At 36.2% G+C, this 259,788-nt stretch overlaps 1 long non-coding RNA gene across 4 annotated transcripts; it reads left to right on the top strand.

Moving 5' to 3' along the window:
• Positions 1-61,477: 61,477 nt before the first annotated feature.
• Positions 61,478-196,941, top strand: LOC123386165. Of its 4 annotated transcripts, none has more exons than XR_006599877.1 (7): positions 61,478-61,648; positions 62,256-62,325; positions 182,219-182,272; positions 185,753-185,976; positions 195,303-195,445; positions 195,613-195,742; positions 196,625-196,941. It is a non-coding gene; the product is annotated as an uncharacterized LOC123386165 (long non-coding RNA). The 4 variants fall into 4 exon arrangements; XR_006599879.1 differs by lacking the exon at positions 182,219-182,272 and adding an exon at positions 136,599-136,731; XR_006599880.1 differs by lacking the exon at positions 182,219-182,272.
• The last annotated feature ends 62,847 nt before the right edge of the window (positions 196,942-259,788 follow it).

Below are 259,788 nucleotides of genomic sequence, written 5' to 3'. Positions count from 1 at the left end.
GATCTAAATATTTCAGTTAAGGAATTACAAAAGAAATTGATTAGCTTGTTCTTGTAGATCCTCTCAGATTTTGTTTAGGATATCATATTGTTAATGATTAGTAACAATGATATTTCTCTCCAAAGGCTATATTCTACTATGTTTTTCTTGTCTTACTGCACTGGCTGTGTTTTAAACATTGGTTGTACAAATGAAGCAATGCTAGCAGGTATAAATATAAATATAAATATAAATATAAATACAAATATAAATAGATATGTATGTAATGCAAAATTTATATTTACGTTAAGGATACTATACTAATATTTCTCTATTTATTTTAGCACTCTGGACAATCAAGTAAATTATTTTCCATCTTTTTTTCTTAGTATTTTAATAAATGTGTGTTTCAAAGTGAAATCACTTTTACATTTAAGTGAACAACTCAACATGGTTATGTATTATGTCTTGTATATAATTGTAGATTCAATTGATAAATATTGGCCTAATCTTTTAAAGTTTATGTATTTATTTGAGAGAAAGAGCATGCATGTGTGTGCACAAGTGGGGGAAGGGCAGAGAGAGAGGGAAAGAGATGTGGTGCTTAATTTCACATCATGATATTAGTGAGATCATGTCCTGAGCTGAATTCAAGAGTCAGACACTTAACCACCTGAGCCACCCAGGTACCCTGGCCTAACTTTTGTAATATACTATCTTTATCTGGTTTTGTTATTGGTATTATAATAATCTCACAAAACAAACAAGGGAAATTCAATTTTTTTGTATTTTTAAAAAAACTTTGCATAGCATTAGATGTTGAAGAAGAATATTCATTTCAACAATGATCTCTGTTGAGGTAGGTGTTTTTCCCCTCTCTTTTAATAGGTGTATTTTTAAGTATTGACTATTTTAACCTATTTCACAGGCTTGTGAAAGGGGACTGATTCATCTGGGACTGATTAATTTTTAAGTTAATTTTGGTAAGTTACGTCTTTGGATACTATGCATTTCATTATGGTTTTCAATTCTTGGGCATAAAGTTCATGATATTCTCATATTCTTAGCCTATATTTTATCTAGAGCTATATACTTTCCCATTTTTATAATTTTTATTTGTATTTTCAGTCTTGTGTCCTTAACACTCTTGCCACTATGTTGGTCTTTTCAAAGAGCCAGTTTCATTGATCTTCCTTACTATTTCTTTCTTTTCTGATTCTGCTTTATTCATTAATTTCAATTCATCCTGATCACTTCTTGAGTTTCTTTAGAATTATCACTTTTTTAAAGTTTGTATTGTTCAGTCTTTTCCTGTGGTTACACTAACTTGTCACTTTAAAAAAAGTTTTCTGGGGCGCCTGGGTGGCGCAGTCGGTTAAGCGTCGGACTTCAGCCAGGTCACGATCTCGCGGTCCGTGAGTTTGAGCCCCGCGTCGGGCTCTGGGCTGATGGCTCAGAGCCTGGAACCTGTTTCCGATTCTGTGTCTCCCTCTCTCTCTGCCCCTCCCCTGTTCATGCTCTGTCTCTCTCTGTCCCAAAAATAAATAAATGTTGAAAAACAAATTAAAAAAAAATAAAAAAATAAAAAAAGTTTTCCAATTTGATGGTGGATTTATCAAAATTTCATTTTGGTTTTGTAAATATTTATCTTACATATTTAGGCTATGTTATTAAATATATTCAAAATATATTCAAGTATAGAACTGATTGATTCCTGACATATATTACATTTATATTTATACAATAATCTTATTTTGCCTGAGATGTTTTTATCTTACTATGTAAATATATTAAATTCATTATATCAAATTAACAAGTATTTGTATATTATTAATATTCAAGCTGACACTTTTTTCAGATTTCAAGTTTACCACTGTCTTTTTTGTTCTAGGATTCCATCCAGAATATGGTATTAGTCATTAGTCATTAATTCTCCCTAGAATTCTTTTCACAATATCAACTCCTGAGGCTTTTTTTGTTTTGTTTTGGGTGACTTTCACAGTTTAAGGAGTACTGGTCATTTATTACATAGAATGTCTCCAAATGGGACTTGTCAGATTTGTCACGTGATTTGACTGGGATTATGAGAATTTGGAAGACCACAGAAATAAAGTCAGGTTCATCACATTATAGCAAGGACGTATGCTATCAAAATAATCTATGACTGTTGATGTTAACCTTGATCACCTAGACAGGGTAATGTTTGACACCATGTTTCTTTATTGCAAAGTTACTCTTTCGTCTTCCTCACTTCCATACTGTACTCTTTTGAAATAAGTCACTATGAGCAACCCATACTTAAAGAGTGGGAAATTATGGTCTACCTCTTTAAGGTTGGAATATCTATATAAAATATTTGGACATCTTATGCACAGGAGATTTGTCTCTTTTTTCCTATTTATTTATTTATTTATTTATTTATTTATTTATTATTTTTTGTGTCAATGTAGAGTCATCAATATTTATTTTACACTTTCAGTTGTAAATCCAAAACCAGTGTATTTTATTGCTCAAATTCCAGTTTTGGCCATTGAGAGCACTTTTAGTTGAATCCTGTGTCCCTTTAACCCATTATTGGTGTGTGTGTGTGTGTGTGTGTGTGTGTGTGTGTGTGTGTCTTGTGCTCTTTTGTTTTGTTTTGTTTTTAACACTTTCTTATTTTTCTGTCACTATGAGATACTCCAGGATCATCTTTCAGTTAGCTTCTTGTCCCAGTCCTAGAATCAACCATTTCTCCAAAAGTCAATGCTTTCTTTTTTTTTGTACAATGAAATTAAAAACCAAGACCTGGATCCCAGACAATTTCATTGCTCTGGAGTGCTGCTTTGCCCTCTTGACTGTAGAGCAGAAAAATGTATGTGTGTATTCTAACCTGTGTTTAAACATTTATCTCCTCATACTTTTATGTACAAACATCCCTGTCTGAAGAAATCCAAACATGAGTTCATCCTGCTATCTCAAACTCTAATTAATTACCATACGGACCATTTTAGCCTCCTCCTCTTCCTTATCTATAAACTTCCATTCTAACAATGAAAGAAAGTTCTGGCTCCCACAATCTATTATCTATTTCCTTAATTTTCAATATCCTTATTCATGTATAGCAGTATCAAAATTGCCAACCCTCATCCCCATGAGAAACAACTTTATTGACAAGAGTACAGTACTGATATAAAGTTTCTTTTGACTTTAGTCTTCTAACAGTTTTATTCTTTGTGCTGTAAAATTCTACAGGTTTTGACAAATCCATAATCATATATCCACCATTGCAGTGTATACAGAATAGTTTCACAGACCTAAAATATCCTGGTGATTTAGGCATTCAACCTTCATCTCCTACCCCTGAACCCCAGGATTTTTATATAATGATATCAAAATATTGATACTGGATCCATAGTTTTGCTTTTCTCAGAATGTCATATAATTGGAAGGGTAGCCTTCCAGAGGACTTCATTCACTCAGTAACATGGATTACAATTCAGTCATTTTGGCTTGTTAACTATATATTTGTATTGCTGAATAATATTCCATTATGTGGATGTACACATTTGCTTTATCTATTCATCAATTGAAGGGCATCTTGGTTGCTTCCAGTTTGGGGCAATTATGAATAAAACTGCCACAAACATTCTTATACAGTTTTTTTGTGGGAGCATAAATGTTTTTAAATCAGTTGGGTAAATACCAAGGAATATGATTGCTAGATCATAAGGTAAGAAAATCATATGTTATGCTTTGTAGGAAACCATTAAAATGTGTTCCACAGTGACTGTAGGATTTTATATTCTCACCAACAATGAATGAGAATTCGTATTAATCCCCATCCTAGCTAGTAATGCACGTTGTCAATTTTTAGATTTCAGCCATTCTAATGGATGTAGAGTAGTACCTTACTGTTGTTGGAATTTGTAATTCCCTCATTCTCAACAAATAATGTCAAGCATCTTTTCAAATGCTTATTTGCTATCTGTGTGTTTTCTTCGGTGAGGTATCCAAATCCTTCTCCCCACTTTTTTAAATTAGGTTGTTTTTATATTGTTAACTTTTAAGCATTCTTGGTATATGTTAGATACAAGTCATTTATTAGATATGTGTTTTGCAAATATTTTCTCTCAGCAGTTTGTCTTTTCATTCTCTTAATGCATTCACAGAGCAAATTTTAATTTAAAATTTAAAGTTCTTAATTTTTTTTAAATTTTTTTTTCAACGTGTATTTATTTTTTGGGACAGAGAGAGAGCATGAATGGGGGAGGGGCAGAGAGAGAGGGAGACACAGAATCGGAAACAGGCTCCAGGCTCTGAGCCATCAGCCCAGAGCCCGACGCGGGGCTCGAACTCACGGACCGCGAGATCGTGACCTGGCTGAAGTCGGACGCTTAACCGACTGCGCCACCCAGGCGCCCCTAAAGTTCTTAATTTTAATGAATTCCAACTTAACAAGTTTTTCTTTCATGGATTGTGCTATTGATGTTGTATCTAAAAACTTATCACCAACCCAAGGTCACAAAAATTTTCTTCTTCTTTTTCCTCTTCATATTTAGGTCTACAATCTACTTTGAGTTAATTTTTGTAATAGTTATTAGGTCTCTGTCTAGGTTCTTTTTTTTAATTTACATATAGACATCCAATTGTTCCAGAAATATCTGTTAAAATTACTCTCCATTCCCCATTTGATTGCCTTTGCTCCTTTGTCAAAGAAAAGGTGACTGTTTGGATCTATTTATTTCTGCACTCTCTTCTGTTCTATTTATCTACATGTTTGTTCTTTCACAAAAACTATAATGTCTTGACTATTGTATTTTTATAGTAAGTTTTGCAATTGGGTAGTCTTTGTTCTTCAGTATAATATTGCCTATTCTAGGAACTTTTGCCTTTCCATATATACTTTAGAATTAGTTTATCAACATCTACAAAATGCCTTGCTCGGACTTTTTAGTGAGATTACATTGATATTATGAATTTGAATCCACAAACTTGGAATCTGTCCTCATTTGTTAGATCTTCTTTAATTTCTTTTTTTTTAAATTTTTGAAAAAAATTGTTTATTTATTTATGTTGAGAGAGAGAGAGAGAGAGAGAGAGAGAGAGCAAGGAATGGATATGGGGCCTTCACTGTGAAGGATGACGGAACCCAGAAAAGTGTCTGGGTTCCTCTAAGACTGGGAGTTTCTCACTCATGTTAGTCTATACTTTTCCTCCAGCAATTTGTCAAAATTAACACTTAAATGGTAATTCCTACCAGTTTCTGGCATAGTGACCTCTCCTCTAGATAAGCAGTTCTTGGCTGTAATTTTGTGAACTAATCTCTCCAGGTTTGGGATGATAGTTTGTTCTGCAATCTCAACTCTACGATGGATCCAAGAACAGTTATTGTTATTTGGTTTGTTCAGGTTTTTCTTGTTGTTAGAACAGGGTAATGATTCCAAGCTCTTTATGTGCCAAACTGAAACCAGGAGTCTTGTTTTGTTTTGTTTTGTTTGTAATTTTTACTTATACAGATTTCTTTGTCCACTACTGTTCTTAATATCTTATTCTTTTCATTCTAGTTTAATTACTTTCTTTTGAAATTCATGATTTAAAGTTACTTTAATAATGGACTTTCAGTTATATTGTCTTAGTCTAACTTTGTGTAACTTACCTTTGTTTTCTTGTCATTTTGAATGACAGTTTAGATGGGTAGAATTCTAAGAAAATTGAGTTATTTGAGCATTTTGAAGATATCTGACTCCCTTCTGGTTTCTGTTATTGTTATTGAGAGGTCGGTTGTCAGTCTAATAGTTATATACTTTAAATTAATCTGTTTTACTCTGTATAATTTCTGAAATTTTCTCTCTTTGCTTAGTACTCTATCCATTCTCTAAAATATTTTAAAATGGAAACCAGTCTCATTTATCTTGTTTTGGGGCTCTTCTTGAATCTATCAGATTTATGTTATTAATCAGTTTGGGGAGAAAGTGACCTATTAGTTTTAATATGGTCAAATGCCAGTTTAGACTCCATTATAAGGATGAAAAATCTCAGCATCTGGGAGATAAAGTCATTTGTGTAAGGTCACAAAGCTAACAAGTAAAGAATATATAACTGGAATCCATGTCTCTTTAATTGGTACAATGCTCTAATCTTTTTTTAAAAGAAAATCTCATTTATTTTCTTTATTTTTAAAAGTTTTTATGTGAGTTCCAGCTAGTCAACATACAATGTAATATTACTTTCAGGTGTACAACACAGCGATCAACACTTCCATACAACATCTGGTGCCCATCACAAGTGTCCTCCCCAGTCCCCATCACCCATCTGACCCATCCCCCCCCTCACTTCCCCTCTGGTAACCATCAGTGTGTTCTGTATAGTTAAGTCTGCTTCTTGGTTCACCTCACTTTTTTCCCTTTGCCCATTTGTTTTTTTCTTAAATTCCACATATTAATGAAATCACATGGTATTTGTCTTTCTCTCACTGACTTGTTTCAAGTAGCATAATACACTCAAGTTCTATCCATGTCATTGCAAATGGCAAGATTTCATTGTTTTCTTTTTATGGCTGAGCAATATTCTCTTTTTTTTAATTTTCTTTTTTCTTTTTTAAAATTTGCATCCAAATTAATTGGCAGATAGTGAAACAATGATTTCAGGAGTGGATTCCTTACTGCCTCTTACTGCCTCCCACAACCCTTCCAGAAACCCTCAGTTTGTTCTCCATATTTATGAGTCTCTTCTGTTTTGTCCCCCTTCCAGTTTTTATATTATTTTTTGTTTCCCTTCCCTGATCTTCATCTGTTTTGCCTCTTAAAGTCCTAATATGAGTGAAGTCATATGATTTTTGTCTTTCTTTGACTAATTTCACTTAGCATAATACCCTCCAGTTCCATCTACATAGTTGCGAATGGCAAGACTTCATTCTTTTTGATTGCCGAGTAATACTCCATTGTATATGTATACCATTTTTCTTTATCCATTCATCTATCAAGGGACATTTGGGCTCTTTCCATACTTTGACTATTGTTGATAGTGCTATGTAAGGTGTAAATAGTTTGTGAATAAATACTATTATCTGGAGAGTTCAAGTAAATACATAGATAAATCATGCCCTTTGATTGTGTTTTCTTTCTTCTCTGTACACTATTATTAGTTTTCTACATAACTGAATTTTTTTTTAATTTTTCTTTTTTTTTTTTAGCGCTTACTTATTTTTGAGACAGAGAGAGACAGAGCATGAACGGGGGAGGGTCAGAGAGAGAGGGAGACACATAATCGGAAGCAGGCTCCAGGCTCTGAGCCATCAGCCCAGAGCCTGACGCGGGGCTCGAACTCACGGACCACAAGATCATGACCTGAGCCGAAGTCGGCCACTTAACAGACTGAGCCACCCAGGCGCCCCATAACTGAATATTTTTTATGCTTAGAAAGGACTAAAGGTTTCTTTACGCTTTTATAGATTTCATTACAGTAATATTCTGGTAGCTGGTATTTAAAATATATCTGTCACATATGATCACGCAGTAAAATAATAAAGTATTTTATGTTGATAATGAATGCATACAATCTATTGATTTTGTGCTAGAATAGCAGATTCTAGTTCTTCAATTTCTAGAATTAATAATTTTTGAAAAATAAATGAGTGAAAAGATCCTATAAGAGCACAGAGTGATCTGCTTCAAGAGCCTCTAACGGTATCACTTAGTTTAATCAAAGATTACTTAGCTGGGCTGCTCTCTGAGTTCCAGAAATACGAGTTCTTCTGATTGATCCAATCCAAGGTCTGAGAACTATGAAGATTTTTCATTTCTCCAGCTTCAAAATAAAACATTTAAATGTGCAGAGTAAAATAATTTCCAAGTACATCTTAAAACTGTGACACCTTATAAATAGGTGGGAAGAAGCTTGTGGAGCCAGATATCAGATGACTGTTTATCTGACATCTTTTTAATGGTTGGGAGAAATGGAATAGTAAATACAATCTTTTATTAAGTGTGGCACCTAAGGTTTTTTTTTTATGGTTGAAAATCTCTATTTTTATAGAAGGCATATTTAGTGGTTCATGCACAATTTGCCAACCTCTATCTAATATATGGATCCCATTTTACTGTTGAAGAATCATGAAGAGATGTAGGAAAGTTAATGAAAATGCTCAAGGCCACAGGGAAGACTAATGTCAAAATCCAAGATAAATGTTTCCAAATTCCTAGGAATTCCATCTCTACCCTGAACCTGTATTCCTCTGTTTTCACTTAAAATACACAAATATATGCAAATATGTGTTTATGCTGATGCAGCATAAATCATATATCTGACACAAAACTAAGTTTCTTACTTACCTTCAAGTCATTTATTTTGCAAATAGTGAAAAAGAAACACTGAATAGTGTTAATCTGCCCCTACACCGATCATTGAATGAGAGAAGATATATTTTCTGAATAAACAAATATGTGTATGCCTAGGTGTCTGTGTGTGTGTTCATGTGTGTGTGCATGTGTATACATATATTCTGTAACATTCATGTAAATATAATTATCATGGGTCCCTTGTTGATCTCACGCTTCAGTTAACCCCAGGGATGGCATGTGGAATAAAATCTACCTTTTAAATGGTGATGTAAGTGACCCAAGTTCTTTGATAGGTCTCTTGGCTGAAAAGACTTCATGACAGAAACCTCCTATTAGAATTCAATTACATTACACTGTGCAATGTTAAAAGCACTTCATCACAGCACACAGAGCTTTTCCAGCTCTGCCTAAATGCAACCTGGTACTTGCCTCTCCTTGAGTCTTTTGTAATGTGTGCCCAGAGGAACTGTATTGTGGAACACTCAAGACTCAAACGTATTCTCCTCAGTTCCTTAAAAATCAAGTCCCAGCCTCCTTAACAAGCAATCTGACAAGGCATAGTATATGTTCCCTGGGTAATCAGTCAAGCTCACACTGAAACCATAAAGGATCGAGCAGGGCTGCTGGGGTGACTGCTCCTAATGAAGAGCCTCATTGTTCTCACAATGAAGGCCCTCCTAGAAGAGGCTCTGAGGATGTCTAGGACAAGGTATGGGGAGGAAGGAGACCTGGCATAAAACTTAGCTGTCCTTCTAAACCTGAAGAGGACCCCCTTGCAACGCAAAAGATGTTAATGTGGATAAAAGCAAGACAAACAAGTATATCTCACATTGCTGCTGCTACCCCATGCTGTTTTGGTATGCTGCTAGTTAGGAGATTATAAATTCATTCAGTTCACCTTTTGGACTACATCCAAGCAAGCTATCACAAAACATAAGAGACTGGCTTCTTTTTATCTGATAAATACCATTTGAAATGAAGTGGGCTTTTAAAAACACAATTTCAAATTATGAATGTCAGGTTTTATGATTTTTAACCGTGTGCTCAAAGAAAATACATATTTAAGATTTGAGGTCTTCTCATGCCACTAATGGAATTTACTTTTCATTTTTCCCCCCCTTGGGGCAAAATGACAGGTTCATAAAGGCAAAGAGTTTAATTGAACTTAACCATGTAAGTCTGCTTTATAGATATACTAAAAAATATGCAGCTTGACAATACCTAGAAAGTACCTAGGATGGAAGTAAAGGAGATAGAAGTTGCAGATGTACTCAAAGAAGATTTTGCAATTTGTAGGCTAAATTTTTGCAAGAAAAAAGTCACATATTATGTGTGTAATTAAAGGGAATGTAAAGCCAAAGAATTCATATAGCACATAATAGTCTCTTGTATAGGTAGGTGCATTTTTACTACAGTTTTATCCAGTAAATTATAAAGATAACAACTGTCAAAGGGGTTACATCTTTCAATAGGATAATATTGTGTGATTTTAATCACTGATGAGACTCTTATTGTCTAAAGTAGCTTTCATATACTCAATGAATACAGTACTTGGGGTTTGCTTAACCTATTAAGTCACCTATTTATTCATTTAGCTATTGAGTGGCGGTTCAAAACTAAATGGGAATTAATGCAAATAATTAACACAGTGCTTACAAACAACAATAACAAAAATATTAGCCCTGCTGGAAGTATTTGAAATAATGTTCATATTCTATCCTATCTGTGCCAGCATGTGATGGGATAACATTCATGAAGTCTTGGGAGATACAGCATTACATGTAATATTATAAAAATTGGAAGGCAAAAATAGGAATGGCTGAAGCAGGTTAAGGTAAAGGTTACTGCGAGTAAAGATTATACAGTCACAAAAATAAATAGGGGATTCATTTATTCACTCCTTAAAATGCATTTATCAAGTTTCTAACTATGGACAAAGTATTTTCTTATGCGCTAGAGATTATAGATGAGTAAGATAGTGGTCTTTTGATTTAGGAAATTTAACGTTTATGGGAAGGGATATGCACATGTTAACAAATACATTGAAATAAATATTATGGATACTGTTACAGACACAGGCACAGGCAGAGTGGCCTACACAGAGGAAAATAATTTACTTTGCTTTAGAGAATCAGTAAAGATTTCATGACAGAGCTGATAGTTAAATCGCATCTTGCCAGGTATGAGTTCTCTAGGTAGACCATCGTGGCTGGGTAGTCAGGGAGAGATGTCCCCTGGCTGAAATAGGATCACCATAGGGGTTCAAGGAAGAAAGGACAGAAGAAAGGAATGTGTTACTAAATATACTCTCTACGCATCAAGTAAGGTTCAAGACTTTGGCTATACAATATCTTGTGTAATTGGGTTTTGGCTTAGTGCAATGAGACATGTGTGTGGGCTTATATTAAAATCCATATTGAATTCCAATTGTTTTCTCCACCCCCAGTGAGGAATATGATTCAGGAAACAGTGTGAATAATAATAATGTGAGTTTATAGCTAAAGGTCAAATTACTATGTTAACTCCGCCTTTGTCGGCAAAAAGACACTTTAAAAAAAATTAATTGCCACCTATCATTTGTAAACCAGGCTCAAAAACTTGAATTGATGTAGAGCAAAAAAAATATATATAAAGTGAATTTATATCAGGCATGTTATGAGATCTTACATTATGACTAAAAGAAAAGCTGCCTAAGCATTAAACGATTTAATAGAATTAATTAATTAATATAATTTTATTTCACTAGGTCCTAAAGTTTTAGTTGAAATTCATATGGGTTTAGAGCTGGGGTCACAAAAGGGGAGATAAGAGTATGGTAATGTAGCATTTATTTATGGCTGAATAACAACCCACACTCAGTGGTTTATGCAAGAACAATTCATTTATTTTTTTATGATTCCATTGGATGGCTGGATGGTTTCTCTGTTGGACTCCTCTGGGATCACTACTAAGGGTGCACTTTACTGGGAGAGGAGAGGACATATGCAGAGGCTGTCAAGGTCATTTTGGTTTCCCTCCTTATGGTTTTTCCATGTGGCTTACTTGGCCTCTTTCATAGCATGCAGGTCTATAGGCAGTGGTCTGCATTCCAAAAGCATGAAAACAGAAACTACAAGAGCTTATAAAGATGAGCTCTGGAAGCTACACAGCTTTGGCTGCATTCTAGTGGCCAAAATTAGTTAGGGGGACAGGCCAAATTCAAAGGCAGATGAGGTTGGTATTGTCTTCGGTTATGAGAATGACAAAGTCTTACTGTGAAAGGCATGAGAGAAGGGAGCTATCATCATAGCCATTGTTTTTTTCTTTTTTTCCCTTAAAATTCATTTATTTTTTGAGAGATAGAGAGAGAGAAAAAGAGGAATCGTGTGCAAGCAGGACAGGAGCAGAGAGAGAGGGGGACCGATGACCCGAAACAGGCTCCACTCTGACAGCGATGTGAGACTCGAACTCAAGAACTTCGATCATGACCTGAGCTGAAGTTGGGTGCCTAACCAACTGAGCCACGCAGGTACCTTCCTCATGACCATTCTTGAAAATAATCTACCCCTGCTGGTTAGTAGAGTTAGCTAAAAATGTTAAATGCAATTTGAATGGATTTAGGGAGTGTGTGGATTCCCCAGTTTTCCATCGTATTCTCTTGTCTTATACCAGCACTCTTTCATCTATCTGTCCTCAAAAGTCGTAGTTTTCTATTCTCACTTAGAGAATCCTGATTTACTTATTAGAATTCAGGAAGATGGAAATGGTATAATAAAGTGTTCATGAACTCTTCATTTTAAAGTCACTACAGAACCTGTTTTCTGTTTTCATCAAGTAGAGACTGATTAAACAATATTTAAAATTTTTGACCTAAAAAGAAAAAAAATTGAAGCAAGAAATCATTTCCCCAAAGTGAAATTTGTCTAGTTAACATCATCTTTCAAAACAGAGGTCTCCATAATTTATAACAAGGGGAGTAGATTTGGAAACGCAGACTAACTGGTTGGAGAACAAGATTAAATATGGCACCAGGGGATGGAGCAATGAAAGTCAGGAACCAGGAAAGCTTTCACTGACTGCAGAAGTTTTATCTGGCAGCTGGAGGAGCAAGTGAGAGTAAGAGTTCTCTCATAATTAAAGTTTCATGGATGGGCCACAGGGTCCACAAAGAAGTTAGCCTAGATAAACTCACGGTCTCGAAACATGAGTTTGACTCATTTCTGTGTTTGCCTATTGGCTATGACATCATTCGATTTTGTCTGTTTGTAGGACAAGTTAAATTAAGCTTGAAATTCTATGACAAAAATCTGGCTCAGAGGCATTTTGTAAATATTATGACAATAAGTCTGTAGCAAAATCACCGCAGCCGTGTTCACAAAAAAAAATTATTTAAATTCTACAAAGAGTAGGTAACTGGCTCAGTGAAGATAATGACTTTAAATTTAGCATGCAAGTTTTCGCATGTAAATTTGGAGCAATCAGATTATTAATGTGTTGAGATTTCTATCAAATAAACTGTTAGAAAATATCATGACCTTGATTTTATAAAATTCTGGGGGGGGGGGACAAGCGTTTGTACATTCCAGGAGCTAATTTAATTTCTAGGACTCAAATGGCATAGTATCCTGTGGTTTTAATAGAGTCTATTTATTGGTTTCCAACAAAGTTGTTGTGTACACATTTTGTAACAGAAAGGCTTTAAATATAATCTCCATTGTAAATATCAATTTGTAAGAAAGCAGTTATGCATTGAGATTTTGTATTTTAGCAATACTCATCTCCTGGTTTCATTTGATTAAACATGTGAAGGAAATTCAGTCTGTAGGGACTCAGCATTTTACAAAATTTATTTGATTTTGAAATATCAAATCATCATACATTTCTGCTAATATGACCCAATAGAAGCATGGCCTAATATAGTGATGGTGAACTTCATTCAGTCATAAAAATAAGAGTTTGAAATATATATATGGCAGGGGAGAAGCAGAGAGAGAGAGAGAGAGAGAGAGAGAGAGAGAATCTTAAGCAGACTCCATCCTCAGCAGGGAGCCGAACGCAAGGCTGGGTCCTACAACCCTGGAATCATGACCCGAGCTGAAATCAAGAATCAGACACTGAACCGACTGAGCCACCCAAGCACCCCTAAGGTCACTTTTACTGTGAGAGCTCTGCAATGTTTCAGACTCTTAGTTTGTACTTTTCAATTTTATAATGCTACTACTTGTCCTTGAGGTTTAAACAAAGCCCTTTGCTTTTTTTTTTATTTAAAATTTTAAAAATGTTTATTTATTTTTGAGAGAGACAGACAATGAGCAGGGGAGGGGCAGAGAGAGAGAGGGAGAGAGAGAGACGGGGGGGAGACACAGAATCCAAAGTAGGCTCCAGGCTCTGAGCTGTCAGCATGGAGCCTGATGCAGGGCTCCAACTCGCAAACTGCTAGATCATGACCTGAGTTACAGTCGGACCCTTAACCGACTGAGCCACCCAGGCACTCCTCATTCATATCCCTTGATAGGCTCTAGGCTCTGAGCTGTCAGCATAGAGTCCAAGGTGTGGCTGGGACTCACAGACCACGAGATCATGACCTGAGCTGAAGTCGATTGCTTAACCAATGGAGCCACTCAGGGGCCCCTAAATAAAGTCCTTTGCTGCCAACCATTTACCTGTAATATAAAGTCCAAACACATACGCATGAAAACATAGGCGGTCTTAACTTCTAATCATTCTAATTTTCTTGCTGCCCCAGGTAGAGCTTCCTGGCATGTGACCAGAGCAGTTTAAGTTTTGATGCTTTGAGTTGCTGTCTTCAGATGCTTATTAATTTTATCATTAATTTATGTTTTATAGGCGAAATTCAGTGGATAGAGGAGCATGTGTCAGGGTCTTGGATTGTGGGCTCACACGTGGCCCATCCATCCCCTCCTCCACCTCCAGAACGTGTACTCAGGCCCCCTCCCCCACACCCACGTGGTGATCTCTGCCACTCTCAGCTGGGGATGAAGACTGGATTACAATATCGGAGCCAGACTTGCATTTCACTGTGTTTGGCTTTGGCCTAGGAGTGTCTTGGGTTTGGGTTTGAGGAGAGTAGAGAAAGGTAGGGGTCCCACACACTCCCCATGGCACTCCGCGAAAGGCAAGCTGTCCCACTTGGTCAGGCAGCACCACGGGCCACATGCTCTATGACATGGCAGATGAATTGGTGGGAAGTTTATACCCACCCTTGTCTAGGTACCCGGCGCCTACGGTACATTCTAGCATGGAAATTGTGATCCCCTGGGTAGGTGGAACAACAGACCCTGTGAGGATAGGAAGTTCCCTCCCCCCCCCCCCAGACATATTTCCTTGGCAAGGGCATGCAGGTCCATTTTACACTGAGGTCTTCAAATTATGTATCTGGCCCCCACCCCTCTGCCTACCTCCAGCTGTACTGAAGTTCTCTGAGTTTCTCAAATACACCACCTTTGCACACTGGCAATATTCTTTTACCTGTAACAGTTTTAGCACATTTGAATACCTGGAAAATTTCTATGCACTCTTAATATAATGCAATTACACATTTCCCTCTGATAAATCAAACATCCCCCACTTATATACCTCCAAGTAGATTTAGGCATTCCTTCCATGTTGTTCCGGGATGATTAGTGTCTACCACTCTTTGGCATTTAGCATATTGATTTAGGTGTGTGCCATCCCCTTTATTTGAAGGGCAGCACCTGTTTTTTTCTATAGTCCCAGAATCTAGCACATGTGGTCAGATAATAAGTATTTGTTGAAAACCAACATTTATCCTGAATTACAATACTATATATTATTTATAATACCTTAGTATCACGTCAAATAAGTTTTCCTTAATATATGGCTCTCAGGAAATATTTTGAACTTCATCAAGTATATTTAACTTGAAACACAATTTCTAGAAAGTGGTATTTTTCCATTCTAATTTAAGGAACATTTCACAAATATACACACAGGCATACATCTATACACACAAACACTGAGGATGTCAAATACTTGACCTTGTTAAGGGCAAGTAGAGGAAATTAGCCAATTCATGTATTGTTTTTATTCTTTTTATTTTTAAACTTAACTGTCTGTTTAGCTTAAACAATAACTAACCTTGAATAATGTATGTAAATTTAGACAAGTGACTTACATAACACTAAGGGTAGACTTGAGAAGTGAGTTGTGAATTCATTTTCCATTTTTAGTATTGGCTTTAGTCCAAATGAGCTTCTCTGTTTCTAATGGTTACCTACACATATCAGTTCTATTTCAAATTTATGATGAATATGTAACTTGAAGTCAAGCTTTATAGACATGGGATTTTCAAACTTCAGTTATTTGAGGAATGCAAACGCAATTCTTGCTATGTGTTTATACCAATTGTATGATTAAATAGTTAACATATTTTGTTATATAATGTACATAACTTGTCTTATTTAATGATTTTAAGGGAAACACACACAGTACCCAGTATGGAAAACCAGATTGTTCCCAGAAACTAAGGTAAGTGTATGGATAATTTCATTGTAATCATAATAATGGGATACATTTAAAAAAAATGAAATGCAAATGCGAATTTTTTTAAAGCATGCCTGAAAACAAATTCCTGAATAGGAGGAACTTTTTGTAATTAGTCACTCCTAGAGGTAATCAGTTCAATATTATTTAGTTTAATAAAATGATTTGGTTTTACATCAGTTAATCCAATATTCTTAGAGCTACTGCTGTGTTCTGAACCCTATTCTAATCATCGATAAGATGATTTTGCTTTTTACTTTTGACACTCATCAACGTGCGGAATTCCAAATCACCTGCACATTTGTGTATATGGATTGTATGGCAGAGAGAAAGTTCTGCTCTGCAGTTCACTTGGCCTCCCTAAGCACGCAGCCAGGGTAACTCAGCAATTTCCCATGCAGTGAGCCTGGGCCCATCTCTCTGAATTCAAGTTAATGAAACGTGGCCAAAATGATACAGTCCGACTTCAGGCACACTTTACTTTTTAGAAACATCTTCAATGTCCCTCCAGATCTTCCTCTAAAAATTTTAGAGACCACCTGTTCCAGAAGCAATAGCTGAAGCTGGAGGAGAGCTGCCCCAAATGCGGCACAAGAAATAAATCTTTCTAGGGAGAAGCCAATGAGATTCTAAGGTTTATTTATTACTGCAGCCTATCCCAGCCTATCCTAATGTACTCATAAAGGCAAGTTATATTTCACAGGCTTCTCTGATAAGGACAGATATGGCAATGAATTCACATTCAAAATGGCGTAAGTGAATGCTGTTCAAAAACCTTGCTTTTAGCAAAGGGGATATAGTTAACGGTATTGTAATAGTGTTGTATGACAGATGGTGCTACACTTGTTAGAGTTGTTGAATCGCCATGTTGTATACCTAAAACTAGTGTAAAATTAAGTGTCAGTTACACTTCCATTAAAAAAAAGAAGGATAGAATAGAAAAGAAAGAAATGTGTGATTGCCAGAATATATTCTTCCGGATGCCAAACTGTTTATTGACACGGCTGTCTATGGGATGATATTTGTTACTTACTAAACACTTGCATAGATTTTAGAATATTCATAATGAGATCATTAATTATGTTCTAAGTGTATATGCATAACATCTTGAAAATATTCTCATGAATCAATGATTTTTTTTCAAACAATATGGGCTTTTTTTTTTACTTTTTTTAGTTGTTGTTAATTAAATAAATGAGATTAGAGGCCATATTCACAGGGTTATTATGTGGGTTTATTCTGTCTAAAGTAATAATGAAATATTAGTGATGATTCCAGGTTATTAAGGCACACATATTTTTTTTAAAGTAGGCTTCACAAGAAACGTGGGGCTTGAACCCATGATCCCGAGATCGGGAGTCACATGTTCTACCAACTGAGCCAGCCAGGTCCAAATTAACCACTGGACATGATTATGATTCCCTGGGTTCAGTTGTGAGCGATAGCCTCCAGTTATTTGCCTGTAGTAAATTAACAAGAGTTAATCCTTTGGTTAATAAAAATAACCCCTATAAGCATTTTGGATTATTCTTCTTTTTATCATTTATGTCAGTTTATCAACGAGTTATAATTATGTGATCTACCCAAAGTGATCTCAGAGGGATTGGCCTCTGGGGCTGGCTAGCTCTGCTGTTTAAAGCAAAGTTCCTAGGAAGTTGACAGTAAGTGATCAATATCTTTAGTCTACTCAGAGTCCAAGGATGTGCCGCTAACCCAGAGAAATTTCCTAGTTCACAAAGATGTCCCGTGGACAATAGGAATGGTCAAGGCAAATCCTCGGAAGCTTAAGTGTTGAGGTAAAATTTAAGAGTAAAAAATTTCATTACCTCTTCTGGGAAAAACTGAACATGATATTATGTACTTTTCTACCATTGAGTTTTTACATTTAAATAAATTAATGATAGAATTAATTTTTGTCTTTGTAAAAATCAAATGTATAAAAGTGAAGAAAGTCAATAATAAAAGGTCCCCCAATTATAATCTCATCACCAGAGGTAGGTAGACATTGCTAACATTGTTGATCAGCAACAGATATGGTACCTTAATGCTATCATTTTATTCGTATTAGGTATACTGTTCTTAATTTAAGTTGATTTTTTTCTAGTAAAAAATTTATCATAAACACCAGTCAAGGCAGTATGTATAGATTTGCTTTATCTTTTTAAAAGACTGCTTAGAGTTCCATTGTATCAATACACTGTGATTTATGAAACCTGCTCCCGATTGATCAACTTGTGTCTCCAGGTTTTTGCTCTCTCCAAAAAATGCTTCAGCGAACACATTTTTATATACATCTTGGGAATTTTATACCAGAATATCTGAATCTTTTCAAGTGGAACTTCTTGGCAAAAGAGAATGTATCTTTTTGCATTTTGACAGATACTGCCAAAACAGACCATAATTTTACATTCAGCCAAATTAATTTTACTGGTGTCTCATTCCAGTGATTCTGCCTTCAGTGTGTTCGTGTAGGCAGCCAGCTGTGGATGGAAGAATTTGCTGAATCAACCGATATCAATTTACATTCAAGGCTGGCTATGATAGCTGACATCAAATGACCGAAACCATTATCACAATTTAAACGAAGGAATTTAAAGAACTCAAGAGCCAGGGATGCTAGACTTACCTATCCCATGCATACTGTCCACTGACCTCTGAATTATTTGACTCACAGTATTTTCTCTTCTTCCCATTTTTTCAAGAATTGGTAAAGTAGCCCCTGACACACTGGAATTGACACTTTTGACCATTTTTTTCTCAGCCAGGAATCCTGGTGATGAAGGTGGCAGCTCAATGGCAACCTCAGTAAGTTTGAGAAGCATCAAACAATGTCTGGGTCAAGCAGGGCCAGTTAAACGGTATATGCGAGTGGGTGATCATTTACTATCAGCAGAGGAATGACTCTTAGACATGTAGAGATTTTTGGTAGATCTTATGGACTAAAGTTTTCTTAAGGGAAAAAATACATTCAGTAGGGCTGTATACTAAATTTTTTTATTTTTTTTCCTTTTTCTTGTTTTAATTTCAAAAGCAAGACTTGGAAATAGGTCCTTTGATTCAAACGAGTCATTAGATCCTACAGTTTCTAACCATGAGTTGATTTATCATCCTTAAGTTCCTGAGTAAAACTGGCCTGGGAGTGGTTGTGAAAGCAGTGCCTCTAATATTACAAGATCACCATGTGAAACTTTTTTGTAGCCTCTTTTGGTAGGACCTGTAACTTTTTATCTTGGTGTCTGTTTTTGAAGGAAGAGGAAAAAAACAAAAATGAAACAAACAAACAAACAAAAAACAACTACTAATGCCCGGGGCAATGTAATTCCTATGTCCAGAACACAAATGTAATTTGACGGAGGTCAGGTTCACTTTATAAATCAAGCTCTGATTATAAATGAGCTTTTGGTTTAAGTTTATCTGACATAAATTATCTCTCCAGTTTCTAAATATTATAAATCCTGATATAGGGTCTTATGGACAAAGGGTAAATTAAAAAACTTGGAAGTCTGCTTACTTCCACCCTACTCCAATTAGGTCAAAGACATTCCCGTAAGAACTGAAGGTATTAGCACCACTGCAATAGACTGGTTTCCCAATCTTGCTAGAGAAAAAAAAAACTGTTGGATTTTCAAGAATGATGGAGGATTGCTGTGAGTTTACCCGGTAGTGAGTCCAATTGGAGATAATGTTTCTGATATAATCAGTTGAATAGAGAATAGCAATAGATGGCCATGAAATTGGAATGCAATTATTCATATTATGTTTCCATTTTTTTATTCCATTGTTTTCAAACTCTCAGATGTAAGTTTCTTTTACAGCTGAAACAGGAGTAAATACTTCATTCTTGACCCTAGTTGTTAAGCCAAACTGTGTTGGTGAAATAAATCTCACTTGGCCATGCTATATAAATCTTCCTATATGTTACTAGATTTTGTTTGTCACTGTTTGTTGAGGATTCCTATGTCTATAAGAGATATTGATTATAAGAGATATTGGGCTATAGTTTCCTTTCCTTTGGCTATTTTGCCTGGTTTGGGTATCAGGGCAACATTAGTCTTATAAATGGGTAGAGAACTTGTTCTTGTCTCTTCTTGTGAAAGAATGGCGTTAGTTATTTTTTGAATTTTAGGTGAAATTAATCAGTGAAGCCATCTGGTCTGGGTTCTTCTTCTAAGTGGGATGCTTTAAATTACAAATTTGATCTTTTTACTTGTTAAAGTTTTATTCAGATTTTCTATTTCTCCTTTCTTGAGTCATGTTGGTACTTTGTATCTTTTTAAGATGTTAAGAACTTTCATTTAAGTTATCTAATCTGTTGCCATACACATGTTGACAGTACTCCCTTAAAATCCTCTTTATTTCTGTGAGGTTGGTCATGTACCCTCTTTCACTCTGTATTTTTTTAAAATTTAGTTACATATTTTGAGAGTGAGAGAAGGTGTGAGTCATGGAAGAGCAGAGAGAGAGGGCGAGAGAGAGAATCCCAAGGAGGCTCCTCACGGTCAACTCGGAGTCTGATGCGGGTTTGGAACTCACAAACCATGGTATCATGACCTGAGCCTAAGTCAGGCACTTAAGCGACTGAGTGACCCAGGTTCCCCAAACTCCACATTTTTATAAGTTAAATCTTCTCCTTTTTTTTTCTTGGTTGGACTAGCTAAAGACTGTCGATTTTATAGATCATTCCAAAGAACAAATCTTTGCTCATTGATTTACTCTGTTATTTTTTTTAAATGTCTACTTCATTTAGTTTTGTTCTAATTTTATTTCCTTCTTTCTTCTTGCTTTGTGTTCAGCTACCTCTTCTTTTTCTCTTTTCAGTAGCTAGCTTATTGGTTTGAAATTTTTTTTATTTATTATTTTTTTAAATTTTAGACAGAGAGAGAGCAAACGTGTGAGTGGAAGACAGGGACAGAAGGAGACATAAGCGGGGTTTGATCCCATGACTCTGGCATCATGACCTGAGCCAAAATCGACTGCGCCACCCAGGTGCCCTGAGATCTTTTTTTTTTTTTTTAATTTAGGTGCTTGCAGCTATAGATTTTTACATAAACACTGCTTTAGCTGCATCTTCTCAGTTCTGAGGTTTTATCTGTATTCTCACTTATCTCAAAATATTTTCTAATTTCCCTTTTGGTTTACCCTTTGATCCACGGGTTATTTAGAAGTGTGTTTAATTCCCATGTATTTTGAATTATACAAATACCCTTCTGTTGATTTCTACTTTAATTCTATGTTGTTGAGAATATACTTTGTATTATTTCAACACGTTTAATTTCATGGAGGCTTGTTTTATGGCATAGAATGAGATTTATCCTAGAGAATGCCCCATGCATTCTTGGGAAGATTACGTATTCCACTATGGTTGGGTGGAGGGTCCTATAGATATCTGTTATGTTTAATACTGTATTCAAATATTCGATTTCATTTATGATATTCCACATAGTTCCACCCATCATTGAAAGTGGGGGTATTTAGGTCTGTAACTATTATTTCAAATTTCCCATTTCTCCCTTAAACTTTTCAATTTTATGTATTTAGAGCTCTATTGTTAAAGAATTTATTATTACCTCCCTAGAACACACTTCCTTCAGATATCCACACTAATCTCTTCTTTATTTCTTTTCGACTTCTACTCAAATATCACCTTACTGGAAGACTTTTTCATGATTAGCCTAACACTGGATAAAAGAGCAAGATAGGTGACCCCAGCAACTAAGCATACCCAACTACTTTATCATTTGTCAATTTTCATCTAAAGTACTCAAATCTTCCTCATAGTATGTAATTGTTTCTTATTGTCTGTCCACCATCCCACCCAGAACATAACCTGTAAATCATCAAAGACTTTGTTTAGTTGACTTCTAAATCCCTGGCATTTAGGCCAATGCTTAGCTTACAGTAGGTACTTGTTAAGTATTTGTTGAATTAATAGAATGAATTAACTAGAGCAGCGGTGACCAAACTTTTTCTGTAAAGAACCAGATAATAAATATTTTAATCCTCTGGGTCATAAAGTCTCTGGTCTCTGTCACAAGTACTAAACTCTGCTAACGTATTTTGAAAGCGGCCATAGATGATATATGAACAAATGAGCATGGCTGTTTTCCAATGGAACTTTGCTTATAAGAAAAAGACAGTGGGAGAGACTTGGCCCACTGGTTGGAATTTGCCAACCTTTTGACTATAGGATAGCAAGTGCAGGAAAGAACTCAGCAACTGGCAATGACTTTAAGAACAACACTTTGTCATTGTCTATAGACAATGGACCTATAGATTCAGAAACTGGATGCAATTATTGTATTGTGGAAGTGGTCATTACCTTGTAGTTGTTCCTAAAAGCATTGGATTATGTTAGGAATTAAGAGCTTTGGATAGATGTCCCAAGAATGTGGGCATATATGCCTAGCACACATGGATTTTTTTTTCATTCTACAAATATTTATTGATCACCTATTTACTTGGCATTCTCCTAGAGAGTGGGAAACATGTATTAGACATATTGGGTTGCAGTATGTTAAATAAGCAGTTGGGGATTTATCTCATCTAGCTTCCTTTTTCAGAAAATTTGCTCACACCACAGTTTGGGCAATGGTTCATGTCATTTTGCCTCCCTGGCAGTAGCTGGTTAGATTGTGAGGAATGAATACTGGGCAACAACCCACAATGTGAGACTCAACATAAAAAGATGAGCTGAGACAGAATTTTTACTCTTAGGCAAGTAGAACTTGGAGGCCTGGGGGATCAGAAAGAAATGGAAACAGAGACTGAATCATTTTAACGGTGGACGGTTAGAATGAATGTTTGTCAACAGCTAACTGAGAGGATCCTAGAGCCACGTGGGGTCCACAACCACACTTCATTCCTGGCCTCACTTAGACTTCCTTGTTACTAAACTCTACCAGCCTAAATTTTATTATCTGAGATAGTTGGTACTCACAATTTCAGTCAAAAGTTCAATCTGCATCTGTAGCAAGCATATCCTGCTGTTGTGTTGTTGTTGTTGTTGCTGTTGTTGTTACTGAGTTTTTAGCATAAGTAAGTGAAGGAAGGATTTTTTTCAGAGAACTTAGCCCTTTCAGAGTTTTTCTTTTCTCCTTTCTTCCAGAAACATGAATTATTTTCCTTCTCAAAAGGGAAATTCAGAATTAAAAAGATTATTTTGCAGTGGAAATTTTTCTAAGGTATTATTTTTACACATAAGGAGATACAAAATGAGAACTTATACTTCGATATCACCACACAACTGTAGGTGGCTTGGTGGTTTTGAACATTTGGAAACTATTAATACAATTGATAGGAAAAAAAAAACCTAAACAATTCATTGTTAAGATTTGATAATAGGTCTTCTAATGGATAAGACAGTATTAAGCTGTTTAGCAACATTTCCACTACTTTGAACCAACCTGTTATCTTATTGTAATTTATTTTCTGAATTCTTTCCCACCCAACCATTGAATCTTGTTCTCAAAATTGTTTTCAGGTTTCTCAATCTCTTGCCTATCCATAGAGACTTTCAAGCAACCCTAAAAACAAAACATAACACTATTTTGTGTTTGGCATTATGAGAATTTCTTTCTTTATATATTTGAGTGCATGGATATTTGTGTATATAAATATGTGGATATTCACGCATGCCATCTTGTATTAAAATATAAGAGCATCTGATAAGCAGAATAATATTCTCATTACAGAAGAAAAATATGCATTATATGCGTTGTTTTGTTAATTAATGAGTGCGTTTCTAAATTCCAGACACAGCAATAGGGCCAGCTAAGTGAGTTAGGGAAAGATTATCAGGAACTAAGATAAAAGCCATAACTTAGATCCAAATTATAGAAAGCTCTCTAAGTCATAAAATAGGTTGATTTTTACTCTGAGATGAGAGCATTTTAGGCAGAAGAGGGACCGATCTTTTTAAGAGGCTCACTCGGGCTGCCATGCTGAAATGGCTGGAAGGTTCAAGGGTGGAGGCTGTTATATTTGTTCGGGCATAAAATAATGGTGGTTTGGGCCAGAACAGTAGTGATGGGAGGTTGTTAGAAGTAGATTTGTGTCATGTGAGAAAAAGAAGACCTTTGCCTTTTTTTAACTTTTATGTATCCTTTCAGTGCATCTTCATGCATGTACAAGTAGATGTACTTCTTGTCTCAATTTATTTTACAAAGTGCATTATGCTGCATACTTTGATGTGGGCATTTATTTATTCATTTCATTTATGGATATGTTTGGAGCTCTTCTCATGTCTGCATATAGGATGCATAGTCTCCAACTAATCCCTAATAACAGACCTTTGAGTTGTTTTTAACTCTTAGCTACTAAACCCAGGGCTTTCATGATTAGCCTTGCACTTGAATCATTTCTGTGTGTGTACAGGTCTATCTGTTCGATCAATCTTTTGGAGTAGGATTGCCAGGTCAAACATTCATGCATTTGTAATTTGAGTTATTAATTCTCAAATTTAATATTTGGAAAAGCTTCTTAAAAAGCTGCTATTCTTTAAAATTAGAAAAAAGATGGGTTTCTGTAAGATCTATGTAGTTGAGTGGTTGGGTTTCTTTGGTTTGTTTGTGTGATTACTCTGAAGAGGCACAAATAAAAAAAATTTGGAGCTCAACATCATAAATATATGGATTTTTGTGGTTGGATTTTTTTATATTTATTTTTTCTTGTCTTCATTTTTATTTCTATAATGTTATCATTGTGTTGAACGTTGTTCTGTTAAAAGCTTGTATAACAAGCTTTGGACTCCAACTGTTAGCCAGGCTAAGTGTAAATCTGAGCTCTATTTGTCTATAACCTTAGGGAATTTACCCAGACTCTCTGTGACCTATTTCCTTAGTGGTAAAATGTGAAAAATAACCACCGTTATCTCATTGGGTTGTTATGTGGTTAAGCAATTTAAAACATGTAAAAGCATTTAGAGCAATACTTGACACAGAATGAACACTAATCAAGTGTTAGAAGGTTTTAGAAGTCACTTTATCAATTCTAATGTTTTTAACATTTATTTATTTTGAAAGAGAGAGAGAGAGAGAGAGAGGGAGAGAGAGAATGCCTGCACAAGTAGGGGAGGGGTAGGGAGAGATGGAGAGAGAGAATCCAAAGCAGGCTCCACGTTGTCAGCCCAGAGCCAGACACAGGGCTTGATCTCATGAACCATGAGCTCATGACCTGAGCCAATAACAAGAGTTGGACGCTTAACCAACTGAATGAGTGCCACTCACTTTGACAATTCTGTGAAAAGATGTAGGTACAGTAATAATAATACTACTTTGTCTATACATATCCAGCTTTCATCTAGACAGAAGAGTGCATATAAATACATTAAAATTAATTAGATTCAATTCCTTTAATTTATACATAACTTCCTCACATGCAAAGTGTTTTAAGAAATAGGACTAAAAAATTGTTTTTGGATATTATCTTGCCTAACAAGACAGCAAGATAGTAATTTTTTTAAGGTACTCGGACAACCTACTGAAGTCATACAGAATTTTTAAAAAAGAGGAAAAAAGATTTATAATTGCATTAGATAATTATTAAAAGTTTCTTAAGTGGAGATATTTATATTTTTAAACTAAATTGACATATGGATTTGATATTGCCACGGGCTGGCAGATGGCCACATTTCTAAGTATTATGCAAAATACAAAGGTGATTGTTGGATATTTAAGAAAGTTGACAGAGAATCAGTTCAATTTTTTTAAACAACCCTGCCTTCAAAAATGATTTAAGGGCTGCCCATTATTTCAAAAATCAAAAGGACATGGCAATTAGCAGTCAAGAAAGGAGACACCATTTGGGGTATAGAAGGAATATGAGAGGCAGTGATGTCACAATGCTTGATGAGAGTACTCATTACATGGGTGTCCCCAGTTTATGGAAATTCATTTAGAATATTCATGATGTGTGACAATTTAGAAATACATTTTTTTAAGATTAAAACAAAAGGCTCAGCATGGTTAATTCATGCTGCTGAGAGAGCTAAATGTTCCTCAGAGACGTCTCAGGCTTTACACTGGACAATGGACTGGGAATGTTTCAGGTGGCGATTTGTGACTTTTCATCCCAGCTTTGACCATAGCAACTTTGTTGTTTAATATGTCAGCGTTCTGAATATATTCCGTTAGATAACTATGTTAGTTTTCTAGGACTGTCCTAATAAACTATTACAAACCAGATAGCTTAAAACAACAGAAATTTATTATCTCACAGTTCTAGAAACTGAAAGTCTGAAATCAAGGTTTGCACGGGGCCATGGTCCTCCTGAAGGCTCTAAGAAAGGATTCTTCCTGCCTCTTGCAGTTTCTGATAGCCCCAGGTGTTCTTTATCTTGTAGCTGCCATGCATCAATCTCTGCTTCAGTTGTCATAGAATATTCTTCTCTTGTTTATCTGTGTACACTTCTAAATTTTCCTTTTCTTGTAAGCCCACCAGTCATATTGGATTAAGAGCCCACTCTAATTGAGTATGACTTCATCTTATTTTGATTATATCTGCAAAGACCCTGTTTCCAAGTAAATTCTCATGCATAAATACTGGGGATCTGAACTTCATGTATCCTTTTGGAGGACACAGTTGAAACCAGGATCATATCCAATAAGTCTTCAAAGACATTGTATTAGAGAACACAAAACCCAGAGTCCTCGGGCTTTTCTATCCAGTTTTAATTTTAAAAATTACCCTGGTATAACCAAGTGCACTTAGCCCTACAGCTCCAATGGAAAATAAGCTGCCTTAAAATGTGTTGCCTCGAGGTACAAAATCAGCTGTCCCTTTCTGTTTGATGCCTTCCCCAGGGGAAAAAAAAAATGCTAAGCCGTACTCAGCCCCATGGGCCCTGTGATGGTGCAGCAGCACACTTCTTAAGAAATTAGGGTAGACTGGTAGTTTCTCCTTTCCTTCACCAAACATGCCTCTTTGTCAGACTCATCATCTGAGTCCTCCTGTCTGAGAATATGACTTGATTTGTTCTCCCAGATACTGAATTTTGCCACTAACCTTTCAGAAGTCCGCATTTTCCCCCACAACAAGATGAGCCAAATTCTTTGCTAGCTCAGTTGAGATCTGATTGCACAACACACTTGTTATTTATGTACAAATCAACAACTTGTTCCCCTTCACTGCTCACCCCTTCAATGTGATTTAATATTTCAGCACTGGACAGAGGATTATAGATTTTGTTTCATCTTGAACCACATAATTCATTTTCATATATTAGATCACAAATGATTGGAAAACAGATTCTAATTGGCAGGTAGCCATTTATGTAAAATCTAGTAGGAAATGTTAAGCTCTGACACCTTCCCCTTGAAAAGGCTTTTGAAATAAAATTAAAATTCATCATTCAGAGTTGAATGTTTTATGCTGCTGGGAGCTAATTACCACACGCATCTCAGAAGTATGTGCTTATCTCTCTTCCAGGCCACTTGTCTTAAACTGTAGGCTCTAGGCTTCACAATTTGTGCTAAATCCTCCAGTTGCCAAGTAGGATAAGGGCTGTTTGCACAAAGTGTATTCTCAGGGGACTCTAGTTTGATCCAGGTGAGTGAAAATGCACCTGCTCCTTGCTAGCCCTGGCAGGGTCTTTTCCTACTGGAGTGGGATTAACGGCTGTCAACTCCCATATTTACCTGGGAGAAGAGAGTTGTGCATCACCAAAAGAAATACGGAAAACAAGAAGTTGTTTGGCCAAAAAGCCGGCCTGGAGAAACTAAACTCAGCCCTATGGCTGGGCTGGAGTTGACGTTTCACTCATGCGAGTTGGGGGGTATTAAGATGAGCCTGACAAAGCCCAACCATCCTTCTCTCCATTGTGTCCACCTCTACCCAGTGCAACTGTTACCTCTTAGTCTAGACAGATCATAGTGATAGTCTGTCACTAGAGCCTGCAGCAGGTATATTATCTTAGTTACCCAAGTTCTTTCTTGGGAAGAAAGCCACACACTATCTCTCTGGAATACTAGGTTTTTGTTTTTGGTCTTTTTTTTTCCTCTTCTAGGGACAGCCCATTTTCCTGACTACACATCCACCATTATCTTGAATGGTGGCACCTTCTCTGTTGCACCTATTTATTTAGTATCCAATTCATTATCTGCCTTGCTTTATGCTTACCCTTGATTTGGCCTTACATGGTAGGTTCAGATTTTATCTCTTGCTTTTAATTACCCTTCACATTTCTTTAATATCACTTCTAAAGTATTCACGTTTCCATTTACTCAGCTCCATTGGACCTCTGACTTCTGAGCTTTTCTCCTATTCTTCCATTATCCACTAATTCAAGGAAGTCAGATACTCGAGACTCGTGTGGCTATTCCTACATCAACATGCATGGTAGACTTTGCTCATCTGTCTACACCAGTGTTGGTTTCTGACCTGACCTGAGCCATAGAATCCATAACTTACTTTTCAGACAACTGCTGCCAATTTATCAGAGTTGGCCCTTGAGATAGGAGCGGTTTACGATCCCTGTCTTTATCTAGGCTTGTAGCCAGACTCCAGGTCCTCACCCTAGGTTCATAAGCACTCAACCCTGAATGAGTAAGTGCTCAATAAATATCGGTTAAATGAGTAAAATAATGAATGAATGGAAAGGTGCCAATATCCTTGAACTGCTTATGTAACTGCCAGATAGGAATGGAAGTGCAGTTCCAGTACTGACCACTATGTGACCTTGAGAGAGTTTCCTATCCTTGTGGATTTATCTGTAAAATGGGCATAATAGTGCTCACTTTATAGGATTGTAATAGGACAAAACCCAGATGATATCTGTAAAGCTGTGGGCACAGTGCCTGTCATGCTTTACATGCTTAATACATATTGGTCTGTGTTATTGCTGATTTTATCAAATAACTTCTATTCATTAAAACCTACTTTTTTCACAACATTTCTTTTCTATGTGAATCTGATTAAGTTGTAATGGTTCAATACCATCCCTTTAAGCACTGGAAATAATAGGTTTGCCAAGTACACAATTTTGTCTCCTAATAGAGGGGACAAGTTGCCGTCTTTTAAATGCCCAGCAGAGAAGAAACCATCCTTGTCAAGCTCTGGTCCTAAGAAACGGTTTATCTACAGATACATTCATAGGAAAACTTTGGGTAATGCTACACTTAATCATTTGAATATGGTTACTCTCTGGGCTGTTTATAGAAGCATATTTCTGATATAAGTGTATATTTTGTGATCTATAGTTAGAAACGAAGTTCACATTTTTCTTTGATTTAAATTTCACTATCCGAAACAGTATACCAGGGAATGGTGGGAAACTTGACAGTTACACCTGGCTTCCATAGCATTTACTATCAAACTGTCCTAGAGATTACACTCATCTCTAGATGTACAGAGTCCTGAATCGAGGGATACTTTGCCCAGATAATGGGGTCGTATTTACTAGCCACACAACTGGCAGTTTTATGTGAAATACAATGGTTATTTATACAGAGAGGGTGGATGAAGTATTAGACCAAAGGAATATATAATCAAAATAAGGTCGTTTGCTTCTCCAGATGTTTCTACCATCAACATAAAAAATGCATCTCTTATTTAAGAGATTACTAGTGTGTTATGTTGTTACATGTCAGGAGAGTACTGTTAATGATACAAAAGATGGACTTCTGCCAGAATCAAGCTCTGATTAATTTTTTTAAGATTCATTTATTCCCAAAAGTAAACCAAAAATTCTTACAGTTGGTATTTATTAATGAATATGTAGAAATGACTATGGTTGCTATTTTGCCTGAATTTCAAATCTCAATTTCTTCTTTCTCTGCTTTTCATGGGGATCAAAAGCATTGGAAAAGAAAAACCCATGATGCTCTCTTGCAATGTACCTTCCTGTCAGAATGGATTTTTTTTCAAGTGCTCAGTAGCTTTTTAAAACTTGCCTAATAAGTCTTTCACTATTTCCCTTGGGTGATTATTGATAATTTGAGTTTGTGATGCTATTTTTCCCTCAAAATGTGGTCTATAGTTGGACATTTTAAGTATTAACTCATTGTTCTCATTCGTATTCCACCCCTTCCTGGAATCATACACAGTTTACCAGATTGAATATTTCCTTTTCTTCTTTGCAGATTTCATAATACAAATATTGCATCCTTATTTCTGAGCCTGGGGAAACATTATATTTGAGGGAAAATTGCTCTTTGGTACTAATTGCAAAGTACATGGTACATGATTTGACAAAAATCTATCTAGAGAAATAAAGGAATAATTTAAATGGTCTGAAAGCTTGGGCTCTGCTATAAGCTTCTATAAAATAAAAAGGAAAGAAAAATTATATTCTACACAGAACACAGTTTCACCATATAATTTCATTGCTAAATATAACAGGAATTAGAATGATGAAAATAACAAAATGCTAATAGAACTATGCATGCCTCAAGGTTGCCATTATGACATCACCATCATCCTTTTAATTACTTGGGTTATAGAGCTCTAATGCACTCTCTGTAAGTTCAATATGACTGGTTAAACATGTTAATATGAATATTTAAGTGCAGCTAAAATTCATTAAAGTACAATTTTTCCTGCTTGAAGTAAACATATCTGAGTTTATAAGACCAAATCTATTGGGAAATTGGAATGATTTTACAAATATCACATTCTTTATCTAGGTATGAGAAAAAAACACATTTGGAAATGTCTAGAAAATCCATCGAATTTCTAGTTTTTCCCCAGGAAGTGAAAGAATGTAAATACTTAGTTGGAGACCTGAGATCAATGACTTTATTCCCAGCTGGTCTCTCTGTCTCTAGTCAATGGGAATATAGCTGGCCAATGAATTTCCATTCTATTTGACTAAGATGATTATGGATTTTTACACTGAAAAAGAATGTTCCACCTCAATGATGTACAAAGATGTATAATTTCTTGGATGATTATTTAATAAAAAATTCACTTAATGTAGTTGATCAGACAATATGGGAAAAGCTTGATGTCACTCTATAAACTATACCCCAGATGAGACTAAATTAAAAGCAAAATGATTCTGAAATCATTTAAGTGGTTATTTTACCACTGGAGATTTTGAGCAAATATAAAATAGTAACTTAATAGACGTTCCCTAAATCTTTCTCCATTTCACTGATTTGCAAGACTAAAGAGGCTACTCATTCTGTTCCTAACCAATGTTTATCAAAGGAATTACATTCACAGATTATAAAACACTTTCTCGTGCATCTAAGCATTTCTGCTGTAACCATTAGGTTGTACTTACCAAGAAGCATCTACTATTTAATTAATATTTATTGCATATACTATATACCAGGAACAATTCTAGGTTCTGAGAACAGCAGTTGAACAAACAAAGAGAAAACGTATTTAAAAAAAAAAATCCCTGTTCTGTGATGGTTACATTTTATTTGGAGGACAGAGAAAGAGAGCAATTTGCAAATATAAAAGAAATGGTAATTCAGGTGATGACATCAGTATTTATTTCTGTGCAACAAATCATTGTAGACTTAGTTGGTTGAAACAGAAGCTATTTGATTTGCTTATGATCCTGTGGGTTAGAAATTTGGGTGGGTTCAGCTGAGTATTATTTAGGGTCTTCCCCAAGGTCAATCTTGCAGCCACAACCACTTAGTGACTCATCTAGGGCTCTATGGTCTAGGATAGCCTCTGTCCCATGTCTCACATTTGGCACTGGCTGGTGTTACCTGGTCCAGCAGGCTTGATTTGGGGAAGTTTGCCTCAGAAGCCTCATGCTCCAGTGGGCTTCTTCACATGGTGAATACAGGACAGTGTTCTAGGAAAGAAAAAGTAGACCTATGAAGCCCTTTGAGGACTAGGCTTAGAGTTCCCACGAGACCATTTCTACAATATTCTTTTTGTCAAAGAAAGTCATAAAACTACCCCAGATTCAAGGAATGAAAAAAATATAGTTTCTCCTTTGATGAGAAAATGTCCAAGAACTGTTGCAAATGAACATGTATACAAGGATGGAATAGGTTTTTATGGCATTATGGCATCTTTTGATAACGAATCTACCTTAGGTCGTAATCCGTGTTACGGTGAAAATAAAAAGCAAGGAGAAAGATAAGGAATGCCAGGCCATAGTAATGGCAAAGAATCCCAATTATAAATAAGAAGTAACATATTTGACAAACTTGGAGGAAATAGAGAAGTACGGCATGTAGTTTTCTAGGGAAGATATTCCACCCAGAGGAAATGGCAAAGGTCCTGAGGGAAGTTTATGTTTGGAATATTCAAAAACCAATGAGGTGGTCAAAATGGTGGAAGAGGAGTGGTCTAGCAGAAAAGCAGTGGAAGAGGAGGTCAAAGTTATAAAGTGGGCCACTAAAGGGTTTTTTGCCTTTACTCAAATGACATGGGAAGACCTTGGGAGGTTTTGAAAAGATGAGTAGAACATTTTACTAAAGCTCTAAAATGATCAGTCTGGCTACGGTGCTGAAAGTAGACTATTAGAAGGAAGGATAAATTAGAGATTAATCAGGAGGCTACTCCATAAGTCCAGTAAGATATACTTGTGTCTCAGACCAGGATAATAGTAGTGATTATATTCTGAATATACTTTTAAGGTAGTGACAATAAGAAATGGTGACAAATTGGACGTGAACTATGATAAAGAGAAGATAAAGATAATTCCAAAGTTGTTTGGCTTATACAGTGGTAAAGCCTGGGGTTGCTAGTTTAAAGACAGAGGATACTGAGGAAGGAGGGGGTTTGAGCCATATTTGGTGTTTATTGTTAGGTATTGTCTTAGCCTGGAATCTCCAGAAATTAAAACTGGGTTAACCACAAAATATAAGTAATTCATAAGGAGTGTGATCTGAAAACAAGAGTGAAGACAGGAGGAGAGTGATAGGGAAAGATCTAATGCAATATTGAACTGATCACCTGTAAAGATCACTTGTTCTTTGATTTGAGGGTTGGTGTGAAATCCATCTAAGGATAATTTGGTCTCAGGGGAGAAAAGATTGTGCATGTTTTCACTGGTTGCCATCTCCTTTTGGCTCTGGGATGTTGACCTCCTGAGTTTCTGGGCTTCTGAAGGTGTATGCACAAGTGTCGAGTGGATTTCCATGAAAGCCCTGCTGCTGAATCAAGACAAGTCATTGGTGGGGCTCCTGGGTGGCTCAGTCGGTTAAACATCCAACTTTGACTCAGGTCATGATCTCGTGGTTTGTCGATTCAAGCCCTGTGTGGGGCTCTGTTCTGACATCTCAGGGTCTGGAGCCTGCTTCAGATTCTGTGTCTGCCCATCTCTGCCCCTCCTCTGCTCATGTTCTGTCTCTGTCTCTGTCTCTGTGTCTCTCTCTCTCAAAAATAAATAAAAACATTATTTTTTTAAAGACAATTTGTACAGGAAGCCTCCGTTGTTACTCTTTAGATTTTTTTAAAGTTTATTTATTTTGAGAGAGAGAGAGAGCACAAGTGAAGAAGTGGCAGAGAGAGAGAGAGAGAGAGAGAGAGAGAGAGAGAGAGAATCCCAGGAAGGCTCTGCACCACCAGTGCAAAGCCTGATGCAAGGCTTGGACTCATGAACACTGTGATCATGACCTGAGTTGAAGTCAGCCACTTAACTGACTGAGCCACCCAAGTGCCCCACTACTTAGCTTTTTTGTCTTTCTTATCTACCCTTTGCATTAGAAACCCCTTCAATGTCACAATCTCTGCAAATACTTAATACAAGAGGGTTAGTGAGGAAACATCTTTTCCATGAGTGATGTTCTTCATCGCTCATTTTTCCCCTTTCTAGATTTCCTTTACATTGGTACTTCATTGACTATGGGTTGCTTTCCTGAAAGACTGACTTATATCTTCAAGCTCAAGGGTTCAGAACCCTTAGTTACTTTGCCCTGTTTGGACCATGTACCATGTAATTTCCCATTCACTATTATTACTGAGAACAGACAAAAAGACTTCCTGTGAATCATCTAGGTTTTAGACATAGTCATTTTTGGCTCCATACATACTATGTCCTCTGCTAATTAAGATGGATTGTCCCATGAGTGTAGAAAGATATTGCTTGACCTGAAAGACCCCTGGAAAGAGGAGCCCAAATATTCAGGTATAGTTTTATTTCCAAGTTCAGTTGAACACTTACTGGATTCCATACTAAAAAATATCTTAGGGAAATGCATAGCCCGACTGAACTCAAGGCAGATAAGAAAAGGACAAATTCCACAGTGTACCACTGGAAGTCATGTTCTAAGAAGTTTATTTTATATCCTCCTCTCATTTCCTGGACCTGAGTCTTCTAGGTATGAGGGCTGAGCACAATTACGGGCCACTGGTTCAGCATATATACTGCTTTGTGAAAGACAGTGTACTATTCCTATAGAAGGTTGTCCCTGAAATGATGCCTTAATGGAACTTTTCATAGGACATTTCACTGTTCTACTGAATTTGGTTCTGGGTGAGGGGACAGAAGATAAGACAAGTAGAACCTATGGAAGAGAATAAAATTAGTGCATTTTCTAACTTTCTAAAATTCTCCATAAATATCTGGGGTATGTATAATAGGACGACTATACAATATCCCTGAATAAGAAATTATGACATAAGAATCCTGTCCCCATTCTTTTACCAACTATTTCCATAATCTTGAGAAAGTGATGACATTATGGCACAAGGGTGGCTCAGTTGGTTAAGTAAGTGACTCTCCTTTTCGGCTCAGGTCATGATCTCATGGTTTGTAACTTTGAGCCCACATCAAGATCTGTGCTGTGAGCACGGAGCCTGCTTGGGATTCTCTCTCTCTTTCCCTCTCTTTCTCTGCATCTCCCCCACTCTTCAACTCTCTCTCTCTCTTTCTCAAAATAAATAAACTTTAAAAAAAAAAGGGATGCATCTCTATTCTAAGACTCTTCATCTGTGTATTGGGGAGGTTGGGCTTATAATCACTAAAATCTCTTCCAACCACAACAGTTGATGATTTTATGTTCAACAAACACAATCTATATAAGTATTGCTGAGCATCTAAAGGTTTTATATGCATTTTTTTCACTGAATCCCAAAAGTATTTGAGTATTTAAGGTAGATAGTCATATTAGTGTACAGATTAAGAACACTGAACAGAAAATGTTTGATTACGTGCCCAAGATTGCATAGCTAAATATTTGCTGACCCAGGATTGGAGTTCATATTTAGCTTCAGAAACTTTATACTTACTTACAGTGCTACAGTAAGTCAATTTTTCTGAACAATACTATTGTTAATAATAAAATATTTTTTGTAGGTAAAAAAGAAGTTGCTTAATGTTTGTCACTGTAGTTACTTTCATGGGAATAAAAGTAAAAAAAAATCTGTAGTTAAAAAAGAAAGCCTTTACTATTGGAATTCAACATGATAGTGTTCTTTGTTCTTAGGGATTTGGGGAGAAGTAGTCTATTCCACTTTCTTTATCTGTGTAAGTGAGTCTAGCCATTTTTTTTTCTCCTTTTTAGGCCTCAATTTGTTATAATGTGGAAACTCCTTTATGTTTATGATACTTTACTCTTTGAGCGGGCCATAATTCTTTCTTTGAGCACAAAAGATTGTTCTGAAAACTAATATTCTCATGTTACCTGCCCAGAATGAATTTATGTATACATTTGTACAGTAAGACTCTAGAAGATAAATTTGATGCCCTCTTTTCCAATGACCTTCTCACTCCTTCAGTAGTTTCCAACACAAACAAAAGGCCTTCATGAACCCCCCAAATTTTCTCTTCTAAGGACCGATAGTTGCAATACCCTATTTGGGTCATATAAAAACAACCATGCTCATATGTCCTGTAGATAATTTGTCTTGTACCCTTAGCTTTCAAGACAGGTGTAGTTATTCTTTCACTGATATCCTCTACTTTGGTTATATTAAAGATCTATCTTGTGATATATTACTTAGAATTTAGTATCCCTGGATGCATTTTATTATTTCCTTCATGTTCCTAACTTTCTCACAGTCATTTCTGTAACAGATATTTTTCTGGTCTGAATTATGTTCCAGCCTCTCCCAATTTAATGTTATCAAAAAATTTCATTAACATGCTGTCTGCACCCTCTTATAGATCATTAGCAGCAAACCTGAAGGAGCCCACTCCATATTTCCCCCAGAAGGCTCTGTACCTATTAATCATTATCTTTTACTTATGGTCTTTAAGTTCATTTTTAATTCAAGTGACTGTATTATTCCCTGGGCCAATCTGAACAGAATTTATAAGGAAAGCTGCAGGAGCCTTGTCCCCCAAGGTCTTAAAAGGTATTTTAAAGAATAATTATAAATATCTTATACTGTGCCTATATATTGCCTAGCAGATCAATTATAATCCTTGGAAGGCTATTTAAGATACTCCATAATTGCTTATCTTTTCTGTCATTCTGTCTTTCTTTTCTCCCTCTTTCCCTTCCTTTCTTCCTTCCTTTCTTCTTTCTTTCTTTCTTTCTTTCTTTCTTTCTTTCTTTCTTTCTTTCTTTCTTTCTTTCCTTCCTCCCTCCTTCCCTCCCTTTCTTTCTTTCTTTCTTTCTTTCTTTCTTTCTTTCTTTCTTTCTTTCTTTCTTTCTTTCTTTCTTTCATTTATATTTTAAAATAAAATATATTTTATATTTTAACAAAATTTATATTTAATAAAAGACTTATATTTTAAACTGAACTTCCACAAATGCCCAATATAGCCACTTCTCTTGGGCAATCTTCTCTCACAACATCTCACTCAGAAAATTGCTTTGACTGATTTTCTCACTTTGAACGCCCTCCCCCATAGTTTTAGCCAGTGCTTTTTTTTTTTTTGTCTCTTATGTTTCTTTTTTTTATTTATCTGGGATTTGAATTATTTGCTCTTTTATTTTTGCATCTGGCACAAAAAAATATTTATTCCTTCAGAGCAGTAACAGTATTTTCTTCTTGCTTACCATTCTACTATCTGTGATAATGCCAAATGCTCAGAAAACAAAGACTTAGGCATAGTCACTATTTCAATTACTTCTAGAGGAATCTGTATTTATAATACTTAATGTTATTTTGTCATTATTGATAAACATAAATGTCCCCCATGTGATGCATAGTGTTATGGGCTTTGCAGTTCTGAATTGAATCCTTGCTTTACAGGCTAAAAATTCTGGAATTGTGTGTGGTTATTTAACTTCTCTCAGCCTTATTTTCCCCAGCAGTAAATTCGTGATTACACGATTGACTCATAGGATAACTGTGAGGATTAATTAAGATAATATCCATAAATAATCCGTTCCCTTTCATAGCATGATCAATTTTTTTTTTCAGTTGCATTACCTATTTTTTTCTTCAGGCATAGCTTACTGATACTACCAGTTTTTGTTTTCCAGATCTGCCATAAACAACAGGCGACCCATTTTGTTCCCCTACACCATTACAATCTTACGGATGTTTCAAACATCCATTAAGCCTGGATTTGAATTCTTACTAGGCTATTTTCTAGTCATATGATTTGGGGCAAATCGCTTCTCTGCAATTTCATCTTACAAAGGAGAAGAACACTAATAATCCCCATGTCAAAGGCTTGTGCTGAGGTGTGAAGGAGAAAATGAACACAAATTGGAGCATAGTGCCTGGAATAGAGCCCAAGGTTCAATAATTCAGGACGATTCACTGGGGCCATGAGATAAGAATGAAGAGCATTTATAGGCCTTGGTTTTACTTTAGGCCTCGTTCTTTTCCCTTTCCCCCTGACCTTTGATTTTCCTTACAGCAGAGGGGCAAAGTCTACCTGGCTTGATTGTTTTTGTTTTTCTATGAACTAACTGAAATATGCTTAGTTCTAGCTCCCAGTTTTTCTATACGGAAATGACATGCGCACTTGATATATGTGAGAATCCACCAGTGTGTCGAACAACATTGTCCTCTACACCGCCCCCCCCCCCCGGCCCCCAACCTGCCCCACACCAGGGAGGTGCTTCACGGAACTCTTTGACAGACTGAGAGCAAATAATGCCACATATTTTAAAATCCACTCTGTCTGCATTTTACCTTAATTCATAGAATCACAATTTAAAGAGTCACATAAATTATTGTTTCATTGACAAAAAAATAAAAACAGTTTAAAAAAAAGAATAAAGTGTTTAATTAAATATAGTGATCCTATGGAAAACCAGACTCATACTTTGAAATGCCATTCTTTTAAAAACTGAAACATGGGGTCAGTTTGTCTTGGTCTTCCATCCACGTGGACCATGTGTCTTATTTTCTTTCTCTATTAAGTAATTCATCTCCCTCCTCTAACTCAGACAACATTAGTATAACCAGTAACAGCACAATTATCTTTTTTATTATGTGACAATTATCTAATATTAGATTATTACCGATTGCAAACAATTCAAAGCAAGAGGCACATGTTTGTTAATGTTTAGGACAGCAGGGTGTTATTCTGTTTAAAGCCTTCTTAACATCAAAAACTGAATAAATGATAACTAATCATGATAACTAAGGGGCTCGGTGAAATCCCACAGTGTGCAGGGGCATTAACAGTTAATTTGATTTACAAACATTTGCAAAGTATTCAAATGTGTATTTAGGAATACAAATAATAAACTCTTCCAAATTTTAGCTCTGGATCCAACCACACGTAATGGTAAGCTCATATGAGCCCAGCAGTGTGTTAGGATAATAGATAACACGGCTGTTCCCTGGCCCTGAGGAGTGTGCAACTTGTTTATTAGTTTATTCACTTATTTTTTGTCAGTCAAAGTCAATCAAGAAACATTGAGAAACTGACAACTACAGTTCCATAAGGGTTGTTCTTGGGCTGGTGAAGAAGCACATGCTGATCCTTTACATTTCACTGTGAGTATTTATGCGATTGTCTTGTGGGGGATGGTGGGGCAAGTGGGAAGCATTTGCCTCTATGTTCATGACTGCATGGAAGAATGGGAGTCAGCTTGAATCCTTTTCAATGAAGGGTCTTTGTTTTGCTGAGCCCTTGGATATTAACCCCTGGGTTTCATAATCACTACAGGGAAAAAGAAAAGTTGCTTTGAATTATAGAATAAGAATAATATGGATTTTCCATGGGCAATCTGGGAGGAAGAAAATGGGCAGTGAGGCAGAGATAGAAGAAACACCAAAACTGTTGATTGACAGGAAGCCTCCTCGTGGCTCTCTCAAGGTATCCAAAAAAACAATCATAAAACTCACAAATATACAGTAGAATTAAATGTGGTTGGAAAGTGACCAAAATCTGAGTTCATAACCTGAGATAGCACATGATACAATTCTGCAAAGCAGACCAAGGAGAGGTACATCGAAGAAGAGAGAACCTGATAAGGAATTGACATGCTGAAATTAATCATATGTTTGCAAGAGAGATTATGGACTTCCAGAGGCTAAATTGTTGGAATTTGGGTCAAGAACAATTTATAGGTATCAGAGGGTCAAGCTTTTCTCCCTCCTCTGCCTCATTAGAATTCTTGGAGGAGATATATAATATATACTTATTATATATCATATATATTTATTATAAAATAAATACATATAATATATAATAAAATAAGTATATAATATAATAAATATATAATATAATTATAAATTAAATATATATCACATATATTTATAAGAGTATTACATCATTAAACATTCTTGTTTATATTTTAATGCTATATAAAATTCTATTCGCTTTTAAAAAAAATCTTTTTACATTTATTTATTTTTGAGAGACAGAGAGAGACAGAGAACAAGTGGGGGATGGGGGTGGGGCCCAAACTCACCAACCGTGAGATCACGACCTAAGCCAAAGTCGGACGCTTAACCGACTGAGCCACCCAGGCACCCCCATTTGCTTGTTTAAAATAAGAATTTTATACCTTTTCCATATCTGTTAAAAATATACAAGTGCCCGACACAAGTGAAGGTTTTAGATGGAGTACACATACACACACACACAAACATAAGTATATATGCGAGTATATAGATGCTCTCATACATACATATATATATATTTACATACATACAGTATATATATATAATATGCATTCTATATATTTTATATATTCTGAACAACTCAGAAATGATTACATGGAAATTATAAAATTCTGAAGGAGGAGAATGCTGCAGACCACCAGGAAATGCTTTTCAGATGTGGTAGCCTTTAGGAATGAATGAGATTTGGCCATGAGGAATTTATAAAATTTATAGAAAGAGCATTCCAGGTGGAGAAAATGGTGTGAGCAAAAGCTTTACATTCCCTTATGAGAAAGCACTATAAAATATAATTAGAGGAGGGATATCTTTCTTCCATGAGTGGCTTGCCTTGGATTTAGGCAACTCTTTGCATATTAGACCTATGGATCCTTTCCCCCACCCCAATTTTCTCTAATAATTTCAAGGTTAAAGGAATTTTAGGACTACCACGTGAGCGAACCATCAATAATTTTCAGCTACCTGGAATAAGGGAAAGTCTGGACTTAACTAAAGCATAATTCAGTGCTGTGTTGCATCAGTAAAAAGAGTTTTTATATCATGCAAGAACCTCCTGAGTTCAGTACACTGTGTCTCTAGCTGTGACTTTTCCTCTCCCAGAAGGCAGGTGTAGGATAAACAGGTGAGATTATCAGCCATTCATATCAAATAGGCCCCCCAATATATTACATTCTTGTGTGGAGATTTATCCCACTCCAGTTAATTCTCTGCTTTGACTTGTACCCAAATCGTATCTTGCTACTATATCGCTTCCTTGAGTAAAGACTTTCAATGGCTCGCCACTGCTCTGAAAATAAGAGAAGAGCACCACCTGATTCTGCACACATCACCTGCCTCAGTTGGCACTGTTTCCTTCTCTCTGTTCCTTTGAGACGAACTGCCTTTCATTCTACACATATGCCACAATTACGCCAGGTTCAGAGTCTTCCCGCCCATATACTACCTCGTCTGCCCTGACCAGCCCTCATCTTTCTGCCAAATAACTTGTCATAAGTTTTCCACCTTAGCTTACTTTCTCAAGGAACCCTTTCTTAACCTTAACAAATTAAGGTGGGCCCCTTGTTATAACACTGTTTGTTTGTTTGTTTCTTGTCTTTTACACTACTTATCACAATTACACTCAAACAACTATGTAGATAATTGCTTGGAGACATAGTGTCCCCAAGGGAACGGACCTTCTCACTGTCATCATGTTACCACCTGGGCACAGGATTCTGCCTTACCCATGAGAGGTCCTCAAATTTCTCTCAGCTTAATCAGTGAATTGCAATGAGACAACTTTGGTTTGAATTCCCATATCTCCTCTTCTTAGCTGAAACACTGTAGAAAACTCGATCGATTTCAGTTTCGGTTTTACTCCGCCAAAGATATTAAACATAACAATTCCTATTTGACAGATTTTTAAGGATTAAATAAGATGCCTTTACTCCGTGTACTCTGTAAACCGTAAAGCAACATACATATGATTTCTTTTTATAATTGAACATGTATTTTCAGGGCTGTATTTAAATGGGGCTTAAAATAATTAATAAACAGATTACTATTTTGGTGCGTGATGAATATCACCAAACTCGTTTTTATTCATGGCATATAGGCTTTAGACGAAGATGATATTGGCATCAGCTTTATCGTAAGTTGTGATTGTAACTACATGGTTTGGGTCGTCTGTTTTTCTAATCATTTGTATTCTGCAGCCTCTGGGTAATAATCGTTTTATAGATTTAGGATAAGAGTTCTATATTACCCATTTTTAACTGATTGCTCACTTCAGCAGAGTAATCATTTTAGAATCTGTTAATGATCCCCTATGACGGCTTTTATAGACACAGCACCACATACCATGTATCCGCGACATGTAAGTATCTGCGACTGTTTTTCAGTTGTGAGAAGAGATTTGTCCAAAAGAATCAAGAAAAAGCACAAAACCACAATCAGCGTCATATAAAAGGTGCAAATTAACATCAAGAAATATAATTACCTAGCAATTTCAGTCCATCATATGCGTGTAGATAATGTGCTTCTCTAATGGGAGTCCAGAGTTATTTCTGAAAGCACATGCTTTCTACCGCCATGTGGGACACATCTGAGTGTGCCCAGGCCTTACTTCTTTGTGGCAGCCAAGATAAATAAAGCAAAACAGTCTCCTGAAAAGCACCGGCAGAGTATCTGCAGACCATTAATCTTCATCCATCCTCGTTTTGCAAGCAGTATATATGCCACTTTGTACATTTACTTAGGGATCTTCTTTCCAACATTTTTCCCCCTCGTTCTCCTTCTCATCCAGCTTAACTTTGATTCTGCCTTGAATCTTTCTAGTTGGCAGGCAGTATCTTTGCACACAACAGTTCAAAGCTGTCAATATCAGTCACTATTTCACCCTATTGGACATGTGAGTATATATTACAAATGCACTGTGCCTTCTTGATTCATTATTAATAGTCGTAATTTTAGGTACCACTTTTTCTCCTTGACTCTTTGGATCTCTTCCTTTTTCAGACTCTCCTCTTAAGTTCCGTATTTCTTTTTTATTTCTCAGCTTCATGACTTTGTTGCTTTGTCTTACACTATCATTTTAACTTGTCCATCCCTACGTTTATACATTATTTGCCTATTCAACACTGAAAGAATTGGAGGTGTAAAATTTAGTTTAAATGATTTCACTTGCATATCTGCAAAGAAAAGCAATTATTCATTTTCAACCAGTGGCTTTAAAACCATGGAAACACATTTGTTTCTCCATTGGAGATGGGAGCAAGGGAAAAAGCATTTGACTTGGAACCCCCTGACTCTCTTACATAATATGCTTTTTGCTTTGGTTTAAAATTCCTCTTCACTATTTTTTTTTCTCCTAATCATTGACCTACTGAACTTAAGGCATGACAGCTTTTCCTAAATTTGCTGTTTCAGAACCCTAATTCAATCCTGAATATATTGCAGATTTTCAGGATCTGTTTAGAAGTTGCTAAGAGGGACTCTCTCAAATTTTCTAACAAATTACAGAACAGCTACTTCTATGTCATGATCCTCTGGAACTCATCCACCAGTGCTGTAAGTGCTGTTAAAAAAGGACAATGTTAAAGCAATCAAACTGCAAATTGTAGAATTAAGAGACACTTTAGATCCTCCAAATCCCCCAGGGAATGATGTTATTTTTTTGATTGCTTTCTTGAAAGGGCAATAAGATGTGTGAAATAACTTTTGACATTAAAAATACAGAATGGGAGACATGTGAGTATACTTTTTCCTTTTGCCTTTATTCTTTCTTGAGCTATTTTGTCTTTCAGACATGTCTCTATTGGGTTCTGATTTTGTAGAGTGTTGCCCCAGTGATGTTTTATTTTAGAACACTATGTATCCATTAAGAGGCTCTCAAATGTAGAGTTCTTAAGTTTCCACTTCAACTAATTAATTAGGGACAAAATTCTCAGCGATTTGATGAAATAGGCTTTACTCTAAATGAATTCATCCAAAATTGTAAAAATAAAAACCAGATTATTTAGAGTGTCAATTTTAGTTTTAGTGAAGTAAATTGGGAAAGTTCTCGAAATACTGAAATAGCAAGCTGTAAGTGGGAAATTTTAATGTTTTGGAAAATATATGTGGCTTTTAAAATTTTACTTACTAGGGGAATGCTGACATTTAAATATCTATAACAACCTTGCATTCAGAATTTTCACCCTCTTAAAATTATTTTATCTTTGTTTCTAATCTGTCTACCTTCCTCAATTATCCACTCATATTTGTTCATCCATATACAACTTACTTTTCATTTACCAAACGAGTAATATATATTTCAAATGTCTTATGGAGCGCCTGGGTGGTTCAGTGGGTTGAGTCTCTGACTCCCAGTTTCAGCTCAGGTTATGACTCTCAGTTTCAGCTCAGGTTATGATCTCACATTTCATGAGTTCGAGCCCCACATGGGGCTCTGAGCTGACAGCACTGAGCCTGCTTGGGTTTCTCTTTCCCTCTCTCTCTGCCCCTCCTCATACCCCACTTGTGCTGTCTTTGTCTCTCTCAAAATAAGTAAAAACACTTAAAAATTTTTTTAAAGTAAATAAAATGTCTTTGTTTTGTACACATTTTTGGCAGCTATAGCAAGGTGCCTCCAGTCTCATAAATTATGGTCATATTTTTCTCTCTCTCTCTCTCCATCTATTCATTGTGTTTAAACTCAAGTTTGAATTAAAAAAAAAAAGAAAAAATGTACCTATTTCTTCTCTCCATTCCTATAGTACCACCCTAGTCAAGGGGCTCATCTCATCTCATCAACGTACACAGATAATGAATAAAGTTTTTCCCAGGCAGAAAATCTAGCACAACAGAGTATGTGAGCCATGTACGGAGAAGTGCAGATTGCAGCTGATGTTTGAACAGCAATAGCTAATGTGATGTGGAGACTTGTGATACATTACAGGTAGAAAATTCTTGGACTTTACAAAACTGAATGCTTGCCATCTCTTTATTAAGCTTAGCTTAGCCTAGCTACCTGTCTTCCTCACAATCTAGAAGAACTGTGATTGGCACGTAGTAGGAGCTCATAAATAGTTGTTTCCGTTATTATTATTTACACAAGATCAGATTTTACCCATTCTTCATAGGTCACTAAAAGCTATTTTCATTATTCAGTCTATTCCTTATTGCTCCCTAGAAGAAAATAATATTCCCATTCCACAATTGCAATTCTTTCCCTGTCTTTAACTGACCTTTGATCTTTGATTTTAAATGCATATTACACACATTTTTGCCTATATATATATATATATATATATATATATATATATATAGCATATCATTACAGTCTAATTCCATTCTGGAAGGTATCATGTCTTATAGTCTTGTATCAATCATAATCTCTACAATAATAATTATTATACTTTAGACAGTTAAGTATTTGAAGAAAATAGTGATCAATTTCCTTTAAGACTCCATGGGATATGGGGGAGTGTTTCTACCATTGTGACTATGTCCCAGGCTGTGGATCCAGGAACGACTGAAAGAAATGCAACGCTCTCTGCTTCATGGAAGTGGGAAAGGAAGTCCTATTGAGATGTTGGCTCCCAAGGGCGATAAACTCACTCCTAAGCTAAGTGACTTGCAACTGCTCAGCAGCTCAGAGGACTGCCACTTCAAATTCATACTGGAGGGCACCTGGGTGGCTCAGTTGGTTAAGCACCCCACTTTGGCTCAGGTCATGATCTCACAGTTCATGAGTTAGAGCCCAGTGCTGGGCTCTGTGCTGACAGCTCAGAGCCTGGAGCCTGCTTCGGATCCTGTGTCTCCCTTTCTCTCTGTGCGCCGCCCCCCCCCCCCCACCATCTTATTCTCTTTCTCTGTCTCTCTCAGAAATAAACATTAAAAAGATTTAAAAAATAAATTCATATCTCAAAATATGCAAAATCTATACAAGTTATCAGCTTTTGTGTTACTTCCTATAGTTGAACAGACTTCATATAGATATGAAGTCTGAGCATGTCAATGATCCATCGTGACTGGTTTTACTCTTTTTTCAGGACAAGCCTCCCCTCTGGACTCAGTGCAAAGCATGGTGAGCAGGGCAGTTAGTTTATGGATAAATATCCTCAATTATATCCTCCAGAGATTTGCTTTATGCCTTGCCAAGAGCCCATTATTCCAATGCTCAGCTTCTGCTTGGACTAGAAATCCAAATCTGATTCTTCAAAAACATCTGTTCAGCCAGCTGTTTGCTACTCTTATAGTGAGTATTCTTCCAAAGTGAAGCTGAAATATCTCCTTGCTCTTATAATTTCAAGATTGCTGCCTAAGGCTTCATAATCCCCTGCGATGCTTCCAAATTTATCCATGTATTCATTCATTCATCATTCATTGATTCACTTGTGAATTATTAATTGAATCCATTATTTATTGCATCCCTAAGATGTGCTGGCATTGTGCTAAGAACCAGGTAAGACTGGTGAATCAAATTGGCATTGGTTCTTTCCCTAGGAGGGAAGTTTGTGTTAAATAGAGTTATTGGTTCCCATCTAAACTTGTGAGTGTCTAAGGTAAACTGCAAGTTTGATAACCTTTCATCTCCCTCTTATAATGGGCACCAAGAATGAATACATAGTCCATTTTACCCTGGTATATTAGTATCAAGATTTTATTAAACCTTCAACAGAATGTAGTTGGCCTTGGATTCATCCTTTTATGGTTAGTAGCTAGTTTCTTCACATCTTTGGAGCATGCAGTTCATCAGTTCTGGATTTCTTCATGACTGATGGCTCACTAGCTATGGAAACATTCTCATTTAAATAAAAATGTTTAAATTTTTTTTTAAAAAAAGGGGCGCCTGGGTGGCTCAGTTGGTTGGGCATCCGACTTTGGCTCAGGTCATGATCTCATGGTTTGTGAGTTCGAGCCCCGCCTCAGGCACTGTGCTCGCAGCTTGGAGCCTGGAGCCTGCTTCGGATTCTGTGTCTCCCTCTCTCTCTGCTCCTCCCCTGCTCACACTCTGTCTCTCAAAAATAAATAAATGTTAAAAAAAATTTTTTTTAAAGAAAAGTTCTCATTACTACCACTCCACTAATGCAGAATTTCTGCGTCTCTTATTTGTGTCATTTACTTTGTGTCATTCAGTCACACCCCATCCTTAAGGTGATGATTAGAGCTGCCCTCAGCTGCCTCATTTTTTTATTTTAAGTTTATCTATTTATTTTGAGATAGAGAGCACAATTGGGGTAGAGGCAGAGAGAGAGAATCCCAAGCATGCTCTGAGCTGTCAGCACAGAGCCCGATGTGGGGCTTGAACTCCTGAATCATGAGATCACGGCCTGAGCCGAATTCAGGAGTTAACCAACTGAGGCCGCCAGGTGCCCCGGCAGCTGCCTCATTTTTAGTAGGCGCCACTGTATACCACTTGTGCAGCTTCAACAGAACAGATGTGCTACAGCCAATTTCCCTGACCGGTCTACCTACATCAGAGAGTTCCAGAGGAACAAATTTGGATGAAATACGTTGTAGCATAAAATCTGCTACCTCTAGTTCTGCCACATACGTGGCAACATGGTCACACATCCCTGTCATCCCACTAAGCTGGGATTCAGGTAACTTGAGTCTCCAAATCAACTTCAATGTTTATTATCCTGATGTAGATATTATGTACACTTTAGCCATATGTAGAGCTGACTGATTATTTAACTTGTTTCATATCTTAATGCTAATGAGGACGGACTTTTCACTTTGCTTTCAGTGTTTTAAGTCCCTAATGCGTTCCCACTATAAACATATAAAATATTTGTAAGTAAAAGGTGGGAATAAAGTGAATGATTAAACTCTGCTTGAGAGGTAAAGAAAATATATCCCTACAAAAATATATAAAAATTGTTTAATAAAAATTTGATATATTTTTACTAAAACAAATTATTATATTGCCATACATGAAGCTGGCAGAAATTTAATTCATCTATTTAGCTGTGAAATGTCCAGGGCATCTACCATAGCAATGTGGACTTCAATTTTAGCAAAAATTTCAGGAATTTATTCCATTGGTTGATGCTTTATCCCAGTCATGGCTATATTTTGCATTCTATGATGCCAAAAATGTTTTCTTATTGCCTTTATCTACTTTCTTTTCCCTATGATGTTTCATTGAATTTCCATTCAACTTAGATTCCTGTAAAGATGGAAGTCAAATAGAGCCAAATTTAAATGAAACGTCGAGGTGCTTCTACAAGTCACAAAACCAAGTATGTAAAACATTTCTCTTGAGGTATCTTACATGCTTCATCATGACGCTTATTGATTTGGGAACTAACCTGTCATTGTTAACCTGAAATTAGGATATTCTTGGCTATTTATACCAAATGAAGGGAAACCATGGTAAAGGCATCTTTGCTGAACATGGAGAGTGGTGCCTGAGTGGTTCAATCAGTTAAGCATCCGACTCTTGGTTTTCACTCAGGTCATGAATGCACAATTTTGTGAGTTTGAGCCCCGCATGAGTTCAAGCTGCCTGTGCAGAACCCGCTTGAGATCCTTTCTCTTTCCCACTTTTGGCCCCCGTGCGTGCCCTGTCTCTGTCTCTCTCAAAAATAAATAAACCAAAAAAAAAAAAAAAAAGAAAGGAAAAAGAACATGAGGAGTAACCTCCACCTCGACTATAAACCAGTGATTCCTAAACTAGTTCATTATTGGAATCATCTATAAAGCTTCCTGAGCATATAGATGATCTGTGTAAAGAACTAGAACCTCCAAAGGCAGTTCTTGGAATTTTGATAAAGATCTTGTACTGGATTCTTTTAACCCACTCAATTTTTATTCTTGATGTACACCACTTTTCTTCAGAACTTTTCGATGTACACAATCTTACCCATTCAGTGCATGACTTCCTGTTTGGCTCTAGCTCTTCAGCCATAGTTGACTCATCCATGTAGAGGTCAGCAGCCCCAGACACAACTTGCCTCCCTCCCCAAATTCACTCAAGAATCATTAATTGACTCAAATGTGGCCAACTGAAGGCTTTTTCCAGGACAATTAAAATCAAGACATGGCAGAGTACGTTCTGCACTGACAGCAGAAGCTGTGGATGAAGATGTGACGCTCAGTAGGGAACATGGGTCTATCTCTGTGTTTGTTTACTATGGCTGCTATAGCAAAGTACCACAGACTGGGTGACAAACTACAAAAATGTATTGTCTCCTTGTTCTGGAGGGGAGAAGTCCAAGATCGAGGTGTCAGCAAGATTGGGTTCTTCTGAGGACTCTTTCCATGGCTTGCAGACAAGGTCTTCTGGTGTCCTCCCATGGTCTTCCCCCTGTACATCTGTGTCCAAATTTCCTCTCTTATAAGAACATCAGCCATTTAGAGTGAGTGGAGGAAGGGGCAGAGAGACAGGGAGACACAGAATATGAAGCAGGCTCCAGGCTCTGAGCTGTCAGCACGCAGCCCGATGTTGGGTTCGAACCCACAGACTGCAAGATCATGACCTGAGCTGAAGTCAGACACTTAACCAACTGAGCCACCCAGGCACCCCTTGAATGACCTACTTTTCATTTAATTGCCTCTTTGAAAGCCTCTGTCTCCAAATACAGTCACATTCTGAGGTACTGAGGGTTAGAATAATAATATATGCATTTGTGGGGGACACAATTCAGCTCACAACTGTGATGCCCTACCTTTCTTTCCAAATCAGTCCAAGAGTTGTCAACCTACTCTAATGTGGTCTCTTCCAGGGTATTTCAAAGCACAACATGACAGAGTATATTCTCCCCTGACAGCAAAAGCTGTGGATGGGGAAGTAAGACGCAAGGCAGGGGTGGGTGGGCAGTGGGGGAGACTGTGCTTTTGTTTCCTCCCTATGAAGTGGGAGCCTAACCTCATTGATAGAGATGTCATCTGACAGCCAGAGGAGAACACAGATTAAAACTCAGGGAAGAACCGAGTCTCAGAGGTGTTAAATTCATTGGTTGTCCCTGTTCTTGAGTACTGACTGGACCTATCACCTTCTATAATTCTGTTTTCATCCTTTGTCTGGATATTTGAGCCGGTAGATTCCAACCTACCCAAACTATTTTGAGTTCAACTAGAATAATTCATAGATGATTCAGATGCTATTCACTAAGCAGTTTAAGCAGATCCCTGCTTTAAACTACCCCGGTTTCCGTCTCTAAAGAAAGTGTCAAATGCTATATCTAACTTAATTCTAAATTTTGATTTCTCCTTCATATACCTCTTCCACATCTTTTTCACAGCTCGCATCTTATATACCTGAAAGGTTCATCCTGACCATCAAGATCTAGAACAGATTATAATCTGTGGTGGGAGTGGAAGATTTTTAATCCGCTTCCTCCATTCCCTATCCCCACTGTATCCCCAGTATGTAAGCAAATTACTCTTGCGGTTTCTCTAAACCTAACCAGTTTGATTCTACATGATCCTCCCATAGTGTAACTCAACCTTTAAGTAATTTCAATTCTTCTTTGATATCTGAATCTGAATTATTTTTCTGTTGAATTGCCCAATGCCCATTTTAACCCGTCCCTAAGATTCTTTTTCTGCCTCCAGGCCATAAAGATGATTTCCCCCCCTAAGGTACCTGCCCAAGGTGGTGGCTGTGTGGTACACTGTTTTACCTCTCTTCCTTTTTGAGAACTTATACATTTTTCACATGCTCAGATGTGACTGTCTTGAAGTATGAAAAGACAGGAGACAAACTTTCACAGGTGGAGAAAATAGGCAGACATTATCTGTCCTTGCATTCATTCACTGAGAGCAAAAAAATACCCTCATGAAGTTACCTATGAAGGTGCTAAAAATATAAATAATGTATACTGTGATTTGCTTATGTCCCATTATTGAAAATACCTAACTCATAAGATCTTATGCTGTTTAGACAACACAAAGTGGGACGTGAAAATATGCTGACAATTACTTCTTAAGAGAGCAAGACTTTAAAAAAAGCAACAACGAGGTTTTGTGGTGTGTGAAGGATGTGGTCTGTGGGTAGCCTAGAAATAAAGCTCTCATCCCACTTCAAGAAGTAGTGCTTTCTTACTTCCATCCTTAAGGAATCAATTTCCCTGGAGTGTTCTGGTCCTTTCATTACAGGGAGCCTCGTATCTAGGATCCAAAGATCTGCTGGAGAAATGACAGTCAGGGTCATTTCAAAGCAGGGCATCTTTGACCTGGGCCAGCCCTGACCCATTTAGAGGAAAGACTAGACTTTGTTGCACATCTTTATTTTTCTTATGGGTCCCTTAAAATAATTATAGGTGCCCATGCGTGTACATACATGTAGATACATACTCTAGATGTTCACAGAGTCGCGAGGAGGAAAACATTTAAGTAAGTATTTGTAGTACAAGGTGGTAAATGCAGCAAAAGGAGCACATGCTGTGTTCAGATACTGCTCTGAAGACAAGGGTACCATTTTGTCTTAATTGGTTACAAGGAGAAGGGTTATGGCTGTCAAAACATCATAGGCTTCTCAGAGCAAGTGTAGCCTCACAGTGTGGTTTTAAAGAATGAAAGTAAAGCACCTTGGGTGAGAGGAAGTATTATAAGTAAAATAAATGACATGCTAAATGCCAACTCCAGATTCTGCATGGTTTGTTCAAGAAAACATAGTGATGAGTAGATTGTCACTGCTGAGAATGTGGTGCTCTCATGTAGGCTGCGTTTATGTTATATGGCATGAGGCTGAAGGTAAGACTTGAAAAGGAAAAAAAAAGGTAGAATCTTAAAGAACTTGGTTGGAACTCCGAATATACCCCTAAAACATGAGGAGCTAGTGAAGAAACACGCATTGGAGTAACCTGTCAGATTTCTGAGCACTGAAAAGCTCAGTAAGTGTGGTAGGTTTCTCTCAGCTGATGACAAATAGCTGGAGAGGATTGTCAATTCATGTTAACACACTAAAAGTGCAAATTAGTGTCTCAAACAATGTGACAAATGCTTTCATGGTAGTTTTATGTTAAAAAAGATAAAAGTAACATTAAGAAGAAAGTTTATTTTGTCTTACATTAAATTGCATTCAGGTTCTATTTTCAAGCTATGCAGTCATTCTTGTAATTAATAAAAATTATGCATCTTAATGCTTTCTGTAAACATCTGCCTATTAAATTATGCAATAATACATTTTGAGTTCTGAAATTTACATTTGGCTTTAATGTTGCTAACTTCAGGAAGAGTCACATTGGTAAGGAAATTTGAGAATTTTATTATTTTTTCCCCCATGAGTCTTAATGTCTTGTGATTCACACCATTTTTGTCCTCTTTAGTTATATTTTCTAAAGTTGCTAACTGGCTTAAGCCTGTTCAACTCTCATTTGAAATGGATTTGTGTATGATTCATAGCCTTCTACTAGGCCATGCAAGAACTCTTGTTGAATTGGGAAAAAAAAAGGAAAAAGAAAAGCACCCCTTTCTAAAGCCAAAATTTTCATAACAAATGTACAACTATGATGTTTACATAGAGAATACCACCTGAACAATTTTGCAGTACACGGCTTACCCAACTCTTTGTGGTATAGGAGATCTTCTGCAACAACATGCTCCTCTGCTCTTTTGAATGTTTCCTCTTTTGCAAGGTAAGCAAGATAATTTTGAAACCAATTTACATGGTACAGCTTACATAGCATAGGCAGACTTTGCAACTGTTGCAAGCATGGGAAAATGAACTCTTCGAGGAAGATAATACGTAGAAAAAGACATCAGTTCTAGGCAGGTAGTAACACTGATTGGTTGATCAATTACTATCTTCTGATGACAACTTCTGCTTCTCTATACATTATCTTGAGAAGTTGGATAGTGTAGACTCATACTGAAGATGATCTCAAATCAGAGAAATAGAGGTGAAGGTGGCATACTGAAAAATAAAAACAAAAACAAAAAACAAAATATGTAGATTACCCAAAAGATAGTAGCTGGTTATTTGGTGAATGTGCTAGGAGAGAAAAGGCAGATTAGTGAATCTCAGACATTAGGACTTCCGGTGTGGGAACACTTTGTGGCCTATGGTTCCTCACCATGTAATGAAGTATAAATGGAGGAGCAAATTTAGAAAGGAAAACAGGATTAGTTTACTTTAGGCCATATATTTCTGGAAGACTGCTCCCTATCCAGACGCTAATATTTAGTAAGGACTAGGATATTGGTTCTAGAATTTATAGGAGGTGTCAAAGCTAGGGATGGAAATTTGAGAACCATCAGCATATGGGTGGTATTTGGAAACATGGCAGGGAAAAAAAAAGGTTTTAAGGGAGGAAATAGAATGATAAAACAGGAAGAATCCTAGGAGATTGAGTGTTTATGGAACAAATGGAGGAAAAGAGAAGGAACATTCAGAAAAGGAACAGAAGAACAAAGATAGAGTTCTGAAATCTAGATCCTGGAGGATATGCCATCTACCGTCAGGGAGCTCTGATGCCCAACAGTGTGAAAGTCATAAGAAGGTCAAATCAAGGAGGGATTGAGGAAAGTATCACATGTGTTTTAGGATTATCTAAAAGGATCCAATAAATAGCTCCACTTTTCCTTGACCAGCTTTGACTTGTGAAATAAGTAAAAGGAATGACAGCAACCACAACAACAGATAATGATGCAATTACCCAGAAAGAGTAAGATAAGGGAAGCAGCTTTGTACAGCTCTGAAAGACTAAGATAAGGGATACAGCAAACTGGCCTAGAATAGAACCCTGGGATAGGCAAACTGGCCTTCCAAGTCATAGGCGACACTGGGCCAGAGGGGGGCCCCTGCATTGGGGAGCTTCTCGGGTGCAGCATATGCCATGGAGTAGCAGAGAAGAACAACCGCTCCTTCTGTCCTGCTCTCATGGGAGCACAAGGGAATTCATAATTCATTGCGAGAGAGTGAGCAAGAGTAAGAGAGAATTCAGGCAGTTGAAGATCAAATCAAAATGTCACCTTCATTCGCTACACAGCTGCCAGGGATGCGGGAACATGGACTTACAAACACTATTCTGCATGACTAACATTTCTCAGACTGTCAAAGCAAATCTCCATAGCCCCACTCCAACCCTCCCAGAGGGGCTGAGTCAGTCTTGCTGAGTTTGGCCAAGAGAATGGAGACCACCTGAATAAGGCCCATTGCAGTAGATGTGATCCATGAATTTACATAGGGCTGCTAAGTTCAGAAGGGCCCTGGCTTGGAGTTTAATGATGTGCGGCCGGTGCCTTGAAATTCTTAACAATTTAATTTTAAAATATGTGTTCAGCTGACTCATAGCCCATCTCTGGCTTTCTTTCCATCTCTTTGAGGAAAACCTTTTATTTCTTGGGTCCATGGTATCCCAGGTCATCTTGACCTTTGCCTCCTTGCCCTTGCCCAACAACTACCACCTCCGGCCTCCCCAAATTCACTCTGTGGGGACCTGGACCTAGGTACAGGGAGGGAAGGTCTGGGTCAGACACAGGCATCCTGCAACATCTTGGGATGGGGCATAATGGTGGTCATCCTTGCTCAGGGCTGGGAGTATTTACCCAGTGGCTGGAGGTGAGGATCAACCCTCTTAGTCACTCCTGATTCAGGCACGGAGTATGTCCCGATGCGGAGGCTGAAACCACTTGTTAGGTCACCTGTTGATGTGACTTAGAAATGCAGGTGGCCCTTTGGGAAGGGAAGATATCGGCTGCCCCCTCCGCACCCAATGCATCAGTTCTGCAGCTGTGGGGAGGGGGCACTTGGAAGCAGTATGCTGCTGTGTGCATCACTGAATCACAGAACGGGGCCTCACCTGGGAACCCGGCAGCATCTACGCTGGCCTCATGACTACCACCACCCCTAAGGGAGTGTGGCATTAAGTAGCAGATCAAAGACATCATGACAGGTTATGAGGGAGACCGCAGAATAGAGAAAATAGTTTTATATATCAGTAGCTTTAATGTTACATTTTTCCTTTTCTTTGGACAAGGGTCTCCACCTGTCCATTTTAAAGCAGGCCTTAGAAATAATGTGACACACCTGAAATTTCCAAGATGGGCTGAGCCACATATTCTCTGTTCCTTCTGTGTTAGTCTCCAATTGAGGGTCAGTCACTGAGTGAGGGCTAAGGGAGTAAAATGAGGCCCAGAGGATCATGCAAGGGGAATTTCGTTCACATGCGCTCAGTGATGGGGCTGTGTTGTTCCTCATGAGCCTAATTAACCTGCATGTGGCATTTCAGATGGAGCAGATCAGAGCTCTGTTAGTGACAAAAGCCGAAATGATGGAGGCAGAGCTACAGGACTTAATTTGTTTCCTTTTTAGTACAGGGGTTTAAACTGCGCTGCACACGTTAATTGCTCTTGTGCACGGGCTCGCTTTAGGAAATTGACAACGAGGGCCGGGGTAGGGGTCAGGGGCTGCACTGAGTGCTGTAAGGCAACCCATCAAGATGCCCCTCAACCCTGAGGATCCGGAAAGATCTTATCCAGAAGCACCTCCATACAAACTTTTGTAAGGTTGAACCTAGTCTCAATGGTTGAGATGGTTTCACCTGTAAGGCAGAAAGGCTATGTTGAAGGAAGAGTTTCCTTTTATCCAGATCAGACTGGCTGAAGTGCCATTTGCCCACCAGGGCACCAGCACTAGGACAATCAGTTAAGCAGCCAATGTGTGATTTCACTGGGTGGGAGGGAGACCGTAGCCTGGTCAGAAACCTGTAATTACCAGAGGGCTGGAGCTTTGGCACTGGTCCCTTGCCCTTGTCCACTGTATAATTCTGGGAGGGCTGAAAGCATTTGGAGCCACCCGACTTCCCTTGGGGAAAACGGGCAGGACTGAGTTTACAGAGTCTGGCCTCCGTGAGCACATCAGAATCTCTGCTTCAGCTGCAGTGGATTGACTACCAGGACTGAATCAATCACCGCTGGGGAACCTGGGAATTATCTGGAAAACAACAAAAAAAAAACTATGGTGGGGAGGTGGGGAGCCAACAGTATAACACACAGGGTTTGAAGCCAGAACAGTTTGGATATTCATAAAAAGGTAACCCAGGGCTAATCACGCCTGCAGCATACCCATTGTTCATTCTTTTGTAATAAACCTGGAATTCGGCACTCTGTTGCTCTCTGGGCTTCTTCCTCTTCTATTCCAAGCGATCGGCCATGTTTCCTCTTTCCTGATTTAACTAGCAGGTCAGCCTTTGGGAAAATGGTGTTAAAGGGAGAAATCTGTAAAATGACATATCACTTGGTGTGATTTTATGTCTTTTAAGAGGTTTTGGAAACAGCAGCCTCTCTGTCCCCTCCTGCTTAACTCAATTCCCCCAGCAACAAAGTTTTGGACACAAACCACTAACACTCTTCAAATGGTTCACTCTCAAAAGACCATTAGGGTTTTTATTCCTTGGACCAACTGAGGAGAGAAAGAATGCCACAGCACTCAGCAGGGCAATTCAACTTTCACCAGCTGAGACAGAGTTAAGCCTTTAGAATTGTTGCCCCCTAAAGGAAAATAAAACACAGGGAGAGGGAATTAAGATGATCTTGCATCATTAAGCAGTCATGTGTATTACTGAAAGATGTTGCTTTCTTATTGGGGCTATTAAGTATCACTTTGAATAATGGCTCCAGAGAGCTAAATGCCAGAACAAAGGCAAAAGGAAATGTGAAAATATCATGAATTAAAAAAATCAGAACTGGGAAGAATAGACGTTTCCTGCAATAAACTTTAAAGTCATAATCATTCTCACATCTATGTACATAAAACACATTGAAAGCAGGGGAGAGAATCATTTCTCCTATAAAAATCATTTCCATAATCTAATGATTCTCGCTAGCTTTTATGAACCCTTCTTGTGTTTGGTAATAATTGACATCAGTGTGTTCAACTTTTATTTTAATCAAGTGTACAGGTTCATACTCACTTACGATGAAACACACTCTGAAGGATTGGTCTCAGAAATTTTTGCACTTAGCTGGGAGTAGAGGTTTCCTTTTCAAATCGAAGGGGATCGGACTGATCTATTAAGATTTTTGCCACATAGCAAAAATGAGAATGGGGCTGACAAAGCAGTATACTTTGTCAGATGTCTCGTTTTCCTTTGTCGAGACTCAGACACAGGTTAGCACCCAGTGACGTAGGTGTGGGTGTGGATTTTATATTTCGCTTCTGACAAGAGCTTATTTCAGGATAGCCTATGTCTTGGATGAACAGCTAGTCCGTGCTCTTTTAGGGAATGTGCTAATTAGATAAAATTTCAATTCAATGGATGTGGTGTAAGAGATTATTATTTCACTCTCCCTAGAAACTTTGGAGACCAGAGCACAGGGCATATCCTAATGTAAAGTTGAAAGGAGGGCTGCCCAGGGCATCTGTGATAGTACCATTTTTGCCTAAATCATAAGTTAATGACAATGTTCTAAACAGGTTGGTTGGAAGTTTTGAGGAAAGAAAAAGGTGGTTGGATGAAGTAACCCTGGAGATCCTTCGGTGCCATCAGTTAGATAATGGCTGGTAACCCAAGTAGTACTAATAAGAGGGGTATACAAGAAAAACATGTGAAATGCCAGGATCTAACAGTTGTACTAAAAAAAAAAAAAAGGCTGTCTTAGGACGTTGAAAAGGGAAAAAAAGGTTTAGAAGTCACTTAGGAAATCTTTATTTACGTTCGTGGCAGCCAAAGGTCACAAAACACAAGTATGCTACCTAGAATCACACATACGGTGAAATCTTTTGTCTTAAGATGCAGTTAGGTAAAGTTGGAGTTCATTACTGTCTTTTCCAAACACGCGGGGTTCCTCAAGTGAAATCTCAAACTTGCCCCTTCACTCAAGGGCAAGGAGAGATGGCAGAAAGAGGCTGGCCACCCCAGAGTGGTAGGTGAGTAGGTTTAACGAGCAAAGGACATTACCTAGGAAGCCCATCCTGGGCAGCTGCAAGATGAGGCGATCTCCGTACATACCAGCCAGGATGCTAAAAGTTACTGCTGAGGCCTTACGTGGGTTCAGTCACCACATATACTGTCCAGGTAGTCTCCACAACACGTTGTACTCTCCAAATTGCATCCTTGGACGTGCCCCCCACTACGGGAATGCTGAGCAGAGCATGTATCCCTTGGGCAGGGGAGAAGATGAGGGGCTGGGTCCAGCTCATAAGCCAATCAAGCAGTCAGTCACCTTCTCTGAATAACTTACTACAGCAATGACCTGCTTACCTACCATTTTCTAAACACGTTTGAAATGCTCTCCTTTCTATTATGGGCCAACCAGCTGATAAAAACTGTAACTTTAATGGGAAAAAAAAATTAGCCTCGGTCGCAGTTTCTCCTAGTTTAAGGAGAATCTGAAGTCATATTTATACTGTACCACAGATTCTAAATCTGATAACTTTCAAAGGTACACTTCTGTTTTTCAACCTCATGGCTATGTAACTACTACTATTACTACTACTACTAGAGGGTAAAAACAGAAAGAGAGAGAAGGAGAGAGGGAGGGAGAAAGAGAAAATAAAAAAACAATCATTAGAATCACAATGAGATATCTTTAAAACCATCAATTGTTCTAGAAAGTAATGCTTAGCTACAAATGTAATCAGGCAGAAATTGTTACCTCCCCAAAATCCTCTGAAAAAATTAGCGAATTCAAAAAATCTATTTCTCCCCATAGGGTTATTCTGCTTAGCTGAAGTTGTGGAAAATTCTTAACATAAAAGAGGGTTCACAAAATACAAAATGTGTTGACACTATGGGATCTTACTAGAGGAATCGTTTTGATTATTATTATATTCCTAAAAATTCAAAATTGAGAGATCAGAGAAATTAAATATATGTGAGACATTTTAAGACACAGTTTTAAACATTCTACTCAGGGAAACAATGCCTGAACCAATTTTACTGAGAAATTGTCTAATATTTCATGTATTTGGGTCAGTTTCATAAATAAGGGATTGAAAATGACCTTTCTGCTACTGTAAAGGTTCAAACTATATTGTTATGTAAGCTTTTTTTTTATTATTATTACTTTAAAATCTGAGTTATATGATCATTATTTCCTTGGATCAGAAGCATTTTAGTCCCTTCAGCTCAATACAGTCAAATTTAACATCACTGAAGAAATCAAAACAGAACTCCTGCCTCATTGCACAAATCAAAATATCAGGTCTTAGAGTCAAACTCAGTCTTCTTAATGTTCAATTTGAATTAATAGATTAATGCCTTGTTAACTTTGGCAGAACTCTTTGGGATAGAATTAGTTCTACACGCTCAGGTAATTGACGTAACAGTTTAAACACATCTCTTTACCTGAGACAGTTACATAATTGCATCAAATATCTGGCTTCATCTCTTTTGTTGCATGAGGCCAATTGACTTCGGTGTGGCATTTTGGCTTTGCATTATTTGTTTTTCTGTGACAACCAACTAGATAGTAAGAAAGGCACCTAGCTGCGAGGACTGACAACCACACCTTGAAAAACGTTGCCTTCCAGTTTTGGGTGCAAATGGAGTTGATTTTGAGCCATCTTGGGACCCAGGTCAGGTGTCTAACTCCCGTTCTTGGCCTGTTGTGCATTCCCCAGGGACGGATCAAGTCCCTCATGCATCTGGCAAACCATGCAACATTAGAGCTTAGCAGGGAGGGGAAAAGGTAAGTTTTTTCCCTTGAACCCAGCTGGCATTCAACAGACTCTGAAACAAGAGGATTGATAGCCCATGTAATTTTAATCTGGGTTAATATGCATTTTTAATAAAACTGCAGATGCTATTCTGCTTCATACATTCCCATCTCTATCATATCACTGCTCAAGTTTTGTTACCCATATTTGTTGTGGGAAAATAACTCTGTTATGAAGTGTGCGGTTCCCCTGGCCTTTGAACCTTTTTCTCCTCAATGGCATGAATCAAATCCTAAAATTATTAACTATCTCTGCAGACTACACATCCCAGTTTGTCCTATGAGTCTCAAAAGTCTTCCTTATTTAAAATGTAGCCAGATGGGTTTTAAAAGTTTTAATCATGAGGGATTTAGAACAGACGGGAACTTTGCCTTATGAGGAAAGCTGAAAGTCCTTAGCAGTTGTCAGCTGTGGCACTGTAGCCACGTGGCTTCCTAGGGCAAAGCCCCAAGAATGTATTATAGTTTGAACAATTCCTAGAGCAGAAAAAGTAAAAGAAGCTTTGCACTGAAGTCAGCTTGTCCTAGATTTCCAGATCCGCCCATCTCCACGGAGTGATGGCTGCTTTCATACCTTTAAATAGTTCCCTGGTTCAGTGTCTTCTGGGAGGTGGTGACCCTCAGCCGCTACACCTCCCCTGGCTCTGGATGGCTTTACCTGCCTCCCATGCTTGCTCTTGATCTCTGACTTCTAAGGTACCTCCTTTTAACCTACTCTCTCCATAGCACTGACTGTTATTCTTAGCCTTGACCTTAGCTCACTCAGCATTCACCATTAATTGCATTTCCTCCAGTTCAACACTTCTGAGGGAGGAATTAGACAGTGACAACGGCTCTCAGTAAATATGCTCAGGTTAATTTGTGGCTCACAGTGGCCTCTACTCACTTTCAACCCGTTCCCTTAGAGAGTTGATATTTGTATTATTTATTAATTTGCTCATATAAGTAGTGAATTTAAATGAATCACTTTCAGTGCTTATCCTTGAGGACCATGGCATTGAAAAGTTAGAGAAGAGGGAACTGAGATCATCTGTCTCCACATGGTTGGTGGTCACCCTTGCTTTTCTGTATGTTTTCTGTACCATGTCAACTTGACAAAACATCCAGAAGATTCTTGGCCTTGCCCTTTGGAGAGCTACCACCAAGCAGGCAGGTGGATTTCTTGGTCCTCCACATCATTCTGGGAAGTCCTTTTCAAATTGAGCAGAACACTGTAATTCCTGTCATTCTTCTTAGACATTCCAGTCAGGTGGCAACTATCATGTAGCAAAAGCCCTGGTCAACCTTAGCATTCCAGCCACTTTCTAGTTCTGAGTTACTTCTGGACTTTTTGGGTATGAATTGAATGAGAATGGCACCAAACAAAACATGACAGTGCTTCTGGACACAGATGAGTTAAAAAAATAATCAAGTGGCTTGATTAGATATGTCCAGGTGATGAGAAACAAACACCATCTTTTTTGTGTTGCTTACACAAAAATCTTTTGTGGAGCCAACTCACAGGCCTGTGCCATATTTCAGGTACTCTGGAAATCAGCTCTCTGTAGTATTTGGACATAGGAAGAAAAAATTAGTTTGTGACAGTAACTCTTCAGTGGAACCATTTGTAGTGTGTGTGTGTGTGTGTGTGTGTGTGTGTGTGTGTGTTTAATGTTTATTTTTGAGAAAGAGATAGAGCACCAGTGGGAGAGGGTCAAAAAGGAAGGGGGACACAGAATCTGAAGCAGATTTCAGGCTCTGAGCCGTCAGCACAGAGCCCAACTTGGGGCTCAAACCCACACACCTGATCATGACCTGAGCCGAAGTCGGAGGCTCAACCAACTGAGCCACCCAGGTGCCCCATGTAGCGTATGTGTTTTAAACCCAAAATACATCCTGACATCAACAAAGAAGTCAACATTTTGGCTATGCTTAAAAAAAAATATATATATATTTATATATTTTATATATAAATATATATATTATATTTTATATATTTATTTATTTTATATGTATATATATACATATATATACATATATATACATATACATATACATATGTATACATATATATACATATATATATACATAATATATATATATATTTGAGAGAGGGTGGGGAGGGGCAAAGAGAGAGAGAGAGAGGGAGAAAGAGAATCCCAAGCAGGCTCTGTGTTGTCAGTGCAGAGCTCCCATGTGGGGCTCGATCCCACAAACCATGAGATCATGATCTCAGCCAAAAACAAGAGTCAGATGCTTAACCTCCTAAACGACCCAGGCACCCCTCGGATATTTTATCTTAAAAAAACAGACCCCACAAAAGAACAGAATAGAAAAGAAAGAGCATGGATCCTGGAAGCTGGCTGGAACCTCAGCCCTGCCACTTTGGTGTGATACCTGGAGATGGCACCACCCATAAAGCCAAATAATAACAGCTCCCGGATTTGTGATTATAATCCTGAGCGTAACTAAGCCTTCCAAATGACAACAGTACCCAGCATTAAGTGCTCACGTGCACACACCTGCCAGTCACGTGGCTGAATAAGACCCAAGTCACCACCAGCGGAGCTGCGGCCACATTCCAACCTCAGGGAGCCACTCTAGCGCAATCTGCCCCTAGGCCTGACAGCAAAAGACAAAGCCACAAAGAGGGATCTTGGCCCTGGGATGTAGCGTGAAACCTCGCGAGACGAGAGAAAACTCCCGGGATCTCCCTAGGGACAGTCCCACCCTGGCAGCCGCGCGGAGAGGAGGGCAGCAGAGGAGACCGAAAACTAGGCTTGCCTGGGGTAGTCCAGCCGTAGTGGTGGGCGGGTGCGCGGTTCCTGGATGTCCTGTATTACCTGGTGACCTGACGACGCAGGTGGACGTGACTGGTCCCCTGACACTGAGTGCATGCGGTACGGAACTTTATCTTTGCTTCAAGAACTACCTGAAACCTAGTGTATTTGACCAAAGGAGGACTCTCCTGAACAAATAAGCCTGCATCTCAGGATCACAGGTTATGACTCATCTGGGCAAACAGGTCACTTTTCAGACAACTGCTTTTCAGGGCTTGTGACAAGGTCCTCACCTCCCCGTGTCCACTGATGATAAGCTGCTGTGTCACAAACTTTGTCCAGTCCCAGTTAGTCCGCAAACTTGAAAGATCTACCTTAAACTCCTGGCATCCAGATCCCAAGACCTCCTAAATATCTGCTCCTGATCTCCCTTTTCTTTTTTTGAAGTTTATTTTGAGAGAGAGAGACAGACGGACAGACAGACAGACAGAAAGAGGGGCAGAGAGAGAATCCCAAGCAGGCTCTGTGCTGCCAGTGCAGGGTCTGGTGGCAGGGCTCGAGCTCGTAAACAGAGATTGTGACCTGAGCCGAAATCAAGAGCCCAGTGCTTAACTGACTAAGCTATCCAGGAGCCCCTTAACCTCCCCCCTCTGACATACAAGTTGAGGCAGAAAGATGTATTCTCTTTTATTGCAATTTACACATTTTGGCATTTCTGGGTCCACAGGTGATCCTGGTGGTCCTCTTGCTGGTGGGAGCCGTCAACAGAAGGATCCAGGCAAATTTCTGAAAGTGTGGTGAGTGCTGCAATGCTGATAAAGAAAAGTATGCTCATGAAGGACTCAGAAGGGGACCCCCTTCTTGGAAAAGGAATAGGAAAAAGTCTGGAGGAAGTGATGCTGTACAAGCTAGCCAGGGGAAAAGGAGCCCATAGGGTAGGGAGGGGCGTTTAAGACACAAAGAATGAGAAAAACAATGATTCAGGGGCATGAGGGGGCAAAGTGGGTTTCTGGGATTGTGGTGGCTCAGTGTGGCTGAAGCACAGAGTGGGAGGTGGCAAATGGCAGGAAATGAGCAGGAGAATTTAGCAGGGCCCAGTGGGGTTGGTGGACTAGTGGTTAGAACGCTTGGAAATACTGAGGTTGAAATGAAACTTAATTACCAAGAAGTTTTGGTTTATAATGGATAAAAAAAAAAAAAAAATCCCAAATTTGGAGCAGGTGTTGGTAATGACTGAAGGGAAACGAGAATAGTTCCAGGAGTGCTGATAACGTACCCATTCTTCATCTGTGTTATCATATAGCTGCATTTGGTTTGTGGAAATTCATTCGGTGGTTAACATTATGGCCTGTGTGTTACGTTTTAACAAAAATGTAAGTGGAGAGACAGAGAGAATTATTTCTATCCACAAATAACCTGCTAGTGATAGGCTGATCTAATGTTTTAAATGTCAAGGGGAAAATAAATCTGTGTGTTTAAGTAAGTTCACAACATTATTGAAATGAATGTCCGGGAGCACATGTTTGGCTGTGTTTGCATTTATGGGAATTGGGAGTTTTGATGCATGTTTGCAAAGTTTGATGTTCAAATAGGCTTTCTGTAAATTATGAAATATGCTCACAAAGAAACTTTAAAAACTGCTGGCCATTCACTACCTTTGAGTAAAAAAAAAAAATGGTGTTAAAAACATGTTGCAGTAAGTATAATTGTACAAAAAAACCAGGGAGTAACTGTATACATATGGACACTAGAAGTGATGTCTAAATATTATTATTTGTGGAAAAAAAAAACAGATTCAGGATTTCCATGACACATTATCACAATTAGGTGGCTTAAAGCAACACAAATCTATTTTTTCACAGTTCTGAAGACCAGAAGTCCTAGACAATATATTGTCAAGGCCACGCTTGCTCCAAAGACTCGAGGGGAGGACCCTTCCTTGCCTCTTCCTAGCTTCTGTAGCACCAGCAATCTCTGGCTTGCCCCTGTCATCACTTGGCATTCTCTCTGCACGTTTCTGTGCCTTTTATTTCTTCACCAGTCACACTGAATTAATGCCCACCCTAGTGACCTCATTTTAACTTGATTACATTTAAAAAGGCCCTATTTCTGCATAAAGTGAACATTCACAGGGACCAGGGATTAGGACTTTAGCATATCTTCCTGGGGACACAGTTCAACCCATAACAGCAAGTTATAGAAAAATAGGTATTTTGAGCTCATTTAGGTAAAAATATGTATATATGCACATATACGTGTTTGTGCAAAAGCATGGGAATGACTATATAGAAGAACACTAACTCGGGGTGCCTGGGTGGCTCAGTTGGTTAAGCGTCTGACTTTGCTTATATAATGATCTCACAGTTCGTGGGTTCAATCCCTGCGCCGGGCTCTGTGCTGACAGCTCAGAGCCTGGATCCTGCTTCGGATTCTGTGTCTCCTCATCTCTCTTCCTGTCCACTGCTTGTGCGCATGCGCTCTCTCTCTCTCTCTCTCTCTCTCTCTCTCTCTCTCTCTCTCTCTCTCTCAAAAATAAATAAACATAAAGTTAAGAAAAAGAGTACTAACTCAACAGTGCTTTGGTCTAAGGAGAATAAAGGGACATTTTCATATTTTTCCTAAGTATTTGCAAAGTATTTGAATATTTTACAATGATTATGTATTGCCAGTATAATTTGTTTTTTCAGTGTATATTGATTAGGTACCTACTATGAGTCTTGCATGAAAACTCAATCTGTCTTAAAGTGTATCTAGAAGAAACATTACACACCTTTTAAAAACTCAAAGCCTGCAGAGGTATAAGGGGTACATTGATTAGTATCATTAAGTTAAGATTTAGAATTTTCCCAAATCAAAACACAGGAAAAATGGACATGCAGATCATATTTGGGTTATATTTGGCCTATTTAATTTTCATGTTCACTAATAAAGTAAATTCTACAGTGTCTTCTATCTGTGGGTCATGTGGATTCAGGGCCAAGTGACTTCATTTATTTTGATCAATAGACGTAGTAAAATAAATGATCTGGATTGGTTATTCTGTATATACATAGTCCCTAATCTGGTCAGGAATCTTCATGTCTGATGAAACATATATATGCTAAGTCTCTTCCAATATAGTATTATATAGTCACAATCTGATTCATTATATCAAAATAATACTTCATTGTATTTTAATAGTCAAGATCTGTAGCGTTAAATTTTCTTAAGAAATTTAAACTATGATATATTAAGATGTAACCATCTTTTACTTTACCTTTAACTTGATGATGTAAAGTAACGTCTGTGCTGAGAGTGTCTTAGCACGTTTTTCTCCCCATGTTATTAGTTTTGAAACTTCTGTGCCATTCTCGGTGGTATTTGCACGGAGCTGGGTGCTAGGGCTGGGGTTATCCACCATGTGCACCATGAGGCCATTCTTCTCTGAGGCTTTGGAAAGCTCTCTGTGACCAGAGGTTTTAGACATTGGGAACTTATCTCCCCAGTTTAGACCACCAGGCATCCTATACTTTGCCTTCACCAGAAGGGAATCTTCCTCTTTTTCTCCTATTTCTAAAAGCATTTCTTTCTGTTAACTTCTCCTTTAAGATCAGGGATTATTATTTTCAAAGAATTTAGGTTATTAAGAGGAAAAAAACAACAACAACATAAAACAAAACGGCTATAAGTAGTTTCTGTATTTTCCTTATAGAAAGCCCTGAGGCAAGGAAGTACTAAGAAGTTGGCTTTCTGGTTGTAATGGATGAGGAGAAAAATGCAAAGTTTAACACAGATAAACAGTTCAAATAAGATCTTGCCACTGCATTATTCAGGAATGTTATGATAAAAAGTTCAACATTTGCCAACAAAGCATTTGTAAACACAGAAAAGAGAAAACAATTCCTAGTTTGGAGATATCTGTGTTTGCTGTAGAGACTGTTTCTCGTTCCAATCATGAGATGTAAGCAGAATAAAATGTATATGTTTTAAAACTATGCTTTTAACTACACTACTAAAGATGGATTGAATAAATATTGGTATGTAATTGTTCTATAATTAAGTCAACAAACCAATTTTCTTTCTTGGAATCTGAGCCCTGAAAAACATCTTCATACACTTTGAACCCATTCTGTTTAGCATTGAGGTAGAATGTAGTCAAATTCTATTTTACCTGATTTACGTGAACAAGGAAATGTGGAGAAAACATATGTAAAGAATATGTTGCTTAATATATAACTTCAAGACCAACAGGAGAAAATGTGTATTGAAGTGCTTTTAGGATTTTTACTTAAGTTGCTAAAGCTTGTATTAAAAAAACAGAAATGAGAATTGTTTCCTTCCTGTTTCTCAGCAAAATAATGGACTTCAGTCGAATATGGCCAGACGTTGGTGAGCCTGAGCCACTTGAAAGGTAGAGCACTTAAAAACAGTGTTCCGCACCTTCTTCCTTCAGAATTCAGTTATGTTCTGCTGACCTAAGTGACCATGTTTTCACTACAGTTTTGTCAACAAAAATAATTTTTATGTTGGTTTCTATTTGTTGACTGTTAAAATTGTGGTCAGTGATTCTGTTGCTCTTTATTTTAATGTGTTCTCTTATCTTGTTCTCCTTCACCTTTCATACCACATGCAATTCCTTACCCATCAGGTGGAGAGTGTGATACAGATAGAGTAATGCATGTAAACATAGTACATTATGGGAAGAAATGGTTGTTATTGTAACATTTTCCAGAAGTCTCATATATAAAGTAGGTTTCTAACTAGTGGTCCACTAAACACTTCATTTTTCCCAGTGATTGTTACTATGTGATGACATTTACTCATTCATTCAGTTATTTATTTGCTAATTCATTCAATGGCTATTTTTGAGGGGTTATCATATAGTAGATATGATGCAAACTACCAACTAAATCATTGTGACCAAAAGAGAAGCAGTCTCACTTTTTTCCATGGAACTGACCATGCTGTTTGTAGCACTGGGGGAGGGGGTTGGCACACACGGGTGTAAATGAAACAGAAGTTTTGTTTAAGCCAGTGGTCAGAAACTCAAAATCACGTCAAGGACAGGCAGATAAAGCAGCTCATTGTGAGACAGTAGGTGTTTAGCTGTTTTTATTTGCCTTGTTCCACGACTCTCTAAAACAACTGTTTTTGAGGGGCGCCTGGGTGGCTCAGTCAGTTAAGCGTCTAACTCGATTTCAGCTCAGGTCATGATCTCACAGCTCATGAGATTGAGCCCCATGTTGGGCTCTATGCTGACAGCAGGGAGCCTGTCTGGGATTCTCTCTTCCTCTCTCTCTCTGCCCCTTCCCTGCTCACACTCTGTCTCTGGAGAAAATAAAAATAAAATAAACATTAAAAAAAAAACCTGTTTGATGTATAACAACAAAAATATATATGTTCCTAAGTCCTATAGTTTTTTTGGTCTTGAGTTTGAGACTTGAGACATAGGCTGATTCCAAAGATCTTTTTTCTTTTTTCTTTTTGTTTATCTTTTGTTATGAGTTGTGTTCCAAGTTGTTTAAGGATAAGGTGGCAATTGAGTCATATTTAAAGTTTTTTTTTTTTTACAGTAAGTGTATTTGAGAGGGGGTTGCGTGCCATTTTTATTCAACTATTTCTTGGGTTCCACCAAACGATATGGCTCAAATGATTTTTCTTTTTCCTCTTATAATAGGTAAAGATTTCTTTTTATAATCGTTCCTTCTGGTGACTTGTACATTGATATACAAATGTGAAATGTCTTCACAATTTCTGTAGGACATCGTGCAAGCAAGAATATGTATATCCTAATAATGTATGCTATAGTAATCATGAACGTATTTTTGATCTTTGAATTCTGTCAGTGATATTTACTTTAATGGGAATGTGTTTTTCTAAAAAAGATCTCAAAAAGATATTTTTTTCTCAAAAAGAATATGTAGTCAGTTTAATAAAATAGCCTCTCCATCATTTTTTACTATTTATTGATTTCCTACAGGATTCACGGGACTTCAGCTTATACTTAAGACTCAGGTGGTGTGCAGTGATTAATCAGTGTTTTTGAAGCAGTGTTATACGTTTGATTTTGCTCAAGGTTTTCTGCTTAGACTTCATGATGTTACTGAAATGGCCACAGCACACTGATGTGAAATGTGTGCTTGTCTTTAACATCATCCATTCATTAGTTCATTAAACACACATTTGTTGAGATCTACAAAGGGCAGAGTACTATGTGAATCTCTGGGGATATGTAAATGAAGACTACATGGCCCTTTTCAAGGAAAGGAGTCATATTTTGAGATAACCATTATAATCCAGTGTGATGTACATATCATTCATTAAGTCCAGTGGGAACACAGATTTGGGGGTGTTTTACTGATTTTGGTTGAGGGTTGGAAAGAGTTTGCTTTGGAAGGGGTAGTTTGAATCCTCAAATATAAATAAAATATTTTCAGGCAGTGGTCCAAGAAAAGAGTTTAGGCAAAAGGAGCAGTCACTTCACTTTGTGATGATTAACTGAGCCAGAGAAGACGAAGGCATCCACACAGCAGGACAGCTTATACTTAATTGCATTACATAAAAATTAGGGAATATATGTCAGTTTTCGTATCATCAACGTCAATATAATTAAACATTTATTGGTGTTTATTTTTGTAGATAAATGAGTTAGTTTGTTGAGACACAGAGTTCTATGGCATGGACTATATAATTGGGGAGTTTATAGGATGAGTAAAGCTAGTGTTTCATATTAGAAAGATAAAAATTGATGCCAGGTTTTAAAATGATCTTATAAAGGCATAATACAGTAGGCTGATTATATTACTTATATGTACATTTAAACATATATTTCCTTTGAAAAATCCTGTTTTGTATTAAAATAAAGGAGTTGTAAATTTTCTATACTTTTTAAATTTAATTTGTTAAAAATAGTGTGATATTGGGACGCCTGGGTGGCGCAGTTGGTTAAGCGTCCGACTTCAGCCAGGTCACGATCTCGCGGTCCGGGAGTTCGAGCCCCGCGTCGGGCTCTGGGCTGATGGCTCAGAGCCTGGAGCCTGTTTCCGATTCTGTGTCTCCCTCTCTCTCTGCCCCTCCCCCGTTCATGCTCTGTCTCTCTCTGTCCCAAAAATAAATAAACGTTGAAAAAAAAATTAAAAAAAAATAGTGTGATATTTGAAAACATTGATATCTTTGATACACACCTTCCATCTATCATAAATTGGCTGGCTTCGTCTCAAATATATACGTGTTACTTAATGAGACTTTATTCCACAGGGCTTGCTATGTGTTAGGCACTGGAAATGGAAAGATTAATGAAGTGTTTATATTTAGAGTCGTATAATCTAAGGAAAAGTGTGAAAATTTTGGCTTTTACAAGTCACAGGAGGTATAGCAGAGGGAGTATGTGATATTGAGTGGTGAGGGGTAGCAACTCAGGCCCCAAAAAGCCTGATGGGCTTCAGTAAATGGAATCATTTGATCTGAGATTGAAATAGGAGTATGAAGTTACCAAGAAAATTCCAGGCACAGCAGGTGTAAAGATGGGGATAAGGACACTAATTTGGAGATCTGCTTGTAGTTTGGCATAGCTGAAATGCAGGCTATGGTGTGTAACAGAAGAAACGTAACACAGGACTTAAAACACATTATGGAGACCTTTGTACGACATACATTTTTATTAATAAAGTAACATCGATAAGATGTTATTATGGTAAAAACATGCTATAACCTTTTAACTCTGTGCTTCTCTGGTTTTCTTTTGGTTTTATAATTACTTAAATTTCAAAGGCTTTTTTCCTCAGAATTGAGAAAATAAATTTGAGAATAAAATAAATAAAAATGAGAATTTTCCATTAAATAATGTGCTTATTTCTTTACATTTGAGAATACCCTTTGCACATGTGCATCATTGTAATTCTTCACCTTCTTCCCTAATTTTCTACTTCTTGAGACTTATCCAGTATGGGGACCACATGTGCAGTCACCATGGATTTATACTGCCTTTTAATATTTTTATTCTCCAATAAATATTTAATGCAACACAAACAGATGGAGCTTGAGACCTCTGGGCTTGTTTGGCCATGGCTAGTGTAGCAGTGAACCTGGGATTTCAGTCCTGGAAGAGACTCTTTTCATAACCCCAAACCTCATGAAATGGAACCACTAAGTGTTACGATCACATTTGGCAAAAGTCAATAAAATGTAGTCAGTAAATTCCCACATTTGAACAAAATGATATCTTTGCACTATTACTTATTTACACACTTTCCTTTCAGTGAATCTTAACATGTGGAGCCCTGAGAGAGGACAGGCATCAAAATTATTATAAACTGCTTCCAAAAGTAGATGCAAATTATGAATTGTCTGCTTGAACGTATATAGTACACACACACACACACACACACACACACACACACACACATGGAAACACATATGCTATTTTTGAAAATGTACAAGCATGTATTTTCATGATATGGTAGTTAATACAACTACACATTTATTTTAAAGAATTGTTGATTTCAGTATGTTTTTACCATCATCTATTTTTTATTTAACATACACTCATGATTATTTTATGTGAGACAGCCCATGGCATATTTTTGACATTAAAAAGGCTACTTAATTTCACAACTTTGAAAATGATAATTTTAAAGTATTTCAGCTTTTATTTGTTGAAAGGATTATTGATACTCATTGAAGTCCTTTCCTTTATTTGAAAATATCATTCTGATGCTTCAGCACTAGAATAAATTTGATTTTTTCCAAGAAGCACTGTAAATAAGGTAACTGCATAAAAAGGTGTTTTTCTTATTTGTTTTTACAAAAGTATTTCTAATATTTTTTGAACTTAATGAAATACTGTTAAAGAATGAAGTGAAATGCTTTTATATGTTGGGGAATATGGTGGGTTTCCTCCCCATAACTTGTCCTACAACCTGAAATGCTTTGCAAACCAAAATAGAAAGCCAGCAAATTTAACTCTTCTATCTTTTCACCACAAACTCAGGGTCAAAATCAAGGCTCACCCTCTTTCTTGTGGCTGCGTCTTCCCAAGGACCGTAAGTACACAGATACTGTAGAATCTAAAACAAAACTTGTTCCAACATTACACACTTGAGAATGTACTGTAAATATAGGTTTCTAGTGACTTAGAAATTAAAATGATTATTAAAGTCTTTTTTGAAAAACAGGTCTTAAAAATCAATCTTGGTACAGGTATCAACTTCAAAATAAAGCTACTTGGTCCATTTTTACCTTCTAGAGCAGCACATGCTTTTTGGTCATTCAATTATCTTTCATCATCAGGATCTACTATATACAGAAAGTGAATGATATTCATATTTTTTCTTTTTACAAATGTCAACTTTCTCTATAGGAATATAATATTAGCTTTGGGATAGACTTCATGCAGTCTTAGAGAAATCAGAAACAACTCAGCCTTAAGTAAGAATTTGCTAAGAGTGAGAATGGATAAACCCAGCTATATAAGCTGGAGCCCTTGATCCAGAAGAGCCCAGGCTTCTGTGAGTAAATAAACAGTGACATCATGATGCAATTTAGTAAGTGCTGTTCCAGAGATGTGACAAATTAGGTCAAAACCATCAAGGTGGGTTTTTCACTCCCACAGCCATTCTTAGAATAATGTAAAGAGCTTTTGAATAAGCCAAATGAAAAGATGAAATTCTGCACTGGTTCCTTGTTTGTGAAAAGCACTTCCTATTGCATGCTATCTCTGATTAGCTAGAAAGCACAGAAATCCTATTCTCCATTACCTTCTGACTTCTGATTCTAATGGACCATATGGTTCCCGATTCTTCTGTAAGTAACTTAATGCTTTGTGTAATTAAGAGGGCATATGCTTCCTGTACAAAATCACTGTTAGGTCTCCTTTGCATGGCAGAAACCAACATGGACCAAGTTGTGATATCAGCTTTTATCTGCTGCCAATAAACTTTAGAATTGCTTAATAAACCTCAGAGAAAATGATGATATGTCTTGCAGTTTTCAAGATAACCACATGCATTATTCTAGTTTATTCTGAGACTCTCTGCTCAAGAGAACTTAACACCTTGTCATTCCCCAAAACCCTCTCCCCACCAGCAGGCTTTTGTGATGACAGTTTGACCAGGTATCAGGTAAAGTTAAAATTCTCTTTAGATTCTTCCTGAAATTTATGTATTCTATAGCATCATTCCAGCTCACTTATTTTTAAACGTCTCACAGAGAACCATTTTTTTTCCCTATTAACCTACTCTCTGCAAAGCAAGAAGTGCAGGTGTATGGTCAAACAAGTGTGAGTCATCTGTATAATTTTATACATGAAAGGGACAAAAAAGCATATCACTTTTTGTTTCACATTCTGAAGATTGACTGTCTTTGATCTTAACTCAGAATAGATGTAGAATTAAGTCCTTTATCTTGAGTCTTTATTCTGCTTCAGGTTGCTGGGAGTATGGTCTAATTCCTTTCCTTTGTTCCGCTCAAACGCTTTTTACAACTATCAGAAGATACTGATTTTTACTAAAGCAGTAATTGTCAGAGACCCTAGCTAGGAGTCATGTTGGTGGGGTTCTACACAGATCTAAATCCACTGAAGGCAGTGGGAGTTTTGAAACTTAAAAACTAGTATGCAAAAAAAGTGACATATGAGTATGTGAGTTAATTTTTATCTTTTCGGTTGGGGTATGTGCTAGATTGCAGTAATGACTGTACTTATTCTACATCTGTTGTCCTATCCGTGGCTTGCTCTGTAACTTTGTGATCATCTCCCACCATGACTGGGAAGAACTTCCCTGCCTATTGACTGTGGTCTCAGCCATGTAATTTGCTTTGGCCCAACGAAGGAGGTGGAAATAACAGTGTGCAATTCTGCACCAAGGTTTCAAGGTAACTTGTGTGTTTCTGACTGAGTTTTTGTGTTTCTGCCTTAGCCAGAGAAGGACATTCCTGGCAGTCTGTTATTCCTAGACAAAGAGGAGAGACATGTGGAGCAGAGCCAACCACAGATAAATGAGGAACTTACCTGAGGTTAGCCGGACTCTATAGATGCATAAGAAATACTAGTTTATAGTTGTATGCTACTGAGTTTTAAGGTGACTTGTTTGGCAGCAAAAAGTCAATTTGCATTTGATGTGCCCTAAACAGAAATCCTCTCCAGAGGTGGCTATTCAAAAATTTCAAAGATCCTTATAGAAATCTACAGCAAAGAATTTGCTAATTAGTATATGGCTTGCTAGAAATGGATGAAATGAACAATGTTTAAGATATGTCATCAGCTCTGCCCCCATAATTATTTGGATCATACCAGTTAGAGAATCCAGCTAGCTTAACTCATTAGTACCTTTAGATCAGGTCTAGAGATTCATTGGCTCTATGTTCTCCCTACTCTATGCAACAATATGTTGTTTTTCAACTATAGGATTGACCAGATTAAAAAAAAAGGTTAAAAAAATAATCATATGACTGATTTTGTGCCTGATTGGTAATAAATGTTTGCCTGTTTGGCAAATTTTTCTAAGAATTGCTTTCATTGTGAAATATGGGGGCAATCACTACTGTTTGCACTGAATACTTCTGGCTCTTCGTCTTCCATGGGACATTGCATGGTGAGGTTCATCTTTAGTAAGCTGACTGAGCATTTAATTGCTATTACAGGGCCTCTCCCTTTGCTCTCTGCCATGGCCTCTGGCCGTGTTCCTTTTAGTTGCTGTCTGTCAGTCTGGGTCTCTGAGTGAGAACAACAAGGACAAGGTCAGAGCCTTTAGTCAGCCTCCAATGGACAGGACATATGCCTTTCTTATATTAGCTTCTGAGATTTGGGTTTTTCTTTTTCTTACTCAAATGTAGCCTAGGCTCAGATACCATTTGATAATGAGGCTATTGGGAAGAGGAGATATAGTGCTCACCTGACTCTAATCACCTCATGTGAATGCCAGTAATAAAACTTGAGTTATTTAATGGATAATTTGGCAAAAGTGAGGTCGATATATTTCTGTACCAGTGACTCAAATATGTCTTGAATCTCTTCTGGACTGAGAATTAGTTGATGGGGCTCTAATTCTTTCTCATTCAATAAGTAGATTGTTTTAAATAGGAATACAGATTTCTCATGACTGGGTTCTGCTTTGAAAGAGGGGATGATATCTAGTTTAGAAGACTCCTGGTGGTTTGGAATAAATTATATCTGACATGAGAAAAATACATATTTTGCAAAGTGAAGATAGTTAAATAAACTTAGGATGTTGTCATTTTAATTTTCTCTCAGCAATGCTCAGGGCCAATCCTGGTAAGAGTCTTTGCAACCCAGCTGGGAAACTTCACCAGCTCCCAGGAATTGATGTCTCAGGGCTGTTGAAACAGAAAAATTGGAGGGTGTGCTGAACATGTGAATTACACATTTCAGTGTGTGTGTTTTATGTGGGATCTTGTTTCATCTTCCCACAGGGCTCTGCTTTAAGTATGATTCTTCCTATGTAGGATTCTTCACAAGTGGTTGAAGGTTAGGTTAGGTCAGTTGGCCAAGACCACTGGCACATTGAGAGAAAATAGCAGCACTTGGACTTCAACTCATTCCTTTTCCTCCAAGTGTCATGCCTTCTGCTATGAGCTGCCTTGTGTTCCATCCCCACCAGGGCTGTCCCTTAAAACACACCGGAGACGTCCTCTGAGTTCTCATTTGGTATCCCTGGGACTTGGTCCTCGGTGATCAAGCATGGGTCACACACAGTATGCGGTGGTCCTGCAGTTATGTCTTCCCGAAGACATGTAGTGCCTTTTCTGACATATCCCGTCGGCCCACTTTTCTTATTCTTCAATTGCTTTTCTTGCCACCTTTCTCCATTTTATCATTGTCCCTTTTCTCCATACTTTTCCCATTTAGTACTGTATCTTTAGGGATTTGGTGAGAGGAAAATGAGTTAGGACTCGATCACTAGGTAAGTAAGTGAGGGAAGAAAGCTGAAATATTTTAGTTTTTCTTCTTCTTCTGACCAGCCAATGTGAACAAAATATGATTGATGGTAGTTTGGCAGTATTTCTGAAAGCCAGGTGGTTTAAAATATGATAGATGTACTTTCTTAAACTATTATTTAAAAAGCATAAAGTCTATCTCCTCTTTCTTTATATAAGTTTCCTAAGTGTGAGTAAAAGAAATGAACAAAAAGAAATGGGTTAGCCTAGTCTCACATACTGGAGAAACCAAGTAGTATTATACAACATTTCTTATTCTCAATACTCATGAAATATAAACATTCCAAGCTATGGCTATCTGGGGGGAGTTTATGTTTACGTGAGCATTGCATTAAACTTGAGTCCTCAGCAAATACGGTCAGAAGATATGTTCATACATCTTTTGAAGGAAAAAAAAATCACAACATTGTTGAAGTGATTTAAATACGTGTCATGGAGTTGTAGTAGGAAGTACTAGATACAGTTTGACTGGGGCCTCAACAAGGTCAGCAAGGACCAAAGTGAGGGTTTTTGCTTTCTGGGATTTGTTTGTTTGTTTGTTTGTTTTCTTCTTTCTGCTTTAACAACTGTCCTGTATTCCAGACGGCTGCCAGAGTTCTAGGCCTTGCACAGGCAGGCTTGGCAACACACTGCGGCAAAGCAAGTCTGGCCTTTGCTTCGGCTTGCTTTTTAATAGTGAGGCAACTTCTTCCAGGAGCAGTGCCTGCGGAAACCATAAGCCCTTACTGGCTTGTATTTCATTCCATGCTCACCATTAAATAAAATAGATTGAATCTTGAGGTTGGTAAAAGACTGCCCCTCCCTGAGACAGACATGCAAACTACATCAATTTTGGTAAACAGGGAAGAAGGACAAGTATCCGTAGTGCAGGCAAGTGACAGTGACTATTAGAGCATTTGGTTTGCTTCCACGTTACAGTTTGTTTTTTCCTGTTGTCATTCCTGCTGAAACTTGTGTGTGTAAATATGTAGTATTTGTTTCTTGAGAAAGAGAGAAAAAAGGGATGATTCTTACATTGTTAAGATTCAGCACGCTCATGGAAAGTAGCTTCTTGAACATTAGGAATGAATTTGAGAAAATGCATTTTGTTTCAAGTGGTTAAGAAAATAGTGAATTACTTGTATTCCATTTCTGCTAATCCTTCTTGGTTAACCACATCTTGTTTGTTTCTTCTGTCAGTATCTATAATGTTTCCATCATTAATTTAGAGATTATACATTGTTCTATTTTGCAGCCCACACATAGAAATATCCTCATTATTATATGTTTAACTTGCTCCCAGATTGATTAGTCATGGGTGTGTATTGACAAATACAGTGCAGTGTATTATATAGAGAAAAATCACTTTGAGCAGAAAGATGTTTATGTATATGTGTGTATTGTAGTGGGGGATAGTTTTTGGTGGAGACTCCATTTCCTTCTACTGAAAAACAACATTCAGAAAGCACTCAAGTTGCTGCAGGAAACAATGAAAGGAAGGAAACGTTAGTCAAGGGTGAAAGGCACCATATGTCCTTCAGTACCTAGGCACAACGGGGAGTCAGCCTAATAGCTGTCTTAATGCCCCCTGTTGTGTGTAGGTATTGAGGACATATGGTATATTTCACCCTGAACTGTGAATTTCCTGAAACAGCTGTAATGTTCTTTTAATGTAGTTTGTGTCGGTCATTATATATAAGCAGAGATGTTTAAAGCATCCCCCTTTCTCCCACTCTCAGCAAGCAAAGGAAATTTACATTTTGTTAATACACACTTGTAACTATTGAACTTTCTCATTTTGAAACGTTACTTGCCCACTCTCTACCTCTCTGCCTTCCTCCACATATCTATTTTCCTCTCTCCATTTCTCGATCCTATTCCCTTTTCCTCTTTTCTGTAGTTAGTAGCAAAGGGCTACTGTTGAGGAAAAGGAATAACAGTTTTTTCAAGTTGTTTTTAAAATGACAGCTTGCATATCAAAACCACTTATATGCATTTTTATTTTTAAAATGTTGAGCAAATTTAGATCTCCATTTCAAGTTTGGGGTTTCAAATATATTAGTAAAAGTGGGAAGCTTTGCTCCTTATCTCCTGAAGAGTCTTTTTTTTTTTCCTGAGGGGCATTTTCTGCTTGTTCTGAATTCATACAACCAGTTCTGATTTGCAATCTATGACTTAGAAACAGTTTAATAGGATTCTTACATTCAAACAGTAAAACATAACCTGATTGTGAAAATGAGAAAAATAATCTTATGAGGGTCAAGTGGAGCATAAATTATGATAAAAATTATGTAAACCTATAGTCAGGAATATGGATGAAGGATATAATTTCAGAGAGACATTTTTGATGTGAAATTAATTTGGCATAGGTATCACTGTTAAATAGGTATCACTTTCAGTTCATCTAAAATCAATGAAGGTGATTAATGGCTCACGTAAGACACAAATGACACATCTTAGAGAACAGTTACTTCTCGAGGGTCATTGGGGGAGGGGATGAGAATTTACAGCATTCAGTTAGGACCCAAGTAATTGCTTACTTAAATTAATAATGGCTCAACACTTAAAAAGAAGGTATGAATATGTAATAGACTGTAACACTTTGCCTTCATATGAGGACATTTTATTATAGTTTTGACTTGTGGTGAATGATGGAACTACCTCATTTTAAATGTATTTTATGTCTCTCTCTCTCTCTATGTATATATACATATATATAGACATAAATATATATATACATATATATATATTTCTGTTCTTTGAAAGTACATTTTTCATATTTTACTTGGTTGTGGTAGTGTGTGTGGGTAGAGCCATCATTCATCCTTAAAGATTAAGGAACTGAAATGCACACAGAAAAGTGTTACAGCCAGTTGTTATTAACAAATCCACCTGCTCAGACATCTTTACTTTGGTAATAAATGTAGCTGGATAGGGACAGATTAGGCTAAGAAATCTTCCAGGCATTTCTTTGGTGAATAAAGGTTTGATAACATACTATATGCCCTAACTACATACAGATGTTTTAACATCAGTCAAATAGCTTCCCAGAAGAGTAAAATAGCATTAAAGCTAGCTCTATTACCTTGGAATTTATGATAATAGTTATAAAATGTTTACTTTTGTTTAATTTCTTATAAAAAGATTAACCAACTAAAACTAAGCAAAAGAAATATGATATAGGAGCCTACTTGAGAAAACTTGTTTGGCATAAGTTATTTCTAAAAGTTGGTAGAATATCTTTGTAACAAACACATTTCTATATTTTTTAGAGTAGAGCCAAATCATCATTATTAATTATTCAGAGTCTTTTGATATGTAAAGTGATATTTAGTTTAAAATATTCCATAATTCTTATTTAACAGTAATACACATTCTTCTTTCCTTAATTAGTTCATACGAAGATTTTTTTTTTCCAATTTGCATCAGGGTTCCAGTCACTTACAAAACTGACAGTACTTTTGTAATAAGTATATCTAGAGCAGTGTTTTTTAAACTTTAATATGCATAAAACTCACCTAGGATCTTGTTAAAAATGCAGATTCTGACTCAATTAGTCTAGAACGGTGCCCACTTTTCTGTATTTCTAAAAAAGCACCCAGGTCCTGCTGGCATTGCTGGTTCATTGAGTAAAAGGCTCAATTCGGTTTGTCATATACCTTGGCTGCAAATGGGTGCCCTTTGGGAGATTTTTTAAGTTACCAATACCTAGTCCCACTCAGAAAATTGAATGAAACTCTTGATGTGGGGTGCAGGCATCAATATTTTTAAAGTTACCCAGGTGATGTGAAAATGAAGCCACAATTGAGAACAGCTGTTTGAGATGATACCTGATTTCTGTCAAGCTCTGTGATGACCTTAGTACACAAGATGTACTTCATAAAATCATGTATTCTATTGGAAAATGGGATAATCTGTCAATTACAGCAGATTGGATAAGAAAATGGATAATTTTTTGGACAGTGAATTCACATTACTGCTACATGTCTCTCACTGAAAGGAGCAAAACAAGAAGATTGAAAAATGTAATTGAATACCACTAAGAGTACCAAAGGGAGATTAAGAATCCATTAAAAAAAAAAAAAGTTTGGCTTGATGCAAAGATTGTAACATGAAGCAAAGAAAAGACAAAGGTCAAAGCCATATCTAATTAATTATGGGAGAAACCACATGTAATTAACAGCTGTGTGGGATAAATATCCATGTCTGTGTACTTCTGAAGGTGAAATGGATCTGCTCAAGTGTAGGCCTATGTTACTTACTCTTAGCTGAACTTAACCAATTCTTTGGTCCCATGATACAAAGAGTGTCCTTAGACCACTGTAATTATAATTACAATCAACTCTGTCTTCTGCACATCCTGTCCAAACTCTTGATTTAGTTTTCTCTCTGATACTTACCACCTTCTGACATACCCCGGTATGTATTTCCTTTGTTTACATTAAAATGTAATGACAGAAATCTGTCTTATTTTCCTTCTTGTATCCAGGTGCCTGAATAGTGTAGAACACAAAATATGCATCTTGGGTAAATATTCCTTGAACATGTAAATGAAATGAAACAAAGAATAGAATAACAAAATAATAACAGAAAAAGGGAGGATAAAGAATGTAATCTTAACACCTGAAAGTAATGTAACATTGTATATCAACTACAATTAAAAAAAAAAAAGGTAAGGTTGAAAATAACAGATACTTGACATCAAAAAAAAAAAGAAAAAAGAATTTACTCTTTTTGATCTAAGGATCCATTCTGACTCCTCCTACCAGCTACAGGAATCTTTGTATTGTTTTTATATGAAAGCTTGGCCTTATGAATTATTATGTCTTGAGTTTTTTAAGATGTCTGCACCATAATACTATCAAGTAACAAAATATAATTTAAAACTCCACAAAGGCTCTAAAGTTTTACAGGTAAAATATTTCATATACAGGGTACTTAAATCATTAAAATCCTTAATTCAACTGTACAGAAATTACTCTTGCATATTTACAAGATGAACTGAAAGCTTACTAATTTTTCCCATTCGTTCAGAGAACTTGGTGATTTTCAGATTAAATATTCTTTTGGGAGGGGCACAGTAAATATTCTCTTTCGGGAACCTATAAAATAATGGCGGACTCCTACTTTGAATTCTGAAAGGTATTCTCAATTTATTCTGAACTCTTGGAATTTAAGGTAGCAATGAGAATCCAACATTGGGACCATGTCGTTACTTTGGAGTCAATACAATGACAATTTTTATTTGTGTGTGATCTGAGTATGAAGGAAAACTTCTTCATTTTACATATCTAATACAATCTGGTACACTCTGTGATTCTTTAATTTTATGTATAACTGAAAACAGAGAAGGGCAAAAGGAGATACTGGCAGGAGTGGTATGATTTATGACTATTTTTGGTTTGATGGGATCTTTGGTAGCCTAAAGTGTAAACAATTATGATGGTCAGCTTAATAATTTCTTGATATTATTTATGGATATTCTACTCTATTGGTTTTGTTTTTCTTTCAATTTCATATTCTTTGAAGTATGTACAGGAGAGGAAATGTCTGATCACAGCACTCTGTTTAAAGACTGTAAAAAATATATTTGGTGGTATCTATAATGATAATTTGGAACGTGATTTGGCCACAGTGTGTTTAGATAATTATAGCTTCCTTTCTACTGGGTTGTGCTTCCATTCTGCTTTTTTTTTCCCCACCCTATTTCGTATTAACATCTTTGGTTTTAAAAATATAAATCAACAACAATTATCTTTTATTTCTCTAAATACTGCTGAAAACAGATAGTTGAGTTAATTTGGGTTAACTTGAGTTAATAGACACTTGAGTCAAATAGTGAATTTTAGGGAAAATATGTTCTTGTTTGTGTTTAATAACATGGTTGAATCGGTGGGAAAAAAGGGGGACAACTGCCTATAAAGAGAGGCCTATTTCCCCTCCATTAAGTTTAATTGCGAACATTTTAGGCATGATGAATCACTGCTGACCACAGGCCACTTCACCGTCATCCTGTGGTCATCGTGGGTGCTTGTGGCTACAAGTTTTGTATTTCAATTAGTAGTGGGAAGAAATCGTAAGCATAATTGTGATATTGTAGGAGCCTTTTGTAAGTTGCACATGAAACGGGAAAAAATAACTCTTTAGAACTCGTTGGCCTACTAAAACCTCAAACTTTGACTTCATGGAAGTTAAAAAATGATCCCCTTCTTTTTGGTTCTGTGCATTTGTCAGGTGGTAAAATCCAAAAAACCATTTATGAGAAATGTTAAAATATGCTTTGAGAAAACCACCATAACTATATTTTAAGATTGTTTTTGCAAAGCCTTGGGCAGTTTAAAGAGCCAAGCAAACAAAAGATGTAAAATGACTTTAGTTGTTCTCTAGCTTGTAACCATCAGAAGAAAACAAAACTGGCTGCTATGGGTTGATTGTAGAAATAATACAGATTGAGACTGACACAGGGCAGAATTTTCAAGTGGTTAGAAAAGAGAAAGAAAATCATGGCAAGTGAGGTCATGGGCTGATGTCACATGAAGCATCATGAACACACAAATATTTTCTAATAGGACATACTTTAATAGATATTTAGCAACTAGAGTCAGAAGACAAGATGAACAGACGGGCATCACAAAGTTTTTTGTTGGTATATATGAATTCAATGTTAGTACTTATTTGGATTAAATATGGTAAATTCAGTTTTTAAATAAACAAGATAGAAATATGCTAAGCAAAATAATTCAGTCAGAGAAAGACAAATATCATATGATTTCACTCATGTGAAATTTAAGAAACAAAACAGATGACCATAGGGGAAGGGAAGGAAAAATAAGATAATATGAAAACAGAGATGGAGGTAAACCGTAAGAGACTCTTAAATTCAGAGAACAAACTGAAGGCTGATGGAGGGAGGTGGGTAGGGGGATGGCCTAAACGGGTGATGGGCATTAAGGAGGGCATTTGTTGAGATGAGCACTGGGTGTCGTGTGTAAGTGATGAATTACTAAAGTCTACTCCTGAAACCAATATACACTATATGTTAACTAACTTGAATTTAAATTTAAAAAATTTGCAATAACAACAACAAAGAAATAAGAGGGGTTGAGAAGTGGGATTTTTCTTACCTGAATATGAACAGAAATGACTACTAATTCCAAGGTATACATAGCTTCAGAGATCTGACATAGATATAGTCTTAGATTAAAAAAAAAAAAAAAAAAAAAAAAGCAGGGCGCCTGGGTTGGTTAAGTTGGTTAAGCATCTGACTTGGCTCAGGTCATGATCTCGTGGTTTGTGAGTTCAAGCCCTGTGTCAGGCTCTGTTCTGATAGCTCAGAGCCTGGAGACTGCTTCAGATTCTGTGTCTCCCTCTGTCATTGTTTCTCTCCTGCTCATGCTTGCTCGCTCGCTCACTCTCTCTCTCTCTCTCAAAAATAAATAAAGAATAAAAAAAATTAAAAATAATTTAAAAAATAAGGCAAACATAGTTGTGTGTGTGTGTATGTGTGTCTGTGTATGTACATATGCCAACACAAGCACAAAAAGTCTCCAAATATTTTGCCCTATGTATAGGTATGTGTATAAATGCAAGGAAAAAATGAAAAGTAAAGTATGGAAAGTAAGTGAAGTATTTACTTATAAAATGGGAGATGAGATGGCCCTGGAACAAAGGGGAACTTTGTTACATAATTTTAATTTTTTACCAGAAGTCATGTAGTGCTTTTGTAATTATTTTTGGCAAATTATTAAGAGAAAAAAGGAAGATAAAATTTATGCCTTTGAGACAGAAAGTGTAAAACTAGAAGGTGATTAATGTTTCCAAGTTTTAAAGTAGTTAGAGTGGCTAGAGGCAGCTAATGGAAAAGTCCAAAGTTTGAACTTCATAAACATGTCTTCTTCAGGACCTTCGCACTCTCCAGGGTGTTTCCCTCCTGCACAGTCACCTAGCTTCAAGCTCTCCTTGCAGATAGCTACAAGCCTGATTCCTTTACTTTAACTGTGATGAAATGACATTTCTTTGGGTGGTCCAGATTCCCCTTCCTAAAATATCGCCTGCTACTCTTCCCTCGTTTCTTTACCCTGAATTAGTTTCCTCCGTGGCATTTTCACGGAATCACATGTATTTTCAAGTATTATCATGTTAATAGGTGTTTCCAGCACTGGAATGTGAGCTCCATGACCACAGGGCCTGTGCCTTTTTCTCTTTTTGGCACCTACAACAGTGCTCAACATGTAGCAGTTGCTAAAAACATATGTATTGAAAGGAATAAGACTGTCTTTTAAGATGCCGTTAGGAACAAAAGACAAATAAGGTGGAACCTCAAATAGGATGCCCAACAGAATATAACCAACTTTCATGGAAGTTAATTTGTTCCATTTACAAATAATCTTTATATCTTATATTTCACAGCTCTTAGATATTTGAATGTGTCTCTTCGTGTTAAGTGAATAATTTTAACTTAAAATTCAATGTAGAGAAAATTATGGCTTAATATTAATTTTGGACCATCTCTTCACAGCAGGGATTTTTTTTTTCACTTGTGCTGCAGTCTCTAATTTCTCAAAATTTTTGCATATGGCTACCACAGAGAGTCTAAAGGAAGAAACTGTGGCCTCGGAATGTTGTCTTGGCTCAAAAGCAACCTATTGTATATATTAAAAGTACTTCTCAGTCATTATGTTGAACTTACATTTTTCTTTCCTCATGTTTTCTATTTAATTATTAATAAGTATTCCTATAAGCATACAATAACAAGAAAAAACACTCAGATGTGTGGGTGTTTGATTAAAAAGCTTTTTAGTCATAGTGTCCACATCTTTTTGGGGGGAATATTTTGTCTGAGTTTTATACTAGATTTTATATGTCAAATAAAAATCAGTATGAATTTCTGTCCAAAGTTGTTCCAAATTGTAGGCTTTACAAATCCCCTCTCCCTTAAAAACAATTGGTAATATAACATTTTAGAGCAAACAACTTTTGCCTTGAATATAATATATGGTGAAGGCAGAATTTTACAAAACCTCAACTAAAATATAAATATTGGGAAGGATAATTTATTTTCCTACCTATGGTGAAAGAAAATTTGCAAGGTAGCAATTTTTTTATTGATTTCTCCTTGTGTACTTAATCATGAGCATTTTAGAAATTAATTTCATTTTGTTGTTGCTTAAGTGAGTGACTAGTTTATCTATGAAAGATGCTTAATATCACTACAAAAAGCAAGTAAAACAGTGAATTAAAATTGCACAGTGTTTCAAATAAGCATGTGAGACGTTACTATTAATGTTATGAATGCTAGACACCAAAAATAGATCTAAAATAACCAAATATGGTAAAGAAACAGAATGTATAATCAGGTAAATATAATTTTCTGACACTGAGGATTATCTAGGAAAAAGTGTTTCTTATTTGAATGGTGTGAATGTGCATAAGCATTATGATAATTTAGAATTTTAGGATCACTCAAGGCATTTTATGGTCCCCTAATCATCACAATATTGGAAGTGTGTCTAAAAATTAGTTATTTATAAGAATGCAGATCCCAGGACCCCAAAGCCCACCATTCTGAGTTTTAAAAGCATATCTCTAATAGTTCTTATCTACCCCAAACTTTGAGAACTACCCTCTGACAACATTATGAAAGAGGTGATAATACAAAAAGCATAATAATTATAGCAATATTGTTGCTAAGAACTAATATTTCAATGTGCTGATCATTACCACCATTCTAATCACGTTACATGTATTAACTCCTTTTCCAATCTCAGTGACCCGACATGGTAGATACTACTGCAAACTCCATTTTGCTATCGAAAGTGTATCACGGAGAGGTTAAGTAACTTGACTAAATAACACAGTGTATAAGTGGAGGAGGCTGGGGCCAACAGTGGAACCAAGGGAGCCTTCCTGGATTTGCCATATTAGTCCTCTCAGGGTCCCCTCGTGTGTGACCCATGACAAGCATTGTGGGTCAGAGATGAACAAGGCACATCCCACTCTCAGAGACCTTGAAGTCCAGAGGGGAGACAGACAAACGCTGAGACAAATGCAAATATGATTTAGATATAAGATGATCAGAGAGGAGTGGAAAGACTGTTCATCTCTATGGGGAAATCTTCACAAAGGAACCAAGTCAAACTTATAGACTAAGTGGAAATGGCACATGAGATGATGACAACATTCCATATGGAACCGGCTGTGCCCTACTGCAAAGTCACAGAACGTTAGCGCGTGACTCGTTTAGAGCAAAGAAGTGTAGCATGGCACAAATATAGCGTGCAGGATGAGGACAAGTGGAAGGAGGTGGAGCTGGAGACGTACATCAGGGCAACATAGGAAAAAAGTGAAGAAAATGGCTATACTGGCCATGCCAATTCCATAGGCAAAGGTGTACAGATTTTTTTGTTTTTCCTACGACAACAGTGCCCTCTTGAGTTGTGCAAGGCAAATCCGGCACTAATGCATACAGTGGGGAGTGGTTGTGGAAGAGTGTTAAAGGATGGTAGTAATAAAATGAAATTTGCTACCAATTCAAGCCAGTGCTTCATAAACCACATACAGGAAGACCATAACCCACCTAAAATATGATTGAATTTGGGTAGACCTCATCACATGAGTTGATCTAAATGCAGGTGATTTCTTTTCAAAAAGAGTCATTTTAAGAAAAGACCTTGGGGCGCCTGGGTGGCTCAGTCGTTAAGCGTCCAACTTCGGCTCAGGTCATGATCTCGAGATTCGTGAGTTCAAGCCCCGCGTCGGGCTCTGTGCTGGCAGCTCAGAGCCTGGAGCCTGTTTCAGATTCTGTGTCTCCCTCTCTCTCTCTGACCCTGCCCCCTTCATGCTCTGTCTCTCTCTGTCTCAAAAATAAATAAACCTTAAAATAAAAAAAAAAAAGAAAAAGAAAAAGAAAAGACCTTGAATACAGCCCTTTGCTGTGGAGGTCAAAGTTCACCTAGACTCTTCAGGATTGTTAAACATGTAAATATCTTTATAAAGTTGTCATTACTGAGGGCAAGAACTCTATCAAAGAGATGTTGCAGACTCAAGAAAGATAACAATTGACTATAGCAGAGTGGCCGCATAGCACACTGTTTGGGTTTTGCTGTACATGCTGCATTTTGCTCCATCACTTAAGAAACTTACGTGGGACTCTACCAAGCTCAAGTAAAAACACTTCTTTTTTAAAATTTTCCATTTTTTTTTTTTTGAGAGAGAGAGAGAGAGCGAGAGAGAGCGTGCATGAGCAACGGAGGGGCAGAGAGGGAGACACAGAATCCAAAGCAGGATCCAGGCTCTGAGCTGTCTGCACAGAGCCTGATGTGGGGCTTGAATCCATGAACTGCGGGATCATGACCTGAGCTGAAGTAGGTCACTTAACCAACTGAGCCACCCAGGTGCCCTCAAGTAAAAACACTTCTTAACAGCTTGACTTACTGCGCAGGGTGGTTTGTCACTGGGGCTTCACGGCAGGAAGAGAAGCAAGCATCTCAGAGCACTTGCTGAAGAAGCAGGTTTGAAGTGACACAGCAGCAAAACAGACAGGAGCAGAATGCAGGCTTCTTAAGGAAGCTTAACGCGATTCATGAGGGACAGAATAAGCTAAACATTTCCAACAAATGGAAGAATGGAGAACACTCTAGATGAGTTGAAGTGTGGAGAAAACTCTATGCAATCACACAGGAAAGCAAACTTTAGAGACTACTGAGAGGATGATTATAGACGAATTATTAAAAATAAAGAGTGGTAAAAGTAAGCAGGCTACATTAAAAAATAATCTGTAGGGGAAAAAAGCAAGTTAATAAAAAGAGGAGAAATATTTTAAGATGTGATATGTCTGGTAATTTTAATGTGTCCATGCAAATGATCAGGGAGGTTCCTGATTTTCTGAAATAGTCATCTGATTAAGTTGTTAGCCAAGATTCAATCTCAGGCAGATTTGATGCCAAAGACTACCTTCTGTTAGTCCTAGCAATTTAACAAATTCTGTGAACCCTATTATAATTATGATTTATTAACTCATCACATAGAAGATCACATTGTTTCCACAAGAGAAGGCTCTCCCCCTAACTCACTTCGCAGGGTTTTGGGGAGGGGTGTCTGTGCCTAGATAAATGTGAATTGGGATATATGATCCGCTTATACTTGCAAAAATATGCTGTAATGCTCTTCTTTAAAGGTAAATTTTAAAAATTGAATATTTGTGGGATGGGGCAGCTTTTGTTGATTTTTTATGGATGCGATTTAATAAAGGATAACAGTAATACTGTATTTGTTTGTATAGGGAATATAAACACTGAAGTATTGATAAATACCTTTTAAATTACGTTACATGTAGGCTGAAAAACTAGTGAAATCTCTGAGTTTGTACTTGACCTTGATCAGTTTTTAGACATGCAGAATCAGTCTTGTAAGAATAGATTATAAGAATATCCTAAGTATCTGGGTGAATGAGCAGAAAAGCTTTCGTGTCAGCTACCGCAGTATAAAATGGTAAAGAATAAAACACTTAAAAACTATATGCATTCAAAAAAGGTCTCTGAGGAATATATTCCTATTCTTGGCTCATAGTCCACACTTGGAGCTTTTGCGTTGCCTCTGCTGAGTCCTTATTATCCCCTATGCTTTCCTGATCTGTCATTGCATAACTTGGCCCAGCCCAATGACTTGAGTGGGACCAAAAATGTCTTTTAAACCGAGCTGATTTTTCCCCAGTCATTTCAACTCTATCCAAGACTGTGTAAGTGTGGCAACAAAATATGGGACTATATGAGGAAGGACCCTGGAAACAAGAGTATTATTCTCCTGGCGAGGGATAGGTTACACACACACATCTGTAAAGGTGTGTGCAGTTATGGTTTCTTCATTTCAAGAAGATTTAAAAAAAAATGAGAAGACATGCAAAACGGTGTGCAGGGGTGCTCCACTATAAAGTTATAAAGAATCTGTGAGGGTGACAGTTGAAAATATAAATTATTGAGGTTTTAAATGAAAAAAATAATTGTCATAATAATATTCATAGCTTTTCTGTGTGTACTACTTCATTTACATTTCCTGACAAACATGTAAGATAGAATATAATTATTTTTCTTTACAGGAGAAGCAATTGAGCCACAGAGGGATGACAAAAGTGAACATAGGTCAGGGGAAGAGTAAGTCCTTGAACCTTAGGTCCACTGAATTCATAGATTTTTAAAAGTCATAATTTTTAGAAGAAGAATTTACAGTTTTTACTTGAAATTGGAGATTAGGAACACATACTAGGAAATACTATTCCACACGGTGAAGGATATATGCTTTTAAATTAAAAGGTAATCTGAATGGATTTTAAAAGGATTTGAGAACCTTGCTCAGCATCCACTGAATAGAACTTGGCACTACTTCCATTCTTAAAGTTGAAGGAAGAACTGTGTCTTCTATGGAGTTCTTGGAGGTCCTCTTAGGGAACACTGCAATGCCAAAGCTTATAGAACAACCTACAAACCCTTTGACTTTGAGAACTGAGAATTTTAAGCTGTAGGTGAAGTTCTGTTTGTGGTTAAGTTTTACCAAATGAGTAACTAAATATTATCCAAAAGGGAAAGAAAAAACAAAACAAAACATGAGGCAAGGTGGTAGAGATTGAATGTATGTTAGAAATTCCATTAGCTTCTATAACAATTTTTCTAGGAATATGAGATAATAATTACAATGGAAGTATTTCTGAAATATACCATATTCTAAATCAAACTTTATTCAGAGACAGTTATGTCTGTACTTACAGTAATTATACAGTAGATTCAAAGAACTTGAAGAATTTAAACAGATTATCACATTTTTTTATTATTATAATTTTAAGTGTTCTAATATGTATTTCTCCATTACAGAAAATATTACTGTGTAAATCCAATGGTTTTCAGTTGTACAAGGGTGGTAGAAAATCAATGCATTGGGGAAGCTTTTATGTATGTATGTATGTATGTATGTATGTATGTATGTATGTATGTCGGGCTTTGCTGGTTTGCAAAGTTTTAACTTCCTGGGAATGATGAAGAATGAGCACACTGAGAAGACACATTATATAATTACAATATATGTATTTGCAAAGCTATATTTTTGAAATAAATAATAAATCATGGTAATGGGTAATGACATACTTAAAAATTATTTGAGATATTTAACAAAATGATAGAACCCATTGCCAGCCTTTGATTGTCATGTGAACTCCAGCAGTTTACTCACGCTTTTCAATGTCAGAGAAAATTGAAAGATGGAAGATGACACATTTAGAGGCATGTTATGCCAAGGCATTCAGGTCACACATTTCTGTAACAAGAATTATAGCTTACATTTAATAACTACCTGCTATGTGAAAAACACTATGTCAATTGCTTTATATGCAATATATTATTCAATTCTCATAATGATTTCATAAGGTGATACTCTCATCATCTCCATTTTTAACAGACAAGAAATTTAGTTTATTATTAATTAGAAATTTAATAGTTAATATTAATTAACTTAGACCAAGAGAGGGCACAAAATTTTCAGTTGTCTGATTACAGATCCATGGTCAGAACCAATAAGCAGATATACGTAATGTATCTGATACAGATAGATCATAAATTAATTAAAACAAGAAATACAGTTTATGTAATAAACATAGTCTAAATCATATTCAGTCTTCAAACTGACCAACTAAATAGATGTTTATGTTGGGGTAGGCAAGAATGAGGAGTGGTTATTCATAAACATTAAGGTATTTTGCTTTCTGTAAGTAGGTAAGTTTTTTATGAAAGGGACTGAAAAGTTTCCACTATATAAAAAGGTTGGAAAAGCTTTTTAAAGCTTACTTGTAAGTACAAAGATAGACTCTTAATGGATACAGAGAAACTTATGGTGGAAGAATATTTCCACATGATCCCATGCAACTGGTGTTCTAGTGGAAGAAGAGAATAATTGATGTTAGCTATTTGCAGCATTTCAAGAAGCCAATAAACAAACAAACTTTCCATAGAATAAGACTACCTGGTTAAAAGGAATTTTTGCTTTGTGTTTATGGGGGTAATAATGAAATTTATAGTTGTGTGTTGAAACTATCTATAGCATATGTACATAGATGTATATAGCAGTATTGTATTTGGAGCTATTTTCCAAGTGATACAAATAAAAATGAGTATGTAATAAAGGCAATTAAGACTTGCTCTGATTCATGTAACACATAGTAGCGTATAATTAGTGCTAAACCACTTTAAAATACAATGCTCTGACATACCCAGGGAAGATTTATTAGAAACAGAAGATGTGTTATTGTAACCAATGATACTTTGGTAGCTAGTGATACAGGAACTATAGACAGAGAAAAATTAATTAAGAAATAATGGCTTTTCTTCGGTATCGGGGCCCCTGTCTGAGCAGGATAACTGCTCCAAATCTGTTTCTCTAGCAATCTTTTAGGCAGCATACACGTGGCTGGACCTGGACACAGGCAACTATTAAATGATCCAGAGGCTCTTTTCTAGTGTTGTTCAAACTGCTGATCACCATCTAGGAGAGGGTAATGCAATCAGCTTAGGAGGGCTTATGCATATTTTCTATGTCATAGAAACGAAGGAACTGGCAATGTCCAAATGGCTCTTGTGGACTAAGGATGACAGTTTTATGAAATATTTTCTTTGAACCATGGATATGTGTGGAAAGGATAGAGGTTGGGCAATGGTGAGTTATAGAAAACTTCTGTATGGCTCATAAAGTAAAGTGTATTTCTGACTGAGTGGAGAAGATTAAAAAAATTAACATTTCTCTAGGACATGATCATGGAAAAGCTGATAAAAACTTCCAGTGTGGACACCCAATAGTGTTGGGGTCTCCCTAGGAGCATGATTTGTTCTACTTTCTGTGTCTGTGAAGTCCATCCCATCCCTGTATCATATAAGCTTCCTTCAGATGCTCAGACAAGGGAGCTTTCTAATTTGTTTCTCTGTTGATCAATCCATCTTCTATGCCATTTCCAAATGAATTTTTCCCAACCACACTCCTGCTTAGACCTCTTTAATGTTTCTTCATATGGTCCAGGTTAATTTTAAACTCTTTAATTTGGCATGAAGTTTTTGTTGTTGTTGTTGTTGTTGTTGTTGTTTCGTTTTGTTTTTGCCATTGCCCCTTACCAGTATTTCGAGCCTTATTTCCCATCATTGCTATAGAAAGACCCGTGGTTCAGTGAAACCAAAATACTTGCTGGACCAGGTTGCTTGAGGGCATTTCACACCTTTATGTTTCGGCTCAGGGGTGTCCCTTTTTATTGTTTATTTCTCTCTTTGTAAACCAGTAAACCTTTAATTTGTTCTTGGAGTCTCTATTCATGCATCCTCTCCTTTGTGAAACCCTCACTGATACTCCCCACCCCAGCAAGAGTAAGAAGGGTCATCTTTTCTGCCTTCATGATCCTTTACAAGGCTGTCTCTCCAATTATGTCTTATACAGCTTTTTATTCCAAGTGTACAATACAGTACTTAGGACATGACGAGAGATTAATACATATTTGTTGAATGAATAAATGTCAGTAATCATGGAGTTATAGATAAAGGTATTAATATTTGCTGGACATATTTATCTGATTGATGCTCTCCTTTTTCCAAAAACCGAATAAATATTAATTAATATACCAACACTGCAAAATTGAAAATGAGTTTCCACATGACATAATGAAATCACCATCATTTAGTAGACATGATGCTTTGAGCCCTGCCAATAACTGCTTGTCTAAGCTGTTCTTGATGAGTTATTATTTTAGTCTGAAGAACAGTGAAGGGAAATGATTTGTGTATTTATAATAATTTCTGTATAATGTGTGTTTGTGGGGTTTGTGGGGAGAAGAGTGAGAAGCATTGTGATAGGAAGCACAATAGAGAGAATGGGAGAGAAAGACATCATGAAGAGAAACTAAGAGTTCATGTTTTCACCAGTGATTTTGGTTCAGAGAGCATTTGATGCCTACCAAGAAGTATAAATCAAGATTTGAGGCTCCAACATGTATTGAGTCAGTCATTCATCTTAAGGAAATAGGGATATAGATACAAATTCAAATTGTTTTTTTTTTTTAATTTTTAAAAACAAGCAAAACAACTAAAATGAATAATATGCTTGCCTTTTTAAATATAAAAAGAATGATTACTCAAGATAAATTAAAATGTTGACCCTATTGTTTTTGTAAAATTGTTCTCATCTTCCTTGTGGAATAATGAAGAATTTTCCTCTAGCGTTTGAACATCCACCATAAATTAGATAATTTTTCTTGGCATGTAGTTTTTCAATCACACCACTGCTGTAATAGATAATCAAAGAGAGACTGAATCCATATCTTACAAATGTAATCATAAATAGATATTTCACACTAATGTTGGCAAGTGTGATCTGAAGTATTGGACAGATGTGTAATATAAAGAGATTAAGCTGACATCTGTGTTTCTGATAGTGAGGTGTGGATTTCAGAAACACAGAGAGTTAGGGAATGATGGAGCCAGACATCCAAGTATTATGTTAAAGGACAGGGTTGCGGAGTCATTTAGGCAATGACTAAATTTTATAAAACCTTCCTTTGTGATTCCTATTAGGCTTGACATTGTGTAAGGTATGTATTTTTATTTATTATTATTTTTTGTGTTTATTTTTGAGAGAGAGAGTGTGTGTACGCATGTGCTTGTGTAAGTGGGACAGGGGCAGAGAGAGAAAGAGAGAGAGGGAGACAGAGGATCTGAAGTGGGCTCTGTGCTGATGGCAGAGGGCCTGATGCGAGGCTCAAACCATGAGATCATGACCTGAGCTGAAGTCTGACACTTAACTGAATGAGCCACCCAGGCACCCCTATTTGTTATTTTTAAAGGAAGGAATATATCATGCGTTAGGTCTTGCTATGGGTCTTTTCAGAATAACCCTATGAAGTAAATATTCTTAATTATAACTTTAACCCATGTAATGTCTTTTTTTATGGGTCAAGCAATATGTGTATATTCCTCAACAAGCATTTTCTATCGTGTATTTCAAATAATATTCCCTCAGCCAGACTATGAAATCCTTGTAGTCAGGGACTGCACCCTTAGACTGGTAATAAGTTTCACTTTCTTAGACTTTGTTCTATAGAGGACCCCACTCTAGGCCTGCTCTAGCTCTGCCCTTTCCCATGGGGCAGAGAGTCTATAGGGTCAGGGGGATGTATGTACCTATGACCCATATTCAACCCTCCTGATTTATAGACTATGCCCCTGGTAACTGAAAATGAACATGTCTCATTCCCTGTACCTTTACCTTGCCCATACAATTCTGGCCAGGCACTTGTCTCATTTTATTCTTTGAAACATTAAGCTCATCCTTGCCTTAAGATCTTGTATTTGATTTTTCCTCTACTTCCTATACTAGGATCTCCATTCTGAAGGATAAATACTTTCCTGTTAATCAGTTTTCAGATGAAATGTCACCTCCTCAAAGAGATTTTCACTGACCTACTATGTCAAATAAATTATTTTGTTTCTTCTTTTGAAAAAATTTTCTGCTGTGTGTGTGTGTGTGTGTGTGTGTGTGTGTGTGTGTGTGTATTGGTCTGTGTGGAATACAAATTCCATGAGAGCAGAACTTTGTTTTCTTTACCATTGTATTCTGCCATATTGCTAGTACCCATATTGCTAGTACCTAGCACATAAGAGACACTCAGTAAACATTTGATGAATCAATGATTGTTGAATTGTTTGGAATAATCACCATATTCAAATACATGTATAATGTTTGAATGAATGAATGAATGAATGAATGAATGGTCACATCATTTTTCTGACTCCAAAGCTTATGGTCATTTCACTATTACACACTACTTACACCTATTCTGTGAACCCAGCCAATCCCCTGTACTCTTACAAAGTTTGAGGTAACAGGATGATTCTACACTGTAAAAAATGTTGCAAATTATTTTCATTTCATACCCTTGCATTGTGTGTGACATAAGAGATCCTCCCATCAGTAGTGGAGCCTGTCTCTCCTCCTTGCATCTGCATCAGCCCTGTCATATGCTTTACATGATGAGCCATTCCAGACATGATGGCACAGGGTGGCTTTCCTTCTCTTGCTGTGGTGGAAAACCCTGGGACAGCCATTTGAAATAGCCCAGGCTGTTTTTACTAGATGATGAGAAACATGTGGCACAGTCCCCTCAGTTGCCCCGGGTGACTGGCTGTCAATTGCCACATGTGTAGGGGTGATACCCTCCTAGATTATCCATCCTTCAGATGACCTTTCAAATATCCACAGCCATGTGACTGAGTTCAGCATATATCAACAGAGGTAGTTCAGTCTAGAAGAATTATCTAGCTCACCCAAAGAATTATGAGTCAAATACATGGTGGTGGTTGTTTTAATCACTAAGTTTGGGTGCAAAAGCTAACTGATACTGAGGCTGTATGGGAAAAAATAAAAACAGGTCCTGTTACAACCATGTCCTTGTAAGTTCAGGTAACTTCTTAAAGTGTATATATTAAACTCAGATACAGACAAATTATTTTGAAATGGTCATTCCTAAAGTCTCTGTTAATGGAATGCCTCATTTGTTTGACAGAAGAAGGATGATTAGGATTTGCCTTCATATAATTGAGTCTGATAATGAGTTATTTTTCAATGTGTCTCATAGGTGATACTTAAATGGCAACCTGAAAACAAGTCACAATTTAAATACTACAGAGGTAGAATTAGAGTAGATAAGAGCCAGGGCTTCTCCGAGATGCCCACATCACAGGATTTGCTGCAAGTGGGCTAAAGTTGGAATGATGGCAGTGGGACCACAATTGTAGAACATCCTATTAGATCCATGGCTTACATGAATTTTTATTTTGTAAATGATATAAAAGTTATGGTTGAACATCAAGTAATTTTAATATCATTGAATGGCATATTTTGATAAACACACTGAGAAACACCATATTATTTTGCTTAAAAAAAGAAGTTTGGCTGAGAAAAGTTGTGGCCTCCAAACATATTCCAATGAATGATTCCAATACCACACTAATCTGATACTTAAATTTGAATTGCTAAATTATAAAAATTTGCTGCTTATACTGCCACTGTCAGTACTTACTCTTGCTAAACCAGATGTCTAATATCCACCCTACACCTACACATTAAACTGCTAATCTCAAAGAAAAAAATGAAATAGCTCATTTTTGTTGTTGTTGCTGTTACAGTTGATCTCTAAGATGTAATGGTAAGACATATTTGTATCATAATATAATTCATTATATTAGTATATATTCCCTGTATTCTAATGTTTCTCTAGGCCATTTGGTACCTTGAACTGTCCTGCCAATGACAGTATGGTTCAGTCTGTAGCTTTGTGGCTTCATGGTCAGAAAACCTTGTATGTGATTCCCATGTGTCCTATAAGTGGTCTGTTGAGGCCACTCCAAAATTCCATCTCCCAGTATAGATGCTATCATTTTAATGAAGAAGTGAAATGAAGTTTCTCATCATTTACTAGAAATGGAATTGTGGACATACTAACAACCACAACAAAAAGGAACAAGAGATTGAGAATAGGGTCTATCTCTATTTCAGCCAAGTAAAGACCTTGAAATAGACGAAAACCTTTTATATACATCCAAAACACATCCAATATCTATTAAATTAAGATATTTTCATCTTCTTCCCAAAGTAAGGTATCTTAGGCAGATTCTCTAATGATAGAGGTCTGTATTCATTCAGCCTTGTCCATATTTTTTTTCTGTGTGAACCTTTGTCAAATATTGTACATATTCCTCCTGTGGTATTTTAAAATATATGCAAAAGCCTTTGCTACTCCTCTTCTGAAAAGGTGCAGCTTAATTCTTACTCTGTTATTAAATGTGGGCCAGACTTAGTAACTATCTTCTAATTAAAGAGAATGTGGCAGAAGATATGGTATGTGACTTTTGAGACAAGGTCCTGAAAAGCATTATGGTTTCTTTCTTGCTTTTTCCTGGCTTAATCACTGCTGGAGAAGTCAGCTGCCATGTTTTAAGGATTCTATATGGAGAGGTCCATGTAGTAAGAAAAAGAGGCCTCCTTTCAAAAACCATGTTGGAAACATTTGGACCATCTTAGAAACATATCTTCCAGCCTGTCAAGTCTTCAGATGATTGCAGTCTTTACCAGTATCTTGACGGTGATTTCATGAAAGAACAGAAGCCACAACCACTCAGCTAAACTCCTGAATTCCTGACCCACAGAAATAGTTCAATGATAAATATTTATTGCTTTATTTTTTAAGTTTTTATTTAAATTCCAGTTAACATACAGTGTAACATTAGTTTCAGGTGTACAATATAGTGATTCAGTACTTCCATCTAATACTCAGTGCTCATCCCCACAAGTGCAGTCCTTAATATCCATCACCTATTTAACCCATCCCCCCCCCCCCACCTCCCCTCTGGTAACCATGAGTTTTTCCTCTATAGTTAGTGTTTATTGTTTTAAATGATTATGTGTTGAGGTTGTTTGTTTGTTACACAGCCATAAAAGCTAATACATTCACTAAGGCAACCAGTGAATTAAGTAAATCTGTCAAATAAAAATATTTCTCAAATGTTGATTGTTGATACCTTTTCTCTCTTGAAAATGAGATTGTGTGAAATGTCTTCTTCCTCCTTCCATGAAATCTTGTGAGCGTATTTTCAAGAAATTGTAAGCTTCATGATATGGGCAACCAGGAAAGGGGCTTTATATATAACTGAAATTATAAAGACTATGCGTTGAGGAACTATAAATACATGTATAATTAGGTATGATTATGTATGTATGGAGTTACCTGTTCCAAGATGCTAATTAGTACAAACTTGCTGGCACATGAGCATCTTTTCCCCTGTATCTTTGTACATAGACTGGCATGTGAAGGCACTGTTTTTCTTTGAAAATTTGGAAAAGTAAAGAGTTTGGGGTTAGGAAATGATGCGAATAGTGGGAGACTAAGATGTGAGAAAACATGTGTTTCAAGGCCAGCTCCTTGGGTTAGGTTTGATTTCCTACAGTAGAGAAGAAAGAGCCAGAAGCTGACTTAACCATTCAAGAAAGAGTATGTCACCTAGACTGACAGTCATCTGTGCTTGTGGCTAGAGACCCAGAAAATAGGAACCTTAATCATGGAAGAGGTCATTCTCCTATTCTTTCGTACAAACTATCAACATCTTGTATTTCAACATATCTCAGAATTCCTTGAGGATACACGGAAGATACCTTATACCACATGATTTAACATCCTTAGGAAAAGAACAATGGAAGTAACATAATGGGCAGCAGCTGCAAGTTTTTAGAATTTGACTTCACAGGCTCCTTTAGCAGGGTCAAGTAAACATAAAAGCAAGAGGAGAGGAATGGAACAGACCCTATATCATGATTTGCAGTGGACAAGTTGTGAGATGCTCTTTGGAGGATGCCCAGAAAAACTGATATATTCTTTTTTAAAAAATTTTTAATGTTTATTTTTGAGAGAAAAAGAGACAGAGTGTGAACAGGGGAGGGGCAGAGAGAGAGTGAGACACAGAATCCGAAACAGGTTCCGGGCTCTGAGCTGTCAGCACAGAGCCCGACGTGGGGCTTGAACTCACAAACTGTGAGATCATGACCTGAGCAGAAGTCAGATGCTGAACTGACTGAGCCACCCAGGTGCCCCAAAACTGGAATATTCTTAAGGGGACAAATCTCTTAGTAGTTAGAAATCTTGTGGGTGGGGAAAGTGCAATTACTTACAGCCACAATCTGGGAGGTCTTAGACATACATTTGAGTTGATAAATATGCTTCCAATTTCTAAATGTTTCTTTCCTTTGTTTCTGCCTCTTTCCTCTTTTCATTTCTTCTTCCTTTCTTTTCTCCCTCTCTTCATGCTTCATTCCTTCTCTCCCACCTTCCTTCCTTTTCTTTTGCTTCCCTCCATTCTAACTTCAAACTTCCCTTTTTTACCCTTTCTTTTCTACATAGTTTGATTAGTTACCTTCTAGGATCTTGATGTGCTGGCTCAGTTGGGTCTCTGATTCCATTTGGCTTTATTGACATGGGCTTTTTGACACACATGTGTGCATGCGTGCCCAGACACACACACACACACACACACACACACACACACACACACACACACACACATCCTGTTTCATTTTAGACAACTCATTCTGTTTGCTAACTCTTATAGGGATGCTTTTGACCTTTGTCTATGGTCTGTCACGCATCTTTGGAATTTAGAAAATTTAGTAATCATTTTATGTTATTTCCAGACTTCTGTTAGCGGGGGTTAAGTATTACTTTGAAGACTTTCTATTGCAGCAGGTTGAAACTTGGCATAAATTTTGACACCCAGATGCAATATTTCTTCCTGATTGCATGGCTCATAGTCACTTAATAATGCATTGTTTTCCCAAATAAAACTCAGTGGAGGTACAACATCTGGTTTCTAGTGAAAAAACTAACTTAATTTACTCAAATCCCTGGTGTGATTTACAAAGCACCAAAGAAGGTGGAACGCTTTGACACATTGTAGAATACTGACTAACTGTGTCTACATTGGCAAGGGTTTTCTAAATGGCTCATTTAAAGCAATCAGGGAATCTTTTATTTGGTACCTCCCTGACAGCCAAAATGTTTACATTTCTAAATGAAAACCTTTTTCTTTGGGTTGAAAACATTTCCAAAAAAAGTAAATGCTTTGGTCATTACAAGCAAAGACAGTGTTTTCCTTTGAACAGTGAAGATTGTAAAATGTTTTCCAAATATCCCCAAACATTATGAGGAAAGTGCAAGTGTTTGATAAATTCCTGGCTCTGAGTTCCATTATTAGAAAAATTATAAGCAAGTTCAGACTTTTCATAGGCTGTCAGTTCTTATAGTAGTATAGTTGGATATTCGAAAATATATCCAAACGGTAACAATGGCAATTTGTGTGCTGATATGAAGAAAATAATCAGGGTAGTTGAGATCAGCCCTCATATAAATGTATAAGTTACTAACAAAATGGTTTCAATGCCTTTGTTTGTTTGTTTTGTTTTTTCTTCATTTGTTTCTTTGGTACGGTGAACTCTGGTAATTTGTGTTGAATCCACATTTATTTGAGCACCCTCTGCATAATATGGTAGGTACTATTAAAGAAAAAGTCAAAATTTGGTGTTGGGCTATAAGAATGTCTTTGCCATGGTCATTAAAAAAACAAAACAAAAAAAACTTGTGTGATAATTATTACATGGAGGGAACCAGGTGGCTAATCACCAGGTTTTATGCTTGTTGAGTTCATTATAGCACAATCAGCAAAGTCATAGTTAGTGAGCTAAATAAATAAAACTAAATTTTCTACAACAAATATAGATGAATAAATATATTTTCCTACAAAAATAAACAGAAACTATCGCCTTGAGTTTTAATGGTCGATGTATAAGTCATTGTCACAAAGGTAGGAAGTCACGTGAGAAATTCTGATAAACTTTATAATTTGAGGATAGAATAAGTATAAAATTCATATGAAGTAGCACCATCACAGCTAATTATATCCTTACAGACATCATGGTTCCTACTAATTAATATTTTTCAGCTTTTGCCCTTATCTATCTGTCTATCAAGTCACGAGGTCAGTGTGTGCTTCATTCACAGTCTTAACATGCATATTTAATATTTATTTGCATCTTTAATTGGCTTTTAAAATCAAGAGTCAATTTGAAGAATTCAAACTTTGCAATTTTCATATTCCACATCTGTTAATAAATTACAATAGGATCTCTCATATAAATGATCTCATATAACTCTTGACAACCCCTCATCCCATAATATAATTGTTTCTTTGTAGCAAAATGAAGCAAAGCATAATGCACTCAATGACATTGGAAATTTAAATGAAACACGAGAATATTTGTTTCTTCTGATTATCTACGTTCACTCTATTAACAAAGTTTATATTTTAACCTGACTTTCTTATTAAATGCAGTATTGCACTCAGCCTTATGACAAAAGTAGGTTTTATCCTGATTATCATTTTGAACTTTAGTATTCTTGTATTTTAAATACAGTTTCCTACCTTGTAAGATGTTTATGTGTATTAAATATAACACGTGAAAATTCCTGGCACATATTAAATGTATACTGAAAGACTGTGGAGTTAAATAAGAAGTCATGCAAGATATTGCTTATTAATTTTACACTTTGCATAAGGACATATGCAGACCGTTTATTACAAATACTGTGAAAAACACAGAAGTACAATGGTTGACTTACTAAAGTAAGTGCTATTTGTTTTTCTGTTTGGTTGTTATTTTGCTTTAATTATCCTGACATAACTTGTCAAAAATAGTATTTATTCACTCAACACACATTTTGTGAGATCTTATGTCGCTGACACATTTCTAGAAGATGATATGTAATAGTGCATCAATGAAACAAAATTTGTCTCACAAATTTCCAGTTTAATGATACAGGGAGAAAAAATACACAAAGGAATGCATAATATCAGGTAAGTAGTTGTACCAATTAAGGTGCTCCAGAAAAACAGAACCAATAGGGTGTGTGTATGTGTGTGTGTTTGTGTGTGTGTGTGTGTGTGTGTGTGTGTGTGAAGAGATTTATTTTTTTTTATTTTTATTTTTTTATTTATTTTGAGAGAGACAGAGAGAGTGAGCAGGGGAGGGGTAGAGCCTGCTTGGGATTCTCTTTCCCTCTGCACCCTGCCTGTCTCCCTCTGCCCCTCTCCCCCACTTGCACGTACACACACACAGACACACACACACACACTCTCTCTCTCTCTCTCTCTAAAAAAAAAAAAATTGAAAATTTAAAAATTAAGGGGCGCCTGGGTGGCGCAGTCGGTTAAGCGTCCGACTTCAGCCAGGTCACGATCTCGCGGTCCGTGAGTTCGAGCCCCGCGTCGGGCTCTGGGCTGATGGCTCAGAGCCTGGAGCCTGTTTCCGATTCGGTGTCTCACTCTCTCTCTGCCCCTCCCCCGTTCAAGCTCTGTCTCTCTCTGTCTCAAAAATAAATAAACGTTAAAAAAAATTAAAAATTAAAAACAAATTAAAAAAATAGAACTAAATCTTGGGATATTCCAATGTTCAGAGTTTGGGAAAGTAAAAGGTCGAACAACAACCACAAAAACAAGAACAAAGTTGATGCTGGATAAATATCTTGAATTTGGAAGTAAAAACAAACATATATCTGCAAGTTTTTTTGAAGGCTATATTTCTTAAATTAGAATTCTCCTCGAATAAATTGATTTTATGTTCCATTGTGTTTTCAGTAGCCTTTTTATTATATTGTCCTCCATGAAATTCTTGATGAATATTTCTATATTAAAAGCTGTAGAGGGGCACCTGGGTGGCTCAGTCAGTTAAACCTCTGACTTTAGCTCCGGTCATGATCTCACAGTTCATGAGTTCAAGTCCCACATTGGGCTCTGTGCTGACAGCTCAGAGCCTGCTTTGGATTCTGTGTCTCCTCTCTCTGCCCCTTTCCTGCTCGCATTCTGTCTCCCTTTCTCTCAAAAATAAATAAACATTAAAAAAATAAAAATAAAAGCTCTGTAGAAACCTAATAACAAATGAACTTAAACTGTTTAACACAATGTTAAATTTTTTTTATCATAGAAGCCTTTTGTTTTTAATAGCAGCTGATTAATTCCATAGTCCTAAAATTATTTTTGTTTTTCTGCTACATACTAATGCAATGCCTATTTTGATGTGATCTATTCTTTTAAATCTAATAGTTAATAACATTGTCTCCATTTTTTTTTTTTTTTGGCACTATAGTAATGGAGATAGAAGTGTCTAGATTTGGGATATATTTTTTAAGAAATTATTTTTAAGTTTATTTATTTTGAGAGAGAGTGAGCAGGGGAGGAGCAGAGGGAGAGGGAGAAAGAGAGAATTCCAAGCAGGCTCCTTGCTGATAGTGCGGAACCTGATCGGGGCTTGAACTGATGAACCAACTGTGAGTTCATGACTTGAGCTGAAACCAAGAGTTGAATACTTAACTGGTTGAGCCACCCAGGTGCTCCTAGATATCTTTTTAATTTCAAAACTAGTAGAACTAGATCATAGACTGAAGGATGAAGGCAAGGGAAAGAGACAGTTAAGGATGACTACAAGATTTTGCCCTTAGCAGCTCATTAAAGTTATTGCCTGTAACTGACATGGAAAAGGCTTCAAAGGTGACTATGAGATCAGGATTACTTTGTAGGATAGGGACTAAGTTAAATTTCACTGAAATGAAGATGTATAAAAAGCAATTGAACATTTGAGTGACAGAGAAACTTGATGAGTAGATAAACTTGGGAGTGTTGAAGATAAGATAGTATTTATGTCCTGAACTGAATGAGACGATGCAGGTGGAATTTAGAGAATTCCAGAGACATTGCAGGCTGCACCTCTCTCCAACACATAGAGATGTTATAGATGGAGCAGGAATTGACAGTGATTTTCCAGTGGAAGTTTTGATATCCTCTTTATAACAGTAGAAGACCAAAGTTCGTAGTAGAGGAGACAGTATTACCAACATGCGAAACCTCCTGCTATAGTCACTTAATAATCTTTTGATGGATGGTTCAAAGCAAATAATTTTAAGTTCCATCTTTTCTCCCTCTTTCTAATGTAGTCCTAACAGCCCCCTCTCTCTTCCCTATCTTTCTGTGTCATAACCAGTTTATTTAACATATCATTGAAAAAGTGTCTTACATGCATTACATGCAATATGTGGGGAGTTGAAATGTACACTTAGAGAATTTTGTTCGACTTTTAAATTTCTACTAATCAGATCATTTAAAATGTGAGATCCTGGGGAATTCATTTATTGAAGTATTATATTCAGTAGATCATTTTCTCCCAGTGCATTCCCTTGTTAACCAATTAGAGAAATTGGAATACTTTGTAGATATAGTCATTTTTGTCAAAGCTCACTTGGAATGCTTTTGCATTTTTGTCTTTGTTTCTGCATTGATTACTGGTTGGCTTCATCAGATTAATGGTTTTGGAATCATTACACACAGTCATAGATTTGGGACAGAGTCATCAAACATGAAGGGAAGGCTGATAACACTTGTTAAAAGACTTGAATAATTGTGTTTATTTTTAAATGCAAAATTAAGCAGAAGAAAGTCAGAGAGTCAGATTTCATTAATATTAAGTAACTATTCTTATCTTCACAGTTGCAGGAAAAAGGTAAGAAATCAGCCCCGTATTTCTCCACTGCAAAATGACAGGGTTACATTTGTGGGGACAGCTTGCTTCTGCATGAGAAATGAAGTTGTCCAGTGCTTGGGTCTGCAGTGGTAGGTCAGTGGTAGGTCTGAAAGGGTGCATGCGATATAGACAATGTTTTCCCCACACTACACAAAGTCATCAGACTCAGAGAGGTTAAGTGATGTTCTGGCTGAAAAATTGCATGCAAGCAAGGGGAGGAGCAGAGAGAGAGAGAGGGAGAGACAGAATCCCAAGTAGGCTCTGTGCCATCAGTGTAGAGCCCGACGTGGGTCTTAATCTCAGGAATGTGTGAGATCTTGAACCTGAGCCAAAACCAAGAATCAGTTACTCAACCAAATCACCCAGGTACCCCCAAATCATCTCTAATCTTTATAAAGAGACACCATTGAAGATATTTTTGATACATTTTCAATGCATTTTTATACGAGTGATCTCATATTTGTTTAGGGTTTCCTGCCACATTTTATCTGTGTTTATTGCCACGTTTTATTATAAGTGTATTATGGACTTATTCAAATCTGTTAATACACATTATAATGACATAGTATTATCACATGGTACATAAATGCTCTACAATGTATTTATTTGTTGCCCTTCTGTTGAGGTTTGGTATGTTCAACATTTTTGTGATCAAAATTGTGGTGAACTTGTTGATAAATATTACAGTTAAAATACTAAAATACGGAAGACATTTTTTGATTATGTGGTATTTTCTCACATTGATCATTTAAGTTGACACAACCAGAAATAAAGGGAATGTCATTTCTATAAGCCCATTTTTTGCACTAGTTGATGAGAAATTGACAATACTATGAAATAGTTCACTGAGTTAATGTAAACGCTGATGGGTTCTGTATAGATCAAATGGAAAGTGTGCTTTGATTCCAACATTTTGAAATATTCAATTGTAGGCCTGGAAAAATAGTCCAATACTGATTACAAATACTTTAGTATAATTAAGTCTCATCTCTTCAGAAATAACCTCTGCTTTCTAGTTAAAACATGACTCAACTGAATCCCTTCATGGATCTTTTTCTGGAAATCTTGCTTTTCCCTTTCGGCATGATATTAATCATTATGTTGTAATTTTGATCATGTGTAGAATGGTCATCTTTATGTAGGTGCTGACACCTCTTCCTGTCATGATTCAAATGCACATGAGTGAGTAGGTAATAATGGTGCTTTATTATAATGAAAGTAAACAAATACCTTAAATTCATCTAAAGGAGAAGCTTTACTCTGAAGACAGGTGGCATATTGAGGGCCACTTACAAGCTTTATAGCTTTTTGTTTGTTTGTTTCCTTCTGCATTTTCTAAAACATACAAATGTTAACCCTAATAAATATAGAAACATTAAATGGAGATAATCTTATTAATTAATACTCTTAAAAATTAATGGAAGTAGAAAAGAACATTGGTTATTTATTGACTCATAATATACTGATTAGTTGGCACATGTAAGTTATCATGACTCAAAACTGTATCAGAAATTTAAATACTTCAAGACCTGTGTATTAATAAGTTGTATGACACATTCATTTACCCATTATTGCATATATGGATACCTGCATTCCTAGTTATCTCTAGTATACATGGGGCAGATCAGAGTGATACATTGTCTAGATCGTGATGGTGAATTGATGTTGCAGTGAAAATCGTATTGTGCAAAATGCTTTCTTTTTCAGTAGTTTGCTTTAATATATATCCTAATTTGTTAAATATCTTCAGGCATTATGTAGTGAGCATATATATTGGGCATATATATTGGGTTCAAATTCCCAATATATCAGCAAACTGATGGTTATCAGAGGGGAGGTGGGTACAGGGTGGGTGATGGGTATGAAGGACTGCACTTGCTGTAGGGCATTGTTGAATCACTATGTTGTACACTTGAAACTAATATCACACTGTATGTTCACTAATTGTAATTTAAATAAAAAATTAAAAAAATAAATTCCCAATATATCAGGTAAAATAAAGTCATAGTTTGTATTTGACATTATAGAATAACATCTTTTCCCCCAGACTCTGCAATCTCTCATTCTTTTCATGCTTAATTTATGTCATCTCCCTTCTCTTTTAGTTCACTGTGTTACCTAGTTTCAATATTCTCATGTTCCTCATTTCACAGCTGCACACTTTTACTAGGAGTTGTATTAATATAGTTTCCCTAGAAATATTTACAAACACATTATAAAGACTTCTGTTGTATATTGAACAAACAATCCGATGGTAGAGTATTTTTTATCTAAATTCTAAATGATTCATTAAAATTTTCTTTATAGATGATGGCTTCCAGAAAAAAAAAAATCCCACAGATGGAAGCCTGTTAATTATTCTTAGTGGGGTAATTCTTAAATGAACAAGTGGGCTATTAATTTACCATTTGGGAAGGGCTATTGATTTTTTATGGTGAGACAATTCTGTAATAACAACTTCATTCTATGTTTTAATCCTGGGCATGGAATCAGAGGGCCTGGGCTCTGGTCCTGTCTCTGGACATGTGGTTTTGTATAAATCACTTAACTTCTATCTGACCTTCACCTCATTTATGAAAGATACTTCTTACCCTGACTTCAGGTTATTAGGAATAACAAGGAATGCCATGTTTTACAGGCTACAGTGCACTGGAAATATACAGTAGTATTAATATTATAATTATTGATATTAGATTTTTATTAACTATATCCTAATTAACTTCTTTTAACATATACTTTCATTAAAAATAGGAAATTTCTGAAAACATGCAATATATGACTTTATCATATATATGTTGTTAGGGCTACCATAACAAAGTACCATTGATTGGGTGGCTTAAACAATAGAAATTTATTTTTCAAAGCTCTGGAGGCTAGAAGCCTAAGATCAAAGTATTTATAGAACTGCTTTCATTTTGAGGGCTCTTTCCTTTCTTTTCTTTTATTCTCCTTCTGCTTTCATATAGTCTTATCTATGTCCTAATAATTATTTTTCATATAAGGAACCAATTATATTGAATTAGGGACAATTCTAATGTCATCATTTAACCTTCATTAGCACTTGAAAGACCCTATATTCAAATACAGGTACATTTTGAGATACTGGGAGTTAGGACCTCAACATACAGATATTTGGTGTAAAGAATTCAGCCCATAACACTGTATAATGACATCTTCCAAATGGTGTTCTACTGAACACTAGCATTCAGACATACTTTAATGAATGGTTATGATATTAAATATATTAAAATGTTAAGTAATATACAAAGAAGCCTGTGTTTATTTGGTTTTGAGACTATTGTGGGTCTTTCACAAACCAAGGAATGTTAATTTCCAGGAGAGGATTATAAGAGGAAGGCTGTTCTAAACTTATTTGACTAAAGAATGTGATTTTGTGGTTCGGAAAAGGCTATGGCATACATATTTTGATGCTTGCCATTTTTTTCAAAGAGAATAATAAAAATCTGCCACATCTGAAATATACATCTTAGGATATACTCAATTATAGATGGGGTAGGTAATCAACTCCAACATATTTATGAGAAAGAGCAAAAATAATCTACTTAGTTAAAGACTGAAAGAACATATTTCCAATACAAGGAATTACCATTCATTGTCATTATATTTTGCTAATACAAATACTTATATCTGTTTTTTCACCCAAGAACAGATAATTTTTATGTAATATCAATTACTAACACCTAAGGATGGATTAATGAAACATTAATTTCTCTTTTTCTTTTTAAAATTTATTTGTATTTTAGACACAGTGAGAACATAAGTGGGGGAGAGGACCGAGGGGGGAGAGGGAGAGAGAGAGAGAGAGAGAGAGAGAGAGAGAGAGAGAGAGAGAGAGAGAAAGAAACAGAGAGTCAGTCAGTCAGTCTTAGGCAGGCTCCACACTCATTGTGGAGTCCAAATCTGTGGGGCCTGGGGTTATGACCTGAGCCAAAAGCAACAGTCAGGTGCTTAACTGACTGAACCCCAAATTTCTCTTTTTCTTAAGACCTAGAGGGAATGGGACAAAGAAAGGTACGACTAAATGGGAGGAAAAATAAGGAAAGGTTTAACCAGTTGTCCTCAAACCACACCTGATCAGACTTTTAAACATGAAAATATCCTGGCCTTACACCAAGCATATCTGATTTAGATGGTCTAGGGTAAGGCTGAGCCTTAAAATTAAAGCTCTCATCATGATTCTAAAGTACAGTCAGGAGTGAATCCATGAATCAGAAGGAGAGATGGCTTGCAAGAGGTGTACTGTATCTATTAGGGAAAACTTGCAAAGTATTAGGCATTAGAGTAAGATTTAAAAAAAATGGCAGTGGCTATAGAAGGTGAAATACAAAGATCTAGTTGATCATATTTCCTGAGTCAATATGTGAGAGGGAAGTGATCAGTAGGCACTCAGAACAGCCAGAACAATTTTCACCTTGCAAAAAGTGAAACTGTATACCCATTAAACACCACCACATTTTCCTCTATCACCAGCCCCTGACAGCCACGATTCTATTTTCTGTCTCTGTGAGTTTAACTACTATAGATACTTCACATAATTGGAATCATACTGGGTTTGTCTTTTTATGACTTATTTCACTTAGCATAGTGTCCTCATGGCTCATCCATGTTATAACATTTGTAGCACACTACCAACCCTACTCCCAGAGTCCCAAGATTCTGATGCTCAAAGTTCACATATTTTTCAGATAGTAGAGTTCCTTTTTAACACAAAAATTGTCCCCTTGTCATACAGAGATGGCTCTGAAGAAATCTGTTGCATGGTGCTCATTTCTTTTATCAGGGATTATCTAAGAAATTTAGTGCAGGATCTAATAGGGAGTGTAGTCATATCTCCTATCACATTCAGCAAGAAAATTGGATATAAGTTGAATTTATCTCAACCTTCAATTTAGAAATGAAATGTAATGGGAAGAATATATAAGGAAAATTTTGAAGGAAAAGGCCTGACCTATCATCTGTACCTGCTAACTATTGTTTTGATTCTCCACTGTCTTACAGGAAAACATATGTCTTAGTTCCTTTTTCCCTTTTATTTCTATGTGCTTAAATAACCCAAGAGAATCTGAAGCTTCTAAATAAACAGATCCAGATCATGTATGCACTTCAAAATGGAGATGAACGTCCTATGACATTACTCAGTTTGGGCCTCATCAGCGCCCTCTGGAAGGAAAAGAAGGCTTATAGAAGCCTACAGAAGGGTATTTTTTGGTTTTGTGTCCATATGCCCAGGAGGAGAAACTAACTGAACTTAAAAATAGCTGCAAACTATGTTTAAGTTGTTGACACCTCTTGATCTGTAGGTTACTGGTGATATTAAAGTTCTCAATGTTGCATCAGTTAGGATTCCTAGGTAAAAATGAAAAAACAAAAACAAAAACAACTAAAGTTATAATATTCCTCAAAATTATCTAATATATGGCTACATACAAATGAAAATTTTAATATAAATTTGATTTAATTCATTCTAATATTTTCTGGGAGGATATTATGGTGGTTTTCTCTGGCATTTGTGTTTATTATTTATTGAGATGTCTACATCTATTTCAAGGATCAGAATTTGACTGACTGATTTAATGAAGTAAGTCAATTTTAGATATATGTTACTATGTCTTGAGCTCAAAGTAAAAATAATGACAGTTCTGTTTTTTTTTTTTCCTTCACATTCCTGTTTAATCAGCTCTTCTCAGGAGACTGTAAGAGAAGCAATAAGGGTAAAAATAATGACAAAATATTACTATTTTTTAAAAATATATAATCTCATCAATATTTTAGATTAAATTATGTGGAGAAATTAATTTTCACTGAGGTAGCTAACTTTTATTTCAAAGGTAACTAATACTCTATATTTTTCTTAGCACTTTTACAATTAACTCATTTTGACACAGTGCTAATTGTATTGTGTTTATTTCCTAGTCAAGAAATATGAAGTTCGATAATTTCTATAGATGGTGAATCAAATCCAGACTTCGTTGGAAGTCAAAGATAATTTCTATTGTAGCACTTTGCCTCAGAAAGCAATAATCCCTAAGAAGTTACTGTTATATATATAGTTTTAGTTTCAGAAATTGAACTTCAATATCACATAAAAGGTATTTCTTATATCTACCTCAGCCTGATTACATTGTAAAAAGGAAAAAAAAAATAGCCCAAATTTGATTTTCAAAAAAAAAAAAGAACAAAACTGTGAAAATGTTGCAAAAGTCACACATATTCATGCACTAATAAGAGAGGAATCAATTTATTTCTTATTTTCCAGAGGAAAGGAAGAGAATAATAATAGGAAAAAAAAACAAAGATCAACTGATATCCCACATCTATATTGGGCACTTTGATGCATGTCATCAAATTTGTAGTCAAAACAAAATTTTAAGGTGGAGTATCCCCATTTACAGATGAGGAAACTGAAGTTCAGAGAGTTTAATTAGAGAGTATTCATTTCCAAAGCTTGGATTTAAAATCAATTCTGATTTCAAAACCTTTGCTTTATCTACATCTTGATATATGAGTGAATTTGCGTGAATATTTAGTGCTGGTGGAAATTACAGGGAAATCTTATCCAAACATATTTATTACATTTACACGTTTTATAAAGTTTTGAGCCAAACAATTCTCAAAAGGAAAATGTACTTTAGATGATGATTAAGAACTCACTTTTTAGCAAAATACATGTTTCTTCGGAAATACAGCTTCATTGTATCTTGCTTCAGAATATACATTTTTAAAATGCCTCATTCACACTTTAAAAGTAGGCTTGTATGTTCCTAATTTTTGTTCTGCACCCCAAAAAGAAATTTTGCTACAAATTATATCAGAAGGCTGTGAATTTCTAGGTTCATCCCATGATTAAACAATAAAGAAAACATTACATCCCGATTTTCAGTTCCAAAATTACTGCTTTGATCAAGATATCCTTTCACCCTCCCCTTCAAGGGGAGTAAATCCAGGGCATCCTTCCTTTAGGTTCTCTGCCCCCATTACAATTTAGCCTTGACCTTGGATGACCCACTTTGGGGCATAAGGACAACCGAGCAGGGGTCTCATTTAATGAAAGGCAGAGAGAGGACTGTGATAAAGTCCACATGGGATAAAAATGAGAGGAGAGTTGACATTTTTACAGAATAATGATGATTAGTAAAAACAGACTCTCTAGCCCCTCTCTGTTTCATTCTGTGCACAGATTCAAGGCAAGGGCCCATGATCTTATTCTTAAATTTATTGTGTATAGACAGAAATATAGCAGAAGCTTTCATCACAAATGTATCTCATTACAGGAAAATTCTTACCCTTATGGAATGCTACCTTATCAAAGAAAAAAAGCTGAAATAACAGATAACCTGAGGCTTATTTTATGGTGCAATCTTAGGCTAAGGTTGTAGGAATTAGCAAAATGTTAAAGGTTAAGCTGAGAATCAACTTTCACAAATGCATCAAGGACAGTGCAAGAGGCATATTTAGAGAAGCTTGGATTGTACATTCTTCATATCTTTAAACAAACCCAATTAAAACATCATCATAAATATGGCAATGTGTATGGAAGATGATGATATGGGTATTTTTCTGCATTCACTGTGGAATCTCAGACCTGGTGGGAGATTGCTCATGGTATTAAAACAATGTTTATCTCCATCTCTGCCTCTGTGGCCACTCTCTTTCTCACTCTCTCTTTTTTTTTTTTTTCCTTTTTTTTAGGCCACTTTATTGACGTGTGATTGACATAAAAACAAGGTTGTACTAACATACACCACTTGATGAGTTTATAAATAAGAATACACCAGTGAAATCATTATTATAATGTTATCTATCACCTCTGAACATTTCCTTCTTCTCCTTCTCTATCTCCCCTTCCTCTTTTCCTCCTCCTCCTTATTTGTGTGTGTGTGTGTGTGAGAGAGAGAGAGAGAGAGGAGAGAGGACAGAGGAGAGAGAGAGAGAGAGAGAGAGAGAGAGAGAGAAGAATACTTAACATAATGTTTTCTTCCTTAGCCATGGTTACTCTTTCCAAAAGTTCATTGGCCAGTAGTTAGCCAAGTAAAGGAGCTGGCTCATAATTACTCAGTGAGTCATTCTGTTCACTTGGTTTAGTGCCACCTCTGTAGTGGATGTTTTCTGGTGGGTGTTGATATAGTTCAAAGAAACTCATCACTTGTGCCCACATGCATCTTTCCCAGATCTTGTTGCTGACTTCTCCAATCTTGCTGTTCCAGCCAGGTCACTGGCCAATCAGCTAAGCCATTTGGGCCATGCCAACAGTGTGTTACATATAACACAAGACCCTTGCTAGAGTACTAAGTGGCCATGTGTCAATTAGCCCTCCCTTATCAGTGTTATATGCTGTTCTCTCCATTTGCTTTTAACCGTATCCTTAGATTCCACTCCTTAAGTTCACTTCAGATTCTGTGGTATACGTGGTGGCCAGTCCTACTGCTCCTTGACAAATGGCATCTTCTTTCCTATAACAGGCCCAGTAAGTCATCAGCTGGTTGCTGAGCTGTGACTCTGATTATGAATGTGCTGCATGGGAGGTGAGATGGTAACATCCTCAGAAGGGCAAACATGTCCTGAAAGGCATTAGCAGATTTGAGGCCTTTGTATAATCGTCAAACAAAAGGGAGGACTATTTCTTCCAGTAAGGGCCACTTCAACAGGCCCACGGGGTTTGAAGAAACTGGGGAATCTAGGTCTTTGAATATAGAAAGTTCTTTCCAGATTGTTTCTGTATCTAGTCTCAAAGTCCTTGCTTTCCCTATCAGAGCCTCGATTCTGGCGTAGTAGACTTACCTTGGCTGAGAATTTAGGATCTCTGATCTTCAGCTGTGCCTGATGTTCAGGAGATGGATTCTCATTGAGTGAGTCTAAGGAGTCCTGATTCTCACACTGTGCTTTCACTTGTTTGTTAATAGATCTAAGCATGTTATTTTTATTTTTTCTTTTCATGGATTTAATGATGCATAGTAGTAGCCACCCAATTCCATATGTGCTTTCTATTTCTACCTCATTTCTCATTTTATCCCAAATATTGCACCAGTCAATGCATCCATTTCCACCTCTTCCCATCCCAGCACACATGAGAAAGTCCTAGACTAGAAATCACACAGATGCATGTAAGGGATGCAGAGACTATCAAAACTCCTCCCACAGTTAGTAAGGAAGCCATGGTTGCTCTTCATCAGTAAGAAGTCAACTCTGGAATCCCATCATTAATGTCTGCTCTCTACTTCAGGTACTAACTGTCTTAGGTTTTCAAGAAGTAGAACTTGGATCAGTGAATCCTTAAAGGCTTTATTCTAGGAGTGTTCTCAGGAAAGGAATGAAGGAAGCAGAATAGGATGGGGGGGAAAGCTAAAGAGTAATGTAGTCTTGGCTGGAGTTCAGCTTCAGTATGATCCTATGAGAAGCTAACTTTGGAGCATGAATTACAACACAGTCTTTCCCACATTTTGTACCCTCTAGCGATCATCAAAAATTTTTTGTAAAAATATAAATAGTTAATGTTTTAGTCTTTTTGGGCCATTTAGTATCTGTTGCAATGATGACTCTGCCATTGTAGTGTGAAAGACTATGTGTAAATAAATGAGCTTGGCAGTGTTCCAGTTACTCACAGAAACAGGTGATGGCTTGGATTTGAACTACAGCCTAGCTGCAGTTGGCTGTATCTTGCTGTAGGAAAAAAGGCTCTAATTTGACTGAAGGAAATTCAAAGTCAAAGGAGAGTGAAACGGTGAGTTGTGATTGTCCAATATGCCAACAGATGACACATATGAGCACATTGTCAGTAAAGGGCATCTGGGTAGGACACCATCAATATCCACTGTAGGAGAGTTATCAAGGAAGGCTTCTAAGAGGCAGTGTTAACTGGCCTGATTTTTTTTTTTTTGAAGGAGAGACAGACAGAGACAGAGACCCAGAGAGAGAGAGAGAGAGAGAGAAAGAGATCATGAGTGGGGGAGGAGCAGAGAGAGAGGGAGACAGAATTCCAAGCAGGCTTCAGGCTCTATGCTGTCAGCACAGAGCCTGATGCAGAGCTCAAACTCACGAACTGTGAGATCATGACCTGAGCCTAAGTCGGACGCTCAACCGACTGAGCCACCCAGGCGCTCCCAATTGGCCTGATTCTTTAAGGAAAACTGATGAAGTAACAGCATGAGTAAAAGTGCAAAGGCAGATTGCAGTGCCATGCATTCAGAGAAATAAAGTCAGTTTGGAATTAAATGTGAATGGTGGAAGAGGACGCTGGAGAGGTAAATAACAAAGAGGTTGTGGTGGGCATTATATATTACACCTAGAACATTGTACTTTGCCTTGTAGGAAATGAAGAGCCATTGGAGAATTTCAAGTAGAGAGGCAGGATGATCTCTGCAATGAACATGCATAAGCCACATCTTTTGTTCCTAAGTCCATGTGTGTGTGTGTGTGTGTGTGTGTGTGTGTGTGTATACACATATATATGTACATATGTATATATAATCATTTACTACCTGTAGAACTTAATAAAACTTCCCTTTAAGACCCCTTGTGTGATGACTTAGATTTGCATCTTTGATCAATGTGCTTTTTTCTCCCCTGATTCCTTTGGAACAACAGCAGATGTTTGAAAGATGTTTCTCTAGATGTCAGGTGAAAGTTTATGACCATGAGATGTAGACATTTGCTATTGCTCAATGAAGTCAACTGATCTACATTTAAGTCACACCTTGGTCTACTTAGTCCCATACTTTGCAAATAATCAGATTCATTTTGTACCAAATGAGTCTCAAAGAACCACCTGTTCAAATCAAAGCTTGCCATAATATAAACAGCCTCTTATGGTCTTTTTGGAAAACAAAACCAACAAAAACACCCCTGCATCTTTTTTGTGGTTTCCCTGCCTACACCCTTCATTCTTCACTATTTAGTCTAAGACCAAAGGAGGGAACTAGGCACTAACAACCTTTTGGAAATAATCTTCTGTGCATATGGAAGGTAGAGCAGATAAGAGCTGTGTTGATATCTTAAGCTTAGGGTTACTGAACCAGCATAGTTTCAGTGAGAGAATGTGTAAGAAAGTCAATGGATCACACAGGTAACAGGTGGGACCTCTGGAAAGTAGATCAAAGACTGATTTTTTCTTGTATTTTCCAAATATCTACAAAAAATTTATTGCCATTCATAACAAGAAACAATAAACTTCATTTTAATAAAGAAATTACATTTTTTGAGTCTGAATCCATTCACTGGTTTAAAAAAGTCTATATGTGCAAGCATGTGGCAGGCATGTGCACTAGAAAGTTATTAACATGGCTCTAATATTTACGTAATACCTTTACTCCAAAAAGATGACCTCAGGTGTTTATATTGTATGCTAGAAAGGGAAAATTTTTATTAGCTGTTCTTTTGGAGCCTAGGGTTTCTATAAAATTCTGACATACAACAACAATGTGTTGCTCAGACATTAGTCCCTCATCCACTAAACTGTTGTTTCTAGAATAAACAATGGAGTTTTCTTCTTGACTAGGGCAGTGCAGTACTCAATATCATGTATGTTGATAGAGAAGAGGGTTTTCAGTGACCAGAATCAAGCAATTTATGGGAGTCATAGATTAACATTACTTTTATAAATTTGCATTGAGTAGCGAGGTTGGGAGGAGCAAAATTAGAACATTTTTAGAGAGTCTATAATAGGGAAAAAATACAAAACACGACTAAAATTATATATATATATATATATATATATATATATATATATATATATATATCACATCTCCTTGTTACCATATAAAATAATTAAATGCTCACCATAAGGGGAAAATATATTTTTTTAAGGGAGGGGAGGGGCAGAGGGAGAGAGAGAGAATCTTAAGCAAGCTCCATGCCTGGTATGGAGCCCAAGGCAGGGCTCAATCTCACAACCTTGAGATCAGGACCTGAGCCAAAATCTAGAGTAGGATGCTTAACCAACTGAGTCACCCAGCACCCCATGGGGAAAAATATTTTTACTTTCATGTCCCCATCTAGCATCCTTAGCTCTATAGAGGTAAGTTGAGCCCTACATTAGATTGAAGATTGAGGCAACTTTATTAACCCATTGTCTAAATGAGAAAATCTGCATGCACACAAAACAGCAACCTCAATTCTTCTCCCAACCCTCAGGCCTATTCCAGTCTAGTGTCAAACATAACAGCTGGCTGCTAACTTACAGGGAAGCATAGTAAATTTATGGCATATAGAACACTCCACAGTTCTCTTTCATAAGAGACATAAGTTCTCTTTCATATTGTTCCATTTGAACAATAAGATACACATAAGAGATCAGTTGGTTGATTGATTTTTTTCTGTAAGAGAATAAATCTTGTGTCTTTATGTTTTTGAGGGAGAAGGAAGGTGATACAAGAGGAAAACATGAGAGCTTTTAGTCTGAAGGCTTGGTTTTATGCGCTCTGGAGAACGGGATTTTGGAGTTGCACTTCTGGATAAATTTATAGCACTGCAGGTGACAGGGTATAAGAGACAGCTTGTAAGATAACTCTTTTAAAATCTCCATACCTGTTCTGACCACAGACTGGAAAAGAGCTTGAGAATGGCACCCTGAATGTTCTAGGTCTACCACTAATACTATTTTTGTAGAGAACATTGTTGGTGGAAGCAGCAAATAGTTTCCTAAGTAGGCTTGCTTAGGCATGAAATTATTCTGTGACTTGCATAAATAACTTAAGGAGATATGAGGGTTGGGACAAGCCATGTTGGGCAAAGAACCTTCTAATTCTAACTTAAACTTGCTTATGAATGTGGCCTATTTGTACCTATAGGCTGGTAAAACATAGGGAAATATGGGTTATACAGATTATAACAATCACATATTTTACAGAACAAAAGGATTTATGAAGACATAGGCCATTCTTCAATTAAAGTCTCCTATTTATCTATTTATGAGTGTGGTGTGTTTTTTGGTTTGTTTGTTTTGTTTTGTTTTTGTTTTTGTTTTACTTTCTTGATTACCACATGTTTTCCCTTCCTTATCATGAACTGCTTCTGGCCACTCCTTTGTTTCTAACTTTTTTTTTCTCCCAAAATATAGCCCACTTCACTTTTTAAATGTTTGTTTGCTTGTTTTTTAAGAAAGAAGGTGAAACCAAAAAATGAGACACAGATAAAACCAAACAGATTTCAAAACAAGAGCATCAGCTTTTGTGATTCTCACCAGCTTTCTTAATTACTGTTCCTATATATTTAGCCTCTGATGTTGGAGCTCCTGGAGTTGACATTCAGTTCTACTGCTTCTTAAGACCCAGATTGACAAATAGAAAGAGGGACAAAACATTTGACTTTATTACAACCTAGTCTGCCATCTCAGAGAAATTTCTCAAGGAAAAGCAATTTTCAACTGGTAAAATCCACATTTTAACTTAAATCTAACTAAAGTTACTTACACACTTTAAAAGTGGCCTTCACATGAAACTATGTAGACAAAGAGAAACCACCTAAATATTAAATATGTGAGTGACATTCAAACATTAAGATGAATAATTGAAGACATAGCATGTTTCTTCTGAAAAATTGCCAGGGGTAGGTCTGGTAGTCTCTCCTAATCAAAATATTGATGGAATACCATGTCTATTTATGGATTTCATGACTTAAGGCAATAATAAAAACGTATGGTTTTCTGAATTTAACTCACAACATGTAGTCTGTTTAGTCTGAATCAGAAAGGGTGAGACATAATTAATGGTTGTTCTTAAATATAATTTCTCTCTTTTGTTTATTATAATAGAAAGAATTGATTTTTTTACTTTATAAACTTAACACTTTTCAGGAAAACCACTATCAATATGATGAACTTCTTCGTAATTAACAATCCTGGATAATGGCTGAGGATTTTTTAGTTGCCTCAGCTGGAGGTTTCAAGGGCATATATGAATGCTTTAAATTGTCTTTCCAGATGAACCAAATGGTCTTTCTCATTCTCTTCCAGTATCCCTGATTGTATCATTGTGTAATTTTATATTTTATAGAGTAATTATATATTTTATACGGTATTATATATGTATATATGTGTGTGTACGTGTATGTATATATACATATGTGTAGCACTTGGTCAGTGTTATCCAGTATGGTAGCCACAAACTACATGTGACTATGGAGTTCTTGAAATGTAGCTAGTTTGAGTGGAGAACCAAATTTTACTTTTTTAAATTTTAATTAAAATAGGCTATATATGGCTACCAAATTGGAAAGTACAGTTCTACAGATTTAATTTAGATTTTGGTTTCCTTTAGCCTTAGTTGAAATAACTGGTTTTATGGTGATGATAATTTAAGCTTTAACATTGAAGAGAAGATAGGAGAGTTAGCCTCTAAAGTTAGAGTTTGCATTCTCTTGTGACATACATTAATTGACACATTTTGTCAATAAGGAATATTTATGGTTTTTCTTTTCCATTTTACATTTTGAGTGAAGAACTTAACTATCTATGGAAAATGTTGAATCTCCTTACTGAGACAGATTAATAATATGTCCTAAAGATAATTTAAGGGAGTAAGATTGGCAGGTGTTGTTAAGCAGAAAAAATAAAGTTCACATAAATTTTTGCCAGGTAGTTGGAATGTGGGATGGTGATATTTATGGAGAATCTCTCCCCATTCAGCTTTGGAGATGATATCATTTCACCAGCTGTTAGAAAAAAAAAATGTTTCTTCTCTCTACTCACCTTATAAGCAAAACCCACTGACTGGGTGCAATTCACTTCTCCTGGGATGTAGAATGATTCTAAAGTATTTGCTTTATTATTTTCCTTGCTGTCTCTGCAAAAGTTGTACTCAGAGAACCAAAGACATTGGCTTTGTATACAAACCATATAGCAGTGGAATCAAACTGCCTTCTCCATGCTGCAGTTGGGGAATGTGTTCATGTCCAATCTCTCCTCTTCCACACATACATCTCCCATATGGGAGTAGAGGAGTTCAATTCAGTGTTCACTCTCAAAATATTGGATCCTTTACACCGGCAGCTTATTATCTTTTTTATTTTAGGAAGTTCTCAAATTTTACCCTGTGGTGTTCAGAAGTCAGTCACTGTTCATTAGAATGTTCTCAAGAGCTTAATGATTACAATTTTATGTTTTTCTTTCTGTCACCCTGGGCTTAGAGCAAAGTACCCTGGATAAATGTTGACTCAGCTATATCTACTTAAGTTAAAGTGCTTTACTCTGTGTGTCCCAACTTTTTAAAGCAAATACAGGAAACAACACTAGCATAACAACTTCTTCATGTGCCATAGTTTCAAAATCAATAGCACTTCAATTGCCAAGCACATTTTTTAAAATTTAATGAAGAATGGATTAGTTGGTGGAATGGATGGAATTCAAAACTCTACCATTAGTTCTAAGATAGGGCACTTGCAATATTTCTTGAAATCTATTAAGTCACTCTTTCTGGTGCCTGGCATTTCAGCATCCCACATTCTTAAGTGACAGGTATCTAAATTACTTGAAAGGGAAAGGCTGTCTTTTCATGATCACATAGTGTTACTCATTTCATTGGAAATTCACAGACATCGCTGCAGTTACTTCCGCTGAACAAAGATTCTTTGCAAGGGAATTAGATTGAATTTTGAGTGAGTAGGAGGTCAGTGACACTTTATCTCTCTGATTTTATCTACTATTGTCCTAAAACTACTTACTCTAGTTCTAGAGACACAATGAAAGTTTCCATTTATACAATAAACAGTGAGGAAATCAGCCTTCTGCCTCTGCAATCTTAAAATGAGTTTAATTACATAAACAAAAATAGCCTAAAAAACAGGTATGAGTTCAATGTTCTATTGTTTCAATTTGAAAATAGTTCAACTTTTTCATTGTCATCTCCAAAAGACCAACAAACTACATTTTAATATATAATAGTTGCATACTTTATTCATGTGTTTGCTCAAGGAAAAGAGGATAGTAGTTGAAATCGACAGTTCTAAATTCTTTACAGTTGATTTTTTGGCCACCTGTGACTCATCTGATCCAGCCGAGAGGATTTCTTTAAATGGATTCTCACAAGCAAATAAAGAAAGATTTGTCATTTTTGGCTCTCCTTGTGTGATTTTCATTTATTTACTCACGGTACAGATAATTTAAAGAGTACATTCTATAGCATAAGACTCTAATACTGTGAAAAAATATAGAAACATCTCTGTCTTCATGGGTTTTTCATTCTAAGAGAAGGGGTTATAAATATTGTACACACACATATATAATAACTTCATAGTGCCACGAAGAAAAATAAAGCGAGGAATGAATGTACCACGAGGGTGGTGGGGGGTGGCGGCAATTTTAAACATGGTGACGAGGAAGTTCCTCTTTGTAACAGTGACATTTATAGACGTGAATGAGGACCAGATTGGAATCCTGTAGATATCCAGAAGGAGACTGTTCCGGGCAGAAAATAGTAATTGTGGAGGCCCTGTATGGAAGCATGGCTGTCATGGACGCAGCAAGGAGGCCGATGTGGTCAGAGACTGAGTGAACAAGGTGGAGAGTACTAGGCAATGAGGTCAGAGAGATGAATAGGGTGAAGGGGGTGGAAGGATTATGAGGAGTCTTGTTGATGCTTTATAGGGACTTTGGCCCTTACCCTGAGTAAATGGGGAGACTTGGGGGATTTTGAGCACAATAAAGCCATGATCTGACTTCTGCTCTAATTTTGTATGCTGTGTTCATAATAAACTTTCAGAGAACCATTGCAGAGACTATTACAGTACAACTTTGGCAAAATATAATAACTGTTCAGACCCAGGCTGTAGTGTTACCCTAATGCAGTGAGACTCCAGGTATATTGTGAAAATAGAGGAAAATTTAAATAGCTGATACATTTTAAGTGTAGTGTTAGCCAAGGAGCTAATAATCCAAGGATTTTATCACCTGTGATCTATGCAGTGCTTCTCAGACAGCCAAGTACAGATGGTGTAGATAAGACAGATACATGAATCTGTAGTCAGAGGAGAAGTCCAGGCTAGAGATTTAAAAGTGGGAATCTTCTGCTTATTTAAGTTCGTGAGGCTGGGTGAGAGCTCTCCGAGCTAGTGAATATAGGTAGCAAAGAAGAGAGGCCCAAGCGTTCTCCCTGGGTCACTCCAACTTTTAAAAGGTGAGAAAAGCAGGAGATGTAGCAAAGGCAACAGGGAAGGAATGCCAGCGACCAGCACAGAGATGGGAGGGTGGGGAGGGCGGGTTGCTGGAGAGGAGCGGCAGTCTGTTGACCATGAAGGAAAGTGAAGAGAGTCAAGAGGAGGGAGTGAACAAGTATGTGGAATGCTGCTAGATTGATCAAGTACTGAAGATTGAGAACTGACTTGCGCATTGGAGACCTTGTGAGCAGCTGTCTGGCTCAAGTCTGGTGGTGAAAGTTTGGTTAGAATGTTCAGGGGAGCACCAAAATGGGATGGTAGCTAGAGTGGCACGAGAGGTCCAGAGAGGCTTTTTGTTTGTTTTTAACAGAGAAAAAGAGTAGACTTGCTGCAGGGGAGTTTCGACTATATGAAAAGCTTACTACTAGTGCATAAATGGAGGAGTTGACCTTACACAAGGGAAGAAGGTACAGCCCTCCATAATCACTGGAGAAAAAGCCAGTACATGGGTCCCCAACACTAGAAAGTAGAGAAATGGATGAAATAGACAGAGCTTTTCTCCTGGGTGATTCTCTTTTATCTGTGAAGTCAGAAGCCAATTTATCAGATAATGGAAGTAACAGGAGGAGAAACCAGAAATATGAAAGAAAATAACCATTTATGACAGCAGGACTTACAGTGTTATTTGGATTTTCCCTGTAAATGAAATCTGAGAAGTACTTTTGATTCCTGTCAACGTTTTAAAATTAATCTCTACAATTTTTTACCCTAATTTTAAGTATTAACAAAAGATAGTTTCTGATTTAGGTAATTACTGACATTGTTAAAATAAAACTTTGCGTCATTGAAAAAATGCATTCAGTGGGGGCACCTGGGTGGCTCAGTCACTTAAGCGTCCGCTTTGGCTGAGGTCACGATCTCACCATTTGTGTGTTCAAGCCCCGTGTCAGGTTCTGTGCTGACAGCTAGGAGCCTGGAGTCTGTTCAGAATCAGTGTCTCCCTCTCTCTCTGCCCTTTCCCCTGCTCATGTTCAGTCTCTCTCTATCCAAAATAAATATTAAAAAAATAAAATGATATAAAAATAAAAAATGCATTTGATGGAATCTAAATAACTCTTCTAAACCCACCATCCACTTAAAAATGTTATATGCACAGGTTTTTCCTTTATCGGAAATGTTAACATTATCTCTTTTTCTCTTTGAAATGGAACTCCAGAATTCAAGCCTAAGGACACATAATGATGCTTGAAAATCTTTTGTTACTCACCCTCTCATACTTCTGTGTAAGAAAACTAAGTACGCAAACCGGCTTTACAATTTTACTATGCTACATAAGCCAAGAGTTTAAAATTTTCTTCTGGAGTGAAACAACTTTAACAGTGTTTGCACTCAATTGATAAGTGTAACAATATATCATTACAAATGAAAGATTATGAAACTGTCAAACACTGTATTCTGTTGGATCCCTCTGGAAGCACACACACAGTGAGTTAGAACCACCAGAGGTATGAAGTGAGGGTGGGGTAATGGAGAATACCTGAGAAAAGTAACAGACAGAGGAGGGATTGTGTGGCAGAGCCTCAGATCACAAGGTATGTCTGGCCAAGTCTTGCCAACTCACTGGAGACTGCGGAGAAAAATCACCCATTAGAGAAACCGTGCTCAGAGCCACAGTGGCCAAGCCCAGTCAGTGGCTGGAGGGTTGTCCAGGAAGAACATGGCCCTGGCTGGAGAGCTGACACATCAGGTCTCAAAGGCACTAACAGCTGAGGACTTTGGGGTAGCTGCAAGGCCTGCTGCTCAACAGAGATTCCCTTCTTGAAGAGAAATCCGGAGAGCATTTTTCCATCACTGCAGCAGACACGGACTGTTACCGAAAGCGCATTTAATGAAGTGGCTGGACTTTCTGTATCAAAGTTCGCGTATCTGGGTGGATAAATACTGCTTTATTATGATAATGATTCAGGGCTCAACATCGGTTACATTTTGTATGCTTGTAAACCCTTAAGAAACTATGTTCATGTAAACAAACATATTTTTTAACTTACTTTCAAATATATAGCAACTAAGAATGTTAAATCATTGAGAATCATTTCTAATTATCACTTAAAAATTCAACTAGACCCTCTAAGTTTGGTGCAGTTAAAAAAATCATAGAAAGTTCTGCTTGCAAAATCCTCCCCCCCCCCAAATTATTAGAGTCATTCACTTTCTCAGTGCCTAGGAAATATTTTTTGAAAGTTTCACTAAGATTTATTAAATCACAATTTATTATGCATATTGCTTTTTCACCTAGAGTTCCTTTGTTAAACCTGTATAATTGGAAACGATTGTAAATTTCAAAATGTTTTATATATGCCTTTTCTAGAATAATAACTTTTGATACATTGTTTTTATTTTAACATGTATCTTAAACATATTTTCATCAAACTTTTTAGCTATAGCTTTAGCTCCTTCAGTTTACAAAACATACCTGTCAGAAAATCTAATTGGAAAAGCAAGTCCTAATTTTCTAACCATTTGTCCAACTCAGGTATATTTTTTCAGAAAATTTTTACTTTATTTTCAATTCAAATAATAGTGTTCGTGCATAACTCTATGATATCTGTCTTACTCTAAATTCTAATTCCATGATAAATAAATATAGGACATAGACTCTGGAAATATGTTTGTTCTTTTGGTGAACTGCCTCTTTTGATTTTTTTTTTTTTATATATAGTACTGTCTGCTTTGGTTTCACAAGGTACTTCTTTAGGATTCTTTCTTTGATAATAACAAAGGGAAGGAAGGAAGAGGTGACTAAGTTAAATAAAAATTTCCAGTATTTCTGCTGCATCACTTTACAATATATTACCATATGTGTGATTTCGGAATATATTGCCATTAGCCAAAGTACATTGTTTCTAAACACTGTAGTTTGTCCTTAGCAGAATAATGGAGGAAAGATAAATACATGTATCCCAACAAGGGATCCCAACAAGGGCTCTTTGTCCCTGAGGCTTCAAATTCTGGAATCATTCTTTAGCTTGGTGTCCCACAGTTTTTGTTTACGGGGCAGTGCACCATGGTAAGATTCAGGATGCTTGTGAGATGGACCTTTCATGAAGTTTTTGAGGATGACTGTGAAGAGGGAATAGGAAAGAAGAAATTGCCTACTACCTATGCTGTAGGCATGTTTTTTAGATATATTTAAGGAAGAGTACATATGGAAGTTCTCCATTGGGATACTGATTTCCTTAGAACTGTTTATGTTACGGAAAGGCTTTGTGTACTCCGTGAGATACAGATACCCCAAAGGGAAGCCACTGGTCTGGAAGAACAGGTGAATGAGTATTCTAGAACAGTGATTCTCAACTCGCGATGATTTTTGCCTCTCAGGATACATTTGGCAATGCCTAGAGACATTTTGGTTGGTGAAAACATCCTTGCTGCTAAACATCCTACAATGCATGTGACGGTCCCCACAACAATTACTCAAAGTACCAATAGTGCCAAGTTAGAGAAACCTGTTCTAAGCCTCACTACTGAGCACGAGGTCCAAAGACCAGCCCCATCAACGTCACCTACAAGTGTGTTAGAAAATGCAAAATCTGTGGTCTCAGACTATTCAGATTTATGTTAAAGTTTGAGAGGACCTAAACTAGGGAAATGCCGGGGCATTGCTAGCGACTCTGATGGTCCAGTTTGCACCCATTCCAGATGTATGGTGGGAGGCTGTTTTATATACTTCTGAAAGTTTCATTTTCCTTCCTTCAGATTTGCAGGAAATGTGACAAAAATATTTTTGGATTAGCTAAATACAAGAAAAACGTTGTCTTTATGCGTCTTTAAACAACGACAATGAATTAGATGTAAACTAAAGCTTTTGTGAAAGAGACAATATTACATTTGAAATCAAGACATCCATTATAACAGATAGTAACCTTTTTGTTGTCTTTTCATTTCCAAAATTTAATTTAAACTTTGAGGCTATTCAAAAGAACAAAACACATCTGCTAACACATCTGCCTCACATGCAATTTACATGTAAACATTGCTCCTATCCCCATTTTGTTTTGAGTGATTTATATTCTCACAATTCAACACAAGTCCTCAAGCTATATACTCATTTTCCTGTGCTTTTCGATTTAGAATTGTTTTCAACTAAGACACGTGAAGAGAGATAAAGCATGTAACCATTATAAAAGTAAAATATTGTACATATCACAAGATAAAATGCCAGTTAGAGCTAAATTCATAATACCAACTTATTTTCATCCTCTTTCACACTATTCCCTGGTGATAAAGGTCATTAACTATTTCAGGATGATAAAATGGCAATTGAAAAATTCCCATTTCTGTTCACTAAAAATGAGCTCTAAATTCTATCAAGGTACTTATATCCAAACTTTTTCAGAAACATCTAATATTCTCAAGGGGCCTTTATTCCTTAAGAAAATCTAGTAGAGCAGAGAATGTTGCATTTGAGTGCAAACTATAGTTTTCTTGAAAAAAGTTGAGTCTGTTCATATTACTGAAATTTTTCTTTCTTACTTCTATAGCTACCAGCATTTAAGCTTAATTTCTTTCACAGAATTCCATGGGGACAAAGTAAGTGTTCAGTCCATTCACAGATCTTCTGATAAAAATCCTCTGCAGTGTAGAGATTTTCAAAATTCATTTAAAGTCATCTTTCTTATTTACCTCACCATATTCTTATTGGAGACCCTCATCATTTTATACCTCATTCGCTGCTGTAAGTTGTTAACAGATTTCGCTAACATTGGTCCCTTCTCCTTCTGATCATTTTGTGTGCCTTTCCATGACTTTCAATATACCAGTACTCTTCTCAGAACTCTTATGTACTCTTTCTTAAGTTGACCTAAGAATGTGCCTGCTGTGTAGGGTTCTCTCTGGTCTTCAAGGCTCGCCACTGTGTAGCTACGGTCTCTTCATCTATCTTCATCCACATTGACCGTTTCCACGCTTGTTTGCAACATGCCATCTCCTTTTCTGTCCCTTACATTCCTTAACAATTCTGCTTCTGTAACCTTGCTCATTGTTCGCTTTTTTCCAGTCTAAGATACCCTGACTTCTGCCCTCTGCTGGTCTAAATTATAGCCATCAGTGAAAGCCTGGCTCATAGCCTATTTTCTTCATGAATCCCTCCCTGTGGGATCTACTTCTGACTCATAATAATGATATCTATCTTTTTTAACTTTCTCCAGCAGTCTGGAGTATTGTCAGTCTATAATATTGTCTTTTTCACGAAGGCTTTAGTTTATATCTAATTCATTGTCGTTGTTTAAAGATGCATAAAGACAACGTTTTTCTTGTATTTAGCTAATCCAAAAATATTTTTGTCACATTTCCTGCAAATCTGAAAGAAGGAAAACGAAACTTTTAGGAGTATATAAAACAGCCTCCCACCATACATCTGGAATGGGTGCAAAGTGGACCATCAGAGCCGCTAGCAATGCCCCTACATTTCCCTAGTTCAGGTCCTCTCAAACATTAACATAAATCTGAATCATCTGAGACCCCAGATTTTGCATAATATAATACATTATATTACCAAATGTATTGAATTCTGGGAAAAAAGTCTTTTATTATTTCTACTTGCTACTCGATATGATGCAGCTGTGGTTCAATGCATGGGCTTACAGTTATACCTAGTGTGAAATATTGTTTTAACAAATCATTCATTAGCTTAGATTAATGCCTAAGTTATTTAATGTTTATGTGCCTTGGTGTCCACATTTCTGTGACTTTACCTGACTGGTAGGCAATTCATTGCGGTAAATTTTGTTATCTGAAAATGAGTAATTATTCTATGAAAATTGAATAATACTTGTCAGAGTGGTAAGCACTCAGTTCCGATTAGATATAGATCGTCATCATCATCTCGTTACATCATTATCACTGTCATCATCTCCTTGATAAAAGATAAGCTCACCCAATGCCGAGGCCAACATTTATACTTGCCCTGGAACCCTATGCACATTGTTAGTGTCAAGCATATTGCAATATCAATAAATATTCAATTATCAACTCATTTTGTTCACATTTGGCTCCAGCTTCTACTCTCCGGGCTGCACTTCCACCCCTGATCTCTCATTTCAGATGGTATTATTATGTACCATAAAATCCCCCAATCTTTTTTTCCCCACACTGAGCATCCTTATCAGAAAAATACTGTAAGCTGGACATTTGGTATGTATTCTCATTAGATCGGTTTTCTGCAGACAGACATGAGTGGTGAGTCTCATTGTAACCATTATAGAATAAAGCTTGCTTACAACAGGCTTCAGAGCATGGTAAAACTTCATTCTGGGCATATTGTCATTTTGCCTTTTTCATATATCTGTTTTTCTTTGAGTTCCTCTGAAATTCTGTATACTTTACATCCTCTTCGTGGAAGGTCATACGGTCACCTCTGTTAATTTACCACAATATCTCTTCTGTTCCTCCCCACTTCTAAGTAACCCCAGCTACTCTGTTAAAGGCAGTTCATTTGTAAAATGGAAAAAAAAAATCTCCTACCAAAAATGACAGTTCTTGTAGGTGAGGGATGGGAATTAGAGAGGAGGTTGGGGGTGGAGAGCCATGTTTCCAAGAAACCCAGCCTGGAAAACAGGTATACAATAAACATAAGCATGTTTATCCTTTAGGAGAATAGATCTGCTTATGAGTCTCACAGGGTCTTAGGTGTTAGGATGAGTTCATAGAAATACAAAGATTCATAGCTATGTTGTCTTCTGTGTCAATGAGATTCATGTGGAACAGTATACGTAATCATTGTGAACATGGTTACTGAGACTTATATGCGAACTGCAATGTTATTGTGTGTCATGGTGGATACAAAAGTGATTACAATCCAAATACTCTTGGCAAAAATTTACATAATCAAGACTATTATTAGAATCAAGTCTACAGTTTTGACCAGTACACTTAGGGAAAGTTCTAAATCATATTATGTTAATATAATGAAAGGAAAAGGCATTTATAAAAAAGATTATGTGAAGTATATGAAAATATTAAGCCAAGAGAGAAGACCGAACACCATATATGATACTTCCAAGTATTCTATCAACTGTATCTGGAATAGATCTCTCCTCTGGATTAGTCTGGGTCTGGGGAACATAAATAAGACCAAGAAGAAAGGGATGTAAATTTCTATTATGAAAAAGAGTCTAATGATTAGAATGATCTATCCTATAAAAACAGTTGTTTGGCAAGGGAATGGCCTCCTGGGACTGAATAGCAATGACAAAGTAGTTCTAAATGTTGACTATTAGGAATGCTGTAGAGGGAAATCTTGAATGTGATGAAAGATTAAATTATAGTTTCTCTAAAGACACCTCTGAATTTAGGAGTTAATATTTCATTTAAGTTTGGACAAATAGAAACAAGTTGATTTTCCTTTACTGTTAGGTCCTTCTGACTTTTAAAATTAACTATTATTTATTTATATTTTCAATACTTAATATTTTAATTTCTCCATGCCATAAAATATAAAATATTGATTCTTCTAAAAATGTAATAAAAATTGAGTATTGTTGGTTAAGTTTATCTTAATGCATAATTTTCATTGGGTTGGCTTGAGTGGTGGTTTTCAAATTTTACAACTTGACAATGATAAGTAGTAACAGAAACAACGACAAAAACAAAACAAAACAAAAAAAAAAACAAAGCTTGGATTCCCAAAGTATGAGTTGTGTTTATTTGTTTTACACATGTACATACACATACGCACACCAGAAACTATTATTTTATATTATAAAACATTCTCAAATAGAAATATTATAAGGGTAAGTTAAAGAATATCTAAATATATTTTAAATACATTTACTTTTATTAATAGTATAACATTAATTGTATTTATTTTTAAAAATATGTTGAGAGAGGGAGAGAGAGTGAGAGTGGGAAAGGGGCAGAGAGAAAGAGAGAGACGGAATCCCAAGCAGGCCTGCACTTGATCCCACGAACCATGAGATCATGATCTGAGGTGAAATCAAGAGTTGGATGCTCAACCGACTGAGCCACCCAGGTGCCCCAAAATTATTTTATTTTTTACTGGTACCAGATATGTCGGTTGTCACTGAAATTAGATTTAATGATGATCATTGTGATGACTTCACACCACTTTTATGGACATAGAGAAGGGGCACCTGGGTGGCTCAGTCGGTTAAGGTCTGATGCTTGATTTTGGCTCAGGTCATGATCTCACAGTTTGTGAGTTCAAGCCCCGAATCAGGCTCTGCACCTACAGTGCAGAATCTGCTTAGGATTTTCTATCTCTCCGTGTATCTCTGCCTGTCCCCCATTCTCTCTCCCTCTCAAAATAAATAAATAAACTTAAAAAAAAAGACATACAAGGGCTCCTGGCTCAGTCGTTTAAGCATCTGACTCTTGATTTCAGCTCAGGTCATGATCTCCTGGTTTATGAGATCAAGCCCCATGTTGGGCTGTGCACTGACAGCACAGATCCTGCATGGGATTCTCTTTCTCTCTCTGTCTCTCTCTCTCTCTCTCTCTCTCTCTCTCTGAAAAAAAAATAATTGGGGCACGTCAGTGGCTCAGTCGGTTAAGCGTCCGACTTCAGCTCAGGTCACGATCTCACGATCCATGAGTTCAAGCCCCGCATCGGGCTCTGTGCTGACAGCTGAGAGCCTGGATCCTGCTTCGGATTCTGTGTCTCCCTCTCTCTCTGACCCTCCCCCGTTCATGCTCTGTCTCTCTCTGTCTCAAAAATAAATAAACCTTAAAAATATTAAAAAATAAACTTTAAAAATTAAAAAATAGACCTACAGAAAAGTAATGTATTTTTTAGTTTTTTTTTTACTAAAGATTATAAATCTTTTCAAATATCCATCTTAACTGAAATTTTTTGGCCACCTTCTTTTTCAGATGTATACATAAATTTCACATTGTAATTATATTGATGAAAAGCTTGTTCTAGAAGGAGAAATGATGGTCCTGCTATTTTATTATTCTTTCCTTTTATATGCATGTGAAATGTTTCTGTGTGCCTATGGGAAATATGCACAATAGTTATCCACTTACACAGTTAATTGTCTAAGAATTCCAACAGATGTATGTAGATATCTTTTACTGGCTCTTTTTCTTTTTACAATTAACCCATTTAATGCAGCCATTTTTTAAAACGTCTGTGTGTTACACACAGAAAAAAAAAGAGTAGTATTAGTATAGTCGTCAGTCACAGTTTTTTGTAGAGTTATGTTTAAGTTACTTATCCATTTTTCAGAGTTAGCGTAAAGTTAGATATTATAATTTTGTACCGAAGAGGAATAATAGAATGATAAAGCTTCTTGTTAACTTGTCCCTGTTATGGAAACACACCCCATTCCCTCTAACCCTTTGATATCACAGATGACACTTTTGACAGTTTGAAAATTGATCAGAGGCTGTGGGAGATGCCAGTGATTTGAGTGTCAATTTGTGTGTGTGTGTGTGTGTGTGTGTGTGTGTGTGTGTGTGTGACAGAGACAGACAGAGAGAAAGAGAGAAACTGCACAAATACCAAATATTGTCCCTTATCTTCTTTAAAAGCCTTGTGATGTGTACTTCCATTTTTTGCACTATGGCTGGACACAATTTTATATTGCATTGAATACAAATGTTAAGTTTGAGTGTCTTGTATCTTGTAAATACATATTATGTACTGACTTGGAAGACAATGTATATAATTTCATCTGACAAGCTTCTCTCACATTTAGTCTTCTATTTGCCGTGGAATTCAGAAATTCTGTCATCATGTAAGCTACTTTATGTGATAATTGTGTGACAATGAATATAATATGTGCTTTGCCATGTATTTGTAAAAAAAACAGATAAAACATGATAATCATACATATATTTAATCAATTTTCTAGGTTTTTTCCCAACTAAGGATTTTATAGAAATTAATTACCAATATTTACCTTGACTGGTGTCTAGTATGTTCTTTAAAATGTATAGAATATTACCATCTAATTTTAGACTTTAAAGAATCTTCTAGAGCCTACCGTGACCTACTCTCTCTCTTCAAAATTTGGAAACAAATGTGGTAACTCTAAATGTCATGTATTTTTCTGAGCCTCCAAATCTCCCAAAGGCTTTTAACTCAAGAGTATACTTTTTTTAAGTGTGTCTTTCTTTAAAAGCAAAATAATTTGGGCTAACCACTAAAATCTAAATTTATTCTGTTCACATATTATCTTCTGGGTTTGACCAGGTATCAAAAGTTACCCCTATTGTCATTGTCATAGATCCTTTGAGCTAAGGCTTATATATATGCCTAAGTTGATGAGTTATGAATATATTATATATATATTCACTTTGTGAATATATGGTATATATGGTATATATATGTGTATAAATTTATATGGTAGAAGTGTATAGAAAGATACATATATCTTTGATGAATATATCACATATATTCACCTTGTGTATATATGGTACATATGTGTGTATATATGTGTATATATGATATGTATTTATATGGTAGAACTACAGTATCCATCATAGAAGGTGAATTGGTTAAACACACACAGTAACTAAGACAAAGAATAGGTCTGCTCCCCTGCACACAACACGAAACACACACACACACACACACACACACAACCACTAAAGAGTTGGAACAATTACTGATATAGAAAACAGTGAGGTGAATATTCTATTTAGGTTATTTTTCATAGTGGAGAACAAATTTATATCAAAAGTAAAACAGTTACTGAATGTTTATGTAGAGGTATAAAGAAAACAGAGTAGAAACAGGAATCTGATACAATCTGATACCATTATGGAAGACTGACTGTACATTGGGGAAAGGAATGAACCAATGCTATTCTAAGATCACCATCAAAAGAACTTGTGGATCTTTAAACTTCAGGGTTCATTGAGGATTGATCAACTCCTTCTGAATGCTAAGTTCTGTTTCCTAACCCTGCTTCATGGGCATATTCTTCTCTTTTAAACATTTGTTGTTGTTGTGTTGTACAATTCCTCTGTCCTCATTAGAGAGTTAGAGAAAAAAAAAGTCATCTCCTACTAAATGAATTGCATAATCTATCCCCTAGTGGTGGGATAAACCATTAGAAGTGTCCTATTGATCTAGATCTGCACCACGTCTAAAATCCTTGACCAGTGGAGATCGGACTGGGTCTTCATCCCTGGTTGTTCCCCTTCCCCAGGCCCATACCATGACCCCATAGCCTCATCTTCTCATTTCTTCATTGGTTATGATTCCTTATAACTTTGGCTTACCATACAGTCTCATAGCTGTGAACCCACCTATGCGTGTTATCTTTTCAGTTTCAATTTCCTCTACTACTTTTTTCATGACCTCTGTATTTTTAAGTCAAATTCCTGACAGAGGATTTAGTCAAGTTTTTCTTTTCTGAGCCAGAATATGAACTTGGTGCTTCAAGGGTCAACTGTGGTCAAAAGCTAGGAATGGGCTCACTTGGTTCCTTTGAAGAAGATACTTGGATTTGTGATTAAATGCCCTGTGACAAAAATACTATCCCTTGTGAAGTGCATGAGGCCTCTTTGGGACTGCTTTAGAGAACAAAAGAAAAAAAAATCCCCATTACTTGCTTGAGGAACTTCCTTGCACCTAATGTAGAAGACTTTCTTAATAACCCAGATGTCATACCACTTAGAAAGCAGGTCAAATACATACATTTTAATGGAAAAAATTGTGAGTCCTAGGTTAACTTCAGACCCTCCTTAAAGGACAACTGTTTTCTCTACTCACAGCACTATGCCACCAAATGTGTAGGTTTTCCAAATGAAGTAATTCCCCAATTCCCTGAAGATGCCAAGTATGTGTCCTACAATTTAATTCATTTATGACACTACCCAGATTTAGTGGGGACCCTGCAAATTAAGGCTGAGTCCCACCAGATGGTCCCCAATGCAGTTACCAATCACAGATCGTGGGTCCCTAAGCTCCTCATACTTCTAATTTGGCTACAAATCAGGAATTCCCATGACCCCCTCCTCAGGTTTGATAATTTGCAGTAATGGCTAACAGAACCCAGGGAAATATTTATTACTTATTTTATTATGAAGGATATTGTAAAGGATACAAATGAACAATGAGCTACATAGAGTGAGGTCCGAAGTGTCCTGAGTGTAAGAGGTTCTGTCTGTGAGGAATTTGGAGTGTATCAGGGCCTCAGCATGTGGGTCTGTTCACACTGAGAGCTCTCTGAACTCCTTTCTTCAGCGTTTTTATAGACGTTCCGTTACAGAGGTATGACTGGTTGTATCATTGACCACCGGTGATGAACCAAATCTCCATTCCTGCTCCCCTCCCCAGATGTTGAGGGGTGGGGCTAAAAGTCCCAAACCTCTAATCACAAAGTTTAGGTATGGTTGAAAGGGGCTCGTTATGAATAACAAAAAATACTCCTCTCACTCTATCACTCAAGAAATTATAAGGGTTTTTGGCACTCTGTGCCAGGAATTGAGAACAAATACCAAATATATTTCTTATTGTATCTCATTTTCACACTTGTGTTTTTTAATCAGGAAATTCTGCTATGAAATACATAACTAGAGACACTGATTTACAACACAGACATTTTTCATACCATGGTTGCCCATAGAACATTGTTCTTTTAGGGGCGCCTGGGTGGCGCAGTCGGTTAAGCGTCCGACTTCAGCCAGGTCACGATCTCGCGGTCCGGGAGTTGGAGCCCCGCGTCAGGCTCTGGGCTGATGGCTCAGAGCCTGGAGCCTGTTTCCGATTCTGTGTCTCCCTCTCTCTGCCCCTCCCCCGTTCATGCTCTGTCTCTCTCTGTCCCAAAAATAAATAAACGTAGAAAAAAAAAAAAAAAAAGCATTGTTCTTTTAGTGTGGTTTTGCTCAGGAGAGTCCCAAAAAGGGCTCTGAGCTGGCAGGGACAGTGAATAACTTACTCGGCATCAGTTACAAGTAGATTAGATGATACAAGTTTGTTTAGGAGCAAATAAAGCACTATTTAAGTGGATTTTTGATAATGCGATTATGCCTTCCTTTTTTCTTTAACTTTATTTTTGAGAGAGAGAGAGCAGGGGAGGGGCAGAGAGAGAGAGAGAGAGGCAGAGGATCCAAAGCTGTTGGTCTCTGCACTGACAGCAGAGAGCCCCCTGTGGGGCTTGAACTCAGGAACCATGAGATAATGACCTGAACTGAAGTCGCATGCTTAACCAACTGAGCCACCCAGGTGCCCCACACCTTCCTTATACTGAAGTTTTTCATTTTGATATCATATTTTTATTTTTTGCACATTTTATTTATTTATTTATTTATTTATTTATTTATTTATTTAGTGACAGCTGGGTAGTAAACAGTAACAGGCCATTATCACTTACATTCTCCCTAACCTTCAGAACCCCCTTGAAATTTTAGACCCATTTTCATTTTATAAAAAGAAAGGAATTGGGGTGCCTGCATGGCTCAGTTGGTTGAGCGTCCAACTTTGGCTCAGGTCATGATCTCACAGTTGATGGGTTCGAGCCCCACATAGGACTCTGTGCTGACAGCTCAGAGCCTGGAGCCTGCTGCAGATTCTGTGTCTCCCTCTCTCTCTGCCCCTCCCTCACTCATGCTCTGTCTCTCTCTGTCTCAAAAATAAATAAAAATAAGATAAAAATAAAAAAGAAATTGCCAATCTGATAACTAACTTCCCCACACATGGGATCAAACGTATTTAGGCCTCAATCAAACTCCAAACAGGTTCTTTCACTATATCATGTTGTCGTCTCTTTATGTGTATTTAGAAGGAAAATAACCCAAAAAACAGCAAACTTTTTTGGCCACTTGACACTAGTTGTATCAAAGAGAGAGCATCAGTCATAAACTAATCATACGACTTCTCCCCCACTTTTCAGTTTCTTTTGCCACTAAAAGAGAATATATCTTTTTACCCTCATACCATTCTCAGGTAGTTCCAGCCTAAAAGAGTACGCTTAACATGCATTTGCTGAATAAAACATCTGATCACATGTCTTCTATACAAAAGACCTTGAAGAAAGTTATTTGGTGGAAAATGCCCTAAACGAATTCAGGAATTTCAATATGAATGAAAGATGTGAAAAAGGAAAGAAACAAAAAATATGCTCTTAAAGGCTTTTTTAAGACTGGCTAGGCTTTTCCATTTGTGTACTATATAAGATTTTACTAGAATGTTCAAAATTAAACCACATTAAAGTAATCAAAGCAGTCTTAGAAATGATTCCATAATAATGATTGGGACTTGAAGATACAGCTGTTTTTGGTTAAGTAGTGGCTCTTAAAAATTATTTGAAGTAAAATGAAAAGTAAGAAAAAAAATTGCCTTTTTAATTGTCCATATTTTAGAACATTAATACAGAGTGTGATCAAGTGGGAAGTGTGCCACTCTGATGAATTACTGTGGTTTTAAAATTCAGTGTCCTTTTGGAACATATGTATTGAAAGGCCTGACAATGTGGCAAAGCTGTTTATAGCAATCAAATATTGCCAGACTTTGCCCTCTGTATGCCAGTCAGATTTCTCTCTCATTTTGCTTCCAGTGACTCAGGCAACCAAATTATGTAATAGTGATCTTCTCTCCTACACCATCCCCACTGAGACCCCCTCATTCATTCAGAAGATTTTGTTTACCAATTTCCTGTTCTCATATGAAGGAAGTTTATACACATTGCACAAAGAATGGACTGGTTTTGAAGTCAAGCCCTGGGCTGAATTGGCCCATGACTCTTCTTCCTGAAAAATCTACCTATGTCCTAAGATTTGCCAGGTCGAAGATGTTAGCTGGTATAATGGAAATGCAATATAGTGAACCAAAAATGTTAACCTCACTTTAGAAATGCAGTTAATACTAGATTATTTAATGCATTTCATTATAGGTATAGCATGATTCAGAAAACATGTTTAAAATAGTAGAAACTCAATGTAATTGTATACATGATGATGGTGATTGTTAATTGTTAAAAATAGCAGTTTAAGATTACAATCGGCAGGTATTCTTAGGGACAAGAAGTAATGACAAAACAGAATATCACACCTATCCTATCTCATCTTTTTTGGACTAATTGCAGAAAGAATTACACATTTTTAACCTTTTTTGTGTGTCTGCATTGTCTTACTCCCTTCACCTCAAGCCCTTTGTGTCCTCACGTTATATATTATTTGGATTATTCGTTATCCACGATCCTTCTCAAAACAGTTCTGTTCTAACCTCCTTCCTGGATGACCCCTCAAGTATTCCTAAATTCTTGGTAGAAATGTTCTGTCCTTCATTTTCCCTTGTTCATATTAACCCTGATCTCTGTCCCTTTTCCCTTCTCCCCTTTCTGCAACATGAGGCTCTTGACTGACAGACTTTCACCTTCTAGTTGTGACATGTCTTTTGTCTGGGAAGGTCAAATTATTTCACTAGGCTGGTCAAACGTGTTGCATGAAACTGTCAGCAATAGTTTCCTTCCTTTCCCTGGTACCGAGACTTTGTGGAAAGCTTGCTGAAAACAGAAATTCTATTTTGTTGTGTTCCTATCTGCAATTTGCTCTATGATCTTCAAAAGTCCCAAAAAGAAAGCCAATAACAATTTGTATGTATTTACTCTCAAAGATGGGAATCCTTGTTCAGATCAACATCAAAGTACTTAAAGAAAATTGGCATAATCTCAGTTTAGTTCCCTATGTATAATTCCTTTCCTGATATTCTGTCACCATGCTCCAGCATGCTAAAAATATGTAACAAGTTGGGATGCCTACCACTTGTGCAGAATTGCAGGTTAGACAGCATTCTAATATTTTAGTGCTTCAGTTTATGCTATGGAATTTGCGTGATTCTTAAATAACGTAGAGTGTATGGCCTTTTCTTTCCTCCTCCTCCCCTCCTCCTCCCCTCCTCCTTTTCCTTCTCCTTCTTCCCCCTCCCCTGCTCTTTCTTTCTACCCTATCCCCCCTGTCTTCTACCCTATCCCCCTGTCTTTATGGATTATGGGCATCATTCTGTTGATATTTTTGTGCAATGACATTCTAATTGAAGAAACATTCTTTATATTTAAAAAAATATCCCACAAGAAATGCATATTTTTTGGCTAACAGACTGTTAAATGCCCTGATGAAAAGTGGAAATTTGTCACTTCTTGAAATAATTCTGAATATCTAGCCATTACGAAGCACACAGAGACTTCGAGAGTTGACAAAATTTGTCATTTCATTTCTTAAATTTTTATCATCAGGTAGAGTAGAATTTTCTCTCTCCTCCCAAAACAATACCCTCCATATATATTGACTCACCTCTCTCATATTTTTGGTGGTTTTCTTTTGTCTTTATAGTGGTGTGAAACCAAGAAAAAGGTATGGATCATAGGTAGAGGAGACAAAGAGTGATACAGAATTATGCTAAGTGAAAGGATTTTTGTGTTTTGGATTTTAGAGAAAAAGACATTATATTCTTAGGAGAATAGGTTAATATGTAAAATATTAATAACACTTTTAATAGCAATGAGTAACTAGAGGCTTCTTTTTACATTTTGGTTTTAAAACCATTTTATGTGTAATTTCACACCTACAATAAAAAATCATCAGTTTTCTACGATCACTAACACCATAAAACAGGAATGTTAATTACATTTGTACTTTCAATTCTACAAAACAGTAATTCCTTCCACCCCGAAGATATGCTAAAACCACAAAAATCTGAATGCCACAGAACACCTGCAAACCAGACAAAAAAAGGAAACAAAGTGTTGCAAAGGTCAGAATTTTCTTGACTCGGCTTTTTTTTTTCATGCATGTGTACACCCATGTACACACATGTAGAAACCGGAGAGAAGAGAGGATTTTCTTTTCCTTTTAAGAACCATCTCCTTGGATACATTTTGTGTGCATCATTTTCACTCCCCAGGCCTCGGTGAAAGAGAGCTTCAAGTTGGATAATTGAACAAACCAGTAACAGAAGAAGGTGAGGGATCCTGGCTATAAATCACAAAGAACCAGGAGCCAATTAAATCAAAGTGATCAACAGACCTCAGAAGAAGGTAATGATGATAAAATGTATTTGTAAAATTCTAAACCATTTTCAAGTAACTTTCCCTGTGTAGGATGCATTATTCCTCCGTAAATGGAGATAATCAAACCATAATCAATATAAAGGAAAAGCACCTAATCCAGTGTTTGGTACACAGCATATGCTCAATTATTGGTCACTACAATGACAACAGTAACCACACTTAGTAATAGTGATAATATACCGCAAATCTATTCAGATTTCTGTCTCGTTCTTCCAGAGAGACCTTTGAAACACATATGTTTTCGTTTCGTATTTAAGACAGTAAAAGTGACTTGGACAAAAGTCATGAATTTATAAATTATACTTGTAAATTGTATTTATGTATTGTTGGTAATAAAATATAGGGCTCCTGACCCCCTATCCCAGTTTTTTCTTTTACCCTTCCCCCTTCTCTGCTGGGTCTGAGAGATTATTGCTTATATGGCCATGAGCCCAAATTTGAGTCCCTTAGATCATTGCTATTTAGAGTGTCTCCTCATTCCAGCAGCCTCACTGGGAACATGTCAAGAAAACATAATCTCAGGCCCACCCCAGATCTGCATCAGTGTCTGCATTTGGTAATCCGTATGCACATTATAGTTTAAGAAGCTGCACCTTAAAACACTAGTGCTCAAACCAGACTCTACCCGGGGAACTTTAAAAAAAAAATTCTGATGGCCAGGATCTGCTCTGGACTGACTAGATCAGGATTTATGGAGGCAGGCCAAAGTATTGTTTTTTTTTTTTAATTTATTTTTTATTTTTTAATGTTTTTATTTTACTTTTGAGCGAGAGAGAGCATGAAAGAGGAAGGGGCAGAGAGAGAGGGAGACACAGAATCTGAAGCAGGCTCCAGGCTCTGAGCTGTCAGCAGAGAGCCCAATGAGGGGCTGGAACTCACAAACCATGAGATCAGGACCTGAGCTGAAGTCGGACACTTAACCGACTGAGCCACCCAGGTGTCGCAAGTTTCTTTTTCTTTTTCTTTCTCTTTTTCTTTCTCTTTTTCTTTCTTTTTCTTTCTCTTTTTCTTTCTCTTTTTCTTTTTCTTTTTCTCTCTTTCTCTTTCTCTTTCTCTTTTTCTTTTTCTTTTTCTTTTTCTCTCTTTCTCTTTCTCTTTTTCTTTTTCTTTTTTTTTCTTTTTCTTTCTCTTTCTCTTTCCCTTCTTCTTCTTCTTCTTCTTTTTCTTTTTCTTTTTTTAAGCTCTCCCGTTCCCCAGTGATTCTTTTGTGCAACCTGTGGTCTTTGCAAGTGGGTGGCTTAAAAGAAAGTGTAAATGTGGAAACGATGCAGAGCACTTACAAGACAGTTGCCAGGTTAGTCACCTTCAGTAGTTCAAAGGGAACAGGAAAGAATCAAACAGAACAGGTAATTTCTGCGCACGAAGAACAAAGTATAATCACAAGGCTTTTCATCACCAAGGCAGCTTCTTCATAGCTGAGTCTTCCCTCTTCCTCATTTTCTGGCATTCTCTTTAGGTGTAGTGTGCTCTTCAGGTGTACATGTTCCTCAAAGCTATCTCTCTGCCCCTTTTGCCAAGGTTTTCAGCCACCTTTTTCAGATAAGATGACCCTTTCTTTCTTTCCTGAATCCCCCAGATTCCAATCTCTCCCAGCTAATTTCTACTGCTCTGTCTCAGCATAAGAGGCCATCTCTGACCCACTGTACCTGTTGAAATAGGTTCTCTGGCCTCTTAAAAGGCTTTACTTTTCTTCAGAATGTCTGCCAATATTTTAATGATGAATTTATTCATGCAACTATTTACTTCTCATTAAACAAAAATTCCCACCAGGGCACAGGCAATGCTGTGTTCAGAGTATAATTACCACCAAGAGTTGACTGTCTTACTGAAATATCAACATGATTGAGCTAAGGTACAGGTACAAGAACATTCACTGACACATTGTTGTAATTGAAGACACATAAAATACCCAAATTCTTGTATCAATAAAGGAATACTTATGCTAAATCTGAGGGGACCTAACCCAATCATTAAAATGGAGGAAGTAGATATATACATATGGATGTGAAAGATACCTATACTTATAATATTTTTTAAAAGCAAGTTGAAGAGAAATTGATAAAGTGTGATTCTACTTTATGTTTACAATGTGTTATGTTTTTCATAAATGCATGTGTGCATGTGCATGCACAGATATACACATGTATGTTTCCCTCAGGCACAATGGTTAACTTTCTGTCCCTGTATCTGCCAATGCTCTTTGTACCTTGGGGGCCATTGTAGTTGTTAGCTAAAGCATACTTTTTTTTTTCCCCTTTACTTAACTGGTTGACTCCTGCGTATTTTCCAGATCTCAGCTCATTGCTAAAGTCTGAGTCTTGCTTGACACTCCTAATTAACCTATACTCTCCTCATAATATATCCTTATACCATGAATGCCTCTCCTTTGTCACACTTATCCTGTCACTTTACCACCATCCCTATGACTCTTGGGTGGTATGGTTTATCTGCCCCACTGAATAGAAGTTCTGGGAGGCTGCTGTGTGTGTGGTCACTGCACATCCTTGCATCTTCAGAGCATTTTCTAGCATTTCAAAGAATCAATTATTATTATTTAAATGAAGTTTATGAATTAATGAGTTCTCATTTTCCACCTTGTATATTGCGAAACCCAGTCTCTGAGTAGTTAGGCAACCTGCTCAGAGTAATTAGCTCATAAGTAGCAAGCCAGAATTCAAGCACACTTGACCTCATTCTACAACTTGTGCTCTCAACAAGTAATAAATTACCAAGTTAAAGTTTCAAATTCTGATTTTACTAAAATGAAAATACTGAACCCAGGAAACACACTGTCTCTTTCTCAGGGACATCTCAATGAAACTATTACTATTATCTCTACAAGAGGAGGAAGGGGAGAGAGCATGACAATCTTAGCTACTGATTATCAAATAACCACCATTGGAAATTCTTTCATTGATAAGGCAGATCATTTGACACTGGTTTATAAGACTTTGTGACTTGCCATAGCCAACAGTTCTCTTAAAATTCTGCCCATGACCAATGTGTTATCCCTGTGACAGACTATGTGTTCTCATCTATATCAGGAGTTCAAGCATGTTCATTTCCACTGACAGGCAGTAATGACTTCAATTTTTAAAAAAGGTGGAGACTCAGTTAAAAATGGGAAGACACTCTGCTTAGAATGGAAGCAAATTCATCTATGAATCTGTTAATATTTAGGTCCATTTTAGCACTAACTTTAGATTTGACCTATACGAAGGTAATGTCTCTAGGTAGATAATAATATGGAGAGGTAGAGGCAGTCATTCAAGACAAGAACATTATACTGTTTTCTAAGATTCACAGAAATACCACATTAAAAAATAAATTTATAGCAATACCCTTAATATTTTCTCAAATGCACTCACCCCCTGCCCCCCCAAAAAATTGGTTTAGGAAAAAGCCCACTAAGATTTGAATATAATATGATTTGAGCAAAACTTCAAAGAATGTTACTTTCAATGTTTATTTTATATTCATATATATATGAAATTATATTAACATATGAATAATATGAGTATCATATGAATTATAAAAACATATGCATTATAGTTATATACAAAATTGCTTATAAGGGCTATTGTGTTTTCTTTTGAATATTCTCAATTGTGGTAAAATTGGTTCCAGAAAATCAATTCCATCCTTAAAGTTTACTCTCTGTCAATATGTCTAGCTGTCTACACACACACACACACACACACACACACACACACACGTGCGCGCGCACACACACATACATATGTATATAAACAATCACATATCCTATGTATATAGGTGTGTGTGTGTGTGTGTGTGTATTTGTTTATGTATATATAAAGATGCAGATATAGATACATAGATTTCTTTGAGGGGTCGTTGTTATCTAGCTGAAAAGAATAGGGTTTTCAAACAGAGGACTCAGCTCTCCCTGTAGCTCTGGCCCAAAGCTGGGAGGGCACCCTGTTTATAAAGCACTTCCTACTTTCTGCTTTCCCTGCTTTCTTTATCTGGTAATTAATGGCATGGAAGTAAGAGACTCTTCACTTCCGATAGCCCCTAGGTTTTCTTTCTTTTCCCCCCTCTCACCATAGACTATACTTAAAGAATTTTTTTTCTGAATATTGAATTGATCTACATCTTATGAGGAGATAGTTTTCGTTATAATTAGCTAAGATGGTTATTCTGTGTTTAAGAAATGAAAGATTGGAAAGATACCTAGCTGTCTTTTCTTATTTCAGATGTCTCTTACAGCATGACATTATGATGAGTTAAAGTGTAAATGAATCAAAGGTAGACTTTGTGATCCTTAAAAATTCACATGGGGTTTCATACTAGGAAAGATCTGTTTTAGTGTGCTATTCTTAAAACATTTGGGAAAATAATATGACATCTGTCAAATATCAAATGGAGCAGTATGTCTTCAGGGGTGTGTATGTAAAGATAGGATTGCATTTACATGCATGTATTTTATAATAAAATCATTAAATAGACGTTTTACCAAAAGTACTGGAAATTCAATGTCCCAGGTATATTTAATCCTTCAAAGTAGTCACCATGGGAGGCTCTAAACTTATTCTAATCAGGTTGTCATTGCAAAAAAAAAAAAAAAAAAAAAAAACAGTTCAGGAATGTCTTTTTAGAATTGCTTGCAGTGTTTTCTTTTGAATATTCTCAGTGGTGGTAAAACTTTGTTACAGAAAATCAATTCCATCCCTAAAGGTTAGTCCAAATACGATTTGAATTGGTGTGAAATTTGGCATAATGCCTGTCTGCTTAGTCCTCACTGAAGAACTTATTCCTGGCAGCAGCAGCAGCAGCAGCAGCAGCAGAAGTATCTTATTATAAAGCTTTTTCACTTATAAGATAGCCCCATGGCATGGATCCCAAATGTCATGTTCTGATAAGCCCCATTTGTCACATTGGTAAAAAATTAAATGTGCTTTATGCTTTAAATTTGAAAGGGGGATTCAGTGGAATGTGAGAAATATTTCTTTTCAATTTGGAAGGCAAACTCATCAATCACCCATTAGGTAAATGGTGCATTTACTTTAGGCCTGTCAATAAAAAGATCAATTAACATTACTAGGTCCTGTCTCGTAAGAACACAACTCAGTACTACTTTCCCTTGACCCTAATAAGAATTCAGAATTTTCTCTCTACTTGTTGAACCAAAATGCTAATTGATACCAAAAGAAAAATACTAATTGATAATTTTTAAATAATATAAACAATATATATGTTTATTAGTCTCCATCTCAGTTTTTTGGAACAGAGCTCCTAAAACCGTTGTAGTTCCCTAAGTGATAAAAGCATGAAACATCTTTTGTACTAATATTTGGTCTCTGACCCCAGTTCGTGACAGAGCTTTTAAGTCCCTTGGAATTTCCTGGGTAATAGGAATATCTTTTGTTCTAATGAGTCGACTTTTGGTGGGCTCCTGGATGGCTTCAGGATGAGGATTGGCCACTGGAAGGACCAAACCCTGATTAGAAGCTTGGAACTTCCAGCTCCATCTTCCAGGGTTTAATAAGAGGAAAGGGACTGGGAGTTGAATTAATAATCAATCATGACTACATGATGATGGCTCCATAAAAAATCCCCAAAGTACAGAGTTTGAAGAGCTTTTAGATTGACAAATACATCCATGTGCTGGAACGGTGGTGCACCCAATGTCTCAGGGACAGACATTCCTGTGCCTGATATTCTTTGGGACTTCATCCTACATATCTTTTCATCTGAGTGTTCATCTCTATCCTTTATAATCAAGTCAACTGGCAAGACATAAGTACACATTTCTTGGAGTCAGTGAGATGTTATGGCACATTATTTAACCCAAGGAGGCAGTTGTGGGAACCCCGATTTATAATCAGTTTTGGGAAGTAGTGGGCATGATCTGGTATTTGCAGTTGTCATCTGAAAGAACAGTCTCCTGGGACTGAACCTTTAACTTGTGGGAGCTGATGCTAACTCCAGGTAGATAGCGTCAGAACTCCATGGAAGCCAGCGGTGTTGGATAACTGGCCCAGGTCAAGAGGGTTGTGAGTGCAGTACTAGTGTGAGAGTGAAGGGAAACATGACACTTTTTCCTAGACAGTAATTTTGAATGAGCCCTATCGGATTTAAAAATATTCTTCCTCTTTTTGAGTGTAAGATACTTCTCTCAGGTTTCTTTTTTTCAGGTTTATTTATTTGTTTTGAAAGAGAGAGGGAGAGAGAGTGAGCAGGGGAGGGGCAGAGAGAGTGGGAGAGAGAGAATCCCAAGCAGGATCCACGCTGTCAGCACAGAGCCTGATGGTGGGGCTCAAACTCATGAACCATGACTGAGCTGAAACCGAGGGTTGGATGCTTAAATGACTGAGCCACCCAGGCACCCCTCTCTCAAGTTTCTAAAAAATGGAATCCATCAATTTTTACTTCAGTTCAGATTTCCATGGGATTCTATGATCCTATGAAAAGCAACAGCATTATTTTAGTCAACCGAGGAGAAAAATCAATCAATTGTGACTCTGTCTCTTTTGTCCTGATACCTATCTAGTTAGTCCTTACATGTGTTTGACTTGTCCTGATCACAGTTTGCAAATCCACCCCTGTCCCCCCATTGGGGATCCCCTTGTCATTACCTTTGGCCCAGATTATTATAATTGCCATGCTAATTCCATGCATTTGTGTTCTTTATTCTAAAACAGTGTTTAGGCAGCTTTATTTATTTTGACAAAGCGATCTGATCACTTAACTTCCCGTTCAAAAAATAGACACACAGAACAAAACGCAAACTCTGAAGATGCTCCATTGCCTCCTTAAGTATACATTCACCCTGATGTTCAAGGTCATCCGTGTGTTCACCAATGCTTCCAGTTTTATTTATCAAAATTTTCCTTCAAATATTCTACACTCCATGTTACACTGTCTTCTGATATTACTGTTCCTGTAATTTTTTGTCATATTTTTCCCTCAGCCTGAAAATACTATGGCCATTGTATTTAATGTTTGTTTTTCAATTTTTTAAAACCTACTTGTGATGCAGTATCTTTTAGTAAAACTGTTCTGCCCTGATTTTGTGGAAGTTGTATCTTCCTCATCTGATTCTTACAGCAAATGAATTTTCCTCCATGTTTTACTTACTAGATTTCTTTTATTCCCATGTTCTAAATTCTCATCTTTTATCTCCCATCGAGGGAGAGCTCATTGAAGGTAGGTACAAGTCATTATTCATTGTTAGTGATATTTGCTGTGTCTTACACAGCATAGATGCTCAATAAATATCTGTTTTATTGATTGTAACTACATAGATATGACACACACAATGTTTATATTCTTAAAAAGTTTTCTTAAGCAGATGGTAGTTGCTGTAGGAATTTGGAAATAGTGGGCAAAGAACATTTTGATGCTCAGTGCTGTTATGCCTGTATCCTTTCCACCCAGAGGGAGTGCAAAGAAAGGAGTTCCAAACCAGAAGCTTTTATTCAAATCCTCAAACTGCACACAGTATCCACAACCCAGACAAAATTTAGTATCTATAGACATTGGTTTTCTCCACTGAAAATGGAGATTATACTGTCTACTATATATATATATATATATATATATATATATATATATATATATACACACACACACACATACACACACACACACACACACACACATATATACACACACACACACACACACACACACACACACACAAAATTTACTACCTCTTTCATGGAGATTTGTGGGGAATAAAAGGGGGGACAGGATAACACGCAACAGGAGTTTGTAAACTTTAAAATATTGTCAAAAGGGAAATCTTTAAAGAGATTGCAGTTCATATATATCCATCTCCTGAGATTTATAGTTTCGTAAATGTCTGTCTCCTATTAACAAACTTGTCTGGTGTGATACTCAACAAAGGAGCCCGGATCTCTTTCTTTCCCTTTCTTCTTTCTCCATTTAGAAATTTATGCATCATTTGTAGTGTTTTATGTATCATGAAACTTGAAAAGCTATTATCATTTTCACAATGAGACTGAGTGGGAAATTCATTTTATTTAGGGCTAGTGTACTGACTTAATATCCATTATTTTTTCCTAATCAGTGTGAGTTGGAAACACCATATTTCTTCTCCAGATGCCACTGGGTGTCAATCACCACAAGAATGAATTTTATTTGAAGTTACAATTTAAACCAGATTATAATTTGATTTCATATTTTTCTTTGACTTAGCTGTCAAAAAAATGAATCCAATAGATGGGCATACAGAAAAAGATGATTATATTTCAAATCAGAGAGTTCATAAAAATAAAGCAAAATACATACCCTTCTTAGAGTTAGGTGATGCCATCTCTTATTAGACATTTAGGAGACGCACACCCTCAAAAAGGCAAATACCAATACCTTAAATCAAATCTTATCTGAGGGAAAGGCAGAGGAGAGCTTTGAAAGGAAGTCACTCTTTGTGGGAAGGTGTAGTGGTGGAAACCTTGTCCAATTTCCTTTCTGGAAGTTTTAGCTTCCAGTGGCAGGAAGCTCTTAATTTTTTTCTTCATTACTTCTATCAAGCAGCCATGCTCCATTTCTCTCCCTTCCCTTTCATCTTTTAGTTTTGGAATCAGGCCAGAATTTTTCAAATTTTTGAAGGTAAAAAATAGCACGTGAATTTTTTGATGAAAAAAATACTCTAATGAAAAGCATACAAAGACTATTTTGCTCAATCTTCACTGAATTTTCACTGATACTCTTACATATTCCTAGCTCTGCCCTCCTGCTTTCACATTTAAATACCATTCCCCCTTCCCCTGATGTATGATAAACATCTGGACACCAGAGGACCAAGAGCAGGCAGCTAAAAGGAGAATGGTATAGAGCATATAATGCATTATTTGAACGCAGGTAACACTCTTGAGGTTTGGTTGGTTGTTAAGTTGGGTACTGTTTTGGGTGACACGTAGTAAGGAGCAAGGGGTAAGAGAAAGAGGGATCAGTCCCATCCACTAACTGGTCTTCAATTTCATAAGCCCAGTCCTTTGGGATGGGAATTAGGGTGTGATCCTGGAATTGGTAGTGCATTATTATCTGTGTAAGAAATCTAGAAGATGGAAAACTGGGATAACGTGAGCCAATTTAGGTAAAGTGGCTGGGTGGGGAAGTTGTTTGGGGGAATGAAGCACTCACGAATGGAGGGATCCTGAGCACCAAAGTCTTGCACTAATATCACCAACTTTAGAGTCTACCAGTAGCTGATGCTGACTGATGTCCAGGAACGGTGGTAAAGTTCAAGTACAAAATTCAACCAAAAATGTGTGTAAAAGAAGGAACATTTTAAATTCTTTTCATGCTTTTATTTATTTTTGAGACAGAGAGAGATGGAGCGCGAGCAGGGGAGGGACAGAGAGAGAGGGAGACACAGAGTCTGAAGCAGGCTCCAGGCTCTGAGCTGTCAGCACAGAGCCAGACGCGGGGCTCAAACTCATGGACTGTGAGATCATGACCTGAGCTGAAGTCGGACACTTAACTGACTGAGCCACCCAGGCACCCCTAGAAGGAACATTTTAAAGAAAACTCATGCCTGAATTTGTAACAAAAGTGCAGAAGAATTATCAAACCAATTTTCAGGGAATTAGGGTTTGTGTATATTCATTTATCTAGCCAGTATTCTGTGTGTGCATACTGACAAAACAATTACTCTTGTTTACTCTATTGTCTGAATAGACAGAGTTTCATGGGGAGGTACCTTGGTAATCATGAGAAAAGTGGCATAAACTAAAAACTAAAATTCTGATTCCCTGTGTTTTAGCTTCATCTATCTGAAAGCAAGATTTATGATAATAGTTTTGATTAACATTGAAATGACTCTTACATATTTGTTTTGATAATTATTTCAACACAGGGAACTTCTCACTTAGATTGTTTCAGTCAACAAGCATGGCGTATATCAGGAATTTTGTTAGTTTCACCCAAAGTCAATTTTATCTCAATTGCTTTCTTACACTCACACACACATGCATGTGCACACACACACACACACACACACACACACACACACACTTCTTAGTGTACAGGTGAATGTATGCAATTTTATAGGATTTTTATTTGTATATAAAGTAGGAAACAAAACCTGAAGAACAAAAATTAAAAATGAATGTGATATTATTAATTTCACATTATCATTAGAAATGGACATGAAAACCAGAAAAAAAGCTGATGAAACACAAAGAAAGCAATTGGGAAAAAGGTAGGAAACAGTTTTATGTTGCTTTTTTATTTTAAATGTGTTTTCAAAATCATTTGTGAAGGATGGATTTGCTTCTATGACTATCTTTGCCATGCCATATCAATAATTCTCTAGTGACCAAAGTGAAAAAAAATAATTAAAATGGGTTATTTGGATGAATTGATGCAGTTTATTAAAACAGGTCAGTTTCCATCAAATTTGTTAATCTGGGAGCCCCTAAATAAGTATTTTATGGAGAGTTAGTTTTCATATTCAAATCAGAAGGTTATCGTATGTGATTTGTGGTTAAAAGCTAGATTTTTCTTTTGTCTCTCAGGTTGTTCTGTGTAACCTGGTTAAATTAGGTCATTAGTCACAAATATCTTAGGTAAAATCACTGCTTATGTAAACAATGAACTACAAGCCAACTTGATAGGCAACAAGTATTTTTTCCACAATACTTAATTAACATTCAAAACTTGAGCCTGGATGAAAATGTAGACTTTTTAAAATTTTTTTTCAAAGAAACAGTTTATTTGACCAGGAGTTCTTTGGATAATAGGAACATTATTATTATTATTATTATTATTATTATTATTATTATTATTTTCTTCCTTGTAATATTCATTTACTGTTAAAATGTAAAGCATGAACATTTTAATAACATTTTAGTATGACTTGTTAGTCATGTTTTATATTTTATGTTAACCAGAACTGAAGCTTACACTGATGATTTCACACTGTAAGCTTCAAATCCTAGAGGGCTGTATTTAATATATTCATGTGGCTTAACTGCTTACCAAGATCCAATAAAAATGGAGAAGAAATGAATGAAGTCAATAGAGAAAATGATTTCTACTTGCCTTCCATATGAAAAACAAAATTTTTGAAAGGCATTATGGAGCCACATAGTATTTATTGATATAATGACAATCAGGGTATAATTAGCCTATGGTTCTAACACATCAGGGCAAGGCCACATAAACAATCTTATATTAAGACCACCTTAATTTAATTTGGATTATTTAAATTACTGTAAAATAAGAAGTATTTTGGTATTCCATTTATCTTTCTACCTTCTTCATATAATTACTCAGAGACAATAGAGGTCACATGCATAATTGGTTTCTAACTGATTGTTCTGTTAGACTCTATCTTTTCAACATTGTCTATACTTACTAATATTTGAACTGCATAAACTTCTTGCACAGTTAATTTTAATCTCATAGCCACATAGTCTATATAGGATGGCCTTTTTGAATCTCCACTGGTTTAGAATTGCATAAAGTTCAGTTCAAATAGAAAACAAAAATAACTAGAAATTTGAAGTTTTAGAAATATATTTGGATTTTATCTAAAATGAATTTGTGGAGCATCATCAGAAGAAAATGTGTATTTTGGATATACAGTTTCTTACTTTCTGCCCTGAACTTACATATGTGTTTCTTGGTTCTGCCTCATGGTCATGTAACAGCCACACTAAATAATATTCTCTGCCCCCAAACAGAAAATATTTAAATTTTCCCTCTCTTTCTAGTTATAAAAGACTATTATTTGTGATAGGAACATGAAGTACTTCTGTACCCAGACGAAAATCTTGCCAACGTTATGAGATCACCAGGAGAAAAACTAGATTGGTATATATGAATATATCAACTTTCAGACATATGCATATAGACTTAATAGCTTTAGTTTGGGGAATAAGATGGCTGTATCACAAAAAGGATAAATTAATTTATTCAACAGATAAAATATAAACAAAGAAAACATATCAAAGGAAAAATAGTAAAAGTTACATGAGGAATACCATACCAACATGGTCTTAGGAAACTAATATTTACAAAATTGTTTCTTGTACTTGAATTCCATAAATTTGTATATATGTGACCACATACATATGTACATAATGGGACTGGGAAATCAAATGTGTTTTCATATTCTATCATAGCTTTTCACAGGTAAAATATGCTCTTGTTAGTTTCTAGGCATAAGACAAAAGCAAATTAATAACTATATTTCATGATTGCTTTTGGCTATTGAAAGCTGGGAACAGGAGGGTAGAGGTAATATTTTTTCTTGCATTTACTCTACACAATAAATCATTTCTTTGTGGGTTTTTGTTGTTGTTGTTGTTTTGCTCCCTGTCTTTTTATGATGGATCACTGTGAGTGGGTTAGGGCAATTGGGATAGGTTCTTCCCCATGGATTTCATTGCTCTACTTAACCTAAAAGACACCCAGGAGCAGAATGTCTTCAGTTATTAATGTGGGTGATGAGAGGCAGAGCTTTGCAATTCTGAGAGAGGCTTTGGAAAATAAGTAGAACTGGGGATCTTGGGTGGCTCGGTTGAGTGACCAGCTTTGGTTCAGGTCACGATCTCACAATTTGGAAGTTTGAGCCCCACGCTGGGCTGTTTACCCATCAGTGCAGAGCCCACTTAGGATTATCTGTCTCCTTCTCTCTGCCCCTCCCCTGCTTTTGTGCTCTCTCTCTCTCTCTCAAAAATAAATAAACATTAAAAAAAAAAGACAATAAGCAGAACTAACATATTACTAACTAATCTTCAAGATAGGACTTCTCTCTATCTAACTTCCCGTCCTGGATACATACTGAAATAAAAAACAAAAAACAAAACAAACAAAAAAACCTCAATCATCTATCAGGATAATTATAATATTAAAAACCTAAGTCAGAAGTTGGCATTTTGTAGGTACAATTAAGAGATGTATATCATGGGAACCAAGGCTTTGAAATTTATTCCTCCACTAACTTAAAGTAATGAACAAGAAAATAATTGAGATATGCCATTTCTTGGGCAAAGGAGCTTCATATGGAAAGGACAAAAACAGTAGAATCTTCATATATGGCTATTCAGCCTTTGTGAATGCAGACAAGTGATAAACTATTCCAAAAAATTCAAAATAACTAAAGCATCATTTTAAAATACAGATTAATTAAATAAGACTAATGTTAAAAAAATAAAAAGCTAATACCATTTCTGCAAAAAAACAGAAAAGAGAGCCTTATGGTTTTGTGGTTTGAAATGTTATAGGCATCAAACATTAAGTTAAATATTTCAACAGTGTTAAAAATAACTATTAAAAATGATAGAATAGCATGTCTACTGTTATGTTAACCTGTGTGTATGTTGCTGATACTTACATGTATCTTAAAAGGTCATTTTGTGCCATTTAATGTGACATAGTCTATACCTTTGATTATAAAACAGTATTTCATCTGTCAGTGCTACATCTGGTTTTTCCCTCCTGAGAATTCTCAGTTTCATAGTTAAAAAATGAACCAGACCAAATTTGTCTGCTTAGTTCCTCTGTCTTAGTGGTTCTCAAAGTTTGTCACTGGAAAGGTAACAATAGCATCACCTAGGAACTCATTAGAAATGCACATTTTCAGCTCTACCTGAGACCTGGTGAATCAGAATCCCTGGGGCAGAATCCCTGAACAAGCCTTCCAGACAGTTCTGACACCTGCTGAAGTGTGAGAACCTCTGTTGCAGGTCAGCACATTCCCAGGTCCCTAACTATCAAAACTCAAATGGTTCCTTCAAGTTCAAGGGCTTGAACTGCCAGTGCCTCTCCATGAATACTCTAAACTACTCGGCACCCTTTCCTTTCCTCAATATTCTGTTCAAATTTTACTGTTCTCAGTCTTAATGCTTTAGGGCTAATTCTGGAAAAATGAAGCCATACTACTACATTTATGTTTATTTATATTTGTAGGCTGCCCTTGTGAAAACAATTGACATTTAAATCTGATCCCCATGAAGATATATAGGAATTATATATAGGAATTCAGCCCGAAGGACTTTTCTCTTGAATGGTGCACTTTTTAACATCATGACATGTTTCAGATTGTTCTCTAATTATATTTTGGGCCAAATGTATGCAACCTACTCATTTGCGCATAGTACCTATGTGAATATTCACATGGGTACTATGCACAAATGACACTTATGACACTTAATATAAGAGAATTTCTCAAATTGAATAATTCAGTAATATGTCAAAGAATATAGGGTAAAGGTGTTCTTAGAAAATATTAAACAAAAATTTCAGAGGGGATAGAGGAGGCAGTATGTTTATGACAAAGTAGATACAAATATATCCTGGAAGAGAAGGCAATGTTTTCATGAATTTTTAAGGTAAATTAAGTCTTTATAGAAATAAGAGAAGGGGGCTGTGGCTTTAGAACTTTCTCCCCAGCTAGATATAATTGAATGAAAAAGTTTTAGAAGCCCTTGTGGGGTTAGAATAGATGTTCTCCAAGACCCCTTTCCATTCAGACCATAGAATCTCATTTTACATAGCACTGTATTGAATGGCTACTAGAGGCCTAGGAGGAAAGACACTATAAAGAATTTAGTAGTTAGAAAAGGGGAGTTGAGAATAAAACTTCAGTGAAACATCTCTTTCAGTGAAGTATAGGAAGATCTATATTCTGTACTTCATTACCACGGAGAAAATCCTTCTGAGAGATCTCAGAAGACTCCCAAGAAGAAAGGTAGAGAAATAAATATCTATTTTTTCCATTAAAATTTACTCTGTAACATGTAGCAAATCACAGCAGAGAAATTAAAGTTAGTTTTGAAATACAGAACAAAATGAAGAAGGAAAAAGAAACTTACTGCCAAGATCCCCTCTGCTTCAGACCCAGATGGCTCATTTTTTCTAAAATGCAGGCAATGCTGTGGCCAAATGCTGTGGTTGTCACTCTTGATGAGAGTGTCTCTGTGATAAGGCACAGTTTCTCTGAAAAGCAACAGGTGCTTACAATTTCAGCTGGTGGCTCTCTCCCTTTTAAAACAGTTATAATTTAACCTGAAAGCTAGCTGCTGATAAGTACGCATATGGGTAGCAATCAGCTAATGAGCTACTAACTTGTTTTATTTGCTTTGGAATGAACTGAGTGTGAACAATTAGAGCTAACATGTGACCTGTCACACAAACTTTAAAAAAAAAAAAAGCAAGACTTGTTAGAGCTTTAGAAAGATATAAGCCATATTGAACACTTTTACACTTAAAGACTGAGAAAAGTTTCCGGAACTGTTATATATAATAATAAGGGGCTGCCCAGAATGCATTTAATTAAAGGCAGTGCATTTATTTCCTATTGCTGCTGTGACAAATTATGACAAACTCAGAAGCTTAAAAAGCACAAATTTATTATCATACAGTGATGGAGTGTAGAAGTCCAATGCCTGTCTCACTGGGCTACATTCAAGATGTCACCAGGCCTGCCTTTCTTTCTGGATGGTTTACAGGAGAATCTGTTTCCTTGTCTTATCCAGCGTCTAGAGACTGAAGCATTCCTTGACTCATTGTCCTCTTCTTCATCTTGAAAGCAGTAATTTTTTTTCTCCCTTTTATTATTGTTCTGAAGTCAAATTTCCCCCTACCTGCCCTCTCCTGCCCCCAGTTTCCTTTATGACTACATTGGGCACATCTGAATAGTACAGGATAATCTCCCTGTACCAGGGTCCCTTCGTTTGGTCATATCTGCAGAAGTCTCTTTTGCCCTCTAAGGTAGCATACTAACAGATTTGAGGAATTAGGGTATGGATCTTTTGGGGGACCCTTATTCTACCTACTATAAATATTGATGAAAGTCCCCGAATTCTTAATCTACCTTACTCTGCTGACTACCATTTGCCTGAGGTTGGCCACTCAAATCTTACAAGTATAGAAATCATTTATTTTCCCCTCTTTACTTTAAGGAGATACAAGTGGATGATGCTTTCCATTAATGTTCATTGGAGAAGGTTGGGGAAGGCAAGCTTATCAGTTGTTTCAAGCACAGACATTTACTGAGCATCGAGTAGGTTGTGGACATTATGCTAGATGTTGGTTATACAATGATGCCTCAAATATGACCCTGTATTGCTATGTTCTAATCTTACCTAGCCTCCTACTAGGCGTAAACACACACAATGATAGTAGATTCTCTAGTGTTAACTATAAAGACAAATAGCAACGTCCTCTGATTCATAACAAGAGGTTTTTAATTTGAAAGAGAGAACAGAGGAGAGGCGCAGAGAGAGAGAGAGAGAGAGAATGAGAATCTTAAGTAGACTCCATGCTCAGAACAGAGCCAAAGTGGGACTCAATCCAACAACCCTGGGATCATGACCTGAACCAAAATAAAAAGTTGGATGCTCAAATGACTGAGCCATGTAGGCATCCCCATAACAAGAGGTCATTTAGACTTGGGTGTCAGGTAGGGTCTCTAAGGAAGTAACATTTAAGCAAAGGAAAGTGCTAATGGTAGAAGGTATCAAAGGCCCTGCATTGATTATGAGCTGTCTGTGTTTGGGGAAATGAAAGAAAACAGAGATTATTTCTATAGCTGGAGCACAGAGGGAGAGAGCAGTGAGAGGTAAGACTGGTAGGTGGTCTCTTTGGCAGAGTTTGAATTGTATCATAATTCAAAGAATAACAATGAAAGGCTTTAAGAAAGATAGATTGGAGCTGATTTATATTAAAAATTACACTGAAAATGGAGAAGAGATCATTAGGAGCTAAAACCATTAGGAGGTCTTTGAATTAATCCAGGTGAGAACATGGTGATTTAGGTAAACAGGGTTTCCATAGAGATGCAGAGACATATGACGATACCGTATTTTTGGAAACAGACTAGTGATTTAGGACTTAGCATAAGCATTTACTCTCAGATTTCTGGTTTTAGCAACTTGATGGACATTTGACATACTGAGTTTGGGAAACTTTATATTCCCATTTATGGATTCTGGATGATCTTAGAGCAATGTTTACAGTTTTGAGGAGTCAAGTTGAAAAAATCGGACAAAAATTTTTGCATGCAGTTGTTGAGGGTTAACAAATTCCCTTAACCTCATCCGTTTCACTTTCTAGATTCAAAAGCACTGCAGTGGATATCTTCTGCATATTGAATTCTCCTTTAAAGTAAGCTTCTACATATAAAAAGAGGCTTTACCTTGTTAAAGATTCACTTAAGTTTTTTGGGGATCAAAAGGTTACTTTGCTAAAATCTAGCTCATCAAATTCTATCATTCTATCATTCTTCCTAATCTTAGAACTGCATTGTATTCCTGGTAAGCACACATTTTATGTATTTGTCCTTTTAATGGTTTTTTTTTGTTTGTTTGTTTTACAATTAGTCTCTTCTCACAACAATTCTACCCATTCAAAACCTAGCTCCCAAAGTCCCTTATCCATGAAGCTTTTTCTCTTGGAGCCAGTTAGCATCAACCATTCTCTTCATTGGGTTATTCAAGTGTTTGTAATTCTGTATGTCTCCCCAGCTAGAATAAGCTCACTGAGTACAGGAATACAGTCTGGCATCTTTGAGACTCCATTATAGTGAGCACAATAAATTAATAAATAAATATAAATATTATTTATTTATATATTTACTTAATAAATATTTACTGAATTTGATGATTGAACTGAACTGATTTTTCACAATTAATTTCCCATAGATGATGCTATGGCTTCCCAAAACCTATTTATTAAATAGAAATTCACACAGTAGCTTTCAGAAAGCTTTCCTCCGTAAGTAAAGATATGCCATGTAGCTTCAAATATAAATCATTGAAAAAATGACCTTTAGTGGAGACAGTTGTTTCAGTCCATGCAAGTGTGTGTTGTTGCACTGAACATAAGATCTTGCATCAGGCATCTAGAATTTAACCAACCAAGTCACAGCACTTTCTTAGTGTGTGCAGTGTACTTTGACTTTCTGTTAAAGGCTGAATAACTGTCAACTTTCATACAAATTGTCTTATTAAGTAACTTATAGTATCAAGACTGAGAGCTATTAAAACAAAATGTTGGGGGCACCTAGGTGTCTCAGTCAGTTGAGTGTCCAACTCTTGATTGCAGCTCAGGTCAAGATCTCATAGTCCTGAGATCCAGCCTCAAGTTGGGCTCCAGCATGGAGCCTGCTTAAGATTCTTTCTCTTTCTCTCTCTCTCTCTCTCTCTCTCTCTCTCTCTCTCTCTCTCTCTCTCTGTCTCCCTCTCTGTCTCTGTCTCTCTGTCTCTGTCTCTCTCTCTGTCTCCCCCAACCCCCCTTCAAAAATTTTTTTGAGGAATTTGTGTGACTTCTTAATGGTTTTTATTCTTAAAACAAATAAAAACAGATTATGAAGTGCACTCAGGTGGTAGTAAGACGTGCAGTTTCCTGTCTTGAAGTTAGTGTCATCTCTTTGACTTGAGCAGAGATGCTCTGAGTCCTATGCAAGTGTCCTGTCATCTGTTTTATAGTACCTTTTGGACCCTCAGCTCTATACCTCTCTGTCCATTTCTTACATGGCATTTAACACCGTGAGCTCATGAGAAAATTGAAGTATACCAACCAAGAAAGTAACTTACCCTAAGGAAATCAAAGTGCATTTATACTAGATAGCAAAAGAAATGATACATTTTTACTACTTCCTTATAAAAATTTTTAATGCTTATTTATTCTTGAGAGAGAGAGAAAGAGAGCGTGAGCAGGAAAGGGACAGAGAGAGAGAGAGAAGGAGACACAGGATGTGAAGCAGGCTCCAGGCTCTGAGCTGTCAGCAAAGAGCCTGATGCGGGCCTCAAACTCATGAACCGCATGATCATGACCTGAGCTAAAGGTGGACGCTTAACCAACTGAACCACCCAGGTGCCCCTATTTTTACTACTTCTTAATATAATGAACTACATGGTGTATCGTATCTAGTCTGTTTTTATTAAGTGTACTTATTTATTTTGAGAGAGAGAGAGAGAGAGAGAGAGAAAGCGAGGGAGCATGGAAGGGGCAGATGGAGAGAGGGAGAGCGAGAATCCCAAGCAGGCTCCACACCATCAGCACATAGCCCGATGTGGGGATTGAACTCATGAACTGTGAGATCATGACCTGAGGTGAAGCTGGAGGCTTAACCAACTGAGCCACCCAGGTGCCCTTCATATCTAGTCTTAATCCCTAAAACTTGGTTTCCTACTTTTCCTTGCCTTCTCCTTGTTACTGGTCTATCCTGTAAATACAGTAGCAATTCTTTTTAGTAGTATATCTTGCGTGTTTGTTAATGTTATCTTACTATATTCATTGTATTATATCATCTATTATATCTGTTATATATATATAAGAAATAATATTTTCTCATCCAAAGGATGAAATAAAACCTAGCACTGTGAATTATGATCAATTGTCATGTAGGCCACGTGCCCATAAATACCAAAGAAGTTGAGAGAAGGGGGCCATCAAGACAGGTGAGGAGGACAGTGTCATGTCTATAGAGCATAAATGCCACAAACACTTATACGGCATTTCCAATGATGCCCATAACTATCTGTGTAAATGCAAGTCAGCTTACCTTTTTAACTTCCTATATTCCTCAAATAGAGATATTAACGTAACGATCTCCTGGTACTAAATTATGTAACATGTACTGTGCTCATCACAATACCTGACATATAATGGTTCTCAAAAATGTGTGCAGAAATTATAAATATGAATATGAATTATTATGCATTACTATCATTATGATCATCATCGTTATTATTAGAAGTAGTATGGTGTAGGTAGTAAAGTTCAAATGCAGCAGAAGTCTCCCAAGGGCTGGCTTTAAAATAGCCCCCAGATATTCCACTGAGAATACCACTGCAGTGATGGTAATTGGTACTGTGGGAGATTGCAAACAGGAAACCTAAAACTCATTACTGTGTGTTGTTTCTCAGTGCTGAACATTACAAATGCTGAGCTCTGTAATCTGGAATAAAGACAAATTGACCTCCAGCTTTTTATTGTAATCGTTACAGCTGCTCAAAATATCTCCTCCATAGCAGCTACACAAAGAGATGTTCTTGTGTTTGTAGTTAAGCTGGAATAGATAGCATTACTTCTCAGCCAACAAATTTCGTGTTTTGTGAGTTGTGGCCAAATATATTCAGATCCAGTGGTCCAGATTAGGAATTGAAAAAGGAGTTTGGTGGAGAGTAAGAATGGCATCTTCTCCCTGTTTGTCCACTGGAATGCCACAAATGAACTTTATGGGAAACACTTTATTTTGATGAAAACCAGGAGAAATTTCATAGAAACATTTAAATACAGCTTTCATTGAATTTAGAATGGGAGTTTCAAAGAAGGATTAAAAAAAATCCTTGTGAAGGAGATGGTCATTTTGGAAGCAATTTTACAACAGATTTTTTTTTTTTAAGAAAAATTCCTTCATCTTGAAATACTTTCAATGTGTCATGACCTTCATTGGCCCTTTAACTTTACCTGGAAAAGATCTACAGGTGTCAGTCTGTGTTAGCCCAGTTTCTTCTCTGCAATACTATGTGTTTCATGAAGCCCCCACTGTGTGCAGCATGCTTGGAGAGCAGGGAGGGGCAAATGAAACATATGGACGAAGTAACTCACATTCTATTTTTACAACGACTTCCAAAATATGTAGAGTATTCTTCAGAGATTTCCAGGCTAAAATACATGAAATTTATAGACATCCTTCTGCTCATAGCAAAATCAATAATATGAAAATTACATTTTATTTATTCTTTATTTCTACATATTAAAATAGAATAAGTATTTTTTTCTGTAGCAAATCATGATAATTTAAAAAACATTTTGCTGTATCTAACTGCTTGGTAAATCTCAGTGAGGACCTTTTAGTGTTTTTAGTATCATTTTTCTGGAAATTATTCTCCAGGAATTTTCTTATATTGCTTTCACCTTCCAAAAAAAAAACAGAGCTAATTGAAAATTAAATTGTATTATTTATCTTAGAAATTAATAAAGGCTTTATAGAAAAAGTTAGAAGATTAATTTTCAATTTTTCTATTATTCCATATTAAATTCCATGCTATTATTTACCCTTAAAATTATAAATTGCTTTCTGTATTTTATTGATTATTCAGTAAGCTAAACATAGACTGACTGAAGCTGTTTCTGATTATAGATAATGCAAAGAAGTAAAGTACATGTGCACTTTTGATTTCTTATACATCAGAGCTTTTTCATTAAAATGATCTAACTTCTGTGTTGTCACGATGATGGTAATAAGTTTGAGTTCTAAAAGGATAATTTGCAATACATATATATTCTAAATATATAATTTCAATAAAATTCCTCGAAAACATCACACTTCCTTCAATAATAAGAATCCTTTTAAGGACACCTGTCAGCACTTCTCAAAGGGAAGATGGAAGTATATTAAAGTTTGTTCAGATGCCTTTGAAATAACATGACTAAAATATTTTGTAAATTCTTTTCTCCTGGGATTTCTAATACCCTACATTCTTGTTCATTAATCGCATGTTGAGATTCTAAGGTCTAAAAGTTGGTGCGTCCACATAGTGCCACCCAATCAGACCGAAAGCTAATTGCTGGCAAAACCCCATTGCTTAGTGTCTACGGTGATGTACATGAAGGAACCACCCAACATGCAAATCATCCGAGCTTGACATTATCAGGAGACAGAAGATTGTATCATGTGAGCTAATCCTATCCCCCAACATGTTTTTGCCTTTTTCAGTGTTGCCGCTTCTCCTTCTCCTTCTCCCCTCCCCCTCCCCCTTCCTTCCTTCCTTCCTTCCTTCCTTCCTTCCTTCCTTCCTTCCTTCCTTCCTTCCTTCCTTCCTTCCTTCCTTTCCTTCTTTCTTTCTTTCTTTCTTTCTTTCTTTCTTTCTTTCTTTCTTTCTTTCTTTCTTTCTTTCTCTTTTTTTTTATATATGAAATTTATTGACAAATTGGTTTCCATACAACACCCAGTGCTCATCCCAAAAGGTGCCCTCCTCAATACCCATCACCCACCCTCTCCTCCCTCCCACCCCCCATCAACCCTCAGTTTGTTCTCAGTTTTTAACAGTCTCTTATGCTTTGGCTCTCTCCCACTCTAACCTCTTTTTTTTTCTTCCCCTCCCCCATGGGTTCGTGTTAAGTTTCTCAGGATCCACATAAGAGTGAAACCATATGGTATCTGTCTTTCTCTGTATGGCTTATTTCACTTAGCATCACACTCTCCAGTTCCATCCACGTTGCTACAAAAGGCCCTATTTCATTTTTTCTCATTGCCACGTAGTATTCCATTGTGTATATAAACCACAATTTCTTTATCCATTCATCAGTTGATGGACATTTAGGCTCTTTCCATAATTTGGCTATTGTTGAGAGTGCTGCTATGAACATTGGGGTACAAGTGGCCCTATGCATCAGTACTCCTGTATCCCTTGGATAAATTCCTAGCAGTGCTATTGCTGGGTCATAGGGTAGGTCTATTTTTAATTTTCTGAGGAACCTCCACACTGCTTTCCAGAGCGGCTGCACCAATTTGCATTCCCACCAACAAAAGTGAATTACTGGGATCTTTCTTTCTCTTAAGAAAGTGTTTTTGTCAGTGATCTATCAAGGTAAACTGTGTCATCATTACTGTTTTTTTACTATAAAGTTTTTATATAAGTTTTAAAGAATTTAACTTAATAAAAAATTATTAAGCTTCTATGTGATTTATTTTTAATTCACAAATATATGACGTAGCATAATAAAGAGAGCATGGAGAATAGAGTTATATACTCTGCTTCACTCCTTACCAGATGTGTGGCCTTGGGAACATCTGTTAATCCATTCTGAATCTGTTTTCTCCATTCTAACCAATACTTATAATTGTGGGGTTTCACTTGTATAAAGGCAATAATGCATGTAGCAAAGAGGATACAATAAACCCTAAAGAAATGTTAGTGGATACTCCCTTTGCCCCATATTATGAGAAAGCAAATCTGGGTAATGGGCTTGTTGCCAGCCTTTGGCTGGATGAGATGCTGTAGTTGTGAGCAAACAGCAATTCAGATGGATTCTGTAGGAGCCCTAGAGGAAATCTGGTCAGAGGATAAGATGATAATAATGCAAAAATATAAATACTAATTATATACATAAAAATACAGTGCCTCTTCTTTTCCCTCGTCAAATTCACAGAAAAGTTGCCTTTGGGTAGGGACAATTATCCTTTATTATTCCCTTCTGTTTTCCATACTAAATTTAGTATATCTTTTGAGATGATTTCAGAGGAATAAAAATATGACCAGGTGGAGTGAAGAGCGTATAGAAAACTCGGAGCATAATTTGTTTGGACTCCCCGACCTGCTGCTTTAGGCCTCCTGGTAACTCCCGGTAAAAAGTTGTTCTTTCTCAAGAGATTTTTGTTTAGAAAGGAGGCAGTGACAGCCAATAGTCAAACACTGTTTTATCAATTCATATATTTGTGCAATAAATATTAAGCACCTATTCTTTACAATATCCTATGCTATGGGTAGAGATACAGTGATGAAAATGTTTACAGTAAAACTTTGGATTGTGAGTAACTTGTTTGGCAGTGTTCTGTGAGATGAGCAAACATTTCTAATAAATTTTAACTTGATCAATGAACGATGTCTTGCAATACTGGTAGTACATAATGCTGAACATCACATGATCAAAACTGAACCAATGATTCTTTCTTCCTCTCTCTGTCTCTCTGTCTGTCTGTCTCTCTCTGTCTCTTCTTCCCTTTCGCTGCAGGATTGTGGGTGATCGTCACCCATGCTCAGATGCTCAGTGTTGGGCCACGGTCTTTGGCAGAGATCACTGATTTTTCAGAATGTTGGAAGGTGCCCACAATCGGCACTAGTGTGTTTTTTGTCACTTCAAAGCACCTATGAAGAGAACAATAAGCTTAGGAATACTTTGCTTTTCCATACAAGAGTAAACTTAGGAATACTTTGCTTCCTTCTAGGTCAGGCTCCCTGCAGACAGAGACCCTTTGTTCCTGTGCTGCCTTATTGGCAGTTGCATTAAATACAGTAATGACAAGAGTTTATTAATACTGTACTGCAGTCAACATCCATGCGAGTGTATTCAATGACCTAACAGATAGCAGTGATTCCATTAGTGATAGTGAAAGCTGTCCTACGCATATCTTGTTTCCCTCACACCAGACACAAAGGTTTTCAAAGGTAAGTTCAGGGTAATCTGTTTATTTTTCTTTGTATTGTGTATTTTATTTATTATTGCAGTATTGTAATCATGAATATTTTTGGGTTGTGGAACAAATCATCTGAGTTTCCATTATTTCTTAGGGGAAAATTCTCTTTGATATACAAGTGCTTTTTTCAAAAAAAGAATGCTGAAAGTCGAAATAAGATTTTGTTTTTATTATCCAACAAAACTGGCTGAAGATAAGAATATCTAAATGTAGATTGATCAAAAATTGATTCTGAATTTTTCCAAAACATACAATACTGGAGTCTAAGGAAAATATCTTGCCACAACACAAGTAGGGATGGTGGGTAGTCATCTGGAACATCCCATAAAGTCATTATTTATTCAGATTCAGTGAAACTTACAGTTCATTTTTTTCCCTTAGCCCACCAAAACTAACTCATTCCTTCTATTTTCTGGGTAATGTTAGGCATAATTTGAATGTCAGTCATCATTTTGTCTTCAAATTGTCTTTGCTTGGTCTACTATTGCATAGAACTCAAAGGTCACAAATGCCATGGACGCTGAAGCATGACAAAAGGCAGAGAAAGACTGTTATGTTTCCACTTAAAATTTCTTTTCTGCCGATTCCGAAAAGGCTCACTCCCTAGAAGATACTTTGTCTCAAAGAATAAAAGGATCCCGTTTTCCTTGACATCATGACTGTTTCATCCTTTCTGCCTTGCATATGGATTAGTGAAGAGAATGCAAGATTGGTGATTGATTTTGTATTTTGTTAATTGCCACAGGTTACCACATGGGTACTCCACAAAGAAAACAGATGATACATGACTCAACAAATAAACTGAAAAGGCACTGTACAAATGCCAAAACATTTCATGATACTTGGCATGTTGAATTCATCTTGTGGCAAAAATATTTGCTATGAAAATCTTTCATCAACATTGTGAGATAGGTCTTTATGATAGATTTCTTGCTAAAAAGGGTGATAAATATATTTTTAAAAAATGGCTTTTTAATGGTGAAGATTTATGAATGGAAAAAAAGATTTTGGCATCTCATCCTCAATGGTACTGCCGTCAGTATATATGGAGAATGTGAGCCCCACTGAAAGGTTGGGACTAAGTTTGGTTTATGTTTTCCTCAAAAAAAAATGTCAGGGCTAAGAGGATAGTCTTATAAATTGCATCCAGTGAAACAGTGAGCTGAATTGAGGGGCTATAATGCCTGTAGTCTCAAGAGGACTCCTTACCTTAAAACATCATTTCAGTACTCATCATGTGATAGCTTATATTTTATCCATAGGAACTCCAGGGTTTTTTAAAAATATTTTTATTTATGAACGAGTGAAAGTGGGGGAGGGGCAGAGAAAGAGGGGGACAGAGGATCTGAGTGGTTTTCATGATGACAGCAGAGACCCCAATGTGGGCTCGAAATCAGGAACCCAAGGTCTTGACCTGAGCCGAAGTTAGATGCTCAACCAGCTGAGCCACCGAGGTGCCCCGAGAATTCCAGTTTTATCTTTTTGTACAATCGGATCTTGTCACAGTATATTAAGACCCTGAATGAAAACTTTCCATCCTTCCAGGTTAACATTTAAGGAAAATAAAAGCAAACTAGTGTCAGGAACCTACTACCACAGATTCTTCATATTCACTTGGATCCAGGATTGAAGTTAATGCATGTTACTTGGTTCACAACCAAAGGAAATATGAAATAAACTGGAGTTTATCATACTGAAGATAGTGTTTACATGTATCGTCTCCATACTGAACCTAGGCTTGACTTCTTGGGCTGCTTTCACTGTTCTCCCTGAACAGAAAAAGAATCTGACTGAACTACCCAAATGTAATTTGCTGTATTCTCCCCTAAAGGCCTGGGCATCAATTAACCCCACGACTGGAGCCTTAGACTAGAACTACCAGGAAACCCAATTCTTCATGTTTTAGAGTCCCCAAGGACTCTTTCTGCCTAGGGATTATATGATGATTTCACCAATATTCATTTGACTTCTATTCATTGTAACGTAGCCACAATTTTGAGACAGGAACACCAAACATTAGGAGTAAACTCAATAGTGAGTGAGAGCCGGGGTGACTCAGTCAGTTAAGTGTCCAACTCTTGATTTTGGCTCAGGTCACGATCTCACAGTTGTGAGATTGAGCCCCTCATCCACTGAGTGTGGAGCCTGCTTGAGATTCTCTCTCTGTCCCCCTTTGCCCCTCTGCCTTTCTCTCTCTCTCTCTCTCTCTCTCTCTCAATCTTTCTCTCTCCACCCCCCCAAAAAAAATCATTGATATAAAATATTTTAAATGTTCTAATACTTGAAAAAAAGGAAAAGAGCTTTAAAATGTTGGATTGGGTGGGAGAGTATGTTGTTGCCTTATGTTGTAGTAGGTGCTCTACCTTTGGACCTGGGCTGTTAAAATGATTTTATTCATGAACGAAGCATGTTTAAAGCTGCAAAGAAAGAGAGAAGAGAAGGAGGGTTAAAAGAAAGAAGGAAGGGAGGAGGAAGGGAAGAAGGAAGAGAGAAAAGGGAGAGAAGAAAGATGGCAAAGGGAAAAAACAATGAAAAATATGTAGAATTCAGCATATTGTAATTTCAGACTTCCTTAATGATCTTAACTTATACAGAACATAGCATATGAAAGGAAGAGGAAGAAAAGAAAACTTACTGGATCTTAATGGATTTAACAAAGGCTCCCTTAATAAATGCTGCTATAGTGTTTATGGTACAACAAGGGGAGCCCATATTACCTTTAAGTCGTGCCTTTCCCATGGCCTGTATTGTCTAACCTTGTACTACATTTAATCAAGTTTGATGGGCTGCATAACAAAGGAGGAATTCCAGATAGTATTTGCTCTCATTCTTTTATTCCCTGGGTAGATATAGGGAAGAGGCCAAAACATGAATCTGAGGAATGAAGAAGTTTTAGCATAATGCACTGACCTCTAGAGCAAACTCGTTCCACATGAGAGTGTTCACGTTAATAAAAAGGCTAGCATCATTAATTCCATGATCTCTTGTTTTGACAGCCAAGATGAATCTGTCTGTTTTCTTAAACATTCTGTCCTCTTTCCTGAATAGAGATTACATCTACAATCATGGCAGTGAGCAAATTAATACTACTTTTTGGGAGGAGATATGTAATAACGACCACCAGAAAAATTGAAAAAAAATATTTAGGGTGTTCAAAACGTAAATCTTTACAGTGGTTTTATAAATGTTGGCAAAAAGTTCCTTCAAATGTTTTCCTGTATGTATACAAACTTTTGAAGTCACTTGGAAATGAGCTGATAAAATCACTGTAAAGTTTGCAAAGTTAAGGGAATTGCAGTGAAAAAGGAGCTGTATTCTCTTTATGGCCCAGTCTAAATATAAAAATTCCTTCTGAATTGATTGCAACCTTGACTCAGCATGTTTTCATTCCAGGACTCTCTAGATACAGAGAACAAATAAACTTCTACATTGTTTAGCTAACCTACTAGCTCTTTAAAGCTATGCTGAGCATTAAATGATAATTTTCTAAATGCTTCTTAGAGTCATAGAATGCAAGGAGTCAGCTTCTAAAACTCAGAAATAGATTGCTAAGGCCCTCTTCTTTCTTTTTGTGATATGCCTATATCTGGCTCAGTTATTTAGGGGCATAAAAAAGGAAAGTAGGTGGAAACACATAAACTAAGGGTTTCTTGGAAAGATAGACGATGAATAGTTAGGTATTGAAGACCCAAAAACGAGATGAGGGTGTCTCAAAGGTGAATTTTCGGCTCTTGCCTATTCTTCTTGCCTTAATAATAGTGGCGTATCCATAGCTGCCACTTGTCCATATCATCACAAGAAGATAGGCATGGTGAGAAAGACCAACGGTCTTAGGGTGGCAAAGTAGGAAGAGCCTGCCTCTCTGATGGCATGCTTGAGTGTCCAAGCAAATGTCAGCAACGCCTATTCCCAGATTATATCTGTACACAAAATAACTGCTATTGTTTAAGCCACTGCAGTCTGGCTTTCTGAATGTTACAGCTCAGTATATGTCCATGGGATTCAAAATCTTCAAGGAAATGCTTTTTGTATTTTGTGAACTATAAACATATTTGGTTTTATTAACATACATCTCCATTTCTTACTGAATTGTCAAACCGATCACAGTAAAAATGTCTAGAATATCTAAAAAAAAGTATAGAAATGTCATTTTATGTAAACAAAACATGGTAACCACTTGGCACAATCTCAGAAATCTTGGTGAAATTTTACATCTCATATCTATTATCTCACGTATCTCTTGGTTTATCAACTCTTTAGCCTCATGGCATGAGCCTATTTGTCTTCCCAGTATTCCCTGTAGTGATAACGAAAGGACGTCGCGTGATTCATGAATTGTGCCACTAGAAAAGGCATGTAGAATTTTTAAAAACGTGACTTCATTTTGTCATGCAATAAATCATTTTAATAATTATACTTTCATGGCTCAGCATTTGATAGACTTTTATAATTATACAGTGTCAGCAGCATGGCCAACCCAACTTTTTTCCCACTGCTCTTATGCCAACTCAGTGAAGCACAGCCCAGTGCAATAAAAATAATGGAAGGGTGTTATTAGTAGGTCCTAGGCACTACCTGCTAACTATGTGGTTTTGGTTAATTTTATCACTCTCTGCTTAAGCTCCACTCTCTGTAACATGGAGATAGTTTTTCATATTGTTTCCTGATTAAATAAGAATCATAAAACTAATAAATCATAAAACTTGGCACATATTAGACACTCAATATATATCAGCAACTTTTTGTCTTTCCCTGATGCATTTATTTTGTTGTTGTTGTTGCTATGAAAAGATTCATATTTACTTCCATTGGATGCTAATTGAGGTAAAATACATAGGTCAGTTTGTATTGGTAGGAGCAAAACCCCCCATATCTCATGTAATAATCTGTGCAGCATAAAAGTTAAAATAGAAATTGTATTTCCCGATTATATAATGCTTAACATGTTGAAAGCTGACCATGTGTTTGACATCTGTTATGGCTATGAGTGGATTATCTTTTTTAAGTTAGCTTTTTTAATTTAGCTACCATTTTGATCATGTCTATTTTATAAATGAAAGACCAAAGATTCATAGAATATGAAGAACCTACTCGAAGCCTATTAGCTCATTAGTAGTGGAATTTGGTGGACTTCAGGTTTGAACGAAATCTCCATTATTTTAGAGCCTAGTCTTTAATTCATACAAGGCCTGCACAGGAGTTGATACTATATAATTGATCAAATACTATAACATGGATAAACTTTTCCTTAGTCTTCAGAAACCTTTATACATTTTTAACTGGAACTACTCATTTTCATACTCTCTTTACCCTCTTATTCTTTAGAGGGATGTGATTATCTCAAATAATCTGTTTATAATCCATATGACGCATGGTTCAATTTATTAAGGAGTATGCTGCAATATTGCAACATAGCTGCTCAGTAAAATGGTGGTTACAGGTGGGAATAAAGGGGAGATGTTGGTCAGAGGGTATAACTTCAGCTATAAAATTCATGAGTTCTGGAGATCTAATGTATAGCATAATTAATAATAATGTATTAAATACTTGAAATTTGCTAAGAGTATATCTCAAGTGTTCTCACCATATAAATAAAAGGTAACTGTATCAGCTGATGGGTGTGTTAATTAGCTTGGTTGTGGTAATCATTTCATAGTACTTATCAAAACATAGTCATCAACGTAAATATATATAATGTTTATTTGTCAATCATACTTCAGTAAAACTGGGAAATAAATGAATTAACAAAAAAAAACTCTGGCTTCAAAAAGAAAAGAAAACATAGTTTCTCAGATTTTTAATAAGTCTGAAGTCCAAGATGTGTACTTAAATTTGGCAGCTTTTATGCTGTGTCAGCCGATAGGAAGGATCAACAGACCTACTTAAAGCCAAAACACCAAAGACCTGAATTCTGCTCTGCTGCCTTCATATAAATATTTCATTCATGACACCCAAGGATTGTCATATGTGACAAACAACAATTCTTACATAAATTGCTTAGTTTCATTTATTCATATCCTTAGGAGATGAATGTAAGCAGATCTAAAGTCTTGCTTAACTTTTAATGCATTTTTTAGAAAAGATATGAATTGTGAATAGGCTGTTGGAAGCAAGCCTTATAAATCACCTGAACTGTTCCACTATTGGCATGTCTTGGAGTCATTATGTATAATTGGTTAATGGTGTATTTATTCTCACATTATTGGATCAGCTCCAGGGATAATCACTGATGAGTTTCAAAACTCCAGGAGGATTTCTGTGCAGAGGTAAATGAATTAAAAAACAAGATAAAACTAATTACTTTTATTTAAATTCAATTTTGGGGGTAATCGTTCTGTCTTGGGGGTCTTGCAGCAGTTTTCAGAAGTGATAAATTTGCTTTAGTTTGCTAACTTGCATTCCCTAGAGCTCAGAAATTAAATCATTGGTGATGAAAGTAGAAAGAAAGTCATTCGAAATAAAGTTCATGGTAGAATTTCTCACCTGAGTTCTTCATGCTTTCTTTTCTTTTGATCCCTTATCTTACTTAACTTAGCCTCTAGAAACTTGATAAATACAACCATTTTCAGAGACAAAATCAAGTGCACATTATTTGTAGGTGTCAGGATATACCAATAGCACAATACAAAAAGGCTTGTGTATTGAAGGCATCTGCCCTGATTGGACATAGAAAATGTTGACTGTGTAGGGCTATACTTTTCATTTAAAGCAACTGGATATGGTTAAGTAATAAAAATTCAACAGTTTTTTTACTCCCCTATGCTTGGCTGGATTATTATTTTTAAAAGATGTTTGATATGATATTGTTAGAGCCCATTTGATGTGGGAACATATATACCATTTGAGTGTAAGTATGCCTGGAATAGGTCTACAAATTAAGTATTACATCTAATGTATGTTCCATGAGATAAATAGCACTTTTCTTGGCATATAACTTAGGATAGGGAAAGGAGTGCAATGAGAAATGAATTGCAGAAGGCTTTGGTGAGTATATCAATTAGAATTAGATTCAGCTACACATAAATGAAGATTGATATAGAAGTGGTTTAAATAAGAAGTGAGTTCTATCGTAAATGAAGTCTGGAGCAAGGTGTTGCCGTATTGGTGCAATTAGTCTATCATCATAAGGAATCAAGGATCCTTCTATTTTTGTTGTTGTTGCTCTAATACTCCTCCTTTTTTCCCAAGTTACTAACCTGTTGAAGCAATGAATGTCAGTGATTGAATGGGTTGAGGAGAAGAAAGACAATAAAGAACCAGTAATAGAAATTATCATTGCCATTATTCAACTGTTTGTGTGCAATAGATTTTAAGGAAAAGCCTAACCACCAGAAATCAGGAAGATCAGCAACAAAGTAGAATTAAGACCTATCCATTGAACTGAAGAGAGATTTTTAGAAGCTCAACCATCTCTTAGTACTTAGGGACTTCAACATAAATGGAACTCAACTGAACTATGACTTTTCTCACTATTTTCCCAATACTTTTCACTCATTCTTTAGCTCAATCAAAGGACATAGGACTCGTTGCTCTTGTAATATGTGTATGTATCACATTTGAATCACTTATAATTTCATAGAAGCCACATTTCATCATTTATGTGACATAACGGCATGTCATATAGATGAAAAGATGCCATAAAAACCGAGTTGTATAAAATATATAAAATAAAATGTGATTGGATGAGGAATTAATTTAATGCCCCCTCATTATGCTAAGCTGTGATATTTAAAAATTTTTCTTGAGGAAGTGAAAATTTAGTGGACTAGACACATAGCTTGTGACCTAGATTACAGATCTTTTGTCTATTTGGCAGTTTGTTGTTACGAGTTCACACACGCACAAAAAGCAATGAATTTAAGTCAGTGTCCATTGTAATTCATGAAATGTTAAGAGTTTCTCTATAAATGCTTGTTGAATAACTAAATGTATGAATAAATTAAAGAATTACTTGGGAGAGTTGCTACAAGATAAAGGTTTAAATTTCATCACCATTAGTGTTTATGAATTACCTAGTTGCTATGTTTCTTCATATGTACTATAAGCTGATTCTGTCACAGCAAATTACAACAAAAGTGCCTTCAGCCTTTGGATAGCTGTCTTCTTAGAGATCATACCACGGCTGAATAATGAAAATCATTTGATTGTTCTTCTCTTCTGTCAAAAACATTTAAAGTTGGTGAAATACATTTTTTTAAAAAATGTGTATACCATATGTGGATGACTTACCACCATGCCCTCTTTACAAAGCCCAAATATGTGAAAATCAGATGTAGTACAGGGGTGCATGTTCCAAGAATGATACTGCTTTTTGAAATTCTATGTAAATTGCTTTTTCCTCTTTAAAATTCCAAGTTTTTGCAAACTTGCCAGTCCTTGGATCTTTTCATTTGTCCTTTTTTTTTTTCCTTACAGTTTGTCGTATTAAAAGTTCTACTTGAGAGTCTGACGAGCCAAGGATATTGTATATAAGCCTTATTGTCAGGGATTTTACATTGGATAGTGGCAGAGAAGTGACTAAAAAGTGACTGTTGCAGAAATGGGCAGATGCTGTAAGACCAACACCATTCCTATGAGGGCATATAAGAAAGTTATTATCTAATGAAATTACCACTTTCATTCAGATCGAGGGACTAGGAAAGGCTTGATAAAGAGCAGTATTATGGCGACATGACAGTATTTACTTACTGATCTTTATTCCCTTAATTTCACCGTAGAAAATAATGACTAGAGGATATAGTAGACCACATTTAATTCTGAACCTATCTTTTCAGAAAGATTTTTTAAGTTTTAGTATAAATAAATATCACCTATAGATCCTGAAAAATAGATTCCTGCTCATGTAAGTCATTCAGTAGGTCTGGGATGAGGCTCAAAGAACTGCAGTTTCAACAGTATCCCAGGGAATTTTAATACAGATACTTCTTGAACCACACTGTGGAAACACTGACTTGGGGGAGTATGAATATTTCTTGAAATCTGACTGTAGGAGCTCACTGTGTGTATATTTGTATAGAGAAACATGATGGACTTTCATTTTTAAATATATTATTCTGGGCATTTGCTTAGATTTGTTCTTATGTACATGACAAGAGATGATTTTAGGGATATAAAGCATCCTTCACCTCATCCCTAGTAACCTAGTAAATCCTATGCAGAAAGGCTTAAATACTAACTTGATATAATACAGCATGGGTTCATCAAAAATTCAGTCTTTAAATGTATTTGTAACAAAGTTTCTAAGAGTAATGTACACTTACAATATGATTTCACCACAGGCAGTATGGAAGCACTACTTTTCTGATTGCTTTCTATTATTCCCACTGAATGTTTGAATACATTTACTGACTTCTAAAATACCTACAAAACTCATAGAAGTCTGATATAAAGAATCTTATTGAAATGTAGGGCATATAAACCCTGTGTGATTTTTTTCTCTCCTTATTTTAGAATTTGTTATCAGTCTGGAATATGTTCAGAAATTGAGTTGATATTTGCTCTCTCTAGGGCATCAGTACCTATGGAGAAGAGTTCTAGAATAGGGTTCAGGTTGAAATCCCAAATCAGCTTCAGGTTTTATCAGAGAAAACTAACCTAACTTACGTAACCATCTTGTCTCTAGATTCCAATTTGGATTCTCACATCCGTCAACTGACAGTGTTTTTCCATGATTGAAGTGCATATACTTTTAAAATTACAGACAAAAAGTAAGGAAAATCTAACCATATTTCAGATAAAAACTGATTTTCATTATTGAGTATCCTGGGGAAAGTCTTGGGGACAAGGAATAAGATGCAGGTGTGAGGAGACATGGCCAAGATTCTGGCACTTAACACAGCAAACTGAACACAGGAAAAAAAAGCAGAAGGCATTCCAGTAGTTTAACAAAACTGGAATGTGAGACTTCTTACCAAATTAACCCAGATTTGGATCCCGGCTCTTCCATCTACCACCTGGATGGCCTTTGGCAAATCATTTTACTTCTGTGGGTCACAGCTATCTAATTTGCTAAGATATGGTTAGCAATACTTATTTTGATGGATTATTATACCAATTAAATTAGACTCTGCATATAAAATAATTATTAAAGTGAAATTTAGCTTAAGGTATATTACCTGCTTTTCACAGCTCATCTCTTTCCTCATTTATTTTTTATTTAAATCTGAGTTAGTTAACATATAATGTAATAATGGTTTCAGGAGTAGAATTTAGTGATTCATCACTTACATAGAACACCCAGGGCTCATCACAACAAGTGCCCCCCTTAATGGGCATCACCTATTTAGCCCATTTGCCCAGCCAACACCCCTCCAGCAACCCTCAGTTTGTTCTCTGTATTTAAGAGTCTCTTATGGTTTGCCTCCCTTTCTGTTTTTATCTTATTTTTCCTTCCCTTCCCCTATTTTCATCTGTTGTTTCTTAAATTCCACATATGTGTGAAATCATGATATTCATCTTTCCTTGACTGAATTATTTCCCTTAGCATAATACACTCTAGTTCCATCCACGTTGTTGCAAATGGCAAGACTTCATTCTTTCTCATTGATGAGTAATATTCCATTGTGTATATATACCACATCTTCTTTATCCATTCATCCATCGATGGGCATTTGGGCTCTTTCCATGCGTTGGCTATTGTTGATAGCTCTACTATAAACATTGGGGTATATGTACCCCTTCAGTGCAGCGTTCCTGTATCCTTTGGATAAATTCCTAATAATACAATTGCTGGGTCATAGGGTAGCTCTATCTTTACATTTTTGAGGAGCCTCCGCATTGTTTTCCAGAGCGGCTGCACCACTGGTGCAGCAGTAACAGTTCATCTTCTAATTTTTCAAGTGATTTTTGGATAAATTTGCTAAATACTTCATTCATTGTATTTTCTGTTAGGTTTATGGCATTGCCATTTTCCATACATGTTGATGCAAAAAATAGACATATTTGTTTAAACATGAATAAATAAAATGTAAATAAGTATATCTATTTTTAAATGCCTCTTTAAATAAATTCTCTTTGTAACTAGTGATGCAGGACAGACTGGACATTCCAAAATATTTTATACTGGACTCCTGGTTGAGAAAGTATTATATGGGAAACTGCCGTGTATGTAATTTTTCCTCCTTAACCCTTCCCAGGGTTTTCATTCTTGGATGCAGGATGTACAATTGTGGAATATGAGTGATGGAAGTATATTATCATTGTTCACTTCACATGGACACAAAAAGGTGAAGCAGCAAAAGTATTTATCTTTCTAAATGCCATTCTTTTGATGGAGTTCTGTCCCAGATGTTGACATTCACCACAACATAATGAGACCACATCAAATTGGACAAATGGAATCATGTTACAATGATGAAATAGAAATACTGCATTTTGTCTAATGTCTCACTAGAGGCATGCACAAAATAATTTGTTTACCAATGAGATCCAAGGCTCAGAATTGATCATTTATTAATCACTACTGATGTGTTCCTGTGTACTCTGAATTAAATGTCTCCTTTTAACAGAAAAGTTAATAGAAGATGATATTTTTAAATAAAAAAAATAATGCTTTCTGTTTTACATAGACCGTTTCAGAGAGACTGTGCAATGGGGTCAGAGCTTAAAAGCATTCTCACTTTAAAATAATGCTTGTAATGTGAGGAAACAAAGTTCTAGCAACAAAAAATAAGATTGAGAAGACCAATGGTTATTTTATAAATTGCCAGGCATGTCCACATGCAAAATACAAAGCAAAATGAAACACTAACTATGTGATTACTCTAGCTTCTAGCAAACTTGGCAATATATCCACAATGCTGTCTGTCTGTCTGTCTGTCTCTTTCTCTCTCTTACACACACACACACACACACACACACACACACACACACACACCTCTTATGCACCAGACCTGAGAAAAACATTTCAGAAGATGCTAGTCAAAATTTGAGCTAGTTGGAAGGAGCTCATTTATGGAATCTTTAGAATACTGGGTGGATATATTGAGGGGTTTTCTCATATGCTTTTGAGAATCATTAATTGGGAAAAACAATTTTTATAACACGTGGTATAAAATGTGTGTAATCCCTGGGGCACCTGGGTGGCTCGGTCTGTTAAGCATCTGACTCTTGATTTCAGCTCAGGTCATATTCTCAGGGATCTCATGAGATCCAGCCCTGCGTTGGGCTCCACACTGAACATGAAGCCTGCTTGGAATTATTTCTGTCCTCTCTTCTGCCCTTCCCCGACTCATGTGTGCTCTCTCTCAAAATAAATAAACATTTTTTTTAATGAACATTTAAAAAACAAAATAAAGGGGCGCCTGGGTGGCTCAGTCGGTTGAGCGTCCGACTTCAGCTCAGGTCATGATCTCGCGGTCCGTGAGTTCGAGCCCTGCATCAGGCTCTGGGCTGATGGCTCAGAGCCTGGAGCCTGCTTCCGATTCTGTGTCTCCCTCTCTCTCTGCCCCTCTCCCGTTCATGCTTTGTCTCTCTCTGTCTCAAAAATAAATAAACGTTAAAAAAATTAAAAAAAAAACAAAATAAAGTGTTTGTAATCCCAATTAAAGTTAGCAACCATTGGAGTAAGCACAGAGCTTTGAAATCTTTGCTTGTCAACTGCTTTAAATGAAATATGTTATTGTAGGTCTGCCACAGTCCGCCAATAGGAGCTGAAGTTTATCATGTTTGATTTCCTTGGTTTGCTACAAAATAACACTTATGGGAAGATAGAAAATAAAACAGCTTTGTCAAAAGAATAAATTATGTCATCTAGACCAGGGCATTTCTTAATATTCACATATTTATATGTGGCCCTGTTCTATCATAAGCTCTAAAACTAGTTACTGCTCCCAGCAGGGAAGTTCAATTTGCAATTCACAAATCACTTATGTTGCAATTTTGCTGTAAAAGATGATAATTTGTTGGTTTAAATAAACCTCTAATCTCAAGTATGGATGCTGATGTAGGAAAGTATTAATGCTCTCAGCCACTGATAGAACATACATAGTATAATATTCTGAGGCATTAATGAAATGTTCCTGCATTAGCAAAATTTTATGAAATCATATTCTATGCCTTAAAGAATAATTAATGTACAGATTTTATATTATGTCCTAAAGAAGGTACTGAACTGTTAATAAATAATTTAGTCTTCCTTCATGTAGATATTAGCCAGTATTGAATGCTCATCTGTGACATGCCATCTGCACCCTTTTTGGTCAGGGTCAAAGAATTTATTTGTCAGAATGATTTATCTTGGCTTTAAAGATTACCTCCCTAAATATTTTTCCAAATTAGAGTGTAGGGTAGCTAGCTCAGGGTTTGGAGTGGGAGCTCTTAACCTGTGCTGCCTTTCTTTATCCAATCTTTACCTTAGGGGTGAGATTTAAATAAAATGATTTATATAAGATTCCTCCAATGACATCTAGAACAGAGGAAGTTCTACACCTATAGATCCTATTCCATTTTTAAAAATAATGGCTGTTGTGTGTGCTTTCTCGTTCTGCTATTAAAAATGAGAAAGGCATGCTTTCCTCGCTCCCTTCTTATTTGTGTGTGTGTATACCACAAATGCATGTGGCACACACACACACACACACACACACACACACACACACAAACACATACATGTGATACATTTTGTTTAAAATATAAACCGTCAAGAATTTTGTTTCTTTATCTGATCACTGATTGGGTTGGATTGCATGAAGTACCTGAAGTCCCTCTTTTTAAAAAAATTTTTAAAATCTTATTTATTTTTGAGAGAGAGAGAGAGAGAGAGAGAGAGAGAGAGAGAGAGAGAGTTTGAGCAGGGGAGGAACAGAGAGAGAGGGAGACACAGAATCTGAAGCAGGCTCCAGCTTCTGAACTCGATCCCATGAACCATGAGATCATGACCTGAGCCAAAGTCAGATGCTTAACCGACTGAGCCACCTAGGTGCCCCCTGAAGTTCCTCTTTAGCTCTGTGATGGTTAATTTTATGTGTTAATTTGACGAGCTAAAGGATGCCCAGATAGCTAGTGACACATTATTTCTGGGTGTATCTGGAGAATGTTTCTGGAAAAGGTTGGCAAGTGAATTGTTATGCTGACTAAAGAAGCTAGCTATCACCAATGCAGGTGGGTATCTTCCAAATCAACGAGGACCTGAACAGAACAAAAAGGTGAATGAAGGGTGAATTTCCTCTGTCTGTTTCAGCTGAGACATTCATCTTCCATTCTCAGATACAATATAGGCTCCTCTGGTTCTTAGGCCTTCATGTTTGAATTAGAACTACACTATTAGCATTCCTGGGCCTCCTAGGTGGCAAATCATGGGACTTCTCAGCCTCTGTCATTGCATGAGACAATTTCTTAAATCCTTTGTTTGTTACATGACTATCTCTTCGGTTCTATTTTTCTGGAGAATCCTGACTAACATGAGCTCTAAGAGTCTATTATGATTCTAAAGTAATCCTCTATAACTTCTTTAAAAAAAAAAAACAGAAAAAGAAAAATTAGGATATGTGACATGAAGGAGGTAGGAGGTGGAGAGGTAAGGGTGGGTAAAGTACACCAGCTTTAAAAGAGCTCGAACCGTGTATATTTTGTTAATTCTGCATTAATAATAGGTGGTACATATTATACTTGAAATTTAGGGAATGCTGCCATTCACGCACAAGTGGATGGATGGATGGAAGGATGGATGGATTCAAATATGACAGAATCTCATTTAAGAAAATGCATATCAATTGAAGCAATATTATGAGAGTAATGACTGAAGACATGACCTATGAAGCAATCATGACCTGGGTTCAAATTCTAATTTTGCTAATTATCGGCTATGGTATACTGAACAAGTTGCAAACTCCTTGGGCCAAATTTCCCCCTTATAATAACTCCATTTAGTTATTTTCTATTTCTAGTATACTAACTCCACTTAGTACTATTTTCTCCATGTTTTAGATGAGGACAATAAGACAGGTAAAACACTGTCTGTCTCAGAGTAAGTAGTCAAAACATGATGATGATGATGATGATGATGATGATGAAGCTTAAGAGCAATAGAATCTGACGGAATTTGTGTAATGTGTACTCCTTCAATTACTACTTTCAGTTTATTATAGAAATTCACCCAACTGTAACTTATATTTTTTCTCACCAACCACTTAAATTAAAGACAGCATGACTATGTGACAGGCTCATTTTGATATCCAACCTGGTTGCAGTAGATTGCTTACAACTTACATAGGTAAGTGCATTAGGTAGCTTTTTTTTGCCTCCAGAACTCAGTGGCTTAAGACAACAAACTTTATTCTCTCTCATGATTCTTTATCTCTTCTGGGCTAACTCATGATCTTTGTGGTCAGACAGTGGTTGGGTTTGGGCTGAATAATCTATCATCTTCTCTTTCACAGTCAAGAAGTTGGCATTCATGTCAGCTTGGACAATAGCAATTACTTGCCTGTATGTCTCTCATTATGCAGGAGGCTATCTTGGGCTCATATACATGACAGTGGTTGCAGAGTTCAAAGAAAGGGCAAATCCCCCTGTGGTAGCACTTTCAAGCTTCTACTCGTGCCATCTTTCTAATGACTCAGTGGACAAGGCAAGTCACGTGAGGAGCCCAAATTTAGAGAGTGGAAAAACATACTTTACCACTTGCTGGGAGAAGCTGCAAGATCAATAGGGTATCCAGACAGGTACAGGAGGTATTTGTAGCTATTGTTACCATTGTAGGATTGGAATCTACCACACTCTACTTGGTAGCTATTCGCTACTAAAACTAACCATAAATCCCATTCAGAATCTACTATCCGCTGCCTTCTGTATCATCTGTGAAAGTTGTGACTTGCTCATGGTAGTTGCTGTAATTGAATAAGCAGTTTTGACTGAAGAGGAAGAATCTAAGACTCGTCAAGTCATTTTTCCTTTACAATTTATATTTTTAGTTAAAATGCTTGCTTAAAATTTTTTTTAACATTTATTCATTCGTTTAGCATTCATTTAGAAGGGGAGGGGCAGAGAGAGGGAGACACAGAATCTGTAGCAGGCTCCGGGCTCTGGGCTGTCAGCACAGAGCCTGATGCAGAGCTTGAACTCACAAACCATGAGACAATGGCCTGAGTCAAAATTGGACGTTCAACCAACTGAGCCACCCAGGTGTCCCTGAAATGCTTATTTTAATTACCTTTATTTAAATTACAAAATAGGACTCCTGTTTTTCTGGTATATAGAAAGACTGTCAGGGAGAAAAAAAATAGTTTTATTTTAAAAGCCTCGACATTTGCTCCCTAGCAAGTCATTTAAACTCACTACATCTGGTTCTACGATGAAAACGAGAAACTAATTTGATTTTCTTACCTGGGAGACAAATGAGACAACATATGTGAGAATGCGGCATCAATTACAATGTGAGACAAAATATCTTCATAATAAATAACCAAACAATCGATGTCTTTGAACTTAATTATTTTAAAAATGAAACCTTGTCTATCTAGTTATCTATCTCTACATGTCTTTAAAAGTGTTGTAACAAAAACCAATAACCTTTTGATTAATTGCATTTATAAATACGGAGCCAGGGTCTATCAGAAACAGTTTAGGTATATAATCAACAGTTTTAATAGCATGAGTTTTCCCCAACTCTTCTAATTTTGCTGTTCTTTAGGGACTTAAAAGGAAATATCACATGACTTAGTGTCTGGATTTTTGATTGTCACAATTTGGAGAGATTGGGTGCTGGCATCTAGTGAGTAGAGGCTAGAGATACTGCAAATCATCCTGCAGTGCATAGGGCAGTCCCTCCAACTCCACAACAAAGAATTATTCCACCCAATATGTCAGTAGTGTTGAGATTAATAAACTCTGCTTAACTGAGTGAAGAAATTACTGTGGGGTTATTTTATAAAGAAGATAGTTGAACATGAGCATGATGAAGGCAGTGGTGCAGACGGCAGGGTGGGAGGGCCAGAAGAGCCCAGCTTCCCACAAAGTACAGGATGGCATAGAAGAGTCCCAGATCTCTAAGCTTATTGAGTGAACCCCTGGCCATCTGGGGTCTCCCGGTGCTCACTCATCATCTCAGTGGACTTCTTCTTACCCAGTTTCTATTAGCATTTTCCTATTGTTGTTTTCTTAAAGCATTATCTGTGCTACTGACTGGGTCTTTAAAATTGATGAGGTACCATCAACCATTTCAGTTTTTATCAAGGGAGCAGAGGCAAAGGGGAGTTGAGTTCTGGCATGTGTTTGGGAGGTGTTTGTTTTGACTGTCTGATGGCTGCATACCAGCCTGAGGGAGTCACAAATGTCACTGGTGTGCGATGGTATAATTTTCCTGCCGCTCCGAAGAGTCTTCTGTGTTAATCTCCCGGCATGTCTGGCAACTTTCAAAATAGAAGTTTAAGGCAATTCCACGGAGTAGTGAAAAAAGATTCAAAGTTCCCATTCGTCTTTGTAAGGACAGAGAAAATTGCTAGTGTGCAGTTGGTCTTTTTCATTATTGAGAACATAGAGCAGCTCGGTTTTCACCAGGGCTAATTGATTTTCACAGCTGGTGCAGCAAAGTCTAAGGATGATATGAAACTTGAAAAGTCCTTTTGTCCAGACCCTGAAACTCTGCAGAGACTTAAAATTGGGGCTTCAATAAGAGATGCTGAAATCTTCTGAAATAACTTAGGGCACTAACTGGAAAAGAGTTACTTGTGCATGTAATACATGGTGTGAGTATGGCCTTTCATATGGTATCCCTTTAAATTCATCACTTTTTCTTTTGTATTAATTAGCATTGTGTTCCATGGCATAAACCTGATTTCAACTTCGGTACCAAATAATTCCCCTAACGACATGGTAGATGATGTTGAAAATCTGCCTTCCCTTTCCATACAGATGGCAGAGGATACTACCTCCTGACTAGGAAGTGGTCTACATCACAGGCATGTTTGTAACTTAATTTCTCTACCTCAGGGGCTAATTGGATCTTGTGTTCCTTATTATTAAACGATGGCAAGGCAGTGGGAATCTGGGGCAGAGTTTCCAGACAGAAACTCAAAGCAGGGATGTAGTTACTGGAGCTGGGATCAAAAGGGAGGATTTGACCACATACAATAACATCAGTGTCCTAGTGACAGGGGCACATTTGTGAGAGGCAGCGTACTGCAGTAAAAAGCATGGGCATGAAGAAAGGTAAATCTGGCTTCCAAGCTCTGCCACTGTGAAGACAGGGGATCTCAGGTAAGTTCCATCAACCTCATGGCAATGTTGTGAGATCTGAAGTGCGTGTAAAAGGGCCAGGAATCACACTTGGAATGCCCTCTTCTTCCTCTTTCCTTTGCCTTAACGGAAGTTCATTTTCAAGTCTGAGTTTTGCTCATCAAAGCTTACTTTACATTGCGTCCTGAACCATGATTCAGACCTTCTTGTATTTTCAACGACAGAATTGGTCTTACATTTTGGGGTGCAAGTGGAGTGCGTTTGGAGAATGCTTGTATAACACAAAACGTAGGAGTAAAATACATCACTGAATTCAAATAGGACTATTGTCTGAAGGCGCAGCCAGCAAATATTTGACTGGGGTCCAGAGCCAGAGAGCCAGTGGCCCTTTACTCAATATATTTCTACTTTCTTTGTTCCAAAAAGAATGACTTTATGACAATAGTTCAAAAGGCAAAACAATTTTTTTCTAGTGACACATGAGCATTCTGTATTATTTATTTCATAAAATAAATTTAAAAATCTTCATTATGTGTTGTTCTGTTAGATCACAGTGTTTGTAAAACTACCTAGATATTGAACTTGACTCGATATTAAAGTTATTTAAAAAACACAATTTTCTAGGAAACATCCTTAATAAAGTATACACTTATAAGCATGCTGGGGATTGGCAGGTAGCATATGTATGCATAGCTACACACATAGCTAGATATAAAAACACAGCTAGATATAAAAACATGTATTAGGAATATCAGTGGAGGGTACTTACTATACATAATATCTTAGGGTTTAGTTACTGCAAAAATATTGATCAAAAGTAGTGATCAACTAGGGCAAGTGGGTGGCTCAGTCTGCTAAGTGTCTGACTCTTGATTTAGGCTCAGGTCATGATCTCACAGTTTCTGAGATCAAGCCCCTCACTGGGCTTTGCACTGACAGCCTAGAGCCTTCTTGGGATTCTCTCTCACTATCTGCACCTCCCCTATCTCAAAAATAAATAAATAAACTTAAAAAAAAGTAATGATGACTCAAATATATTTATTAGTGCACAAGTTAGTGTTATTTGTTACTTATAATAAAAATAAATAATGATGAAACTAGAAGAATATTATTTTTAAATAAAAATGAAAAATATCAATAATTAGGTAGTGTGTAACTCCATACATTGCTAATCATAAATTGATAGAAAGCATCCTTATTGAAAATTGTCAATTTTTACAACTTTATGGGTATGCTTACATAGTAGGAGCTTTATAGCATTGTTCAGTAGACAGACTTGACGGTAAAACGTTAATTGTAGTTGCCATAAAACTGTGTTGATGTTAACAGAAGACCATGGGGGAAGGGGAGGGGAAAAAAGTTACAGAGAGGGAAGGAGGTGAACCATAAGAGACTCTTAAATACTAAGAACAAACTGAGAGTTGATGGGGCGGGGAGTGGGGGAGAGGGGAAAGTGGGTGATGGGCATTGAGGAGGACACCTGTTGGGATGAGCACTGGGTGTTGTATGGAAACCAATTTGACAATAAATTATATGTAATAGAAAAAAAAACAAAAAACAAAAAACAAAAACAAAACGCACACACAAACAAAATAATAAACTGTGTTAATGTGTAGCTGTGTTTATTTTTCAGTGTCAAGCCCAAGCTTCCTTACTTTGATATTCCTTTTAAGCAACTGTAACATCCTCTTATTTTCCTTTGAAATAGTTTCAGACAAAAAAAATTATACCTGCCCTATTGTTGCTTCCTGCAGCACATTTTCAAGTGAAAGGCTTCAAAATACTATTAACCATTACATTTTATAATTTACTATGATGTTTCAGAAATATTTAGTATGTTTTGCTTTATCCACTTTTTTCTTTCATTTGCAGTTAAAGTCATAACACTCATTGACATGTTGCTTATATAAATACTTTTAAAAATGAACTGCTTAAGTTAGTCAAAACATAAATTTGATATTTCTAACTATACAGTCAAAACATATTGCTCACATGCTCTCCATTTTGTTTCAGTTTTATTTGACTTCAAAGGAAAAAAACAACAACACAAAGAAAAAACAAGAGCATTTATACCTGATAAACAAGTAGTGAAAACCCAAACCAGACATATTCCATTTATTTGATTAAACTCTATAATCTAAGTCGACAATACATGAATTAATATACTAACATAATTTTTTACTATAAATATTTGTTGAATTACATAAACGTCTATCCTTGAGGATTGTACCCATTCCATTATGGAAATACATTCTGAGATCTTTATTTGATTTTATAATTTAATCCACTTATTTCTTCATACATTTTAGAAAAAATTTTATACATTCTAAGTAGGAATATTTGAAGATAATATCATGTTCTTGACTTTTTTTCCCCCTTAAAGAAATGCCTGGCCCCTTGTGTACAGAAAGAAACTTTGGGTCGGTTACATTCTCTGAGTCTGGAGTACATTTGTGCTTTATGGTTCCTTTATCCTTTGAGAACATGGAACAAAATGGTTTTTGAACATGAACAGGATTTTAAGCTACCTAGTGAGACTTCATCTTGAATTTCAGTTCAAATCCTTCCCATTGGAAGTGGGCATTTCTGAGGGTTCTGTAAATGTTCTATTAATGAACCAAATGTCTCTTAAAAATTGCAAGCTTTTCTCTTTACAAGTCCCGTTGTGAACGCCTCTCTGAAAATCCTGCCAGTTTCACTTGCAATATTTACCAACAACCATCAAAAACATAAGAAGAAGTCGATTAACTTCTATTATCTCTCCTTACCAAGCCTTATAGTTCTACCCCTATTAATACAACTTACGATGACGTTTTCATTCTAGGTTGTCTAGATTCAAGTCCAGACTGCAGATTTGGATTTGAAGAGGCTTTCACAAGAAGGATCATGTTTGTTTGTTTGTTTTAACTTTGTCCTCTCTCTCTTGATATTTTTGACCCGAATCAGAGTTGTAGAAGATGTAAAAGTAAACAATGGTGAGAGAGGACACTGGTTATTTTTTCTCTTGGGCTTTCACATTCTGTCTTTTTTAGTCATTTATTCGTATATTCAATAGGCACGTGTTGAGCATGTACTGTGTTCTAGGTACTTGGGATACAACAGTCAATAAAATAAAGTTTCTTTCCTTCATAGAACTTCCTTTCTGAAAACGCATGACAGATGAGACAAATCTGATATCACAAATAAGTAAGTTAGATATTTTGTTGTAAGGTGTAATTATACTGTGGGAAAAGGAGAAAGTGGAGCAGAGTAAAGGAAATCATGAGCGCTGGGCAGGTGAAGGACGGACAGGTTACTCGATCAAATAAGATGGTCAGAGCAGAGACTAAAAAATAATGGAATGAGGAGATTTGTTACACAAGTATCTGGAATAAGTGGATCTTAGGTTAAGAGAGTATCAAGTGTGAAATCCCAAAGCCTAAATCTGTCCTTAATTTTCAGTAACTCCCATTAATTTACTCCATGGACATTCATTGTCCACCTAAGAGAATGTAATTCGGTAAAATTGGCCTCAAGAAAAAGGGGAAGATTGTAAAAATAGATAAGACATTTAATTCCAGAACAGAAATTAGAGTCATATGGAGGGGCACCTGTGTGGCTCAGGTGGGTAAGCCACGGACTCTTGATTTCAGCTCAGGTCATGATCTCAGGGTTTGTGAGATCGAGCCCCACATTGGGCTCTGCGACGTCAGAGAATTCCTGCTTGGGATTTTCTCTTTCCCTCTCTTGCTGCCCCTCCCTGGCTCATGCTCCACACTCTTTCTCTCTCTCCCTCTCAAAATAAATAAACAAACTAATTAAAAGGAGAAGGCATCAGGCATTGTGGTGTTGGGGTAAGATAACCAAATTGATAGTAATACAAACAAAGGTAGAAAATATTCTTTCTCATTAACTCCAAATGTGTATGTGGCCTCAGTGCTCTGCAACTCAACTCAGTAAAATAAGGAGTTGGAGGAAATTATGTCCATAATATCACTGTTTACTGCTATATCCACCAGTTCCTAAGATAATTCTTCGTTCCTACTGGTACTCAATAAATATTTGTGAAATGAAATATTAAAGGATCTGTTTTGTAAGATGATATGGCCCCATGATATGGCTCAGTTTTATTTATTCTATCAAATGCCCTAGATCCCAAAATAATTTCTTCATGGTTTCCTTCTTTATGTGCCCCCTTAAGACAGTAAATTTAAACTTTTACTTTTTCTCTTCTGTAAGATGGAAATGATATTGATAATACTACCTACCTCAAAAAGTTCTCATAACATATAAATAATGTTATACATCTAAATTACTTAAAATTTTCCTAGTACGTAATTAATACTGCATAAGCTTTGACTGTCATTACTATTTGCTTCTCTTTGTAGCACTTATAGACAAATAATTATGAAAGGGTTAGAATTATGAAAGGGTTAGACAGTAATATTCCTATTATTTCTATTAGGTTGTTGTTAACAATTTGAAGGCAGGTTCCAAATAAGGATTTATGTTATATCCCAGTATGTATTTAATGCAGGATCTTGAAAGTAGTAGAGATTCTATTGAATCTCAATAAGAAGGTCCACAGTATACATGTCTACATCAATGAGAATGCCCACTGAAATATCAGCCCATTATAACCTGTTGTATAATAAAGCCCCATTTACCCATTTATTCATCTAACAGAAATACGGGGATAGAATTGCCAAACCATAATTCAGAGAATGATGATGCTGAAAACGAGAAGTCATATACAATTCATCTTATTACGTTCAAAATCAATATTTCCAAATTATGTTTGCCATATCCATTAGTAGTACTCGGTTAAATGTGTTATTCTACATTACGGTTAGTCTATATTTGCAGCTTCAAAAGGTCTTATCTCATTCTGTCACTGTGATTCACTTGGTTAATATTCATTCAGTCCTGGTGAAGAAAGCCCAAGAAATGGTACGGGAAAAGCATTGAGCATCTGAAGTGTTAGGGTTCAGTTAGTCACCTTCAATTTTTATGACAGAGCTCAAAAGGGAAGACACAGAGACACCCTCCCTTTACCTAAGTGTCACTACTTAGTTCTTGGAAAAACGGCCTGGCTGTGGAAATCTGAGGGCAAAACAATTATTCCACGAAAGAAAGGACTGTATTTGGAAAGAATTTCTTTCCTAACCCTGTATAGCAAAACACCAACAATCATAAACCCTAATACTTAGTGGAAAACATTTGTTTTGAATGTAATCAATGAGTCAACACATATTTGTTGAAAACTCACTATATGTTCAGACTTATAGATGCTCAATGGGGGATAGATATATATTTATTTGCTGCATTTCATTTTAAAATGTAATGTGAGGCAGCTTGTGAGAAAAATAGTTTTAAAAAATGAGGACGTAAAAATAAAAATAGCAAAGCTAAAACAGCAGGTAATAATAATGAAATTGCATGCTGTACAGTGCTGGACAGATGCTAGTAATGGACTAATAATTTGTTTTTCTAGCAGCCAGAACAAGGAGCAAATAGCCAGACAAAAGAAGACTTAGAAATGCCCTCATATCCATATTTTTGGAGACAAAACTGAAAAGAAAACTATTGAAGACTAGTGTTTTATTCACTTTCATAGTCTCCATACCAAACATGATGTTTATTGAGTATAAGTGGGAATTCCATAAATACATATTGAATTAGCAGGGGGGTTATTTTAAAATTTAGAACAACTTGACACTAAATCTCATGTATTACACATTTGAAGAAATAACCTATATATGATGAAATAGCCTGGAACCAAAATTGTCTACAAAAATCTATCACACATGGTCAGTGTTGTTGCTTCCTTCAAAAGCTTAGATGCACTTAAATGAGACAAGATTAGCAAAATGGTATTCATTTAATTTTAGAGCCTTAGCTGTATTATTTATGGTATTTTAAAGAAATATCTCACTTCAGAGGCTAGGCATAGAGTCTTAACTTGTCTTATAACCAGTATTTTAAAGTAAATAACTTTTTTTTCTAATAGATAAACTCTGTTCTTCCATTTCTTATAAGACATATCACAATCAATTTAAAGTTCCATGAATGCTAATGAAGAGCCAGGGATAAATCTAATTAAATTTTGTGCCAATGTAGCATTCTAATAATTGCTTTTAATTTGAAAAAAAAAATTCTCTCTTTCTCTCTGATGAACCAAATCACAGCAGAGTAACATGTCTTCAAACTTTCAATATCAGGAATAACTGGATTTTCTGGAGCTTACCATCCTAGTCTCTCTTTATCCTGGAAATCCCTGGGTAAATACATCCTGCTGGCTTATTAATTTATATTAAGACTCATAAAAGGGATCTAGAAATACCAGAAATCACAGTACCACAACATAGGTAAGGTTACAAAACTTCAATATCCATATCCCTTGCCCATGGATTTCCGATAAGGGGCCTTTCATTCTAAACAGAGTTAACTGGGCATTGCTGTGTTCTTTAAAACTTTCTCACATGGATGACCATAGGGACACTGCCACCTGGAACGCATTAGAAAGGTTAACATAAAAAGCACACAGAGACGGAAAAAGGCCTTCTGCCTCACCTCTTTTCCTGCTTTCCCTGACCGAACAGCTGAGAATGTTGATCTTCTGGGAAAAAAAAAAAAATCTGATCAAGACCTATTTACTGAAATTGATAAAATGCTCCATTACCTCAGGATCAAAGAGAAGTCAAGAAAAAATTACACGTAAGGGGACCTGGAGAGTCCATTTGAAGTCCATCAACAGACAGGCGAGTGACAGACCAGGAAGCAATTGTAGAGCCATCAACCTAACTGCCTGTGAAATCTACCCTGGACCCATACTCTGCCACCCGGAGAATATCATCTCTAGAGCGGCGCACCTGGGAACTGTCAGTCATCCAAGCCCCAAGAATTAAGAGGTATATTATAATTGTCTCCATTTCATACCCTTACTTGTCAATGAACTGGAAAAGTACTAGGCTCAAAAACAACTTGTTTTTTACAGGACTCTAGGAAATTAAAAAAAAAAAGTGATTTATTACGGTTGTTAAGATAGAAATGCAGAGTGAACTGTATCGAACCTCGCTAACAGTAGCCTATTTTATTTTTATTTTTTTAAGTTTATTTGCTTTGAGAGAGAGAGAGCCAGTGGGGGAGGGGTAGAGAAAGAGGGTGAGAGAAGATCCAGAGTGGGCTCTGTGCAATGCAGGGCACGAACACATGGACTGTGAGATCATGACCTGAGCCGAAGTCGGAAGCTTAACCGACTGAGCCACCCAGGTGCCCCTGCATATTTTATTTTTAACGATCATTCCTAAAATACTATCCATATTGTTATTAATTGCTACCAAAAATACTATCAATATTGTTTTGTAAACATAGAAATATATATATATATATATATATATATATATATATATATATATATATATATATATAAAACTATGCTGTAGGGACATTTGCAGTACACATAATTGGTTTTTACCTGTTTCTCTGATTTAACAATGTATTTGCTTAAATCACAAACCAAAAATTGGAAAGCTTTTGAATGAGTAACTTAAATCATGAAAGGAACACAACTTATTATTATATTAACAGTTTCACCAGATCCTTTTTTTATAAAAATGAAAACCATTCCCAGAATGGCCTCAACAACAAAGTTTTGAATATGCAAGGAAACTAGTTTGCAGCCACGGGTTTGAAGTTGCCCTTTAACGTTGAGGTGACTGTTGGAACCACTTCTGGATGTATTTGATTAGTGATGAGTGATAGCTTACAATTCCACAGCCCTTCATACTTCAGAAAATGTTTTCACATGTGCTGTACCATTGGATCCTTATAAAAACTCTACGAGCATGATGATCATGTTGTTATTTTCTTCATATGTGGTCCTTCCTTAACACACAAATGGTAGCTCAAGAAAATCAGATCATTAATTTTTCTTGAGCACAACCACAGTCAGTGGTAGACCTGGGGCTTGTTTCGGGTTGGCACTTTCTACCCACTCTATCTAGCAGAACTTTACCAAGTAAAGCAGATTTACTGCTGTTGTCACAATGTAGAAATTCGTCTCTTTGCCCAGTGTGTTCGTATTTTGTCATCTAAAGCTTACCAATTGCTACAATTTACAAGTTTCATATAGCCACATAACATGTTTTAAATTGTAGTTTGGTCAACTTCATGTTCAAAAGCTGCCTGTACCTCACTCAGCCTCACGAGAATTTCACACGCTGTTTGCAGATCAATGAGAGTTTTATGGTACCCATGGTAGTTTTTTATACCTAATTTTCCTCGATTTGCTTGACAGAAAAACAATCAAGTCTTATATATGTGGCTTATACTTTTCCAGTAGTAAGCAGTCTGATGCTGTTAATGACAAGAACTTGATGGTTACATGCAACTTACAGTGTACTTTTGCCGCAGGTGAAGTTTTTCTTCAAGGATTTGCAAGGTCTTTTTCTTTGTGTCTTAGACAACATTTGGTATTTGAGGTTTGCCTTGGATTTTTTTTTAATCTTCCTTTCCTTTACAGCCATTTCCTTTAATGATCACAAGCCTAACTAAGTTCACCAAGCTTCCAGAATGATTATGTTACCATTACACTGGTGTTCCAGAAAACACCATACACTGAATTCCTCCTGGGTTCAGCCAGCTGACACTTCCCTGACTAAATCACCCCCAAACAGACTCACCTATCCTATGTGTCACTTCCTCAAATCCTGTTGTCCTCACCTTGCTACCCACGTATTCACAACCTGGTGCAGAATTTCTTAAGCAGCATTTCTGCAGCTTTCTGTATCTATCCCATTGCCTCTCAATTCATATTTACCATGTTTTTCTCATTTATGGTATGAATGGATTTGTAAGTATGTTATGCTAACTAGAAACTTCATATGGAAAAATGTTGGCTGTTAAAATTGATATCTTCCCACTAAAAATATTTTCACTCTGCATTTTTTCTTGCAAATAATATTTTTTATACTCAATCTATCTTTTGGAATTCTAAACTCTATAGAATATAGAATGACAGTAGGATAGAGAATTTTGTTTGATTGGACTCAAATTTTGTGATTTCTCTGTTTAGAAAGAGGGTGGTCCAGTTGCTAGGATGGAATCATCATATTTGAAACTGTGGAGGAAACCATTGACTTTTTTCACCCAGAATGGCTTCCAGCAATGTTGGGGGTTTAATCAGCGATTGGAGCCATTGTATGTATTTCAGCAGAACTGCTTGGTCCCAGATCAGAGGGTTTAAACAGTAAGGTTTTTAAGTGAAATCTAAAAGAAATTTTTCTCCCAGAGCTAGAGAACTTTGGTAAGTTTATATTAAGACAATGTCCTTATTGGGAAGCTGCTTCTTCAGATAAACTGTAATTTGTGAGAGTAAGTAGGATATTGGAAGGGATCTCTGGAGACAGGGAGGATTTCTACCCAATACAAAAGCCCCTTAAACAATATTGCTGATATTGGGTGGCATCCACAATCAGAAACTGCCTGCTTCAGGGGTGCCTAGGTGGTTCAGTCGGTTGAGCGTCTGACTTCAGCTCAGGTCATGATCTCATGGCTTCTGGGTTCTAGCCCCGCATCAGGCTCTGTGCTGACAGCCTGCTTTGGACTGACTCTCTCTCTCTCTCTCTCTCTCTCTCTCTCTCTCTCTCTCTCTTTTCTCTCTCTCTCTCTCTCTCTCTCTCTCTCTCTCTCTCTGCCACTGCCCTGCTCATGCCCTGTCTGTCTCTCTCAAAAATAAATAAACATTAAAAAAAACGAAGAAAGAAACTGCTTGTTTCATTATTGGATAACTGCCTGTTGAGCCCACATGGACGTCCTTAAACTTTAGAATATGTTATCTTCCTTCTGTCAAATGGAGTAACAAATAATTAGCTGACTCTTTCCTCTACCAAAACCTCTTTAAAAGAGTGAACAAAAGTATTCATCGTCAGCCACCTCACCTCATCCCCATCATCTCATAAGCTTTCTTTTATGCAGTACACTTTAGTTTTCTCCCAAGTGTCTTGACTAGCTGAGGAATTCAAGTTAAAAATCCATTATTTAAAAGGAAAAAAGAATTTGAGGAGAAAGTAATGTAGAACTTTCTAGTAGGTGGCATAAAAATGTGAGGAGCTATGTTGGAGCCAAGCAGACTTTTATTGCTCCTTAAATCACTCGAGTGATAGCTGCTTTCTCAGGCTGCTTATAAAGGTAGTCTCATTCAAAATGCTAATCTTCCATGGCTTCTCCCATACTGGGAATACCAGTACTGCTTGACCAGCTATTTTTGAGTCAAGGATATTTCAATCAAGAGAATAGTGATGGAACCTCAGAAAAGAATGTTTTCTTCCTTCTTTCTCCATATGGCATTGTTGGCTTCATCCACAAAGAACTTTAAAAATACTCGCTGAGTCTTGAGAAGTATGCAAATGAGGCAGAAGTAATGTTGGTTGGGTGGGAGGAGGAGGAGAGAGAGGAAAGGAATCAACGTTGAAGCTGCTTACCCCCCAAAATAACAAATGAAGGACTTCCTCTCTTCCACAGGGCCATGCCTTTCTCTCATGCCCCATTTCCTTGCAGCTAATAAACCCTAATGAGAAAGCAGTGTCTGTGCACTTCTGTGTGATACAGCTACCCTTTCTTACTTTGACTCCTGCAATGACTCATTTTGTCCCTGTCATTACAAGCCCTCGCTCCTTCCCTTTCTCACCCTTCTTTTGTCGTTCATTCTCATTTCTGTAATCCCATCTCTCTCTCCCTCTCCCTCCCTCTCTCATCCAGAGATAAAGAAAGCAGAACATTTGCACTTCACATTATCATCACCTCCGAGAAGACTGCCGCATGAGTGACAGAAAAAGAAAAGGATAAGAGGTTGTCATAATGCTTCTTGAGTTTGAAATGTCAATCCAACAAATTAATAGCAGGAGCACAGCATGGAACCTATTGACTATTGAATTATAATCCTGGTGTTCTCATTGTAGGATTTTCCCTCTTTCTTTTTCTTCCGCAACACAAAATTCGTCGGTGTAGCTGTGTGTAACTGTAGTTGCTGGGCCTAATAATGTCCTCTTAGACGTGGTCACTTTAAATTTCTATACTCAGATTCGCCACAACTGTACCAGTCTTATAGGGACTTCTGGAAGCTTTTTATGAGGGGGCAGGGGGGAAGCAGTGCAATGTGGAAACTTCCAACCAAAAATCAGAAGAGTGACTTCACATCTCTTCTTGAAGATGCTTACTAAGGGACAGTGAGACCCGGGACAAATATAACATTGGCACACACCTTGCAACCACCTTTTTTTTCCACTTTAAAGATCAAAATAGCAGAAGTAGAAAACTCCTTTCTGAGTTTTAAAACTCATAAGTATTTTATTAGGAATTTAATCCATCTGTTTATGATTCATTGACTCTGTGCGCATCAAAATGGTGTTTGCTGAGGGTGATTGTGGATCGAAGAAGACCTCAAAGATGCTTTTAAATTTCTTTTACTACAAATGTAAGTGTTGCCAAGAATAAAAACAACCTACACTACACAAATTCTAAGTTTGCTCCCAGCTAGAACCTTAGAAGGTGTAACTCTCCTCTAAGAATGCCAGACCCGATGCATTTACTCAGGCTTCTATCCCTGTGTGGTTGATGGGATTGTTTATATGAACCAGCAGACTTTCCACTCCCTTCCACAACTATGGCCCAAAAGGAGTAAAATGCTATTTCATCACTTTAACATTTTAAAGATGGAATTAGGTCTGGCCTTTCTTAGTGGCCAGAATTTATTTTGTTCTCCCTTCAAAGAAAGCATTTGGCAGGAACTAATGTACAGAAAAGACCAAAAAGACAGACATTAAACACTACAAGATGTGAATTGAATGGTTAGAGGGTAATTTGCAGATCTTGCTGACAAGCGATACACGTGATAGTGGGAAACAGCAGAGGGGTTTAGATTAGCTGCATGATGAAGGAGATGCTCCGAGAGGGTAAAAGCAGAGGCTTTGCAGACTTTTCCTTTTTTCTTTTCAGGACCTGTTCATTTTAGCGTTCTTGGACAGTGGTTCTCATAGTTTAGGGAACTGATGATCTCAGGAAATCCTATTGTTTCCTAATGCAGGAACACCTAATCTTAATAAAACTGAAAGAAACCAATTGCTTTGGATGAGATACACATTAGGAATAGGAGAATAAATTCACTTTAAAAAAAGCGCACCGGATCATTGTAAAAGTATCAATGACAAGTAGACCAGCTTATTATGCTACCTCTGACTTTCATAGACAGCGATTTAAGGGTCATCTCTACTTTGAGAATTTGCCTCCCAGTCTCAAATCAGCCTTGACTCGGTGGCAGTAGGAATTTCTGTCCCATTAAAGGTAACTGGTCCAGGTAGACTAGAATGTTTTAGAAACATGCAATGTTGAAACCACCTAAGGCAAAAGCACTGGGTTTCTTGCTCGTATTGTTGCTCCGGAAAGCTGTAGTGACATTTGCAGAACAATAAGAACTGGGATTAGTTTTGTTCAAATCACCACCTTCACTTGCCTGACCTATTTCATTGGCCACCTAAAATGAAAGATCACCTGACATCAGCCCTTGCTCTCATAAAATCACACTTTGCAATGTAATCAAGGGAATCTTTTTTCTAATTATACCAGTTTAATTGATATGTAATTCACATACCATAAAAGTCACTCCTTAAAAGCTACATTTCAGTGGTTTTGGTATATTAGCCAACTTATGCCATAGTAACCATTATGCAAATTTAGAGCATTTTCATCCCTGTAAAGTCTCCATGCATTTACCACTTTTGGACTTTTTGCATAAATGGAATCATATAGTATGTGGTCTTTTGTGATTGGCTTCTTTTTCTCTCAGCATAATATTTTCAAGATTCATCCATGCTATAGTCCATACTAGTATTTCATCCCTTTCTATTACTTAACGGTATTCCATTGTATGAAAATACCACATTTGTTTATTCATTAGTTGATGGGGCTTTGGGTTGCTAAGACATTTTGGCTGTTATGAACAATGCTGCTATGACATTTGTATACAAGTTTTGTATGGACATTTGTGTTCAATTCTCTTGAATACATATTGAGGGGTAAAATTTCTAGGTAATATGGTAAGTCCATGTTTAGCATTTTGAGGAACTGCCATAGCTACCATTGTATCCCTTTACATCCCCATCAGCAATATGGGAGTTTCAATATCTCCACATCCATCAGCACTTGTTACTGTCCCACTTTTTAATTATAGACACAAGTGGATATGAAGTGGTACCTTATCCTGGTTTTCATTTGCATTTCCCTGATGACTAATGGTGTCGAGAGCATCTCTTCATGGGCTTGTTGACATTTATACATACTCTTTGGAGAACAGTATTCAAATCCTTGTTCGTGTTTTAAAAATGGGTGTTTGTCTTTTAATTATTTAGTTGTAAGTGTTCTTTATATTTTCTGGATATTAGCCCCTTATCAAATAGATAATTTGCAAATATTTTCTCCCATCCTGTGGATTCTTTTCACTTTTTTTGATAGTGTCCTTTGGAGCACAAAAACTTTTAATATCGATATAGCCCCAAATGCTTTTTTTTTTTCTTTTTCTTTTGTTGCTGTGATTTTGGTCACATCAAAGAACAATTGCCTAACTCAAGGTCATAAAGATTTACTCCTATGTTTACTTTTAGGCGTTATGCATATGCTTTTGGCTCCTACATTTAGGTCTCTGAACCATTTTGTATTAGTTTTTTTCTACAGTGTTAGGTAAAGATCCAACTTCATTCTTTTTCATGTGGATATCCAGTTCTACAGCACAATTTGTTGATAAGAGTGTGCTTTAGATACTCTTATCAAAAATGTTGACCAAAAATGTGAAGGCTTATATCTGTACTCTCGATCCTATTCTATTGATCTCTATCTTTACTTTTAGAACAGTATCACACTGTCGACTATTGTAGCTTTGTAGTAAGTTTTGAAATTGCAAGGTATGAGTGCTTCAGTTTTTGGGGTTCTTTTTGTTTATTTGCTTGTTTTTCTTTTTCAAGACTCTGTTGGCTATTCTGGGTCTCTTGCACTTTGTATGAATTTTAGCATCAACTTGTCAATTTCTTCAAATAAGGCAGCATAGAATTGGAGAGGGATGATTGTTGAATATGTAGTTCAATTTTTTAGAGTATTGCCATTTTACCAATATTAAATTTTCTAATTCACGAGCGCAGAATGCCTGTCAATTTAACAAGGTCATCTTTAGTTTCTTTCAATGATGTTTTATACTTTTCAGTGCATGACTCTTGGACTTCTTTTGTTAAATTTATTCCTAAGGATTTTATTATTTTGATGTTATTATAAATGGATTGTTTTTTCTTAATTTTATTTCACGGTATCATTTTTAGTATTGATACATACAGTTTATTTTTTATATTAACCTTATATCATGCACACTTACTGAACTCTTCATAGCTATAATAGTTTTTGGTGGATTCATTAAAGGTTTCTACATGCCTTACTTGTTATTTATTTTCCCTTATGGATGACTTTTGTTTTTGTTTCTTGCCTGATTCTCCTGGCTAAAAATCCAGTACAATTTTGAAGAGAAGTGGCAAGAATGGTCACTTTTGTCTTATTTCTGAGGGTAAAAGGAAAGCTATCAATCTTTCACCCTTATGATGTATAAGTTTTTCATCGATTCCCTTTATCATATTGAAGATATCCCTTTGTAGTTCTACTTTTTAAAGTTCTTTTTAATCATGAAAGGGTACTGTAATTTTCAAAATTAATTTTCTGCATCTCTTGAGATGATTCTGTGGTTTTTTCCATTTATTATATTAACATATTGTTTTACATTGATTTTTGTATGCTGAAACAAACTTACATTCCTAGGAAAAATTCCAATTGGTCATGGTATAATTCACACACACACACACACACACACACACACACACACACATTGCTGGATTTAGTTTGCTAATATTTTATTGAAGAATTTATGTCTATTCATAAAAGATACTAGCCTATAATTTTTTGTGTGTTGTCTTTTGCTTTGACATCAAGATATATTGGCCCAATGGAATGCAGTGGGATGTATTCCTTCCTCTTCTACCATTTGATATGGCTAGGGAAGGATTGAAGTTCATTGTTCCTAACGTGGTTAGTATAATTTACCACAGAAGCTATTTGAGCCTTGGCTTTTCTTTATGGGAAATTCATTGAGTACTGATTCAATCTTTTTTGTTGTTATATCTATACCCAGATTTTTAAATTATTTCTGAGTGCATTGTGGTAATTTGTGTCTTTCTAGAAATGAGTCTAATTCATCTAGGTTGTCTCATTTTTGGCGTATGATTATTCATAATATTTCCTTACCATCTAATTTCTCTGGAGTCTCTAGTCATGTGCACTGATTTATTCTTGATTGTATTAATTTGTGCCCTGTCCCTTTTTTGTTCTTGGTAATCTAAAGTTTCATCAATTTTTTTTGTATTTTCAACAAAAAAATTTGTTTTTATTCTCTCTTATTTTTCTATTACAGATTTCATTTATTTCAGTTCTAATCTTTATTGTTTTCCTTCTTTCTGCTTCCTTTGTGTTTAGTGTGGTAATCCTAGCCTTTTACATAAATCCTGACACTCAGATATCTGTCTCTAGGAAAAGGATTAAAGTGTGAACGATTAAAGAATGAATGTGTAGAAGTCTCACTGCCAACTCTGCACCAATTGCAACAATCAATAACCGATTGCAGTAACTTTGCAATATTGCCAGATACCATGGAAAGTTAACCACACCATAGTTAGCAGTTAAAATTGAAAGAGCTAAAAGATAATTCGTTTGGGAGTGCCTAGGTGGCTCAGTCAGTTGAGTGGCTGACATCGGCTCAGATCATGATCTTGCTGTTCTTAAATGTAAGCCACACATTGAGCTCACTGCTGTCAAGGCAGAGCCCGCTAGAGATCCTCTGTCCCTCTCTCTCTGCCCTTACCCACTTGCACTCTCTCAAAAATAAATTAAAAAAAAACCATAAAACAAAGATCATTAATTTTCTCAGTCAGAATGCTGTGAAGATTTGTAAGATAAGAAAGAATTGGTTCTTAGACAGTCTATTTTTTTTAATGGAAGTATGTACTCTGAAAAGACCAGGCCTATGTATTTTGAATGTCATGTAAGCCAAGCATCTTCCTGCTGCTTCCTGACCCCACTTTTCCTCTCTCACCATTAGAGGTATTCCAGATCCAGATTTTGTCTTAATAGCCTTCCCTCACTTTGTTTCTAGGTTCTGTCAAAGGGAAGCCCAAGTCAGAGCAATTCCTATTATAGAAAGAAAGATAGAAAGAAGAAGATCAATCCAACATAGCAGAGAAATTCTCTAGAGATTTCAAAGCTGAGAAGAATTTGTCATTGGATCTTTGATTGATGGTCAGTGCTAAGAAATGTGCAGGTGTCTTGCACTTTCTATTAAAACACACATACACCCACACACACTGAGGATGATTTTTCAATTATGCTAACCAATGTCCTTTAAAAACATGAGTATAAAATAGTCATTCATGGTTCTATAAACAAACTTTTCTTATTTTCAACAGGGTACTTGAACAACAACAAAAAAAGACGAACAATTTAAAAAAGCAAAGCAAAATAATAATGAATATATTAGTATTTGACTCAAAAACAGTACCTAGAACAGAGGACTTATTGATCCATGTTTTTTAATAAGTGAGTATATAAATGGATGAATGTATATACATGCATATACACATATATGTGTTTATACACATATGTATGCATATACACATATACATTCACATATACAAATATATAAACTGATCAATACATGAATGACATGAAATATAAATGGTCAAACTGCTCAAGTGAGTTGAATAATAAAACATTTCCCCTGACTCATTTATATGGCAGTGTTTACAAGCATACATAAAAGATATTTTCATATAGATTTTCAAAAAATATGTATCTTGCCATATGTGAAAATAGAGCCAGTGATTTTTGGAATGCTATAAAACAAAATCATAAACTATATTTTAGTAGGCTATTGAAATACATTTTCCCTTAACTATAAAATGTTGTATAGTTTTATTACAAATGTTTTCAAATTCAATACCTCTTGAAACTGATGATCAAAATGAGGGTATGAATGGCTTTAAAGAAGATTCTATGTGGAAGCAGGACTACGGAATGTTGGCTTTATTATGCCTGGAAAGACAGCCAAAATGAATATATCATTCTCTTATAGAGACTAGGAATGGGGATGTGCCATTATTGGGAAGACTTTCTCTGAATAGAATGACAAGGCATAAAGTTAATATTCTTGATAAATAAATCTGATGAACAGTCTCAGATAATGGAGAAATGTAGCACTGGATGTCAGAGGGCTATAGAAAGTGTTAAAATTAAACCACAATTTATTTTATCCTGTAAGCATAAAAATTATTTAGATGTGAATATTAGAACAAGCCCATCACCTAAACTAATGGCAAGTTCTTTCCTGCAGCTAATATGTGATCTGAGTATTTGAAGTTTCAATCTGCTTTACTACTGTGTGAATAAATCTTTTAAACATGCGCTTTTTTTTTTTTTAAGGGCTCACTGTTTGAGAGGATCCACAGGGATAGATGAGAAACCTTAGCCTTGGATCCTCTAAGAAGACAGCACTTAAATAAAACAATCCACAATTCAAAACAAAAACAAAAACAGCTGAGTTTTTAGGCCTTTATTTGATAATAAATTCAACTGTGGGCAGTTGACTAATTTCGTTAGTCACAAAACTCAACAAAACTAGATGAAAGGATGAGTATTTTTTTGTTTTTTAGAATTTCCTTTGCTTCCTTTTTCCTCTCTCCCTCTATTTTCCAACTCCCCCTTCTGTTCTCTCTTCCCTTTCCTTCTCATGTCTTTACTGTTCTCTTCACTCTCTCTCTGACCCCCATCCCATTACCTCTTTTATTTTTATTTTTATTTTTATTTTTATTTTTATTTTTATTTTTATTTTTATTTTTTGGTGAAAGACGCCACTTTTTCTTGTGTGACCATGGTATTTTGATATCCATTAATGTATTTGTGACCTCTGAATATCCATGCCTGAAGTTCATTATAAGTTTACAAATTGTGGAGTAAAATTTTGTTGTAGAGCTGGATTCCAAAAGGGGCAACAAGCCTAGCAACACTTACTTTATTTTATTTTATTTTATTTTATTTTATTTTATTTTATTTTATTTTATTTTATTTTATTATTTTATTGTATTTTATTTTATTGTATTTTATTTTATTATTTTATTGTATTTTATTTTATTTTATTTTATTTTATTTTATTTTATTTTATTTTTTTTTTTCATGAAGTTTTATCTTTGTCTTCAAAACAATATTATAACTTTAGTGAGTGTTCTGAGCTAATTGTAGTATTGTCCAGTAGAAGAAAATAATTGACAGATAGAGGATTGTGTCAAAGTGTCTTACTGAGAAATAGAACAGAATTTTTCTTTTTCATAAAGGAGTTGCTGGGAACAAAACTAGGAGATGTAACAGAATTAGATACAACTAGTCTGCCAGCTCAAATTGGACACATTTGTGCAATACTGGTTGGATTTTAAGAATTGATGATGAGGTCAAAATGAAAATTCTGGAGTTTAGAATTCTGAGCCCAGGTAATCACATATATACATATGTGTATATGAAGACTTATTGAATGCATGAATTAACTACTTAGCTATTAATTATTTCTTCTAAAATAAACCACAATGCACATGGGCAACCTTTTCCTCCTACTTTGAGAATTTTCTTACTTACTCATAAACTTGGCAAATATTGAAACATTAATTGTTGCTATTTACCTAGCATCTATGTTTTTGAGTTGTGGGGGGAGGGGGCGGTCAAATATTACCTACTGAGATCCGGAAGAGCACCATATAGTATTTAATGATTTTAAATGCTCCACATGCTTATGAGGGCCAACAGGAGCCTTATAATCATCTAATGTTTAGAATGCATCTTTCACTGAACTAACCAAATAATTCAATTTACTCAAACACTTCCTTTATAATACAAAGTTTTCAAACCAAGTGATACGGGGATTAAAGACAAGATATTATGCACTAAAATTATTCAAGGACAAACTTCCAAATAATTTTTTGGAAATATGTATTTGAATATGGTCAAGCTTGAAAGTTTTAAACTCGTGTCGGTTTGCCATAGTCTTGTATGTAGGTGAAAAGCACACACACACAGTACAAACCATATGGAAAAAGACCTGTATTACCTGAATTTCACCGATAGTGATAAGCACTTAAAAATTTTTAATACTTATTATCATAAAAAGTGAGGGTACATTCTTGAATGAAACTTTCCTTACAAGGATTTCATTAAACGATTAAGTAACAAATATTGAAGAGTACCCTGCTCCATTAATGGACTTCAAACGTTGAGTCATCCCATTTAGTGATGTGGTGTGAGAAGCAGAAAACAAGAGTAATTTTCACAGTGCTTTGCTTCCTTCTGATTTTTGAGATTTAGAAGACTAGGGCTTCTGGATATCCTTCGTACATGACCACATCAGAGAATATAAGAATGGTGGCACTGAACTTTGATAACCAGTCCAGAATATCTTGGAAACTAAAAAGATATACTGTAATTCAGGAATAAAGTCTATAATTGGATACACAGGTTTAACATTTTAGAATTCCAAGTATGATGAGTTTTAGGTGTAATCTAGCCTAACCTGTTCATCTCCTTTTTGAAGAAACTGACACCTAGAATGGGTTAATGATTGATCTATAGCCAGAAATTCAGTTACTAGCACTGTTGCAAGTGTCTGACTGGCTCTCTTTGCCAAGAAATTATACTTTAATAATGGGAAGCATCCTGGAGGAGAGAAGACCTGAGAGTCAGCAGATATAGATTGTGCTTATGGCTTGAGCCGACAGTGGAGATGTTTCTCCCCGGGGGCTAGGCCCTAAATTCAGTGAGTGAGGCTGAAGTTATATCAAAATTAGTCTTAAAAATATTTTTCCATCATCTAGAATGTGTAGCATGCATGAATAAATCCAAATTTGCCAGTTTTTTTTTTCCTCCAGCATTTCTTTGGCAAATATAGATGAAGTAATTGCATAAGGTTTAAGTACCACTGTACACAAAAGATGCAAGGCTCCTCGAACCTTGCTTATTGGTTATTGATAACTAAGTTAACTTTACATATGGTGGCTTTCTTCCATAATACGTTTGTGTGATCTTAAGCAAGTAAAATAAGTGTCTAATTCCGGTTTTATGATCTCTAAATTTAGTTTAAAAAATAAACTGGCCTTTAAGCTTCCTTTCAACGTAGAAAGTTATGTTAAAAATATAACGGTATCCATGGGGCTCCTGGGTGCTTCAATCAGTGAAGCTTCTGACTTTGGCTCAGGTCATGATCTTGCAGTTCCTGGGTTCAAGCCCTGAGTCCTAGGGAGATAGCTCAGAAGCTGAAGCCTGCTTTGGATTCTCTGTCTCTCTCTCTCTCTCTCTCTCTCTCTCCCCCTTCCCTGTTTGCACTCTGTCTCTCTCTCTCTCTTTCTCAAAAATAAACATTAAAAATTTAAAAAATGAAAATATAATGATATCCAGATATTAATTAAAATGGTAGAGATTTCAAAGTCAATAGTCTGTAATCCTCACCATTTCTCTATACCCCATTATATCGAGCACAGAATCTTGTATATGGGAGTTTCTTAACAATGATTTGTTATATGATTAAGTATAATGCTGACTTAATTATTAGGTTGTGGTTCTTGAAGGTGGTTTAAAATTTTCTCCCAATATTATTATATTTAAATCTTTATTTAAATTATTTTCAATGCATTTATATTTCTATTTAAATCCCATCTCTATATGCAGTGAAAAGTAATTTTATTTAAAGGATTTTGATACACACATACAAATATACACACACATACAATTATACACATGTATACATATTTATACATATATATAGATAGATATAGGTAGGGAGATACGTACATATGAATATACCAAATCCACACCAATTTGTTTCTTTTCACATTATAAGCACCAGATTAAGTGGCTCTTAGTCCATTGGGCTGTGGATGTGATATAATTGTACAAAGAGTGGAAGATGAAAGACAGAAGATAGATAAGGACAGCTAGATTGCCTCCAACAATGTCTATTAAATAGTGAAATGTAGTTGGTCTATGAAATCTTGCAATTTATAGTTACTTTTTCCCCAAATCAAAGCAAGCAAAAAAACAAAACAAAAACAAAAATAAACACAATAAACACAAACAAACAAGAAGAAACCTGGTTTTATCTTTTCAGAGTATTAAAAATAGATTATGGGGGCCCCTGGTGGCTCAGTCGGTTAAGCGTCCGACTTCGGCTCAGGTCATGATCTCGCGGTCCATGAGTTTGAGCCCCGCATTGGGCTCTGTGCTGACAGTTCAGAGCCTGTGGTCTGCTTCAGATTCTGTGTCTCCCTCTCTCTCTGCCCCTCACCTGCTCACGCTCTGCCTCTCTCTGTCTCTCAAAAATGAATAAATGTAAAAAAAAAGATTATGCTTTTATTTATATTAAAATATAAAATTAGTGCTATAAAATACATCATTTTAGTAGCCACCCAATGTCAGTGATGAAGAATAAGTCGTAGGCAGATTGTGGTACATAGAACACTGAGGTTAACTGCTCTCATGCTGGTGCAATCTCCAGACTTCCATTGTCACAGCCCATTACCAGCTGTTCTGTGTTGCTACGTTAGATTTTATTTTCACATCCATGGCAAACCAAGAACTTCTATGCACTGCTTGGCCTTGGCCTAGATTTTACGGGATTCTAGGGTGGTGTTGAGTATTCAGAATGTTTAATAGGCTTTCAGTCTGGCAGCCAAATCACCAGGTAGAAAAACTAGATAATGTCAGTGTTTTCCCCAACAGCTAAAGACAGAGCTGCTGAGGTTCAAAAAGTTACTTTCATTAAGAGCTGCTGAGGTTCAAAGAGTTACTTTCATTCTTTCCCTGTTTGTGAAATTCAGTTTGAGAACAATTCATCCATTTGCCTAGAATCAAACCTTCTTCACTGAAGACTTACTAAATGGGGCCTGATAAAAACTACACCAGAGGGATTCCCTTATTGCAGATCAGTTTGTTCCCTTAATGAGGCTGAGCAAATCTTGGTGCCAATTTAGCAAATTCACATATTGCATAGTGGTGTTCTTACAGTATTATTGTCCTCACGAGGTTTTGCTTGGTCCTTCATAGATCATACTCCTTGCTCTTGTTTTCAGAATTATTTCTCTTCTCCTCTCAGGTTTGCAAAGCCTATAGTAAATTCATCAGAGTTTAGCTGGGGCCATTTGTTTAGATGGAGAGGTGTGAGACACTTCCACATATTGAAGATAACAGCAGATTCTTGTGCCAGAATGCCATGTTCTACTCCTCTATGGAGCTCTGGCTCCATTTGAAAAGGAGATTAGTGCCTACTCCAGCAGGGTCTCTTTATTGTGACATCTAGGTGAACTGAGTTTTCATGTATTGGCACATTTTGTCCAGAAATGAGAAGATAAATAGCACATTAGACACACCTACCTAAAAGAGTCAAGAGAACAGAAAGATACAATCCAGGAGAGAAGGGAGGGTTCATTAGGACACTATTTACTCTTGAAAGACATATTAATCTGAGCCAATAGATTATTAACTGTTTAGGAGATCAAACATGATTTCTTAGAGAAGGTAAATAAAGGAAAAGAAGAGGCAGACTCCTTGGAAACTATCAATTTATGAAGAATGAAAAACAAGGAGCCGAGGATTTGAATGTGACCAAGAAAGACGGAAATGAAATTATGACTCTTCGTTGGATTTGAGGTAATTTTGAGAATGGATCAGCTGTTTTGAATCTGCAAGATGGATTTGGCATAGGACTTTTGGGGGATAGCACGGAATGGGGCAAAACACAGTTCATGTTTTTGAAAATAAGAACACCTTTATTTGCTATTGTTTAATTCTGGCTCTTTTTATCATCTGTGGTGTTTCTTTTTATTTAATGTTGATGGTATCAAATATCTGGGGGAAAGACCACAAAAATCTTAGGTGGAATTAATTCCATGAGTCTATATTACACCTTTAGATTCGACTGTGGTCTAAATCCAACAGACTATATGTACTTAGATTTAAAAAGTCGTGTGGACATCATCCTAAGGGGAGTTCAAATTCCAAAGAAATTGGAGGTATGTGGAAATATGGCTCCAAAATCACATAGTTAAGAGAGAAATCTTGTTTATTAAAATCTTTTGGTTTGCCTTACTTTTTCTTTTCAATTGTGTTAGCATGGTTGTTTGGGCATCATACATGGTTGTGATGTCAAATGCTACCCACATCAATATCAACCTTTTACCCAGTATGGTGTGGCCATTTGAAAGGCAAAATGCTCATTCTTTAGACTTTGGGATGGGGTCATGTAGCTAGAACTTTTAGATACTTTTAGTTTTCCAAAAAGACAATACAAATCCATGCTAATCCCTAATTTGTTGTAAGCTTTTGCTCTTTCAAATCAGTGCATACTTGGTATAGGCAAAATTAAATCCCAATATTCTTTCCTTCACCTCATTTCTCCTTAGTTTCACCGTTTTCTTTGATCCTTTGCTGAACAGGTTTTGTTTGAACTCCTTGCTTTTCTTTCTTCTTCTTCTTTTTTCTCTTTATAATGCTTTCACTAACTTCACAACCCTCAAGACCCAAGAAGTTACTGTGTGACATAGAGATTTTTTTCTTAGCTCTTCTTCCTGATTGCTATTTAGATTGTCAAATGGGATCTGATGCCTAACCACCTGCTTAGAAAACAAGCTGGGCAGCAGGCCTATTGCAAACCAGAAGGACCACTACTAGGATAAAAATTGATTCAAAGACCTGAAGTTTGTAGCCAAGTAGGGAATTAAATGACACCCTCATGAAGAATCAGAAAATCAGTGTTTTATGGCAGGAGACATCCTCTGTCCAATTAGAATAGCTCCAAATGTTTAGAGAAAATTTCCCACCACTACCACTCTGGCAATACTATTAACAAATAAAAGGAACAGAATTGTTTCCCTTGGTTGGCAAAAAAATAAAATTTCTCACTCGGTGAATGGCTGTAATCTATATCCACCTCTTTCTTAGGAGGAGTTTGTTTCATAAAACGCTTTCCTAATTTTGCCAAGACCAGAGCCGATTTACAGAGGACCCATGGCAGAAAGTGTGAGCCCAGTTCCTCACCAAGAGAGGAAAAGGGAGATGGATTGTGAACAGCAGGAGTAATGCACAATTTCTGAACGTTTTGAATACGGTCACGTAAACATGTTAGTGCACGACACAGTAAGCAGTTAAGAGGGCCAGAGCAGCTGACAATATTAGATTACAGATTAAGGATTGACAATGACAATGACAATAAAGATTAAAGATTAAGGATTCAATAAGAATCGTTTTATGTTGAGTTTTAATCATTAAAATAGAACATTAACAAATATTTCTTAAAAGATAAATTATTTTATGGCATACTATTGTAAATAACTAAGCTAACAATATTCCTAAATATTGTAACAGATTACTGCAATAATTGAAAGTGATATTCTAAACTTTCTTTTCATTACCTCAAGACTTTTGGTCAAACCAGTAAATTCTATTTTAAAATAATTGTTTTAAAATAACCATTTAAAAATTGTTTTCTATCCATTTGAGTGTGCTAATAGTATTTGAAAAATACAACCAAAATTTAGAGTATTTCTTTATAAAACAAATGGTATAAAGTCAAGAACAGGGCAATTTACAAATGACATTAAGTAGAATAAAAAGGAAATAATGGCAAATGAAATTATATTGGCCTTGGGTTAATGTTTAACAAGAGGAAATTAATTTTATTTCTCAAATACAGTTGTAATTCTATTTAAGTCCTTTTGGATGATCAAAAAGTGGTTCCGGTATGACTGGAACATGGAAAGCAAAAAAAACAGAATTGCATTATATTGAGATTGAAAGTAGGCATAGATTAAGTGGGGCTCCATAAATTAAGCGGCATTTTTAGAATATATCTCAAGGACAATGAGAAGACATTGGAACGTTTGACATGATCAGATTTGCATTTTCAGAAGGTTTATCTTCAACAGTGTGAAGAATAGACTGGAGGAGAACAATGCTGAAGGCAGTCATTTCAAAAATAACTTGCTGTTGTCAACAAGTAAGATGTTCTTTTCATGGGCTCAGGTTTGTTGGAAGATCTGAACAGACTTGTGAAATATTGTTAAAAGACAATTTCACAGACACATATATTTCAGATCTAGCTGGTTTTAATTAATGGCTAAGGAATCAGGAGCTTCAAAGTGTCATATGAGGAAAGAATGTTCTATAGACAAAAATGAGCAGGAGCAAGGAAGTTATGCTGGGCAAAAACAGGTTATAGTGGAATTCCTTTCCTTATATGGGGCAAAGGGAAGTTTTGGAGCTGGGTTATGAAAACCTAAAGCTGAGCAGGCGTATTTTGATTGGCTGACTAGGTTTTGATGTCCTAGTTTGAAGCATTTACAGGCTTAGGTTTTAGTTTATTTACATAGGCGGCTAGGGTAGTAAAACCACCTCAGTCTGTTGGCCTCCATGTTTAATCAATTTAACCATACATAAAATAATTTGTTAATTGTTGGATATGTAGGTGAGTGAGAAAGAGTATCCAGAATGAGTCTCAGGCCTCTGGTTTTCCTATATGGGTGTACTGATAATCTGGTCTCCTAAAACAAAAGATAATGGCAGGTGAGGTTTGATAGGTCTGATGTATATTAATGAAAAGTTGAGCTTTATATGTGTTTTATTTGAAGTTGTTTAAAATTAGTTAATTAAGAGGTTGGATATAAAATTATAGAACGCTGGAGATAAATATGGATGAAAGATATAGATTTGGAAGGCGATATGAAATAATACCAAGAACATGGATGACATGTCCTAGGAATAAGGGCAGCTTGATAAGAGATAGAAACTAAAGACAGAATCGCAAAGGTTTTTACCATTTAATACTGTATAAACCGTGTTTTCTCTTTGGGAAGAAATGTTTATGAAGCAGTGGAAAAAGCTGTAGAACAGAAAACAGCACCCAGAATCATGATCCTATTTCTTTTTTGTCATTCACTTTGATAGAAATTTGGGCTAATCAGTTAACTTTCCTGGGTGTTTGTTTCCTTACTCGGAAAATGAAAATTAAACCATATCAGTGCTTTTTACTAGAGTCATTCTTTTGAAAATGAAGATTTTTGGGACCTTTCCTGATCAATTGAGTTATAATCTTTGAAAGAAAGGCCCAGAAATCTCCAGTTGTGCAAAGTACTCTGAGTGGAAACATGTGCACCACATACATTCTACAGATCCTCTCAAGTTGAAAGATCTGTGATTCTATGAGAATATGCAGAAAGTCATGGACAGTATAAAATAAAAGAAACAATAAAGATGGTAAATTCATTCCAAAGAACTGATTTGAATTCAGAGCTAATTTAAACTTATTTTTTCTTCTTCTTTTATTCTTCAAATAGAATGCCTCACCTTTAGATTTGCATCAAAACTTGAAACCATATGTCTTAAAGCTGAATGACTTTAGTGTCTTAATGTTGTACCTGCTGTGGAAACTAAACTTATAATTGGTAACTGGCTGGCTGAAATCCTTGATTATAGGAATTTCTCTAAATCATATTTAATACTTAAGTTTCATGAATTTTATTTTGCTTTCCTAGGAATGTTTTCTTCATACGATAGATTTATTAACAATTTATACAAAATAAAATTATATTTTAGCTTTTTACCATGTTTCAGCTAAATAATCCTTAAGAAGAAGCAATGAATGGAGATTCAAAAAAGAACAAAACAAACCATTATGAAAAGTTTGGAAGGTTAATTAGAGCACAAATTACTAATGGTTCCTATAATGATGGCCAAATGTTGAATTGTTCCCAGAAGTCAAAGAAGCCAATTCCAATGTGAGTTTTTCAGGGTCCTTAGGATTGAATTGTCAGACTTAGCAAAGTAAAGTAGTGGTCATGTGCAGGATAGGACCAGTCTACCTAGGCAGACCGACTTCGGTGACCTCAGACTGAAACGTAAGAACATGGCAACTTTATGTGGGACAACTCTAGACCAATAAGGATTTTGTTTGGCATATTGAAGTGACAACACTTGGTAAAATAGGTAAGTTTAGATTTCTAATGATGAATGAGAGAATTAGAGTTTTCTCAAGATTCCCAGACACATTAAGATTGGATAGCTTAAAAATCTCTGGATTGCTAGTATTCCTTATCAAGACCATTGATTTAATATAAATACTTCTTGGACTTTCTTTGTATGTTAATGCAGAAAAATTATTTAACCTTTGGTTTTTTTAATGTTTATTTTTGAGAGGGGGGGGAGAGAGAGAGAGGCAGAGAAAGAAGGGGACAGAGGATCTCTAGTGGGGCTCTGTTTAGAGCCCAATGCAGGTTTCAAACTCACGAACCATGAGATCATGACCTGAGCCAAAGTTGGACACTTAACTGACTGAGCCACTTGGGTGTCCCTATTTAACTTTTGTAAGTTGTATGTTAGTCTTGTGCAAAAGCACATTATCTATGCCTGATTTAGGGATATTTGCACATTTGAACGCATGTCTCCCTCCCATAAGCAGTTCCGTACATAATATGAAAAATGCACAAAATTGGATTATGGAACTTTGTCTTAAGTGATTCTTTGAAGCAGCGGCTGTCATTCTGGTAAGGAGTTTTGGCCTTTTTCTTTTAATAGTAAGTATTTCTTATTAACTCATTCAACAGATATATACTGAGGGCCAACTGTGTGTTTGGCATAGTATTAGGCAGTGAGAATACATAGCAAAATACCTTTTTACAACCTTTATGAAGTTTATGAAATTAACATCAAGGTATTTCCACTATGATACATTGAAAATAAATGCTAAGACTTCATGTTCCAGTCATGATAGATTCATCATTATTGAAATAACCCATGTGCTATTAATGACTAAAAAACTAGACAAGATTTTCAGGCATTCAACAACAAGCGTAACAGGACTGTGATACCCGGAAGAAGGCAAACAAAGATTGTGATCTCTGCAGTCACCTTGGGTTTCTTCCTGGAAGCACTTCTTAGACTACATTAGGGGGAAAGAAACCCCAAGTAGAATACATTAGCCATGCTTACAGAGACTGGGGGTCAGAGAAGCAGAGGTGGTTAGAATTTGCAGACCCACGTACTGTAGAAGATGAAGCTAAATAGAGAAAGAGCTTCAGAAATCTGTATAGTAGTCCTCTTGAGTGGCTGTAAACAGGTGCAGAGGTGAAAAAAATGGAAAAAAAGTTAGATATTTCCAGAGTTTACACAGAGTTGGGAAAATGTTTGATTTACATTTAACCAGAACAGCAAGACCTTACTGATCAATTAGAGCGATTAATAGAGATCTCCAAAGATTAGCTTTGAAAAAGAGCAATTCAGCTCTAGAGTAAATGCTACTTAATGCTGCTATAACTAGGCTTAATAATAAATCTTGTTATAATCTCACAGTCTGTGGGTTTGAGCCCCGCACTGGGCTCTGTGCTGACAGCTCAGAGCCTGGAGCCTGACTCAGATTTTGTGTCTCCCTCTCTCTCTTCCCCTCCTCTGCTTGCACTCTCTCTCTATCTCTCTCTCTCTTTCTCTCTCTCTCAAAAATAAACAAACATTACTTTTTTAAATAAATAAAAGTAAATCTTAAAAGAATCATGTTGATCAACAAGAAACATAAAGGCCTTGTAAAAACAGACTTCAACTCTTTGTAATAGCATACATAAAATTATGTGACAAATAAATAAGCAACAAATTGTAACCATAACTGTAAGAAAAATCCATTTATTGGGCACAGATGATGAATTTGAAAAAAAATATTTGAAAAAATATACTATAAATATTATAAATGGTACCAAAGATTTAAAGGAAAATATGCAAATAATAGAAGGGAAATAAAAGATAGAAAAAAATAAAATGAAATTTTTAGAGAGAAATAAATTTTTAGAGAGAAAGTCTACTGAAAGGAATGATGGTATATTGAAAGATATTCAAATGAAAGACAGAAAGAAAATTATTGAAACCTCATGAACATCTGAACCTAATGAACCCAATGCATCTGTGGTTCAATATCAGGAGGTCTAACTTGCAGGTAATTGGAGTCACAGAAGGAGAGAATTTTGAGGGAGAGCATAAAAGAGTGTATATTGAAAGAAATAATGGCTGAAAGTTTTCCAGTTTGCTATAAAGTATAAACTCACTTGGGTTGCTTGGGTGGGTCAGTTGGTTAAGCATTCCACTCTTGATTTCAGCTCAGGTCATGGTTTCATGGTTTGTGAGATGGATTCTCACATAGGGCTCTACGCTGACAGCAGGGAGCTTACTTGGGATTCTCTCTCACTCTCTCTCTCTCTCAAAATAAATAAACATTAACAAATGTATACACCCATTTGATCAAAAAAGTTCAATAAACACCAAGCAGGATACACACACATAGAAAACACTAAAAACATCAAAATCAGATTGTTGAAAACCAGAATAACTTTTACCAGAATATATACAATACAGACACATAAAATATCTGTAAATTGCTGAAATCATTTTGCAGCCTATGATTCTGGCGTTAAATCCAAAAAGTGATTGCCAAGACCAGTTTTTTTCAAGCTTTCCCCCTATGTTTTATTCTAATAGTTTTCTAGCTTGATGTCTTTTGTCTGTCCTTGATTCATTTTGGGTTGACTTTGCGTATGGGTGCTAGGGTCCAGTTTTACTCCATTGTCATGTGTCTGTCCATTTTTCTCAATATCATTTATTGAAGAGACTCCTTTTCCCAGGTGTATTCTTGACACCCTTGTCAAAGATTACTTGACTGTATGTACATAGTTTTGTTTCTAGGCTCTCTGTTCTCTTCCTTTCACCTATATGCCTGCCTTTATGCCAGACCATAGTTTTGTTTTCTTTTTATTACTGTAGCTTTATAATATGTTTGAACTGAGGAGGTGTGAGATCTACAGCTTTGTTCTTCTTTCTCAAGATTGTTTTGGCTATTTGGAGTCTTTTGTGGTTCTATATGAGTTTTCATATATTTTTTTTATTTCTGTAAAAAATTGAGGTATTAATAAGGATTTCATCAAATCTGTAGATCACTTTGGATAAAATGAACATCTTAACAATATTAAGTCTTATACTCCATGAACTTAGGATGTCCTTCCATTTATTTGTGTCATCTTTGATTTCTTGCAACAATATGTCCCTTTATTTTTTAGTGTATAGACAGCAAAATAAAAAACGAACACAGTAAAAAAGGCAACTGGAAAAATGAGAGGAAATATTTTCAGATTATATAGCTGATAAGGGGTCCAAGATATATAAGAAACTCCTACAAATCAATAGCAAACCAACTAACAAACCCAAATAACCCAATTAAAACTGGGCAAAAAATTTGAGTATACGTTGCCCCAAAGAAGACATACAAATGACCAACGGGCATATTAAAAGATGGTAAATATCACTAAATATAAGGGAAATTCAAATCAAAACCACAATGAGATATCACCTGTCAGAATGGCTCTTATCAAAAATATCACAAAACAGGGGTGCCTGGGTGGCTCAGTCGGTTAAGCGTCTGACATCGGTTCAGGTCATGGTCTTGCGGTTCCCTGGTTCGAGTCCCGCATTAGGTTGTGTGCTGACAGCTCAGAGCCTGAAGCCTGTTTCAGATTCTGTGTCTCCTTCTCTCTCTGCTCCTCCCCCGCTCACATTCTGTGTCTCTCTCTCTCTCTCTCTCTCTCTCAAAATTAAATAAACATGACCAAAACAATTAAAAAATATATATCACAAAACAAATGCTGGCAAGAATGTAGAGAATTAGAATGTAATTGGTAAGAATGTAAAATGTAGTTATCTGGGCACTTGGGTGGCTCAGTGGGTTAAGTGTCTGACTTCCCCTCAGGTCATGATCTCTTGATTTGTGAGTTCAAGTCCCATGTCAGGCTCTGTGCTGACATCTTAGAGCCTGGAGCCTGCTTAAGATTCTGTGTCTCCCTCTCTCTGTCCCTCTCCCACTCACATTCTGTCTCTCTCAAAAATAAATAAACATTTTGAAAAAGAAAAGAAAATACAATACATTAAAATAAAATAAATTGCTGCAGTTATAGAAAATAGCATTGAGATTCTTAAAAATGTTATTTTATTTTTTGAGTTTCCTTAAAAATTTTAAACAAAACTATATAATTATTTATTTTTATTTATTTTTATTTTTGTAACATTTATTCATTTTTGAGAGACAGAGGCAGAGCACCAGTGGGGGAGGAGCAGAGAAAGAGGGAAACACAGAATCTGAAGCAGGCTCCAGGCTCTAGGCTATCATCACAGAGCCCGACGTGGGGCTCAAACCCATGAATGGTGAGATATGACCTGAGCTGAAGTTGGATGCTTAACCGACTGAACCTACCCAGGCACCCTACTATATAATTATTTAAGGAAAACAAAAATGAGTGAATGTTTGCCTGAATTCCCACAAGAATAGAAATGTTAATGGAAATTAAGAGGGATATGATAAAAAAGAAAAAAAAATGAAGAATGCCAGAAAAAGTAAATATATGCATAAATATAAGATAACTTTCTGGCTCATTTTTAAATTTCTTTGAAAAACAGCTGATGAATGCGGAAGTGATAATAGTGTATTGTGGGCATTATAATTTCGTAGAAGTCAGATGAATGACAATAACATATAAGATGGGATAATAGAAAGAAAGGTCTACTGTGAGATTTCTATATTATACATGAAGGGATAAGGTATTATTTAAAGGTGGAATCTAATAAATTAAAGATTCTTATAGTAAACCCTAGATCTATTATTAAAATTCAACAGAAAGAGATAGATACAACAATAAATTGTGAAAATAAAATGGAATATCAGAGAAAATTTATCTTAAAATGTATTAAAAGAGGGACAAAAGAACAAAGGTCAGATAAGTGAATAAGAAATATATAACAAAAATTGACATTAAGAGGAAATGATGAGAAGAAAGCAATAAAAAGGCAGAGATTGTTACACTGTGGGGAAGAATAAGCGAGACACAAAGTTATATACCATAAACATAATAAAGACACAGATTGTAAATATTAAAAAATATTTTAAAAAAATGGGGTGCCTGGGTGGCTCAGTCGGTTAAGCGTCTGACTTCAGCTCAGGTCATGATCTCACAGTTCCTGGGTTCGAGCCCCACATGGGGCTCTGTGCTGACAGCTCAGAGCTTGGGGCCTGCTTTGGATTCTGTGTCTCCCTCTCTCTCTGCCCCTCCTCTGCTTGCACTCTCTCTCTCTCTCTCTCAAAAATTCATGAAAATTAAAAAAATATTTTTTAAAAAATAAAGACACAGATTGGTTAAAAGGGAAAATATAGAAAAGTTTCAGCAGATGTTCATCAGTAGGTGAAAGGATAGTAAAAGTATGGCACAGCCATGCAATTAAAATTTACTCAATAATTAAAGGCATAAATTAGGGGCACATGTAAAAACTGGATCAATCTGTGAATCATTGAGTGAAAAAAGCCACATAGAAAAGAGTACCTGTTATATTATTTCATTTTAGAATAAGCAAAACTATAGTAGAGTGAAGAAAGCATATCAAGCTTTTCTAGGGCTAGGGGTGAGTGTGTGTGTGTGTGTGTGTGTGTGTGTGTGTGTGTGTGTGTGTTGGGAGTATAGAGGGGTAGATTGCAAAGGAGCATGAGAGAACTTTTCATGGTCATGGACATTTTGTTTGTTGATTATGGTGGTCACACAGATGTATATATTTATCAAGTTAATGGATTCTACTTTTAAAATGCATGTGCATTTTATTATATGAAACTTGAACCTCAATAAATTATTTTTAATTTTTAATGTTTTTTTTAATTTATTTTTGAGAAGAGAGACAGAGCATGAGCGGGGGAGGGGTAGAGAGAGAGGGAGTCACAGAATGTGAAGCAGGCTCCAGGCTCTGAGCTGTCAGCACAGAGCCTGATGTGAGACTCAAACTCACAGGCCATGAGATCATGACCTGAGCTGAAGTCGGACGTCTAACTGACTGAGCCACCCAGACGCCCCAATAAATTATTTTATTTATTTATTTATTTATTTATTTATTTATTTATTTATTTATTTATTTCACCTTTTGATCACCTTCTCCCATTTATCCCACTCCCCACTCCTGCCTCTGGCAACCACCAATCTGTTTTATGAGCTTGTTTATTTGTAAGATTCTATGTATAAAAGAGCTCATATGATATTTGTCTTCTCTGTCTTGTATCACTTAGCACAATGCCCTTGAGGTCCATCCATGTTGCCTAAAATGGCAAGATTTCATTCTTTTTTATGACTGAATAATATTTTACTGTACATGCATACCACCCTTTCTTTATCACATTCATCCATCAGTAGACCCTTAGGTTGTTTCCATATCTTGGCTGTGTAAATACTGCTACAATGAACAAGTGGGTGTATGTATATTTTTTAGTTTTTATTTTCTAGATAAATACCAAGAAGTGAAATTGGTGGGTCATATGGTAGTTTTATTTTTAATATTTTGAGGAAGCTTCATACTGCTTTCCATAATGGCTGCACCAGTTTACATTCCCACAAAGATAGCACATGGTTCCTTTTTCTCCACATCCTCAATAGCACCCATTTATTGTCATTTTGATAATAATCATTCTAACAGGTGGAAAATGATACTGTGGTTTTGACATGTGTTTCCCTGATAATTAATGATGTTGAACGTCTTACTGTGTACCTACTGGCCATATTTATGTCTTTGGAAAATGGCTTATTCAAATGTTCTGCCCTTTTTAAATAAGATAGTTTGTTTTGCTAATGTGTAGTATAAGTTCTTTATACACTGTATATTAACCCCTTCTTACATATACAATTTGCACATATTTTCTCCTATTCCATAGATTTCCTTTTTATTTTGTTGATGATTTCTTTACTGTCTAGAAGCTTTTTACTTTGATGTAGTCCCACTTAATTTTTTACTCTTGTTGCTTTTACTTTTGGTATCACATCTCAAAAACTGTTGCCATGATCTATGTCAGAGAGTTTACTGCTTATGTTTTCTTCTAGGAGTTTCATGCTTTCAGGTCTTTAGTTCAAGTCTTTAATCATTTTGAGTTTCTTTTTGTGTATGGTGTAAGATGGTGTTCCAGTTTCATTCTTTTGCTCGTGTCTTTCCAGTTTTCCCAACACCATTTATTGAGAAGACTATCCTTTTCCACTGTGTATTCTTGGCTCCTTTGTTGTAAGTTAATTGACCTTTATATGCACAGTTTTATTTTCTGGGCTCTCTATTCTGTTCTACTGATCTATGGGTCTCATTTTTTTTTTTTTGCCAATACCATACTGTTTTAATTACTGTTGCTTTGCAATCAGCGAGTGTGGTCACTCCTGCTTTGTTCTTCTTTCTCAAGACTGTTTTAGCTATTTTGTTCTATTTGGCAACTTTTAAGATTATTTGTTCCATTTCTATGAAAAATGTCATTGGAATTTTGGCAGGTATTTCTTTGAAGTTGTAAAGTGCTTTTGGTACTATAGACATATTAACAATATTAATTTTTCCAATCCATGAACACAGAGTATCTTTCCATTTATTTTTGTCTTCTTTAATTTCTTTCCTTAATATCTTACAGTTTTCATTATACAGTTCTTGCACATCCTTGGTTAATTTATGCCTAGGAATTTTATTCTTTTTTTTATTTTTTTTAAATTTTTTTTCAACGTTTATTTATTTTTGGGACAGAGAGAGACAGAGCATGAACGGGGGAGGGACAGAGAGAGAGGGAGACACAGAATCGGAAACAGGCTCCAGGCTCCAAGCCATCAGCCCAGAGCCTGACGCGGGGCTCGAACTCCCGGACCGCGAGATCGTGACCTGGCTGAAGTCGGACGCTTAACCGACTGCGCCACCCAGGCGCCCCAGGAATTTTATTCTTTTTGATGCAAATTTTAAATGAGATTGTTTTCTTAATTTCTCTTTCTGAAGGTTTGTGATTAGCGTGTAGTAATACAACAGTTTTTTTGTGTATTAATTTTGTGTTCAGCAACATTACAGGACTCATTTATTATTTCTATCAATTTTTTTTAGAATCTTTCTGTATTTTCTATATGTACATATGTAGAATCTACATATATTTTCTATATGTAATATCATGTAATCTGCAGACAGTGACAGTTTTACTTCTTCCCTTCCAATTTGGATGCTTCTTATTTATTTTTCTTGCCTAATTACTCTATCACTTCCAATACTATACGGAATAAAAGTTGTGAGAGTGGGCATCCTTGTCTTACTCCTGATTTTAGAGGAATAGCTTTCAACTTTTCACCATTGAGTATGATCCTAACTATGAGGTTGTCATAAAAAGCCTTTATTATGTTGAGGTACATTTCTTGTATAAACTCTTTTTGAGAGTTTTATCATATATGGATGTTGAGTTTTGTCAAATGGCTTTTCTTCCTGTATTGAGATAATCATATGATTTTTATTCTTCATTTTGAAGTGGGGTAGATCATATTGACTGATTTGTGGATGTTGAACAGGTTTTGTATTCCTGGAAGAAATCCCACTTGATCATGGTGTATGATCCTTTTATTGTTGAATTTGGTTTTCTAATATTTTGTTGATGATTTTTGCATCTATACTTATCAGGATATTGACCTGTGATTTTCTCTTCTTTTGGCACTCTGCTCTGGTTTTGGTATCAGGATAATACTGGCCTTGTAAAATGAGGAAAGTATAGATTTTCCCCAAGAATTTTAAATTACCAGTAGTTAACACGTGTGTAATAGATGCTATGCCTGAGATTTGTTAAGCAATTTACTCATATTACTGTATTTAATCTTTATAACAACCTATGAGTCAAATCAGACATTTTTCGCATTTTACTTATGAGAGAACTGTTAAATAACATGCTTATTATGATTAAACTAATATTCTGCTCATGAAGACAAGTAGATTTCATCACTACATCTTCTACTTTTCCTATGGCTTTATGATATGGATGATTAGGGCTAACTCTAAATATGTCTGTAATGGCTAAAGCAACTTTGACATAACACTCTTCATAGCAGAGACATACTCTTTTCCCCTTAATCCCCCTCCAAATTTGGACTATTTTACTGCCAATAAGATTATTATATGGGTTTCTGTTTGCACTCCTTAGCCTATTTCATTCATATTTAACACTTATGCTACACATTACCAGACACTGTGTTTACTCATACATTTCTAACTATATATGTTTTCAAGTCTATTGTTTGCACTATTTTCTGTACTCTTCATTTTCCTATAAAATAGAGGTTTCTGTTATAATTTAGCTTACTATATATTTTAGCATTTTCCTCAAATAGATTAAGTGAATGATATAATAACTTTTAGACTGTGTTACATTTTCTCATCCTGAACAGATGAATGTATTAGTTGGTAATAGAATTCTTACATATAGTCATTGTATCTCAGTAGTATTTTGATGTTATTCTGCCATTTTATAAAGTCCAGTGTTACAGTTGGATAGAGTTATTCTATTGTTATTTTGTTTCTGTTTAAGTTTTTTCTGTAGCCTAGAAACTTGTTTAAAAAATCACTTTATCCAGGCAGTTCAGAATTTTTAGCAAGAGTTTTATCTTTTCATCTGGAAGCGAATGAGAATTGCTTCTTAGGAATGAATGTATAATTCTTTTTTTTTTTTTTTCAACGTTTATTTATTTTTGGGACAGAGAGAGACAGAGCATGAACGGGGGAGGGGCAGAGAGAGAGGGAGACACAGAATGGGAAACAGGCTCCAGGCTCCGAGCCATCAGCCCAGAGCCCGACGCGGGGCTCCAACTCACGGACTGCGAGATCGTGACCTGGCTGAAGTCGGACGCTTAACCGACTGCGCCACCCAGGCGCCCCATGAATGTATAATTCTTGGGAAGCAAAATAAATTGCATTTTGTTCAAAATGTAGAGAGTGTTTTAACTTAAATTTGGAAAGGATATGGTAATATCTGGCCCCAGGTATGTATGACGAGATCCAGTGAACCACATGATGTTGGTTATATGTAATCCCACCTCCGCATCTCTTCTCCCATTCTGCTGATGAACTGGCCTAATTATATCAGCCTTCTCTAAAGAGTTGACATAATTACCTGAAAGTCTCGTTCCAGATGAAATAAAGGAGCCTCTCTGTCATCTTCAATAAGGAAAATTCCAAAGCAAGACTGAGATTGGCCTGCTTGTGTTACATAACCATCTTTGTGTCAGTTCTTGATGTTCAAAGGATGGGGTTTTATAATTGGCCTGAGTCATCTGTCCAAACTTATGCCACTAGAATATTGTGATGGGCAGCTGCAGGAGAATAAGAGTGTGGTTGCAGAAGGGAGAAGTTTGGTAAAAATGTGGGATGTTATTACAAAAGGGGAAATCTGTGATGGTAAGACGTAAATGACAGATACTCACCAACCCCTATTAGATCATGTTTCTTTGATATGGTTATTGAAACACAATTTTATTAATTTATATCAGAGAAGACTTTTCAGGTGCAAGGCATTTGATACAGTATGCTGTGGACATTACTGTTATCAGTTGGATAATAATAGCTTAATACAACTGAAAACAATTCAGCTTAAATCCAGAAAATGACAGAAAAGATATTAAACTCACCATTTAGAAAGCTCAATTCTGTCCTGGAAACATTTCCCAGCATATTTTGCCACAGTAAAATGTGAATGGAAATAACATAATAATGAAAGAATTTTTATTCCTGATTGTAATTATGCCCTAATTTATTCCTGATTACAGAAAAGTTGTATAGTTCAAAAATTATATAGTTAAAAAATGAAAGCAAATGAAATTTGCTTAATCATTGGGTATATAACAAGGCTTAAATAATAAAATGAATTTAATATAAGTGTATGATATTATGTCTTATAATATGACACAATATCAACTTTGTACGTAGCATGATTGAAATATTTTATTTTATTTTACCTTATTTTATTTTATTATTTTATTTATTTGTGATACAGTGAGACAATAAAAATTCTACCAGTTTTATAAGTATGAATATTATGCCATCACAGCTATAAATATCCTATGTACATATTTACATATTTATCAAATACTTAAATATTTATTTTTAGGTATTTATCCATATTCAGACAAATCATTTTTATCAAATTATATTTTAAAGGTATATTTTCATATTTAGAACAAATATTATTGTTTTTGCCAATCTGTACCCATAAACTGGATAAAAAATTTACTTGTGAAAAATTACACATGAAAGTCACTGATTAGCAAGACATAACTTAGATAATCTTCTTTGATTCACATTTATTCATTGTGCTTTGCTAGTAAAACTCAAACAATGAATATATGACATTTTTGTAAGTTTTCTGAAATAAAAAGATTGCAGAGATTTTCATTTGTATTTTCCTAAAAAAACTGAGTAGATCACCAAGTTCAGATGTTATTGGAAAACTCTGAGAATAACAACAGGGAAGACCAAACAGATAGTGGGGAACTAAGGAACTATTAACAAATAACAATCCATGCATCCACTCATAAGATATGGAGGTAGAATGCACTAGATAGAAATAAAATAAGAAGCCACTGAAAAAAGTATACTTGAGGAAGATAAAACCAAGAAGATTTTTTTCAAAGTTTATTTATTTATTTTGAGAGAGAGAGAGAGACAGAGAGTGAACATGAGTGGGGAAAGGGAAGAGGAAGAGGGAGAGAGAATCCTAAGCAGGCTCTGCTCTATCAGCACAGCGCTCTAACTGGGGTCTGGACCTCACCTCAAGTTCACCCTGAGAACATGACCTGAGCTGAAATGGATGCTTAATGAACTGTGTCCCAGGTGCCCCCAAACCAAGAAGATACTTTTTTAATTTTATTTTTTAGTTTTTAAAATCTACATCCAAATTAGTTACCATATAGTGAAACAATGATTTCAGGAGTAGATCCTTAATGCCCTTTACCCGTTTAGCCCACCCCCCCTCCAGCAACCCTCAGTTTGTTCTCCATATCTATGAGTCTCTTCTGTTTTGTCCCCCTCCCTGTTTTTATATTATTTTTGTTTCCCTTCCCTTATGTTCATCTGTTTTGTCTCTTAAAGTCCTCGTATGAGTGAAGTCATTTGATTTTTTCTTTCTCTGACTAATTTCACTTAGCATAATACCCTCCAGTTCCATCCATGTAGTTGCAAATGGCAAGATTTCATTCTTTTTGATTGCTGAACAACACTCTATTGTATGTATATGCCACATTTTCTTTATCCATTCATCCATCGATGGACATTGGGCTCTTTCCATACTTTGGCTATTGTTGATAGTGCTGCTAGAAACATGGGGGTGCATGTGTCCCTTTGAAACAGCACACCTGTATCCCATGGATAAATGCCTAGTAGGCAATTGCTGGCTCGTAGGGTAGTTCTATTTTTAGTTTTTTGAGGAACCTCCATACTGTTTTCCAGAGTGGCTGCACCAGCTTGCATTGCCACCAACAATGCAAAAGTATTCCTCTTTCTCTGCATCCTCGCCCACATCTGTTGTTGCCTGGGTTGTTAATGTTAGCCATTCTGACAGGTATGAGGTGGTATCTCATTGTGGTTTTGATTTGTATTTCCCTGATGATGAGTGATGTGGAGCATTTTTTCATGTGTCAGTTGACCATCTGGATGTCTTCCTTGGAGAAGTATCTATTCATGTCTTTTGCCAATTTCTTCACTGGATTATTTGTTTTTTGGGTGTTGAGTTTGATAAGTTCTTTATAGATTTTTGGATACTAGCCCTTTATCTGATATGTCATCTCAAAATATCTTCTCCTATTCCGTCAGTTGCCTTTTAGTTTTGCTGATTGTTTCCTTCTCTGTGCAGAAGCTTTTTATTTTGATGAGGCCCCAATAGTTCATTTTTGCTTTTGTTTCCCTTGTCTCCAGAGACATGTTGAGTAAGAAGTTGCTGCAGGCAAGATCAAAGAGGTTTTTGCCAAACCAAGAAGATTTTTAATTAGAAAGTAAAGTTTACCGGACAAACAAGGGAGTGCATGAATGAGTGTTGTATTATTCAAGCATCAATCACAACACTGAGTGTACAAAAATAAATGTCTCATTTTGTGACTTCAAGGCAGTTATTATCTGTCAAAGGTAGAAAGGTACAAAGAATTACATATAATAGAGACACCTGGGTGGCTCAGTTAGTTACGTGTCCAACTTCAGCTCAGGTCATGATCTGACGGTTCACGAATTCAGGCCCCATGTTGGGCTCTGTGCTGACAGCTGGAGCCTGCTTCAGATTCTGTGTCTCCCTCTCTCTCTTCCCCTCCCGTTCTTGTGCTCAGTCTCTATAAACAAACAAGCAAGCATTTAAAAAAACAAATAATTACATATAAAATGATAGTATTCTTGTGAGCAGGGTATAGTAGAAGTGAGGGAAAAGAGATGAGGGGAGAAGAGGGGAGGGGAGAGGAGAGGAGAGGAGAGGAGAGGAGAGATTTTATCACTGTAATGAGAACCTGAAATGATTCCAACATCAGCAATACAAGGACATTGAAAGGAAATATACCTTAACTTGTATAAATATTTGTAACAAAAGTGTTAGTTTTGAATAACATGCTCAGAGATGAAACAAATTTCCCATAGATCTCAAGCTGTGTAACTACTTCATATTAAATGACGCTTGAAGTGGATAGAAAAATTAGTTATAGTTTATCAGGCCCTTGAAGGAATAGAGGTAGGCATATGAAAAAGATTTTTTACCCTTCTTTCATATAGAAACATGAATGGAGACTACCAACCTCCAGACCAAAAGAAGGGTTAGCAAACTACCTGGAGTTTAGTAAAGCAACAGTGAGGGTAAGAGGAGCAGAGTGGATCAGTCAGTCAGATAAATAACTAATAAAAAGACCTGAGACTTTAAATCAGGTCATAGATGACTTCAATTGAATGTTTTTTTTTTTAATTTTATTCAGTAAGCAACCTGAAGTTGACAAAATGTATGGTAAGCAAGTCAAGTGACATGATTTGATGTGCATTTTAGAAAAATAATATTCTCTTAGAAGTTTAGAGCACTATTTGCCAAAGATATTTTTTTTCCTTCTTTTTGGGGGTCAAAATTGATTCCATGAAATGTTAGCAATTATTTTTAAAATGAGAGAGGAGGGGAGAGAGAGAGAAGTCTTATAGTCAAATAAATTTGAGAAACTCTATTGAATAAAGTTACATGACAATATCATAACTTCACTTATGACTCTCCAAAGGAATGTAAAGTACCCAGCCTTACCTACATTATTTGATAAAGGAAATGTTCCTTCCAGAAAACTTGTCAATGTTAGTTATGGACATGCTATCATATAGAGTCTGAAATGGAATGCACCAGCCTGGAGGTGGGAATAACTCTTAGGGAATATTGAAATATTGAAATATTTCAAGCAAATGTGGATGGGGGTTGGAAGGGAAAAAATAGGATGGTTGGATAGGTTGAAATAGATCTTGAGAGGGTAGAATACAAAAAACGATGTTGGATATGACTGACCAGGGAAATGGTGGAGTCAAATTATTTGATTTCTAACTATGTTTTCTATCTATTATCTGTTGCTGCATAACAATTTACTCCAAAACATATTGGTTTTAAAAAGCACACATTTATTATTTCACAATTCTTGTGGTCCAGGAATCAGGCACAATTTAGCTGGTTCATTGCTTTTGGACCTCTCACAAGTCTACAGTCAAGGTGACATCTTAGGTTGAGTTTCACCTGCTGGGTCAACTGGGGAAGGATCTACTTCTAAGCTGATTTACCTGTTTGTTGGTAGAATTCAGTTCCCTTTAGACTGTTGACATGAGAGTCTAAGTTTCTTCATGGCTATTGTCCAGAGGTCACTCTCAGTTCCTTGCCACATAGACTTTTCCATATGATAGCTTGCTTCATCAGAGTTACCAAGCAGAGGGAATACAAGCAAAAGAGAGATTGCTAGCAACAGAAGTCACTGGCTTTTATAGCCTTATCTTGGAAGTTATATCCAATCACATTTGCCATATTCAGTTTGTTGAAAGCAAGTCACTATGTAGGTCCAGCTTGCACTTAAGAGGAGGGAATTAGACAGGGACATGAATAATAGATGACATGAATCATTGTGAACCATTTTAGAAAGCTGCCTGCCACATTATCTCATGGTAGTTATGAAAAGAAATCTTTAGGGGATTTTCCCTTAGAGACAGATGACTGTTGATTAAGGCAACAGGAAGGAACAGGCACGCACACGCACACACCAAACTTCCCTACCTTTAAAGTGAATTAAACTTATTTCTTTTTTTTTTTTTTTAATTTTTTTTCAACGTTTATTTATTTTTTTTGGGACAGAGAGAGACAGAGCATGAACGGGGGAGGGGCAGAGAGAGAGGGAGACACAGAATCGGAAACAGGCTCCAGGCTCTGAGCCATCAGCCCAGAGCCTGACGCGGGGCTCGAACTCCCGGACCGCAAGATCGTGACCTGGCTGAAGTCGGACGCTTAACCGACTGCGCCACCCAGGCGCCCCTAAACTTATTTCTTTTAAAAGAAATAAAGTTTATTGGACAGCTACCCTTTTAAGCTATATGAAGCACCAAAGTATTTTTGTAATTTATGGAACACAGGAGCTGAATCTGATAAGTGATCTGTGTGGTCAACTGTAAATATTTTACAATGTGTTTAATACCAATACAGCCAGAAATAAACACAGTTACTAATTAGTAAATTTACTTCAAAAACAGCTTTTATTTATTCTAAAAGCTCTTCTCAAAATAAAACATATATATATATATATATATATATATATATATATATAATTTTACATCGTAACACAATACCCAATATCATTTTTTTCTCTTATTTTATTCTTTCTCCTTTTAATGTTTTACACATGGCGTGAGAAACCATATGTTTCTGGTTAAGGACTTATTGTTTGTTAAATTGTTGTGGGCTTTCAAATTCTTTACACTCCTTTATCTTCTTACCCCCACCTCTCAATTTTATCAATATACATATACATGCGGTTTTCAACTAATGGAGTACTCAGTTGTCTGGGTGATCACACACAAGACAGTTTAAAGGAATGTAAATGTTACTATAAGGAATTTGGTCTGTGTTTCAACTTTCAAACTCTTAACTCCAGTCAGATTAGGTGGGTTTAATGATTCAACCCAAACACTTGAGAGTTACCTAGATTAGTCTGAAAGATTGGTATCTGGCAATCACAATCACTTGCCATATCCTGAACAAGGACTGAGTACTTGTGTTATTTAAAAAGACATAGAGCTACATTGCCTAATATTTTCCTAGTAGGCAGGCCTAAATATAGTTGAAATGAAGTAAAAAGAGAATTATTTGTGTGAAGCACACACGTGTGTGTGTGTGTGTGTGTGTGTGTGTGTGTGTGTGTGTGTGTGAAATCTAATATGGGGTGTCGGTATGGCAAATTGCAATGATCATGTTTTGGGGAACAGACAGCACTGCTCCGTAAATGTTGTTGAATTTAGACAATTTATTTAATATGAACCATGATTTATCATCTATATAAAGACAATAAGAATACTTATTTCAAAAAAAAGTATTGAGAATTTTAAATAAGATGATACAAGGTAGTGGTTAGCTATTAGAAAATTTTAAAAAGCAGAGGGCTGTGGTAGTCAGAGTGAGGAAAGAGGTTGGTTGTGCAGATGGTAAGCAAAGAACTGAGCAAAGACATGAGGAAGCATCTTCCCAGCTAAGAATATCTAGGACCTAAGCAGGAAGAAATTGGGTGTGTTTGGCTAAAAGGAAAGGCCCATGTGGCTACATTGTGTGAAGATGATGATTAGGAAAATTGGAGAAAGACAAAAAAACAAGGCCAGAGATCCCTCACATAAAGTCTTCATGGGCCATTTAAGAGGCTTAAATTTTATTCTATACATAATTGGAAGCAATTGAGAGATATGAGTATGGAAATAGTGTAGCATAATTTATGTTCCAAAAAAAAAGAGAGAAATTAACTTGGAAGGTCTGTATGGAATAGATTATACAGGAGTTAAAGGTGATTTTAAAAGTTCTGAGGTGATTTAAGTAGTCCAGGCTAGAGATGATGAGTTTGGGGAAGGTTTAGGACAAAAGAGATGGAAAGATGTGGAACAATTCAGAATACATTTTTGACATCGATCCAGTGGAGCTGAACTCTTTGACAGACTGGATTCAACCATAAAAACAAAAACAAAAAGAGAGGGGAAAATCAAACTTGAACCCTAGTTCATTGAATTAATTAGCTATGTTATATGTTGACATTTACTGTGATAGAGGGTCTTACGTGATTTGGGGCAGAGTTTTGGCAATGTTAATTTTGAGAAAATGATTTTTCAATAGAGATGGTAAGTATACAGTAGGATATATGATCTTCAGTGGAATATGGCTAAAAATAACATTTGGGAACCACTGGAATATAGATTGAGTATTGTAGAGAACTTGGAAATGTCTATCTAACTCTACACTATCTAACTGCTAAGGTTGCCCTGCTGTTATTATTTCTTTCATTGGTGTATAAAATATGGGAAGAGAGGGCCATTTATAATATTTTATTATTATAAAATAACATTCCATCCAATATATGATTGTATTCCAACAGTTAAAAGTAAAACAAAAGAGCAGGCACTAGCAAAGGATGCTTTAAAAAAAGTAAATTAAGAGAAAAAATAGAAGTTAAGATTTTTCCTAAATACAAGAAATGTGGTTAAAGAAGTAGAAAGTAGATGCCATTGAGAGGAAAGAGGAGATGAGTATAAAGAATTAGCTTTTAGACATGGAAGCATGTAGGTTACTGAGTATCTCAAATAGTACCTTTTCAGTGTGTTTGAAATGGAAACCTTGTTGTATCACGAAGAGGAAAAACAGGAAGGACAAGAAGTCAAGTAATGATAATAGGTAATGCTTTAAAAGGTTTCAGTGAGAAAGGGACAGGAGATATAACGGAATTGAAGGCTATATACACAGCTTTGTCAGTGTTGTTTATTTTTGAATGGTAAATCTTAGAGCATGTTTATATGCCACCGGGAATGAATCAATACAAATGGAGAAAATCATGATTGAGATAAGAAAGGAAATAACAGTAATAAGACCTTGAGAAAACTGGAAGGACCACCTTGTTGAACTATCTCTTATAATAGAACAAAGCCAGAGAGTGTGAGGGGAGATGCATATGAAATTGTGGAGTAGGAATATGGTAGACTAGATTCCTTTCAACTGCCTTGAATCATTATATATATTATATATACATATATAATATATATTTATATAAAATATGTATATAATATATTATATATATTATATATAACATCTTCTTCATTCATCTATGGATGGACACTTAAGTTACCTCCATCTTGGCTATTGTAAATAATGCTGTATAAACATAGGGATGCATGTATCTTTTTTGAATAGAGTTTTTGTTTTGTTTGGGCAGATACCCAGTAGTGGAATTACTGGACAATTGTAGTAATTCTATTTTTACTTTTTTGAGGAACCTTCATACCAGTGTTCCACAGTGACTGTACCAATTTTCATTCCTTCTAACAGTACCTGAGGGTTCCTTTTTCTCCACATCCTCACCAATATTTGTTATTCTTTCGATTCTAGGCTTTCTGACAGGTATGCAGTGATAGCTCATTGTGTTTTCTATTTGCATTTCCCTGGTGATTTCTAATGTTGAACATCTTTTCATGTGTCTGTTGCCCATTTGTATTTCTTTGGAAAAATGTCTTTTTAGGTCCTCTGCCCATTTTTAATTAGATTTTTTGTTGTTCAATTTTGTAAGTTCTTTAAATATTTTAGATATTAACCCTTTTTTGGATATATCATTTACAAATATCTTCTTTCATTCAGTAGGTTGCCTTGTCATTTTTTTGATGGTGCAAATCCTTTTATTTTAATGTAGTCCCAATAGTTTAATTTTGCCTTTGTGAGTATATATGTTTTCTTCTAGTAGTTTTATTTTTGTGTATGGTGTAAGAAAGTCATCTAGTTTCATTATTTTGCATGTAGCTATTCAGTTTTCCAGGTACTATTTGTTGAAGAGACAGTCCTTTCCCCTGTGTCATAGATTAATTAATCATACAAGTGTAGGTTTATTGCTGGATTCTATTCTGTTTCATTGATTTGTGTGTCTGTTTTTGTGCCAGTACCATATTGTTTTGATTACTACAGCTTTGTAGTATATCTTGAAAGCTGGGATTGTGATACTTCAAGCTTTTTTCTTCTTTTCCAATATTGCTTTGGCTATTTAGGGTCTTTTGTGGTAGCAGACAAATTTTAGGATTATTTGTTCTAGTTCTGTGAAAAAAATGTTATTTTGATAGGGAGGGCATTGAATCTGTAGGTAGCTTTGGATAGTATGGTGGCCATTTTTACAATATTGGTTAACAATATTGGTTCCATGAGTATGAAATATCTTTTCATTTGTTTTTGACGTCTTTAATTTCTTTTATCCATATTTTATAGTTTTCCAAGTACAGATCTTTCACCTCCTTGGTTAAGTTTATTCCTAGGTATTTTATTATTTTTGGTGCAATTGTAAATGGGATTTTTCTCAATTTCTCTTTCTTCTACTTCATTATTAGTGTGTAGAAAGGCAACAGATTTCTGTATATTAGCTTTGTATCCTATGACTTACTGAATTCATTTATCAGTTCTATTAGGTTTTTTGGGTGGAGTCTTAGGGTTTCAATATGTAGTATCATGTCATCTGCAAATAATGAAAGTTTCAATTCTTCCTCACCAACCTGGGTGCCTCTTATTTCTTTTTCTTAACTAATTTTTCTCGTGAAGATTTTCAGTACTATGTTGAATAAAAGTGGTGAGAGTAGACATCCTTGTCTTGTTCCTAATCTTAAAGGAAAACTGTTAGTTTTTCATCATTGAGTATGACATAAGCTGTGGGTTTTTCCTATTTGGCCTTTATATGCTGAAATATATTCCCTTTAAACCTACTTTGTTGAGAGTTTTCATTACAAATGAATGTCATACTTTGTCAAATGTCTTTTTTTCTTCATCTGTTGAGATGATCATATGGTTTTTATTCTTTCTTTTATTAATGAGTTGATTGATTTGTGGATATTGAACCACGCTTACATCCCTGGAATAAATTTCACTTCATCGTGGTGAATGTTTGTTTGTTTGTTTGTTTGTTTATTAAGATGTTTATTTTATTTTTGAGACAGAGAGAGACAGAGCATGAGCAGGGGAGGGGCAGGAAGAGAGAGACACACACACAGAATCCAAAGCAGACTTCAGGCTCTGAGCTGTCAGCACAGAGCCCGATGCAGAGCTTGAACCCATGAACAGTGAGATCATTACCTGAGCTGAAGTCAGACACTTAACTGACTGAGCCACCCAGGTGCCCCGTGGTGAATGATTTTTTTTAATGTTTTGTTGGGTTTGGTTTGCTAATATTTTATTGAAGATTTTTACATCTATATCAATCAGAGATATGGGCCTCTGTTTTTCTGTGTGTGTGTGTGTGTGTGTGTGTGTGTGTGTGTGTGTGTGGTGTTTTTATCTGGTTGTGTGTGGTATCAGGGTAATTCTGGTCTTCTAGACTAAATTGGAAGCTTTTCTTTCTCTTCAATTTTTTGGAATAGTTTGAAAATAGGTATTAACACTTTTTTTTAATGTTTGATAAATTTACCTGTGAAGACATCTGCTCCTGGATACTTTGTTGGGAATTTTTGACTACTGATTCAATTCCATTACCTTGTAATTGGTCGGCTCAAACTTTGTATTTATTTTTGATTCAGTTTTGGAAGGCTATATGATTTTAGGAATTTGTCTATTCTTCTAGGTTGTCCAAGTTGTTGGCATATAATTTATAATAACATTCTCTCTTAATCTTTTGTATTTCTGTGGTATCGTTATTTCTTCTTTTTCATTTCTGATTTTATGTATTTGTGTCTTCTCTATTTTTTTTTGTGGTGAGTCTAGCTGAAGGTTTATCTTTTTTTTTTTCTTCAGAGACCAGCTCCTGGTCTTATTGATCTGATTGATCTGTTCTGTTGTTCTTTTAGTCTCTATGTCATTCATTTCTGCTCTGATTTTTTTTTTAATTTTTTTTTCTAACGTTTATTTATTTTTGAGACAGAGAGAGACAGAGCATGAACAGGGGAGGGGCAGAGAGAGAGGGAGACACAGAATCGGAAACAGGCTCCAGGCTCTGAGCCATCAGCCCAGAGCCCGACGCGGGGCTCGAACTCACGGACCGCGAGATCGTGACCTGGCTGAAGTCGGACACTTAACCGACTGCGCCACCCAGGCGCCCCTCTGCTCTGATTTTTATTATTTCCTTCCTTCTACTGGCATTAGACTTTGTTTTTTCTCTTTTTATATTTCCTTTGGGTGTAAGTTTAGGTTGTTCATTTGAGATTTTTCTTTTTTCTTGAGGTAGGCCTGTATTGCTATAAAATTCCCTCTTGGAACAGCTTTTGCTGCATCCCAAAGATTTTGGACCATTGTGTGTTCATTTTCACTTGTCTCCACATATTTTTGATTTCCTCTTTGATTTCTCAGTTGACCCACTCATTGTCTTGTTGCATGTTATTTACCTTCCATATATTTGTGTTCTTTCCAGATTTTTTTCTTGTGATTTATTTCTAGTTCCATACTGTTGTGGGCAAGAAAAGTGCATGATAGGAGTTCAGTCTTTTTTTTTTTTTTAATTTATTGAGATTTAATTTGTGGCTTAACATGTGATCCATCCTAGAGAATAGTCCATGACCACTTGAAAAGAATGTGTAATTCATTGTTCTGGGATAGAACGTTCAGACTATATTTATTAGGTCCATCTGGTCTAATATCATTATTTCTGTTCTCATCTCTGATGGTGTAGCTCAAACTGGGGGTGGGTAGAAAATTACAATATAATATGGTAACTGATATCCTTGAGGAATAAACTAGTAGGAACATCTAACTTAGTTATCAAATTAAGGCAGAGATTCACTAAAATGCTGAGATAGTTTCCTAGTAATAATTAGTAAAAGATATTTTTACTGAAGTTCCTAGATGGAAAATGGTCCTTAGAGCTTATGTTCCTCTTTTTCCATTCCCAATATTATTTATGCCCTCTGTATTTTTGAACAATTATGCCAAATGTTTACTTATTTCTATTTTTTAGTAAAAGTAAAAAAAAATTGTCTTTCATCTTTAAAAAGTTTTTTTTCTCATGTATCTCTGGTTTTATATTCTATTGATTTTCTGTTTTTTATTGTCTCTTATTTATGCTTGTTTTGGCAACAGTATTGATTATTTTGTAATTACTTATGTTTGACACATTACTCATTAACTAATAGACTTTCTTCTTGTATTAGGCTTATTTATATATGTTGAAACCTAACACCCCCGCCCCCCAGTACCTCAAAACATGACTCTATTAAAATGGGGCCTTTAAAGTGGTGATTAAGTTAAAACAAGACCAGTGGGGTGGGACTTAATCCAACCTGAATGATGTCCTGATAAGAAGAGGAAATTTGGACACAGAAAAGACACAAGGGGTATGCATCTAGGGAGGAAAGATCATATGAGAACACAACAAGAATGTGGCCATCTGCAAGCCAAGTAAAGAGGCTTCAGGAGAAACCATACCTGCTGATACCTTGGACTTGGATTTTTAGTCTCTGGAACTGTGAGAAAGCAAATTTCTGTTGTGTAAGCCACCTAGTCTGTGGTGCTTCATCATGGCAGCCTTAGCTGACAAATATATACTTTCTACTATAAGCACGTAAATATCATAATTTTTTCTCTAAGTTCCATTTGAATTATGTCACACATGTTCATAGGAAGAATTTTCATATGTATTTTCAATTTTCAGTATTCTTTTATAATATATGGATTATTCAGACCTATTTTTGTTACTGACTTCTAATTCAACAGCAGTATATTATAGCAAATATACTCTACGTGATTCTAATTCTTTCAATTGTACTAAAGTTTTGTGACTTACAATAATAGCAACTTTTATAAATGTTGCATTTATGCTCTGAAGAATATGGATGCTCCCTTTTGTGGGAACATGGTTGTCCATATATCCATTAAACTGAAATTCTAATTTTATTGTTCACAACTTCCATATTCTTAAAATATGTAGTCTTTTGTCCTATGAATTATCAATAAATATCTGTTTAAATATCTCACGCCAATTAGGCAAATTTCCTAGCCTGTACATTCCAAAATTTGGTTGACATTTTTAAGATTATTTAATAGGTTAAATTAAAAATATAACTTCTCACTGACTTGAAATTTTTATCTTCAGTAATGTATTTATCTTAAAGTCCATTTTGCTTGATATTAGCATGGTGCATCAGCCTTCTTTTCTATAACATAAAGCTGGTTCATCTTTTGCCATCTTTTGTTGTTGCTGCTGTTTGTTCACATTAGATTTTGCTCCTCTAATTGATGAAAATAAACCTCATATTTTATATGCCAATCCCACAACTGAATGACATACTCTTGCTTATGAAGGACATGTTAGTAAAATTAGAAAATGAAGGTGGAAGAAGCTATGAGATATACCCTCCAGCCCAACATCAGCAGTTTTATTCCCTTTCCTCACCCCCATTGACAATCTGATTTCCTTTTCATGGTAACTTCAGGCTCTTCCCCAGCAGGATTACTTAGGGCTCACTTGATTAAATAATTTTGTCTTTGTCTAAGAAAAAAAAAATAGCTCTAAGTTTGGCCAACAGGGAGGATATTACAATGCTTGTTCTCTGTACCAGTGCAGCCTATTGCATGTAGAAACACATCTGCAACGTTAACAGCCATCTGCCAGTAAATGAAACTTTATGTAAAGTTATGGCATTGAATTGGTGAGCCATATGATGCCACATAATTCTGAGATTTTTGGCTCTGGGATCATTTGTTTTAAAGTGCCATGATTCTGCTATTAAAACCAAACAGACTACCTCCTTCTTAAGTTAACAAAACAGATTATTTTTGAGCTTTATGTGTTCAGAAGGGGTGGCGAAACTCTACAAAAATTAACAATGCTGAAGATATATTTGGAAAAGTTGAAAAACAACCACTGGCTGCTTTCCTGAAATGGTATAGATGTGAGTAGAGACGTTCTATGAACCAATCACAGAATAGAAGACATCATGGCAGGGTATTCATGGCAGGCTGCGTATGGGTGCTGCATGGCAGATGCACTAGTCACAAAATAGGCGTCTTCATTAGTTTGAAAATTATTTCTGTTATTTTATGATTTTGTAAATCCGAAGATGGATAATTTGCACATTTATTGTAAATATTTTCTGGGAGATTGAATATTCTAATAAATCAGTACTTTAGGACTCTTAGATTAAAATAAAATGCCTTACTCTATGGGGATAGTACATTTCGTTTAGCTTCTATTTACAAAGGAGGCATGAGTTAAATAATGTAAATGCTGTCCAACCCTACCATGTTTTAAGAATATTTAAAATAAAAATAATTTGGGGCGCCTGGGTGGCTCAGTTGGTTAAGCGGCCGACTTCGGCTCAGGTCATGATCTCGCGGTGCGTGAGTTCGAGCCCCGCGTCGGGCTATGTGCTGACAGCTCAGAGTCTGGAGCCTGTTTCAGAGTCTGTGTCTCCCTCTCTCTGACCTTCCCCGTTCATGCTTTGTCTCTCACTGTCTCAAAAATAAACGTTAAAAAACTTAAAAAAAATAATTTAAAATTTTAAATAATTATCTGGTTGATGTTCCTATGGATGCAAGTATCTAAAAATATCTATTTGTATAATATATTGGCTCTCTATGGTGTTTCACATTGTAGTCATATGGTCTAATGTTTGTTTATTGTGCTGAAATGATATTGCCAAGCTCCTAATTTAAATTGTAATTACTTTTGTTGTAATGTGAATTGGCAAGTGATACCTAATTTTCATGTACAATTAACAAGTCGCAAAATAGAATGTAGTAATAAATTAGAGATTAATACATAATGATCCACTAATTATATTATAGCAGTTATTTATTTGATGAAACAGAAATTTCATGACTAAAAATTTAATTTCTATAACAACTTTTCAGTGATGTAGATGATATTTTAAGTTTTTAAAATAGTATGTTATAATACTAACATAATATTTCATCCACTGGTTAGTAAAGTACATTTTCAAAGAATTATCAGGAAAAAATAGAAAGCCATTAGAGATGAAAAGAAAATACAATTATTTAGATAAGTGAATATAATTTTGAGAAAATAAGCAAAAATGCCAGAAAATAGGAAATGACTTTAGGGCTACTGAATTGGCCATTATATAGCAAAAGATACTTTACTGATAGAGCAGAAAATAACTATAATCTCTACCTCCATGTCAATCATAATGGTTGAGTTTCAGGAAAAACAGGACTATCCCTAAAGACTTCATTTGACTATCTCATGGACTTTGTTTTAGTGAAAAGAAATACGCTGTTTCTGATTTAGATAAGATGGCCTGAAATTTGAAATATAAATATTAAATCGGTCACTTTTGTTAAGAATCATCACTTAGATTACAATCTTTTAATTATCTAAAAGATGGTATATATAGAAAATTTTTAAAAATATTTAACACTTTTTTTGGCATATGGTAAAAAACTGATTGGATCCCAGTTACTTCTGCCTTGAATTTTTTTTTCACTTTATTAAATTTGTTTTAGGGATGGAAATTACTTGATTATAAAATTTGAGTGAGTCCAGAGAGTACCGGTTTTGTCACACACTGATTGTAACATGAATAAAGAAAATTCATATCATCAATAGATGTAAGTATTCTGAATTGAAATATGATTCTTAAAAATATAAATGTCTTTCTGTATAACAAAAATTTTATGAAAATGTGAGAAAATGCTGTTTGTGAATATATAATCTACATAATCCTGTTCTTGGCAAGGCCTTATCTAGCACTGAGATGATCATTCCAGAAATAATGTGAATGTGGGAATATTCTTCATTTGGCAGGAATCACAACCAAATTTGATAACATTCTGGTAGAATTTTATGCAGAATACAAACATTGATACCAGAAAATATTTCACATTGTTTTATACATTGATATACAAACTCAAATGATGAAAATACGAACAGATGCAATGGAATAAATTATATTGAATTAAGAAATGCTTAATATCACTCAATTATTACAATCTCTAACGTAAGTCATAAAGAAAAAAGCATTGTGCACATTCTGCATTTGAATATATTTGGGAGAATTTTATTCAATACTTGATTGGAGAAAACATGATAACTTGTTGATATGCCATTTAGACAAGCTAATACAACACAGCAATAAATTTAAATGAGGGAATGCTCCCTAACTCATTTTATGATGCTCATAAAATTTTGTTATCCAAACCAAAGATACCACGAGAAAGGAAAGATGGTAGGCCAAACACATGCATGAGATTACAGGTATCTTAAACAAAATATTGGCCAAAAAATAAAAGAAAGAAAGAAAAAAGACAAAAAAAAAATATATGTGATATAATGTGTTGTGAACAAGTTAATTTTTTGTGGTGTTTTTTCTCCACTGTACTTGTGGCATACTGCTTATTCAGTTTTAAAAATTTATTTGTAGTCTTTCCCTGTAACGACAGTGAGATTCATCAAGGTATGTCTTTTGTTAACTGGGTAAGCCCATTACCTACACCAGGACCTTATTATATAACGGATTTTCAAAGAGTACATGTTGACTGAATTAATCCCAGAAATCAATGTAAATTAACTTTAGAAAAAAATTCTAAATATAATTCACCAAATTAAGTAACAAAAGCAGAAAATCATGGAAGAGTGTCAGTAGATGCAAATAAGCCAGTTGAAAATTCCTCACTCAACTTAAAAGAAGGGGTGTGGTGGAACTGTCTTAACCAGATTAAAATTATCTACCAAAACCACGCATTATACATAGTGGTGAAATAAAAGACTTTTCTCTTAAAATCAAGGAAAAGAAAATTATGCTCACCATTTATTCTTATCAAAGATTTTGCTCAACATTATAAGTATTGAAGAAAGTATAACTGCCTACACAAAAAAACAGTGTAGGATCTAACATGATTTTGTTTAGCATTAATAACAGAGTTTATTACATTTCTGTACGCCAGCAAGACAGGAGACCTCATTTCAGAAATTAACTTTAGCAAAATAAATAAATGAACAGAATAATCTTTCGTAAAACGGTCCACATGAAAGTATATACAAAAATTATTGCTACACGTCATACAAGAAGATATATGTGTATCTATGTGTGTTTATGAGTACATATATATATATATATATATATGAATATATGTAATTACAAAATCTATAAATAAATAGAAAATAATAGCAAGCTTCTGGAAAGGAAGGGTTAAAATGTGAAAGATGATACTTCTACAAAATTAATCTGTAGATTCTGTGAAATTTTCAATACATATGGCCATGGGATACTTCATAGAACTTGATGTAAGTAGATTCTAACATATATGTAAAGGAGCAAAGGGGGCCATAAGAGTCCATAGACTCTTTAAAACAAACAGAGACGACGTAGCCTTCGGAGTATGATATAAAATCATGATAATAAAGCATTTATGGGCTCAGGCACAATGAGGGTTGACCAATTAAATAGAAAAAGGATTCCAGAAACAGACCCTCCGTAATGACATCAGTAGCTCTGTAAAATAGTGGCGATAAACACTTCAGTTCATAATAGTTGGCTAACTGGTGCTTAATGAGGGGAAATTGTGTTATATGTTATTCCGATGAAAAAAAAATTACACACCAAATGGTTACAGCTAAGATTTTGAGAGCATTTGCCATGAGCTGGGAGTTGTGCTAGACCCCTTACTAGGATAGCTACCAGTTCAAAAACTAGAAGAGTACCCACGAGGGGAAAGCTCTGGGGTGTCAGCACCAGGATCTAAATACTGTTCTCCTCTCTCAAATCCATGCACTAAACCTCCTGTCTGGTTTTCTTGCCTTGAGGAACATTAATAATAACCAAACTAAACAAAAGCAACAAACAAACAGTGTTATGAGGCCATATCAAAATAATACAAACTATGATGTCAGCATGTTCAGAATTTCAGTTAAATACAAACACTGGAGAATCATAAATTGAATTTAGGAAACCAATGAGATAAGAGATATTTCATAAAAATTACTAATTTTTAAGAGATCTTGTAAACACCTAACTTGCCTTACAAGGAAATTTAATAATATCTTATTAAATGCCCTCATTTTATTGATGCCTATAGGGTCCCTTTTAACTAGGGGTCTAACATCTAAAAGTACATATTCTAATAATGTGAAACTTGCAAAGAGAAACTAACAATGTGAAAACAGCCAAAAAGGAATCATATTTTATTACAACGGAAAATTGGCTGAATTTTGACTATTTATCTTATAGGCAAACTTTGCTTGGAGAAACTTTATAAAAGCTTGTTTGTCGTGAGAGACCTTTAATAGCAAAACCTGGAAAATGTTACCTATTATTAGCTCAAACTATTGTATTTACCTGTTATCCTAGCACTGCCAGGATAAAGAGTCTGTCAGTGTTTCCATTTCATTTAGGAATCAGTCACGACACTTTGCTCTGGGCTAAAACCTGGCATGTGAGCCTGAAGTCAGTTTTATTTTTCCTTAAATAAATTTTGAAATACTTTTCAGCGAGGCCATTTTGGTTAGAATAGAACATAAATAAATGTAACTGACTCCAGATGCTTTTGGTACCCACTGAGAAACAACAGAAAAGATACGTGTTTTCTTAAAAAGTAAAAAATAAATCTGAAAGCAATGACCAATGTGTGCCCTTACTCCATATGAAACTTGTGTCTTAATTTAAATTTGTGCTTGCTTTATTATTCTAAGACTACATGAAGTTCAGCTTTGCCAGTGTATTTATAGTAACTCACAAATTTTAGATACTTTAGGTAACATTTATTTAGTTCTAGATTTTATATAAAATGCATATATCAACGATTCTCAAATTGGAGTAATGCAGTATTATATATGCATAAAATTGGAAGACCCTAAAGCAATCCTTGCCTAATAACTCTGGTAAAGATCACTTCCCATCCTCCACACTTTCAAATATATCATATAACCATTGCTGTGTGTTGATTCAGCCTTGGAGAAAGGCGCCCAGCAGGTTGGCAGGATAAAAGCTTTCCTGTTTATTCAACAATGTGCCTCCATAGGGTGTATACTGGCAATCAGACTGGCAGGTCTTACTCAGTGCATAAATATTTCATTTTCCAAATCTACCAAACATACTTGGCAAAATGGAAAAAGTGAGACGGACCACCAGCAGACCTGATACTCACCTTCTAGATGTAACTGAGATGGTCCACTCAGGTGTCACCTGGCACCCTCATTGTATGTTGTGCTGGTGGTATCATTGCAGCCCTCATATTCTGCTTCCCATTCAAGCGTCTGAGTGGGTCATAGTTAGATATACACAGATGAGCTCCCTCACGTTTCAGCAGTTTAGGGGCACAGGGCTGGCAAAAGGTCCAAGCTTGCTCCGAACAGCTATCTTTAATCTCCTATTCAGAATTCCCTAAGAGGCACTGATAAAACCAACAGGGCATTGGATCCTCTGAACATTGACCCAGGTTCCTAAGCAAATTATTTCCAGGTTCACAGAGAGAGATTCACTGAGGAAAGAGGGAAAATGGGGAGAAAATAGCTTATTGCACAGCTAGGTGTATAAATGCATTAAATTTGAGGTTAGATGACAAAAATACATTCTCCCTCCTTCTCTGTCTTGAGCAGATTCCTCACCTTCTCAACTCAACTTATGCAGCTGGAAAAGATGAATGACAAGGATTGTTTTTACTTTCATTATAGACTTGCCACCTTCAAGTTGCTGAAATATGTTATTGTTAGAACTACACATGTAGAGGATTTAACAGAAAGTAACATTTGTTCAAAAGTATTAAGGAAACCCTCATACTATTGATATTGAATATCAAGATTTATATCATAGATATTGATAATGATAAGGTGATATAATGGAGCAAATAGGTGCAGACACTGTTCCTACCATGAACTATCTGTGTGACCCCAGGACAGATAAAACCTCCATTAGTCTCAAATTCCTCATCAGGAAGAGTGGATATCGTCACTTACTCCAAGAGGATTATTGTGAGAAATAAACGAGATAGGGTTCAGAGAATTTGAGGAATTTATTAGGATTAATGCCATGACCCTTAGATTAACTGTAATAGCATGTTTATCAGTTAGGATTAGATTCATCTGTCTGAAGATCCATCAAATAAATAGTTATATATCCTCAAATAATAAGTCCAAAGGTAGGCACACAACAGCTTTGTGATACCATTGGAGTGGCAGGTTGCTTCCATTTTCCTACCTGCTTCCCCGGCCTATGGTTTTTTGTGTTTCTCCTTGTCACAAGATGGGAGTTCCATTTTCAGGTATTACATCCGCATTTCAGGCAGGAAGATAAAAAGTAAATGGCAAAAAGCTGCTGCCAGCTGAAACTGTTCATTTTCATCACTGAAACAATGACTTTCTTGGATATCCATAGGGGATGCTTTTGTTTGCATTTAATCGGCTAGAAGTTGGCCAGTTGGATATTCCTAGTTTCTAGACAGTCTGAGAAACTGCTATTTCAACAAGGCACATTACTGCACAGAAAAAATATATATATATGGTTCTTTCATAAAGGAATTAAGGAGAGGCTGGTTATGGAGCAGACCTCCATTAGTCAGCCACACACTCAAAAATTAGGGAAATGCCTGCATTATGTTGAATTTTTAGCTTTGTCAGCCTCCCTAAATAAGTTGTAGACTCTCTGAAGACAGACTCCAGCTTTATTACTTCTCTTAAAAGTGCCACAAGTATGCTACACAGGTTGGTATACGCTATAGAAACAAAGGAAACATTTTTTAACAGTCTGTGTTAAAATGATAGACTATCTATAAATTCCACCCTTGGTGAGTCGTCCAGCTTCTAAACTATTTCTTTTTCTTTGTGTCTTCTCAATTCTATGAATATCCTCCCTACATTGTTAATATATTCTCAGGAATTTCACTCAGAGGCAAGGCAAGATACTCATATTTTATGAGAAACTTTTGTGTGGAAAGATTCTTTGGTTGAATAATTCTACAAACAGGAAATGGTATTTCAGTGGCACTTCTGTAACTATGGATCTTATATGCACCAAGGTATTTCTTTACTGCTCCCGAAAGTATAATTATTGTGGATTTATACTTGGCCTTTATGAATGTCTAAGAGAACATAGCCCTATTAAACTGATTTCCTTCCCTCAGAACTTTAACCCAATGGACTAGAAAAATACCTGACCTAGAGTAGTATTTATTAGGAATGCCCTCATTTCTACACTGTTCCTATGACTTGTGACATTTATGTGAAGTACAGGTAGGAGGATCACAAGGTGTTTATAATGGGCCTTTCAATTGTTAGGAACCTGAAAAATAGGAAGGTATAAAGCAAGACTTACTAATCAGATTGTTTACAAATGGGGCCCTTAAGTAGGAATTTGTATAGTATATGCAGGACATGGTCATTTAATTCATGTCTAATGAATGAATATTTTATGTCTAATAATTTCTCCTTCCTTTGTCAAGTGACATTCCCAAACTCAGTGTTTTAGAAAGGAGCACAGGGTTAAGTCTTTTTCTCATCTTGAAATTTGTAAAAAAGAATCTATTTTATGTCTTTGCATTTTTAACATTTTGCTATAAAAGCTTACATCTAGTGAAATTATTAGAGCTAACATTTTCAGCATGTTATTTTCAGGATGAAACAGAGAACAGTCTCCAGCTAGTATTGTTTGTGTGTGTGTATGTGTGTGTGTGTGTGTGTGTGTGTGTGTGTGTGTGTGTGTGTGTCTGTTCACACACAGAGAAAGAGGAGAGAAGATTTATTTCAGGCCCTGGTGGTTTTCCTTAGCCAAGGCCAATATTACATATTTAATATGATTCTTTTAATTTTGGGATTAGCCAACCACCACACCCAGTACCATTTCAGGCTTCATACTTGTTTAGCACTGATTTCCACCCCTAGTAAAATATATTCACGAGGCATGTATGACATCTTAGCCTATTATACAGCCAGACTGATTAAATAGGTTCACAAAATGAGATGATTGAAGGAAAGAGCCTTATAATTACAGATCATCATACGTTTAAACACAACTCTGGGGTTATTTTGCAGATTAATTCATTTAGCCTCCTGTCATACCCCAAAATAGCGTGTGACACTTTTCCCCAACAGTTTAACAGTGTAGTACCATACAAGTTTTATGTAATCACATCCAACTCATGCAGGTTTTAATTGTATGTCAGGTGACCCTAAAATTTACATCTGTGCCTATGACATAACATTTGAATTACATTCATAAATGTTCAAAACCATGTTCCAAATTGTCTCCATCTTTTTGAATTCCCTGTAAAGCTTATACTGAACCTATACACTTCTGTCCATCTTGCTGTTACCCTGTGATCCAGGCTTCTTCCATCATCCTTTCTTGGACTACTCTGATAATCTCCAAACTAGGGTCCCTACTCTATTCTTACTCTTTTCTAATCCATTCTGTACATGGAAGCCAGGGTAATCTGTTAAAAACATTAATCAAAAAGAGCCCAGAAAATCTCTCTCAATTGATATTTTTGGTCTAAAATGATAAGCTAATGCCAAAATTAATGGAGAATATTCAAAATTATCTTCAAAAAAGAACAGAGTTGGACAATTTATAGATGTGACTCAAGATTTATTATTATGAAGCCAGATTAATCAAGGTGTGTGGATAGATTAATGGAACATAAAAATAGCTCAGAGATAGATTCACTTTTATCTAGTCATTTGATTTTCTGACATTTTTCAAAAGAATTTTACCCTCTTCTACTATATTTAAAATCTTTACTTATTCTCAGGAATTTGACAGTTCATGATGTATCTAGGTGTGTCTTTCTTCTTATATATCTTCTTCATGATAGCGGCATTTCCTATAAATTCTGGGTTAGGTCATCCTTAGTTTTGGAAAGTTTTCTGCCTTTCTATCTTCCAACCTTGTTTCTTTCTCTTTTTTTTTATTTATTCCTTTTGAAATTTGAATCAAATATTTATGCATATGGGTTAACATCAGACTTTGGCTGATACAGCCCTGTGTGGGAATGCCCTTCTTGTCCCATAAATTGCTACTTTGCAAACAGAGGAGTCAACATCTGGATTGTGTGAACATTGGCATGCAAGTCAGGGTTTGCATTACTAGAATCATATATAAGATTGATAGGAAACGAATAGCTCTTATGTGGCCCCACACACCTTGGATACGTGGATAGTTTTGGCACCTGAGGATTAGATGAAGAGGCTGTACTTGCTGTATCTCGGGTTTCACATCCTTTTATAAAGTTGAGTAAACATAGTATTAGATTAAAGCCTATGGTTCTTTCCTAGGTCTGCTTGCCAATTCCAACCTGAAAAGCAGGTATGTCCTTATAGTATATTTTAGATTATCATTCTATTCTCACTAACTTAAAGTCTTTGTTGTATTTTTCTGCTCTGAATCTCTGCTGCATTCTAAATAAATTCTTCAGATATATTTTCCTATTCACAAGTTCTCTCTTCAGCTGAATCTAATGCTAACCCATTCATCAAGGTGGTTTTTTTCCTTCACATTCAGCATATTCATTTCTAAAAATTTTGTTGTTCTGCACACTTTGTTAGTCACTTTTGTAGTTACATATTTATTATGTTAAACATTGCATTTACAATTATGTTATAGTCTGTGTCTGGTCACTTCAATATTTAAAATTGACTTTCAGTTTCTGATCTCACTTATGGCAATTAATAGGCTTTTTGGTTTGGTGATCTTCATTTGTGAACTCATGTTGGATCTTAATGTTTGACATTCCTGAGGCCTCAAATTGTGGATGAAAATTTTTCTGCATTTTACTCTAATTGCAGCACAAATGGTACATTTGTCTCTTGACTTTCACATAACAATTTTTAACTAACTGTACTTAACTGAGTCTACTCTAAAATAGAAGTAAACAATATTAGGTAGATTAGAGGATGACTCTCTCTTAGTAGATTGAATTCAAAGTCCATTCATGTAGTTTTCAGAACTTAGAATGCATTGTATCAAACATCAACATCCTAAATAACGATGAAATGTTCAGACTATACTGCACAACCTCATTTAAAATATCACACTATATAGGGGTGCCTCATCCTGACAGTGTTGGAGCCTGCTTGGGATTCCCCCTCTCTCCTTTCTCTGCCCCTCCCCTGCTTGTGCACACACACTTATGAGCTCTCTCTAAATAAACAAACTTTAAAAATGTTTTTTAACTATCACACTATATAAATACAATTTATTTATAGTAACATAAAAATAGTGGAATAATTCTGATGTATCCATTAACTAAGTAGGAATGTTTAACTTAACAAACATTTCTTAAGTACCTACTCATTGCCAGGTGGTATACTAAGAGCATGAATATCCTATTTTTGAAAAGAATAGTTTTGCCATTATAAGTCTCATAGTATATTTGCTAAAAAATTATTGTATTGCACATTCAATATTGGGCCATAATGAAATAGAAGGTTTAGTGATTAGAATGCTAAAATGAACAATAATTTAAAGAGGAAATATCTGTTTTTGAACAGGATAGGGTGTTTTGATATTTTGTTCCCACAAATTTCATTTTCAAACTGATTTCCATCTTTCAGGGTCATTAGTAGTAAAACTGATAGGTTGATTAAACTTACTTATGTCAAACACATTTGAGCAGGTTTGCATTAAGGAGTTAAATCTTATATTTCAGTACTTTTGTCTGTATCATATTGACTTTATTCATATTGGAAATCAGCTCCCCCAGTTCCTTTGAACTATTGGACAGATAGTCCTGGTAAATGCTAGATGATCATGGTTTATAATATTATAATTAATATAAATGTAAACAAACATGCACACACCAACATACAAAGTGATAGTATTTTTGTATATCTTCCCTCTGCACTTCTTTAATCGTCTCTAAAAGGTATAATTTTTTCAAGTGTTGGTGTGTTCTGAATGTCTGTAAGACTTGGTAAATCTTGTATGTGCCAGAATCCCCAAAGTTCCTGACTGAAGTCCGTACACGACTTTAAGATAAAGCCTCTCAGGCACCTTTCTGAAAAGTGAAAAGTACTGAACACATTCTAATTTTCTGCTTATGCAAAACTTTCCTAAAATAAAAAAAATGTATCTTATAAACTCCAGTATCTCAAGTAAATAAGTCATAAAAATAAGATGAATTCTTAAACACAATATCAAGCACCAAGATTTTCATATCCATTGATATGAAACACTTTAGTGTTGATTAGCTACTGTTAGAAATGTCCCGGAAGTCCAATCTGTGTGAGGGAAAGCATGTTAGAAAATACACAAATGATATCAAAAACTAGACCTCTGAAAAAGGGAGGATCAAAGTCAAGCAAGAAAGAGAAATACTTGAATATGTAAATCAGGATGGAATACAGGGTATCAGTTAACCAGGTGACAGAAGAGCCTGCAAGTCAATAGAGGGTGATGAGGTAACAGCAAGGAAGTTACTACCATCCCTCCTCTGGAGGGACAGGGGAAGGAGAAAAAGTAACCAGTATTGGAAGTTGAGACTACACCCTCGCCTTTCCACCAGGAACTAGAACCTTGGAGGAGATGCTGCTGCTCTCAGAGGTGCTATCTGAGGAGACTAGAAAAGGGACAGATGCTCTGCTGTCTCGTCCACTTCACTCACTTCCCTCCACTACCTTTTCTTTTCTTTCTGATATGTATATTTCTTTTCTTCCCCTTTTTTTAAATTTAAATTTTACTTAGTTAACATATAGTGCAATATCAATTTCAGGAGTAGAATTCAGTGGTTCATGCACACATACAACAACCAGTCCTCGTCACAAGTGATCCGTCACCTGTCTAGTCCATCCCCCATACACCTCCCTCTGTCAATCCATAGCTTGTTCTCTATTGTTAAGAGTGTCTTGTGGTTTGTTTCCTTCTCTTTCCGCCTTCCCATATATTCATCTGTTTTTTTTTTCTTCCACAAATGAGTTAAATCATATGGTATTTGCCTTTCTCTGACTGACCTATTTCATTTAGCATAATACACTCTAGCTCCATCCATGTCATGGCAAATGGCAAGATTTCATTATTTTTGATAGTTGAGTAATATTACAGTGTGTGTGTGTGTGTGTGTGTGTGTGTGTGTGATCATTTCTTTATCCATTCATCAGTCGTTGGACATTTAAGCTCTCTCCTTAACTTGACTATTGTTGATAATGCTGCTATAAACACTTGAATCTGTATTTTTTTATCCTTTGGGTAAATAAATACCTAATAGGCAATTGCTGGATTGCAAGGTAGTTCTATTTTTAGTTTTTTGAGAACTTCCCTACTGTTCTCCAGAGTGGCTGCACTAATTTGCATTCCCACCAACAGTGTAAGAGGGTTCTCCTTTCTCTACATCCTTGCCATTACCAGTTGTTACTTGTGTCGTTAATTTTAGCCATTCTGACAGGTGTGAGGTGGTATCTCATTGTGGTTTTGATTTGTATTTCCCTGATGTTGAGAGATGTTGAGCATCTTTTCATGCGTCCATTAGACACATGGTTGTCTTCTTTTGAAAAGTGTCTATCCATGTTTTCTGCCTATTTCTTACCTGGGTTATTTGTTTTTTGGGTGTTGAGTTTGGTAAGTTCTTTGTGTATTTTAGATACTAACCATTCATCAGATAGGTCACTTGCAAATATCGTCTTCTATTCCATAGGCTGCCTTTTAGTTTTGTTGATTGTTTCCTTCACTGTGCATAAGCTTTTAATCTTGATAAAGTCCCAGTAGTTCATGTTTGCTTCTGTTTCCCTTGCCTTCAGTGACATGTCCAGTCAGAAGCTGCTCGGTCTGAGGTCACAGAGATCTCTGCCTGTGTTCCCCTCTAGAATTTTGATGGTTTCCTCTCTCACATTTGGTTCTTTCATACATTTGAATTTATTTTTGTGTATGGTGCAAGAAAATGGTCCAGTTTCATCCTTCTGCATGTCGCCATCCAGTTTTCCCAACACCATTTTTTGAAGAGACTGTCTTTTTTTTTTCCCCATGGGATATTCTTTCCTGTTTTGTTGAAGATTAGTTGATGATGTAGTTGTTGATCCATTTCTGGGTTTTCCAATCTGTTCCATTGACCTATGTGTCTGTTTTGTGCCAGTACCATACTGTCTTGAATACTACAGTTTTGTAATATAGCTTGAAATCCGGAATTGTGATGCCTCCAGTTTTGTTCTTCTTTTTCAGGATTTGGCTATTCGGCATCTTTTGTGGTTCCATACAAATTTTAGACTTGTTTGTTCTAGCTCTGTGGAAAATGCTGGTGGTATTTTGATAGGGATTGCATTAAATGTGTAGACTGCTTTGGGTAGTATAGATATTTTAACAACATTTGTTCTTCCAATCTGTGAGCATGGAATGCTTTTCCATTTGTGTCCTCTTCAATTTTTTTCATAAGTGTTCTATAGTTTTCAGAGCATAGACCTTTCACCTCTTTAGTTAAGTTTATTCATAAGTATTTTATTGTTTTTGGTGCATTTGCAAATGGGATCAATTCTTGATTACTTTTTTCTGCTTTGTTATTGGTGTATAGTAATGCAACAGGCTCCTGCATATTGATTTACATCCTGCAACTTTGCTAAACTCATGTATTAGTTCTAGCAATTTTTTGGTGGAGTTTTCTATGTTTTCCATGTAGAGTATCATGCCATTTGCCAATTTCCCTACCTTTTCAGTCTCCCACCTCTGCTTCCCTTTGACAGTTGTGGGAATAGTAGCCTGCAGGGAAGGATCAGGACAAATGGAACCTGGGCTAGAAATTCTAATTCCTTCATAGTGAATTCATGTTGCAATATGGGCTCCTTTATGACCTATCTTCACACCTTCTCCGAATAAGGTATAGAGAGCTATTTTTATATGAGATGAGGTTTAGGATACAGAAATATTTTATTCTGTTCTTGTTTCTACTTATTATTTTCTTGAAAACAGTACCAATTATAACAAGGAACAATTTAGAAATTTCTTTAATCTCTATCCTGAGATTTCTATCCTGAATGGAACTTCTGTCAATTTTAGCACTACTGTAATAAACACAGATTCTAGATCTTCCTGATTGATGAGATGTGGTCTTACATGTTCACCCTCTCCCACCAATTTAATAGTAACTACATGGACTTGATCTTTCTTTGAAAATGTAAAATCTCCTTAAAACCATTTGTGTTTGTATTACATTTTTCCTAAGACTAAAATCACATTGGTTGAGTTAAGAGTCTGGGATGATTTAATTTTCACTTAATTAAAAAAAAAGTATTTCAGTTCATAAAAATATGAGGTTTTCTAAATTGGAATTTGCATATGTTGATTAGGTTGTTCAAGAGCAACATTTGGTACTTAGGAAACGCTTAACTCTGTGCTGACAAGAACTTGGAATAACACATACAGAAGAGACAAATTTTCAAGGCTCTCAAATCACTTTATTAACAGGGAAATCATGTTCTTGTCATCACATGGAAATAAATGGCAACACATAAATAAGTTAAGAGTCTGAAATTCAGATTTAAATGTTGGTCTTTTCCTAAAACAGTATAGTTCTACACTCAAAAATCAGATATTTAGTAAAATAATTAAAAATAGAAAGTTATTGGTTGCTTCTACCTAGATTCACAGTAATCCTGACAAGTGTATATTACTAAGCCCTGAGTTTCCATGAGTCATAGAAAGGATTTTACCTATCAAAGAAAGGAATTTATAACTAAGGACACAAACACAATCCTTAGCCATGGCAGAAGTTTCATTTGCTGATTTATGTGACAAATTGAAACAAATTAAACATTTTTATACTGGAGTCTTAAAACACCTATGAAAATAACACAAATGGACTAAGTAGACGTTTTATATGAAGAAAATCTTGTACCTTAGTGATCTTTTTATTGATAACCAACTCACTAGGATTGGACAATGTGTCGATCTAGAACAGTATCTTAGAGATCTTGCCACCCAAAATTGCCAAATATTTTTATTTTGAGTCTGGAAAGATAAGATGTATTAACTTTAATTAATTTAATGCTGAAATGACCAATGGATCTTTATCATTTGTGGTTAAGTTGACCTCACCATTGGTTTTTATAATTACTTTAAACTGCTTACAAGTTTTTATGTAAGAGGTACAATAAATTTAATGCAACCCATCTATAGATGATACTGCATGGATTGCTTTATGATCATTTATGCAATACATGTAGTTTGGCTCTGGTAGAATTAGCTCTATTATCTACACCTCTGCCATATTATTCAATGAGTCCCAATTTATGAAAATGTTTCAGATACATAAGGAATCCAGATTTAAAGAAAGAAGAAAAAGGAAAAAAAAGTAAAGATTATTATGGAAGCAGTTAGGAAAGTAAGAGTTGAAACTCTGGGTGGTCTCTTAGAACCGTCAAATATTTTCAGTACAGAGGACCACACAGAGAATGAGAAAAACTGAAGTACTTTATTATATTGTTAACAATCCTTTTCAACCAAATGTTTCCAGTTGTTAAAATTTAATTGTCTTTTGTGTGTATATATCTTAGAACTTCTGTTTCAGGAATTCACTGGAATCCTTATCAGAGGAAAAAACTAAAACCATTAAAAAACTTACACTCTGGAAAATTTGAGGTTAGAAACGATAATCTCATCTATACCAACTGTTTTCCCTACTTTTCTGTTTTTTAAACCTTTTTGGAAGTTTATTCAGTCTGAAAGAGAGAGAGCACGTGTGTGCAAGGGCATGAGTGGGGGACGGTGAGAAAGAGAGAGAGAGAGAGAGAGAGAGAGAGAGAGAGAGAGAGAGAATCCCAAGCAAGCTCCTCAAGTAGCTCCTCAAGTATAGGGCTTGACGAGGAGCTAGAACTCACAGACCATGAGATCCTTACCTGAGCCGAAACCAAGAGTCAGATGCTTAACCAACTGAGCCACCCAGGAGCTCTCTACCTCCTACTTATCTATTTTTGTCAAGTACACCTGTTAAGGCAAAAACTAATTTTCCCTCTTTTGATATCCTTCTACATTAAGACCCTGCACTGTCAATGCTGTCTTCTTTACAATATCTGTTGTACATACCATTTCTGTTCTAATTCTGTGCATTCTTCCCTACATCCGTTCACAGCCATTTGAAAACCCAGTTAATAAAGACTACTTTGATAATGATCACTAGCCTATTTATTTTTAACACAATTCAAAAGCCATTAGATATTTGTATTCAAGGATCTCAGTAATATGGCACAAATGTCCATTTCTAAATGTTTTTCCATCATTCTTTTGGTCATCTCACATATGTGAACACAACTGGTTTCCATTTACTGCTCTACTTTCCTACTGGGAAATTTCTTTCTCTGAAATAACTAGCATGGCTCTATACTTGTATTATTCAACTGAACATTTTACACTTAAAATATGATTTTTCACATAACATAGCTAATTTATTTCTCACAGTAAGTGTCTATAAAATTATAATATTGTTGTAATTATTTTCTATTTTGAACATGAAAAAAACTTGGGCTCAATGGAAATGAGTAGGATGCTAAAGGTTTACCTATTGATAGCAAGATATATAACTGAAATTTTCTGCAGCATCGTGAAAGCTTTGTAATCCAAGTCTGATGCATGCATATCCCAGAGCAAACTGTCAAAACAAATCCCTTCTACTACTGGAAAGATTAAAATATCATGATATTCCTTTCATTGTTGCCTCCCCCAAAATGCATAATTTAAGTACACCTATTTTATGAACCACTTAATAAGTCATCATGGAATGAAAGAAACAGAAATAAAAATTCTCTAACTAGAACAGTTCAATCATTGGCACCTAAAAACAAATAAATAAAAAGTCAAATCTTTTATTATTAACTCATTATAAAATACTATTTTATACTCTAGCTTTACCTTTCCTATAAACTAAAGGAGTCAGAAAACTGTGATTGAGGGGTTTTTTGTTTGTTTGTTGTGTGTGTGTGTGTGTGTGTGTGTGTGTGTGTGTTTCTTTCTGACCACCTGTTTTGGTCCTTGTGGCATTGTGTGTCATACATGTTCTTCCTTAGGTATCACCCTGTGATCAGAAAGTTTGCTAATGAAATATGGCAGAAGCAGCCCAGGGCCTGCTGCTCATCTGGAACATGCTGGATTGCAGACTCTTATTTATCCTGATGAATTGACAGTGGAACTCTAGAGACTTAGTTCAATTTCCTGCCCTGGACATGTCTTGTGAATATTAACCCCCTGAAATTGTTATCATGGTTTTAGAAGATAAACAGTCATTCTCCCTCATTTCCAGGGTTTTTTTTCTTTGCATTTGACAATTAAAAAATGATATTCTAATCTGTCTCTTTGAACTTTTGAAGAGGCTATGCTGTAGGGTGGTTCAGTTGGTTAAGTGTCAGACTTTGCCTCAGGTCATGATCTCATGGTACATGGGTTCAAGCCTTGCATTGGGCTCTCTGCTGTCAGCGCAGAGCTGGCTTCCATTCCTTTGTCTGCCTCTCTCTCTGCCTCTCCCCAACTTGCATGCGCACATGCTCTCTCACTCGCTCTCTGTCTCTCTCAAAAATAAGCATTAAAAAAAAAAAAAAGGAATGAAGTGCTAAACCAAGATGCAGCTCTTGTCATCCAGACATGACACCAGTCTACACAGAAGTTCAGGAGGACCTAGGTTACAGACTGACTGTGGACATCTGTTACCATATTCTTTGTAAATTATGAGCAGGGGAGGTTTCTTGACAGTATAGCTACAATGACAACTTCATTATGCTGCTTTAGGGTCTCCCAGTGACCCCTCAGCACTTGATGGCTCCGTGTTGATAGCGAATGAACACTAACTTAAGCCAGGGAGTGTCACACTTATTTAGCACGCCTGGACAGTGCACTTCAAGCAGCCTCTGATGAAATTTGATTCCCAGCACATAGTTTGTACAGTAGAAGCATTATGCACTGCAGAGGGAGATTATAACAAAGCAATAAATGCAGACTGCATTTTCTTTACAGGTCCCCAGGCCTTAAACCTAGTGAGTTAGTATGCCATCATAGAACATGCCACAGGCCTAAAAAGATAAAATGAATGAGCTGATTGCTCATGAAAACTTATCCAGAAGCCAAGGTCTTACTTTACCCAGCCCTTAAGAACACTCAGCAGTTGCTTTATAAAGGAAGAAAAAATCTGAAAACTTCTTATGTCTGAACATTCGCAGTATTTTAGGCTGAACTGAGATATTAAGGACACAATATGTGAGTTAATAATTTGGTGTTCTAGGAGACCTAATTATGTGCCCATGCTTCAAACGTATATCAACTATTTGGTTGAAATTTACCTAGAAGAGCCACTGAGCATTGTGTGGGGAGGCTCGCTGACAATACCGCGGCAGAATTTATTGCAACCAGTTCAGGTCTGGCCCCCGAATTATCTGCCCATCACCTAGGTCTACTCTCAGTAGGCCTTTTCCGGCATGACCTTTGGGAATCACATCTGTCTTTCAATGAGTTATCAGCGTTTTCTTCTCGAATGCATGAAATTCTCCCTATAGGACTTCTGATGTTTATTTATTATTTTTCCAATGATCTTTTTGTACAGAAATGATCGTTCCTCCCATAGTGGGACCTGAAAGTAGGCTGATACCAACCACCACTTTTACCACTCCCACCAAGACCACCCCATTACCAACATTACCACCAGAGTACCACTGTCATTGCCATCACCGTCACACTGAAAATCGCTGTTCTTCTAGTCCATATACACCTATAAGGCAAGTTATACACAAAATTGTTTGGATTAAGGTAGTGCTTCTCAATTCAAATTAGCATGGGTTCCAGGGAAGATCTTATTCAAATACAGATTCTGATTTATTGAGTTTGGAGTGTGACCAGAGGTTCTGTATTTCTCACAAGCTGCCAAGAAATGCTAATGCCGTTGCTTTATGGACCAGTTGTCCATCGAGACACAAGGCTCAGGCAATATACCATACAGAGATAATTATAAGAATTGGATTCTTACCTGTGAATAATCTACAGCCACATTAATGTTTTACTAATGTCAATTAATGTTTTAAATATGAGCCTTGGGGCGCCTGGGTGGCTCAGTCGGTTGAGCGTCGGACTTCTGCTCAGATCATGATCTTGCGGTTTGTGAGTTCGAGCTCCGCTTCGGGCCCTGTGCTGACAGCTTGGAGCCTGGAGCCTGCTTCGGATTCTGTGTCTCCCTCTCTCTCTCTCTCTCTCTCTGTCCCTCCCCGCTCATGCTCTGTCTCTCTCTGTCTCAAAAATAAACATTAAAAAATTTTTAAATATGAGCCTCATAATAATGTGATTAACATGAAGCCATTCATTAGCAAAAGCTTTTTACTTGAGGTGGTATAATGAAGTAAAACAAGCAATGATTCCAATAAAGACAACCATGTGTAAGGAATACTGGCATAAGACTAATATAAAAATATTAAATGAGTACAGGAATGTATCATAAGACAAGTGTAGTAAAGGAATTAGTAGAAAGTAAGCTCATTTGGTTTAAAAGAGTATCAGCAATGCCAGCTTGAGATTTCCACTGGTCTATTGTTAGTTTTATTGCCTTTGAATTTTAAATTACTAATCAGTGTTTCTTATCTTCTCTTTGAAGCAGATAGTTTTTTTACCCAGAAGTTAGTATAGGAGAGAACCTAAAATAGAATTGAGGATTTTGCTCCGATATCTCAAAAATGCGGCTTTATTCAACACTTTTTTTTTTCTCCTGCCTCTGTGACATTCAGAACTCAGGAATATTCCTCATTGAATTTAGGAATTAGAAGTCAAAGAGTTCTGTGTATTCCACTGATAATGATTGCAGTGTGGACGGGGATAGGCAACCGTGTATAACTCCCTCCACCCAGAGGAGGTCATCTTATTCTTACTTGCTCCCTTTGGTTCTTGTTCATTTTCATCCACGTTGGACCTGTCTATATTTCTCTTCTTCCTCATTCTTTCCATTTCCACACCTACTTTGAAAATTCATTGATGCAAATATGGAAATACGGTATCACCGTTCCTATTTCTAACTATTGTTTCTGAATGGACGTCTCTCAGATTTAGTGACCAAAGTGTTTAGATTTCCGTGTTTCAAACATTCTTCTGTATTTGCAGCGTGAACCTGAATTACAGTTTCTGAATGGTTTGTAGCCCTCACTTCCTAGCTGCAGACAGAACAAATTTGCCTGTTTCCCAAAGGGGTAATCAGAAGTTATCCTCCTCTGAAGACAAAAGAAAATCAAGCAGGCTTATTTAGTTCTGTTTTAAGTGCCAGTGAGCTGGTTTAGACAAGGGAAGAATACTGCAAGGTCCCTATCTAACTCTTCTAACAGATGTGTTCAATCCGAGTGCATTTCAGCACATTGAGATGTAAAAATAGGGGCTGAGTTTTTTTTTTTTTAAGTAAAGTGTCTTGTATTCCATGAATAACCATCCGAATACAATTGTGCATTTCAAGTGTATTGTGTGTTTTTAATAAAGAACACAAAGATCGCATCATTCAAATGGAAATGATTTTTCATCCAATCTTATCTAATGTGATGGTGGCATTCTTACAGCAACAGAATACTTGTCAAAATTAATAAGGAAGTCAAAACTAATACAAGAATTTTTGTATCTTCCCTGGCATCTTTGTAAATATAACAGCTGCCTCAATTATTAAATGAGAGGATAGTATGGCATTGGTAATTATAGCTGTGCCTCAGGTAGAATAATAAAAAGTGAACTGATCATGATTGCACAGGAACAACACGGTGAGCTTTTATATTCTCTTGATACACAATATTATCTTATTATGAGGATTATGCCCCTAATATCTATGTTAAGTAAGTGAAAAAATTCTGTCCCTGATGTTAGAGACTCATTTTGATTAAAATATTATGTTGTGTATGCAAGTAGATGGTGTGATATTTGTAGTCAGTATCTTTAGCTTGATTATAAGGAAAATTTTCCATCCCCTTGGATGTTTTTTATATGATATAATTTTGATACAATTTTTATGACCTTTTTTGGTAATTATAAAAACAACTGAGTTTCGGGTGCTCCTTAAGTAACCAGAAGAACGATTAAAACCTTTAGGACATATTCTAAAACAAAACAAGCAAATGATAAGAGCACTATTTTTGTTCTATTCTGAACTGTGTGCATTGGCCGATGCCAATACAACATGCTCCATGGTATTTCTATGGTAAAGATTATGTCAGGAATCGAGAACGGAAAAATCACACATCCAACTTACAAATACAGATAAACTAAAATCACACTTTTAATTTATTTTCTTATTTAGTTTTTTTGTTGCTGTAATGAGAGCCAAGAATGTGGCCTCTCCACTGATTTGCCAACTTTCCTCTCCCCAGCTGTAATTGATAAGATGTCCAAATCCAAGTGTTAATGCCTTTTTGCTACTTACAAGCCATTGCTATTTTTCATACCAATATTGTGAATTTTATCTGGATTTTTTCTAGCCTTGGGAAAAAAGTAGCAGAACTGAGTTGTCCAGGCCAAACAATATCCTGGACCTTCTAATTGTACCTTCCTCTTTGGTACTATTCGAGTATTTTTGTAAATGTTTTATTTATTTTTGAGAGAGAGAGTGGGGAAGAGTCAGAGAGAGGGGAACAGAGGATCCAAAGCAGGTTCTGCGATGACAGCAGTGAGCCCGATGTGGGGCTCAAACTCACAAACCATGAAATTATGACCTGAGCCAAAGTCGGATGCCCAACCAACTGAGCCACCCAGGCATCTCATCTCTGATTGCTTTTAATCTCTGCAAGGCTCACAATTTCACCACCTCCAAATCATGCAAAGCAGATGTAAGTAAGCTCTTTAATCTATAAAGGAAGTCAAAGCATAGCCTTTCAAATTCAACTACAGATTCATGTGCTTAGAAGGATATAGAACATAAACTGGACAACAGTACTCAAATTCTCTTTAGAGCACACTCATATAAAACTGTGTATTTTATTAGTTCACTGGGGAATTGTTTAAATAACTAGGGCAGTACTCTTTGGAGCCAGATGAGTTTAACAGAAGCTGTTCAAATGAGGGAGTTCTCCAGGCATCTATGAAATGATTAGCCTATGCTTATCAGTGGGGGGTGGTAGACATTCCTAATAGATTGCAAAATGTGGAAGTTAAGGTCTCTCACATATTTAACTTCCTATAGTAGGATCTTGGTCATCCTTGAATTAATATGAAATGATTATAGAATTTCAATATTTCCTCAAAAGTCTCTATCAATGCCTACCCTGTATGTATATCTAAAGCTATGACAATACATTCTAAGTGTTGTTTACTTCTTACCTTTCCTTCTGGGTGACCAATAGCCCCTGAGACATAGAAATAAAACACGACTTTTGCAACTGTATTTACAGACAGAGCCTGGTCATCTCAGGTTCTTTAATAAAAGCAAAGTTTTTTGTGACATCTGAATGAGAAAATGTAAAATGAATATAGTTGAAAATAAAAAGGATTACTTTGAAGTGTATAATAATAATCTTTGTACTACACTGTTCTAAATTCTAAAATACCTAACTTAGAAATTATTCCTTGCTCATATGTCAACCTCGGGAGGATGCTCTCGAGCGAGAGGCAAGGCTTGACTCCCCAGTGAATTGCAAACTCAGGTCCATTCTACATGGTGGTTCCACGATCCACTACCCCACCTCATTATGTTGTACATCAGCCACCAGACAGAGAGATCGGAAGACACACTCACCCCTGTTTATATCCCTTGAAAAAGATCCAGTATCATGGCTACCCTATCAACGAGAGAAGCTAAAACTCAGTCTAACGGTGTGTCCCAGATGAAGAAAAAAATGCATTTTTGGTGATCAGATAGCATGTTGTTATTCCCTTGAAATTAAGTCATTTCAATAAGCCCCATGACCTATCTACTCATCTTCAGTATCAGACTCCCTTTGTTCTATTCAACAAATGCATGGCTTCTCTTGATTGAAATTTGTCTCTTTTTTAATTTTGTTTTTGCTTGTTTTCCAAAAATATATTCTGCTTTTCTCCTGGTGTATTTTCCAATAGCTCTACTCTATATAAAAGTGTAACTTACCCACCTCCCAACCACAATTTATCCCCTTATAGAACTCTTTTTTTTCCTTACAAGCATTTATAAACAGCTATCATAATATTACATTTATTTGCGAACATGTTTTTTTGTCTCTCCCTTCCTTGATGTAAGTTCCATGAGTTTAGAGACCCCTCATTGTGTTTACTACTTTCAGCCAGTACACATACAGACACTTATTTATTAAAGGATACATAGCTACATGGCTTTATTCATTTTTCAACAAATACCTTTGTGCAGTTGCTACCCAGCAGGTATTGCCTTAAATCTTATAGGTAAAAAGGTAAAAAAGGAAAAAAAAAATTGCCAGTGCTAATCTTCCTTTTATTCTAATGGAGGGAATAGAAGAGTAACCAGGCATTGGAATGCAGTGTGATAAATGGTATAATGGAAGAAGAACAAAGTGCTTTTGAAATTCATAAGAGGGTGTTCTTACCTATTAAAGTGGGGGGGTTGATATGGAGTCTCTGGTGGAAGCCAATTCTCAACAGACCTGAAGGATAAGAAAGAAGAAGCGTGTTGGAAAGGGGTTGTTCCAGACAGAGGAAACAACATTTACAGAGATATGGAGATGAGATTAAAACTGGTTTACTCAGGACATAGAAAGAAATTCAGCATAGTTGGGACATAGTAGTGAGTAGGGAATACAGAGAGATGATTCTATGTGATAATGATGAAGTGGCTCATTAGCCTTTTAAGGAAGTCTGAACCTTATTTGAGGGCAAAAGGGAGCATTAGACAGTGTGAATGAGAGAGTGGCTTGATATTGATAGAAGCAAGTGCCCCGTGTGTATGGGTAGTGAGAATGTTTCCAGAGTGACAGGTCTACTGCAATGTTTGTAGCAGTGAAGGACTCTTCCAGAATTGTTCAATCTTTTCTCAAGAGTTCACCATGTGTAGTGAAAAGCCTCCAGCATTCCCTATGCAGATGTTTTCCAGATCATGGGAACAAGATAACTTTAGATGAAATTAAAGCCATTAAGTGTACAGCAAACAGAAAGAAAGATTGTTTCAGATCCAATTTAGCTTACCTCTTCAAATTTCTTGCATTAGAATGTCACAGACTCAAATCTAATGCCTGGATAATTTAAAGGGCTGAGAAGTTCATTTCATTATTCATTAATAATGTTTGTATATTTGTCCTAAAATAAGGGTAATCATATGTCATATTCCAGTGGAGTAAACTAATTGCTACTGACACCAAAAAAGAATTTCCTCCCCTCGATCCATGATGCCATTGTTGCTAAAGGATAGCAAATAACTGAGGCAATGATCTAGACCCTAGAAAATCTATTCATCTCAGCTCCCACTCTCAACTAAAAATAATATTGGTAAAGGTGTGTTTCTATTATAAACAAAATGTGCTTTTTTTTGTTCCAGGTGTTAAGCTGCAAAAATAGGAATTTTTCTAATATGTGCTGTTTGCTTGCCTAAGCACTTTTTCTGCCTTTATTCCTACCCAGATCTTATTCATTTATTCGAATAATGTTGATTGAGGACCTACTAGATGTCAAGCATAAATGAAGCAGAGATGTAGTCAAATTAATGACATTGTTCTAACCAGAAAAAAAAAGTTTAAGGATCATTTTCATACTGTTTTCTCTCTCCAGAGATTTATAATGCACATAATTTTATTAAAATCTGAGAATGTTTATAGGAAAGGAATGTGTGTCGCTTGGTTTAACCCAGCGTCCCCTATACTGGACTAAATCACAGAATTTTTTCTCATGTAACACCTCTTCACCATTTGTGGAATGTTAGTATTTAGAAACATAGTTTGGGAAAAACTAGTTTTGTGGGAGAGTACACCAGTCTTAATCTATTCTAAGAGAATTTGTCAATATTTTGAGAATGGAGATTGGGGCCCTCTCTACATGTTTTTCCCACTTGAAGGGGAGGGAAACATCTAAAAATTCTAGTTCTTAACATTATTCTTGACAATATTCCCAGTTGTATATGGCTTATATTTTATAATTTGGGAAAAAATTAAAAATTGTTTATTGAGTCCATTTCAAAGAAGATAGTGTGACTAAAACAATCATTTTCCATTTTCACACTAATGATATTATTGTAATTCCCTGGAGTCATGTAGCCATTTACCTCTTAATGTCTATGAAATGACCTTGTGCCATTGGTAGACAGATCAATTCCTGGTCAGTAAGACACAGAACATATGATGACTCCTTAATGAAACTTCTGTTACTCCCTGCAAGAAAAGCTAGTTGCTTCAAGGTTTGGTGGTCACATGGCTCTTCATTTTAAATGTAGCAATACCATTTACATTTCAGTATTTTTATTTTTGTTTCTCTGTTATTAGAAGGTAGATCATGGTTTTAGGGGGAAAATAAACTCAACGACAAAATGCAAATAAGCTGATAAAAAAAATGGGCTAATGGACTAAAATAGGTGTTTCTCTAAATAAAATAGGCAAATGGCTAATAAGCACACAATAAGATGCTCAACATCACTAATTGTTAGGAAAATGCAAATAAAAGCCAGGATGGGAGGTGCCTGGATGGGTCAGTTGGTGCAGCGTCCGACTTTTGATTTCAGCTCAGGTCATGATCTCACAGTTCATGGGTTCAGGCCCCTTGTCAGGTTTTTTGCTAACAGTGAGGAGCCTGTTTGGGATTCAGTCTCTCTCACTGCACCTCCTTTGGTCTCTCTCTCTGAGAATAAATAAATAAAATTTAAAAAGATGAGATACCACTTCACACCCATTAAGATTGCTATTATTAAAAAAAATTACAGGAAATAAGTGTTGGAGAGGCTGTGGAGAAATTGAGATCTTTGTGCAATTCTCGTGGGAACGTTGAATAGTGCAGTGTATGAAAGTTAAAGAATGCAAAATGGAAACAATATGGTGGTTCCTTAAAAAATCAAACATAGAATTACTCTATGACCTAGTGTATAGTAATGGATATATACCCCCAAAAAATTGAAAGCAAGAACTTAAATAGATATTTGTATACCTACATTCATAGCAGCATTGTTCGTAATATCTAAAAGATGGAAGCAATCCAAGTGTCCATCATTAGATGAATAAACAAAATGTGGTATATACATATAATGGAATATTATTTAGCCTTTGAAAGGAAGGAAATTCTGACATGTTACAACATGGATGAATCATGAAGATGTTATAAGTTAAATAAGCCAATTACAAGATTGTACAATTCCACCTACATGTGTTAGTTAGGGTAGTTAAATTCATACAGGTAGAAAATAGAATGATGGTTGGTAAGGGCTGGGAGAAAGGAAAAATGCGGGGGGGGTTACTGTTTAATAAGCATGGAGTTTCAGTTTGGGAAGATGAAAAAAGTTGGATGTGGGTGATGGTAAAGGTTGTACAACAATTTAAATGTACTCAATGCCCCTGAATTGTACATTTAAAAATGGTTAGGATGGGGCGCCTGGGTGGTTCAGTCGGTTAAGCGTCCGACTTCGGCTCAGGTCATGATCTCGTGGTTTGTGAGTTTGAGCCCCGTGTCGGGCTCTGTGCTGGCAGCTCGGAGCCTGGAGCCTGTTTCGGTTTCTGTGTCTCCCTCTCTCTGCCCCTCCCCTGCTCATGCTCTGTCTCTCTCTGTCTCAAAAATAAATAAATAAATAAATAAATAAATAAATAAATAAATAAATAACATTAAAATTTCTTTTTAAATGGTTAGGATAACATATTTTTATGTTATATACTTTTTTACCACAATACACAAACTGAATAAATGCATCAGTAAATGAATCCAGGCATGATGCCGTCTAGTTAGCTTTTAAGAAACATGACATTGAGCCCAAGAAAGAAGTGAAGACCCACTCTGCCACGATTTTGTTACCAGGCAGCAGGAAACAGAGGGCCATAAAATGTACTCTCGGAAAGTTTATTAAATGATGACAGATAATCTAGAAAATAATGGAAACCATAAAAATAATTTCAGTAAGGGGCTCCTGGGTGGCCCCGTCAGTTAAGCACAAGACTGTTGATTTCAACTCAGGTCATGATCTCACAGTTCTGTTCCTGGGATCAAACCCCACATCCCATTCTGTGCTGACAGTGAGGAGCATGCTTGGGATTCTCTCTGCCCCTCCCTGTGCTCTCTCTCTCTCTCTCTCTCTCTCTCTCTCTCTCTCAACAATAAATAGATAAACATTTAAAAAATAAGAATTTCAATAAACAAAAGACAGTATTGTTCCAACATTTATTTTTTTTTTATTTTTTAAATATTTATTTGGTTTTGAGAGAAAGACAGAGACAGAGCATGAGCGAAGCGAGGAGGGGGTGGGGGGCAGAGAGAGAGAGAGAGAGAGAGAGAGACATGGAATCCGAAACAGGCCCCAGACTCTGAGCTGTCATCACAGAGCCCTATGCAGAGCTTGAACTCACGAACTGCAAGATCATCACCTGAGCCAAAGGAAGTTGGACGCTCACTGACTGAGCCACCCAGGTGCACCTATTCAAACATATTTAAATACTCTTCTGTAAGAATGCTCTGAACCTGAAAAGTACTTTCTCTTTTTGAATGTATACTGTCCAGCTGAGACATTTTGTAAGTAATAATCAAAATATTGAGGAAATCTATTATCATTTGGTGACCCAATTTTTTTGTGTGACTCAATGCTTATCCATGTACCATGTCAACTCATCTCTCTTACTCCAGTGATAAATAGTTACAGATCAAAAACACTGGCTTTATCCAATTCTCTCTTTTTATAAATGTTTGCATAAATTAATGAGTTCGGAAACTGAGGCCAACGGATTTCAGTAACTAACTTAAGGTGGTCTGGCCAGGAGATTCCAAAACTTGGGGTTTTAACCTGATTCCTTATGAAGCCTTTCTTCCACGTCAGCAGACTGAGGCCCAACGTAAGCCATTGTTTCAGCTGTAGAAACGCCATAATGTGCGATCACATAAATGTTTGACCTGCAGTTTCTGTGATTCAAAGGACACATTGCAGGAATTTAAATATATTAACTAATATTTCTTAAGGGAAGTAGTGTGTGTCTCAATTGCTTGATTTTAAAATATTTAGTATTGTCAGATGACAGCTGTAATTGGAATATCTTTTAGTGTTAAAAGCAAATAAATTTTTGTAAGTTTTCATATTGTGAGACAAAAGAGTACTGCCAGCACATTTTCTCTTTGTCTCTATGAAGAGATTTCACAATGGGCCTATTCCTCTAGCTACAATGAATCATTCAGTTCAGAGTAACTACATATAAAGAAACCAAAAGATATTTAGTAGTGATTTATGAAATCTGTTGAAAACATTGTCATTTTTTACGACAAAGTGGAGATCACAATATCTGAAGTACGATACCAGTCTTTTTCAGGCTGGAAATGTCAAGGGAGTCATGGAGGCTGGCACTGATGCATCTCAGGAGGTGACTTTACTTTTGTGTCTGATGCTAGTTCAGCATAATAATTCTTTTGAGATGTCCTCCCTGATTGGGCCACCCACTCTTCTGCATTTTTTTTTACTTTATTGATTTTGCCTGCCAGTTTAACAGAGCACAAGGGTGCCTGGTGGCTCAGTCGGTTAAATGTCTGATTCTTGGTTTCCTGTCAGGTCATGATCTCACGGTGATGAGATCGAGCTCTGCATCAGGTTCTGTGTGCTGAGTGTGGAGACTGCTTGGAATTCTCTCTCCCTTTCTCTCTGCTCCACACACACACACACACACACACACACACACACACACACACACGTGTGTGCTCTCTCTCTCTCAAAATAAATAAACATTAAAAAAGTGAAAAGAAAAGAGCACAATGTCTGGCTCACCATAAGCATTTGTTTCATGTTTTCTGTTTGTTGTTTTTTTGTTTGTTTTTGTTTTTGTTTTTTTTAGATAACTGATTTCCCTCCTTTGAGAACAATATATGGGCTAACTCCTCAAGATCAATGGGTTGTTCTCAGAGTAAAAGCAGTAGTATGCTGGTAAATGTTTAACAACAAGAGTTCTGGGGCCAAAAATAAAATAAGGAAAAAAGTTGTGATTTGTGGTGTTTGTCGATTTCCTTGATGTAAATACTCCCATCTTGGCAGATTTTAAGCAACCACAGGTTTTCAACCAGCTCATTAAAGTCCTGAACATTTAATAACTACTGAGCTAATACATACCAGCTTCATCAGCTGGCCCCAGCATACTACTGGCAAAAGTCCTGATGGTAAAGGAACCAGGAAGCTAGAGAAGTAAGACAGAAAAGCCCTCGTTTGTGACTGTGAGGCTCCAAGTTACGCCCATTTATCACCTTTACTGTATATCTGATACTCCTAGAATTGAAACACTTTTACCTTTTGTTTACTTCTGTCTCCCCTTTTGTTAGATAGAACAATCTCTGGGAAGTGGACACACTTAGAAAGTAGTACACTTAGACCGTCTCTTCTTTTCTCTTATTCTTTTGTTTCATGAACACTGTCTAGATGCATGCCTAACAAACCCAACCATGTACACAAAATAACCGCTTATGTTTATTGAGTACTTATCATTTTTAAGGCCTTATGATGGTAACTGGACCCATATGTTCTTGCAAATTCTCATACGAATCTCGTGAGGTGGGTGCCT

The sequence above is a fragment of the Felis catus genome, chromosome B3 (genome assembly GCF_018350175.1).
Source record: "Felis catus isolate Fca126 chromosome B3, F.catus_Fca126_mat1.0, whole genome shotgun sequence".
Lineage (NCBI taxonomy): Eukaryota > Metazoa > Chordata > Mammalia > Carnivora > Felidae > Felis > Felis catus.
This window is presented reverse-complemented; position numbering and strand designations above follow the sequence as displayed.